The sequence below is a fragment of the Pleurodeles waltl genome, chromosome 12, assembly GCF_031143425.1.
Source record: "Pleurodeles waltl isolate 20211129_DDA chromosome 12, aPleWal1.hap1.20221129, whole genome shotgun sequence".
Classification (NCBI taxonomy): Eukaryota; Metazoa; Chordata; class Amphibia; order Caudata; family Salamandridae; genus Pleurodeles; species Pleurodeles waltl.
Genome location: NC_090451.1, coordinates 697301282 through 697589639, shown reverse-complemented (window position 1 = coordinate 697589639; position 288358 = coordinate 697301282). Strand labels below are relative to the sequence as shown.

At 46.1% G+C, this 288358-nt stretch overlaps 2 protein-coding genes and 1 long non-coding RNA gene across 11 annotated transcripts; 1 reads left to right on the top strand and 2 right to left on the bottom strand.

The window, feature by feature from the left end:
* Positions 1-54597: 54597 nt before the first annotated feature.
* Positions 54598-65260, bottom strand: LOC138266882 (uncharacterized). 7 transcript variants are annotated; one of them, XR_011199747.1, is made up of 6 exons: positions 64267-65260; positions 63531-64159; positions 63251-63387; positions 62198-62316; positions 60918-61009; positions 54598-55848 (listed from the first exon to the last, which is right to left on the bottom strand). It is a non-coding gene; the product is annotated as an uncharacterized lncRNA (long non-coding RNA). The 7 variants fall into 7 exon arrangements; XR_011199746.1 differs by having other exon boundaries at positions 63531-63594; positions 64015-65215; XR_011199742.1 differs by having other exon boundaries at positions 63531-64882.
* A 2132-nt stretch (positions 65261-67392) lies between these two features.
* Positions 67393-273105, bottom strand: LOC138266880 (phospholipid scramblase 3-like). Of its 3 annotated transcripts, XM_069215600.1 has the most exons (12): positions 272963-273105; positions 259990-260235; positions 254789-255011; positions 133615-133687; positions 129159-129231; positions 85502-85566; positions 83420-83571; positions 82503-82530; positions 79045-79229; positions 73531-73695; positions 70762-70923; positions 67393-69326 (listed from the first exon to the last, which is right to left on the bottom strand). In XM_069215600.1, the coding sequence occupies exons 6-12, from the start codon at positions 85512-85514 to the stop codon at positions 69288-69290; spliced, it is 744 nt and encodes a 247-aa protein (XP_069071701.1). In that variant the 5' UTR covers positions 85515-85566; positions 129159-129231; positions 133615-133687; positions 254789-255011; positions 259990-260235; positions 272963-273105; the 3' UTR covers positions 67393-69287. The 3 variants fall into 3 exon arrangements, with proteins under 3 accessions (XP_069071701.1, XP_069071702.1, XP_069071700.1); XM_069215601.1 differs by lacking the exons at positions 129159-129231; positions 133615-133687; positions 254789-255011; positions 259990-260235; positions 272963-273105 and adding exons at positions 90188-90359; positions 114453-114853; XM_069215599.1 differs by lacking the exons at positions 129159-129231; positions 133615-133687; positions 254789-255011; positions 259990-260235; positions 272963-273105 and adding an exon at positions 114453-114842.
* A 77-nt stretch (positions 273106-273182) lies between these two features.
* MPDU1 (mannose-P-dolichol utilization defect 1) lies at positions 273183-281846 on the top strand. Its single transcript, XM_069215602.1, has 7 exons — positions 273183-273305; positions 275303-275368; positions 275910-276042; positions 276665-276750; positions 278748-278866; positions 279282-279392; positions 280622-281846. The coding sequence occupies exons 1-7, from the start codon at positions 273212-273214 to the stop codon at positions 280751-280753; spliced, it is 741 nt and encodes a 246-aa protein (XP_069071703.1). The 5' UTR covers positions 273183-273211; the 3' UTR covers positions 280754-281846.
* Positions 281847-288358: the final 6512 nt, after the last annotated feature.

Genomic DNA, 288358 nt, shown 5'->3' with positions numbered 1-288358 from the left:
CAGACTAGAGAAAGTCCCAACCAAGTGGCTGTCACCTGCCAACTACAGGTACCAGAAGCCTCCGGGAGACAAAAAGACACAGCTGGTGCGAGCGTCCGAACACCACTTATCCAATCACATAACCTGCTCCCTCTCAGGAGCCAATCAATGGCACCCAAATTGTTCGCCCGGCCGCATCCTATCACCCCCTATCCAATCAGAAGCCTGCTCTCCTTCGGGAGCCAATCAATGACAGCCGCACTGTTCACCTGGCAGTATCGCATTCCGCTCCCACCTGTTTCTCCTCGCTGCCGCCAGCGTCTCACGCAAGCCTTGGATTGGCCAGCAGGCTGTCACATGACCGAAATAGGCGTGGCCTGTAATTATCGGAGAGCCTCTGATTTGTCCAAAGAAGCCCACGTGACCCAATCCCGCCTGGACTGCGGCTTCAAAAAGCGAGCCGAGGGAGCGGAGCACTTTCATGTTTGTCCCGGGGAATTGGGTTGTACGTAACATCCTCGCTGTAAACCCGGGTTGATTTTGAAGGTGTTTTTTTTTTTAGTTCTCAATCTATTTGTGTGGTTTTTTTTTCTTTCAATTAAGGTTCCTGGTTTGCTTTAGTGTTTGTAATTTACTTGTTTTGTAGTTTCCGACCTTAATGTTTCTCTTTCCTCGAGAAGCCCGGATGGAGGTTTTAGAAATAGGGGGTGGGCGAGGCCTGGTGAGCTTTTTCTCTCATACTTCGTGGTTCTTTCTTATTTCTATAATTATTTATTCTAACTTCCCGTGACCCGTGAAGTTCTTTCACGAGCTGATAACGTTTCTCCACCATCAAAACTCACTTTGAAGTTCTCTAGTTTTTTTTTTTTGTGTGCCTCGCTTGTGTTTGTATTTCAACTGCACGATAACGTTTTCTGAACTGGTGTTTAAAATGGTGTCTAATTTGTATGCATTTCAGGAAAACCGCAGCTCTCTAAGCGCTATACCGAGTAATCACGTAAGTGGGTTAAATGTTTCTGATTTCATTTCAGGGCGGCAGCCCCGGTGCAGCTGTGGTGCCTGGAGGAGGGAGTCCTGGGGGTGACTCGCGGCGCAGGTGATGGATATTGAAGTCGCTTCCTAGGAGTTTGCAGCGCTTGTTGGAGCCGCGGTTAAAGCGGGGAGAGGAACACTTTTTATACAACTTTTGGTCTTTATGGTTGCAAGGTGTTTTGTGCGTTCTATTGGCCTCCGTAATAAAAACCATTTTATGACTGTTGTACAGTAATATTCTAAGGTGTTTGTGTTTTTGTTCCCCAGGTCATTCCTGAAGCCCGTGTGCCTGGCTCCAAGGTCAGGTATCGATATTAGTTCTTAAGATGCAGCAAAAATTAGGGTGGGGGTGGTATATTTTATAAGGGTGTTTATCAGAGGATACGGATTGGATACTGCACTGGGAATGTCAGCTGGAGGGCGGGGGAGAGGTCCAGGATTCTGGACCCTGCTTTGGAACACTACAAGGTACCACAGTTGGTTGCATAGGGTTGTGTAGGGGGTACATTCTGAGTGTTTATAAGTTTCTCTGGGAGTGTTGTGCCGAGTGGTCCTCTTTCCCTTTTAAAGAGGGAGTGCTCCGCTATGTTAGTCGCATGCAAGCTTGCAGCGAGGCCTTATCTCCTGTAACTTTTCCAAACCCTTCATCCTATCAGTGCAGTTGACCTTTGCGAGACACGGGGCTGTACTGTGAGTAGTACTTTACCCGCTAACCAATGTGATCTGCTGGAAGACCACCTTTAGTCTGGTGAGCCCAGCTATGGCTTCGCCCAATTGATATGCAGTTGCATTTTTTCAGAATTAACGGAGTAATTTCTGTTCTCATGTCTGTGCACTTCCCCCGAAATTGACTGTTCTGCTTCGAAGGGCTGATTTTTTTTTGTGAGTTTTCTCTAACTTTTGTTCTTCTTTTAGGCTGTCTTAGAGGTCCAGTATAACAAGCGGGTTCACCGTGGTCTAGCTTACGTTGGTAGTTCCAAGCGTTTCAGTGTTCTTGGCTGCCAGTCTTGATATGTCCTGGTCATAGGGTACTTTGCTGGTTCTCCTGTGGGTTTTCTTTGCAGACATTAGTGATCTCATCACCAGCTGGTTATGAACTAGCTAGCTTCATCTGTGTGATTATTTTCCACTGATTCCCATGTGTGCTCATGACTCATTTCTCTAAGTGAAACGGTTCAGCAGAGCATGGTGACTGACACTGAGACCTAATTTCTCCAGTCCTAGAATCTGAGTTCTTGGGGCTTAAGCTAACATTGTTTAATTGCTCTACTTGACTTTAAACTTCATTCAGTGAAGAATGAGCTGACCACATTAAAGTGTAGACCTGAGTAATCAGGCAACACTGGTACTGATGAGTGGCCAAAACACACTTAAGAAGGCTCTTTGGAACCAGACTATGAATGCTAAGGAGAACACCCGTAGAACTAATCTGCTGTAGCAGCTGTGCACAAGAATGCAAGAGACTTGGATCCTTTAAAACTTGGAAAATTAATAACTGCAGAAACTCTGCCTTGTCATTAGTGCACTTTATCATGCTGTGAAGTAGGTTAAACCAACTTTCCTGAAAGTGCATGTTTGCTGTCTCATCGGTACTTGAGACTGCGGTCAAGTACAATGGATGATCCTGGCTATCTTAACTTACTGTTAAGAGTGTTTAGGAGCCAAATCTTAAAATGCCATTAAAAATAACATCTCCCACAAACTACAAATCTGTAAGCCAAAAACATCAACTTTAGCTCTACATTTCCCAGGGCTAGGAAATCACTCTTAAATTAACAAAATTGGTCACTCCTACCTTCTGGTTGGTGGATGAATCTGCCCACGTACAATGAAGGAAACAGTTCAGTTTACCTTTTGGGGATGGAAGTTATCTTGCCACCCCATGTAAGGCCTCACTCAAACACTTCCCTGTACCACTGTTTCATAGTTCATAGTGTGGATTCTGCGAACTCTGTAGTTTTTGTAGCCATCGTTGAAGCCTTTTCTTTCGCTCTTTTTTACAAACCTCTTGTGAGAAATTTAGTTGATAGGTATTCTGGTCCAGCAACAGCCACAAAGCCTTGCAGGGTGAACCACAAAAGTTACTAATCTAACCTGTCCTTAAGTCTCAGTAGGATGGCACAGGCTAAACTTGGATGCAGTGTGAAGTATTTATGCATGCACGCATCTCCACTAGCTGTAATGCCCTCACGCACTGTAACAAGAGGCATGAACGTTTGAGGCTGTTTGATACCAACTTTCCCAGACTTGAGCCATTATGGTGCTTTGTAGTTTGTAATGGCAAGCTCCCAACCCATCTACTTCACATGGCCACTCTGTCTAATAGTGGACTGAGATACTGTAGAGCACATTGCTCGTGCACCTATGCCCTCACCTGTCCTACCCAGAGAAGGATGCCATGTTGACGTTACCTTTTTCTCCCCACTAACACAACATGCAATGGCTGTGTGTGTTTGGTGAGGAGTCCCTTAAGGTGGCATAATACATGCTGCTACCCTAAGACCCTCCCTGGCTTCAGGGCCATTAGTACCACTGGTCCCTTTCAGAAGGGATGTAATTTACTTGTACACAAACACTAGGCCTTTCAAAAAGAGAGGTACTTTATTATGGTAACACAAACACTAAAATATTGTATATGCAATACCACTGCAGTCACACGGTTAAACAGAGTAAACACTTGGTTGTACAAAAATAGTTTATATTTTGGAACACAGTATCCAAAAATATTAAAGGCAACACTCCAATACAAGGTAAGTAAATATACCATATTTACAAATAAACAGTAAAAGGCATAAGATTTTTTTAACAGTGTAAAAATAGCAATATGTAATAGCACTAGGGGAGACCAAACATACACTTAAAGTGGAATGCAAACACAGGGTCCAACCTAGGTAAATAGTGTAGAGGAGCTGGGAGTACTAGCAAACCACAGGTAAGGAATACAGCACCCCCTGACCAGGAATGTAGGAGTAAAACCCGGAATTTCCCCAAAACTACCCCAAAGGATGAAAAGAGATAAACACCCAGAGGTACCTTTTTGGAGTTGGTCAAATAAGGAAGATAAGTTGGCACAGAAGCTGGGAAATAGTTCTGATGTAAGCCAAAGGTGTCCCAAGATGGATTGCAGATGGGTCTGGCTGAAGGATTTCCACCAGTCAGCTTTGGCGAAGGCAAACTTGCCGTTGGAGGTAAAGGGGTGCTGCCAGAGACCAGCACGGTCCAGGAGGACTAGACCTTGGAGGGTGAGTCACAGGGGACTCTCTGTCGCAGGAGCAGAGGTAGCACCCACAGGTCAGGGACACAGAAGCAGCCCACGCAGCACCACAGAAGTTGCTCCCACACTGCCAAAGGACAACGCAGAGGACTAATGGTCGTACGAGGTAGTGCTGGGGGCTGGAGCTATAAGTCACTTGAAGTTCCCTTTGGAGGTGAAGCAAATAAGCCTTGGTAGCTGCAAAGGATCTGATGCACAGGGGTACTGTCTTACATGGAGTGGAAAGGACTTACCACCATAAGTGCAATAGCTGGTGGACTAGGGGAGACTCTGGACCACCACCCATAATGCAGGACCCATGCCATTCAGAATGAGGAGATCCACGCAGCCGGTCATTGATGCAGCCGGGTACCTGTAGTTCCATGGGAGTGATGCCTTCACCCCAAGTTGCTGGCTAAAGTGTTGCAGTTTTCTTAGGATGCATGGCTGGGGAAATTTTGCAAAGCTGGATCTGCTGCTTGTAGGTTCCTGGATGCTCTATTTGCGGTTCCTAATACAGAAGCCGAAGCAGAGGAGTCCTGCTGCCGTCTTGCATGCTGAATCTGAGGACCAACCTCGGAGGACTCTGTCCCTCAGAGTGCTTGGTCACCTAACCAGTTAACGACCTATCAGAGGGTGCCTCTGATTTCAACTGTCTGGCCACTTGGATGCTCCCAGAGTTCCTTGTCCACCCTGGAATCAAGATGGTAAAACCCAGGGACCCCCTGGAATAACTCTGGGCACCACACCTCCATTGTCCGGTTTTGTGCCAGAGCAGGGACTGGTGGTTCCTGAACTGGTGTGTACCGTTAGCATAACATTTTAAAGCATACCAGTGGGTTAGGGCGGCCAGTCACCGGTTTCTAAAGGGAGAGGGTGTTACCTTCCTCTCCCAAAGGAAATTCTTTGTTCTGCCTTTCTTAGCTTGATAAGATCAAGCTGCAGGAGGGCAAAACCTGAGCAGTGGCAGCAGCTTGGGCTGTCTGGGAAACTCTGCAAGCCTGGTGGTAGCAGTGTTGGGGGTCCTCTAAGGAGACCCCAGAGTGTATGGAAGCATATTTCCAATACTTGCAACAGTATTCGGGCAGGAATCAGACACGTTTGATACATAACATATCTGGGTTCGGAGTTACAATTATGTAGCTGGACATAGGTAATGACCTATATCCAATAGATAACATGGTCACTGCATTCAAAGTCCTGTAAAATGGAGCTGCAGTTCATGGGGGGCACCTGCTAGTGCAGGGGTGTGGTGACGCAGGTACCTGCCCCCTTGCCTTCTGGGCTGAGGGCCATCCTTGGGGGTGACCTACATTGACGGTAGTAAAAGCGGGTGCATGCACCCAGTTCCCGCAGACTGCAATGGCATGCATGCAGAACCCTTTGCATGGGCTCCCTATGGATGAAAGAATAACTGCTGCAGCCCATAGGGATCCCCTATGCCCTGGGTACCTTATACTAGGGACTTAAATGGGGCACAAGTATGCCAATTCTAGAAAAAAGGTTAGTAGCAACCAAATTTGGAGGAGAGCATAATCAATGGGGTCCTGGTTAGCAGGATCCCAATTAACAATCAAACCCTGACAAAAGGCAGACAATGGGGGTAACTATGCCAAGAAAGAGGGCACTTTACTACAGGGAAATTTGTACCTATACTACAGGAAGTGGTTTGTGGGCCTGGCAACCTGAGGGGTGCCATATTGACTGTCTTTTCTCCTCACAACACACAAGCTGTAATGGCAGTGTGCATGTACTTTGAGGGGTACCCCAGGTTGGCCTTAGGGATCAAGGACCCTCTGGCCAGAGAAGATCTTTTTATAAGGGACTCAACTGTGTACCACAGGTGTGCCAATTCTGGAAGCAAAGGTACAGTTTTTGGGGAAGAACACTGGTTTTGGGGCCTGGCTGGCAGGATTCCAGGATACTGTCAAGTCAGCATTAATCAGACACTTCTCTATACCTATTTTTTTTGTTTAATTTTAGGGCGAATGGGTGTAGCACCTCAGCTACACTCTTGTGCATTCTGTTGAGGAGTGATGCAGGTTGTGATAGTATCAAAAGCAAGCATCCTTCCAGTTCTGTATAGTGAATGTAAATTGTTGGATACTAATTTGGCTTAAAGATGGATGTTGATTTGGTGATTGGGAGGTACTAGCATCCTGCCAAATCATTCTCTAGGTCTGCTAGCAATCGTTGCTCTTGTTGTCTTTCCTATCTTTATCTCCACTTTCTTATTTCTTACTCTTTCTATTATGGTTTGACTAAATTAAAATAAAAATGGCTTATCGAAGCCTGACCTCAGCACTGCAGCTGGGCCCCACGTGGGCACCTTTTCCCCAAAACGGTGGTCACTGGGTGTCCCGGCTGTAGTGCTGACGTCAACGGAGAGGTGGCAGAAATTGGCGCCATCTGTGACCTCTCTCGAGATAGCCTGAATTCTGGCACCCAAGGGCCGCTCAGAACGCCTCTATTCAGGCATCTCGCAGTGAAATCTCATTTCTAGAGGAGAAACTTACAACTGAGGACTAGCTGCTAGCTTTGACACAAATGATTTATTGCTGGTACAGTATGAACAGATACTTGCCACTTTTTCACCTGCAGATATTGGATTCCACACAAGCTTTGTACTAATCTGTCCTTGTTATCTATTACAGATTTCCCGCAGCCTTTGTCAGGGCGGTACAAATTCCTGAAGCACAGCTGGGTGTTGAGTTGCCTACATATCTGCTTAGAACCTATAAAACTCAGGCTGCCATACTAAGGGTAAGTCATGGGGTTTATACAATGTATGACAATGAAAACAGATGTACCTAAAATGTTGAAATTACATTTTAAGGAAATGTGATTCAGATTACCAAACAATAAACTGAATTGAGTAAGCAATATTGTGTTGAAGTCTGCTCTATATCTGCATTAGAATATATGTTGAAGGGTAAACTGTCCCATAGTAAGTCTCTGAGGAATAGTTTTGTAATGTACTATTACCAGACAAAACGTTCTATAGAGCATGACACTGGTTTTTATATTCCTTAAAGAGCATTATAGAAATATAGGGGAAACTATGATCCCTGCAGACAACCAATAGAACTGGTTTTAGGATTTAAATTTCAATCTACATCTTATGCTTTAACTAAATATTTTTTGAATGGTTTTTCTATGAAATGATGAATGCCACTCGCACTAAATTTAATTCCGTAGTAATTTCATTAGCTTTTTCTACAAACAACTGGGTTTGTAAGTTGTGTATAGTAGTGTTAGAGTAAAATGTTTGCATTTCCATAGGCCTGAGGTGGATGTTAAACAGTGGATTTGGTAATTTTAGGGATCTGAAGATTGGAGGCTGTGGTTAGGGCTGATCTAGCAATTGTGCCTGGTACTTCCATTCTCAAACTAGTGTCCATGAGGGGTAGCTGCTGAGGTCAGTGTGCATCACTTTTTGGATACAAACCTCTTTGGGTGCCACTGACTAAAGTATTGAAGTTGTGCAATTTGTACCTATTTGGTTTACAGCAGACTGTCGGGGGGAGACTTGTAAAGAATCTGGTCTTAGTTGATTATGTTGGATGCTTGAACATCTCAGGTGGCCATGGCGGTCCTCACTCACGTTCTTCTTGTTTTCTTGTAGGGGACTCTCCTCCCACAGGAAGCCTCTTGGAGGAAATCTTTGGTGGCCAGACCTGGTCTCACTTCACAGCTTCACATTAATGTAAAATAAAGTTTTGAACTGAACTTTAGTGTCTGTGCTAATTGAGAACTGGAATGAGTGATCAAGGTTTCCTCGGAGGGGCTCTCCTGTGAGTTGATTGTCTGCAAATATTCAGGACCATCTTTAGAAGATAGAATAGCACTTTCTTGTGATGGGTCAAGACCTATTTATAAAGAATTGCTTCTTCCATAAGTTTCTTCCAATGCAAGTTAACCATTATAATCGTGTCTTAGTGAGGGAGTTGGTGGTGTTGATCTCTGGATGTTGACATTTGTGTTTAACTCAGATGGTGAGTTCACATCTAAAAAGATTGGGGGGTGGGGGAGGGGGGTAGAGAAATCTGCCAGGAACTGATGTTACTATGCAGTACTGTCAGAAGGACTATTTGGCTGAACCCAAGGGCTCCTTCTTGGCTGCCACTCAGATGTGCTTCAGCCAAACAGTGTCAGCTTTAGTAATGCCCTCCGGCTTCTTAGACAGGGTATAGACAATTTATTGGCAGGAGGGGATTCGTCAAGCAATCCTGTATGATCTATTCAAACGTGGCTTTCTTGTTCCAGACTGCACACCACAATAAGAGGATGAAGGGTGAATACAATCCTAACTACAACCTGTGTCCAACTCCTCACGGATGGTCAGGGTATCTTGTTGATTTGTAACCAGACTTTACATAAATGTGAAAGGTCAATGTGTCTGAAGGGTTCTGGCTGTACATGCAATCATGATTGTGTTGTCCGTGTAAAAACTTGTTAGAAATAGGATCTCTAGTTTACCAAGGTATTCGCCCTGTCCAGGTAGGGACCACTCTTAGTCGGAGCAAGTCAAACAGAAGCTAAATTAACCTGTGCTTGCTTTGCTGTCTTGTAGCTTGGTGCAGAGCAGGTATACTTATCTTAAAATGAATGATATTTGTTCAACGCTTAATTACAGTAACAGTGCCCTTGGAGTCTCCTGGGCAGGGACAAAGGAGTTTCAGCCTTTCTCCTGCAGGAGAGACTCTATAGGACTGCCTCCGTGCTGTTTTGACCTGCTGTTTGGCATAAGCCGCAGTAGACCAACGCAGCCCTTCCTGCCAGGCTATCTGTAGGGGGTGATCTGTCCTCCTTGTAGGCGGAACACTACCTGTAAGTGTCAAGCCCTCCCCTCTTCCCAGGAAAACCCACCCAGATGCAGTTGTGTCCTATGTTGCATTCTAGAGGGAATTCACAAAGTATAGCTGGTGCCCAACCCAGATGTGTATTGAGGGAGAGGCAAAGGCACAAAATGGTTCAAGGGGTGGCCATGCCAAAAGTGCCATTTTCAGACCTAACCTTAACACCAAACTGGATGGGGAAAGCAGGATGGAACATGGAAACATTTTTAATATCTAGAGCTAAAAACCCAGCCTCCAACTAACACAAAACAAGTTTTATCTGTGGATAAAGGCTGAGTGTAAAGACTAGGTTACCAAGGTGTCCACCCTGTCCAGGTAGGGACCTCTGACTTGCTCTGACTAAAACGGAAGCTAAATCAACCTGTACTTGATTTGCTGTCTTGTAGCTTGGTGCAGAGCAGGTAGGCTTAACTTCAAATCAATGTGAAAAGATATTTGTTCAACGCTTAATTACAGAAAGGTACCAAAAATACCCATACCTGTTTATGAAAATGAGTGTTTGATTAAAACTAAACCAAAATAAACCAATCCAATTAACCAGTCCTGCATTGGGACTACTCATGTCTCTAAAGAAGTTAGGGTCCGCTTCCCACCAGCCCAGTGAATGATGCAGGGTGGAGAGAAATGTGGGTGCCTCTTAGGGTTATTTCTGCGGCAGCTGCCTCTGGTCTTGGAATTAATTTAGACTCATGTGGTCTGAGTCTTTGCGCCTCTGGTGTTTTTCGGCTGCTGGCAATGGAGATGTGGTGCCTGATCGTTCTAGGTGCAACTCTGCATTAGATAGTTTGCAGTTCTTATGCTGGCAGGCCTCGCTCATGTGGCATGTGCCACTAGCAGGGAAAAGGGTGCTCTGGTGTGGTCTTGGTTGTGGGAGGCGTCTGAGCCAATTGGGGGGGGGGGGTGGGGGGCAAGACCTTGGAGTCTCTAGGAGGCAGGGACAAAGGAGTTTCAGCCTTTCTCCTGCAGGTGAGGCTCAGCAGGTCAAAACAGCAAGGACGCAGTCCTACAGTTTAGCACAAGCCGCAGTAGACCAAGGCACCAGTCCTTCCGGACAGTGTCCTTTTCCCAGTAATAATTTTCAGAGGTTTGGATTCCTTTCATCCCAGCCAGGCTATCTGTCGGGGGTGATCTGTCCTCTTTGTAGACAGAACACTACCAGTAAGTGTCAAGCCCTCTCCTCTTCCCAGGAAAACCCATCTAGGACAGTAACAATGTGCTTGGTATCCAGAGTCGACACCTCCGACACAAACCGGTAAATCAGTCTATTTAAACCAAGCACTATTTGCAAACAAAAAACTACTTGAATATGCCCAGTCTAAAGTACCTCACTTGATGATGCTGAGTAGACCTCTCTAACAAAAGATAGATGTCTATGCCAGGAACAGGCATTCTTATTCTGTGCTGTTGGATCATCCTCTTGGCTGAAGCCAGGGCCTTGATCTCGGCTGCTACCTAGAGAGATGTGCTTTAGCCAATGTTTGGATTAGTAGCGCCCTCAGGGTTGGTAAATAATTCCGGCCTTCCAAGTGCTCTAAAATGTGACCTAATGTATTGTAACCAGGGGATATGACTTTCTTCTAGGGGTCATGTATTCCTGTATAATCTAGTTATGGTTAGTTCCTCCTTAATCCAGACTGTACTGTCATCAGAGGGTGAAGGTGGATAAAAATCCTCAATATAACCTGTGCCCAATTCCTCACACAATTGTCACTGGAAAGGCCCCTGATGAATTTGCCCCCCAACACAACCAAACCTGTATTGGCGGCAATATCTGCATAACCCAACTCTCTCAGCCAAAGGTTGCATTGGGATCACTTTTTACTTTAGACATTGGTCTGTATTGGCTTGTACCTTAGGTGATAGAAATAATAAATTTTACCCACTGTAGCCCTCTTAAAAGATCCTGTATTCTTTGTAATTGGGGGCTGGCAGCCCCCATTCTGATTCTAATAAAATCCCTAAAGAGGTTACACTTGCACTAAAGCTGGACATCTTGGTAATCCTTTGGCCCACCACGGCACAATAAGATTATTTTAAATTTCCCAGATCCAGCCTTAACAAATGATAAGAAAGGTGTATGTCCCTGAAGGCTTCTGGCTGTGTGTGCAGTCCCCCTGTGCTATGTACTTGCCCCCAGTACAGTTCTTATTTTCAGTAGCTTGGGTCTAGTACTTGTACTCAAAAAGGCCTTCGATATGGGGGGGACTTAAAAGGGATTCTCTGAAGCGCACATGGGTGTTTCATCCCATCCCTGTCTGCCAGGCTATGTGTAGGGAGTGATAGTTTTTGTGTGGAGACAGGACACCACCTATTGAAGTACGTGTCAAGTCCTGGCTTCTCTCTGCCCAAGAAAACCCAGCCATATGGAGTTGTCGTGTTTGTGAAATCCCTCTAGACAGCTGTCACCCAGGCCCATCCTGATGTGTATAAAGAGACGGGCTAAGGTACACAATAGTTTATGGTGAGAACATGCCAACCTCATAAAAGTAGTATTTTCAGACATAATTTAAAACACAACTTCATCAAAAGTTGTGATTTTAACTTTAGCCCGGAGATGCTAAACTACATATCTTTCTCTTCCCAACTGGAAATTACATTTAAAAGCTGTTTTAAGGCGATTGCAATGCTCTCCTATGGGAGAGAGCCCGTGCAATAGTAATGAATTTGAGATCTTAAGTATATGGTCATGTTAAACTTGAAAGTACAACTTGTTTATCTTAAGGCCGACTTGCGTGTAATATAACAAAAGACAATGCCCATAGGTCTCACAATTTTGAGTAGTGGCATGGTGGATAGAAAGGGGCAAGAGCTGCACAGAACAGAAGGAAAGACAGGGATAAGTAGTTTGCACCCAAAGTGGAGAATTAACTCCAGGTAGGGGAGCTGGAAGTGAGGGAGCAGGTGATGGATGCTTCAGAGGGAAAACCTGTGTATGCATAAGACACCAAGGAGAAGAGCGCAGGATTGCGTGACGGAAGCCTTGAAAAGGCACTGGGAACAAATTGCGCTTGAAGACCTTAAGTCCACCATGTGAAAGGTGGGGTGGGGCACTCGGGATGAGCATGGAAAGAGACTGGCTCACCTTCTGGTCCGCGCGTCTCTTCCGCACCGCTCCCGGCCTCCCAACCCTCCAGGCAGCCTCACGCTGGGGGGCAGGCCGAGAGGCCAAGTCGTGAATAGGTACACGGATGTCGTGTCTCATCCCGCAGTTGCCATGGATACCATCTCGGTCGCAGGGTCGCCTACTGCTGCCGCTCTCCTCTTCCCGCCGGGGTCGCATCCACCAGGGCCCACAGCATGCCGCAGTTTACGCGCTTCCCCGGTGCAATCCAGGAGCCTCTGCAGCGCCTAGAGTCGGCGGTTGCCGTACGATCGCGGATTGCACTGCAGTTAAACAGCACTCCTCATCCTCTGATCACTGGCAAGGGGATCTCCCTTGCAGACAGGAGTCTGGCGACGGCCCCTACTTCTTTCTCGTTTCAGGATGGCAGAGTGGCGTAAGATGATGCTTATGGTACCAGAGCTAAGCTAAGTACAGCTTCTCACTCCATGCCCCTTCGCAAGATCTGACTCTAGGTGGGCCGCGTGGCCCACTGCGACGACCTTCTCAGGCGGCCTGTGCGACAGCGGCTATAGCTAAGTCCAGTGGCTTGGTGGTATCGCAAAGTAGGGACCACAACCATTACTCTACTGTACATGACACGCGCATAGATTATTGGCTCATATCATGTGGAGTGTTACCCAGAGTACGCAGGTGTGTGCGCTTAACTCGCACATATTCTGGCCATTACCCTGAACTACTGGAATTCGATTTGACTGGGATTCCCCTTGCGTGCCTTTATGTGCTGCTTCCCACAATAGTCCTTGCTAGATGCAGCATTTCTCCAGGAACTAGCGCAGGAATTATTTTTTTTGTGCTAATCTGGGTTCCGTTACGAAAATGGCCATTGTATGGGAAGCCTTTAAGGCCTCTTTATAGCGGAGCAGGGGGTGGCTGCATGAAAGCACGCTGGCGCGCGTAGAGCTATTTGCCACTGGATACACCAGCAAGAAGTAGAATTGTCAGACCTGGAAAGGGTGCAAGAGAAATTGGCAGATGAGGTTGGATAAGTGCGACATTGCAAGAATATAATGAATTGGCACATGATGAGGTTACACGTTTGGGCAAGTATGCTACAGCTAGGCGGTATGGGGATGGTGGTGGTCCAAGCGCAACTTTGGCTGCTCTTGCTAAACATGATCATGAGATGGCTGAGGTGATGTCCGTAGTAGGTGAGCAGGGGTTGCCTGTATATAGGGCACCGCAGCCGGCGGAGTGGTTCTGAGCTTATTACGCGGGTGTATATGAATCGCAAATACCATATTATGAACAAGCTGTAACTGGTTACTTGGAACATATAACCATGCAGTCGCTGGCTAATACGCACAAGAAGCGTCTTATAGTGTCGCAGCATCCCTAGGAGACATGCCTGGTGGAAGAGCAGTGATGACAGTTACTTTTTATAAGGCGTATCCAGATAAGCTTATCCCGCGTTTAGTAAATTTGTTGAAAGAGATGGCTTTTGATGGGCATATGCCACCAACTATGTGAGAAACTGTTGGTCACTGCTCCACTGGGTAAGCCGGTGGATCAGTGTTTGTCCTATTGGCCGCTTTCCCTTCTCAATACGTACACAAAGCTTTTTGCGAAGGTTCTGGCTAATAGATTAGAACCATTACTTTGGACTCTCTTTAGGCTAGTTTCCAATATTGATCCTACTGTTCATGCGGTTGCTATTTTCCTAGGTGCTGAAAAGTCTTGACTCTGAGTGATATATGTGGGCAGTGTTGCAGTGGGTCGGGGTTGGAAAGGTGTTCCCGAAACTTGTTCAGGTATTGTATAAAGAGCCTTCTGCCCGTGTGCGAAATGGTGGCCTGGTTTCAGAGCAAATTGCGATTACTTAGCGTACACAACAGGGCAGCCCACTTTCGTCGCTGTTATATGCTCTGGTCACGGAACCTTTGGCTTGTGCATTGAGGTAATACCATGCCCACCAAGGCATCTACTTTGCACCCTACAACCTTATCTCGGCATGCATTCACATGGTTTTATACATTCATGAACAAAAACAAAAACTGTCCTGGTCCTAGAATTCCTAAAACATGTATCTACCAGATATATCATTACCAAAGGTAAGTAACTTGTCCATCTGATAGACTTCTATTTGCAGATTCCTTACATTAGATTAGACACCCAAGCAATATCATCCCCAGTGGTGGGCTGCGAACTAAGATCACACTAAAGTCCTGCAGGACAGAATGGCTAAAGTAGCCGTCTCTGCGGACGTGACTGTCTAGGCAGTAATGCGTGGTGTGTGTATGCAGATGCCCACGTTGCCACCTGGTAGATATTAAGGACTGGAACTCTGCATGATAACGCTGTGGTAGCAACAGTTGCTCTGGTTGAATGAGCACACAAACCCTCAGGGGGTTGCCTTTTTTTGCAAAGCATAGCACAGCTCTGCCCTGGTTGTTGCAGTACCAGATAGCAGTGGTGCTGTCGGTGAGCACCTGCACCACTTTCCCTTTGAGAGAGGGATGGAATGCTTTAAATGCAAGTTGGATTGCCCCAAGCTCAAAAAGGTTGATGGTGGAGTCTGGACTCCACCAGAGACCAGGAGCCTCTGATCTCAGATTCTCCTGATGCTACGCCCACTGGAACTTCAGGTCCCACTGCAGAGCCTGCATATGCCATCTGGCATGTTGGACGAGCAGGAGGCCATGAGGCCCAGCAGCCTCAGTCATTCTCACAGAAATCCCGGATAGAAGCTGAACTTTTGGCATTATAGTCCAAATATCCTGGACCAGCTTCTCGGGAGGACAAGCCAGAAACTGCAGTGTCCATGATGGCTCTGATGAAAGGGAGCATCTGAGAGGGAGTCAGGTGTGACTTTGGCACGTTTATGTGAACCCCAGCGAGTGCAGGAGGTTCACCATAGTCTGGAGGTGGAAGATGTCTTTCTGAGGTGTCTGCCTTCAACAGCCAATCGAGGTAGGGGGAAGACTGGAATCCCTAACCTGCGCAGATGAGCTGCAACCGCTACCATCACTCTTGTGAACACCAAGGGCTGCTGGTAAGGCCAAAGCGTGGCACAGTGAACTGAAAGTGCTCATGACCTACCATGAATTGCAAATAAAGTCTTTGGGCCGGTAGGACAGGAATGTGAAAATAGGCGTCCTGCAAATCCAACGCTACCATCCAGTCTCCAAGGTCCAGGGCAGAAAGGACCTGAGCTAGAGTTAGCATCTTGAACTTCTCCTTTTGAGGAAGAGATTGAGAGGCCGGAGGTCTAGGATAGGGTGAAGGCCCTTGTCCTTTCTGGAACCAGAAAGTAGCGGGAATAGCAACCACAACCTACTTCTGGCACAGGGACCTTCTCTTTGGCGCCCTGGGCCTGGAGAGCCTTGACTGCCTCATGGAGAAGTGCCAAATGATACTCCGATGATCGTATGACGGTGGCATGGTTGGAGAAGTCTTGAAGGGGAGGGAGTAGCCCCTTCGGACAATTTGCAAGTGGGGTAGGTGATGCCGAATCCTGCTGCCAACTGGTCCCAGATATTCAGATGGACTATAAATGTTTGGAGGCAGAAGAGGGGGTGGACTGGGCAGCCCACTGGCTCCCTGATCCACAAGTTAGTGGGATCCAGCGTCTGAGGCCGTGCTTGGGCTGTACAGTGTGCATGGATCAGTGGCCAGGTGGAAAGGAATGCGGTTTTGGTGTCCCTTCTGTAGCCACGAAAGGAGCAAAAGGCAGGCTGTTGGGGCAAGGAGCAGCTGCGAGGCCAGGGGACAGCCGTAGGCCTGGAATCCTTAAAGCGATTAAGCGCATGGCCTCATAAAATTCCTTAAGTTGGACAGGAGTGGCGCTGGCTCCTGGAAAGTCGGGAAGGTGTGGAGCAGACCAGGTGGAAGCTGAAGTGCCCTGTTATCAAAATAATTCTGTTTGGGGTGGAGTATGATTGTTTGGAGGTGTAGAGGTGGCCTGTGGGGGTACATCAGAATCTCACCCCAGCCCTTCAAAGTGGGCATCTGTCCTCTTTGATTCCGGGGACAGTCTCTTACCCAGTGGTAGGCTGCACCACAGTTGCGGCATACCCTGGCATTGGGTTGTATTTGTGGTGATGCAGAGTCACTCCGTCCCCTTTATCCCTCTCCTTGCATTACTCCTCCCATAATGTTACTCTGTTGATCTTGTTGCAATAAAACCTAGTCCTTCAAGGGTTAGTCATTTTGAGTTTCATCATTATCATGCTTGTCAGAATAATACTGTGCTATGGCAGGCATTTCTGTCAATGGTTTTGCAGTCCAACAAGGTATTGAATCATTAATAGATTTCCTTCTATGATCTTGTAAACCTGAATAAAACCACTAACCAATGCACTTGCTGCTAATTCTTCCCTGGGATCCTTGGCACTATGTGTTAAAAGCAGCTTATGTACTGGAGCATAATAGGGGTGGATTGTTTCGTTCTTAGTCCGCTTAAATTGTGTTAATTTTTTCCAGTCTACTTTCTTTCTTGGCATAATTGTTAGTAAAAGTGTTAATTTTAACATTGGTAGTTGTTGTATTTCATCATGTATGGTCCCGTCAGCCTTTCCTTGTTGCATTATGCTACTTTTCAACTAGTTGGGCCTCTTTACACTTTTTCCATCTCTCTGTTGGGAAGTTGATGAAAAACATCTGATCTAATTCCAGTATTAATAACCGTCCTATCTTTGGTACCCTTTAGTTGTGGGTGTATACCATTCATCTCAAGTTTCCTTAATGTTTGGATAGACTTCAGTGAAAACTTACAGCTCCTTTAGTCCAAGGTGTGTGTACATAAAACACAGGCTGTGTAGCGTTCAATCCAGGAACTTCCCACATTCCAAACTGGCGATTAAATGCATAGGTGTTTATCTTCTCAATTGTGGATTCTAAGCACATCACTAGACATAGTCCATTCATATTTGAATTTTACCTTTCTTATCATGTGCCCTGGCCCTATGTTATTTCGACCGTGAAATATGTTTGCTTTTGTGTTGTAAAACATGGTTTTTCGTGATAAGGGTTCTGCATTTTGAACATCACACCTAAAATGATCAATAACATTGTGTATCACATTGTCCGTTAAAATAACAGCGGTGGACAACGTGGTACATACTAATCGTTTAGTCCTCTTAGTTAGGTTGTTGGGAAATGTAACCAGTATAAATAATGTTGAAGTTTTCAGACTGTATAGTGGAATCATTCCCATCTTTCTATCTATCCTAGTCTGTTCATATGGAGGGGAATGTATCATTCCATGTGTAATAAGGTCTTCCTCCTCTAGCTTTCATGGTGCAGATGGCCTAGTTGGGTTCTATTCACTCTTCCCACCTACCCTGTTCCTCTCTTTGTTCCCTTATTTCTCTTTTTCCTATGGCTAGTTTTACCAATTGCACCCTGGTGTACTCCTCCCATATATTATAGCCTTAGAACCCGCTGTTGCATTTAACAAGGGAAAGGGCCTTTAATAGCCGGTAGAGCCCGCTACGGCGGGTTCTAAGGCTATTAGAACATTCTGCCACTCAGGGCAGAATGTTCTATTAAAAAAAAAAAAAAATTGCTCATGGAGCCCGAGGGGATTAAAATCACCTCTGGCTCCGTGAGGCTTTGTTCACAGCTCTTGCTGTGAACAAAGCGAACATTGGAATGTTGGCGCTGCGGGCTTTTACCGGCCAGTAAAAGCCCGCAGCACTCCATTGTCTGCAATGGAGCTGCCAACGTTCCAATGTTCTAATTAATATTTCACAATGTGTTAACCTTATTTTTGTCTTACCTAGTGTATGCAATGTTTTGCGAAGGTAGTCTGATTTATCAAAGGCAGACATGCCCGTAGTCGTGAACTGCAAGTCTGAATTTTCCATAGTGTAGATATTCCACTGTTTCAAAAAGTTTCCAGCCTGGAGTCCCTTTTTCGTAATTACTTTAAAACAGGAAAATCTTTTGGTGGTGGTGGGCTGCTTTTGATCTACCCAAGTATTTGTATTAAATAAGTTACCTATTGTTTTACTTCTTAGGAACCCCAAACATTTGGACAACTCCAGGCAATTTTACATAGGCTGGTAATTTAACATTATTATTCACAGGTGAAATAGGACACCTAACTACTTTTTTAGGGATTCTAAATGCTTTTAGATTGTTGGGGACTGTAACCCCTGCTATTTTATTGGGGACTTTAACCCACTATTTGCTGTACAGATTGTTGACTGGTTAAAATAGCATACCATAAAGGAGAAATCTCTGAGAATTTAATCTTATCCGATTTCAACACCTGCATTCACAATAGTTGGGAGAGAGCAAAAAAACTGTCTTGTGCCTAGGGGGGGGGGGGGTGTTACATAATCAGTCCCTCAGTTGGTGCTGCCTCCGGGAAATAGAATCCCCTCGAAGTGTGTACACATCAGACCTAGGAGGTATAAACCGACCCCTGAAACTGCAGCATATAAAATCTGGCTGGACTGATTCAGACTGTCTCAGGCAGTCCCTCTATAGAGAATAAATAATGTCACTGCTCACAAATACCACAGAATGGAGTCATGGAAAAGAATCTTGTTTATTTAGCTGCAGGGAGCCTGGTACGCTTCAGGCTAGGAAGTCTGCTGAATGAAACATGCACACGGTATTTGTTCAAGGCACCACTGGTTATAATTGAAACCGATGAGTCTGGAAGCACAAATATCACAGTGGGTTCTCACATCTTTGAAAGTGTGTGGCTATAAGTGTTGCTGATAGATATACCACTTTTGAACCTCTTAATTTTTGACTTCTGGTATTTCCTCCATTAGCTTCACACATAAACTAGAAAAGGTATAGCCAGGAATTGTTCAGGGTCAAAACACATTACTCAGCAAAATTTCCCACAGAATTAACCTAACATCAGCTGTCCTCCCGGATAAAAGAAACAAGCATTTAGCAATTACAAGGCAAAATAAATCATACATCTCAGCATTTCAGAGTGGCAGGAACAGTTGGTGGTTAGTGGTATATGAGCAGAAAAGAATTTCTAAAAAATTGAACACATGGACGGGTCAACAGGAATAAATTGAACTTGGCTGGCACAGAGTATTTACGAACTGCATGAAACATAGAAATGTGACTTACTGAGTACTTGTTGAGCCCTGGACATTAGTCTGGAAGTGCTGATCCCTGGTGATGGGTGGCATTGGTCTGTGCTAGTTAAGCCCTGGTGATGGTGACATTGGTCTGTACTAGTTGAGCCCTGGTGATGGTGACATTGGTCTGTACTAGTTAAGCCCTGGTGATGGTGACATTGGTCTGTACTAGTTGAGCCCTGGTGATGGTGACATTGGTCTGTACTAGTTGAGCCCTGGTGATGGGTGGCATTGGTCTGTACTAGTTGAGCCCTGGTGATGGGTGGCATTGGTCTGTACTAGTTGAGCCCTGGTGATGGGTGGCATTGGTCTGTACTAGTTGAGCCCTGGTGATGGGTGGCATTGGTCTGTACTAGTTGAGCCCTGGTGATGGGTGGCATTGGTCTGTACTAGCTGACCCCTGGTGATGGGTGGCATTGGTCTGTACTAGTTGAGCCCTGGTGATGGGTGGCACTGGTGTGTACCTGTTGAGTTCTGGTGATTGTGACATTAGTCTGTAGCTGCTGAGCCCTGGTGATGGGCGACATTGGTTTGTAAATGATCAGCCCTGCTGTTACTTGCTTTTGGTCTGCAGTTGTTGAAAGTTGGTGATTCTGGTCTACAGTTGCTAGTAGTTGAGGCATCCTAGTGTGTCTGTTGTCCCACGATTACAGTCCCAGAGATGGTGCTTAAGGCAGCCTCTTGGTTATTGATTTTCTCAAGGCACATCTGTACAACATTTCTTGTTAAGGATGTTGAAATAGGTGTAGCAGAACTATACAAAAACACTGTTTGGTTAAGCTGAGATCTCTTATTGTATTTGGCACACAAAGTAATCTTTGTTGCAGGCATTTCATTGTTCCAAGGGTATGCCCTGGTTCTTCTCACCTTTATATAAATAGATAAGTGTATGCATGATTGTATCTGTCTTATTCCCAGAATTATACCATGTATGATAATCACTCAATCCTCACATGATTTATTCCTCTCTTTTAGGCCTGAAAGCTGGATGGTATCCCGACTTGCTAAAACTAGAGTGCTGAAAGGCGTCTGACTACATACTTTGAAATGTCCGCTCCAGGTAAGCACACAAGCCAAATGCTTTTCTTTCTCTCTAGAGCGAGCCTCACATGTAGGAGCCGAATGCATGTATTTTTAATTTACATCTCTGCTCTTATGCCTTAAATTATTATTTTTGTTTTTTTAAGGTCTCGCCTTCAAACACCTTTAGATATCTGATAAGAGCCCATTTCTTCACACACCCAAACACACAGATAAGCTCTTAGACACATACACGCATTGACTTTTGAACACCTTCTTTCGTCATTGGCTACTGTGGATCACCAAGCTTGTCACTGGCTAACAAGGCTGTCCTTCAGAGTTAGGGCCTGTTTAGAGTTTGGAGGATGAGGTTACTCTGTCACAAATGTGAACGGTAACTTGTCTGTCGTATTACGATCCCATTGTCTCCTATTGAAACTGTAATAGTGTGGACAGGATATCTGTCACGTTTGTGACCGAATAATCCGTCCTCCAAACTTTGAAAGGACCAGAGTGTGTGCAAATGTGAGCACCTCAATAGTAGTCCACACATTCATAACAATTGTTTTTTTTTTTTAAATCTCCTTTGCCTCCAACCTCCCCTGTCTGTAGGTGCCCCAACATATTCCATTCCACTCATGATTTTTGTATGTTTTTTTCTTATTCCAGAGCATAGCAGCTGGGTTTATATTATGCATTTCAGTGTACTTTATTTTTTAGTTTACTATTCAGGCTTGTTGGAATGGTAAATTACAAAAAAATAAATGGCTAGCATATAGCACAAGCATGCACCACATACATAGTTATTTATTGCAACACATGCATGCTAGCATTAGACAGGGTGACCATCTTGGAATGATTTATCCTTTTAGGATGGTCTCCATGTCCATCAAGTAAGTACATGCTTGTGTGGTTACATGCTGATGGCTATTTTGGCAGAGCCGCATTTTGAACAAACTTTGGGAAAGCGAATAGGTCAGCGCTTTCCTTCTAAATATGCGGCTTACAGTCTTTAGCAGTGCTTTATTTGAATGCTCTTATTTTTAAAGTTTTTATAGAGAACTGGCTGTCACAAAAATACTTAACAGATTGGTGATGATAAAAATGATCCTTCTTGTTGATGTTTGATAGACTTTGAGATGTGGGATTTGTAAATGGTGCTGGATTGTGACCTGGGAATGGAACTCCTCCACAGATGTGTGCTTCTCTCACTGGCCTTTCATGTTACTCTCAAAATATTGAGGTCACACCTGGTAGATTTCCAAAGCTTCAAAAAGAAACGTAAGCCTTTTTGGAGACCAGGAAAGCTGGCAGGTGTCTCCCACTTATCCTGCTGAGTTCTACCTTGGTAGGTAGGAATGTTGTGAGTAGTATAAACAGAGCCCCTCCCCATAAACTGAAATCAGAATGCACCCATGAAATTAGCATTTTACATTATATGCTTTATACACTATTAACCTACGGCTCTGCTTGTCTTCAAACTAACAGGGAACGAGGCTAAAGAATGCAGCACTCTTAGTCTAAGTAATGAATTTATTAAGGCACTTCCCAGGTCTCAAACATGAGTATTCAAAAATATTAATGTGAGCATTTAACTTGAATGCAGCAAAACACGTGCAGATATATAATAATTACAGCAGTTAAATAATAAGCCGAAAAAAGTGCAATATCAGAAATGATTATGTATGCAGTGAATATATATATATATATATATATATATATATATATATATATATTTTGATGCACGCATACAGCAAAGTTAGATAATTAGAAAAAAAAAAATGCATCATCCTTGTCCTTCCCAACGTCAAGCTCTGGAACCCTGGGCAACTGAGACAAGAGAAATTTTCCCCACTGGGAATTCTGATTTTCCAAGCAACGCGTCCACCCTTCAGAAATGAGATCCTTCCGTGTCGGCGCCAAGTTTTTCAACCTTACTTACCTTAAACCCAAAGGAAGGTTCTGGTAACCTTACCCCTCCCTTTGTGTTGGTTTTAAAATTCAAGGGCTGGCTGTACTTTGTTTGTGTTGAAAAACACCCAGAAGAACTGACCAGATTCCAATATGCATTTCCAAGACAAATCTGTACGCTCCTATGAAATAAACATTCTCATCATTGAACACTCATTGTTGCATCCCCCATGATGTGTTCCCTTCCCTGGTGAGAAGAGCAAACACACGTTCAATGTAGAAAATAAGCTGAGCATGGAATAATATTGGTGCGACCAATGTGGTGTCATTTGAAGCTAAGCACACAATGGAGTCAGTGGTTGAGGTGGGATGGGTGGTTAAATACACATAGCATTACACCTACCCACCATGTGAATTAGAATGATTGTGAATAGTATAAACAGTTCAGCATTAAGTATGTGTAGAAAAGCACCCTCTTGGCATGGTTACCTCCATTTTCTGGCTGATGTCAGTGTGTTTGACTGTTCTCTGGGATCCTGCTAACCAGGACCCTAGTGATTATGCTTGCTCCCTGTAAATTTAGTTGCTTAAACAACACACCCCACATCTGGCATACTGGTACCCCCTTGTAAGTCCCTAGTATATGGTACCCAGGGTATTGGGGTACCAAGGGATACCCATGGGCTGCAGCATGTTTTATGCCACCAATAGGGAGCCCATGTAAAATTTTACTGCAGGCCTGCCATTGCAGCTTGCATGAAAAGGTGCATGCACCCTTTCACTACAGGTCACTGCAAGTCTACCCTATGGTAGAACCTCCTAGCCAAGAGGGCAGGGTGCAAGTACTTGTGTGTGAAGGCACCCCTGAATGAGAAGACTGGAGAGTTTTGGTTGAATTACGGTGGCAGAAGTTCCTCCAGAAGAGGAAGTCTGATCAATGTCCATGCTCAATAGCTCGAGATTCTAGACTTTTCTGGCCTAGTACGGAGCCACCAGGATTACTTGGCCCTGGTCATGCATGATCTTCAGAAATCTGGGCAGAAATGGTATTGGTGGGAACGCGTATAGAAGGCTTGTGCTCCACTCGTGACGAACTGCGCTGCAGTGCATATGCGGCCTTGGAAACTTGAACGTGCAAAGCAGCTTACATTGTGCAGTCTCTACGGAGGTGAAGAGATCTAACCAAGCCTCTCCCCACTGCTGAAAGAGACCTTGCGCCACCTTCTGATGGAGATGCCATACATGATCAACTTTGCATCAACGGCTGAGTTTGCTCTGTCGTTCAGAGAGCCCGCCAGATGTTGAACCACCAGTCAAATGCCCTGCCGTCCCAGCCATGTCCAGCGGTGAAAAGCCTCTTGACAAAGGGTCCACGACCCCACTTCACCCTGCTTGTTGCAGTACCACATGGCGGTGGTGTTGGTGAACACTTGCACTGCTTTCACTTTGAGAGAGTGAAGCAATGCTTTCAATGCACGTCGGATCGCCCGGAGCTCCAAAAGGTTGATACGGAGCCTTGGCCAAGAGAGCCGTGACCTCCACGTGGAGAAGTGCCAATTCATCCTACGATAGATGATCATATGATGGTGGCATGGCCAGAGGAGAAGTTCGAAGGGGAGGGAGTAGCCCCTTCAGACAATTTGTAGCACCCATCTGTCCGTAGTAATGGATGCCCAATGGGGACTGGTCCCTGATGTTCTGGTGGCCTACGAAGGCTTTGAGGCAGAAGAGAGGAGGGGTGGGGGTGACTGGGTGGACCGCTGGCTCCCTGATCGACCTCGTGGGATCCTGCGTCTGCGCAAATGCAGTACAGCATGTGTGGGTCGGTGGCTGATTGGAAAGGAACACGGTTAGGTGCCCCTTACATAGCCACGAAAGGAGTGAAAAGTGGACTGTGGGGGCTAAGAGCAACTACGAGGCCTAGGGACCGGGCTCCAAAGAGATGGGTGTCATCAAAGGGCATGTCCACAAGGATTGCTGGACAAACCCTGAAAAGCCCAGACATCCTCAACCAGGGGAGTGCCTCAAGGCCACCGTCGATGGAACGGATGTGCCCAGTGAGTCGGTCGTATGCAGTCCACAACGAATCATGCACTTTGGTGCATCTCTTCCGTCTGTTACGGCTTTGGAAAGAACAATCCGGCCTCCTCCGGTACATGAAGCAGCACTTGCATGAACATATCCCAGAGAGCAAGGGAGTATCGGCCCAAAAGGCAAGGGTTGTTTACAGACCGCAGTGCTATATTGATAGAGGATGATGAAGCGTGGATGACCAGGCTCTCAGGTGAAGGGTGTTGGGTCAGCAATTTTGGGTTGGTGGGCGCAGGCCGATGGCAGCGGGCAACCATCCTATTTACAGGAGCCCTTGTGCTGGGTTTGGACCAGGTACCCAGAAGTATGTCTGTAAGGGCTTCATTGAAGGGAAGGAGGGATTCTGAATTGGAGGCCTCAGGATGAAGCACCTCGGTCATGAGTTTAGTCTTGACCTCCACAGAAGGAAGCTTGAGGTCCAAAACCTCAGCAGCCTTTTTCACCACCATAGAGTATGACGGTCCCTCCTCCATAGCCACGGAAGGGGGAGAAAGCCTGTCAGCATCAGGGGAGGTGTCTAACTTGCTGGCGTCACACAAATCCTGAACTCAGTCCATGTCAGGGTCAAACTGGTATTCTAAAGGTTCATGGCCCGACACTTGGAGCACAACTTTGGGTAGTGTTTGCAGTCCAGACACCAGTGGCAGACTAGGTGCGGATCAGTCACCGACATCATTCGGTGACAGGAGTCACAGGGCATGAATCCGGTCTTTCAGGACATCCCTCGACACGTCACAAACTTGTAAAAAATAATCTATAAAAGTGTCTGTTTGTAAAAAAAAAAAAAAAACTGACACAGGATAGCTCTTCTCTGGATCTGCACGTATGCTGGCGGGAAAGAAAAGAACCAAACGTCATCACGGCAACTGCGTAGTCGACCCACGCCAAGTGATGGTGTGCAGAGGTACCGCTTGAAGAAAAATCTGTAGATACAGTCCGATGCCGGGGGAAATTCTAAGATAAGGAATCTGCAGCTAGAAGTCTATCAGGTGAGAAAATCTAAAAAATCTAAAGACATAGATTGGGTTAAAATTGACGTAATGACCCAGGGGTCCAAATAGTTGATACACTTCTATTACAAGGCATTGTTGCTGGCATTTAGACAGTACAGGGGCCGAAGACTATTGAGACAAAGGACATTGGACATTTTGTATTCAGATTTGTGCTTGGACTGAAACCTGCGATTAACACAATGATTCAACAACAGTAACTTGTTGGCAGAATAAGCCAATTGATGAAATTCTGAGATATGTCAAATATTGGAGTGGTGAAATGGAGAAAGCAAAATAAATTGAAGGAAAAGCTGATGGTGGCACAAATGAAAGTTTCACAGTTTATAGGGAATATTGGTCCTATGTGGGGTGTGAATCCGCAGCGATTTCCGATGACGCAGGTGCTAACGAATTAGTAGAGGTTGTGGTGTCCCAATTGATTGGAGTACAGGAATTCATGTGGCTACTTCGAAGAAAACAAACCCTTGCCACGTTTGGGGCAGGATGGGGCACTGGAAGCTCAAATGTTATTTCAATATTAATAACACGGAGAATGAGAACCAGGTTCAGAATGGTGACTTTGTACACAGAACTCAAAATGTTTATGTTCCCCAAGCACAGGGATGCAGGTTTCACAAGCCCCAATGTCACAACAGAATGTAAATGCTCCCAGATCTAACCTGAATCCGGTCCAAAATGCAAACAATAAACCTTTTGTGATATTGGGTAAATCTCGATAATACCCTATGATACAAAGAGAAGAGGATTACAACTCGGACCGGTTTCAATGACGGTTCCGGAGAGGGGAGGACAATAGCATACTTGGTGCAACCTTAGAGGTAGGCCATAGTCGCCATTGGTGGATGGTGAAGTGAACAGCCAGTTTGTGTCATTTTTGATCACCACTGGTGATACGTGTTCTACTGTAAGAACAGCAGAAGTTCCCAACCTGCCCCTCTCAGGAAAAATAATCCAAGTTGTAGGAGTTGGCCATACACATATGACTAGCCCTGTTCCGGAGTCCTTTGTAGAGAATCACTGACTTTTGGTGTGTGATTAGTCTTGTGACTCAGTTTGGATGTAAACTTAACTGTTTTATTTATTGTACCCCAAAAGGCACCAAACACCAGTCTCATGATGAGGACGTTGTTTTCAAGCTTGTGAGTCAAAACCCAGACATTAGATTGTACCCCATGTTGACAAGTGCTGATTTGCTGCAAGACCGGAGAGACACCGTACTACTTGAAGTCTGAAACTTTTCGGGGAAAGACACACAGGTGTTGAATCAATCCACATAATGCTGATACCCAACGCCAAATATTTGTGAATCCCACAAAATAATCTGACCCCAGAAACCATTGCTGGGATTGCTCCTGTGAGTGATTCAGTGATTCAACGACATATCCTGAAAGAGATTATGGGGAGACCATGTAACTCATCATTTAGGGGCATACAGACACCCAATGACAAGTACCGGTTCATACAGGATTTGAGAAAAATGAATGCCGTTGTAATTCCTTGTCCCGTGGTACCGAATCCAGCTGTTATTTCAATTCAGCTTCCATCTGAGGCTGAGTGGGTCACTGTGAATGACCACTGCAAAGCCATCTTTTCCATAGCATTGAATGAGGAGAAACCCTAAGTAGCCATGAAAGGTGTTTTGGTTGCTTAGCCAAGTGACTACCTATCAGGAAGGAGCTCAGACGTCACCTGCGTGATCTGGCCACACAGATGCTCCCAGAAGTCTCTGTCCACCTTGGTTTCAAGATGGCAGAATCCAGGGACCCTCTGGAGGAGCTCTGTACACCACCCCTGGGGTGATGATGGACACCCTTTCCATTATCCAGTTTTGTGCCAAAGCAGGGACTGGAGGTCACTGAACTGGTGTAAACTGGTTTATGCACAAAGGGCAAAAAATGTGCCCTCGGCTGCCCAGAAACCACCAGAAGGCTGGTAGGAGCAATGCTGGGGGGGTCCTCTGAGCCCCCAGAGTGCATGGAATCATACAGCCAATACTAGCAACAGCACTGGAGTTCGTGGGGGTACCTCTGCCAGTGCAGGGGTGCTCTCGTACACAGGTACTTGCACCCTGCCCTCTGGGCTTGGAGGGCCTGCCATAGGGGTGACATAGTGACCTGGTGTAGTTAGTTATGGTGAAAAAGGGTGCATGCATCCTTTCACGCAGGATGCAATGGCAGGCATGCATTCACATTTTACATGGGCTCCCTATTGGTTGTATAATACATGCTGCAGCCCATGGGGATCCCCTTGTACCCCAATGGCCCTGGTACAATATACTAGAGACTTACATGGGGTTAACAGTATGGCAAATGTGGGGTGTATGTAGTTCAAGTAACCGAGGTTAAAGGGAGAGAGCATAATCACAGGGGTCTTGGTTAGCAGGATCCCAGTGAACATAGTCAAACACACTGACAGGCAAAAAGTGAGGGTAACCATGTTAAACTGAGGCTAATTATCTACAGTATGTCTGGCCAAACCGCAGCACTGTGGGAGAGAAGTTCTTTATTTCACACATCACATCAAGAAAGTAATAGGCAGGGTGTCATGCGATATAGGATGCAACGTACATATTTTCTCTGTAATTTTGATTTATTGTTAGTTATCTGAATCAGTGTTTCTTCATAAATCTTCTTTTCAAGGAGAATTCCAATGCTTGTGTCTGCTGCCCCCTTGAAAAAGGGAGAGGAACTCGGGTACATTCCTGTATGTATTTGTTTGTAAATTTAGGGTTAATAAAAATAAGTGTCCCTTTCTTGTATGAATTTTAAAATGAAGAATGTGTGTTAGTTATGTGAGGAGGTATCTTGTTGCCGCCAGTGGCAAAAGCTAAGAAATATCTGAATCCGGAAATCGAGGTAACAATGGTGTAAAAGTAAAGAAGCACTCTTGGCTCAGGGGCTTTTTTTTTTTTTTTTTTTTTTTTTTACGAGAAGGCGATTTGTTAGTCTGAAAAGCTACTTGCTGAATGGGTATTGAGATTGCAGATACACACTTTTCAACTTGCGGTTCCAGAAATGCCTCTAGGCTGCACTTTTCAGTGCCTTTTTGCCCCACTACTCTAGATGTTGCCGATCAGATGCCCAACCTATCACTGGAGTCTCTTGGAAGAGGGCTGGGTGGGAGATCCTGCGCCTGATGGGCTTCCCAGTCGTAGTCTGTCCCACTCCCTGAGCTGTGCGTGGGAGCACCTCACAGCATACTGCTCAATCTGTTCTTATTAAGTCCAGATGCCTGTTGCCCCAGTGTACACTCTGGCAGTTATTGGGTGAGAGGGGGGGGGCCCTTCCGCCCTTCACCAAGGTAGGGCCCTTCACCCCTTTACTGCTCCTACTTGAGTTCCGTTTCTTGCACTTTCATCGTCGCTGTTCAGATTCAAGTTATGTAGGCGGAGGGGAGGGTAGCTTCCCTGTCTAGTCTTTGACCACAGATCACAAATAGCAGGCCTCCCACTCAATAGCAAGTCAGACCAGCGCAGGATTGCCTCAAAACTGTGGCCCTTGGGGTATTTACCGCTGCGTGTGTAGGCCAGTCTGCTGCTGCGCTCGTCCTTTCCAGTCCATTCGGTCCCTTTGGGAGGCCGCAGGGTCCGATCGCCTCAGCTCGATGGGAGATGATAGGTGGCCCTTGCCTGGATGTCTGCGACACAGCTGCTCCCCTATTCCTCCCCCACCCCACCAACTAGGTTCTTCTGCACTCTACTCTGGGCTGCGGGTTCCTTCATGTAGCGGTGGACTGTCTTTGTTCCAGTCCTCCGGGCAACAGTCGCGGCAGGAACTGCTCAAAGGACACCCCAGTCATAGGGATTGTTACAAGTGCCTGGTAGGAGTTGTGAAAGTGGCAGATATTGGGTGGACTGAAGGATGAGGCTTCCGACGGTTCGTAGCCTCACTAGTGTGTGGGCAGCTTGGTGACTGTCAAGCCATGCCCCTAAAAATGAAGAAAAAAAAAGAAAATTATCAGAACTTCACAGTGACTTGCCCATAGATCAACATAACAAAGGAAAGCACACCTTTCCCAATAGTCTTCATCTTCTAAGTAGAAGAACCTGGAAAGGCCATCTGCTTTGGTGAGGTCAGCCCTAGGTTTGTGTTCCACTGAAAATTCTATTCCCTGTAGGGAGATGGACCACAGTAACAGTTTGGGGTTTTCACCTTTCACCTTTCATTTGCATTGGCCATCTGAGAGGCCCGTGGTTAGTTTGAACAAGGAGGTGATAGTCAAACAAGTATGGACTCGGCTTCTTCAGGGACCAAACCACAGCAAAGGCTTATGTAGGAAAGTGCCTGCTTTCTTGGCATGGTTACCCCCATTTTCTGCCTGTTTTCAGTATGTTTGACTGTGTCTACTGGACTCCTGCTAACCAGGACCTCTGTAGTTTTGCTTTCTCCTCTAAATTGTACTTTTTTTCTTCCCACAATTGGCATACTGGTCCCCCATACAAGTCCCTAGTATATGGTACCTAGGTACCCAGGGCATAGGGGTTCCAGGGGATCCCTACGGGCTGCAGCAGTTATTCTGCCACCCACAGAGCCCATGCAAAGGGTTCTCAGGCTGCCATGATAGCCAGTGTGAAACAGGTGCATGCACCAGTTTTAACCATAGGTACCCACCACACACCAGGTCAGCTTCCTACATTGGTGGTGCAGCAGTGGGATCAGCGCTTGTAGTTGCCTTACCACTCTGTCACTGGGTACTTCTACAGGAAAGTCCACTTACTAGCTAGGGACATACACCTAGTATCAGGACATAGTCTCTAGAGATTTGCTAAGAGAAGGGTCTAGGCATAGCCATTGCTCCAAATGTTTGTAAGAGACTAGAGGTTAGGCAAACCCCACACCACTCTAACATGTCTTCAGTAAATAGCACCTCCTGGAACATGGGTTCTCACTATGAGGAACTTAACTTTCAGGAAATGGGGGAAGTGTGTACGAGTAGGAAACTGAAGACAGGGAGGAACCTTAGTAAGAGTTTACTCTTGGGACTTCTCCAGGATAACCAGGATCAGGTTGGTAGCCAGGAGGTGGGGGAGCAGGAGGTAGACTCTAACCCCCCAGTATTAGAGAGAGAAGATCTAGATGCTGAGGAGGGTCCCTCAGAGGATCACAGGGTCCCTAGTAAGCCTACTAGTGTATCTGGGAGCAATACAGGTAGCACCAAAGGTGGCCATGTTAGTAGGGCCCCCCTTTGTTCCCAGGGGAGTAGTTCAGAGGGTTACTAAGCCTAGGGACAGATCATCATCCTGCCACTCATGTCTCTTCTATATCAAAGGGAACAAACTGCTCAACCCATGAGACTCCTTAGATAGGGAACTTAGGAAACTAAGGCTGGAGGAGGACAAGCTGAGGCTGCAACAGCTAGCCCAAGACAGGGAGGCACAGGCAATGGAGAGAGAGACAGGGGTTGGTGTTAGCGCCCCATGGTGGCAGCAGCTTTGGTTTCAGGGAACCTAGGTTAAGGGAGGACTCTTTTGATTCCAGAAATCTCAGCAAGGTTGTTCTCCCATACAAAGTGGGGGATGACATCCATAAGTAGTTCTCTGCTCTTGAAATGGCCTGTAAAATTCAGAGGGTCCCCCAGAGACCATGGACTGCTATCCTTTGGCTCTCCTTCTCTGGCAAGGATAGGGATAGGCTTTTTACAGTCTGAGAGGAGGATGCTGATAAGTATACAGTTTTGAAGTATGCTCTGTTAGATTGATTTGGTCTTACCACAGACCAGTACAGGATTAAGTTCAGGGAGACCATGAAAGAGTCCTCCCAAGATTGCATTGATTTTTTGGAATGCTTTGTAAAAGCTTTGTGTTGGAAATGCCCCAAAATATTTGCCTTCTTCCTCCTATTTTTTTTTAGTTCTGTTTTTGCTGCTTTATTGTCTCTGCACACTTTACCACTGCTAAAGTGCAAGTGCTCCCTATAGAAATTGTACTGTTGATTGGGTTATCCATGAATGGCATAATTAATTTACTAGTGAGTCCATAGTAAAGTGCACTAGAGGTGCCCGGGGCCTGTAAATCAAATGTTACTAGTGGGCCTGCAGCACTGGTTGTGCCACCCACATTAAGTAGCTCTGTAAACATGGTTCAGACCTGCCATGCAGTGTCTGTGTGCATTTGTAAACTGCCAATTCGACTTGGCAAGTGTACCCACTTGCCAGGCCTAATCCTTCCCTTTTTATACATGTAAGGAACTACTAGGGCAGGCCCCAGGTAGCCCCATGGGCGCAGGGTGCAGTGTATGTTTAAGGTAGGACATGTTATAACCGTGAGATACTGCCAAAATCGGGTTCCACTGTTGCAATGCCTATCTCTCTCATAGCTTAACACAGGCTGCCTTTAAAAAACTTTAAAGCTCGATTCCCTTTGGTAGCAGATAGAAATATGGAGTTTAGTGTGTCTGATCTCACAATTTAAAAATACATCTTTTAGTGAAGTTGGTTTTTAGATTGTTAGTTTGAAAATGCCACTTTTAGAAAGAAGGCATTTTCTTGTTTAATTCATTCTGTGACTGGCTGTTTGTGGATTCCCTGCCTGAGTCAGTGACACAAAGGTGGCTGGGCTGATGAGCAACCTGTGCTGAAAGTGAGGGAGGAGTGGTCACTCAGACCTGAAAGGACTGCCTTCCCTCACGCAATGCAGTCTCCGACTCCCAGGTGTGTCTGTGGCCTGGCCTTGACTAGAGTTGTAAGAAGACGACTAAAAAACCCAGACTTGTAGAATCTTTCTTGAATCAAAAGGAACCTCTGCCCAGGAGAAGAGCTGGAGAAGGAATACTGTACCTTTTCTGTGTTGCTTTGCTGGATTGGCCTGCAGTTGCTGGTTCTACGTTAAATGAGAGCAAAGGGTGAAATTTGCTGTGTATCCTGCTTGAGAAAGATCTCCAAGGGCTTGGAGTGGAGCTTGCCTCCTGTTGGAAGGTGCAGGGACACCAGAGACTTTAGTTTCCTCAACCTGCGGCATTGGGAACTGTGTGTTGTGTGCTGTTAAAGAAGAAAAACCACTGCAACGTCAGTGAAGCCGCTGGCCTGCACCGTGACCTGCCGATGTTGCACTGAGCTGCACTGACCCGTGTCGCACCGCAACCCTGGTCTCACGACACAGTCATCAAATGACTTCACCGAGCCGCTGCTCCCACTGTGGCCTGTGGACACCGCTTGTGAGGGTCACAAAGCACCCTCCCGTCCTGCTGGCTTGGGCCTAGTGATGACAGCGCTTCAGCAACAAAGTGACTTGTGGACACCACACGTAGAACCACCCCACCTCACACTGCAGCCCTGGTCTCACAGATGCTGCTGGACGCCATCACAGAGCTGCTGCCTGCACTGTGACCTGTGGGCACAGCATGTTGCATCTTCCCACTTTGCACCGCAGCCGCGACGCCATACACGCCAGCGCTCCTGACTTCATCAGGCCGGAGTTCGATCCACAAGACGTGTGACTTCAAGTACCTGACTCCCCCGCACAGACTCCGGAACAGACACCATGATGCCAGCGACGCTGCTGTCCGAAGCTCACTGCGAGGATCACAACACCCTGCAAATCCAAGGTGCTGTTTGCTGGTCTTGCTCACACCGTAGCTGGAATGCGATGCTGCGGCTGGCCTGAACTATTAGTTTTGTTGATCATGATGCTGTGAAAGCCCCAGTTGGAGCTATTGACTTCAAGGAACTGTAAATTTAAGATAAATCTTACAAAATTGATATGTTTGGCTCTGTATGTTGGATTTTTATCTTTTTGGTCTTGTTTCACAGAGATAAATATTGGCTATTTTTCTAAAACTGGTGTGGTGTCCTGTTGCAGTGTTTTCACTGTTTTACTGTGTGTTATGTGCAAGTGCTTTACACATTGTTTCTGAGATTAGCCCGACTACTCGTGCCAAGCGGTTATCTGAGTGGGTATGCCCCTTATCCTGACTAGAAAAGGGTTCCTATTTGGACAAGGTGCAAACTGACTACCAAATAGAGACCCTATTTCTAACCCTTTGGAAGGCTGGTTACCTGATAGCAAACAAAAACAATGAGGGAGAAGGAGGTTGTGGGGCTGGGTCTGTCCTCCTTTTTAGCCTATATAACCTTACAAAAGAGGCTCAGCTAAAAGAACTACCACGGGATGGATAGGAAAAAGCATTTTCCTGTTGGAGAAAACCCTCATCCCCCCAGGGTTCCCCCTTGTGGGTTCCCCCTTGTGGGTTCCCTGGTGGGTGAGGGTTTCTTCATCATATGTTTTTTTCCCGTTCCGCTACGGAGTGGGGCGTACTACGACCTACACGATATGTGAGCGCACTGATGTCATTTTGCCAATGTGAATCACAGGAGGGATAGGAGTGGTGGGGTCTTGGGTGAGTTAAAAATACCCGTCTCCTAGTAATTCCAAAGATTTAGTAGACCTCTTGGCAGCTGTATGATTAAAAAGGGGCTGCGGAAGTGGGGGATGAAATGCACCTGACTTGCTAGTCTACATGTTTTGGAGCCTTACCCCTAGGCTCCTCTTCAGGACCAAAGTGGACTCCTGGTGCCACTCCTCGTTTGAACACCTCTAATGAAAGTATAAATAATCCATGCTATGTGGTATGGTGCAATTAACCTTACTAATGTGGTGTCATAGGGTGATATCTATCGTTTATGGGGTCTGTCATTGATACCTGTGGAAATACAAGAGAGGCATAGTTATCATAGCCCCCATTTGTAATGGGCCGCTATATATGTTGTTTGTGGGTGTGGTGCCACATATTTGCAAACTGCACCCCACTCGTGGGAAACAACACTTGTGAATATCAGGACTGCAAGACTAAATTACACTCACAATCAACAGTACAAGGCATACTACATTTAAAACTTTGGAACATGTAAACATGTGAAATACACCACACACAGGAGGTGTATGTGAACCGTAATCAGTAGTAGTTGGATTCTCATAGCTCCTGCAGGAGGTGGGTGTGCTTATAGTCAAACTCTAAAGATTTGGCAAAGTTTGAGAATCAAATCTTCTTACCTTATCTGTAGCACCATGTAAACAATGTTTGAAAGGCACTTACTTCCTCAAAGCTCACTCCCGCTGTATGCCTAATGCCCACCTCTCCGGGGTCTGAAATTTGAATGCTCACATGGGAGCAGAGTTTAAATGTGCACCAGCTCTTGCATTTCGGCATGCTAAACAGTGCAGCATTAGACCGCTAACTCCCCCAAGATGGCAGCCTCACGTGGAACGGAGGAGGTGTCTGCGAGGACCCTAAAAGTAAGTATCCCTTGAGAGTGCCTGTTATTGCATGGAGGTCATTGGGACTTCATGAGCTTACAGAGGCAGAACTGGGGATTCCTATACAGTTTTGATAACTATTTGGGAGTTTCTTTCTTGTGTTTAACGAAGGGTTACTCGTTCCCTTCTTACTATGAGGGTGATGTATATGTGAGTGGCTAATATTTATTGAGGGTTTGCTCTTTATGACTATGGAATGTAAAGGAATGAGATGGACATGGGACCTTCTGCGCTGCCTAGGTCTACCACTCATTTCAGGAGATGTATAACCGACTAATGATTAATGTGATGTTAATACTTTGTCATCTGGCTCCAAGGTATTTTCTCATTGAGGCCAAATTGGTGTGTACGCAGTTTATAAAACCATTGTTCTTTTTCGAACAGTGTAGAATCACAATTAATCTCTTTATGGTGTTCTAGGATAACCCACTGGTAATCCTCCACTGTGCTTTCTTGTTAAAATGAGTCGACATTTTAGTCGTAGCCTGCCCACATCTCAGGTTACTACGGTGGCCGCAGATGCGAGTCTTAACCTTGTGGGTGGTAATCCTCACATTATGTAGGTTGCATGGACAAGTGATCATGTAAATGCTCTGAGTGTTACAATTCGAGAAGTCTCTAATATCCCACGTTGTGCTGTAGATAAAGGTGACCTGTTTAGTGACTTTCGTGAGATGGCACACACTACAGCTCCCACATGGATAATGTCCATTGGGTAGTGGCAGGTAATTGATATCTTCTGGTTTAGTACAAAGATGGGCGGGTGTGTACAAGCACGTCTCTAAGACTTTCTCCGTTTATGTGAAAACATGGGTTTGGGAATATTTAATGAGCCACTGTTGAGGATGTGCCAATGTTTGTTGATGATCTTGCTTACTGGATTGGAGGTTAAATGTTATGATACATATCGGTCTTTCCTCCTTCTCGTTTTGGGGGAAAGGTGTCCAGAAGGGATTCTCTGTTTTTGCGAGCTCGCTTCATGGCTCGGTTGACTATTTAGATGCTAGACTCTGGGCTTGTTTTTTAAATCTGATATCTCTGGACAATTTGTCAGATTCAGAAGGAATTGCTCAAACGGTAGGTTATCTCTCAAATGGTGGGGGTGACAACTATCAAACAGGAGTAAACAGCTTTTGGCTGTTGCTATTTCATGGGTAGTTGTTTTAAGAGCACCATTGGTGGCTATAATGTTTAAATCCAGGAAGACCAAATATTCCTTGATCATTGTGTGAGTGAATTTCAAGAAGTGGTCCTGTCTGTTACCCACTTGTGTCTCATCCCCTTTCCAGATAACCAATATGTCCTCTAAATATCTTTTCCACACTACTATGTTGTCTGTATGGATTGGTGGGATTTAGGATTCTCTCTTTTTCTAGATGATGGACATGGAGACCGGCCAGACTCGGAGCGAAGGTGCTTCCCATGCTGGTCCTTTGTTTCTGAAGGTACACATTTTTCTCAAATTCTAAAAAATTTTTGGTTAGGGCCCAGAAACACCATTCTATAACCACATTCTGTGGTGTTTGGTAGTCCCAAGCGAAGTCGAAGATAGCCTCCTCAATTATGTGTAATGTGTCTGGGTGAGGAAGACTCGTGTATAGGATTTCCACATCCAGTCCTATTAGTATCTCATTTGCTGGGTCAAAAGGTCTGTCTTTCCAAAGACACAGTACACCCTTTGTATCTGTAAGGTAGGTGTCTGTGTTTTGGACTATGGGTCTTAAAAATGCATCTGCAAAGTGGGACAGAGGTTATAAAATAGAATTGATACATGATACAATGGGCCTACCAGGAGGTCAATCAAGGTTTTTGTGAATTTTGGGGATAGTGTAGAAATAAAGAGTTACAAGTTTTTTTGTTTTTTTAAATTATTATTTAGTAAATCCCCTTTCTGGGAAATCCAGTTGTGCGCAGAAGCTTGCTCCACCATGCTGTGGCTCTTTGTCTTCAGAAAATAAGTATGGTAGTCCCTGAGTTTTTCGTAGTTGCGTATGTCGAGCAATAGTCTTAAACATTCCCACGAGTGGGGTGCAGTTTGCAAATAGGTGGCACCACACCCACAAACAACATATATAGCAGCCCATTACAAATGGGGGGGCTATGATAACTATGCCTCTCTTGTATTTCCACAGGTATCAATGATGGACACCAAGAACCATAGGTATCATCTTATGACACCACATTAGTAAGGTGAATTGCACCATATCACAGAGCATGTATTTATTAGAGGTAGTCAAACAAGGGGTGGCACCAGGGAGTCCACCTTGGTCCTTAAGAGGAGCCTAGGGGTAGGGATCTGAAATATGTAGACTAGGAAGACATGTACATTACATCCCCCCACTTCCGCAGCCCCTTTTTAACCATACCGCATCTAAGAGATCTATTAAATCATTGGAATTACTAGGAGACAGGTATTTTTAACTCATCCAAGACCCCACCACTCCTATCCTATCGTATCCTGTAGGTCGTCGCACGCCCTGTTCTGCAGCGGAACGGGAAGAAATCCGATGATGAAGCATGCCATCAAGGGGTAACTGTGGTGGGTGAGATTTTTTCTAACAGGAAAATCCTTTTCCCTATCCATCCTGTGGTAGTTCTTTTAGCAGTGCCTCTTTTGGACCTGGTAGCAAAGTCAGTGACTATGAGGACTTGTACAATCTGATTGTAAGAGAGCATTTACTGAACTGTGTGTCTGATTTGTTGCACCAGTACTTGGTAGAGTCAGATCTGGGGGGGTGGGTCCAAATCCTCTTCTCATAACAAAAAGCCTTGTTGCTATGTCTGTAGGAACAAGGGCCAGAGGCCAGGAGACAGCTCATGTCCTAAGAAAAGCACCAAACCACCCACAACTACAACCCCCACCTCTACCACTAGTGCCACTAGTAACAACAACAACAACAACAGTAGTGGTGGGTCAGGCAGTAATAGCCACTCCAAGGGTGTAGCTGGGCTTACTTTAGGAAGTGTGGTAGGGGCTGGCTTAGTTAAGGAAACAACTGAGGCTCTTTTAGTCTCAGATGGGGGCATTCATTTTGCCACCCTTGTTGCTTGTCCCCTTAATATGGGTAAGTACAGGCAGCTGCCCTTGATAGATTGTGCTCAGACAGAGGCCTGCAGGGACACAGGTGCCAGTGTCACTATGGTGACTGAAAAACTGGTGTCCCCTGAGCAACACCTACTTTGTCACCAGTACCAAGTGGCTGACTCCGACAACAACACTGTATGCCACCCCATGGCAGTTGTTGATTTCAGTTGGGGTGGAGGGGGTGTTACTTGCCCAAAGAAAGTTGTAGTGTACACAGACTTGCCTGTAGGGTGTCTCTTGGGGAATGAGTTGGAGGCCCATGCAGCCATGTTGGGCATCGGAGGGGCATCATTTTGCTTTGACCAGGGCTCAGGCCAAAAAGAACAAGGAATCTTGGAGCCTGGAACAATGGCCCAAGAAGCTCCCAAAGGAATAAACGGCAAAAAGTTGCTTCCTACCTCACCCTCTAGTGAGGATTTCGCCCCATGAGAAGGAAGAATCCACTCCCTGGGTAGACCCTACACCTGAAGAGTTGAAAGCTGATATAGCTGAACCTGAAGGTGCAGGGGGGCGTACCAGGGAGGAGTTCAGTAGGGCATAGCACACTTGTCCAACACTGGAAGCGTTAAGACAGCAAGCTGTCCTTCAAGAAGCACGGGATGTCAGTGGCACCCACAAGGTGTATTGGGAGGACAGCCTCTTATACTCAGAATCAAGGTAACCCAAACCTGGTGCTACCAGGAGGTTGGTAGTGCCTCTGCAGTATAGAGTTTTTGTTGAAACTTGCTCATGACATAACCCTGGCAGGTCACTTGGGGCAAAGCACGACTTGGGACACGCTTGTCCCACACTTTTACTGGTCCCACATGTCTGAAGATACAAAGGAGTTTTGTCGCTCCTGTGTCACCTGTCAAGCCAGTGGTAAGGCAGGTGGTACTTCAAAGCCCCCCCCCCCAACCCCCCCCTACCAGTGGTTGGGACTCCCTTTGAAATGGTTAGGGTGGGTATTGTTGCCCCCCTAGAACCGCCCACTACCTCTGGAAACAGATTTATACTGGTGGTGTTGGACCATGCCACCAGGTATCCAGAGGCTATACCTCTAAGGACCACTACAGCTCCTACAGAGGCAAAGGCCCTCCTGGGAATCTTTTTCAGGGTGGGCTTTCCAAATGTCTGCATACCTCAAAGCCATGTGGAAGGAATGTGGTGTTACTTACAAGTTCACCGCCCCTTACCACCCCCAAACCAATGGTTTGGTTGCGAGATTTAATAAAACTCTCATAGGCATGATTATGGAACTCTCTGGAAAAACTCAGGAGAAGATGGGATGTCCTATTACCAAGCCTCCTGTTTGCCTACGGGAGTTTCCTCAGAAGGGAGTGGGCTACAGCCCCTTTGAACTTGTGTTTGGACACCCTGTTAGGGGTCCACTTGCCCTGGTAGGTTAAGTATGGGAGCAACCTCTTAATCCCCCTAAACAGGACATTGTGGATTATGTCTAAGGTCTTGGATGGCTGAGTCCATGAAAAAGGCCCCTAAAAACCTTCAGGCCAGCTGTGAACTAGAAAAGCAGTGGTATGATCAGAATGCTGTCTTAACTGTGTACCAGCCTGGAAAAAAAAAAGTGTGGGTCCTGGAGCCTGTGGTTCCCAGGGCACTCCAAGATAAACTGAGTTGTCCCCCCACTATAGTGGAGAAAAATGGGGAGGCCACCTATTTGGCAGACCTTAACATTCCCAGAAGCCCCCCCTCAGGGTGCTTCATGTGGAACCGCCTTAAGCCCTACTATGACCGGGATGATCTGACCCTGCTCATGGCAACTGGTGAGAGACAGGAAGAAGGGTGACCCTATCTCTGATCTCTTTTCCACCACTGCAGCTGATGGGTCAGTGGATGGAGTGGTCCTAGTAGACTGCCTTTCTGAATCATAGAAGGACTGCAGGAACCTCCTAGGTCACTTTTCTGAACTGTCAGACTACATCGTGTGAACACAACATTGACACAGGGGACAGTTTGTCTGTTAAAAGTAACATTTACAGAAAACCTGGTCTTGTTAGAGATTGCATCAAAGCTGAAATGTAAAAGATGCTTGACCTAGGAGTGATTGAGCACTCTGACCCCATGCCCCCCCCCCTCCCCCGGGCTAGACCAGTGTTGATGGTACTAAAACCTCACTCACAAAATGGAAATAAGGTTATGTGTAGATTAGAGGGCTCAACACAGTCACAAAGACTGATGCTCACCATATACATAGGGCAGATGAGCTGATAGATACACTGGCAAGTGCCAAGTATCTAAACACCTTCAACTTGACTGCAGGATACTGGTAGATCACATTGTCAAGGATGCAAAACCAAAAACTGCGTTCTCAACCACGGGAGGGTATTCTCAATTTACTGTTAGGCCCTTTGGTTTGAAGGATGCACCTGCCACTTCCCAGAGGCTGGTGAATACAGTCCTCCAAGGTTTGGAAGCCTCTAGTGCAGCTTATCTTGACAACATAGCTGTCTTTAGCTCCACCTGAGATGATCACCTGGTCAACCTGTGCAATGTTTTGCAAAGGTCAGGCCTCAAAATTAAGGCCTCTAAGTGCTAGCTTAGGGGATGATTGTATATCTGGGCCACCTGTTAGGTGGAGGCCAGATTCAACCACTGCAGGGGAAGATTCAAACCATTTTGGATTGGACTCCCCTTACCACTCACTCAGGTGAGAGCCTTTCTAGGCCTCACTGGGTATTACTGGAGGTTCATTAAGAACTATGGCTCCATTGTAGCCCCTCTTAATGAGCTTACATCCAAAAAGATGCTAAAGAAAGTTTTATGAACAGCTAGCTGTCCAAAAGCTTTTGAGGACTTTAGACAGGCATGTGCTCTGCACCAGTGTTGAAAAGCCCTAATTACTCAGACATTAATTGTCCAAACTGATTCTTCAGAGGTAGGGGTGGGTGTAGTTCTTTCTTAACTCAACATAGAGGGCCAGGATCAACTATTGCTTTGATCAGCAAAAGGTTGACCCCCTAGAGAGAAGCGATGGTCAGCTATAGAAAGGGAGGACTTTGCTGTGGTCTGGGCCTTGAAGAAGTTGATGCCATACCTCTTTGGCACTTATTTCACTGTTAAAACAGACCACAAGCCCCTTCTATGGCTCAAACAGATGAAGGGAGAAAACCCCAAATTGTTGAGGTGGTCCATATACCTATAGGGAATGGACTATACAGTGGAACAAAGACCTGGTAGTAACCACTCTAATGCAGATGGACTCTCCAGATATTTCCACTTGGACAAGATGGCTAACCTTGCCCAGATGAGTCTTCATTGTCTTTTGTTTTGGGGTGGGGTGGGGTGAAATTGTGTAGGAAAGTGCCCTCTTTCTTGGTATGGTTACTTCCATTTTCTACCTGTTGTCAGTATGTTTGACTGTGTTTGACTTTGTCTAATGGGTTCCTGCTAACCAGGACACAAGTAGTTTTGCTCTCTCCTCTAGATTGTACCTTTTTCTTCCCACAATTGGCATGCTGGTCTACCCATGTAAGTCCCTAGCATATGGGCAGCAGCAGGTTTTCTGCCACCCATAGCGAGCCCATTTAAAGGGTTCTGCGGGCCTGCCATTGCAGCCTGCGTGAAACGTGTACATACACCTGTTTCCACTCTAGGTACCCATCACACACCAGGCCAGCTTCCTACAGCTTACTTCTCAATGGCACTCTGATGCTGCTCTCTGGGAGTAACCTCTAGCTAATGAAAGCAGCAGGTTGGTCATGGCCATTATCATTGATTTGGAACAGCAGCAGTCCTGACCCATGTTCAGAGGCAAGCAATGAATTGCTTTGTGTAATGTGGAGCTTTTAGGATGGTTTCTGAGCAAAATGCTTCTTTCAGGGTGTTAAAGTCCTTTTGACAGCTCATTGTTCAGTTTACCTTTTTGGAGGTCAGATCTGTTAGAGGATGACATATCTTTTAGCAAACCTCATGTAGTACCCACTCAAGCAAAGGAAATGCCCTGACTTGGGTTGTTGGAGCTACCCAGTCCAGAACTGTATGCATCTTGGGTTGGACTGGTTGAACTTGGTCTTTACCTACAAGGTGATCCAAGTATACAACGGTGGCTCTGCCCTATCTAGAACTTTCTTGCCTTGGTAATGAGGCCTGCACTTTCCTTAACCTATAGGACCTTTCCAGTGTGGATCGGGTGATCCTGCAGGTAGAGTTAAAGACAGCAATCTCTTCAAGATGTGCTGCACTAAGGTCTTCAAATTCAGCAAGGACTTTGGTCCATATGTACGAACACTTTTTCCCATAGACACAGAATAGGTAAAAACCTTTGCTACATCTGGCCCCTAGTTACCAATTGTTGGAAGGCAGCAGTGGCATCCTCCAATCGAAAGGCATAACAATTAACTGATAATACCCATCAGGAGTGGAGAATGTTGATTCCTCCTTTGCTCCAAGGGTCCGACTTGTCACCCAGTACTGTGACGTGAGATCAAACGTACTAAGATATTTGGCTGACCGTAACCTGTCAATCAGTTCTAGGAATTGGGTGTGCAGCATTGAGGCCCCTATAGTCCACCAAAAACCTGATTTCTTTCCAACCCTGGGAATGAGGCTTGGCTGGCTAAGGCAACAGGGCTGGCCAGGGGTTCTCAAAGCGCTAAATGACTCACAATTCCATCATCCTGCTTATTTCAGCCTTGATGCTCTTTGACATGATCTTACTTTATGTAGATTTTGTTCTTTACAGGTAAGTTGTCCTCAGTGGCTACATCATGTATACACAAGGTAGTCTTACCAAGGGTCAAAGAGAAGAACTTGGCATACTGCTGCAAGACTTGCTTGTAGTCAGTCTGCTGTGGGTCAGTGATGGTGTCTGAAAAGACCACTCCCTCCACAGCCTTTATCTGGTTTCCTTGAGTGGAGATCTGGGAGACCTTCACTCTCACCTACCTGTCCCTCATCAGTGACCATGACCATGGTAATGTCAATTTGGTCATGATTGGATTTAAGGCATTTCTAGTCAAAGTCCACCAGATAGTTGACTGACTCTTTTCTCTCTTGGATAGAGTCTTTGTCTTGGAAGGCACTGGGAGCCACAGGCTCCAAAATCTACATCTTATGCCCTGGTTGGAACTCCACCAGTGTAGGCTTTTGGTCATACCCGAGCTTCTGAAGCTCTTGGTTGGTTTCAAGTTTTTTTGGATGTGTTTTTCATGTACTTAAACGTTCTGTAGCAAAGGCCAAGTACATAGTCCACAATAGCCTGTTTGGGTTCTCTGAAGGAGGGATGGTACAGACCTCTCCAAGTAGTTCCCTTAGTGGGTGCACAAACAGACGTTTAAAGGAGGGGGAAAACCTACTCCCATGTGCGGCACTTCCCTGAAGGTGAAAAGCAGGCATGGAATACATCCAATCTCCTGAGTTTTTCATGGAGTTCACCAATTATATCTTTCAATGTCTTGTTGAATCTCTCAACAAGGCCATTGGTCTGTGGGGGATATGGAGGAGTGAACTTATAGGCCATACCACATTAAGCCTACATGTGCTTCAGGTCGCCAGGCATCACGTTTCTACCCCTGTCTGACATCACCTACTTTGGAAAACCCACTCTTGAAAATATACTATGGAAGGTCCAAGTTACTGTTGTTCTCAGGGGAATTGCTACAGGGTTCCTGGTAGTTTGATGCACAACAAGTATGATGTAGTTGGGGGGGGGGGGGGTAAAGGGGACTAACAATGTCAACCCCTACTCTTTCACAGGGAAGCCCAACCACTGGTGGAATTTAAGGGGGTGTTTGGGTGTCCACCTGGGAAGACAGGTGGCACAGGAATTAGATAACTCCTTCACCTTCTGGGACATACCTGGCTAGTGGAAGAGGTTCACCCAAAAAGGTGCACATCATGGTCCAAAGTGTGGAGAAACTCTCTAAACTGCTGAATCTGGCAGGGTTTCTGGCCTCTGTGAAAAGTAGTCCCTCTTCCGAATAGGTCCAGTGGTAGCAACTGATAGCTTCCTTCCTCTGATCAGCAGTTTATCTCATGCCTTAAAGAGTAGAACAGGTCCCCTGGCCCAGATTTTCCATAGAAGGTCACCCTGGGCCCAAGAGGTCTGCCATGTAAGGCCCTAGCTCCTGGGGCTGACTGGTCTTGTCCCTGAGGAAAAGGGACCTGATCTGACATCTGGTTTCCGAGACTTCTTGCCTGTTCTCTTGGTAGGTTGGCCCATAATTTCACACTCTAAATTATCAGCATTGAGGACTGTACACATCTCGCCAGTCAAGTGTAGATCTGAGGATACTAGTCGCTCAGTCAAAGTGACACTGGCACCAGTGACTCTGTGTTTCAACCCTAATTCCATTAATATGTAGCTGATTATTTTGTACTTATCGAGACTCCTGGGCCAGTGAGCCAGGGTAGTTACATCTGTCCCACTCTCTGAGTCTAGAGTAGATTCACTGGCATGGTCAGGGCCTCCTTGGAATCCCATCTGGAAACTTACTACTGCAATTGCACTAGAGGCATATTTTGGGGGACAGGTAGGGTCTCCAGGAGCTTGGAGTCATGATACCAAGCCATTTTGGCATCCCAGTTTTTGTCTTTGTACACACCCTTAGTTTGTGAAAAGTCCTGAGGACCAGGGGTGCAGGTGTATGGGGGCCTTTAAAAGACTGTGTTTTTTATCCTTGTTCTAGTTAACCTCTTTGCCTTCTGGCCTTTTTGTGGTTTCCTCCACCAGTGGTCTGCTTTTTTCCCCACCTCTTGAGGAGAAAGTAGATCTAGGTCTACCAGGAACTGGTTAACTTTTCCTGCACAGTTACTCAACAGATGCTCATTCATAAATAAATAGCAAAGCCACTCATAATCATGCATATTGCTGCCTTTTAACCAGCCACCTAGTGTCTTTACTGAAATGTTTTCAAAATATACCCTGGGCTGACGCTACTCATCAGGCATGAGTCTAAAAGCCCTCAATCAGGGTGTCCTTCATGAGACCATAGGACTTGGCATCTGCTTCAGTCAGTGCCGGGAGTCTGTCCCTGCACTTTACTGAGAAAAAGTCCCAAAGGGGAGAGTCTCAGTGCTGTTTAGCAAGTCTTATGAAAACACAGGCCCTGTCATAGGTTGTGAACTACTTAGTGATATCATCACCTTCTTAACATTTGGGGACAATCCCTTTGGGGGTTTTAGGTTCGGAGTGCCCTACTCTGTCCCTAGTTAAAAAGTTGCTGCCACCATTCATGGGTGCTAAGTCCATGTCAGCTCTTTCCCTTTGCAATGTCACTCAGATCTTGGCTACGCACAAGATGGCAGTGGATCTCAGCAGAGAGTATAAAATCCTTAGTTAGCCTTTGTTTGTCAATGTTTGAGAATTCATCCCTCACAGTACCTGGATAACACGGAAAGAAACGCAGGAGAAATCAACTGTTGGAGTGACGCAGAGATCCATCAAGGCCAGAGCTGCTGGAGGAGCCCCCACTAACTGCGATAAAACCTCCTCTGAAGCCAGAATCAGTCGTGGACGTCCGTACAATTGATACATCTGACATTCCAAGTACCTCGCCAAGTAAGTTTAATATAGCATTCTTACAAAAATGTATGTGGTTAGGCTTTGTCAAAACAGAAACACATTATACAAACTACACACTTCTTGTGTATACAGAAAATAGGGACTGGAATCATTACATTAATAGAACATTGAGATTGCAGTGCATCTTGGTAGATGTTATGAAAACACTTGAGTATGAGGTTGAATAAAATACATGTGTATGTGGCCTGCTTAAATGTCGGTCAAAATGGTCACCATAAATCCATTTTCTGACAGATATCCAGGCTCATGGATGTGATGAATGTTACATGCAATTTGATGAACCAATTGATCTTTGCAGCACGGACACAGCATTCCAGTGCTGAATCGGAGTTTCTGAGTCACAGAGAGGACAAGACAACTGGACGCAAGATGTATAGCAAACCCAGACTACCAACAAAATTGGGGAACTGGTAATAGTGAAAAAAATGACACCTCTTTGCAGGTTTGGAGACATCAATGTTTAAGGTGCAGAGCCTGCAAAAAAACAAATCTAGGTTGTCATAAGAAACTGACATGCTTGGAGAACAGCAATACAATTGGTTTCCCAAAAGTGAGAAATGCCCTTCATGAAACCAAGATACGATGAGTCTAAGTTGTAGGGAATGTCAACATTCTGCACGTAATGCAGGTGAAGGCACTTAATTATCCTGTACATGCTACATCCACATTGTCACGGTGTACTGTGAACCTAGAAGTTGAAATGGCCACGTCAGCAGTATACCTGCAACAGATAGTATGAGTCTTTGTGAAAATGGAGTTCCATCATCATCTCGTGGCAAATGCAAGTAGACCTTTTTATCGGTGTGTTTAAGTTAACATATGTTATACCTTTTATTTTACATTTGTAACATGGAGTAATGTTTCATTACTTTGCTTACATCCATTACCATATCTGAAATTAAAGGGAGGATCATTTTTTCCACTTACAAAGCATTGTGTTTTTTTAAATTTACATTAGCAGGTCTTACTTGGCTTTTGGCAGAAGTGGAGTCATCGAAAGCCTTTTGACAAATTATTCAAATGCAGCACAAGGAATGTTGTTAGCACTTTCTTCCTTTAGTCCTGGAGATCGCCAAGTATGCAGAGTTTCGACTTAGAAAATTGAAGAACAATGGTGATTCAAATTGCTTTGATTTAGAGCCAGCACTTAGCATTTTCCAGAGGATCCTATTGAAGGTAACTAGTTGCACCCACTATAATGCACTTGCGATTTTATTTAGAATGCTTACGGTATTTCCAACTCTTAGATCTGAAAAACTGGTATGCGCAATGAATCTAGTATTCTAGGCTTAGACCCGGGAAATTGTGCAATACGTTGATGTCATAATTTTATCAAACCCATCTTTGTTTATTAGTTAATGCAATTCATCAGATTTCTCTACTTTCTCCTTGGAGGAAGAAAAGCTAAGTTTGGAACTCAGTTTCTGGACACGTTGATTTCATTGACAATCTGTGATGGCAGTGGATCTCAACGGGGACTACAACATCCTCTGCATCAAATGCATACAGCAGTTGTTGGTGTTAATATGTGCAAGTTGTGGGAGAGGTTACTTTTACATCTGTCTGCCATAGATCGGAGTATTGACTGAACATTTCCCCCCATCTGTTATGTTTGTTTTGGTGGAGCAGAAACATGCCTGAACTGGCATTGCATTTTAATGTAGAAGTTAGTACTTTTCAAGGATCAATGTTTGCCACTAAGGAGCAGAGATCATTGCATTCAATCATTTTCTCTGTTGTAGCTTGTTAAAAAATAATACACTTGACTCAAGAAGATCTTTGTCTGTTATTTGATAAGCAATTGGATGTGTGGTGTGGCTGAGTAACAGGAGCTGTTTGGTAGCAACATTTTCAATTGAAGCCTAATGTGGTCATTTTTAATTACAGTGTGGATGGTGGATAGAGATCCTAGCTTTTTGGGCTTTGTTGTCCGGAACAATAATTTTTGGGATGGTGTAAGGAGAGCCAAAATTCAGACTAGGGAGTATACGGATCTGTTTTTTGGGAATGTTATACCCCTTGCTAATGGCTTGCCAATTTAACAAAGACATTTTGGTGGTTCGAGGCACTGTGTTGTAAGGCCTGAAATGTGTTCAAGCTTTCTAAAGGGCTGCTCTTGCTGGGATATTAAGAGCTTTTCTTAGATCTGCCAGTCCCCAGATTGTTAGGACTTGCGTTAGAGGCATCTAGGAATGTTTTTGGCTAAAGTTCAATATCCAGGTATGGAATGAGAATTCCATAGTCTACAAAAACTGGCTTTTATGTGTAATTATGTAGTCAAACTCAGGCTATTTTTGTAATGTCGCCAGCCTTCTTTTGTACTTTGAGAAATAGGAGCTATAGTTAGTGTTGATCTTTAGAAAACATTGTTTTGGGACAGTCTACCAAGAGTTTGATGATGTTGCTTAAGTTGAATTAAATTTGTGGCCCTCTAGAGTATGGTGTTTCTAATACAACCAGTGTCTCAAACTCAGGGTTCAGCTGGTGGACTTTCTAGAAGTGTCAATTGGTTTCCATTTTGCCTATTGAGTGTTTTGGTGCCTGTATGCTAATTTTCATGGTCATTCGTGGGGATGCAAAAAGGTTTGTTGTCCAGGTTAATTGAGTGCTTTTTGCTAGACTGTGAAGTGCCCTACTTGTAGTTTTCTTTTCATCCCCAGTCTACTTCTGTCAATGTGCTAATTTTCATGGTCATTTGTAGTGATAGCAAAACTAGTTAGTTTGTTTAGCTTCATCTAGTTCTGTTGCTGAGTTTTCTTTTCTGTTCTGAAAGATGCACTAGAGCCTCAAGCGGATGTAGATTCTGGACTCCCTTCTTTTTGAGTGTCCTATCTTATGTTCCTCTAAGCCTGTTTTTAACAACTGTAGTTTCTAGTATGTTTTTTTGTAGTTGATGGAATTGCTTTTAGAACTCCTTTCTTTGGCAATGTAGGACTTAAAAAAAACCTATACTTTCTAGAAAGTTACAATATAAATATTGTGCTGATTTTACCCTTTTTCAAATTTGGACTTATGACTTATTTGGTTTTTATATTGAAATTCTGAAACAAAAATAACCCTTTTTGACAGAAAGGACTTATAATTTTTTTTTTTTTATATACAAAAAAAATATATAAATCCCAAATATATCCAGACCTTTCTAGAAATTATAAATATTGTGCTTCTCATGTTCCTCTAGTTTGAAACTGATTTTTGCCCTTTTTCAAATTTGGACTTATGACTTTTTGGTTTTTATTTAGAAAAATATATTGAAATTCAGTTCTTGAATTTAAAAAAAAAAAAAAAAAAACCTTTTTGTCAAAAAGGACTTATAAATTTTTAATTTATATATAAAAATCCAGACCAATTGAAGGCACACTATTACTCTCCCTCAATTATACCATGACATCAAAAAAAAATGTCATGCAGGAACAGCCTGGTTGTGTTGTTCATTTGGATTGATGATTTATTTTATATTTCTTGGGGGAGGGATAGAAAGAGAAGTAGAGGGGAGAGGAAGAGAGAAAGAGAAATAAGGATGGGGAAGGAAAGAGAAGGGGGGAAGAGAAATAGGGATGGGGAGAGAGATGGGGTGGGAGGTAGAGCGAAGAGAGAAATAGGGATGGGGAGGGATAAAAAGAGAAGTAGAGGGGAGAGGAAGAGAGAAATAGGGATGGGGAGGGATAGAAAGGGGGAGAGAAATAGGGATGGGAGGGATAGAAAGAGAAGTAGAGGGGAGAGGAAGAGAGAGAAATAGGGATGGGGAGGGATAGAAGTAGAAGGGAGAGGAAGAGAGAAATAGGGATGGGGAGGGATAGAAGTAGAAGGGAGAGGAAGAGAGAAATAGGGATGGGGAGGGATAGAAGTAGAAGGGAGAGGAAGAGAGAAATAGGGATGGGGAGGGATAGAAGTAGAAGGGAGAGGAAGAGAGAAATAGGGATGGGGAGGGATAGAATTAGAAGGGAGAGGAAGAGAGAAATAGGGATGGCGAGGGATAGAAGTAGAAGGGAGAGGAAGAGAGAAATAGGGATGGCGAGGGATAGAAGTAGAAGGGAGAGGAAGAGAGAAATAGGGATGGGGAGGGATAGAAGTAGAAGGGAGAGGAAGAGAGAAATAGGGATGGGAAGGATAGAAGTAGAAGGGAGGGGAAGAGAGAAATAGGGATGGGGAGGGATAGAAGTAGAAGGGAGAGGAAGAGAGAAATACGGATATGGAGGGATAGATGTCGAAGGGAGAAGAAGAGAGAAATAGGGATAGGGAGGGATAGATGTAGAAGGGAGAAGAAGAGGGAAATAGGGATGGGGAGGGATAGAAGTGGAAGAGAGAAATAGGGATGGGAGGGATAGAAGTAGAAGGGAGAGGAAGAGAGAGAAATAGGGATGGGGAGGGATAGAAGTAGAAGGGAGAGGAAGAGAGAAATAGGGATGGGGAGGGATAGAAGTAGAAGGGAGAGGAAGAGAGAAATAGGGATGGGGAGGGGTAGAAGGGAGAGGAAGAGAGAAATAGGGATGGGGAGGGGTAGAAGGGAGAGGAAGAGAGAAATAGGGATGGGGAGGGATAGAAGTAGAAGGGAGAGGAAGAGAGAAATAGGGATGGGGAGGGATAGAAGTAGAAGGGAGAGGAAGAGAGAAATAGGGATGGGGAGGGGTAGAAGGGAGAGGAAGAGAGAAATAGGGATGGGGAGAGGAAGAGAGAAATAGGGATGGGGAGAGGAAGAGAGAAATAGGGATGGGGAGAGGAAGAGAGAAATAGGGATGGGGAGGGATGGGGAGAGGAAGAGAGAAATAGGGATGGGGAGGGATAGAAGTAGAAGGGAGAGGAAGAGAGAAATAGGGATGGGGAGGGATAGAAGTAGAAGGGAGAGGAAGAGAGAAATAGGGATGGGGAGGGATAGAAGTAGAAGGGAGAGGAAGAGAGAAATAGGGATAGGGAGAGGAAGAGAGAAATAGGGATAGGGAGAGGAAGAGAGAAATAGGGATGGGGAGGGATAGAAGTAGAAGGGAGAGGAAGAGAGAAATAGGGATGGGGAGGGATAGAAGTAGAAGGGAGAGGAAGAGAGAAATAGGGATGGGGAGGGATAGAAGTAGAAGGGAGAGGAAGAGAGAAATAGGGATGGGGAGGGATAGAAGTAGAAGGGAGAGGAAGAGAGAAATAGGGATGGGGAGGGATAGAAGTAGAAGGGAGAGGAAGAGAGAAATAGGGATGGGGAGGGATAGAAGTAGAGGGGAGAGGAAGAGAGAAATAGGGATGGGGAGGGATAGAAGTAGAGGGGAGAGGAAGAGAGAAATAGGGATGGGGAGGGATAGAAGTAGAGGGGAGAGGAAGAGAGAAATAGGGATGGGGAGGGATAGAAGTAGAGGGGAGAGGAAGAGAGAAATAGGGATGGGGAGGGATAGAAGTAAAGGGGAGAGGAAGAGAGAAATAGAAATAGGGATGGGGAGGGAAAGAGAAGGGGAGGAAGAGAGAAATAGGGATGGGGAGGGATAGAAAGAGAAGTAGAGGGGAGAGGAAGAGAGAAATAGGAATGGGAGGGATAGAAAGGGGGGAGAGAAATAGGGATGGGGAGGGATAGAAAGAGAAGTAGAGGGGAGAGGAAGAGAAATAGGGATGGGATGGGGAGGGATAGAAAGAGAAGTAGAGGGGAGAGGAAGAGAAATAGGGATGGGATGGGGAGGGATAGAAAGAGAAGTAGAGGGGAGAGGAAGAGAAATAGGGATGGGATGGGGAGGGATAGAAAGAGAAGTAGAGGGGAGAGGAAGAGAAATTGGGATGGGGAGGGATAGAAAGAGAAGTAGAGGGGAGAGGAAGAGAAATTGGGATGGGGAGGGATAGAAAGAGAAGTAGAGGGGAGAGGAAGAGAAATTGGGATGGGGAGGGATAGAAAGAGAAGTAGAGGGGAGAGGAAGAGAAATAGGGATGGGGAGGGATAGAAAGAGAAGTAGAGGGGAGAGGAAGAGAAATAGGGATGGGGAGGGATAGAAAGAGAAGTAGAGGGGAGAGGAAGAGAAATAGGGATGGGGAGGGATAGAAAGAGAAGTAGAGGGGAGAGGAAGAGAAATAGGGATGGGATGGGGAGGGATAGAAAGAGAAGTAGAGGGGAGAGGAAGAGAAATAGGGATGGGATGGGGAGGGATAGAAAGAGAAGTAGAGGGGAGAGGAAGAGAAATAGGGATGGGATGGGGAGGGATAGAAAGAGAAGTAGAGGGGAGAGGAAGAGGAAGAGAAATAGGGATGGGGAGGGATAGAAAGAGAAGTAGAGGGGAGAGGAAGAGAAATAGGGATGGGATGGGGAGGGATAGAAAGAGAAGTAGAGGGGAGAGGAAGAGAAATAGGGATGGGATGGGGAGGGATAGAAAGAGAAGTAGAGGGGAGAGGAAGAGAAATAGGGATGGGATGGGGAGGGATAGAAAGAGAAGTAGAGGGGAGAGGAAGAGGGATGGGATGGGGAGGGGAGGGATAGAAAGAGAAGTAGAGGGGAGAGGAAGAGAAATAGGGATGGGATGGGGAGGGATAGAAAGAGAAGTAGAGGGGAGAGGAAGAGAAATAGGGATGGGATGGGGAGGGATAGAAAGAGAAGTAGAGGGGAGAGGAAGAGAAATAGGGATGGGATGGGGAGGGATAGAAAGAGAAGTAGAGGGGAGAGGAAGAGAAATAGGGATGGGATGGGGAGGGATAGAAAGAGAAGTAGAGGGGAGAGGAAGAGAAATAGGGATGGGGAGGGATAGAAAGAGAAGTAGAGGGGAGAGGAAGAGAAATAGGGATGGGGAGGGATAGAAAGAGAAGTAGAGGGGAGAGCGAAGAGAGAAATAGGGATGGGGAGGGATAGAAGTGGAGGGGAGGGATAGAAGTGGAAGAGAGAAATAGGGATGGGAGGGAGAGAAGTAGAAGGGAGAGGAAGAGAGAAATGGGGATGGGAAGGGATAGAAAGGGGGAGAGAAATAGGGATGGGAGGGATAGAAAGAAGTAGAGGGGAGGGGAAGAGAAATAGAGATGGGGAGGGATAGAAAGAGAAGTGGGGAGGGATAGAAAGAGAAGTGGAGAGGAAGAGAGAAATAGGGATGGGAGGGATAGAAAGAAGTAGAGGGGAGGGGAAGAGAAATAGAGATGGGGAGGGATAGAAAGAGAAGTGGGGAGGGATAGAAAGAGAAGTGGAGAGGAAGAGAGAAATAGGGATGGGGAGGGATAGAAAGAAGTAGAGGGGAGGGGAAGAGAAATAGAGATGGGGAGGGATAGAAAGAGAAGTGGAGAGGAAGAGAGAAATAGGGATGGGGAGGGATAGAAGTAGAAGGGAGAGGAAGAGAGAAATAGGGATGGGGAGGGATAGAAGTAGAGGGGAGAGGAAGAGAGAAATAGAAGGGAGAGGAAGAGAGAAATAGGGATGGGGAGGGATAGAAGTAGAAGGGAGAGGAAGAGAGAAATAGGGATGGGGAGGGATAGAAGTAGAGGGGAGAGGAAGAGAGAAATAGAAGGGAGAGGAAGAGAGAAATGGGGATGGGGAGGGATAGAAGTAGAAGGGAGAGGAAGAGAGAAATAGGGATGGGGAGGGATAGAAGTAGAGGGGAGAGGAAGAGAGAAATAGAAGGGAGAGGAAGAGAGAAATAGGGATGGGGAGGGATAGAAGTAGAAGGGAGAGGAAGAGAGAAATAGGGATGGGGAAGGATAGAAGTAGAGGGGAGAGGAAGAGAGAAATAGGAATGGGGAGGGATAGAAAGGGGGAGAGAAATAGGGATGGGAGGGATAGAAAGAGAAGTAGAGGGGAGAGGGAGAGAAAGGGATGGAGAGGGAGAGATAGAAAGGGGAGAGATAGAGAAGTAGAGGGGAGAGGAAGGGGGAGAAATAGGGATGGGGTAGAAGGGAGAGGAAGAGAGAAATAGGGATGGGGAGGGATAGAAAGGGGAGAGATAGGGATGGGAGGGATAGAGGGGGAGAGGAAGAGAGAAATAGGGATGGGGAGGGATAGAAGTAGAGGGGGAGAGGAAGAGAGAAATCAGGATGGGAAGAGGGTTCAGGAGAGACGGAGAGAGATCGGGATGAGGAGAGATCGGGATGAGGAGAGAAATAGGAAGAGGAAGAGAAAGTAGGGGGAGGGAGGAAGAGAAAATGGGATGAGGAAGGGAGAGATAGAAAGTAGGGGAGAGAGGAAGAGAGAAATAGGGATAGGGAGAAGGGGAGTGGGGAAGAGAAAGGGATGGGGAGAGGGTTCGGGAGAGGAAGAAAGAAATAGGGATGGGGAGGGATAGGGATATAAAGAGAAGGGGAGAGAAATAGGGAGAGAGAAGTAGAGGAAAGAGGAAGAGAGAAAGAAGTAGAGGAAAGAGGAAGAGAGAAAGTAGGGGGAGGGAGGAAGAGAGGGAGATAAATAAGGATGAGGAAGGGAGAGAAAGAGAAGTAGGGGAGAGAGGAAGAGAGTGATAAAGATGTAGGGGAGAGGAAGAGAGAAGTAGGGGGAGAGAGGAAAAGAAATAGGGATGAGGGGAGAGAGAAGTAGGGGAGAGGAAGAGAAATAGGGATGAGGGAGAGAGGAAGAGAGAAATAGGGATGGGGAGAGGGAGAGAAATAGGGATGAGGAGGGATAGGGATATAAAGAGGAGGGGAGAGAGGGATAGGGAGAGGAAGAGAGAAGTAGAGGGAAGAGGAAGAGAGAAATTAGGGGAGGGAGGGAGAGAAATAGGGATGAGGGGAGAGATAGAAGTAGGGGAGAGGAAGAGAAATAGGGATGAGGGGAGAGAGAAGTAGGGGAGAGGAAGAGAAATAGGGATGGGGAGAGGGAGAGAAATAGGGATAGGGAGAAGGGGAGTGGGGAACAGAGAAATAGGGATAGGGAGAGAGGGATAGAGAATTAGAGATGAAGGATAGAGAGGGAAGAGAGAAATAGGGATGGGAAGAAGTTGAGGGGGAGGGATGTAGAGGGAAGAGAAATAGGGATGTAGAGGGGGATAAAAAGTGGAGGGGCGGGGATGTAGAGGGGAGAGAGGAAGAGGTAGATACAGAGGTGGGTAAAGAGGGATAGTGATACAAATAGAGAGACAGAGAGGGGGCTAGGGAGGAATACAAATAGGGAGGCATAGAGCGAGAAAGGTAGACAGATAATAGAAAGACTGATAGCAAAAGATACGGATAGAGGTAGAGCTAAGACAGAAATAGAGAAGTAGATCGATATATAGAGAAAGATGGGTAGAGAGGTAAGTAGAGAGGGATGGGTGGATAAAGAGAGGTAGAAAGCAACAGATAGATAGGGAGATATATATAGAGAGAGAAAGAGATAGGGAGCTAGATAGAGAATTTGAGAGAGAGACCTGTAGACAGAGCAATAGAAAGAGAAGCAAAGGTCAAGAGAGATAAACAGCCTCATTTGCCCCCGGCATGTCGATGCGGGTATTAAATGTATTGTATAGAGTAAAATGTCGAAATTAGAAACAAGGACAGATTTAATAAATGCTGAGTTTTATTTTGACATCTTTATGCATATTGTACACCAAAAAATTGACATTTTGCTTAACACCCTACTTCTAGGCTAACACTTAATTTAGCTACAGCTCCACTTCTTCTACAGTTGTTGAACCCGAGTATTGCAAAATTCTGTAATAAAAAAGAGAACCATTACATTAAAGATGCACAAAACTAAACTTCTACCCCCTCAATCACACCACCATCATTTTGTGTTAGTGTCAGACACAGGCATTGGCCAATGTAACCAAATATATCCTAAGCACAACTTTGTCTGGAACAAAGTTAAGGAATGGAGGGGCGCGTAACAGACCAAATTGGCCCCCCACAAAAGAAAAATCAAGCAGTGAGGGTCAGGGAAACATAACTATCAAAAATAAACCTGTTTGAGTTAAGAAAAACTCAAAGATCTTGAAACTGCTGTTAAGCACCAGAAACAGAAATCAGTATTTACTCGGAATCACTGTCAGCTAAGCGGAGTCCAGCCACTAGCGTGAGGAGAGCAGTGAACTAACAAAATATGGAAAAATACAAAGAAGATGGCCAAAAAATAAATATGGATAAATACGGACTGAAATGTTGAGTAAATACAATAAAGATGGAAGCTATATATATATATATATATATATACACACACACACACACACACAAACATGCAGCTGAAACAGATACTGTAGAACTACAAAAGATATGCATAGTAAATGTGTACCACAGACAAAACAAAAAAATGAATGATGCAGCTGAAAGAATAGAACTTTAGCAGATATCAAGGTAGAGGTATACCATAGTGATATGGGAGAGTACATAACTGATACAGCAGAAAAACTAGATACTGTAGAGCCATAACATACAGCAGAAGCAAGTGTGGAGCTAAAACAGATGTACATGTTGGATAGAAACCATACCAATATAACAGATAAACTGAACATGAAAAATGCTATATAACAGAGATACAGAGGATTATTATGAGCAGAAATGTTTTAAAGATGTACAAGGAAGAGGGATCATCTTGCAGAAATCAGTATCTAATGAATGATAAGTAGGCATAATCTTCACCATCAGGTATTCCAATCTGAGGAGCACTCCAGAAATCTCTGCTACTGGGGCATGATCAGCATCTGTTGCGTTTTCCGGAACACTCAAGTTGCAAGAGGGATGTTCATAATTCCTGGCTCTGTAGGGATGGCATCGTAGCTCGGTAGCTCGAGCTCCATGCCGTTGGTGTCGAAATCTGCAGAATAAACAGAGGTCATAAGTGCTGGCCTCTCCCAAAGCTCTTAGCTGTCACTTGCAGTCCCTGATTGGATAGCTTGAGGTAACTTTAGGCTCAAAGTCCTTAGGGTCATATCCCTTGCCCATTTAGCTAGCACAGATGACCTAAAACAGTCGCTACCCAGTACCCCCAAGTACATCATTGCACTGGAGGCCACACTGCTCAAGGATGCAAGATGCAAACAGTGGTAAGAACTTGGGTGGAAAGAGTAGAAGCCTTACAATCCGCTTACGCTATCACTATGCAGACTAATAGGTATGGGGTAAGTGATGAAGATTGGGGGTTCTCTCACCCTTGCCCTATCTTGCATAATTATTGTTGAACTGTTTATATTACTCAATCACTCCCAGGAATCAACCAAGCACCATTTACCATCACCAATACCACATCTAAAAATCTAGCAAGCACCTACAAAAAGTGTAATTTCTTTCACAAAACTGACCGTTCTTTTCATGACAGCCAAACAACTTTCAAAGTAATGGCATAAAAACAACACTGTTAAAGCCCATAGCTCACACATTTAGAAAGAAAGGGCTGCCCCATTAGCTTTGCCAATGTTCATTTGATTGGTCACTAAGCCAAAAAGAGCCATCCAGCATGCATGTTTGACATGGAGGCCATCCTGAAAGCATAATCATTCCTAGGTGGTCACCATATTTGATGCAAGTTTGCATGTGTTGCAACAAATACATATTTATGTTGGTGCATGCTTGTCATACACTAGCCATATTTGTTTTTTACCCGTACCAACACACCTGAATGGTAAACTAAATTTTAAGGGCTGCTTATATGCATTAAATAAATGAACCCAGTGGCTTGGTATCAACTTCGCAGCAGCTGGACCCTGGGGAGAAAAAAAAACATAACATGAGCAGAAGGGTAACTGAAGGTGCAGGAGCACCTGCAGATGTGAGGGTGGAGACACTTAATTTTTCATAATCTAAAGATTAAAAAAAAAAACATATTGATGCATATTTTTCATGTGCTGGCATCCTCAGACTCTGGGTCAGACAGTTTAGTGTCACAAGTGACATATCCCATCCCCGTATTACAATTCCCATAGGTTATCATGGGATCTTAATACAACAGACAAGATCTGTCACTTTAGTGAGAGTAACCCCATCTGCCAAATTTAAAATTAAGCCCAAACGCTGAAGGACAGGCTTATTAGCCACATTTAGTCTGTGCCAGCCAAGTCTTATTTATTCCTACTGACCCATCCATGTGTTCTATTTTTCAGATGTGTCTATGCCCATAATACTAACCAACTGTTCTTGCCACTCTGGAACTGCTGAGATGTATTACTTCTTTGGCCTTGTAATAGCTAAAGGCTGGTTTGCTTTATCAGAGGACAACTGATTTTAGCTGAAGTCAATGGGAAATTCTGCTGAGTTGTGTTCTGAGCCTGTAAAGTCCTGGCCTAGGCCTTCTCCAATTTATGTGAAACTAATAAGGGAAAGTCCAGAAGTCTAAAATTAAGAAGTCCAAAAGTGGTATATCTGTCAGGAACATTTATAGCCACATACTTTCAAAGATGTGAGCACCCACTGATATTTGTGTTCAACTCATCTTCTACAACTATAACCAGTGGTGTCTTGAACATATATGTTGTGTACAAGTTTCTCACCAGAGTTGCTGATCTGAAGTGTACCAGCCTCTCTACAGCACTGCAGCTAAGTGAATAATATTCTTTGACGTCTACATTCTGTTCGTGAGCAGTGACATTTACACAATCAAACTGGAGGCACCGCTGTTTAAGGGGCGGTTTCTGATGTGTACACCACAAGGGGCAATGGCTACCCGGGTGGATCAGGCACATACCACGAAAAGATTTGCCTGCCTTTGAATTAATTGAAGAAAGGACTTCAGGCTGAACTTTGTGAAACTTTGTGAAACAGTGGAGTAACTACACTAGGAAAAATTCACACTTACAGTTCAAGTATAGGCACGTTTGTATGATTACATTACCTTCATGAATCATTGAATATAGTAAGTAAAATATATTTAAATCTTAATTTGAAATAACATGGGGCATGGGAATATAAAAAAAGGTGGTATTAAAATATTTATGGGATACAGAGCTAAGGAACACCGATTGCTAGGCTTGTGACCTTCAAACTAAAGAAGATTGTATAGTGATGCATTTATAATCCACAATTAAAGATAAAACTGTGCATTGATGGCCAGTTTCCGATGTGAGAAGTTTCTGGATTGAACACTACAGTGTTTTATGTACACACACCTTGGACTAAGAGCTACTAGCTTTTGCTAAAGACTATTCAAACATTAATGAAAATGGATGAATGGTAGACCCACAACTAAAGGTTACTAAAGAATGGATGACTGGTAAGGGACATAGACCATATGTTTTCCATTACAGTGCCAAAAGATATGGAAAAACCATACAGGAAAACAAATGAGTAGAAAAGTGCCATAATGCAACATTTAAAAATAAATTCAGGATGATGGGCCCATACATGAAGAAATAACTAACTGGCAAAAATAGAGACTATAAATTAACACAAACTAAACAAAGTAGGAATGAAACAGTCCACAGCTATTATGCTCCAGGAAATAAGTTTCTTTCTACACAGTGACATGGATCCCAAAGAGGAAGGACCAACAACTGCATTGGTTAGTTGCTTTATTCAAATTGTACAAGATAAGGACATCTATTAGATTCAATACCTAGTTGGACTACAAAACCATTGACAGAAATGCCTGCCATATTAGTATTAATCTGAGAAGCATGATAATGATGAAACTCAAACTGACAAATCCAGTAAGGATTAGAAAGAACATGTTTTGTTGCAACAGAGTGACAATAGGGGGCGAGAAACGCAATGAGGATAGACTGGACGATTTGGCAGAGGAAGGGACTTTGCACCACTATAAATACAACCCAAAGCTAGGGTATGCTACCACTGTGGGGCATCTGACCACTGGGTAAGTGTGTCCCTGGAATCAAAAAGGACAGATGTAAGAGCAGACAGTGAGGCCATTCACCTATGACCATCAAAGGCTAAGTACCCTGCCTGGCAGAGGTTTGCACTATATACTGTCCGTAGTTAAGGATGCCAGCATTTTAAACATGCTGGTAAATACAGCAGTAATATCTATTGTATTCACTGGGTCATTTTAAGTGCATGGCTACCCAGAAGGGCAACTCGGGGTTATGCAAGCCCAGTAACTGGCTAGAGAACTTCTAAACAGTTTCCTAAATGAAATTCTGATTTGGTTGGTCTTAAATTCTGTGGGAGATCATTCCAGAACTTCGGTTCTACAAAAGCAAGACCCTCATCAACTCCTACTCCTTTTATCTCTAGGAGTAGGAGACACACTGGCATTTGGAACAGTACTCTGGAAGGCTTGTAAGGGAACAGTAGCTTGCCTCATTTTAGGGCCTCTGTTCATTACTATGGGCCAAACAATAACTTAATGTATCCTTTTGGAGCACCCTTCTCCCTCCCAGTGGCACTGGCCTCAGGAGCAGGTCTGCCAGCATCAGAGCTGCAAAACCCGGTTACCCTACACAAATCAGGCGCGATCTCCCCATGGGCCGCAGCCGTGCTGGAGAGGCAAAGACTCACCTGTGGGGCCACCAGGAGTCGTACTGTAATCCATCATCAACCCGGGGAAGGCTGCTGCATTAGCCAGGGGCAGGGAGTAACCAGACCCTAATTTCATGACTTCAGGACCTGAGCAGTACCAATCGTTTACCTTAAGCTCCTCACCACACTCCCTTACGATTACCATGACTCCTATTAAGAGGAGCTCAGCATATTTTCTTTTAAACTCATACTCTCAACGGCCCATCACACTGGGACAGCACAAAGCCCACTAAAGAAGCTGCCTTTCGCTCTAGCACTGCAAGTTATACACAAGATTACTGACACTCCTGACATCATGAGGAGTTACAACAGATCATTGCCAGGGGCATATTAGTGAGGCTAACCCTCTGGGCTGATGAGCATATCAGACCTCAAGCATCGGTTTAGACCTGGTAGGGGTACTATACAGCAGAAACTCATTTTATATCAGCCAAATAACTTGGTGAGAGGGGTCCAGTATATCTGGCCTTTATTGACCTTAGCTCCACCTTTAAAAAGGTGAACAGACATTGCTCAGCTTTTGCTTACTGAATAGATCTGTAAAATGTAATGTTTTAACTACTCTACGTAGTTAGGACAATGGCACTGTAACTAACTATTGTAAACAGAAAACCCACTCCCTCACTAAAACACCATTCTAATAGCCGGCTCGCATTGGATGAAACATATGGGAGCAGCAATAGTAAAATTAGCCCATTGCCCATCACAAGAGCTATATTCCTTCTTCTAAAGAAGGATCTGAATACTACTGCTACACTACAGTCAACTCACAGGATAGCCACTCTGAGGAAACCTTCACTCATCTCAGTTCTCAAAATTAACACAGACACTAAAGTTCTGTTTAATACTTTATTTTACAGATATATGAAACTTTGAAGTGAGTAGGTCTGGCCACCAAAGTTTTCCCCCCAAGAGGCTTCCTGTGGGAAGAAACACCTACAAAAAACAATGAAGAAAGTGAGCGAGGACAGCTATGGCTACCTGAGATGTGTAAACATCAAAATTAACACTAAGATTTTTTAAGAGGTTCCTCCAGTCTGCTGTAAAGCAAATATGGGAGTCTCGCCTACAGTGGAGAGAAGGCCATCCCATGCATGCAAGTATAGTAAAGTAGAAAAATTGAGTAGACAGGTCACAGCCTTGTGAAATGATATCAAATAGTTGTTTGAAGTACACATGCATCTTTGATAATCTTCACTCCTCAAAGCTCGAGTTGCTGTACAACCCTCTGCAAGCAGATTACAGCGTTTGGGAGTGCAATCTTTATGAAGCCTACATCACCAGTCCTCACAGCAATCTCCCCTTACTCGTGCCATTCTACAACCACCTCAGAAATCACTGATCCAAACTGACAAATGCAATCACATTCATAACATACTTTTATAGTGCATGTAACTTTATGAACCCATAACTTACCACTCAGTGCAGGCGGTGCTGGGTGCAAAAACGGGCTTTACGCTGCAGAGGCCAACCGAACACCAGATCAGCTGCAGAAGACTGTCCTAAAGCTGCAGAAAAAAAATAAACATTGAAATCCTAAACTAGATACACTTCAGTTAGCAATAATTGGTACAAAACGATGCAGGACAACTGAGTCAAGAAGGTGATCTATTTATCAAATTGTACCAACTGCAAGACCCAAATACTAACTTTAGCCCCACTCCAAGGGTATAATTTCAGGAAAAAAGGAGAAAGTTTGACTGAATTCTCTCAATAAAAGGCACTTGGGGGTTCTTTTGGATGCCTCAACTAGAGAGATGAGACCAATCCCTCCCCGTTTAGACACGATTACCTAAAGCCAAATCATTCCTTGCGAATTCCTGGGAAAATAGTTAAGAAAATACAATATAATAAGGTAGAATATAAATGTTAAAAGATGACAAGAGGCACTGTGTGTGAAACAACTTAATTATTTTAGTGGATGTTAATGGCACCCAGCACCTAAAGAGGTTTTATCCAAAAAGAAAAGGAAACCAGCCTCAGCAGCTACCCACGCATGTACACTAGCCAGAGGGAGCAGCCACCAGACCATTAGTAGCTACCTACAAGGGTTAGATCCACGACATTACGTGGAGACTGACAAAAATTAGCAGGTTCTGCACATTTACAAGCTCCCTCCAGTCCCAACCCCCTCAAGCCAACCCCAAGTCCACTGCTTAACGTCCACCTCAGGCCTATGTAAAGACAAACATTGTACTCCAACCATGCTACTATGTACACCCAGACCTTACAAACCCCAGTTACAAGTGTTTGTAGAAAAGTATCATGAAATACTATTACAGCTAAATAAATGCTTGCAGGGTGAACCATTCACTACCCGAGAAACCAATTATGCCTTTGAAGTGTAAACTCATTTTTAGCTTCAATACAGTGCTATTGGTTTTCTGAAAAGGTCATAGATTCCCCTAGATCTCAAACACCCCTTTTAAGAATATATAAAATGCAGTCACTATAGAAAAGTGGTTATGTATTTCTAGTAATAGTAAAAATATTTCTAAGCAGGGATTATGGGACAGTTTCCCCTTTAATATTCTACTGCAGATATAAAGCAGTCTTTAACACAATATTGCTTACTCTTTTCAGTTTATCGTACGGCAATGTGATTTACATTTCCTTAAACTTGGATTTCCAGGATTTAAATACCTCAGTTCTCATTCCCATAAATTACCATACATCGTATAAACCCCATGACTTACCCTTAATACTGCAGCTTGAATTGGATAGGTGACAAGATGATATGTAGGCGGCTTAGCCATCTATACTTCAGGAATTCCCGCAGCACACACTGGAGGCCACTTACAAAGCAGTGGGGAATCTGCAAGATACCAAGGACAAATTCGTACAGAGGTTAAGTGAAGAATTCAATATCTTGAGGTGAGAAAGTGGCAAGTATCTGTGCGTTCTGTGCCAGCAAGTAGACCTTCCAGGGTCAAAACTAGCAGCTCTTCATTTGCCACCAGGATTTTTCCTCTAGAGAGGAGAGATTATTTCACTGTGAGGTGCCTGAAGAGGAGCTCTGTGCTGCCCCTGGGTGCAGAATTCGGGCTCTCGAGAGAGGTGACAGGTGGCACCAATCCCTGCCTCCCCAGCAGACGGCAGCACTACAATCGGTTCAATACGAGGACACCAAACACATGGGTGCGCACATGGAGCCCCGGCTGCTGTGCTGGGGTCAGGTTTAAATAGAAGCTACTTCATTTTAAAATAATCATACCATAAAATAGAAGTAAAATAAATAAGTCGATACACAAAGGATAACATACAAGTGGAAATATTGCTATTAGACTTAAAACAGCATGGCAGGATGCTAGTGTCCTACAGTCCCTCACACCACTATTGTATTGACTAAACACAAACTTTTCCTACTTATACAATGTATTATTACTGGAAAATCTGCAGCTCCACCCCCATACTACTGACCAAGATACACCCCTGAAGTGTATGGATAGGAACATGTCCATTGTGCACCCGTCTGATTGCTTTGATAATAAAATTTAAACATTCTGATCTTAGTTTTGGAAGTACAGAAGAGGTCGTTCTCGTTGGAGATCAGTGCCTATGGGATACGACACAATGACCTGTCCTTTACAGTATGCAAATTGCACATTTTTCTTGGTTAGGGAGTTAGATTGCGTCATATAGGGTGTATAGGGTAAAGTGTCTGAGACTGGCTTGCTCCCACAGGTGGAGGTTTGGTTGGCATCAGATTCCCTAGTGAATGGAAGAGCAGAATGAAAGGTAGACTTAACTTTTCACTTCGTTGCACTTGGTCAAGTTCTTACTTCATCCAGGACGTAGACTAAATTCCTATGCCGTGATATGTTCAATCAACTGATTTTCTACCCTTGAGAAGTGTAGAGCTGAAAGTGATCGTTTTGTGTGTCGCCTAAACATGATGTTTGTAGAAAACAGAAATAGACAATGGCAGAGTAAGATTTGGCTCTTAAATAAACACTTTCATAAAGTGCAGAGATAGTAATTTGGGGGGCGGTTAAGAATACACTATAAGAGCCAGCTCACGGTACTCACCTGACGGACCTCAAATACAGATGAGGACGGCAGAAACGCCTTTTCTGACAACTTGCACTGTAAGCTACCTCAGTGATAAAATACAATAACGACAAAACAACGTTCTGGAAGTTATACATTTTTTCCACAAGATTTAAGGCCTCGAAAACATCAAGACTTGCAGCCAAATAAGTTGGAAGGCTTGGAACTGCCAATGCAAAATATACCAGGGTGTACCCACTTGCTATACTATAAACCACAGCTGCACCGGCTCTGCTCCCCAAAAATTATAACATTTACCCACTAAGACGATTACTAGGTATAGTGCTTCGAGAACGCCTGTTTTTACTGAAATGCATAAAATGAAACACCAGTTTAAGCGTTTTGTTCATAGCACACTGACGTGCACTTAAAATATTAACACAGCAAGAGCCAGACAAAAATAAGCCAAAGTAATAATTCGGAGAACTGGAAAGTGTGTTCTGACCTCAGAGAAAAGCGTTACCTGCTCGTGAGACATCTTCACGAATGACGGGAAATTGGAGCAAAGAACCACAAAACAAAAACTGGAGTTAAAGATCCCGCGGACACTCGGCCCCACCTTCGTCTTCAGCCTCCCCGCGAGAACAGCAAAGCACCGAAGTCTGAGACTACAAAACAAACAAATCACAAACACCAAAGCCACCCGGGAACCTTCGGTGCATAATTACAACAGCTCGACCTAAATATGCGAGATAAATCAAGGAGAAGAACATACCCTCTAAAGCCAGAATAAACACGGGTTTACCGGCGCCGTTTGGAATACAACCCGCGCTCCCGGAAGGAAAACAAAAACGCACACCTTCCGCTGCACGCTTTTTAAATCCCCGTTCGGCGGGAGGCATCTGGTCACGTGGCCATCTTTGGACGAATCAGAGGCGCTCCGATAATGACAGGCCACGCCTATTTCGGGCATCCGACGATCTCCTGGCCAATCCAAGGCTTGCGTGAGACGCTGGCGGCAGGAGGGGAAACGTGTGAGCGGAATGGGATACAGCCAGGTTAACTATCCGAGTGTCCTTGATTGGCTCCCAAGGGAGAGCGGCATTGTGATTGGACAGGCGGTAATAGGATGCGGCCTGCAAACAATCCGAGTGCTCCGTCATTGATTGGCTCCCGAGGGGAAAAAGGGCTTATGATTGAACGGCTGGTAATAGGGTGCGGCCAGGCGAACAATCTGGGTGTCCTGGATTAGCTCCCGAAGGAGAGCTGGGTTGTGATGGACAGCTGGTGACTTGATGCAGACCAGTATGGGCCAGCACTTTTATTGTGCCTAGGTAATGCCCTTCTAGACAGCGCTTTAAATTGGTAGATACAGAGTACCTGCACAAAATTCATCTAAAAAAGGAGTGCTCTGGCACTCGTGCATTACCCTCAGTTTCAGTACTGAAAAAAAATTGGACCCAATACAGCACTTTGGCCCTCATTTACAAGGACGTTCTGCCACCGGAACATCATAGTGGCCACTTTGCATGAAAGTGGTGTGCAGTGGGTGTTAATGTGGGCACTCCCCTGCAACACCATTCAATTTTGATGAGAATTCGTAAACCTGAGGCAGCACCAACACTAATGCCACCCTAATGGTGATGTTAGCATGGCGCAACAAGGAAAAATACTTTTATTTCCCTCATTTTTGCTTTTCCTATGTGTGCTGCATTCTGCATGAGTTATAGTTACCTTAAGGCACAAGTTATAGTTACTTAACCATAACAGGTGAATTTCTATATTTTTGTATGTTTAAAATGAGAACCTAACTATAACATCCCTGTAATCTTTGATTTTTAAATTGAATATATATAAATATATCAACATATATCTATATATATATATATATATACAGGGAGTGAAGAATTATTAGGCAAGTTGTATTTTTGAGGATTAATTTTATTATTGAACAACAACCATGTTCTCAATGAACCCAAAAAACTCATTAATATCAAAGCTGAATATTTTTGGAAGTAGTTTTTAGTTTGTTTTTAGTTTTAGCTATGTTAGGGGGATATCTGTGTGTGCAGGTGACTATTACTGTGCATAATTATTAGGCAACTTAACAAAAAAAAAAATATATACCCATTTCAATTATTTATTATTACCAGTGAAACCAATATAACATCTCAACATTCACAAATATACATTTCTGACATTCAAAAACAAAACAAAAACAAATCAGTGACCAATATAGCCACCTTTCTTTGCAAGGACACTCAAAAGCCTGCCATCCATGGATTCTGTCAGTGTTTTGATCTGTTCACCATCAACATTGCGTGCAGCAGCAACCACAGCCTCCCAGACACTGTTCAGAGAGGTGTACTGTTTTCCCTCCTTGTAAATCTCACATTTGATGATGGACCACAGGTTCTCAATGGGGTTCAGATCAGGTGAACAAGGAGGCCATGTCATTAGATTTCCTTCTTTTATACCCTTTCTTGCCAGCCACGCTGTGGAGTACTTGGACGCGTGTGATGGAGCATTGTCCTGCATGAAAATCATGTTTTTCTTGAAGGATGCAGACTTCTTCCTGTACCACTGCTTGAAGAAGGTGTCTTCCAGGAACTGGCAGTAGGACTGGGAGTTGAGCTTGACTCCATCCTCAACCCGAAAAGGCCCCACAAGCTCATCTTTGATGATACCAGCCCAAACCAGTACTCCACCTCCACCTTGCTGGCGTCTGAGTCGGACTGGAGCTCTCTGCCCTTTACCAATCCAGCCACGGGCCCATCCATCTGGCCCATCAAGACTCACTCTCATTTCATCAGTCCATAAAACCTTAGAAAAATCAGTCTTGAGATATTTCTTGGCCCAGTCTTGACGTTTCAGCTTGTGTGTCTTGTTCAGTGGTGGTCGTCTTTCAGCCTTTCTTACCTTGGCCATGTCTCTGAGTATTGCACACCTTGTGCTTTTGGGCACTCCAGTGATGTTGCAGCTCTGAAATATGGCCAAACTGGTGGCAAGTGGCATTGTGGCAGCTGCACGCTTGACTTTTCTCAGTTCATGGGCAGTTATTTTGCGCCTTGGTTTTTCCACACGCTTCTTGCGACCCTGTTGACTATTTTGAATGAAACGCTTGATTGTTCGATGATCACGCTTCAGAAGCTTTGCAATTTTAAGAGTGCTGCATCCCTCTGCAAGATATCTCACTATTTTTGACTTTTCTGAGCCTGTCAAGTCCTTCTTTTGACCCATTTTGCCAAAGGAAAGGAAGTTGCCTAATAATTATGCACACCTGATATAGGGTGTTGATGTCATTAGACCACACCCCTTCTCATTACAGAGATGCACATCACCTAATATGCTTAATTGGTAGTAGGCTTTCAAGCCTATACAGCTTGGAGTAAGACAACATGCATAAAGAGGATGATGTTGTCAAAATACTCATTTGCCTAATAATTCTGCACTCCCTGTATATATATATATATAAAACATACATACATATTCTCTCAAGAACAGTCAATAAGAGGCAAACTAGTGTTCATAAAATGAAAGGAATGACTTCAATCCCCTTTTAGGTCGAGCTGCAAGACATGCTGTATTCACTCTATCAGCTTTAACCACGCCCACTATTGCCATATGTTCTTTGTTCTGCTTGTCCTAAATGCTTCCTTTTTACACACATTCATCCTTCCTCCTGATATAGCGTGTGATGCCCCCTCCTCCCTGATGGGCATTGCAGCCGTAGTGTTCTTTGGGCTGTCCACAGCATGTGTTCACACCACACCAGTTAAGACACTGTGTTTAGAAAGGCACTGAAGGTTTCAGGTTTCGCTTGTAATGGTGCTTTGTTCTTGGATATCTCTAACTCTATTGGTCTCCACCTCTCTCTCTACATCTCTCTACCTCTGAACACCTCTCACTACACCTCTACCTCTCTCTCTCTACCCTTCTTTCTCTCTGCATACCTCTACCTCTCTCACACTGCCTCTCCCTCCACCTCTAACTCTCTACCACTACCCCCTCTCTCTCTCTCTCTCTCTACTTTTACCCCTTTACCTCTCCCCCTCTCTGTGTACCTCTACCTCTCTTGCGCTCTACCTCACTCCCTCCACCTCTAACTCTCTACCTCTGCCTCTCTCTCTACCCCTAACCCTTTCTATCGCCCTACCTCTCCACCTCTTTACCTCTCCCTCTCTACCTCTCTCTCTCTCTCTCTCTCTCTCTCGTGTGCCCAGGCACTTATTGATTCTGAGACAGCAGGAACTGTATTTCATTTACAAAGCCTATTCGTAGTCTAATACAAGGAGATGGCTAATGCTCTGAACACAGCCCCCAACCGTCCTTTAATATTTTCGATGCATGTGAGTACGGCGTCATACAAATATCTTGGGGTATTTTTTTCGTTTGTAGTGGCAATGGGAGATGCTAAACAATAACACACTATAAAACCAAACATAGTGCATTCACATACCAAATGCAAAAACTATTGCCTACGCTAGTGCTTATTCTGAGAGGTTAATAGGGCTAGGACTATGTCAGTCACGTACAAGGCCAGCACATAAAAGGGAGTTTGAGCTGAGGAAGCATACTTCTAATTAATAACCTATATTTGTAAAGCACTACATGCTGGATTTCTACCATTTCTAAATGCTGTTAACAGGCAGTCCTATATCCCTGCTTATTGTACTTTTTTTAGTAACCTCAGAAGGCTGGAAGACTGATTCTGCCCTGCAAGGTTTTGGACCCCTGGCATCCAGAATGCATATTGGCCAGCAGCCTGCGTTGGACACAGCCACACACTCACCTGCTGCACATCTGGACAGGAAACCAAAAACAAATCCATAGACAATCTTGCCTTAGCTTGTCACTGCTTCGCCACCTGAAGTTTCTTTCTCAGTCCTTCCCTTCACACCATTCTCCTTGTGTCTTCCACCTGAGCCACTTTCACTCTCACACAGTTGCATAACAAAACCTTAGTGTTCCACACAGCTAGGTATATTGAGGTACCCTGATGCTCATCTTAGCTTGTTATACGCCAGCCACAAGCACCATGTCATCAGTGGGAATCTCAACAAGATTTGTTCTTTTAAATAATTCTTTATTGAAAACAAGCAGTTTATAAATAAGTGTCAATTACACACACATAAACATATATATCTATATGTAAATATGTACACACACATATATAGCTTTCGGTACATATAGATATGTCCTAAAGCAGATCTTAAATAAGAAGTGTTTCCTGCTGTGTGGGGACCACGGTACAGAACAAATGCCTGCATGTGCATTAGCAGTGCAGGCTTCCTTCACATACACAGAGCAGAAATGACACAGGTGCATGCCCGCATCCTCACAAAACACACACACACTCATACGCACTGCTTGCTAAAAACACGCATCAGTATTCTTAAATGACAAACTTGACTGTTTTCTAGTAAATTGTTCAGTGTTGGGTTGTGATCCATACGTGTTCCTTCCCGTGACTGACACCTAAAGCATCCAAATGTAGAATATTTGTCTAATTTAAGTAATCTTAGAACTAAAGAGGAAATACCATCTTTCCCTGAAGAGGAGGTGCAAAGACCTGTACCCCACTCTAGAGCCATTCCCTTGACGTGTCCAGCACTGCCGCGGCAAGGCCTGGCGTGCACTTGTGGTGTAGTCACACACAGGTGTGATAAAGATTTGGGCCAGTGAAGTGCAGATGGGGTGTCATCACCCAGTGAACTCAAAAGCTGCTTCGTATCTTCCCCTGCGTATGGGGGAGGGTTCATGTATAGCATTGCTGCAGTCTTTGGAAGGCCGAGGTCAGTTATTTCTTCTGCTCTCTTCATAGTATAAGTGATCCTGAGTGAGAGGAGAAACAGGGTTAGTGAATATTCCCTCAAGAGATGTGCAATCTACTTCACCTTTATACAATTCCCCAATCATGGCCCCAAAATGATGAGCCTGTGTTGGATCATTAATTTCCAGTGTTTTCTGTCCCTTTATCTGAGGTAGACACCGTACTTCACATCCACGGTAACCAGTACACACCCGATAGACAACAAAGACCTCTCATAGTACTGACACCCTCTACAGATCTGTGATTCTTGATTTCTGAAGTCAAACTGATCTGTTGATGTTTATGGTTGCATTTCAAGTTGTTTAGAGGTGAAGCATACTGGATGGTGGACAGTGTGGGTAGAATTCAGTAACTTATTGTTTAGTGATGTATTATAATGGAAGTGGTCGGCCAGAACCTGATATGGACCTGTGTGCAACGTTATATGAATGGACGTTTGTACCAAAGGATATTAACATTTTTCGTTCTACTTGGTGTTCAGTTGTCCATTATTCACCTTCAGGTTGTTGTTATGTTTCAAGACCTCTTTGCTCATTGTGTGGCCTTGCTATCATTCAATGTGTGTGTAGATATTTAGTAAATCTGAGTTAACATCTTTTGGTTGGTTGATGTGTGGTAGGTTTAGGTTAACATCTTTGAGTTGGTTGATGTGTGGTACGTTTGTGTTAGCACCTTTGGGTTGGTTGATGTGTGGTACGCTTGAGTTAACATCTTTAGGTTGGGTGATGTGTGGTACATTTGACTTTACATCTATGAGTGGTGCATTTGGGTTAGCACCTTTGATGGTGACGGGTGACTTAACATCTTAAGGTTGGGTGATGTGTAGTACATTTGACTTAGCATCTCTGGGTGATACGTTTGGGTTAGCATCTTTGGGTTGGTTTATGTGTGGTGGTTTAAGTTGACATCTTTGGGTTGGTTGATGTGTGGTACGTTTAAGTTAACATCCCTGGGTTGGGTGATGTGTGGTACATTTAAGCTAACATCTTTGGGATGGTTAATATGCAACATGATGAGATGCTGTAGTCAACTTGCAAAGATGTGCTGCTGAGGTGGCTAGGAGACATATCAAAGCTTCTGCCCAATGTTCACTCGTGACTTAGGATCATACTTAAGTATGATTTGATATTGTTGTGTCAAAGAATAGACCATTTGTAGTAGAGATGTGTGCATGATAGATTCTGGTGTTGTACCTGATGTGTACTATTGCTGGTGGGTGATGTGTGAGAATAGCTAATGTAGATTTGTTGCTTAAGGCGGTAAAGGCTTAGCCAACTAGATAGCTTGGAGTCGTTCATGCAAACAAGGGTGCCAGGAGAGTGTCTAAGCGGTGGCTGTTCCCTACTTTGATCCTATTTGAATAAATGAAGCCTTTGGGTGGACATATGTAAGTTCCTTTCAATTGGCAGGTGAAGGGTTATGGATAATTATACTCACAATGAAGATGCCTGTCGACAACAGCAGTGCCTTCACCTTGGCATCCAGATCGATGGGGAACTGGACTGAGTAGTGGTCACTGGAGCTGAACATCTCCTTACGAAAACCTCTCCATACTCTTGTGATCAGGCCTATGGTCTGGGATTCGTTACCAGTTTTCACCTTTTAAGAGAGAGCAATTTTAGAATTTTAGACCTGGTGCAGTTCATATTTGATTCTCATAGGCTCATGGTAAAATCAACCCCATCAACACGTATTTCCCCTACAGCATGCTGTAATCACAGATTGATTAGACTGTGACACACACACACACACATAAGTGTGCAGTGTAGTCGCTCTGTCGTCCAAGGCATTCTATATATATACATATATATATATATATATATATATATAGACCCAGCTTTCTCTCAGGCTCAACCTTCACAGGGACATTCCAAACATTATGATACAGGCCTGACTCTCCGTGCATGCACCTATACATATAGGGTCCCATTCACTAACTGCACTTTGTACTATGGTCAGTGGTATTAGAGGACTACTATTGTAGTACTACACAATGCTATTCGCAAATCTACCAGTGTAAATCTCCACTGCATCCTCTCCTAATTTTTCGATGGAAAAATCTTTGCACATGTAAGTTTACTAATTAGGTGTCAGTGTGAGAGGGACGGCTGATTGGTTTGAAAAAGGGGCACTGTTGTTACTACTAGGGTCAGTGGCTTAACAAAGGCCCACCAAGGCCCACGGTGCCGGGGGTACCAGAGCTCCAGGACCCCCCATCAGCACAGTGCCCTGACCTCAGAACTCCTGAATGAGTTTGGAGGGGGGCCTCCATGTACTTTGCATGGGGTGGCTCCCTCAAGTTTCGTTACGCCACTGACTAAGTTTAGAGAGGAGTGAGGAGGGGTTTTGGGACAGATAGGGAGAGGCTTAGGGAGGGGGCTTGCACTCACCTACAAAAAGTAAGTCTACTCAATGGCCAGAATCTCTCTCAACCCCCGCGCCGGACTAACATCACAGCACACCTGAAAGCAGTCTAATGGCTACCCATACACAAACAAGCAGAATTAAATATCCTCACCCACAAGTCAAATCACTACATACCAGTGCTCAACATACTTCAACAATCACATCACCTTTCACAAACCTTCCAAACACCTCCGCTCGTCCAGACTCTGACTTGCACACATCTCACACACACAGAAAACCAGATGAACCAGTCCAGCCTTCCTCTTACATTACTCCAAAAGTGTGAGACAAACTGCTACTACACATAAGAGCCTCCTCCTCAGTTCTTCCACATGAATTTGATGATCTGGATTTCTGAATAATCCCACTAGGCCCTGGATTTGTCGAGACTCATAGGTGCTGAGCACCAGGATACTCTCCCGGGTGACAAGGCACTCTACAAAGCTGCAGAACATAACATAATATTACTAGTACAGAAACAGCTTTTACGACAGCTCAGAGCTGGAATAAGTCCAGCACTACACATTGCCAACCACTGGTCCTGCAATATCCTCCCACAGACAATAATGTCGGTAGGGGCTAAAACTAAAACCCCATAGAAAATAGTGTTAAAAAAATTCAAGTGTTTTAAATTGTTAAAATTGGAAGTAAATATAATTTAAACAATTCTGAAGCAGATTTAAATTCTTATTATAAAATGGTTTCACAACCTTTTTCAATTTCTAAATGAATTTGGAAAGGTGAAAGGATGGCAGAGGAAAGGGATGGATTGATAGATGAATGGATGGGTTATAAGGACCGGGAGGCGAAAGGATGGCAGAGGAAAGGAATGGATAGGCTGAAGGATGGCAGAATAAATGGATGGAAGGATAATTAAAAGGATGGCAGAGTAAAGGGGTGGATGTATGAGTGGGTGAAAAGATGAGTGAATGGATGGCAGAGAGGATGGATAGATGGCAAAGTGGATGGATGATGGATGGCAGATTGGCTGTACCGCTGAGTTGTTGAATGGAGGGCAGAGTGGATGAAGGAAGGATGACAGAGTAGATGGATGTTGGGTAGATGGATGGCAGACTATAGAGATGGATGGATAGCAGTCTCTAGATGGATTAATTGTTGATTGGATGGATGGGTTGATAGATGGCAGAGTGAATGGATGGATGAAAGGATAGATGGACAGATGGCAGATTGGATGGATGGTTGGTTGGAGGAATGGATAGAATGGGAAAAAATTGAACAAAGGTAAAAAGGATGAATGGGTGATACAACTTAAAGGTGAAATAGTGGATAGCACATGGATGGAAGGGTGAAAGAATGGATAGACGCATGGAAGAGACAAGGAAGCTGTTCTAGAGAGTGTTTGGCTCACTTGCTTGGTTGCATCAGTGCTTTAGCTCAAAGTAGGAGCAATTTACATTTTCTTCCATCAACTTTGCTCAATATCACTCAAAAGTCTATGTAATAATCCAATATGGCACATAACATTGCTTTGCGCCTCTGTGTGTACACATGTGGTTGGCACCAGAATATTTGGAATATATGGACATTGTAGGAGTTGACAAGCCCTTTCTGGTGTACTACAGACTTGGTGTTGGGTTTCTTATCTCATTCTAGAGTCAGCACAGAGCTTCACATTAAACTCTATGGTTATCACAAGTTTTCTCTTTAAACTTTATGGTTAGGATATGACTTTTCATTCAAATTTAAGAGTAACAGAAGGCTTCTCTTCCAACTCTGTGGTTATCGCAGGACTTCTCCTTCGACGTATATGATCCATAGATAGCCCCCCTCTAACCGTACCTCAAAGTTGACATCACTGAAGCCAGCCATTCCGAATCCTGGACCCACAACCCGCAGCACCACCTCCTTGGCGATGTTCAGGATGGAGAAGCTGATCGAGAAGGCCTCCCAGTTCTTCACGATGTAACCAATCAGACACCCAGCCGTGGGAGAGTAGACTTCCAGCTAGGAATGTAGTCGCAACAATGTCAATTACATACAGGTAAGTGCTTTGATCTCATCCTCAAGATTTGAATATGTACTGAACAATGGAGTAATGAGCAGACATGAAGTAATGTTTCCCCCCAGGATTTAAGTTAGTTATCTTGATATGCGATTAGTAGACACATCTTTTGACAATGTGCTACAGCATTTTAAGTTTAAAATATTAACTCAGAATTGAAAGGTCAATATGGAGCTCAGCTAAAACCGAAGGAACCATTTCATGCAAAGATTTTAAGGAAGATTTTCATTTCTACTGCCTGTTTCCAACCTTTCCCATGGACCCAGGCCTTGTATTCCCCTCTATCAACCTCATCAAGTGTAACAAAGCTGATAATTCTCTTCATATCCAAACTCTCGTCTGCTGTCCATGTCAACGCAGTGGCCAATTGATGGTATCTCTCAACATTAGATCTTACCGGTCCACCAAACTGACCAATGAGTCGAAATAGCTAAAGCTCTTGTCAACCAAAAGCACAAATGATTTCCAAGGGAAGTTAATTGAGAAATTCCTATTAAATTTATGTAGCCTGTGGAGTCTAACCAGAGTTCTACCATATGTATGTAGTTTTGTTTACATAATAAGAGGAAACACATGATTTGTCTTTAATTAAACCTGAACCATCCACGATTTTGGGCCCCAATTGTACAAAGTGCTTTTGCTGATGCAAATCCTGTGCTTTGAACAATCCTAGGCTAAGCAGTCCCAAAAGCACACAAGTCCCAATGCATTTAAGGTACTTGCTAACTCACAAAAGGTACTCTGTGAGTCTGAAAAGTATTTCTGCAGTGTAACAACCTGCAATTCATTTCCACTAACCTGAGAAACAGCTCCTTGTTTTATAACTCTGAGCTGTTTCTACTCCACTTTGGTGCACCTAAAGCATCAGCACTGTCCCGACATCAGTTCAATATCTAGAATCCTATTCGTCTGAGCACAAAGGGGGGGTTGTCCAAGCATTTATGTAAGCTGATGATGCTCAGTTATTGTTCCGACTAGACAATGATGGATGTGCAGGGTCTCGCACTGTATCCTTTATCTGTCATTGGCTGGTGCACAACAAATTGAAATAAAATGCTAATAAAACTTAGATCTTCCTTATGAATGGTTGTGTTAATATGTGGCTGGATTCATATTCGCCAACAGAACTAGGCCTGCAACCTACACCCATGAAAACAGTGAAGCGATTGGGAGTAAAAAATCATTTAAATTCTAATCTGTCATCCCAAATTCAATGAATTATTTTCTTGTCAGTTAAACCATTAAGTTTCTCACGTTTGGACGACGCTTAGGCCTAGTGAACATGGGCTACTGAATAAAGTAAAAGTGCCTCAAAATTTGGCAACCAAGGGGCTTATTTACAAGCCCCATGTGCCGCCGTGGTGTGTCACCTTTTTGCTACGCTTTGGCAGTGCACAGTGCAGACCCATGTCTACAAGGCCATTCAAAGCCACCCTGCACCTGCACCCTTACATGGCTTTTTAGATAAGGTGTAAGGCAACGCAGCACAACCTCACACTGCGTCAGAGAGGCATGCATCTCAACACTCATAATTTTTAACACTGCCCCAGATTAACAACACAGTGTAAATCAGGCGCAACGCCTAAAACATACGCCTCCCCTTAGCAGGCGTACAGAGGAGACATTTTTACCTTTTGCTTTCTGAAGCACACATAGATTAAGGAAAATGCCTCTCCTGGTTGCAGCAAGGTACCCCTTCCTGCACAAAACCAACTGTGCCACCAACACAGACACCCTTGCACCATGGTGCAAGCGTGCCTGTGTTTGCACTCAACAGCAATTTCTGCACCGGCGCTGGCTGAAAGGAGAGGAATGCACCTTATCTTGTAGATACAGTGCATTCCTGCCCTTTCACGTTGGCATAGGGCATTGCAGCTAAAAGGCTTGCAGCGCTGTCCTACGCCAAATGTTTGTAAATAAGCCCCCAATTTTGTGGCCATGCTTGGCTGACACAGACTAAACCAATCTTAAAAAACCTGATTTTGCTTCCTATAAGATAAATAATACAGTTCAAGGATGTGTGCCTGGTGCATAAGGTGCTCCTTCCCTTGGCAATACACTCACAGTCTTAAAAATATATTTGAAAAAACTAACATTTGATTATGAGGAATTCCCTTGCAGTCCCTCAAATTTGTAAGAGCAGGTCTAGTGAGTAAAGTTTTTCTCATGCAGTTCCAAAACTCTGGAACTCACAGCCGCTATTCCTTCACTGAGAGCATGCTGTGTTAGTCTAGAAAGAATTTGAACACTTACATACATAACATATCGTAAGATAAAAAGAAACTTAAAACTCCTCCTGATTTTTCATTCCCTTTATCTAGGCCCCACCTACTTCCAAGGACTGTGGCTGGTATACTAATGCTAATGGTTTGTTCTAATTTTAGACAAAATTTATTTTGGATGTTTTGTAAAACTCTCTAATGCTCTTGCATCACAATCACTCCATAGAAGACCACATAACTGAAAACATCATATAAAAAACAGACCTGTATAAAGCCACTCTAATTGGCTGGTTACAGTCAGTTACATTATCAAATAGCCTACCACTCTCTATGTTTGAGTTAGTGGCATAGGAAACCTCTGAGTATCTGGAATAAGAAGTTGAGTACTGGTCACGTGATATTCTGCGCCACCCTAAGCCCCGTGTTTGTACTACACTTAGAGATGGATCTGCTTGAGTTGGTATTCACAACAAATAAGTTGCCCCACCCTGCAACATGCCATAACCTTCTAACATGATTTAAACCTGACCCTCATTCATTTGTTTGGGAATTTTCTATATAGCACACGTGCCAGGGGCATCAGAGCAGTTTACAAGAGCACAGTTACCAACAATCACTGTGAAAGGTTACTTGAGATACAGCACAAGAAAATAGAAAGCAAAACAGACATTCATGAGTGTGTGTGACATGAAAGACCTGGCCCAAGAGCTTTCAAAGAAAATATTCTTAGTGCCTTTCTAAAGGTAGAGCGGCAAAGGGTCATAAAGAGATTTGGAAGGCGGGAATGCCGGATTTTCGTGGCTATTCCCGAGAATGACTGGTCCATGTATTGTTCTCATCTGAAGGTTGGAGGCTCCAGGAGAAGGGATTGAATCCCTTTATTGGCCAGAGATTTTCAATTTTCCAGTTAGGTGGATGGGTGAAGACGAATGCAGGGTCTTGTGTGTGGTGCAGTCAAAGTTTAGCTCATGCCGTGATAGGAAGCCTTTGGAAGGATAGCAGGATAGGTGTGATGTGGTTACATTTCTTATGTCCGGAAACGCAGCGGGCTAAAGCAAGCAGAATCGCTTTTATTTGAGCTACGTGTGCTCTGGGGATGCCTGAGAAAAGGGAGTTCCTGTAGTCAAGTCAGGAGAGAACCAACGTGTGAACAACTGACGTAACGCCCTGTTCCAGAATGACCTGCCTGATCCCCCGGAAATGCCGTAGTTGGAACTGGGCATGCTTGGCCATGCCCGGGTGGAACTATGCACCATGGTAAGACAGAAGACTTCCCGAAATATGCCAAACTGGGCACCTCCAAATGATGGCAGGTGTGTGCTGACCTCTTGCCACAAATAGCTGACCCACTCGCTGACCAAGAAGAATGTGAGTCTCATTCAGTGTTAGTTCTCTGAAAATCCTTCAAAGTTTGGAGAAAATTATAACTATGAAATGAAATCCACCCGCTGCTTTACTTCCATTAGGGAATGCTAAGGGGAGCACAAAACAGGTAGACTGTACTCCTTGTTTAGTGTTCGTCCAAGTATTTGGTTGATTTTTCACCTAACTCAAAATCACCCCCCTGTGTATAAAGAATGACAGGAAGCCTCCGCCTGGTATAAGGTGTAAGTGGGATAGTTCTGATCACTTCAAAAGAACTGCATCCTGCTGTGGTGCTGCACCTAGCACGTGGAGTTCCTCCCAGAGGAGTCTGACTTCCGGTAGCTACAGCGAACTGCAGAAAAGCTCCAGCGTGACTTGAAATACTTTACTCAGCCACTGCAGTGAGAAGAAATGGATTTTGCAATGCTTGTTCTGTGAAGGTCTGGTCCCAAAGACTGCTTCAAGGCACCGGTTGTGAAATGTCTAGTGTCTAAGGACATTCCCAGGAGCTTTTGGCATTCTCAGGGCTGTGCTTTGAGTTTCTGGAACATTTGGCAATCAGTCCTGAAGATCTGCTTCAATAACCAGAGTGAGTTGTAACAGAAGTCCACTCCGCACTGCTGGTGGTGAAGATCTGTCCAAAGACATTGTCGTTTACATAACTGCACTTATTTCAAAGGTCCATCCTTGCCTCCTCTCATTGACAGCCAATCACCTTTACTCTCTGGACATCCCATGTAGGACTGGCACTTCTCTGCCAGTGTTTGCCTTCCTCATAGTCGGTAATGCCCACCTCTGATGCCTTTCATAGGGTCTGCTACAGGCTTCAATACAAGACAGTCACATCCTACTCTTGTAATTCTTTGTTCAACATGCTTGAGTGTTCTAACCCCAAATATAATGTTATTAATGCTCCTGTTTAGGCCATAAGTATTTACATAGAAATTGAATTGTCCTATTTTATTTCAGCACCCCAGCCTTCTGAACTTCTAACCCAAAGGGATCCCCAAAGGAGTTTTCTAACTTCTAACTCCCTTCTGTGTAAACTGTTAAACAGGGGCATTAAGGGGTTCTCCACTGTATCACGGACCAGTGTCTCTAGTCACAGTGTCCCTAATATTAAAGTGCCAAGAGGCACATTAGTACATTTATCTAATTAAATAGATGCACCCCCTCTCCTCATTTGTGTTCTACTATCAAATCATTTATAGAAGCCACTTGATGGCAGCTGGGTTCAAACAACCTGTCTTTCTTACTTCGGTCCTGGTTGTGCCCCTTCCGGCCGTACCAGGCAGTTCCTCAAAGCCTGAGTGCAAGCCAATTAATAGATAGTGCACTCCTGAGTGCAGCCACCCCCCTGCAATTCTCAACTGGAAGAGTCTTCCTACTTCACCATGTTCCTGTCATGCAAGTGCTATTGGCAGCTTCCTTGGAGGTGAATGGTACCATCACAAAGTCTTCCACAGGTGAAATGAAATGAAAAATATTTATATAGTGCTGCAAACCCACAGGTATCAAGGCGCTGACCCATAGGTACACCTATAGTAGGATCCCCATGGGCGCTCATCACTAGATTTTTCTGTTTTGAGAAAACTAGATGTCAACGCTCAACACCAAAGGTATAATACACCTTGGCACATGTCATAAGAGTAATGAGCCTTGAATTATGCCTCTAGCACAGGAGGCACCTGGCTAGTAACTTACCTCCTCAGTCCAGCTGCAGTAATGCGCGGGTTGGAGGAGGTGCAGCACATGATACTGGGAGTTGTCGTACACCCTGATGTCTAACACGGGGCCGCACCACTCTCTCTCCTCCTTGGCGTGGAAGATCTTCTGGTTGACGGTGTTGAGGATCTCGTACTCAGTGCGGGACTGGAACATGCTGTACCCTGCGGTAACATAAGAGTGGACCATGAGAAACAAAGCGGGACTCCTAGGGAGGATAACAGCGCCTGCCCCCCACCCCACACCAGCCCTCAGCTCCATTGTTACCTCCGCACTCATGATGGACGTCTACACTAGCTATCCAGGGATTGAGCTGAAGCATTCAATGGGACGTGCCTTCTGAGCCACTGACTACTAAGAAATATGTCAGAGGATTCAGTCCCAAAACTGTGGAACTCACTGCCGCTATTCCTTCACTGAGAGCATGCTGTGTTAGTCTAAAAAGAATTTGAAAACTTACATACATAACATATATCTGTGAGTGATACAGGTGCACTCAGGATACCCGGTGGGAGGTCCAAATATGACGTAAGCAGAATTCAATAATGCTATGGATAGTCTGCTGTAACCTTTGCTCAGGAAGTGAATGTTGGTTCTTTTGTATGCTGTCAGTGTGCTGACAGCTATATTCCACATTGCACAGTCACATTTGATTTACGTGAAGATAAGTTAACTCAATCCATGACAAATGTATTCTATATCTAGAAAGATAATTATTAGATACATATGTAAGCCTCACTCTGAGCTGACCCAAGCAGCATGTCTACACAAAATCTGCCTTGGATAAATCTGAGGTGCAGGTGTTCCCACAACCAAAGTTGCTGGGTGCAGGAACACTAGACCTGGTTTAATCAGGTGTTAACCTGCAAGTGGTAAAATCAGACTTGGATGTGAGACAGGCAGAGGGCAGCGGTGTACACCTTCCCCCACCGACCACCTCCTACAACTTGGTAGGAGCAAGCTATGCTCCCCTCCACCATCCCTGAGCCTGCTCTGCTCCTGGTACCTTCCTGTCTCGCTTGAGCTCCCCCCATGAGATGCATTGGCCCCACACCTATGTATCACCTGCATAGAGCGGGTGGAAAAGTGGAGAGTAGAAGACCTTGAACCATAGATAACGATGCAGAAAAGGAAAAGGACCAAAAGTCCTGGATCTGCATAGTTATCCCAAATTTCAGGTCTTTATGCATGTTATGCCTGGTGTTTGGGGGAGGGCTACTGCCCAGATTTGGTACTTCTGGGCCCAGTATCTCCCATTTGAAACCTAGAAAAGTAATTTAAAATGGACATCTGTCCTGTCGAAGGCCCTATAATTGTTTCTAAAGGGTTGTAATGTATGTTGACGAGTGTTTGATCAAATAGTTCCAGTATGAACATTTTGCCTTTTAACACATACATAACCCCAGGTTCCCAGTGAAATACATTGGTACCCTATATTAATAGAAGTGAATCAGGTGGTGCCCAAGGGGAGAGTATCTGACACAGGAGCAAATAGTAAGGTAGGAAGAAAATACCTGTTCCAGCCTAGCCCAAATGAGAACAGGCTCAAGCACTCAATGCACTGCTGATGGTTTTCACCAAGAAAGAGACTGCCAGCAAAGCAAGCATGACTTGCAAAGCAACAACGCACCTCCAACTCATGTTGCAAACAAAACCTCCTCTGCTACATCATCGAAAGAAGAGTAAAAGCGTGGCCGTAGCAATTCTTAGTGCCCAGGAACTGCAGGAAAGGATGCCAACGAGGATCCCAGATAGACTGGGTATGAACAACTATAACCAAGAAGAGGTAAACCAGGAAGGGCCTGGAGAAGTGCTTAGCAGAGTTGGTTTCACTTCGTTTGTACCTACAAATACCACAAAGGGAGACAGCCCTCTCTCATTGTTTCAATGTCTCCCTAAACTGACCCAGAAAGTCACTTCTTGTTGTTTTATAAGGACTCTCAGTCACCAGGGATTCCGGTCGTATGGTTCATCAGTGAGTCCTCATCCAGATACTCTCTGTATCCGGGTGGGATCTACCGTAAGCCTCAAGAGAGTGCTTCTGAGAAGATGGGATCTAATCTAGAAATGCCTACCGGGAACTCTTTAATTGCCCTTTATTTGGAAAACCCTCACATGATTAAAAGAAGTGATGCTGAAGGAGAAAAATAGTAACTACAGCATCCATAGGTCTACATGTTTCAGTCACGTCATTTACCTATCTGGGTCATGTGGCCTTTCTCAGGACAAATCTTAGATCCACATTTTTTTAACATTCTGTATTTCCGTAACATACTTTGTAAATGTAACCCATTTACACTCAATGCCATACATACAGCCCAGTCTGAAGTGGGAACATTTTAATACTGAATACAGTTATCCCTATTTTGCATTCTTCATCGTGATTGAGAATTGACGGCATGTATTACATTCCAGAGCTTTCAAAGAACAAGCCAGCCTCATAATATAGGTGGTATCCAAATACACCTCTGCTTCTGTTGTGTTTTTATATTAATACTACAGTTAATATGGAACTTCATCAGTGTGATTTATTGGGATCTCACCAAAGTTAAGGACATGTCATATATCTTCCTGGGAAACAAATCAGTCTCGAGGGTCATTTCCTGTGATGTCATTAAAGTCAAAGGGTACATAATGTCACTTCTGCTACCCCAAGCATTTTGGTGAATGGACGCCCATGCATTCTACCACAATACTGTGTAAAATATCAATCTTCCAGATACAAAGATACAAAGCTACCAATTGTAAATCTAAACCAACTTATAACACGCATTTCCAATGCAATGGGTCTTGCAATTGCTCGAGTTAGAGCTATTTACGTTATAAATTCCTAACTGGACTTTTCTTGCCACATAAATTGAAAATTAAAAGTAAAACAGTTGACATAAGCAAGTCAATTCAAAGTGCCACAGCCGCCATTGGCGTGAGCGCAAGAGTTATTGGCTCCCTGCTTGAATGTCTGGAAAGGATCCCGGCTGGGATGAAAGGCAAACCGAAACCGGAGAGGGGCCATCAAACGCTGTCACAGGCGGAAGCGTGATGTAGTGTGATGGGCAACAAAAATGCTCACTTAGTGAAATCACCTGGGAGGGAACTCAGCACATGAAGGAGGGACATTTCACAAAATACACCAATAAAAATGAAGCATTTGAGACAACCACAACAAAGGATGAATAGCAAGAGTGGGCGTGATTAAAAGCCCACGAAGAGATTACAACAGGCTATAGTACTTGCGCACTCGACGCTAACAATTAATCTTTACAATATTGTGGGAGCCACTTTTCTGGCTATGATACTTTTATTAAAGAAATATTTTGTATGTGGCATTCTGGCATACAACTTGACTCAAGTGCATGTGCCTCTGTATTTACATATGCTTTGACTTGGTGTGCACAAATCACCTCGTCTGTGGCAAGTAAACCAAAGAATGTACTCACGTTTCTGGTGGATTAGAATTTGGTCCACCTGCAAATGGTAAAAAACAGAGAACTTAGACTTGGGAGCACTAGCTGAAGGCTTAACACACGGGGAGCAAAGGACTAGCCACGTCCAGCAGTATTCACTCATTGATGTATGTATGCATGTATCCGTTCATTCATTTATTTATTCATTCTTCTATCATTTTATGATTTTACAAAGTCTTAGCCTGTGACAAGGAGGCTACAGGTAGTGTTGCAACCGCTTCCGATTCTGAACACCCCTCAGAGAGAGTTCATAGAACTCTATGGAAGGGGAGAGGGGCCACCCTGGGTCTTCGTTTTCGGTTATTGTGGGAGAAGAGCCAGCGTACAGTTTGGGACTGAATCTGGCTTAAGTGGCCAAACTTACATTCACTACCTGTAAAAGGAGCAGGAAGTGCGCCACAGGACAAAGGTCGAGAACAGCCAATGAAAATCCAGGGAGGAGCCAATGGTCTCCATGGAGAATGTCACCACTATGGCAGCCCATCTGCCTCAAATGTAGACATACCCAGAGAGAAATTATGTTATTCCATGTTCTGCAGTACCAGCATAGGGACGTTTCTCCACTGATAAATGCATCCCATGCTTGAGCATAGTACTCTGTCTTCCTAGGCAAAGTTAACAGCATAATTCCAAATCCTAGGTGCCTTGAGTTTGGGGAACTTTAAAATGCCGGATGGTGATGAAAGGTTAGAGGGAGAGGGGTGAATGCAGGGTTAAAGACATGGAGAGCCTGGCACTAGGGGTGAGAGCAGCATGACTTGATAGTCTGGGGATGGCAGAATTGACAGGTAGGGCTTGCACAGAAAGGGGAAGAGGCAAGTAAAGTTGGATAAAGCTGAAAACTGAGAATAAAATAAAAAGGCTAGGAGAAAGGCGGCGACGCTACTCACCTGTGTCAGGTATTCCAGTCCAGGTGGGATGTTGGGCAGAGCCGCCATGTGTGGCACTGGCTGAAATCCTGGCGGGCCCGCCTCTTGGTTTGGCTGCGGCTGCCCAGCATTAGTGCCCTGGTACCCCTGAGGGTGATACTGAATTCCATCACCTGATGGGGAAGGAAGGACAAGACAGCGTTAATCACCCGGAGTATGGGTTATTTTGGATATGCTGATGCAGGGTCATGCAGATTTAACTGCTCTGACCTGTAACAGTCTCTACTATTACTTCCGGGTGACTCTCAATGAGCTTTGACTCTTGGGCTTGTTTTTACATTTTCAAACAAAATATGTAACGAGGTTTCAAATCTCCACACTTTTGTTATTAAATGTACTTTATTTAAATGTTTTTTAAACTTCACATAAACTTGAGGGATTTATAGAATAGTGCAGCACTTACAAAAAATACACACCGTCACAAATGAACATACAGTTTAGCACCAAAAATGAGGTTATTAGTCTGCTCTTAATAAAGAAAACACTATAATAAGAAATCACTGAAGCAAGGAAGAATGTCAGACTAAGTCATTCATTTTCATTATTGTTTCTTCAGTGTATTTCTGACAAAGTACATGAGTTACTCTAACCTTAAAGACAGTAATGGAGATTAAAGACACAAGAATCCAAGACTGAATAAACATATCTGCACAAAAAGAAATAAAGGAATGTCCTAAAGCAAGGAGCTGAGGTCTTCACTGAACAGGTAGGCAGGTATGTTGGATCGTATACAATGGCGCTAAGCTGTTAAAATGAACTAGTTAGTAACAAACCTTTTGGCTACTCGCCGAAAAGTGCTTTAGCGCCTCATCAGAGGTAGTAAGCACTATATAAATACAATTGCAATTAATTTAGTGGATGCCCTGGTGCACACAGCCATTTTGTAGAATTGCAGCCACTCTGGCAACTATTTAGGACATTTTGATTAGCCTGTGAACTGTGCTTTTTGTTATACATATATGTCATAAGTTCATATGTCGATTCAGGTGGGGTTTTTCCAGTGATTCTAAACTTGGATTCTGGACGTGTTTTTCTGATTTTTGCTTTTATTACAAACACAGCATAATAAAATAAGTGTAAGCAATAGAGACCTATTTGTAAACAGCTGGTCATGAGTGTCGGGATTTCATTGAGAGCACAACTCTTCCATACTGCCTGAGAAACACGCAAAAAGCCGGGAAGGATTGGTAACTGTGGAGGACCGGCTCGTTGTGCCTGGCTCACACAGATACTCAAAAGGCCAAGAAAAAGCAGTTTCACGTCAGGGCCAGCGGGTGTAGCAACTCCTGATTCCTATAAACGGGTTGTAAATTAGCAAGATGGCCCCTACCAAGTTTCCGTTTGTTGCACAGCAAGAAAACATAATAATCAGTGGATTAAACCAAGATCTATGACTGAGCGTGAAGGTTTGATTAGTTCCGCATTCTGTCCATCATCTGTTCTTTTCACAAAACCCAACTAGGCAGAAAATTCCTGCTACTAACCAAGAACAACAAGCAAGAACAAGTATAAACCTGGCTCCATGAGAAGAATCTTCCAAGGTGAATCCAAGTGGCTTGACATCCAGTGTAAGTTGCTGTTCAAAGCTAATCACAGACACCCCAGCACCAACTCGTTGCGGAGGGAGACCCCCCCTCCTACGGCCCTCCACTCAAGCTAAGGCCTATCAGTATTCCTGCAGAATGATTGGAAAAGCCTCTACTCTTAACTCCAAGATCACATCAGTGCTAACCATCTCCTGCATGACTACCAATCTGGCTTCGGAACACAGTGCAGCATGGAAACCACAGCCTCCCATGTCGTAAATGATGCCCCCTTGACCACAGATGACCGATACCACTAGAATCTAAGGCAACCTATAAATCAAGACTAGTCTATGATCTAATGATCCCAAAGGCCCCTTAAACTCATAAGGTATTCATTTACCCTTTCAAAACCATGAAACAGTGCACCTCCGTGGTGTGCCTGATGACAGGCATGCCAGTGTTATCAAACGGTGAAAGCTTTTATGATCAGACAATGTTATGGTCCCTTTGTACATACCTTGATACGCCATAGTCCGAATATCACAAAAGAACTCAGTGACGAGGAGAAAATTGCAAGATTACCTATTCAAGTAAACAAAAGGTTATTTTAGCAAAATGTGCGTTAGACAAAAACCTTGCAGCATCTAGGCACTTCAAAATCCATTTAATATGTACTAACCCCATTTTGCAATTCAGAAACATTTTCCCAAATTTCAAAATGGGTTTTCCAAGTGATATTGAATCGCAATTTGGAAGGGGCATGCCTTCCAGTCCATGAGCTGGTATGGTATGGATGAATGTTTTGTGACTACAGTACTAGTCTCAACATATTCAATTAGCTATAGACCCACTGGTTATGGAGATAAATGATTTGCAAAGGGGAAAGGGGATCCTTTTATAGCCCCTCGCCTTTCGCACTCTTTTTCTCTAACTCCCACACCCACAGACATATCTCTCGGTCACATACATCTCTCATTCTTTCACCCTGTATTCCACTGCTTTTCATCAGGTCACTTAGTTATCTTTACTTTTGATCTCCTTTCTAAACTCTTTCAGAGGCTCCTAGCCTTGTTTTTGTCTTAAGGTGGACACCTGAAAACATCCCTGGCGCGTCAATGTGCCTAGTGAAGAGATCTGTGTGACTGGCAGGGCATACGTTCAAATAAATGCAACTCATCCTTTCATCCTTCTGAAGTCAATAAAGTGACTAGCTTAGACTTTGGATAATAACAGTGCTCAGTATTTAAAGTGTTCAGAAGCCGTAAGACTGCACCCGAAAGCCAGTTAGCCAGATTTGAATGTATAGACTTTGGAAGACACAATAATGCATACAATTTATAGGTACCATACACTATACGTTTATTAAAAACCTACAAACGACTAAAGTCTTCATTACAGATCACTTAATACCCCACATTTCACTTAAAAATCCTTTGGTGATCTATGATGCTGCAGGACTGCAGCAGAACAGTAGAGGGTGCTGGTCTCTCATGGAAGATGCGGCTCTGCCCTGCCCGCCCCTTCAGCTTTTAGTTACCTCTATCTACTGAGTAAGAACGCAGATTTCCCGAAACTAGTTCAAACCCAGCATGGACGCCACTGACATTCTCCCCCCCCCCCCCCCCCCAACCTCTGTGACAACCTTGCCACCTTCTTCCATCGCAAGATCTTAGACATCTACAATAGCTTTGCAACCAAGGAACCACCCGCACAGCCCGCAACCACCAAACCCGAAGAAACCCTGCTCAACTGGACCACTCACTCCACTGACGATACCCTAAAGATCTTGAGAACCATCCATTCCAGAGCCCCCTCGGACCGGTGCCCCTACCACATCTTTAACCGAGCTGGTGCCACCATCGCCCCTTAACTATGCTGCGCCATCAAATGCTCCATCGAGTCTGCCACCTTCCCAGAAGACTGGAAGCACGCAGAAATCAACCCTCCGCTGAAAAACCCCTCTGCCGACCCGACGGACCTCAAGAACTACAGGCCCATGTTTCTGCTCCCCTTCCCAGCCAAGGTCATTGAGAAGGCCATCAACGCCCATCTCACCAAATTCATCGAAACTAACCACACCCTGGACCCCTCCCAATTAGTTTTCAGAAGCAACCAAATAACCTAGACCACACTCCTCTAGATGAAGGACAGCTGCCTTAAACTCAACTCTGACAAAACCGAGGTCCTCATCATGGGGTTCCACAATCTCCGGCTGGGATGACTTCTGGTGGCCCTCAACTCTAAGAAACCCCCCACTCCCACCGACCACGCAAGCAACCTCTGCATCACTCCTCGCTCTCAATGAACCACCAAGTCAATGCTGTCTTGTCGTCATGCTTCCACACACTCCGCCTGCCTTGAAAGATCTCCTCCCGGTGTTGACCAACACGTAGACTTAACCAGTGTGGAGAAGAGGAGGGAGCATGCTACAGTGAGGGGGTGAAAGAGTATTACTGCCCCATTCGCACCCATGTGCCCGGACCATTCCAAGGAGCAGGTAAAATCCACTGTCCAACGCCCACCAGTCTGTATAGGCGAAAATAATAAAATCCACTGCATGACACCCACCAGGCTGTACTGGGGAAAGCCGTCAAATCCACAGCCCAACACCCACCAGTCTGTACCGGAGAAAGGAGTACAATCCACTGCCCAACAACCATCCAGTCTGTACAAGGAAATAAGTTCAGAAGATCGGAGTAGGACAATGCAAGGAAGTGAAAAGTTAGGGTTTCGTCAAGGAAGCAGCTGAGTAAACATTAAAAAAAAATAGATCTGAAACAAAAGAGAGCTGCAAGGCTAGAAAGAGACAGTGAGAAAAAGTGCATGTGTGCTTGTTTATTTATGTGTGTGTATACGTCTGTATGCGTGTCATCTGTGTGCATGTAGAAGTGCGTGTATATGTATGCACATCTAAGTGTGTGTCTATGCCTCTGTGTAGCCGTGTGTATTTGTATATCTGTGTTCATCTATATGTGTGAATGTGTACATTTTATTTTCTGTGTATGCATATGTGTGTGGGTATATGTTTGTATGTCTGTGTGCGTTTGTGAGTGTGTGTGTGTATGTTTGTGTGTGTATGTATATGTGTGTGAGTATATGTCTGTGCGTGTGTGTGTTTGTGTGTATGTATATGTGTATGGCTATATGTCTGTACGTCTGTGCATGTTTGTGAGTGTGTGTGTATATTTATGTGTATGTACATATGTGTGTGACTATATGTCTGTACGTTTGTGTGTGAGCGTGTTTGGGTGTTTCGGTCAGGGAACGACTGAGGAAACAAAAGCAGTCCTGGCATAAATGCTCAAATCAGTCCCACTCACTTTGTGTCCTCTTTCCCCCTATTTCCATCCATCCATTTTTTCTCTCTCCCTCTCTAGTGCTTTGTCTTTTCTTTCCCCGTCCCCAGCTCTCTTAAATTTTTCCATTCCTACCACAATGAACCTCGGGAAGCTGTGGAAAGTGGCAGGCAGAAGGGTAGCCTTAGACTTTCAAAACCAGCCGCAATGGCGCCAGTCCACTGGGGAAATGCCCAGTGGAATAAAAAGGCCCGTCCGGCCCTGGTTTCTGTATGTCTGTTTGTGGGCATGGGCAGTCCTGCCAAGTACCATGCTTCAGGAGTTAGACTAACACATTATAGTGCTGGTGCCTGCAACGCGGCACTAGAATTGCAACGTCATGCATTATTATAGCTCCTCTCTGCTGGACCAGAGCTGTAGCGCTTAGTGGCTGGATACATTTGTCCGCCACTGCTTGCTGTGTGGCAGCAGGCCTTTATTATGAGGTAGGCCTAGGTCCTGGAGAGGAGCCCGGCTGCTCTGCAAATCAGCCTGGGCCTGGCACAGTTTTTTTCAATACTTACCCTGAAGTCAGAAGGAGTTTCTCACTGCCAGCAGCAGGGTCATAAAGTTATTTGACTACATGTTAATCCAAACCTTAGAATCTGCGCAGAGTGCACTGAGTAACTGTCACTTATGCTAATTGTAAATAATACTTTGTTTTAAGGAGGTACAGTGCTTTCGAGAGCTGACAGCACAAAACTCAGAAATAGGAGACAGAGGGTGAGGGAGGGAGAGAGAGACAGGGGAGGAAAGAGAGGTTGGTAGAGAGAAGGGAGAGAGAGGAAGAGATGTAGAGAGACAGAAAGGGGAAGAGGGAGAGAATGGGGGAGAGAGTGGGAGGGGAGAGAGAGGGAGAGAAGAGAGAGAGAGGGGGGGGAGGAAAGGGGAGACAGAGGGGAGGGAGGGATAGAGGGAGGGAGAGAGAGCGAGGGAGAGAGAGCATGGGAGACAGAGATGGGGAGAGACAGAGTGAGGGAGAGAGAGACTGAGCGAGACAGGGAGGGGGAGAGAGAGAGAGAGAGAGAGAGAGAGAGAGAGAGAGAAAGAGAAACCAGCGAAGAGGAAAATCCAATAAAGTACATGCAGAAAGAGAATGATAAGATTGATAACGAGATATGCAGATAGTGGATTTCAGGAAGGAATTGGGGGAAAGGTGTCTGTGAGAGACTGCAGATGGAGAGGGTGCGAAGTAGAGAACAGGAGTGATTGAAGCACTCCGAAGACCAATACCCCATCCACAGTCTAATATTTTCAGAAATGAAACATTTTCAATTCTATTTAAACATGAAAAATCAATATTAGTCATCGAGCTGATACTGCCAACAAGCACTGGCAAAGCCACAAAGCCTAACTTGTTTTAAGTGTATATTTATTGTTGTGCGATATATCTGGATGCAGTAACTGAAAACTCACAGAGAATCACTCCAACATTCACGAGAATGTCTCATTCTACATGTCACACATCTGACAATAGAATGTCGCACATATGCTACCTGAAACCATAGAATCTGAAAACATGGCAGCCATGTCTGAGTGTGTGTCTGCACATCTGAGTGTATCTATGTACATTGTATATGTATGTACATCTGTGTGTGTCTACGTACGTGTGTGTAACCCAGAAAACATGTATGTGTCTGCCTTTGCAGATTTGGTTTGCATGTGTGTCGGTAAACACTGTCAGTTCTAGATAAACACTACCCTTGTGAGGACCGGTGCGTTGGAGGGCCGGTTCCCGTAGCGTGTTTAGGTAGTTTCGAGCCAGTGCACCAAAAAAACTCAAAGATCAGTTATATTTGCCTCGGTCCGCTTTATAACCTTCCATACTATCAAAGCACGAGTGGAGTTAGAAGGAAAATGTCACTTACCCAGTGTACATCTGTTTGTGGTCGGTTCCACTGCAGATTCACATGCAGTGCATTATCCTGCCATCTAGTGTTGGGCTCAGAGTGTTACAAGCTGTTTTTCTTCAAAGAAGTGTTTTCGAGTCACGGGATACAGTGACTCCTCGTCTTCGGTTCCATTGTGCATGGGCATCGACTCCATTGTTAGATTGTTTTCCCGCAGAGGGTAAAGGAAGTATATAGGGACAAAGTAAAAAATGTCCATGCTAATACAAATGTATATACATATGTACAAATGTTTGTAACTTAAATGACTACAGGCCTCGAGAAACAATCCTGCCACTGCCCTGATGGTAATAGTGAACTGAGAGATAAGTCAGCTGTCATGCAGTACTCCCCTATGTGACCAAAATTTGAGCAGCCCACATCCTGAACTAGCGTATTTGAATATGCTGTCATGTGATGATGAACAAAAATCAGGCTCTGTGAAATTAAGCATTTACCTAGAATCATACAATTTGGTCCAACAAGAAGTCAGGATTGAGTCCAGATTGTTTAGTTTCATACTATCGAATTCACTCAAAGTCGAGATTACAATGTGGTGACCTCCAGAAGCCAGATTAATTTTTTTTTCAGTTTTACGAAGCGCAAACCTTGCTTAAGGACACAGGATTACTTCACAACAGACACAGACGAGTTACATCTTTTCTTCCTGCACAAGCAGATTTGCCAGGATTCACAGGATGCTGAGTCAAGCCTGTGTCTCTAACTCTGATCTCTGATTTGTGGTGCACGGCAGCACAGCAAGTCACCTTGCAGCAGTGACCTACGTCACAGGGAAAGGACAAGAATGCTCTGTATTTATCCAATACAGCCCATTCCCGTCCTTTCCCCCTGCGGTGATGCACAATTGGCTGCCTAGCACCAACGCAGGCACCCGTGCACTGTGGTGCAAGGGTGCCTGTGATGCATGGAGGATTATTTTTGTGCAGAAAGGGGCACCTTCCTGCACAAAAGCAATCCGAGAGGCTTTTTCCTCTATGTATGCTGCAGAATGCAGCACAAACAAAAAAAGGGAAACATGAGGAAAAATAAAGATATTTCTCCTTGTTACACCTCACGCAAATGGTTTTGGCGCATTCCCAAGTTTACCAGGATGGGTAAATCTGGGGCAGCACCAAAAACCATGGGAGTTGCATGGGAAAACCCACCCAGCACACATGGAACACCTCCTAGCGCAGATTGAGACAGCTCAGCAATTTGCACTGCGTTGCGTTACTCCATGCTTTTGGAACCATTCAAAGCCACACAAAGTGGCTTTGTGTGGCTTCAAAATTATGACTTACTGGTTTGTGCCACGCATGTACCATGTTGCGTGGTGCAAGCATGGCGCTAACTCCCAGCAAGTATGCCCTATATTTCCCCATGTTCCATGGTCCGCCGCTGTAGCCACAAGACTATGTTAGCTCCTCTGAAAGCTCAGCTTGTCTTTAGCTTGCGGTGCCAAGAGCACCTCGAGCAAGCTGAGCCACACCCAGGCTACTGGCTGGAGCTTTTAACAGCTCGTCGACTTCTATTTGTGGGCGTCCCGGGTGCTCTGTTCCAAGTCACGCATAATTTGCAACCCTAGATGCCACCACTGAGGATGAATTGCACAAAACCTGCTTTGAATATCGCTGGCCAAACAAAATTACTTACTGGGGCATCAGGGGGCTCATTTTGAAGCAAGGAAGCCTGTCCACTGATGTTCACGTTCAAACTAGAGTAGGTCCTTTAAAACCGTAAGCCCTGGAATCCTCCATCTATGGGTCATAATATTCCCCGCTCCTAGCATCGCAGAACCTTCCTCTAGACCCTACTGTAGCGTCCTCCCCAGTCTCTGAGCATACAAATGAGTACGTCACACATGGAGCTCTGTAGCAGACGTCTTTATTCTTCAACATACTATCACACTCTGCGTGTACTACGTCATAGCCTTCATTACCACACCTAACACCTCCCATCAGATTACATCATTCTTGTCTAAAGTTCACCCAGGACCACAAGGGTCCTAGTGCACATAGCAAAGAAACTACACCTGCCTCTAGTGATTCTGCTCCTCCCGGCCCTTACCTTCTGGATCTGAACCCCTAGGACAGTCTCTGCCCATGTAAGAGTTTATGTTCGTGGTTTCCTAGTATTCAGAACACAGTGGCCAAACCCTCACTTACTCTATGGCCTGTTAACGTTTTGGCTAACTAATGAAGAAATTGAGTCAGTCCATGCTGTGAGGTGGCTTTATGGACCTGTTTTATATTGGTGGACGAGTTACTCCGTAACAACGGTGACGGATATCCCGTCCGACAAATTCTAAATCCCATTATATCCTATGGGATTTATATTTAGGCAGACGGGATATCCATCACCGTTGTGACAGAGTAATCCATCCACCAAACTCTAAATCAGGCCCTGTGTCTGCTGACACCAACGCTTCTGTTCACAGGCCCTCCTAATGCAAACTAAGAATAATGCAAGCTGTAGTCCTCTTTCTCTTCAACTATACCTATTGCACTGGTTCATAAAAGTGAATCGCAGGAGTGTAAACATGGCGTCACGAACGCCCCGGGTCTGTGTGTTGCCTGCTCGCTCCCACCACACTTGCTACCTCCTCTGCTTGTGTCACTACTTCCCCGCCGCCCTCTCACCTGCTCACAGAGCACCACCGTAGACAGGTGTCCTTCTTGGGTGCAGGGCATTGACTTCTCCCTTGATGTAGGAGGCACAGCTTCTTCTGCCTGCCTTGCAGGTGCAGCGGGACCCCTGAGCCCCAAATATTACTGTATTTTGTGATTCGAACAGCAGCCCGGGGTCCCATTTCCTTCCTTGCTCTAGGGACCATGACACACTGGCTACCGCAGGCCAGGCTGCTGTGCCCCTAGGTAAGATCACACTGGTACATGAGGGATAGGGGCCACCAGTATTCTGTGCATATGGGTTCCTTTCTCAAGTGAAATATTCATAGTTTCCAAAACTCTCCGCCAGTGCATCTCCATCATGCAGGAGACTCATTCCATACTTTATAACATACAAACGGATAGCCTAGAGTCAACACACCTAGTTGTACATGTTCAAGTTTTAAAGGGTATCACCTTTCAGTCACTTCACAGTACACACAGTGCATGATACCTTCAGGCATCCTAGCTTTTACCAAATAACGCTTTGCATGCTCCGCTAGGGGGAAATTCAATACTGCCCCTCTGTCCTTACATGTGACCAGGGTAGCTACAGCCCAGAAGCTTGACTCTGCCCCTGAGAAGCACAGCGTGTCTCTTCAACTTGAACAGAAGATATCTGTTCCAAGCACAATGTCCCCCCACGCCAACCCAAGTGGGTATCCGCAGTTTGATGTTTTTCAAGTAGAGAAACACCCACAGCTGCCAAGACAAGTTTACCAGGATTATTCCCCGTGTAGTTAGTATAGCACTGTAGCATTTACACAGCGCTTACCAGCCCAATATGGGCCACTGAAGCGCTTACTCACACAGATAGCAAGCTACACGGTGTAGGATGTATGGTTGGAAGAGTGTTGTTTTTGCTTTGAGGCCATGTGGGAAGTGTTTTCATTCTGTGTGTGATGACCACTGAAGTACAATTATCGTGTCATGGGATGAAGCGCTGGTGGTGTGATGAATGAGGGTACGTGAGAGATAGACGAGCAAATTATAAATATAATAAAGACTAAACATATATACAGCTACACAGCACCAGCCTGGCATTACAGCATCTCGATTCTCAGATTTCGTACATCAAAAAAGGAGGTAATCAGAGAAGGGCCAGTAATCCATATGGAAACATGCACCACACACAGATGGAGTCAAGTGCGTAAAAGGATGCCCAAAGAGCAAGAACTGAAACGGGTGACATAGGCAGCAGCCATGCACCTTTTTAGGTCGAGCATAGCAGTGCACAAGTCCTGCTCTTCCGACGTGTTGGTATCTATGTGGATTTTTAACCACACCCACCGTACACCCATCACTTTCACTCCCCCCTGGGCTTGCCTTTCAAAAATCCTTTGTTATCATTGATAAATGCTTTACGTTTGTCCTGCCGTGGGGGGGGTTTGTTACCGCCTTGGGGACCGACACTGTTACATGGATAATTGCACGTTTGCCAATGTTTGCTTGCAAGCAAGTTTCTTTTTCCTTTTGTCTCTCTCCTTCATGCTCATGGCAGCCGTGGCGCTTTTAATCAGCTCGCTTATGTCAACTGTTTTACTTTACATTTTCAATTTATCTGGCAAGAAAAGTCCAGGTAGGAATTTGCCACGTTAATAGCTCTATCTCAAGCAAACACGAGACCCACTGCATTGCAAATGCTTGTTTGCTTTTAATGGCAAGGATACTACTAGGTGCTGAACAAATACACTGAATAAACGACAAATGAAGTGGAAGCGCAATCAAGGCTAGCAACCTACCCAATCTTTAAAAGGCACAGATTTCACCTACTCCTGCTAGACTGTAGGAGGCTGGACTGGCTTGTAGTGAGTACCAAGGGGTACTTGCACCTTGCACCAGGCCCAGTTATCCCTTATTAGTGTATAGGGTGTCTAGCAGCTTAGGCTGATAGATAATGGTAGCTTAGCAGAGCAGCTTAGGCTGAACTAGGAGACGTGTGAAGCTACTACAGTACCACTTAGTGTCATATGCACAATATCATAAGAAAACACAACACAGAGTTATACTAAAAATAAAGGTACTTTATTTTTATGACAATATGCCAAAGTATCTTAGAGTGTACCCTCAGTGAGAGGATAGGAAATATACACAAGATATATATACACAATAGCAAAAATATGCAGTATAGTCTTAGAAAACAGTGCAAACAATGTATAGTTACAATAGGATGCAATGGGGAAACATAGGGATAGGGGCAACACAAACCATATACTCCAAAAGTGGAATGCGAACCACGAATGGACCCCAAACCTATGTGACCTTGTAGAGGGTCGCTGGGACTATTAGAAAATAGTGAGAGTTAGAAAAATAACTCTCCCCAAGACCCTGAAAAGTGAGTGCAAAGTGCACTAAAGTTCCCCTAAGGACAAAGAAGTTGTGTTAGAGGAATAATGCAGGAAAGACACAAACCAACAATGCAACAACTGTGGATTTCCAATCTGGGGTACCTGTGGAACAAGGGGACCAAGTCCAAAAGTCACAAGCAAGTCGGAGATGGGCAGATGCCCAGGAAATGCCAGCTGCGGGTGCAAAGAAGCTTCTACTGGACAGAAGAAGCTGCGGTTTCTGCAGGAACGCAAAGGGCTAGAGACTTCCCCTTTGGAGGACGGATCCCTCTCGCCTTGTAGAGTCGTGCAGAAGTGTTTTCCCGCCGAAAGAACGCCAACAAGCCTTGCTAGCTGCAAATCGTGCGGTTAGCGTTTTTGGATGCTGCTGTGGCCCAGGAGGGACCAGGAGGTCGCAAATTGGACCAGGAGGTAGAGGGGACGTCGAGCAAGACATGGAGCCCTCTTAGCAGCAGGTAGCACCCGGAGAAGTGCCAGAAACAGGCACTACGAGGATGCGTGAAACGGTGCTCACCCGAAGTCGCACAAAGAAGTCCCACGTCGCCGGAGAGCAACTTAGGAGGTCGTGCAATGCAGGTTAGAGTGCCGTGGACCCAGGCTGGACTGTGCACAAAGGATTTCCGCCGGAAGTGCACGGAGGCCGGAGTAGCTGCAAAAGTCGCGGTTCCCAGCAATGCAGTCTAGCGAGGTGAGGCAAGGACTTACCTCCACCAAACTTGGACTGAAGAGTCACTGGACTGTGGGGGCCACTTGGACAGAGTTGCTGGATTCGAGGGACCTCGCTCGTCGTGCTGAGAGGAGACCCAAGGGACCGGTAATGCAGCTTTTTGGTGCCTGCGGTTGCAGGGGGAAGATTCCGTCGACCCACGGGAGATTTCTTCGGAGCTTCTAGTGCAGAGAGGAGGCAGACTACCCCCACAGCATGCACCACCAGGAAAACAGTCGAGAAGGCAGCAGGATCAGCGTTACAGAGTTGCAGTAGTCGTCTTTGCTACTATGTTGCAGTTTTGCAGGCTTCCAGGGCGGTCAGCAGTCGATTCCTTGGCAGAAGGTGAAGAGAGAGATACAGAGGAACTCGGATGAGCTCTTGCATTCGTTATCTAAAGTTTCCCCAGAGACAGAGACCCTAAATAGCCAGAAAAGAGGGTTTGGCTACTTAGGAGAGAGGATAGGCTAGCAACACCTGAAGGAGCCTATCACAAGGAGTCTCTGACGTCACCTGGTGGCACTGGCCACTCAGAGCAGTCCAGTGTGCCAGCAGCACCTCTGTTTCCAAGATGGCAGAGGTCTGGAGCACACTGGAGGAGCTCTGGACACCTCCCAGGGGAGGTGCAGGTCAGGGGAGTGGTCACTCCCCTTTCCTTTGTCCAGTTTCGCGCCAGAGCAGGGCTAAGGGGTCCCCTGAACCGGTGTAGACTGGCTTATGCAGAATTGGGCACATCTGTGCCCAAGAAAGCATTTCCAGAGGCTGGGGGAGGCTACTCCTCCCCTGCCTTCACACCATTTTCCAAAGGGAGAGGGTGTCACACCCTCTCTCAGAGGAAGTTCTTTGTTCTGCCATCCTGGGCCAGGCCTGGCTGGACCCCCGGAGGGCAGATGCCTGTCTGAGGGGTTGGCAGCAGCAGCAGCTGCAGTGAAACCCCAGGAAGGGCAGTTTGGCAGTATCAGGGTCTGTGCTACAGACCACTGGGATCATGGGATTGTGCAAACTATGCCAGGATGGCATAGAGGGGGCAATTCCATGATCATAGACATGTTACATGGCCATATTCGGAGTTACCATTGTGAAGCTACATATAGGTAGTGACCTATATGTAGTGCACGCGTGTAATGGTGTCCCCGCACTCACAAAGTTCAGGGAATTGGCTCTGAACAATGTGGGGGCACCTTGGCTAGTGCCAGGGTACCCTCACACTAAGTAACTTTGCACCTAACCTTTACTAGGTAAAGGTTAGACATATAGGTGACTTATAAGTTACTTAAGTGCAGTGAAAAATGGCTGTGAAATAACGTGGACGTTATTTCACTCAGGCTGCAGTGGCAGGCCTGTGTAAGAATTGTCAGAGCTCCCTATGGGTGGCAAAAGAAATGCTGCAGCCCATAGGGATCTCCTGGAACCCCAATACCCTGGGTACCTCAGTACCATATACTAGGGAATTATAAGGGTGTTCCAGTAAGCCAATGTAAATTGGTAAAAATGGTCACTAGCCTGTTAGTGACAATTTGGAAAGAAATGAGAGAGCATAACCACTGAGGTTCTGATTAGCAGAGCCGCAGTGAGACAGTTAGTCACTACACAGGTAACACATTCAGGCACACTTATGAGCACTGGGGCCCTGGGTTACCAGGGTCCCAGTGACACATACAACTAAAACAACATATATACAGTGAAAAATGGGGGTAACATGCCAGGCAAGATGGTATTTTCCTACACAAAAAGAGGCCAAAAAATATGAGTGGGGTCTTGCGTCCCAAGACCCTCCCAACAGCCCAAAAGCTGCCGAAGTCAGACAATCGCTGGTCAGGTGGGCCCTTGTTGGGTCTTGGTTCAGACACTAGCGCGTGTGAAGATGAGAGACAGATGCAAGAATCTTTTTTTCTCGCTAGTGGATCTTCAATCCTGTTGAAGTACAGCATCTCAAAGTTCCTCCTAAAAAGGCCCCTCTCAGATTGTTGTGTTAAAATTTTATACCAGGGGAAATGGGTGATGATACAATTGCATTTCCTTTCTTTGTTCATTTAGACTTCAGGAGCTAGACCACAATGGTTGATGCAGTTTGAATTAATCGCTAATGCGATAAAACTGCATCAAGATGCACAAACAACTTTTGCCAGTGTTACCATAGTTTGGTGACGGTTATAAATACTGCAAAGGTCCCCACATTATTCCTTTTTTAACATTGAATGTGCAGTTCCGCTGACGCCATTCATGTCAACCGTAATGAACTCCATTCATATAGCGTATAACTAGATGAAGGGGGCTTTAGACACCTTCAGTTATTGGATGATTGAAGTGCCCTTTACATTATAGATCAGCCCAATGAATAGCATATAGAGAATAGGCCTTTGGGTCAGCCCCCTTCATCCATTGGCTTTATTCACGATTTGGATCCTACCTCAAAGCAGCGGATTGGTGCATTTTGTCTCAATTATAATGAGTGACAGCACTTAGCTTGTTTACTTGTTTTTGGGCCTGGCAGAAGATGATTTACCCTCACACAGAATAATTCCACATTCATATGAACTGATTCCACCCTGGCATAGGTTGATACCATCATGATAGGGACTGATTACACCCCGACAGAGACTATTCCTACATGCCAGAAACTGATTCCACACGCTGATGTATTCTACCCAACCAAACATTGTGACAGAGACAGATTACACAGAGAAAGAGCCACATTTTCACCTGCCAGAGAATGATTCCACCCAGACAGAGACAGATTCTGACCTGCCAGGGATTGATTCCGACAGAGACAGATTCTGACTGAGACAGACTCTGACATGCCCGAGACTGTTTCCACCCAGAGACAGAATGATCCCCACCTTGACACGAAATGATTCTACCCTTGCATAGATTGATACCACCATGATGGAGACTGACAGAGAATTAAACCAGGTTGACAGAGACTATTTCCACATGGCAGAAACTGATTCCACAATGAGACGCATCCATCTATTTACAGACTGAATCCACTCCGCAGATAATTAAAACACTCTGGCAAAGAATTAAACTAACCTGCAATTGATTCCAGACACTCAGAGGCTGATTATACCCTCAAAGAAACGGATTCCTCTCTGACAAAGACAAATTACACAATAACACAGTTGAGTCCCATCCTGATGGAAATGGATGGAGGCGCATGTGGGAAGAGTCTGCTCAGACGTGGGTCTCGTGCTCGCTATACCACCGGATTTAGGCTCCCCTGGCTAATGAGGGATGATATCCCAAAACCGGTCCTGGGATGTTTGTCTACATTCCAGGGAGGTCATGCCCTGGCAGTTCAGGCTGGTCTGTTCCCATGGGGAGCAGGGTCAAGACTAATTTCCATATGGCTGGGTCCAAAATGGAATGGCGTGGCAAGCAAAAAAACGATGGATTGAGGCCCAGATCTGTGATGGGGGGGTCAATGTTTTACATTGTTAAGCGTTATATCCATCATTTGTTCTTTTTGCATTTTCTCTTTTGGCACATGTGTGCAGCCAGTATGTCTGCATTCATCTCAACCTCTCCGGACACCGCCTCCTTCCCTGTGAACCACAACTGTGTACCAAAAACCTTCACATACTTTCACAATGCCTTTATAGTTAAGGATGTGGTTATTGTACCCGTAAGTGAAATGGCACCTAGTTAAAACTCTTCTGTTTGCTCTCACCTCCCTTTTTATCCTACGGTCAGTAAATAAAGGAGTGTTTTGTTCAAAGGTACGGTGCTTATTGCAACAGAGAAATAGAAAAAATATGGCACCTGGTTTGCAAACTGGAGCAGTTTTAACCTTGTAAAGACAGCTGTATAGGTGTTTTGCAAGGTATGAAAGACTGCATTAATTTCCACTTGCTGCAGCCAATGTCTGCTTCAATATCAAGGGAATCAACAGTACAAACCGGCCCAGCAGACCATAAAACAGGTCTACAAACAACTGAAAAACAGACCAAATATTGACCTGCAGACATGCCCTTCTGGCATAGCCAGATTGCCCCTATAGGCCTTTAAGCTGTTGAAACCTCTAGGCAATGAACACAGGGCACCTTCTCTCTCCTACAGCCTCAGGACCCCCTGCACCGGGGTTGTACCTGGTAACTACAACCGGGACTTTAAGTGGCCCGGATCCTGCCGGTGCTCAGCACTGCAGTTCTCGAAAGCAGGTGCTGAGACAGGTCCCTATCGGGCTATCCATGTTTGCTCTCACCCCCAGCATGAAAATGAATTCTTAACCCTGCAGCAGTACCACCCTTCACTGCCTTTTATGTAACTTCACCGAGGCTCGTTACAGGTATTGCACAGTCTCATCATTTCAGGACTGAAGCATTATCAAAATTATATACAACAAAGCCATTGATGTACTTATTTATCTTATGCAACTAACAACCACTGACAAAGCCAATAGTCCTGGCTTGTTGTAGTTGTAATGTTACTTGTTGTATTATATATCTGGGTGCAGTGACAGAAAGAAGAAGCAAAATACCAGTCGAGGGGACACAATGCTAAGTATAGATTTTTTAGCTTATGTGTTTTTAAGCCATGACCCTAATTATATCAGCCACGTCCCTTTGAGAGAGTCCCCCCCCCCCCACTTTTTTCATCCCACTTAAAGCCCTGACTATGACCCCCCACCCTGGAGTTAGAGTACCACATCTATTGGTAAGTCCAAGAAGTGGAGTTACCAGGAATGTGGAACCCTGTGGGTCCCATGACACATGAGGAATTATCCACTGAATTAACGAGTCACATTGTTCCCATTTTTCCCCAGTATTTTACCGGGAGAGTCCACCTACGGATGAAGTCTCTGGGAGAAAGAGTCCAGATCTGCAGAGTTACTGCAGTTCTCACCATGTGGTGACCAGACTCATGGATTCAGACCCATCGGAATTACACGTCAACTCACAATGAGCCTCCTTCAGTTCAGACTAACCCTCATGCATTTGAACTCTAATTTCCTGGCAGTACACCCCTTAAACACCCCTCATCCCGCCACCTACGCCCTGCTGCCTCCCATTAGCCTGGTAAAGTTTATCAACTGATTTTATACATTTGGTGTTTGTAGAGTGCAGACTCAACCCAAGCACAGGGTGGAAGGGTGCATAACCCCATTATACCTAGTGGTGTCCTGGAACTTAAACAAACAGATGGGAATGTGACACACAACAAACAAGCGAGTAATTTATTTCTGATGCAGAGGTGGTTGTAGGTGGTTCTGATGTCCAAGGACAGGGAGTTCCAGAGTTTGGCAGCTCAATAAGAGAGAGTTCTGTCTCCTCCTCTGGCTCACTTGAAAAATGGAACAATGACTGCTTTAGAAGAGGTGGACTTAAGACTAGATAAGGAAGATAAAGTCCAAACATAAGCTTTCAATGTGAGGGACCCAGATTAGACTCAGCTCCGTAAGTGAGGCATAAAGCCTTAAAGGAGGTGCGTTTCTTGATCTGGAGCCAGTGGAGTTGTCTGAGATGGGAAGAAGTTGGACGGAGGGAGGTTCAGAACCATTCTGGCACCTGTGTTCAGTACCACTTTCAACCGGTGGAAAGGATACTCAAGTAGCCCTAGAAAAATGTAAATCCCATAATCGAGGTGGGAAATGTAAAGGAATGTACCCGAGGCGGCTGGTGATCTCTGAAATTGATAGGGCGTAATACTGGCCAGAAGTTCATCCCATTTTCTTACAAAATTTGCCTCACTCATACTCATGGCTTCTCAAATGTAGGGCTTTTTTTAGATCTTGGTGGAGTGGAATACTCCATCACAAACGTCATGGATATCCCGTCCGCCCTATTACAATTCCATTATATCCCATGGAGATCGCAATAAGGCCTACGGAATATCCGTCAACCTCCAATCAATCACTCATTCTAACAGTCATACTCCTTGAGTCACTCCTTCGTACTCACTTTTCTTATTGATACACTGTAGGAAAGTACCATCTTTCTTGGCATGTTACCCCCACTTTTTACCTGTTTGTCAGTAGGTTTTGCCTGTCTCACTAGGATCCTGCTAGCCAAGACCCCAGTGCTCATAGTTTGTGGCCTATGTATGTGTTGCCAATAGTGCTTAACTGTGTCACTGGAGTTCTGCTAACCAGAACTTCAGTGCTTATGCTTCCAAAATAGTCACTATTGTTTAGTGACTTCATATTCTAATTCCGATTGGCACACTGGAACCCCGTTATAAGTCCGTAGTATATGGTACCACGGCACCAAGGGCATTGGGGCTCCAAGAGATCCTTATGGGCTGCAGCATTTATTTTGCCACCCATAAGGAGCACAGACAAACCCTTTCAAAGGACTACCATTGCAGCCTGTGTGAAATAACGCACACGTTATTTCACAGCCATTTTCACAGCGCTTAAGTAACTTCTAAGTCACCTAGATGTCTAACCTTCATTTACTGAAGGCTAGGTGCAAAGTTACTAAGTGTGAGGGCACCCTTGCACTAGCAAAGGTGCCCCCACATTGTTCAGGGCCAATTCTCCAGACTTCGTGAGTGCGGGGACACCATTACACATGTGAACTACGTATAGGTCAATACCTATATGCAGGTTCACAATGGTAACTCTGAATATGGCCATGTAAGGTGTCTAAGATCATGGAATTGTCCCCCCCCATTCCAAATCTGGTATTGGGGGGGCAATCTCATGCATCCCGGGGGCTCCACCATGGACCCCACCATGGACCCCCAGTACTGCCAAACCAGCTCTCTGAGGCTTGTACTGCACCTACAGCTGCTGCCACCTCACAGACAGGGTTCTGCCCTCTGAGCAGCTCAGTCCCAGGAAGGCAGAACAACGCATTTCCTTTAGGAGGAGGGTGTTACACCCTCTCCCTTTGGAAATAGGTGTATCCTCCCAGAGCCTCTGGAAATGCTTTGAAGGGCACAGATGGTGCTCTCCTTGCATAAGCCAGTCTACACCGGTTCAGGGAACCTCAGTCGCTGCTCTGGCACGAAACTGGACAAAGGAAAGGGGAGTGACCACTCCCCTGTCTATAACCACCCCAGGGGTGGTGCCCAGAGCTCCTCCAGTGTGTCCCAGGCGTTAGCCATCTTGTTTTCCGAGGTGTGGGGACACTCTGGAGGCCTCCGAGTGGTGAGTGCCAGCAGGTGGTGTCAGAGACCCCTCCTGATAGGTGCATACCTGGTTAGGTAGCCTCTCAGGGCTATTTAGGGTATCTCCTGTGGGTTCCTCTTTAGATTTGCTTGCAAGTTTCCACCAGGAATCCTCTGCAACTCCTGCTTCATCCTCTGACCGACGGATCAACCGCAGACTTCTCCAGGAACCGCTGTAACTGCAACAAAGTATCCAAGAAGGCTACTGTGACTCTGCAATCTCAGCTCCAGCCAGCAACTGCAACAGTTTCCAAGGTGTGCACGCTCTGTGGACTCTCTGTTTTCACCCTGCACCAGAAGGACCGAAGAAATCTCACGTGGAGTGATGGAGTCACTTACCTGCTCCAGCAGGCACCTTCCAAGACGACGACCGGTTCTCTGGGACTCCTCTCCTGATGACGAGCGTGCTCTGTGGAACACAGGTGGTGGACCCCTTCGACACAGACTGTCCTAAGGTCCAGCTTTCCAAATTTGGCGGAGGTAACAGCTCGCCTTCCCGGTTTTCGACAGTACCCTTGTGCACCGCGTCATCTCTAGCTCCTGGGGCCTCTGTGCACTATTTGCACGAATCCTTCGTAGACAGTGTGGCCAAGGTCCCCAGCACTCCATCCTGTGACACTCAACTTGCTGAGTTGTTCTTCGGCGGCGTGGGACCTTCTTTTGTTGCGCTGCACCAACCGCATTTTGCATCTTCCTTGTCCTGTTTCCTGGGACCCGTGGGTGCTGCTTGGTCATCTGTGGGCTCTCTCCAGTGTTGAGCATCCCCTCTGCCTCCTCAGTCCGAGTTGAGGCCACCAGGTCCCTCCTAGGTCCAGGCAGCGCCATTTTGATGCAAATTGCGACCTTGCAGGAAACCAAGGCTTGTTGGACGAATCCAGAGACGCAAACTGTCTGCTTTCAACTTCATGATGTGGGACATCTCCTGCATCATGCAGGAACCCGCAGGCATCCTCTTTGGTGCTCTTCTGCAGACTTCTTCTGACCGGAGAATCCTCTTTTGCACCATGTTCTAGGTTGGCAGGGGCTCCTGTCCTTCCTGGAATCTTCTGAGACTTCTGGACTTGGTCTCCTCTCTTTAAAGGTCTTTAGGTCCAGGAATTCACGGTTTGTTGCTTGCAGTCTTGCTTGGTTCTTGCAATAACTCTAATCACGACTTGTAGTGTGTCCTGAGGAAACTTGCAGTACTTTACTCCTACTTTCCTGGGCTCTGGGTGGGGTACTTTACTTACGTTTGGTGTTTTCTTACACTCCCAGCACCCCTCTACACACTACACTTGCCTAGGGGGGAATTCGTGATTTGCATTCCACTTTCTTAGTATATGGTTTGTGTTGCCCCAAGGCCTATTGCATTCTATTGTATTTTCTACTGTTTGCACTATTTTGTGACTATTTACTTACCTGATTTTGGTCTCTAGTGTATATATATTGTGTATAATACTTACCTCCAGAAGGACTATTGCCTCTAAGATATTTTTGGCCTTGTGTCACTAAAATAAAGTACCTTTATTTTTGGTAACTCTGAGTATTGTCTTTTATTGTGTATAAATATTGTGTAACTATAGTGGTATTGCGGGAGCTTTGCATGTCTCCTATTTCAGCCTAGGCTGCTCTGCTACAGCTACCGCTAGACAGCCTAAGCTGCTAGAACAATACCTACATTTCACTAAGGTGGATCACTGGACCTGGTATAAGGTGTAAGTACCTCTGGTACCCACTACAAACCAGGCCGCACTCCTACATATACACTCTCAAATGCAGATTCTCACTGAAAGCACTCTCATTGATGCTCTCAAACACACTCACACAACCATTTTCACTCAATCCCATTTACTCCCCATCACTCATAAACATACACATGCCTAGAGAAATAACATTTTTTTTGCTTACCTTGCTTATTTAGATGGCAGCTCAGAGGCTCCATGACAACAGCAGAGCAGGAATCTGGTGCTGGACACTGAAATCTGCAAACTAGATTCCCAACTAGGAGCCAGATGGAGCAGCAAGGGCAGGATTGCACATGGGAAGACTCAACTCAATCCCTCTACCAGCTTTTTTGATAAAACCTAAAGGACTGCAAGAAGCTGGGAGAGTGCTGGGGCTCCTGCCCCGCTGCTGTGTGGCTCCTCACTGGCCTCAGGGATGCACCTACGTGCAATCTGACAACCACATTTTAGCAGACACACTGTGCTGCCTGAGGCAGGCGCGGTAAGTCTGCTAAATAAAACAGACTGTGCCTGTGTGAGGGGCTCGTAGATGGACTACACGCCACAGATGTGCACATTCCAGACATCCAGCAACAGAGTGTTTATTTGCAAACAACACCCTGTAGCTGGATCCTGCCTCAGCCCCCTCCTTCTCCTCCTCCTGCCATCACGAGCTTGGAGAGGAGGCAGAGAGGGCTGTCCTGGGCACTGGCAGTGTTCCTGAGAACAAGAAACCCAAGTTTTCATGAATACTGCTAAAGTGACAAATGCACAGGGGCCTGACAGGAGGTGGTGGGCTGTACCCTGAAGCCCCTGATAAGGAGCCATTGCTGGAATATCGCAGTTTTCTTGGTGTAAGTCAGAAGAAGGGGGTGATCTTTCTGAAAGTGCAGACGATGGCAAAGCTGGCGCCTCAAATTTGGATGATGCGTTTAGAGAAAGAGAGGTCAATATCTAACCAAATGCCATGATTTTTAGCTGTGGGCGTAAGGGAAGGAGGGACTGAAATTCAGATGGACACCAGTCAGGGGACCAAGGACTAGACGGCTGGCCAAAAAGCAGCATCTCCATCTTGTTGCTGTTAAGTAAATACAGTCCACCTGCATCAGGAGGCTACCATCCACATACAGAAGGAGAAGTGGGCCTATCATTCTTGGCAAGGGAGATGATCATTTGGGGTCTTCTGCATAAGAGAGCACACCAAAACCAAAAGAACAAATCAAAGAATTGAGGGGGGTGATGTAGATGTTACAAAGAGTGGGGTGGAGCAACTCCTGTGGGTCACCACAAATAATCTTGGAAGGGAGGGTTACCATTTGGATTTGGTTGGAGAGATAGGACCATACCCAGTGAAGAGCCTATTTGCAGACCCAGATATTGAGAAGGATAGGGCGAGAAGGACTATATTGAATGCTTCTGAAATATCCAATAGGATGAAGGCTGCTGGCCTGCCACTATCAAGGAGCATCCCAAGGCTCTCTGACACTATCACAGCAGTCATTTCCAGGATATACAGAGAGGTGGAGATTAGCTGTTTTCTTCTATAAATTTTGCCAGAAAGGGTGAAAGTGGTACAGGCTGGTAGTTGGGCTCGTCTGAGGGATTTGTTGTGTAGTGGAACAATAAAGTCATGTTTCCAACTGTCTGGGGCAGTAATCGAGAGAACAGATGTGGTGGGCCTGCAAGCAAATGTTAGAGGACAGGGTGATGTTCTTAAGGGGAGGCTGGGCTGCTAGGTGACCCTGATTTGATGTTAGGCATAGGACTCCAAATATCAGGGGTGGGCAGCTGAAATGAGAGAGTGAGGGGCTCACTGAGGGATCAGTTGTGGTCAGTGTTGTGACTGTGGCTACGCCATCAGGATGAGAGGAAAACAGAGATTGGGTCAATGAGATATTGTGATGGTAAACAGAGGACATGTTTGAGCACAGTTCCTGAGAGGGAGAATGTAATTACAGCTTGTTTACTGATGAGTCAAGTCCTTTACCATGTTAAATATTTCCCTCAGGGGGGTTTGGTGGTACAATTTCCGATATGATCAAATTAGGTGGGAGTGATATCAGTCAGTCTCTCAGGCCTCAGTGGAGAATCTCTGGATCCCAGTTAAGAAACAAGTGGCCTGAAGGCTCTCTGTACAGCACAGAAATCAATTAACGGGATAACACAGAATATCTGAGGAAAAAGTTCACCTAGTATTCGCTGAGAAGTCTGCGTTCACCTCATTGAAAACAGTTTCCATCCCAAGAGGCAATAAAGCACCCTGGAGTGGGAGGAGTTGTGTTCATTCTACATGTGAGTTGTGGAACTCCCTTGGGAGCTTAAGAACCAACAGATTCTCACTTGTTTTAGAAAATTGCTCATGGCCTAGCTTTTTTTAGTTTCCTGTTTAATTTTCGAGTGCTTTATATCTGATTCATGTCAGCGCCACGACACCTTCAGACGTTCGTGCGTTTAATGAATATCCTCACTGCTGGCTGTTGTCAGAACAGATGTACGTCATTGTAATGTTGTGCGTGGTGGCGCATTAATTATGCGTCATGGGAGAGCTGCATGTGAGAACTCCGTCAGGGGTGTGACAGGAACACCCGTGCGGTTTCAGCCAAGGTGCGCCCGACCTCGGGTCAGCGCACAAGAAGGAATAAATAGCGCGACCCGAAGGGGCAGGGGGTCAGTGCGGCCCGCCGGAGCGCGAGTGAAACTAGTTGACTGTGTGGTCTCAGTTACTGCTTCCCGCACGTTTGCCAGAACGAACGAAAGGTGCTCAGCCATTAATGGGCTACGCGCGCTACCTTAGCAACAGGGAGCGTGCTTCAGTGTTGCTACGGCAACACTACAAATTGGCGACGAGAGACGGGATCGCCTGCTCCTGCACAATTGTCGGACCACGTGGGCAGCAACACGTGGCACAAGCTGATACAGGCTGCAACAGAAGCAAGAGGCGCACAAGGTGGGTCATGAACCCTAGCGCGGAGAGAAACGAGGGAGCACCAATTAAAGCCAAGCCAGGCACAACACCAACACACCAGTGCACAAAGGCAGCAAACAAGCAAAGGGCCGCCCATCATGACAAATATTCCCCCCATAGAGCCATTCATCAGCTCAAGCCACCAGATGGAGAAACTGGGTAGAGAGAGTTACCCTGTATTTCGACGCCATAAATGTTGAGGATGAAAGAAAGAGAGCCCTGTTCCTACATCTAGGAGGGAAAGAGCGGCACAGGATATCCAAGACACTCCAGAAGGCAGACCCCAAAACGCATGTTACACTAATAACGTCACTCAACGCATATTTTGCACCCATGGTGAACCGAGACTACGAGCGGTTCATTTTTCGACAGGCCAGACAGCAAGAGAGCAAGTCCCTCAACATATTCCACACCAGACTCAAAGAACTAGCAAGAATGTGTCGCTTCGCGGACAAGGGTGAGGAGATAAGAGGACAAATCATTCAAGGGTGTGCCTCCACCAAACTGAGGGAACACATCCTAGAAGAACCAGGCAAGCCCCTCATTGACATCCTGACGATGGGGAGGAACAAAGAGCTATCAAAAGCCCAAGCCTCCCACATGGAAGCCGTCCTCAACAAACCTATCAAGATGGAAACCATAAATGCCATGAAGACAAGCCCATGAAAACGCCCATGAAGACAGAAACACCGCAAAAGTCGTGTGGGTACTGCGGAGGCCCCCCTCACCGCATGGTGAATTGCCCTGCCAAAGGAAAAAAAGTGTGCGGCCTGCGGAAAATTCAACCACTTCACCAAGGTCTGCCGATCGAAGGAAAAGGGATCCACCCCGACACGTGTCTACTCGCTAGCAGATCAACAAAGTGACTGATGAACTCGAGCACACAGTTCACACCATCTTCACTGTAGGCAAAGAGATGGGGAAGCACCCGTGTCTCCCACAGTGCCATCTGCAAGTGGGCACCCAAGAAGTGTTGGTGACCGTAGACACAGGAGCTTCCATTAACCTGCTGTCCAAAGAAATATATGACAGTTTACGCCCTAATCCTCAACTGCACAAGACAGCAGTGAAAGTTCTTTGCGTATGGACAGAGCCAACCTCTACACATCCACGGGAAGTTCTGTGCGCCTATCACTCATGAGTCAGAGGTATGCGATTCAACTATCTACGTCACGGGAGACGGATATGGAATGCTATTAGGATGCCAAATGGCAGAAGACCTCAAGATTGTCACTTTCGCCCTAGGAGTACACCATGAAACAATCACGCACATTCTGGACGAATTCCCTGGTGTGTTTGAAGGGATCGGATGCCTGAGAGACAAAGAGGTGACCCTTCACATTGACCAGAAAGTGAGACCGGTGGCCCTGAGGCACCGAAGAATCGCATTCCACCTGAGGCCCCAAGTTGAGAAGGAGTTAGCCAAGCTAGAGAAAGAAGGAATCATCGAGAGAGTGGACGGACCCACCCGTGGGTATCTCCCATCGTCGTAGCAAGGAAACCGAAGCAGCCCAGCGAGGTTCGCATATGTGAGGATATGAGGTTACCCAACATGGCCATCAAGCGAGAGCCAAACCTAACTCCCACCATTGATGACCTCTTATCAGAACTGAATGGTGCTTGTTGGTTCTTGAAAGTAGACCTTTGCTCCGGATACCATCAGATCACGCTGGCTGAAGAGTTGCGTTACATTACAACTTTTTCAACGCACCAAGGACTCCGAAGATACCGCAGACTGAAGTTTGGCATCTCCAGTGCTGCCAAAGTTTTCCAGAACACCATTCATGCGATCCTTGGGGGACTGCCAGGAGCCTTCAACGTCAGTGACGATAAATTGATATATGCAAAGTCAATCCCAGAGTACAACAGTCGACTTAGGGGAGTGGTCCAACGTCTGCAGGAGTCAGGACTCATCCTGCACCGAGACAAGTGCGAGTTCCTTACGCAACGGATCAGCTTCATAGGGTACACCTTTTCAGCCGATGGAATAGCTCCTGACCCAGAAAAGGTCAGAGCCATCAAAGAAGCCGCTGCTCCTACCACCATGTCAGAGGTTCACAGTTTTCTGGGGATGGTAAATTACTGCGGGCGGTTCATCCCCGACCTGACGACCAGGACGCAACCCCTGCGACATCTGACCAGAGTTGCTACTCCATGGCAGTGGGGTCCCACACAACAGCAAGCGTTTGAAGACCCTAAGACAGCCCTCTCGGCAGACACCACTCTGCTGTACTACGATCCTCAGAAGGAAACCACACTCGCAGTGGATGCAGGTCCTAAAGATTTAGGTGCAGTGCTGATACCCCTCTTCCGGGGCACTGTCGCAAAAACCGCCCCGCGGATAGAGAAGTGGCTGCTTCAGCTACAAGATATGACTATCAGGTTGAATATTGCCCTGGATCAAGTGACCCCGCAGACTATCTCTCTCGCCCTCCCCGAGAAGCCACTACAGCGGAGGAAGACGATGCCCGAGAGACTGAGGAGTACGTCCGATTTGTCGTGGACCGTTCTCGACCTATTCCATTTTCTCTGGAACACCTACAACAGGCCACAGCTCAAGACGAGTGCCTGCAACACGTTCTGAAAGCCATCCAGACCAACAGGTGGCATAATTTCAAGGAAAACTGGGCACACAAGACCCCGGAAGCCCGGCACATACTTGAAAGCCTCTATTATGTTCGACAAGAGCTGGTAGCTGATTCCGGAGGATGTGTCTTAAGAGGCCCTAGACTGGTAATCCCAGCCAGCCTCCACTCCCATGTGGCACAGCTGGCCCACTCTGGGCACCAAGGCATGGTGAAAACTAAAAATAGACTGAGAGCTAAGGTATGGTTCCCCTATATGGACGAGCAAGTGGCGACCCTTGTTCGGACGTGTCCGTGGTGCAAGGTAACTGGACCGCCATCTCCTCCAGAACCTGTGATTACAGAAGGACCACAACAACCCTGGGTATGCGCCATCCTTGATTTTGGCAGTCTTCCAGACGGAAGGCACACCATGGTAGTCATAGATGACTTACTCCCGGTATCCTGAAGTGGAAATCCTTTTGTCACTTTCAGCTCAGGCGGTGTTGCCCAAACTGAAGAAGATAATGGCCACTCATGGGTTACTCAAAGAATTGAGAACTGATAATGGACCTCCGTTCCAAAGCCACGAGGTGGCCGAGTATTTGAAGTCGTGGGAGATCCACCACCGACGCATCACACCCCGCTGGCCGCAGGCAAACGGAGAAGTTGAGAGGTTTATGCGCACCCTGAATAAGGTGATCAGAATTGCTCATGCCAGCCTCCAACCATATGAGTGGGCCATTTACACCTTCCTACGAGAGTATAGACAAACGCCTCATTCCACGACCGATCAGGCCCCTGGTCACCTGTTAATGGGTCGAGTGGTACATGACTCCATCCCACATCACCCCAATTGGACCCCCACCCCAGTGGATCCGCGAAGATCTTTCTGTCAGCATCAGAAGTCAAATCGCAGAGTCAGTTTTCACTGCAAAGCTAAATCTTCGAGACTCCAAGTAGGAGATGCTGTGCTGTTGAAGTGCCGAAACTCAAACAGCAAATTCCAACTTCCTTTTCGTTCGTCTCACTGATACCAAAGTGACAGTGAGGCGAGGTTTGGAAGAGGTATCCAGGAAAATCTTGCATGTCAAGAAGTTCTATGGCCCGGTGCCACCCTCAGAGGAGGGAGACCGTGAGGGATCCTCAGATGGTCCTTCGGAAGCCCCCTCCCCAGTAAGACCCTCCGAAGGGGCTAGGCCCAGTGAGGACCACGAGCCATCCCAGACTCTTCTTGCTCCAGCGGAAGAAACAGCAGCCCCTGAAGCAGTTCAACAGCCCATGTCCATACGACGGAGTGAGAAGACCCGCTAAAATCTGAGATCTAACCCTACACCGTCGTCTCTACTACGACACCATGTAACATATGATTGACTTTTCACAAATGTGCCAGCGTCTAATTCATGCTTCGTGCCACTGTTTAGTGTTATAAACGGTCATCTGTTGTGGGACTTTAGCCTATGCCCAGTATTTATGTCATAACATTTTTGTTAAATTTATTTTGGGGAGGAATGTAATGTTGTGCACAGTAGCACATTAATTGTGCGTCATGGGAGAGCCGCATGTGCGAGCTCCGTCAGGGGTGTGACAGGACCACCCCTGCGGTTTCTGCCAAGGTGCGCCCGACCCCGGTTCAGAGCACAAGAAGGAATAAATAGCACGACCCGAAGGGGTGGGTGGTCAGTGCGGCCTGTCGGAGCGCGAGTGAAACTAGTTGACTGTGTGGTCTCCGTTACTGCTTCCCGCGCGTTTGCCAGTGCGAACGAAAGGCGCTCAGCCCTTAATGGGCTACGTGCACTACCTCAGCAACAGGGAGTGTACTTCAGTGTTGCTACGGCAACACTACAGTCACTTCTGGGTTACTACAACTTCTGAGGGAGGGGGCGGCCATGCCCATAGTAGGGAGGGCCAAATCCTAATGACCGTGAGTGTGAGCTAGTGGGTCCACCCTAAAAGGTCTTCATGACGTATGTGATCCCCGTGTCAGTGTGGCTATATGTCCACCCAGTTAACATGGACAGGTGTGGCCTTGTGCATAGTTCCTGTAGCTTATGCATGTGTCCCCGCTGAGGGCGAGTTGTTGTTCCGGTGAGGCTTGATAATGGGGTTTCCTGGACCTCAATAACCACACGGAGGCAATAGGGACATATTATGAAACTAGTGATGTTTTATTCCCTTATTCACTGCACTACAGGGATGAGTACCAGCTCCAGCCCACGCCAGCATCAAACCCAGACAGACTGCCCCGGGCAGGAAGTGAAGCAAGACGGGAAAACAAGGGGAGGGCTGGTTCCCTGAGCTTGCGTAAGCGGGACGCTCTTACGTCAGGTGACTCACTGTGCACATTATGTTCTGGCTTCTAGACCAGCGCCTGTGCAATTGCGGGAATTATCTTTGTTGGAAACACGTAGCACCGAGAGCTAAACGTCCACTCGGAGCAGCTGCTTCCGGCGCGCGCAGAGCATCATCAGGTGCTCATATAGGATGGGGCCCCGAGGCTTCCTACAGACACCTCTGCAGCCCTGCCTTATCCCCTAAGCCATCTCCCAATACGGGCGCTCTGTGACCTGTCAAGTGCTTTACTTGTCCCCAACCCCTGGGGTGGGAGGGGCATAGCAACTACGAGGCCAGGTGGATGCTGGGGGCCCAGGTGACATCAGACACATCCATTCTGGGGACTGTGGTGCCTGTCCTGGCGAGTCCGGGGTGCCTCAGTCCGGGCAGGGTCAGCCCCTTTCGAACCAGGCCATGGATGGGTCTGCCAGACTATGCACTGAATGTACTACTGATGGATGCTGAGTGCGTTTCTCAACTGCTTAGTTATATATTAAGTTGGAGGGTGTTTACATAACATTTGTTTACACCTGAAGTTTACGTAAAGTGTCCAATGATTTCCAGGTTTAAACTCTAACAATACTTCACAGCAATGAATGTACTGAGGTAATGCATATACACAGGGGTCCTTTCTGGGCTTGCATGTAGTTAGACCCCATCTACAGTGGGGTGAGGTGCACAAGAGCCTTCTCAGTGGTGTTGTCAGATGGTCATAAGGGGGCTGGGATGTGGACACATGCCCCACTGCTTGACTGGCGCTCATTAAGGGGTCACAACCAGCACCGGGGTCCCCTTTTGCGGCAAGGCAGGAATGCTCAGCCTCAGATTGAATGCAATTGTAAACAACTTCCGCCTGCGAAACTCCTAAAAACTGAATGAAAAAGTAAGGTTGGCCTAAACTTTCGTTTTTAACTTTTTGAATTCCCCTCTTCTTTCCTTCTTCTCACCTCTTGTACCTATAAACTACTCTAAATCTCACGCCTGTCTTAACCTCTCTTTCTTTGAAACTTAACAATATCTGTTCATTCCTGGAATCATTTGCTTCTCACATAACCCCCTCTCACGACCACACCCGAAGTATTAATGCACCCCTAAGAACCTGGATTAAACACGCGCCATGGTTTCTCTGAGAGACAAGACTAGTCCCAACACCAATGAACTGACCGCTAACTTTAGGCTCCAAAGCAGCGTGCTGCGCGCCGTAAAGCGCTTCGAGTCCTCGCAGTGTGTCATAGGCGCTATATAAATGCAATTTTAATTTCAGATCAATAATGCAAGTCTGCTTACGGCCTATAGCGTGATTGTCACTGACGCTTCCCTTCCTAGCCCCGCACCTTTCACTTACAAACATTGGTTACGTGTTCCGCATTGCACTTGACACAACTAGGTACATTGACACACCCCCTTGCAACTGACAGGATGCTCACACACGGAGTTCGTTATCTCCCCTGCAGAACACAGCCGTTCACACTTTCTTACACACATACTTCTGCCAGTATGACTTACCCACAGTAACACAACTAATGCGAAATTGTCTGCTTGTGACAACAGCCCTTTAACATTGAAATACAGACCAGGTGTTACATTTCCAACGTAATGCACCGAACAAATAAATACTTGTACCTTTACTAAGGTGAGGCACACAGGCCTCTCTGCGCCTTTCCTGCTTCCCACCCCTTCTTTCGCCAGCATGACCGAAAACCAGGAGCAGCCAGGGGGCCTTTAATACCCCTGCCATTGCTGCTTCTACCCCGGGGTCCTGAAGGCAGCTCTCCGCCTTTCCTTGCCTCCTCTAGCCTCTCCCCTTCCCTTCTCCAGGTGCTCTAACTGCGTAAAATGTGTTACCTCTTCCTCTGGTTTCTCGCTTTGGTCCAGGAAGCTCTCTTGACTTTCTGTGTGATCTTGTACCTCTGCGTCTTGCACGTGGCAGATAGTCCCAAGGGTCTCTGTGCCCTCGGTCCCGGATGCTGCTCGGGCCCCCTGTGTGATCTTGCACCTCTGCCTCTTGAGTCCCAGGGGTCTCTGTGCCCTTGGTCCCGACTGCTGCTGTCTCTCTCCGTGTGATCTTATACCTCTGCCTGGTGCTGATTGCAGTTTTATACCTCCCCTCTCTTCTCACAGCACAACAACTCTGTCAGGCTGTTATCTGGAGAACATCCAAGCAGCGGGCAGAGCCGGAAGTGATCTCAGCCTCTGGAACTGGAAACTGTAGGGCAGGAGAGAAGAGTTCTTACTCAATTCCGGAAAGCCCTGAAGTGACCCGCTTGGTTCGTCCCCCCTCCTCGCAGACCAGGGGATGTGCCCTGAGCAGAGCGCTGGTGCCATGTGAAGGGAGTGCCTCAGAGGTGTGCCCTCATCTCGCTGTGACTTCCCGGGCGCGTGATGCAGAGGGGGGAGTGAAGGGGTCCCTTGAGTAGAGCCACTGGAATTGTGCAGCCTCAGAGTTTCTCTCATAACTGTAGATTTGCCGCATAATTCGCCATCTTCTGTATAATCTGCAGATTTTAACAAAAATATTGGAAATGCAATGGGCCCCGCCTTTGCTCGGCGTAGAGCCATTAGTGTTGTAAATTCCTAACTGGACTTTTCAAGTCACATAAATTGAAAATGAAAAGTAAAACAATTGACATAAGCGAGACGATTCAAAGCACCACGGCCGCCATGAGCATGAGCGCGAAGGAGAGACACAAAAAGAAAAAGAAGTTCGCTCACAGTCAAATGTATCAGCAAAAGTGCAATTATCCATGTAGCAGGGTCGATGGTCAAGGCGGTAACAAAACTGCGCCAAGGAGGGACAAACTAAAAGCATTTACCAATGAAAACAAAGGATTTTTGAAAGGCAAGCCCATGAACGAGTTATAGTGATGGGCGTGGTTAAAAGCCTACATAGATACCAACACGTCAGAAAAGCAGTGCTTGCATACTCGATTAAAAAATGACAAAATACTCAAGTAATACTATCACAAAATGTGCAGCATTATGCTGCATAATTTGCATTTTCTCACCACATATTTTACTCAACCCTGCTGCATAATTTGACCTTTCCTTGACGCATATTCCAAGTGGCCCGGTCCTTAAGTAATGCATGTGCAGCCTTTGTACGTCACTTGTTGTACCCAGTATTGATATGAAGCCCACAGTTGGGGGTGGGGATGAGAAAAAGGACCTTTGTGGCCGATTCCCAAATAATTTGTGTGGGTCGGTGGTCTTTGATGCCCCCTACCTCTTCTAAGTGTGGGGCGAGTGGTGTTTGTGCCTAAGCCGGGCTTCAGGATTCAGGATCTGGAAGGGACATGAGAAGAACGGCTGGGCCATGAGGAAGCACGGGTGGGCCATGAAGAAGGATGGGTCATGAAGAAGCACGGGTGGGCCATAAAGAGGTACGAGTCTATCATGAAGAAGCATAGGTACGCCAAAAAGAAGCATGGGAGGACTATCAAGTAGCACTGGTGGGCCATAAAGATGCACTGGTGGGCCATAAAGAAGTACAGGTGGGCCATGAAGAAGCACAGGTGTGTCATGAGGAAACACAGACGGCCCATGTAGAAGAACAGGTGGGCCACGAAGATGCACACGTGGGCCACGAAGATGCATGGGAAGCCGGCAAACGGAAAACAAGTGAAATCGAGAGATCTTATTGTAGGAAAGTACCATCTTGCCTGGCATGTTACCCCCATATTTCACTGTATATATGTTGTTTTAGTTGTATGTGTCACTGGGGCCCTGCCAGCCAGGGCCCCAGTGCCCATAAGTGTGCCCTGTATGTGTTCCCTGTGTAATGACTAACTGTCTCACTGAGGCTCTGCTAACCAGAACCTCAGTGGTTATGCTCTCTCTTTGCTTTCCAAATTGTCACTAACAGGCTAGTGACCAATTTCACCAATTCACATTGGCTTACTGGAACACCCTTATAATTCCCGAGTATATGGTACTGAGGTACCCAGGGTATTGGGGTTCCAGGAGATCCCTATGGGCTGCAGCATTTCTTTTGCCACCCAAAGGGAGCTCTGACAATTCTTACACAGACCTGCCACTGCAGCCTGAGTGAAATAACGTCCACGTTATTTCACAGCCATTTACCACTGCACTTAAGTAACTTATAAGTCACCTATATGTCTAACCTTTACCTGGTAAAGGTTGGGTGCTAAGTTACTTAGTGTGTGGGCACCCTGGCACTAGCCAAGGTGCCCCCACATCGTTCAGGGCAAATTCCCCAGACTTTGTGAGTGCGGGGACACCATTACACGCGTGCACTATACATAGGTCACTACCTATATATAGCGTCACAATGGTAACTCCGAACATGGCCATGTAACATGTCTAAGATCATGGAATTGTCACCCCAATGCCATTCTGGCATTGGGGAGACAATTCCATGAACCCCGAGTCTCTAGCACAGACCCGGGTACTGCCAAACTGCCTTTCCCGGGGTTTCACTGCAGCTGCTGCTGCTGCCAACCCCTCAGACAGGTTTCTGCCCTCCTGGGGTCCAGCCAGGCTTGGCCCAGGAAGGCAGAACAAAGGACTTCCTCAGAGAGAGGGTGTTACACCCTCTCCCTTTGGAAAAAGGTGTCAGGGCTGGGGAGGAGTAGCCTGCCCCAGCCTCTGGAAATGCTTTGATGGGCACAGATGGTGCCCATCTCTGCATAAGCCAGTCTACACCGGTTCAGGGATCCCCCAGCCCTGCTCTGGCGCGAAACTGGACAAAGGAAAGGGGAGTGACCACTCCCCTGACCTGCACCTCCCAGGGGAGGTGCCAGAGCTCCTCCAGTGTGCTCCAGACCTCTGCCATCTTGGAAACAGAGGTGCTGCTGGCACACTGGACTGCTCTGAGTGGCCAGTGCCAGCAGGTGACCTCAGAGACCCCTTCTGATAGGCTCTTACCTGTCTTGCTAGCCTATCCTTCCTAAGAAGCCAAACCTCCTTTTCTGGCTATTTAGGGTCTCTGCTTTGGGGAATTCTTTAGATAACGAATGCAAGAGCTCATCAGAGTTCCTCTGCATCTCTCTCTTCACCTTCTGCCACAGAATCGACCGCTGACTGCTCAGGAAGCCTGCAAAACCACAACAAAGTAGCAAAGACGACTACTGCAACCTTGTATCGCTGATCCTGCCGCCTTCCCGACTGTTTTCCTGGTGGTGCATGCTGTGGGGGTAGTCTGCCTCCTCTCTGCACTAGAAGCTCAGAAGAAATCTCCCGTGGGACGACGGAATCCTCCCCCTGCAACCGCAGGCACCAAAAGAACTGCATCACGGGTCCTCTGGGTCCCCTCTCAGCACGACGAGCGTGGTCCCCGGAACTCAGCAACTCTGTCCAAGTGACTCCCACAGTCCAGTGACTCTTCAGTCCAAGTTTGGTGGAGGTATGTCCTAGCCTCCCCACACTAGACTGCATTGCTGGGTACCGCGTGATTTGCAGCTGCTCCGGCTCCTGTGCACTCTTCCAGGATTTCCTTTGTGCACAGCCAAGCCTGGGTCCCCGATACTCTAACCTGCAGTGCACAACCTCCTGAGTTGTCCTCCGGCGTCGTGGGATCTCCTTTTGTGACTTCGGGTGAGCTCCGGTTCACTCCTCTTCGTAATGCCTGTTCCGGCACTTCTGCGGGTGCTGCCTGCTTCTGTGAGGGCTCCCTATCTTGCTGGGTGCCCCCTCTGTCTCCTCACGCAATTGGCGACATCCTGGTCCCTCCTGGCCCACAGCAGCATCCAAAAACCCTAACCGTGACCCTTGCAGCTAGCAAGGCTTGTTTGCGGTCTTTCTGCGTGGGAACACCTCTGCAAGCTTCTTCACGATGTGGGACATCCATCCTCCAAAGGGGAAGTTCCTAGTCCTCTTTGTTCTTGCAGAATCCACAGCTTCTACCATCCGGTGGCAGCTTCTTTGCATCCTCAGCTGGCATTTCCTGGGCATCTGCCCAATCTCGACTTTGTCGCGACTCTTGGACTTGGTCTCCTTGTTCCACAGGTACTCTCGCCCGGAAATCCACCTTTGTTGCATTGCTGGTGTTGGTCTTCCTTGCAGAATTCCCCTATCACGACTTCTGTGCTCTCTGGGGAATATAGGCGCACTTTACACCTACTTTTCAGGGTCTTGGGGTGGGCTAATTTTCGAACCCTCACTGTTTTCTTACAGTCCCAGCGACCCTCTACAAGCTCACATAGGTTTGGGGTCCATTCGTGGTTCGCATTCCACTTTTGGAGTATATGGTTTGTGTTGCCCCTATACCTATGTGCTCTCATTGCAATCTATTGTGACTGTAAATTGCTTGCATTACTTCCTTTTGCTATTACTGCATATTTTTGGTATTGTGTACATATATCTTGTGTATATTTGCTATCCTCATACTGAGGGTACTCACTGAGATACTTTTGGCATATTGTCATAAAAATAAAGTACCTTTATTTTTAGTATATCTGTGTATTGTGTTTTCTTATGATATTGTGCATATGATACAAGTGGTATAGTAGGAGCTTTGCATGTCTCCTAGTTCAGCCTAAGCTGCTCTCCATAGCTACCTTCTATCAGCCTAAGCTGCTAGAAACACCTCTTCTACACTAATAAGGGATAACTGGTTCTGGTACAGAGTGTAAGTACCCCTTGGTACCCACTACAAACCAGGCCAGCCTCCTACTTTGGTTGTGCAGCGGTGGGATAAGTACTTGTAACTACTTACCACTTTGTCATTTTGTACTTTTCATAAGAGAAAAATATACAAAACAAGTTCAGTGTATGTACACCTAACCAAAAAGTTTTGCTTTTCTTCTCTTACTCTATTGCTAAGTGCTGAAAAGTACCTCTAAAACTTTCAAAAAGTTCTAAAAAGTTGAAAAAGTTTTTTTTCTGTTTCCTTAAAAAGTTCTGAAACTTTTTCTTTCTTTTCTGTCTATCATGTCTGGTACAGGTCCTACTCTTGATCTGGTCAGCTCTGCTTATGACCACCTTAGCTGGAAAGGTGTAAGGGGTCTCTGCATTGATAGAGGTTTAGCGGTAGGGAAGAATCCCTCTAGAGAATTGTTGATTAACATGCTTATTGAAAATGATAAGGCCTTAGCTGGCACATCAGTTGAGAAGTTAGCAGATGGTTCACACTCTGATTCTGGGGTAGCCCCAGTAAGAATGTTAGATGGTATTCTTGCCAACTTGCCCCTTAGCAGACCACCTAGCATAACTGGTACTAATGTGAGTTCTCATCACAGTAGGAATATCATTCCTGCAGGTCAAGTTGTTAGAGTGCCAACTGTTAGGGACATTTCTCCCTCTGTCCATTCACACCATTCTTCTGTGTCTAAACATGCCCAACCCACCCACCATGATGACAGAATGTTAGAAAGGGAGCTCAATAGATTGAGAGTGGAAGAGACCAGGCTGAAGCTTAAACAGCAACAGCTGGCTCTAGACAGGGAAACTTTAGACTTAGAAAAAGAAAGGCAGAGGTTGGGGTTTGGACCCCATGGTGGCAGCAGCAGTATTACAGATAGTAATCCTGTTAAAGAGCATGATTCTAGGAATCTGCATAAGATAGTTCCCCCTTATAAGTAGGGGGATGACATTAACAAGTGGTTTTGCGCACTTGAGAGGGCCTGTGTTGTACAGGGGGTCCCTCAAAGGCAGTGGACTGCTATCCTATGGCTATCTTTCAGTGGAAAGGGCAGGGATAGGCTCCTTACTGTGAAGGAAAGTGATGCCAATAATTTTACAGTTTTAAAGAATGCACTCCTGGATGGTTATGGCTTAACCACTGAACAATACAGGATTAAGTTCAGAGAAACCAAAAAGGAGTCTTTACAAGACTGGGTAGACTTTGTTGACTATTCAGTGAAGGCCTTGGAGGGGTGGTTACATGGCAGTAAAGTTTCTGACTATGAAAGCCTGTATAACTTGATCCTGAGAGAGCATATTCTGAATAACTGTGTGTCTGATTTGTTACACCAATATCTAGTGGACTCAGATCTGACCTCTCCCCAAGAATTGGGAAAGAAGGCAGGCAAATGGGTGAGAACAAGAGTGAACAGAAAAGTTCATATGGGGGTGACAAGGATGGCAAGAAGAAGGATGGTAAGAAGAAGGATGGTAAGTCTTCAGACAAGGGTGGGGACAAATCTAAAAATGAGTCTTCATCAGGCCCACAAAAACACTCTGGTGGGGGTGGTGGGTCCAAATCCTCTTCTAATCAAGTAAAGAAACCATGGTGCTATTTATGTAAAGTAAAAGGCCATTGGACAACTGATGCCAGTTGTCCAAAGAAAAGCACCAAGCCTCCCACTACCACAACCCATACTGCTACACCTAGTGCCCCTAGTAATAGCAGTGGTGGTGGGAGCAAACCTACTAATAGCTAATCCAAGGGAGTAGCTGGGCTCACTTTTGGTAATTTAGTTGGGGTTGGTCTTGTTAGGGAGACCACAGAGACTGTGTTAGTCTCTGAAGGTGCCATTGATTTGGCCACCTTGGTTGCTTGTCCCCTTAATATGGATAAGTACAAGCAACTTCCCCTAATAAATGGTGTTGAGGTTCAGGCCTACAGGGACACAGGTGCCAGTGTTACCTTGGTAATAGAGAAACTGGTCCACCCTGAACAACACCTACTTGGTCACCAGTACCAAGTGACTGATGCTCATAACAACACTCTTAGCCACCCCATGGCTGTTGTGAATCTCAACTGGGGGGGGGTTACTGGTCCAAAGAAAGTTGTGGTTGCCTGAGATTTACCTGTAGACTGTCTACTAGGGAACGATTTAGAGACATCAGCTTGGGCAGAAGTGGAGTTGGAGGCTCATGCAGCAATGCTGGGCATTCCTGGGCATATTTTTGCTTTGACAAGGGCTCAGGCCAAAAAGCAAAAAGGATAGGGTGACTTGGATCCTGGAACAATGGACCAAGTGCTCCCTAAAGCTAGGGTTAGTAAAGGTAAAACACTTCCTACTATCCCTCCCTCTACAGATGATTCAACTTCTGAGGAAGAAGAATCCCCCACCCTGTGCAGAACCTTCACCAGAGTAGCTGGAAGCAGACACTGCTGAGCTTTTGGGTGGAGGGGGGCCTGCCAGGGAGGAGCTGAGTGTGGCACAGCAGACCTGTCCCACACTAGAGGGTCTAAGACAGCGAGCTGTTAAACAGCAAAATGGGGATGTCAGTGACTCTCACATAGTTTACTGGGAGGACAACCTCTTGTATACAGAGGCAAGGGACCCAAAACCTGGAGCTGCCAGGAGATTGGTTATTCCCCTGCAATACAGAGAGTTCCTCCTAACTCTAGCCCACGACATTCCCTTGGCTGGACATTTAGGGCAGATGAAAACATGGGATAGGCTTGTCCCCCTGATTCATTGGCCTAGAATGTCAGAGGACACAAAATAATTTTGTAAGTCCTGTGTCACCTGTCAAGCCAGTGGCAAAACAGGTGGCACCCCAAAGGCTCCCCTTATTCCACTACCTGTGGGTGGGGTCCCCTTCGAAAGGGTAGGGGTTGACATAGTTGGCCCCCTTGACCCTCCTACTACTTCAGGCAATAGGTTTATCTTGGTGGTAGTGGACCATGCCACAAGATATCCTGAAGCAATTCCTCTAAGGACCACTACAGCTCCTGCAGTGGCCAAAGCCCTCCTGGGAATCTTTTCCAAGGTGGGTTTCCCAAAAGAGGTGGTATCAGACAGGGGTAGCAACTTTATGTCTGCATACTTGAAGGCCATGTGGAAGGAATGTGGTGTAACATACAAATTCATCACACCTTATCATCCACAAACAAATGGACTGGTTGAGAGGTTTAACAAAACTCTCAAAGGAATGATAATGGGACTCCCTGAAAAACTCAGGAGGAGATGGGATGTCCTGTTACCTTGCCTCCTTTTTGCTTACAGGGCGGTACCCCAGAAAGGAGTGGGCTTCAGCCCCTTTGAACTCCTATTTGGACACCCTGTAAGAGGTCCTCTAACACTTGTAAAGGAGGGTTGGGAACAACCTTTAAAAGCTCCTAAGCAAGACATAGTGGACTATGTACTTGGCCTAAGATCCAGAATGGCTAAGTATATGAAAAAGGCCAGCAAAAACATTCAGGCCAGCCAAGAGCTCCAAAAGCAATGGCATGACCAGAAGGCTGTTCTGATTCAGTACCAACCAGGGCAGAAAGTCTGGGTCTTGGAGCCTGTGGCCCCAAGAGCACTCTAAGACAAATGGAGTGGACCCCACATTATTGTTGTAAAAAAGGGAGAAGTCACCTACTTGGTTGACTTAGGCACTGCCAGGAGTCCCCTTAGGGTGCTCCATGTCAATCGCCTGAAACCCTACTATGACAGGGCTGATCTCACCCTGCTCATGGCAACAGATGAAGGACAGGAAGAAGAGAGTGACCCTCTCCCTGATCTCTTCTCTTCCACAGAACAAGATGCTCTAGTGGAAGGTGTAGTTTTAGCAGATTGTCTTACTACTGAGCAGAAAGACCACTGCATAAATCTACTGGGTCAGTTTTCTGAACTCTTTTCTACTGTGCCAGGCACCACTTCTTGGTGTGAGCACACTATAGATACTGGAGACAGCATGCCTGTCAAAAGTAAGATCTATAGGCAGCCTGGCCATGTCAGGGACTGCATAAAACAAGAAGTTCAGAAAATGCTTGAACTGGGAGTGGTTGAGCACTCTAAAAGTCCATGGGCCTCTCCTGTGGTACTTGTACCAAAACCTCATTCCAAAGATGGGAAAAGGGAAATGAGATTTTGTGTAGATTACAGAGGTCTCAACCAGGTAACTAAAACTGATGCTCACCCTATACCCAGGGCAGATGAGCTCATAGATACACTGGCATCTGCCAAGTATCTAAGCACCTTTGATTTGACTGCAGGGTATTGGCAGATCAAGTTATCAGAGGATGCTAAAGCAAAAACTGCATTTCCGACTATTGGAGGGCACTACCAATTCACAGTAATGCCCTTTGGTTTGAAAAATGCACCTGCCACTTTTCAGAGGTTGGTGAATACAGTCCTGCAAGGGTTGGAGGCTTTTAGTGCAGCATATCTAGATGATATAGCTGTCTTTAGCTCCACCTGGGATGATCACCTGGTCCACCTATGGAAAGTTTTGGAGGCCCTGCAAAAGGCAGGCTTCACTATCAAGGCTTCAAAGTGCCAGATAGGGCAGGGAAAAGTGGTTTATCTGGGACACCTTGTAGGTGGAGAACAGATTGCACCACTTCAGGGGAAAATCCAAACTATCATAGATTGGGTTCCCCCTACAACTCAGACCCAGGTGAGAGCCTTCTTAGGCTTCACTGGGTACTACAGGAGGTTCATAAAGAACTATGGCTCCATAGGAGCCCCTCTTAATGACCTCACTTCTAAGAAAATGCCTAAAAAGGTATTGTGGACAGCTAGCTGTCAGAAAGCTTTTGAGGAGCTGAAACAGGCCATGTGCACTGCACCTGTCATAAAAAGCCCATGTTACTCCAAGAAATTCATTGTTCAAACTGATGCATCTGAATTAGGGGTAGGGGCAGTCTTATCACAACTCAATTCTGAGGGCCAGGATCAACCTGTTGCTTTTATCAGCAGGAGGTTGACCCCTAGAGAAAAGCGTTGGTCTGCCATAGAGAGGGAGGCCTTTGCTGTGGTCTGGGCACTGAAGAAGTTGAGGCCATACCTGTTTGGCACTCACTTCATTGTTCAGACAGACCACAAACCTCTACTTTGGCTAAAACAAATGAAAGGTGAAAACCCTAAATTGTTGAGGTGGTCCATATCTCTACAGGGAGTGGACTATACAGTGGAACATAGACCTGGGAGTACCCACTCCAATGCAGATGGACTCTCCAGATATTTCCACTTAGACAATGAAGACTCATCAGGTCATGGCTAGTCTTATTGTCCTTCGTTTGGGGGGGGAGGGGGTTGTGAAGGAAAGTACCATCTTGCCTGGCATGTTACCCCCATATTTCACTGTATATATGTTCTTTTAGTTGTATGTGTCACTGGGACCCTGCCAGCCAGGGCCCCCGTGCTCATAAGTGTGCCCTGTTTGTGTTCCCTGTGTGATGACTAACTGTCTCACTGAGGCTCTGCTAACCAGAACCTCAGTGGTTATGCTCTCTCTTTGCTTTCCAAATTGTCACTAACAGGCTAGTGACCAATTCACATTGGCTTACTGGAACACCCTTATAATTCCCTAGTATATGGTACTGAGGTACCCAGGGTATTGGGGTTCCAGGAGATCCCTATGGGCTGCAGCATTTCTTTTGCCACCCATAGGGAGCTCTGACAATTCTTACACAGGCCTGCCACTGCAGCCTGAGTGAAATAACGTCCACGTTAGTTCACAGCCATTTACCACTGCACTTAAGTAACTTCTAAGTCACCTATATGTCTAACCTTTACCTGGTAAAGGTTGGGTGCTAAGTTACTTAGGGGGTCATTCTAACCCTGGCGGTCGTCGACCGCCAGGGCTAAAATGACGGGGGCACCGCCAACAGGCTGGCGGTGCCCCGCAGGGCATTCTGACCGCGGCGGTTCGGCCGCGGTCAGAAGTGGAAAACCGGTGGTCTCCCGCCGGTTTTCCGCTGCCCCATTGAATCCGCCATGGCGGCGCAGCTCGCTGCGCCGCCATGGGGATTCTAACACCCCATACCGCCATCCTGTTCCTGGCGGTTCTCACGCCAGGAACAGGATGGCGGTATGGGGTGTCGCGGGGCCCCTGGGGGCCCCTGCAGTGCCCATGCCAACGGCATGGGCACTGCAGGGGCCCCCGTAAGAGGGCCCCAAAAAGAATTTCAGTGTCTGCTTTGCAGACACTGAAATTCGCGACGGGTGCCACTGCACCCGTCGCACCTTACCACTCCGCCGGCTCAATTCTGAGCCGGCCTCCTCGTGGGAAGGTAGTTTTACACTGGGCTGGCGGGCGGCCTTTTGGCGGTCGCCCGCCAGCCCAGTGTAAAACCCAGAATGCCCGCAGCGGTCTAATGACCGCGGTGCGGTATTCTGGCGGGGGAACTCTGGCGGGCGGCAGAGGCCGCCCGCCAGAGTTAGAATCACCCCCTTAATATGTGGGCACCCTGGCACTAGCCAAGGTGCCCCACATCGTTCAGGGCAAATTCCCCGGACTTTGTGAGTGCGGGGACACCATTACACGCGTGCACTATACATAGGCCACTACCTATGTATAGCGTCACAATGGTAACTCCGAACATGGCCATGTAACATGTCTAAGATCATGGAATTGTCACCCCAATGCCATTCTGGCATTGGTGAGACAATTCCATGATCCCCCGAGTCTCTAGCACAGACCCGGGTACTGCCAAACTGCCTTTCCCGGGGTTTCACTGCAGCTGCTGCTGCTGCCAACCCCTCAGACAGGTTTCTGCCCTCCTGGGGTCCAGCCAGGCTTGGCCCAGGAAGGCAGAACAAAGGACTTCCTCAGGGAGAGGGTGTTACACCCTCTCCCTTTGGAAAAAGGTGTCAGGGCTGGGGAGGAGTAGCCTCCCCCAGCCTCTGGAAATGCTTTGATGGGCACAGATGGTGCCCATCTCTGCATAAGCCAGTCTACACTGGTTCAGGGATCCCCCAGCCCTGCTCTGGCGCAAAACTGTACAAAGGAAAGGGGAGTGACCACTCCCCTGACCTGCACCTCCCAGGGGAGGTGCCCAGAGCTCCTCCAGTGTGCTCCAGACCTCTGCCATCTTGGAAACAGAGGTGCTGCTGGCACACTGGACTGCTCTGAGTGGCCAGTGCCAGCAGGTGACGTCAGAGACCCCTTCTGATAGGCTCTTACCTGTCTTGCTAGCCTATCCTCCTTCTTAAGAAGCCAAACCTCCTTTTCTGGCTATTTTGGGTCTCTGCTTTGTGGAATTCTTTAGATAACGAATGCAAGAGCTCATCAGAGTTCCTCTGCATCTCTCTCTTCACCTCCTGCCACGGAATCGACCGCTGACTGCTCAGGAAGCCTGCAAAACCGCAACAAAGTAGCAAAGACGACTACTGCAACCTTGTATCGCTGATCCTGCCGCCTTCTCGACTGTTTTTCTGGTGGTGCATGCTGTGGGGGTAGTCTGCCTCCTCTCTGCACTAGAAGCTCCGAAGAAATCTCCCGTGGGACGACTGAATCCTCCCCCTGCAACCGCAGGCACCAAAAGAACTGCATCACCGGTCCTCTGGGTCCCCTCTCAGCACGACGAGCGTGGTCCCTGGAACTCAGCAATCCTGTCCAAGTGACTCCCACAGTCCAGTGACTCTTCAGTCCAAGTTTGGTGGAGGTAAGTACTTGCCTCCCCACACTAGACTGCATTGCTGGGTACCGCATGATTTGCAGCTGCTTTGTGTTGCCCCATACCTATGTGCTATCATTGCAATCTATTGTGACTGTACATTGCTTGCATTACTTCCTGTTGCTATTACTGCATATTTTTGGTATTGTGTACATATATCTTGTGTATATTTCTTATCCTCATACTGAGGGTACTCACTGAGATACTTTTGGCATATTGTCATAAAAATAAAGTACCTTTATTTTTAGTATATCTGTGTATTGTGTTTTCTTATGATATTGTGTATATGACACCAATGGTATAGTAGGAGCTTTGCATGTCTCCTAGTTCAGCCTAAGCTGCTCTCCATAGCTACCTTCTATCAGCCTAAGCTGCTAGAAACACCTCTTCTACACTAATAAGGGATAACTGGTCCTGGTACAGAGTGTACGTACCCCTTGGTACCCACTACAAACCAGGCCAGCCTCCTACACTTATGTTTTAGGCTCTGACATCTCACTAACTTGGACAAGTCTAAGAAGCTACATAACCTACAAATGTTGGATCTAATGGAGAGGACCCTTAGCCAAACCTCTCCCAATTGCATAATTCGTACTGTGAGCAGGAGTACTGCTTGCAGGGTCTGGGTGCAGACAGTGGACTTTGCCCACTGCCCTCTAGCACATCAGCAAGCCATGCCCAATGAGCACCAGGACCAGAGTATCAGGCATAGTACCTGGCCTTCGGTCATTACCTGTGCCCAGTGCCAACAGGTCCTGAGATTATCACAGTGTATCAGCTGTGATCAGCTATGAACTCCATGGTGCGATGGCACCACACCTAATCGTGGAAATCATTATTTTTAAGTCTTGAATCATATTTGTATAGTTTTAGCATTGGTTTAATTTTCTATAATTATTGTGAATTATGCTTGCTCTGCGAATTACTGACTTTAATCAACGAGAAGGCTAAATAGTTGCAGCACACAGCAGTACGACCAGAGGGCATCGCCACCATCGCTGATATCGATGATGCACGTTGTCTTGACGCTGACCCAGTCTTCGTGTCCCTACGGAGTCTGAGATAGAGACCTCATTCCAAGGTAACAAGGGTTGGGGGCTCCTCTCATGGACATGGCATTGGCAGATTAGGTTTAACATACCAAACTCTCCTTTAGGTAGGAGTTAGGCCTATCATGATAGGTTATTAGGACATATTACGCACTTTATGTCTTTTTCATATGATTGCAAGATGGTGGGGGTCTTTATAATAATGACTTTTGTCTTTACAATTCTCTCTCTTGCATTGTTCATTATCCTAATAATTGCAGCCCATGTAACTGATCGTAGAATGCAGTTGTATTAAATAAAAACTATTGAAACTTTACTACATCTTTGATTATTGCCTGTGTTTGGTTGAGACATGATACATCTGTGAGAAAGGGGTAATCTCCGTTTAACCACAACACTCCCTGAGATGTCTCGAACCCGCCAGGGAAAGGCTGGAGGAAACAGGGTACATTATCCGGAGGGCAGCGCTGCCCTGTTGGATAACGTAATCCGCCTGTAACAGAGTCCAAGTGACCCTGTTCCATGACGGTGCCCCGAGACCAGCAACCCGATACACCGGGGGCACCGTCGACAGTCGGAGAGTCGGAACGCCCAGCTCTAACCCAGACATCCGGGTTAAAATGAAGGAGGAAGGCGGACAGAGCAGGAAGCCGCTTCCCTGTGGAGACCAGGACTGCCAAGGAGAGGAGGACCCACGGACCAAAGAAGGAGGCGCGAACGAAGACGCACAGGACAGGCTGCTGACTGAAACACCGGAAACGCGTACCAGAGAGGACGGAGAGTCGGAGACGCTTCCAAGGGAGGTCACTCCGCTGACAGACAGAACATCTGGCTACAATTCCCGCCACGTCCCTGGAGGAACGTGGCTTTCGCAGGTACATGCCTGCTTGACGAACCCTGCGGGATACTACTGGTAGAAGGGAGGAGGCACGGGTGGTGGCAGACAAACAGCAGGTGACCAGACAGGGAGAAAGTGCATACTGACATCTCCTTTGTTTTCGTTTTGTTTTTGAAAGATATTTTTCTTTTATTACTAACCAACACTAATTTTGTCACTGGCTGAAACGTGTCCTGTGAAGACAAAAGGATTCTTAAAAGAACACAGAGAACAAATATATATATTTTTTTGTGTGACATAGGAGCACAACGTCACGGAGGTTAAAATACTGTAAGCACTCACTGAGTTTTCTGTTTCCCCTCCACACCCCACACACGCCCTTCCTAACCCTATGATAAGAAGAGGAAAATAAGATTACTTACCGTATCCATTGGTTTCTTTCTTTTCCTTCCGTCCTGATCCAACGACGGGGATGTATCCTACGGAGAACCACCTCTAAGTGAGACAAAAGGAAAAAAGGTGTATTAGACCAGAGAATAAAGAACAGAAGAGATAAACATAGAGACAGCTAGAGAAACAGGAAGGAAAAAAACTCCATAAGAAAACAGAAGTAATCTCTGAGAGCCATAAAGACAGAAAAAGCTAACCTTGTTAGTAAAATACAATTGCTGAATCATACAGTGGCTCCGTTCAGATTATTAACGTCTCCATATTGACTCGGTATCCCACGTCCTCTACAGTGGTGTCAGAAGTGGGACTTTGGGAGACGTCATCTATAGAGACATTCAACTAGTATCCGGAAAGAATGGAAACCAAGCCCACAATAGAAGATATGATCCAAAGATTGGCTGAAGGACAGCAACACCTACAGGTCATATGGAAAGAACAGCAAAGAGAAGCGCGAACTGATAGAAAGACCCTTCAAAACGCTTTGAAAAGTCAGGCGACAATAATAGCCAACAACCAGCTTGTACACGAGACCGCCCTTCAGAAACTAACGGATACAATCGCTGCAGCCCAGGTTCACCCTAACATGCCTAGTTCCGTCCTGCAGAAATACCAAGAAGGAGAGAACCCAGACGCGTTCTTCACCAATTTTGAGAGGGTAGCCACTTCTGCCACGTGGCCCGAAGACAGATGGGGTCAATACGTGGCCCCCTCCTAACAGGAACTTTGCAAGCAGCGTACCAGGCTGTAAACCCAGGAGGCACCACACCTTATCCAGACATAAAAAAAAGTATACTAGAACAGGTTGGGTTTGATACAGAGTATTATAGACTCAAATTCCGGAAAACCAGGTGATGTCCTACGGAAAATCCCCAAGCCCTTTATTTCAGAATAAAAGATCTTGGACTGAAATGGCTAGGACCGATAGGCACAGACCGAGATGAAGTTATTCGGGTCATCCTACTTGAATAATTCCTGGAGGCCTTGCCAACAACAACACAAAACTGGATAAAACAACATCCCAGCGTGGATACCACCATGGCGGACTTAGCTTGTGCCTATCACCGAGCCCCTGATTTTAAAGTAGGTGTGTCAAAGGGCCCCCGTACGGGAATCGACTCTCTGGACCCTACTATTGTCCCAAACCCCTTAAAGGTCCTGAAGACATACTCATCCAGAGGCCTACCGAGAAAAGTCCTTACTACAACCTCAGTGCTACAATTGTGGTGAGTGGGGGCATAGTGCCCGCAATTGTCACCACAAAGAAGAAAAACCAGAACCTATGGAGATAGGCGTCACAGGTGGAAGGGTGTTCTACACGGGGAAAGAAAACCCCAAATATATGAAAGATTCGAGAGTTAATGACCAAATCACTAACGTCTTAATTGACTCTCGGTGTAGTCAATCCGTAATCAGAGCAAGTCCGGTGGAACCAATAAACCAAACTTCCAGTGATACAGTATCTATTTGTTGTATCCACAGAGACATGAAGTGATATCCTTTAATCTCTGTCTCCGTTGAATGGAAAGGACTAACAGACACAATTAGGATGGGGTTTATTGGGCATTTAGTTGAGGACGTAATTATAGGGACCGATTACGCCCATTTTTCTGACCTACTGGACAGTGTACAAACAAAAGATAAGACAGATTTATGGTGGGAGGACGCTCCCTTTTCTCAAATGCCCATCAGCCCAGGCAAAGAACGGTATAAGCCCAGTAAAAAGGAGAAATGAGAAGGGAAAAGACTATACCAGACAAAAAATGAACTCACCAGGAAAGAAGGGCCTAGAGAGGTAGCACTGGCTTCCCTCCCTCCTTTTCGCAGCAGTCAAAGAGAAGATTCTACCCTACAGCATGCATGGAAGTCTGCTGTAACAGAGAAAACAGGACAGGTGGGTCCTTATTTCCTTGTTCAGAAAGGACTATTATATAGAATAACAAAACATAATAACCACAAAAGAAGGCAGTTGGTAGTTCCCCAACCCTACGGCACCCAAACATTACATCTGGCCCATAGTCACATGGGGGGTGGACATTTTTAGAGAGAGAAGACAGAGTAATATCTTTTACGCCATTTTTATTGGCCTGGGGTCTTCTCTGAAATACGTCAGTTCTGTCAGCACTGCCCACAGTGTCAGTTGGTTAATCCACGCCCCCAAAAGAAAGCACCATTATTTCCTTTACCCATTATTGATATCCCATTCTCTAGAGTAGGTATGGACTTGGTGGGTCCTCTCATTCCATCATCAAGAGATTATGGGCCTCATTATGACCGCCAGGGCCAACGGGGGCGGGAGCACCGCCGACAGGCCGGCGGTGCTCCCTTGGGCATTCTGACCGCGGCGCTTTGGCCGCGGTCAGAACGGGAAAACCGGCGGTCTCCCGCCGGTTTTCCACTGCCCCTAAGAATCCTCCAAGGCGGCGCAGCTCGCTGCGCCGCCGAGGGGATTCTGACTATCCTTACCGCCATCCTGTTCCTGGCGGCTCGCCCGCCAGGAACAGGATGGCGGTAAGGATTGTCGTGGGGCCCCTGGGGGCCCCTGCAGTGCCCATGCCAATGGCATGGGCACTGCAGGGGCCCCCGTAAGAGGGCCCCGCTAGTATTTCACTGTCTGCGTAGCAGACAGTGAAATACGCGACGGGTGCAGTAGCACCCGTCGCACCTTCCCACTCCGCTGGCTCGATTACGAGCCGGCATCCTCGTGGGAAGGGAGTTTTTCCCTGGGCTGGCGGGCGGTCTTTTGGAGACCGCCCGCCAGCCCAGGGAAAAACTCATAATACCCTCCGCGGTCTTCTGACCGCGGAGCGGTATTATGGCGGGCGGCCTCCGCCGCCCGCCAGGGTCATAATGAGGCCCTATATGTATATCCTCGTTTTAGTCAATTATGCAACGAGGTACCCAGAAGCTATCCCACTGACTAGCATGACCACAAAAAGCGTGGCTCATGCTATGATAGGGTTCTGCTCCAGGGTGGGATTTCCCAAGGAGATAATAACAGATCGGGGCACCCCGTTCATGTCTCGAATGATGAAACAAATATGTCAGATTCTAGGAATGACCCAGATACGCACCTCCGTCTCTCACCCCCAGACGGATGGTCTCATAGAAAGGTACAATCAAACGTTAAAGACGCTGTTAAAGAAAACCATCTTGCAGTCCGGGAAAGACTGAGACAAGAATTACACCTAGTTCTCTATGCCATAAGAACGCATGTGCAGTCCTCTACTGGTCATAGTCCCTTCAAACTGGTGTTTGGCCGCCAGCCCAGAACCGTCTTAGACATGGCTGCAGAAATGTGGGAAGAGGAAGAGAGTGAGTACAGAGACCTTCTAGAATATACCCAACAATTAAAAGTGCAGACTGTATGGGAGGACGTCCGAATCAATCTCGACAGGGCAGAAGTGAAACAAAAGCCCTATTATGACAGAAATACTACTCTTACACAGTTTCAAGACGGAGACAAAGGCCTCATTCTGCTGCCCAGCTCCGACAATAAACTATTGGTCAAATGGCAGGGTCCTTACAAAGTTCTTAACGCCATAAATCCAGTAACCTATAAAATTGAGTTATCTGAAAATCCCAAGAAAACAACAGATTTATCATATAAATCTCTTTAAAAAATGGGAAGAGCCTGAGGAGCCCCAAGACCCTCTGAGACCAGGGTTCCTTATCAATACCGTAAAAGAACTCGAAATCGACCTTTACCCAACAGCCACCAACCCCCTAACAGATATGCCCTCTATCAACACCTCCCTTTTGCCTGAACAACAGAAGCAGCTAGGTGAAGTAATAGAGAAACATAAACTCTTGTTTTCTGCAACCCCGGTGAAAACACTTTTGATTCAACACCATATCAAGACACAACCAGGGAAAGTCGTTAATCTCCACCCATATTCAATACCAGAAGCACAGAAAATATTGGTAGAACAAGAAGTTAAAAAAATGTTGCAGATGGGCATCATAGAACCATCAGTAAGTCTGTGGTGTTCCCTGATTGTCTTGGTACCCAAACCGAATGGATCCATTCGGTTTTGGATCGACTTTAGACAACTAAATAACATATTGCAGTTTGATACTTACCCTATTCCATGAGTTGATGAATTACTTGAAAGATTAGGCAAAGCCCAATACATGTCTACGCTAGACCTTAATAAGGGTTACTGGCAAATTCCCCTGTGTCCCTCGGATAAGAAAAAGACAGCTTTTTCTACTCCATCTGGACGGTACCACTTTACAGTACTTCCTTTTGGACTACACGGGACTCCTGTGACCTTTCAAAGACTGATGGATAATTTGTTACGCCATCACTCTACATACGCTGCTGCATATCTTGATGATGTAGTGATTTATAGTGAGTCTGGGAATGAGCATATGATCCATTTAGACGAAATATTCCAAATGCTACAGAATGCAGGTAAGATTACTTACTGTATCCTTTGGTTTCTTTATTTTCCTTCCGTCCTGATCCGACGATGGAGATGTATCCTCCGGAGAACCACCTCTAAGAGAGACAAAAGGAAAATAGGTGTATTAGACAAGAGAATAAAGAACAGAAGAGAGAAACCTAGAGACACCTAGAGAAACAGGAAGAAAAAAACTTTATAAGAAAACTGAAGTAATCTCTGAGAGCCATAAAGACAGAAAAAGCTAACCTTGTTAATAAAAGACAATTGCTGAATCATACAGTGGCTCCGTTCAGATTATTAACGTCTCCAACTTGATCTGGTATCCCACGTCCTCTACACCGCCATCGTCAGGCTTCCTGTCGGCGGTAGCCTGGCGGTGGCGGAGGGCCACCACAGGCAGCCCTCCCTGTGTTTATTATACGGCGGTCTGAACCGCCGGGTTCGTAATGAGCCCCTTAATGCTATTAGCTGTTGGAGTGTATCCTTTCACCTCCACTCGAGGGCTTGCATTGAACTGCATGAGAAACTACTTTGCCACTATAGATCTCTTGCTCAACCACTAATGGGTTCCTCCTTCCCACGAGGCACCCTCTAACGTGCGAACAATGAATGCATTTGTTGGAGCAGGTATATTTTCTTTGCCAATTCTTATTTGCGTGCAGTTCTTCATTTCCGCTTCATGCTATGGAAAATCTGAGGGCAGGACTTCTGGCAGTCGAGAAATAAGATGGCATAGCTGAGCAATAGCCACTGTTTTACATTCAGTGACAGTGGGTAAATTATACATCTCTGCAGCCTGATGACTAATGTTGGTGTAGCGTGTCCACCTCCAGCCAGATCATTATGGACTCTGTTTCTAGTCCAGGACTTTTGTGTGGTAGCCTAATGCATTGTGGGTGTTGTAGTCTTGTTTTGCTTACCTTGAACTAGCACACATGAAATCATCGATTTGTGGGTGAAATGGTCGGAATCGGAGACAATGTCCATGGTGACCTGGAGTTAGGTGGTCACTCTATGTTGGGTGAGACAGACACAAGGTGCCAGGGATGGAGAAGATGAAACTACACCGACATCAAACAAATTTGGATAACTTCGTACTTCTTTTGTAAAAGATTACATTTCCAAAATTTGCCTGAGTCAGAAGATATAAACACAAGTTTGCACACCCTTCAGCAGAACTTAGGCACTATCTCACATGGTCATTCCTGTGAAGAATGGAACTGAAGTACTTCTTTCTCTACTCCAGTCTACATGGGTGCTGTTAGATGGATTGGCCTTTATTGTAAGGGTGTACCTTGCCTGGACTGCCAGTATTACACAACCTCCCACACCTCTTTGCTCCATCCCCCTTACTGAAGCATCCGCATTTTATAGCGCGGGCTGAGTCACTGTTCTTCATTCTGTGCCCAGATCCTGCCCTTCTTTATGATAGGTGTTACATACCACTAATCTTTATGGAAGGCCAGGTGTGAGATAACACATAACCCGGCTCAACGCTGCCGGAAGCCCCGTGCAATAGTGCTTGTCCCACTGTGCCACACATTATGAGGTTTCCAGCTCTTACTTAGGGGTTGTAGGCAGGGGGGGTGCCAAAGGTCCCCTCCACTGAACAGAACACCCAAGGGAAAGGTTTGATTAGCTACAGCAACATTCCTAAAGTTACCAAAGTGACTCAGCTTCTAAGGTTGAGCGCAAGGCTCTTTGGTCAAGAGGAAACACAAATATAAAGTAAGCACAAGCCAATGGCAATTATTGATAAATGATGCAATCTGAAGGCCAAAGTAGTGTATTGAAAATATCTCCTTATAAAAGGCAAGTTTCTGTTCAAGGGAGGAGAAGGAGCATCTCGTTCAATAGGGTCATGCTGATTGGAGATGAGACTTTGGGGGAACCACAGCACTTGTAGAACTGGGAAATGTAAAGGGTGGTGTTCTCAAATTTCATCTGGCTGAAGAGACTGGGCCTGATTCAGAACTTAGTGGAAATAGAAAATCTTCCAACATCTGAAGGAAATTATAAATCTGGAAGAGAATCCACAACTGAATCAGTGTAGTGGGGCAGATTTATCTGATGGGTACCCTGAGCATTCATCACTGTTCTTCAGAAATCAAAGGATGTTCAGTTTACCAACCAATGCCAAATGCCCCCAAAGCCTCAGGGTCCTCAAGTTGTTGTTTCTATGGACAAGCTACATTGGAAAAAAGAAAGTTGAAGAAAATCTTAGAAATCGGATCATTCCCACTTAGCAATGACCTGCCCTAATGGTCAATGGGCCCTGCCTCTGAAGCTGCCCGGACAGGGACTGCTGAGTCTTACTGACGCCTAGAGTGGTTATGCCAGGATCTCTGAGATGAGGGGCGGTCTTCAGCAAGCCTTGATTGGATGGAACCCAAAATAAATTAACTGGATCGATCCTTGGTACCATGTACCGAAGGCAAGAGGATTCCTAGACATAGCCCTCCATAGGGGGGACAAAAAATGTGTCAGTTTCTTTTTTGATGGAACATGAGGTTTCTGAAGGATAAAAGTAATGTGCTTGCTAATGAGCATGATGACGTCAGGTGGCAGGAATATAAAGCACGGATCGTTCTACCAACTGCGTAGGACGGCTGTGTCTCGATCTATGTCATCTTTGATTTTAACCACAGTCGGGGATGGTATTAAAATCTAGGTTCTACACCACCCGCACTGCATGTACCTCTTACTGCTGGGCTTGAGCCCGCAGCAGTCCCTGGGCAACTCCCACCTGAATAATTGTGAGGTTCTGCAACTGTGGGGAAGGCCAGATCCTCATGTTGGGGCTAAGCTACCTAAAAGTTAAAGAATTTCATTTATTAACGTGGCTCAGAAATTAACGTAAGCACAAATCAGAAGTTGTCTTAAAGAGTACACCTGTCATTGTTCAAGAAATGGATGAAAGCCTGGTCACAATGCAGTTTCTTGATCCGAATGACTGACATATTGTAGTCATTTAAAGTAATTTTTATCTCCTAAATCTAAAATGTTTTTATATGCGGCATGATTCTTGGAGTCGTCAATTTCCTTCATAACAATTGCAAGATGTTCAGCTGCCAGGAGCCTTCAGGCCCACCCAAAACAATATGGATCACCTTACGCCAAAGATTAAATCACATTTCAAAGCATGGACAGGAAGACAGTGCTTCCCTTAAATGCCCCATAACCTGGAAGCAGTTCACAGTACATCACTGTTCAAACACTCAGACAAGCTCAAACCTACCAGACTCAAGAACCAATGCACCTAAATAATAGTGTATGCACTGTCCAAGGTAAATAGGCAGGGCGGGGCTTGGCCGCAGAGGAAGATAGCTGCCTCAGGCTGAAGCTGCAATGCCCCACTTTGAGAAGTAGCCATATTCATTCAAGACAGAGTGGTTCTCCTGTACTGAAAGTATAGGAAAGTCACGAATTCTAACATGGGACCACTGAGATGAATCCTAGACCAGAAGAGAAGTGGCACTTTGACAGAGCCCGATCTAAGACCCACCGTGACTGAACGCCACCATGCCTCCATGAAGGAAGAATGGCAGCTGCCAGCACCCCGAAGGGAGATAGCAGTATAGACATTCTCTAAACAGACCGCTGCTGGAGTGTGGTGCCACCTAGGTGAAGTCGAGTACAAACCCTAAAAGCACAAAGAGGAAACGGATGTCTGTGCAATGGGAGGTGCGGTCTCAGCACTGTGATTGAGCAAGGAGGGGAGTGGCTGGAAACAGTATTGTGTATTATCAGACCCTTGTCCCACAACCTTTGGAGACAATCTCCCTACACATATGACATCCAGCGTTCTTGGCCTTATCGCCTGATAGAGGCCCATTGCACTATCCATTGCAATTGCAAATAGGCAACTAATGATGCAATAAGAGAGGTGTGTATAGTTGTGGGAAGCAGGTTTATGTGCTTAGATGTATGAAGGGGCCTCAATAAAAGAGTTTGTGATGAATACTAGGTATCACTACACACAGGGAAAAAAGAGGCTTATGAACTACAGGGAAGGCAAAGCTAGTCCAAAAGGAAAACTGCCATGTAAACAGCCTGGTATAGGTACAGGACCAGATGTGGTAGACGTTGATTTCCTGAACATACTCTTGATTGCAACCAACCATGTTGGCAAATATGTACAATACTCAATGCTGACCAAACCACAGACTGCACAGGGTGCAAGACTGGCTCCCAGAGCTAACTGAAGATCCTCACACAGACAACAGGGCACAGAAACCTAATAAGAAATGAGATGAAGGCAGATAATTACACATTCGCCAAAATGGCAGATCAAAAATTACCTCTGGGAAATTATTGAGGCATCTCCTTTTCACAAAGGTAGTGGGCAGCAACAAAGCATCACGGCTAAATCATAGCAGCAGGACATAACCTCACAATTATTAGTAAAATCAATTTTATCAATGGTGATGGGATTGAGTTCTTTAAATACACAGACTTGACCACTGAAATGACATCTACAAGGGTGAAAATGGTGGCTTCCAATATCAGAATAGAGGAATCAAACACCAAATGCAGTGTAGGATCATCTGGACAAGGTAGAATGATCAGGCCGGGACACTGGGCATCTGAAACACAAAGTGGTGGAATCGGAGGACACAGCTTGATGGAATAATGTACGTATCTATGGAATTCTGGAAAAGATGGAAGGTCGCAACTTGAAATCCTTCTTGTTCATATGTTACCCAGCTTACTGAACTTGAGTTTTAACCCCACATTACATCTACAAAGGGCCCACAGAATCAAACAATGTGCTTTGAATACTGGAGACCTGTGCCGTTCCAGACTGGTAATAGCATGCGTCTTGAGGCATAAGTAAGGCAGATTATTCTGGGGGTACGATTGGCTGATTACTTCATGCTTAAAGGGCATCAAAACCAGATTTTAGCAGGCGTCCCACTACAAATCAATGTCAGAAGAAAGCTTTCTTGACTCTACGACCCAGGCTGAAAAAATTGAACATTAACCATGGTTTGTTAGTGCTGCTTCTATATGGATAAGGATAGATGGGAATTCAAGAGACTTCACAGAGCTAGAAGAATTGGACTGGTTTCTGGATAGCCCCGACTCAGTCCCTATGGACACACACAAGAACTTGACCCATATAGGGGGGTGGCGCCAAACAAGTCACACCTAGAGAACCCTGCTATGACAGGGCTCAATGTAGAACCTTCAAGACACCCCAAGAGAGAGACAAAGTGACCAAAACCGTAATGGAGCTGACTTATGAGACAGACTGATACAAATCAAGGTCTTCGTTAAAAAAAACATCGCCTATAGACAGATGAGTAGAGAATGGACTAGTGTAGTGCAATTTCTTTATCACTGGTGTAATGTGCCATTTTTCCTTTATTCTGCTACAAGTAAATGGAGGTATTACTCTCTCAGTTATGACAAGTGACAAGCCATCTAGTACATACATGTGCTTCAAAATAGACAAATCTTGTGTTACCCTCCCACTAACCGTACCGACGAGCAGGGCCACAGACCTGTATGGGGACAAATGCTTCACCCTCCTTCTGTTTCTGACAGAGTGATGTACATTGCCTGGAACATGCCCCCCTTGCCTTCTGACCATCTCCCAGATGCAAAGTCACCTGTATTGTCATCTTATGAGCAATCCAAACGCCTCATGTTGAGTTCATCACCATGATCTTCTGCACATGAGACATACAAGAGTTGAGGCTGCTGTACTACAGCAAGCCAATAGATATTTTCTAGTAGGTAAAGCTGGCATATTTCCCTAGGTGCCTTATCTGTATGTGGGTGAATAGCTGTCCAATTGCAAATTAGTTTGCATGATTTATAGTGACTGACATATTTTAAGGAACTTGGGGTCAGATGTTTGAAAGTTCCATTTTGAATTTCCTAAATAGCGAATCCTAAGAAATCACTATTTAGGAAATTCAATTTGGAATGTAAGAAATTTCTGATTTCCTTATAACAACCCCCACAGAGTTGCAATGGCTATTAGGAAATAGACATTTAGGAAATTAAGGCCCCTAGGTAGGAAAGGTTTAGCATTTCCAAATTTGCGATTTTCTAATAGGAAATTGCAAATTTAGAAACATAAAACCAAGGTTCCCTATGGACTTAAGGCCTCCTTTAAATCTCCCCTCAAAATGTGGTGTATGTGTGAAGCACTCAAATGCCCTAGGAGCGAGTGCACGTTCAATGGCACTGCCAAAACTGCAGTTTTGGGTGCCTTTTTAAATTTTGCACATAGATACCATTGACTTGAAGTCGATGGTAATAGCATTTCTTAAATGCCCATTACGCATTTGGGAAATGCTTGGCACATGTGCTTAGGAAATCGACATTAGGAATCCCCTATTTGCGATTTCCTATTTTGGTAATCACAAATTGCGATTTCTACAGGGTAGAAATCTCAGTTTGCGACTGCGTTTCTGCTGTGGTACATATAGACAGCCCATTCAGCCTTTCCTAATGGCCCGAAATAGCGAATCGGTCCGTTAAAAAATGCAAAATGGCTTGATACATCTGACCCTACGTACTCACTTGTGAGTCAATAATATTTCTACACATTTCCAAACTGTTTAGTGATGCTACAAACACAAATCCCTTTCATTGTATAGGACAAAGTTCCACAGCTCCAGCAAATTTAGAGACACACTAGCCTGCGGCTACCCGAGACCTAAAGTATATCCTTAACTGAGACCCGACCCAATACTCATAACCTCTCCGACCACTGATACGAATACACCCGTCATACTCATCACAGGGATAGCTCTCCATGTCAATGGCTTTCCACTCTTCATCAAGGGACACAAGAGTTTATCTTATCTCGGTTCCAAACATGGTGACAATGTACTATTCCAAGAAACCCACTTATCATAATCAGAATCTGAAAAGGTGAAGAAAGATTCACTGGGTTGGTAAAGTATTTTACAGCAGTCGATTGCCTTCATCACATGATTACCCATCGAACACACTGAAATTCTGGTGTGGCAACCTTAGTATGGAAATCCCTACCTTGTACATGGTTGCAAGTATGATCAGACATTACAGGCAGATACATATTTGTCAAGCCCCAAATATATGCTTGTAATTAGTCTAAGCTCAGCTTACTCTTCAAATTTCTGCACAACTGCCTTTTTTCTCCGTTTGGTTGAGTAATTATTGTGGGCTTATCACAAAAAATAATTGGAGGTGACTGGACCCTAGCTCAGGACATGACCACTACACACGACGAATAACACTGACAGGGCGATGCTAAGAGATATCATGGAGGACAATGGCTTGTAGGATATGGGGTGTAATCCTGTGTGTACGGCATCCAAGCCAGTTTATTTTAAACACATTTTTATTGCAGCTGGTACAAATAACAAGGCATTCCAGAATCAAGGCATTATAAGGCAATAGAGTTGACACAAGGTATCCACGACCACATCTGGTTCCGTAGGCCCAAGAATGGGATGATGGCATTGGATGTCCAATTGCATATTATCATTGTGAAACTATGACCCCCCAAAAAACCTATGAAAACATATATATGTACGATCAGCAGCAAGCAGTCAGCACAGTATCTTAACAAGGGCGGGGTCCCACATCCCCACTCCCCTCGGGGGGGGTTAGGGGGACTGCAGGAGGGGAGGGAGGAGACAACCCTAAAGAAAGGCACATTGAGTTGGCTCTGGGGGCTGTCAGGAAGGGGCATGGCGTGGAGTCCTGACCCCCCTCCTGAATGTTATCCTCATCGCCTCATGATCCCTAGCCAAGTACGGCACCCGATCCTGGTCAGTTTATTACCTAACATCGAAATCAATGAGGCCCTTAGAGACTGAATGCAAGCCACTGGAAAGCTCTCTATCAGATCGCAGCCCAACACGCTTACAGATAAATTGGGGGAAAGTCAGACCAAACAGGAAGCCACAGAGACTAAGGCCCTCATTACAACCCTGGCGGTAAATGCCGCCTAACGCCGTGCTGACGGCCGCCAACATACCCTGACCGAAGCGGTATTCCGCTACGGGTATTATGTCCAACACTGAGAAATCCACAGCAATGCAGACACCCACACAAGTCCGCCAGACCAAAGGTCAGTGTTAAATTGGCGGTACCAAAACCCACACGGTTGCGCCGACAGGAATACGCCCACAGTATCAGGACCCACGAAATCACCGCAGCGGTCTTTCAACCGCGGTAAACCCTTGGCAGTACACACAAATACACACACACAAAACTACACCACATTGGACAATTCAAACTACACACACCTGACACACATACACACACCACACCCACACACCCAATCCAATATAAAATACACACCCACATTACCCACAACCCTTTCAACGAAAAAAAAGATTGCTAACAGAGAGAGAGACAAGGCAGGAGCACCCACTCAATCTGAGCACCATCACCCATACACCATCCTCGCACCTCACAGCACACACCACAACACATCACCCCACATATCACCCCATACATTCTCACACATACCAATCACACCACATCCATGGCACCCCAAAGACACCCCAGGTTTTCAGAGGAGGAACTAAGGGTCATGGTGGAGGAAATCATCTAGGTAGAGCCACAGCTATTCGGATCACAGGTGCAGGAGACGTCCATTGCTAGGAAGATGGAGCTATGGCGGAGAGTCGTGGACAGGGTCAACACCGTGGGACAGCACCCCAGAACAAGGGATGACATCAGGAAGAGGTGGAACGACCTACGGGGGAAGGTGCGTTCCGTGGTATCCAGACTCCAGATAGCTGTACAGAGGACTGGCGGTGGACCCCAACCGCCTCCCCCACAACTAACAACATGGGAGGAGCAAGTGTGGCGATCATGCATCCTGAGGGCCTCGCAGGAGTAGCAGGAGGACTGGGCTCTGGTAAGTCAAATCTTTACTACTCTATCCCCCACTCTACCTGCATGCCATCACAAACGCCTACCCCTACGCTCACCCCCATCACTCCACCACTTCACAAATACCCCACCATCACAACCCACCCATCCCAATACCAAGCCCTGCATGCAACACCAATGCATGGACACCCATCACACCCGCATGGACACCCATCACCACAGCATGCACACTAGTGACAATCACTTAGCCAAACCAAGCACAACTCACACAAGCCAAAGATGCCTTGCTAATAACAACTATGGAGGGAAACATATCCATGCACAAGATGGCACACGCAGATACAATAACACTGAATTTTCATCCCCACACGACTCCTACTCAACATCACGGAGAGGAGGTGCCACCAACATCCAGTCCCCCCACAGAGGAGGACAACAGTGATGACAGCAGCTCTGCCCGCCTGGATCAGAATGACCAACCTGGCCCATCAGGGACCTCTGGACAGTCGGTTACCCTGCCACAGTCCCAACCCACCACAGAGGCTTCCCCTAAGGAAACACAAGCACAGCACCCACCCAGCGGGCCCATGCCACTGTCCCCAGGACACGTAATCAGCAGTGTGTCCACCACTACAGGGACCCCAGGCAACCCCACCAACACAGAAGGATCAGGGACCTGGGGTCAGTGGCAGTGGGCACACAATTCAGGGGACAGAGGCACACGACAACAGGGAAACTGGGAGGACTGCTGTGCGACAGGGGAGGACAGGCCCAGGGAACCTCTCTCCAGGAGGCACTCTCCAACATGCTGGGAGCATACCACCATTCCCAGGAGACCATGGGCCAGATACTGGCCAAGTTGCAGGAGACCCAGCGGCTGCAGGAGGGACAGTACCTGGGAATCAGGGAGGACCTCAAAAACATCTACACCATCCTGGTCACCATTGCAAGAGTGCTGGAAGACATGGGCAGGACCATGAGGGAGGCAGTGGCACAACAACGGGCCCCTGACACTAGCCACGCTGAAGAACAGCCCTCCATCTCCGCCGGCGCTAGTGGACAGGAGGCCCCGCCACAGGACCAACAGGCCACCAGCACCCCACCCCCTGCAGAAGGAGAACCACCCCGCAAACAGTCCCTGCGATCCAGGCACAAGCCAGAGAACATTGCCAAGAACCCCGCCAGGAAAATAAGACACACCTGATTGTCACACTTGTGTCCCACTCTGTCACCCTGTCCACCTTCAACTGCCATTACTCCACCTCCTAAGCCCCATTGGACAATGCACCTGTGATACCAAGAGACTGGACTCTAACTGGACATTCCTCCACCATCACCCCAGCCCACTGCACATCCCCCTCGACGTATGAGCACTTAAATAAACACCCTTGGAACAAATACAAATCTGGAGTCTGTCAAATGATTGAAATATGTATTAGTACAACATTCTGAAAACATTGGAAGTCAAATGTACAGTTATTTATACATTGGTATGACCTTTAGTGGGCAGCAGTAAACATACCAGGAGCCAGAGTGGGCCACAGGGATCTGAAAATAGAGATGTCAAAGGGTACAATAAGTGGTCATAGACATCGGGAAATCAGGCTGCCATGTACAATGTCCAACGCAAAACTGAAGTGTAAAGTGAAGTTACAGTGTCTTACCTGTGTGTCACTGGAAGTACTGCTGTATTTTATTACTTCTGTTATCCAGATCTTCTTCCTCTGCCTCCTCTTCCTCACTGTTCACAGGCTCCACCGCTGCCACAAGACCATCTCCAGGCTCATCCTCCTGCAGAAAAGGCACCTGGCGTCTCAAGGCCAGGTTGTGCAACATGCAACGATGCTCTGGCACACCTTCTTGGGTGAGTAGTACAGGGATCCACCTGTCAGATGGAGGCACGGGGAACCTGGCCTTCAGGAGGCCAAAGGTTCTTTCAATTATCCTCCTTGTTCACCCATGTGCCTCATTGTACCGTTCCTCTACCCTTGTCCTGGCATTCCTCACTGGGGTCAGTAGCCATGAGAGGTTGGGGTAACCAGAGTCAACTGCAAATATTGAGGGATACTTGTTAGCCACACACTCACCCTTAGGGACAACCCCATACCCAGACACCAACTTATACTGGGTGGGGAACTTGGGCCCACCTGTTAGCCACACCCGGTGCCTCTGGAGTTGGCCTATCACATATGGGATGCTGTTATTCCTCAAGATAAAGGCGTCATGGACAGAACCCGGATACTTGGCATTCACCTGGGAGATGTACTGGTCTGCCAAACACACCATCTCCACATTCAGAGAGTGATAGCTTTTTCCATTCCTGATCACTTGTTCATTTCTCCTGGGGGAGGGTACAAATGCTACATGTGTACTATCAATGGCACCAATGACGTTGGGGATATGTCCCAGGGCTTAGAAGTCAGCCTTTACTGTGGCCAAATCCTCCACCTGGGGGAATATGATGTAGCTGCACATGTGTTTCAGCAGGGCTGACAACACTCTGGTCAACACGTTGGAGAACATTGGCTGAGACATCCCTGATGCCATGGCCACTGTTGTTTGGAAGGAAACACTTGCCAGGAAATGGAGCACTGACAGGACCTGCACTAGAGGGTGGATACCTGTGGACTGGCGGATAGCTGACATCAGGTCTGGCTCCAATTGGGCACACAGTTCTTGGATTGTGGCCCGATCAAGTCTGTATGTTAGGATAATGTGTCTGTCCTCCATTGTTGCAAGGTCCACCAGGGGTAGGTACACTGGAGGATGTCGCCATCTCATATTCATTCTCAGCGGTTGAAGCCTATGGAGGAAAACGGTGAGCAGAGGGTCATATTCACACATCTAAAACAATAACGATGCATCTTTTCCTTTACAGAACCTGTATGTGAATCCGAGGGTCAGTTGCTGTGCCAATGCTGTGATGCAGTTAGGTGCCATGGCATGTGCCCCCCTGAAATGGCGGCTGCCTGACCTGTGAAGAGGGACAAGTGGAAATGAGGTAATTCCACTGGCGTTGTGCGCCGTTGCAGTAGGCGGCTGATGACCGCCACGCAACTTCGCATTGGTTATCATTGGGCCCTATGGGTTCCAGGAGCCAATGGCCATGTACGCCAGCGGTGACGGTACGCACCGCCGCGGACGTGACCGCCATTTTCTATCTATTCACTCACTTGCTACCTGACCTTCAACAGGAGAGGACCTACACTGCAAGTGCTGCTGTGACCTGTGTATGGAAGCGACAATGGCTCGAGTGTCTGGGGAAAGGGCCCCTGCCTTCACTGCAGAGGAGTTGGAAAAACTGGTGGATGAGGTCATACCCCAGTACAAGTTACTCTACGGTCCCCCAGACAAACAGGTGAGTACACTGTGAGCCTGATGCGTGGGCCATGAATGTATGGATTGCTGTGTGTGTAAGCCACATGTAGGGGGGGGAGGGGGGCTGAGGCGTCGTGGCCAGAGTGCTGCATGGATGGTGGTCAATGTATGTATGTGCGTCAGGGGATGGGTGTAGGAAAGTACCATCTTGCCTGGCATGTTACCACCATATTTCACTGTATATATCTTGTTTTAGTCCTTGTGTCACTGGGACCCTGCGATGCAGGGCCCCAGTGCTCATAAGTATGTGCCCTGTATGTGTTCCCTGTGTGATGCCTAACTGTCTCACTGAGGCTCTGCTAACCAGACCTCAGTGGTTATGCTCTCTCTGCTTTCCAAATTTGTCACTAACAGGCTAGTGACTAAATTTACCAATTCACATTGGCATACTGGTACACCCATATAATTCCCTAGTATATGGTACTGAGGTACCCAGGGTACTGGGGTTCCAGGAGATCCCTTTGGGCAGCAGCATTTCTTTTGCTTCCCATAGGGAGCTCTGACAATTCTTACACAGGCCTGCCAGTGCAGCCTGATTGAAATAACGTCCACGTTATTTCACAGCCATTTACCACTGCACTCAAGTAACTTTTAAGTCACCTATATGTCTAACCTTCACCTGGTGAAGGTTGGGTGCAAAGTTACTTAGTGTGTGGGCACCCTGGCACTAGCCAAGGTGCCCCCACATAGTTCAGGGCAAATTCCCCGGACTTTGTGAGTGCGGGGACACCATTACACGCGTGCACTATACATAGGTCACTACCTATGTATAGCGTCACAATTGTAACTCCGAACATGGCCATGTAACATGTCTAAGATCATGGAATTCTGGTATTGGGGGCACAATTCCATGATCCCCTGGGTCTCTAGCACAGTACCCGGGTACTGCCAAACTGCCTTTCCGGGGTCTCCACTGCAGCTGCTGCTGCTGCCTACCCCTCAGACAGGTTTCTGCCCTCCTGGGGTCCAGGCAGCCCTGGCCCAGGAAGGCAGAACAAAGGGTTTCCTCTGAGAGAGGGTGTTACACCCTCTCCCTTTGGAAATAGGTGTGAAGGCTGGGGAGGAGTAGACTGCCCCAGCCTATGGAAATGCTTTGGTGGGCACAGATGGTGCCCATCTCTGCATAAGCCAGTCTACACCGGTTCAGGGATCCCCCAGCCCTGCTCTGGCGCGAAACTGGACAAAGGAAAGGGGAGTGACCACTCCCCTGACCAGTACCTCCCAGGGGAGATGCCTAGAGCTCCTCCAGTGTGTCCCAGACCTCTGCCATCTTGGAAACAGAGGTGTTGGGGGCACACTGGACTTCTCTGAGTGGCCAGTGCCAGCAGGTGACGTCAGAGGCTTCTTCTGATAGGCTCTTCTCTCTCTTGGTAGCCAATCCTCCTTCCTTGGAAGCCAAACCTCCTTTTCTGGCTATTTAGGGTCTCTGCTTTGGGGAATTCTTTAGATAACAAATGCAAGAGCTCATCAGAGTTCCTCTGCATCTCCCTCTTCACCTTTTACCAAAGGATCGACCGCTGACTGCTAAGGACGCCTGCAAAACCACAACAAAGTAGCAAGACGACTACCAGCAACATTGTAGCGCCTAATCCTGCCGGCTTTGTCCACTGTTTCCAGGTGGTGCTTGCTCTGGGGGTAGCCTGCCTTCACCCTGCACCAGAAGCTACGAAGAAATCTCCAGTGGGTCGACGGAATCTCCCCCCTGCTAACGCAAGCACCAAAAGACTGCAACACTGGTCCTCAGGGTCCCCTCTGATCCTGACGAGCCTGGTCCCTGGAACACAGCAACTCCGTCCAAGTGACTCCCACAGTCCAGTGACTCTTCAGTCAAAGTTTGGTGATGGTAAGTCCTTGCCTCCCCATGCTAGACTGCCAAACTTTGTACCGCGTGATTTGCAGCTGCTCCGGCTCCTGTGCACTCTTCCAGGATTTCCTGGGTCCCTGACCCTCCTTGCTGCAGTGCACCACCTTCTGAGTTGTGTTCCGGCGTCGTGGGACTCCCTTTTGTGACTTTGCCTGGATTCCGGTTCACTCTTCTTCTAAGTGCCTGTTAGGGTACTTCTGCGGGTGCTGCCTGCTTCTGTGAGGGCTCCCTGAGTTGCTGGGCGCCCCCTCTGTCTCCTCCTCCAAGTGGCGACATCCTGGTCCCTCATGGGCCACAGCAGCACCCAAAAACCTGTACAGCGACCCTTGCAGCTAGCAAGGCTTGTTTGCGATCTTTCTGCGTAGGAACACCTCTGCAAGCTTCATCGCGACGTGGGACATCCGTCTTCCAAAGGTGAAGTCCCTAGTCCTCTTCTTTCTTGCAGAACTCTAAGCTTCTCCCACCCGGTGGCAGCTTCCTTGCACCCTCAGCTGGCATTTCCTGGGCTCCTGCCCACTCTCGACACTGTCGCTACTATTGGACTTGGTCCCCTTGTCTTACAGCTACTCAGGTCCGGAAATCCACTGTTGTTGCATTGCTGGTGTTTGTTCTTCCTGCAGAATCCCCCTATCACGACTTCTGTGCTTTCTGGGGGTAGTAGGTGCACTTTACACCTACTTTTCAGGGTCTTGGGGTGGGGTATTTTTCTAACCCTCACTGTTTTCTTACAGCCCCAGCGTCCCTCTACAAGCTCACATCGGCTTGGGGTTCATTCGTGGTTCACATTCCACTTTTGGAGTATATGGCTTGGGTTGCCCCTATACCTATGTGCTCCTATTGCAATCTATTGTAGTTCTACACTGTTTGCATAACTTTTCTTGCTATTACTTACCTAATTTTAGTTTGTGTACATATATCTTGTGTATATATCTTATCCTCATACTGAGGGTACTCACTGAGATACTTTTGGCATATTGTCATAAAAATGAAGGACCTTTATTTTTAGTAACTCTGTGTATTGTGTTTTCTTATGATATTGTGCATATGATACAATGGGTATGGTAGGAGCTTTACATGTCTCCTAGTTCAGCCTAAGCTGCTTTGCCATAGCTACCTTCTATCAGCCTAAGCTGCTAGAAACACCTCTTCTACACTAATAAGGGGTAACTGGACCTGGAACAAGGTGTAAGTACCTCTGGTACCATTACAAGCCAGGCCAGCCTCCTACAATGGGAGGGATCTGGTTGGCCATGAGTGTGACGGTCTGGACGGTTAACTAATTCTCTTTTCTGCTGTCTTTTCCCTGCAGGTCAGCGCCCATCAGAAAAAGGGTATTTGGTGTGCCATCGCCAAGGAGGTGCGGAACCTAGGGGTCTTTGACAGGTGGAGCACCCACTGCCGCAAACAGTGGGAGGACCTGCGCCGCTGGGCAAGGAAGACGGCCGAGGCTCAGCTGGGGCTGGCCTCCCAACGAGGAAGGGGTGCCGCTCATATCCTGACCCCCCTGATGTTCCGCATCCTGGCGGTGGCCTATCCGGAGTTGGATGGGCGCTTGAAGGCATCACAGCAGCCACAAGGGGGTGAGTACAGAATCAGATTCATTACTCTGCGCGTGTTAAGGTTGTACCTGGGGGGGGGGTGGCTGTGGGTGCCCTTAGGCCAGGGGGAACATGCCAGGGTAGGTCCCTTGTTGGGCAGGCTCTGAAGCACTCCCAACCCAATAGTGTTAGTGGGCATGTACTACTGGGCAGGGTCCTGTGGGTTTCAGGTGTGCAGCTCATGGCGTTAGGCATTGTACCCCATGGGCTGGTGACTATCTGAGTAACTGGTAGTGCATGGCCTAGTGCATAGGGCTGCTCCCTGTGTGTTGTGTACGCCAACAGTAGTTGTGTTTCTGGCATTGACCAAGTGTATCCTCTGTCTCTCCTCCCACCTTTTTGTTTTGTCACCCTGTCCTTGTGTGCATTAGCATCATCTGGCGGAGGGGCAGAGGCACCGGCAACAGAGGGAGCTGCATCCCACATGGGCCTGGAGGCCGAATCCACCGACGGTGAGGGCAACAGTGGGACGGAGGGCGAGGGGAGCACCACGACGGGGACACCACAGACAGCGACTCCTCCGATGGATGCTCCCTGGCGGTGGCGGACACCTCTGTGCTCACCCCAACAACAGGTACAGCTGCCACACCCCCTACCAGCAACACCCTCCCAGCAGCCCCTCAGCGTGTTTCCCGTGTCCGCTCATCCAGGAGGGTGGCCATCTCCTTCGCCCCAGACACCTCAGGCCCTGCCCCAGTTAGCCCGCTGCCCTCAGTGAGGAGGCTATTGACCTCCTGAGATCCCTCATTGTTGGGCAGTCAACCATTCTGAATGCCATCCAGGGTGTCGAAAGGCATTTGCAACAAACAAATGCATACCTGGAGGGCATTCACTCTGGTGTGGCGGCACAACAGAGAGCATTTCAGGCTCTAGCCTTTGCACTGATGGCAGCGATTGTCCCTGTGTCCAGCCTCCCCCCTCCAACTTCCTCTACCCAGTCCCAATCCCCTCAACCCGAGCCTATCCCAAGCACACCTTCAGACCAGCATTCACCCAAATCAACACACAAAAGTGGCTCAGGCAAACACAAGCACCACACTTCATCTCACAGGCACTGACACAAGCACCATCCCCATGCAGACACACCAACATCCACTGCCTCCACTGTGTCCCCTCCTCGTCATCCACCTCCCTCCCAGTACCGTCTCCACTCACACCTGCATGCACTACATCCTCATCCACTACCAGCAGCATGCCCATCACAACACACCCCTCACTGGCTGTCACCACCCCCACATCCATGCACACGTCCCCTGTGTCCTCTACCAGTGTGTCTGTGACCCCTCCTCCCAAAGTACACAAACACAAGCACCCACCCACCCAACAGCCATCCTCTTCGCAACAGCATCCAGCCCAAGCACCTGCACCCAAACTCAGCAGACAGGCACCTCCTACAACCGCTCCCTCTTCCTTCACTCCCAAACAATCTCCCTCTTCCTGCCAGAGTGTCCCTAAGAGGATTTTCCTGGCACACATTGACCTCTTCCCTACCCCTCCCACCTCCTGTCCTTCCCCTCGGGCCAGGGTGGCCAGAACCCAGGCCAGTACCTCAGCCACCAAATCGACGTTCGCTGTGGTACCTGCAGCTCTGAGAGGCTCAAACGGGGCACCCGTCAGCCCAGCCAGTGTGCCACCAACCCCTGCCAAGGCCAAAGCCATTCCGCCACCTGGCAAGGTGAAGAGAAGGACAGCATCCAGCAAGGGGAAGGAGCCACAACCACCCAGCAAGGCCACCTCCAAGACTCCAGCTGCCAGACCCAAGGTCACACCACCATCTGCCAAGGTGAGGAAGTGGCAGAACACACCAGGCAAGGCACTTCAGCCATCCGAGGCTGCAGGTGAAGGCCTGGTGGCTACCAGCACAACGCCAGCCCCGCCACCTACACTGCGGCCAGCACCGCCAGCAGCCTGCTGCTAGCACTGCCGCAAGCACCGCCGCATGCATCGCCACCTGCACCGCCACCTGCACCGCAGCAAGCACCACTACTGTCAGCAGCAGCAGCAGCCCCAGTGGGCAGCCGTCCAAGGCTGCAGGAGAAGGGCTGGAGCCTCCCCCCACCACTGGCAGCATCCGCATCTGCACCACGGCCAGCACCGCCACCTGCATCGCCATTAGCACCGCCGCAAGCACCGCCACCTGCACCACTGACAGTAGCACCACTACCAGCAGCATCAGCCCCAGTGGGCAGCCGTCTGAGGCTCCAGGAGAAGGCCTGGAGTTTCCCTCCACCACTGGCAGCACCCCACCAGCACAGGCACTACCACCAGTTTGCAGCCGTAGCCGTCGCAGGATGGAGTCTAGCCCTGCCTCCATGGAGTATCATGCAACCTGGTCCCTGCAAATCTAGTGCCTCAGACACCCAGGTGAGGTACTGTGAACTGCCACACCCCAAGTGTTGCATCACTGGGCACAAATCCCCCTCCAGAACCAGTGGAGAAAGGGATCAACTCACCCTATCCTTGCCAGGATGAAGCAGACTGGGCACCAAGCCCCCTCCAGAACCAGTGGAGAGATGCATCCACTCACCCTATGCTTGGCAGGATGAAGCAGACTGGCACAAGGCCCTCTCGAGAACCAGTGGAGAGATGCATCCACTTGAGAGACTGGCTTTGCACTCCCCAGGACCAAGCAGTGGGCAAACCACCCACTTGAGAGACTGTGGCTTTGCACTGGACCAAGCAGTGGGCAACCCACCCACTTGAGAGACTGTGGCTTTGCACTCCCCAGGACCGAGCAGTGGGCAAACCACCCACTTGATAGACTGTGGCTTTGCACTCCCCAGGACCATGCAGTGGGCAAACCACCCACTTGAGCGACTTGAGAGACTGTGGCTTTGCACTCCCCAGGAGCAAGCAGTGGGCAAACCACCCACTTGAGAGACTGTGGCTTTGCACTCCCCAGGACCAAGCAGTGGGCAACCCACCCACTTGAGAGACTGTGGCTTTGCACTCCCCAGGACCGAGCAGTGGGCAAACCACCCACTTGATAGACTGTGGCTTTGCACTCCCCAGGACCATGCAGTGGGCAAACCACCCACTTGAGCGACTTGAGAGACTGTGGCTTTGCACTCCCCAGGAGCAAGCAGTGGGCAAACCACCCACTTGATAGACTGTGGCTTTGCACTCCCCAGGACCATGCAGTGGGCAAACCACCCACTTGAGCGACTTGAGAGACTGTGGCTTTGCACTCCCCAGGAGCAAGCAGTGGGCAAACCACCCACTTGAGAGACTGTGGCTTGGCACTCCCCAGGACATCACTGTGGGCATGGAGCCCCCTCCAGGAGCAGTGGCTTTTTTCCATCTTCTGGCTGAGGTGCCTCCCCCTTCCCCGTCCCCCTGAGGTGCCTGTGTGTTTTCGACCTGATGCCCCTGCAGTGCTCTCTCCGTATTGAGGCAGGAGTCATGTGTGGGCTTGGCCTATGAGTTTTGGCCTTGTGGCCCACGGACATTTTGAGTGGACAACGTACCGCCTTATGTACATATTGTATATTTTTGTAAATACTGTTTTAAAAATATTACGTATATCTGCTTATTTCTAATATATCACTGTTTGACTCTATTCCTTTTGTCCTTGCGTTCTTCCAGGGGGTTACGGGGTGTAAATGTAATGTTGATGGATGTGTTTGTGTGTATGGTGTTGTGGGTGGGGGTGTTGTGTGTTGCGTGTGTGTGTGTCACTCTCTTTTTCCTCCCCCCTCCCCTGTGTACTACGTGCAGTATTCACCGTGGTCGTTGCCGCTGCCGCAGTTCGTACTCCTGGTAGATGAGGAGGTAGACCAGCATGGGGAGGACGTGCAGCTCGGGCTCCACGGAGTCCTGGTTCTTCGTTGAGTGTCGAGAGGTGAGTGGTTTCCCTTCTGGGTACTGTTTCCGCTGTGCTTTTGATGGCATTGATACCGCCTCGGAAAAGCTGGCGGTGGGTTGTAATGGGATGGGCGGTACATTGTCTTTCACCTGGCTGTTGGCAGTTTCCCCCGCGGTGTTTGTTGCTACTGCCGTCGCGGTCGGAGTGTTAAAGTGGCTGTATGTGTTGGTGATTTCCGCCATGGTCGTGATCCCCTTTTTTTTTACCGCTGGCCTGTTGGCAGTATTACTGCCGCTTTAACACCGATCGCCAGGGTTGTAATGAGGGCCTAAAGGCCTACTATAACAAACTACCAAGAGAAAAAAAAGGTTTACAATCCCATAATGAAACCTATCTAGAGGAGGACAAAGGCAGTGTTCATTCAGTACAGTCCTGCAGGTAGCAGCCCAAGCACCTATAAATGATCAAATCATGAAGCAGTCATTACAAGTATAGAAAAAGGCAGAACATCCAACATGAGAAAGGGATATCAGACAGCTAACCAAGATGCATACAGTTTCCCCTTCCGGAGCCAACAGGAGAGCCCTATGAAATGCTACAGTGCCCCCGTCTAACACATCACACTCTTCCACTTGTTATGTCTTTCCAGGGATACACAGACTGAAACATTGGCCCTCTCCCTTGATGCCGAGAAGACGTTTGACAGGATAGAATAGTACATTCCGTACGCTCCTTGGAATTTGACTGGGCATGGACTTCATCACCAAAGTGAAGTGGTTGTTAGAGATGCTCATGAAAAAATTCAACTGTGGTGGCTTTTTGTCAGATCCCTTTCCGATCTGGTAAAGAGCATAATAGGGATGTCCGTTGCTGGCACTGGAACACCTAACGCAGACCGTACAACAGACTGCAAGATAGCGGACATTCAAATTCAGCATGAACGTTGAAAATACTACTGTCAGGCCTCAATAAAACCACTCGCCCCAATCGCTTTGGCGAATCAGATGTCATGAGGTCGAGCTAAATTTTGAACCTACTCGCCCCTTCTGGAGAGCTGATAAAGAACAGGTGTTCTGTACACCCCGAAAGTTAAGGAGTAATAAAAAACCTTTAAATCTTTTTATCTTGTCACATCTGCTCTGTGTTCAGAGAAAGAGGTCAGTAGTCAGTTTACTTCTCTGATTGCAGAGGTCCAGGATTTTGTAAAGTGAACTATCTACCAACTGTACAAAGACTGAAATGAAAGGCTGCAGGGTGTCAGAATTTTCCAAACAAACACTTCTGTGGGATGAAAAAATATTTGAATAGGATGAAAACAAATGGTGATGTGCAAATGATAAAAAGTTTCTGAAATACAATTTTTATAGATTAATTTGAATACACTATATGGTTTTATTAGTAAAGCTGCAAGTTTGTGGGAAAGGTTTTGGCCATTTCAATGGGTAATTTACTGCCTGAAAATGGCAGTGCACTACCACATCATGCTTTAGTAATGTACTTATTAAAAGTGAGTGTTTAAACATGAACTGAGAAACACTGCTGCCCCTGCCCTGATGGCAATGCTATTAGTAAACTAAGAGGCAAGTCAGGGATTATGCGCACCCTAAATGTGGGCTACATTCTTATTATACATGGAACAAACATTTAGAGTATTTAATCAAACAAAGGAGTTTTTGATACAGCAGAAATGCTGAACTCACATATTTGTGAGAGTGAAGAAGGCGGTTCTATAAAATAGAATATTAGCCTAGGATTACACAATTAGAGACCAGATTACAGGTCAAGTATATTTCAATTAGGTTGAGTAGATTATTCAAGTTACTCGACCTGCAGGTCTAGTAATATTTTTATTATTTTTTCAAGGCCTGCCACTGGATGCAGGAGACACGCTACTTAAATTGCCAAATATTGAAACTACTTTACAGTGTTCATGAACGTTACAGAAGATTTTTCCCACATCTCTGGTTACAAAGTGAAATGGGATAAAAGTGAGGTGCTACCCATGTCTCAGGCCACGATATTGTCACGATCAGAGGGTATAAGTTTTATTGGGAGGCTGCAAAACTAAAATATGCTGGTATATTCGTGAACCGGGACGGACACGAATGGTGGAAGATAAGCCAATTCCGCTAATCAAAAAACACTGACACAATCTATGTGAGATGATTACAGCTATATTTATTGTTACAGGGCAGGGTTCAAACTGCAGAAAAATTGGTAATCCCCAACTTTAACTAGGTTTTGGGCATACTTAATTTTGACATTACCACGCAGAACATTACAAGTCAAAGATGACGACATCAGATCATTTGGGTGGTAGAAAGCGCAATCTCGGTTAAAGGCCTACACTGTAACTTGTAATAGATCATCAGGTGGCCAGGGAATACCAAGTATTGAATACTATTACTTGGCACGTCACCTCTCACAACTGGCTTACGCGGTGCCGGAGACCAAACACACACTGTAATGGGAAACACCAGAGAAAACCCTTACCAACAATGGAAGGATCCTTTATCTCTTATACCCCTCTGAAAACCTAACAGCTCCAGTGCTTAATTTGAGCCGGTGGTGCCTGGTGCTCGGCACCCGCACTTATTTGTCAACACCTGTGCTTGTGAAAGTCTGCCAGAAAGGTGGTGCTGTCTGGCTAATTTACAGATTACCACAACATCTGATTATTAATTCAATATACATATACATTAAAAAGGACTATTAACTGCAGTCCCTACCATTCTTATAGCTTTGTCTCACTGGTAGGAGTATGAGGATTAGAGGTTGTGTTGTTACTATCATTGGCAGCTTGGCCGGGCAATGTGTGGTGCTAGTTGCAGTGGCCTCCTGACGAGAGCCCTGGCACTTATATATATATATATATATATTTATTTAAAATGTAAGCACTGAAAAGCTTTGACCACAAATCCAGTTATCCAGACCATGGTGAGAGTGTGGTTGATATCCCATATATTGCTATATGCTGACCTCCAGATACGTAGACATGCAGTCAAATGGGACAATATTAGAGACACCATAAGAGGCAGCCCTGTTCGCTGTGGCAAGTGGCAGGAGGCGGGATATAAACGATCGATCAAGTATTAACAGAAGGGGAGTTAAAAAACCTACAATGCACTTGGAATGCAATTTAAGATACTATTGTTTTAGGAGTAGATTAGGGTTTTGAGTCGGGTCTGCCTTACAAAGGTAACTTAACCCCCATGCAAATCCTTTGAAAGCATAACCACCCTAAACCCCATTACCCCTCTTGTTTCAGATCAAAGATCTCTGTGGTCAAGGAAAGGAGAGCTCAGCAGAGTACTCAGAAAGCTGATGTGCAACCAGGGATGATGTCTATCTGACTCCCATAGGTGAGGGGACATCACCTGAAGTTTGGACCTCCTGCTGAAGAAGCTGTGTATGTGTCCTGAAGCACCTAGTAATCATCCTGCCGAGAGAGGGAAGGAGCCTGCTTACCCTGCAGGCGGAGAGTCTGTCCATGAAGGAGCGAGGTGCAGTGGATACCCTGTCGCTGTGGGTTAACCAGAGGAGACGACTGCTTGAAAGCAATCTTAGAGGACCCAAGGCATCCATTGGAACCCTCAGACTCTCCAAATGGATCTCAATTGGGAACCACAACTCCACTACAGTGTGACTACAGAGGCCTGGTTAGGGCTGAATTTGCATGTTGTGAACAGCCCATGTTGGCAGCAGCCACTGGGACCAGCCTGTGCAGGGCTGCAACTGATGGAGAGAAGGACTGGCGTATGCAGGCCTGCAACTGCTTAAGCATGACTGGCCTGTGTTGGCAGCAACTGCTGACTGTTTGGCAAGCTTGTGCAGGGGTTCAACTACTAAAGTTGTGTCAGGCCTGTGTGAGGCTCCATCAACTGAATTTGTGACTAGTCCACATGGGAACTGTAACTGGCAAGTGTCTCAAGACCCTTTCAGAGGCATTGCAGCAACCCCAGATAACCTTTCTCTGCTCTCTACTGATGAAGGGCTAAACTCAGAAACACGTGTCTAGAGATAACATCACTACCTACACCAACTTTGGTGAAAAACTACAGCTACTTTGAAGTAAGCATACTGCATTTACCAGAATGCAATGGGGTGAACAGTGCTGGGATGAGAGGAAGGGTGCTCCTTCCCCCTTGTGTTTCATGCCTCGGCACAAGGACAGGGACTGTCTAGCTATGGTATGACCCTCTCTCCACAGTCCCCTCAGAGATGGAAAGTGGAGAGGACCTTTGACATGAAAAGGGAAAGAACCTATCTTAAAGCCATGCGATCACTTCCAGGAGTAGATTCAGGGTTTACTGGATAGATCCAGGGTGGTGCATACAGACTTGATGTTCAAGAAACCCCTACGGAGTTGCGAAGCTGAAAGGCCCACAAACTGTGTCCAAGTGATTATGGAGGACCATGAAAATGTAATTCTAGTTCCTAGAAAGATCAGTAGTGTTATTTAGGCTCCATCTGTGAATTCATTATTGCTACAATAGCGTCCAAATGTAGTTTGAACTAAGCGCTCCTGGTAGTTTGCACCAGACTTACAGATGGGGGGGGCCCAGATTTACAAACCTATCACACAATGTAGCTGCGCATCCAAAGTTACAGCAATATGTTGCGTGATGGAGAGAGTGGGGAAGTGCCAGGTCCAGTGGTGTAACAAAAGTCCCGGCAGCCTCCTCAGTGTGGGGGAGCCTCCAAGTGCTAGGGGGACCCCCTCAGCAAAAGTGGTAGGTGATGGGCCAGGCAGAGGGGCCCCCGATATGTACTTTGCAGGGGCCCCCCCCTCAAGTTTTGTTACACCACTGGCCATACCTACAGAGATATGGCACCATCCTGCTCCCTCCCTAGGGCCGGCACACAGTCAGGCTGCTGGGCGTCACGCACACACCTTTGCATTACAGTGGAATGGTGTGTACATGAGTCTAGCGTAGGTTTCAATTGGAAGGTTACCCTTCAGATAAAAAATACTATGCTTATATTGACTTTTAAACTTTTCCGACTTTGGGTGTGTTCTATACAGTGCAGCACACATGCAAAGTGGAAAAAAGTTAGGAGAAATAAAAGCATTTCTTCTTTTTACCGGATGCTTTAAAGTGGCATTCATTTTTGGCACAAAACGCTATGGTTGATAGTAGATAGGGTTTGGCATAAAAAACCCCGGATGGTTGTGTCTGAATGATCATGACCCATCCATGGAATGCCCCCTTGACGCAGAGTAATGCAAAGCAGGACTGCATTGATTAGTCAATTCTGAAAAGGGTTTTGAGTCGGGTCTGCCTTACAAAGGTAACTTAACCCCCATGCAAATCCTTTGAAAATCTGCCCCAGGGTTTAAAATGGGGACCTATGCGCTCAAACTGTACTTGTGTCAGGTCTTAAGACTACCTCGTTACCCCCAGCGCACTGGTTCACACAGACCACTGCCATGAGGTGGGACCTGGTGGTAACACAGGAGTGAGGTTTGCACTCCTCTCGTGATAGACCCTCGTGTAAAAACAGACACAGGAGATTCTGATTGCATATCTGATGGGGTTAAAACACCATGCATGTGCGAGTACTCTCGCTCGAGTCAGAGCCCACTGTCAGCAGGAGATCGCCTTGCTGCACCCACCATTTGTGGAGAAAGCTCTACAGTGTCACATCATCTCCAGATTTCACTTTAGAATTGCCTTGTGAAGAAAAATTAGTGCAAGGAGTTCTTCTAACGCCTTCTTACACAGACAGTTTTGTAAGCGCTTGGTCGATCAGCTTCTGATGAAACCTCCAACTGCCTGGTGTGTGCACATTTGTGGAAATAGTAAGGTTTGTTGAGAATGGTTCATCAGAGGTTGAGGTGTCCTTCTGCAAAGGTCTTTGGAAATCTTTGCAAATTCCAACCTCCAGTTTACAATTTCCAGCTCACAGCCTCCATTGAACAAACCCTGGCTCACGACTCCCGGCTCACAATTACGACTAAAAATCCCCCGGCTCAAACCCCTGGATCACAACCACTGGCTCACAAATCTCCAGCTCACATCCCCGGTTCACAAACTCCAGCTCACAACCTCCACCTCAAATCCCTGGTATACAAACTCCAGCTCACAAATCCCAGGTTCCAATTTTCGTCTCATTTTTAACTTTTCCCAATACTTTACCATCGGGTGACTCCACAGTGCAGTGCTTAATTTGTGCTTGTTGTTTCCGGTTCGGAGCACCAGTACTTATTTTGGAGGGCCGGAGCTTAGTTTTCTGCATCAGGCATTTACTGCAAGCAAAAGACACATATGGGACAGGCGGAGGAAGAGAAAAACGAAAAAGCGTTGAAAGGGAGAGAACAAAAAGCTGCAAGAGTGAGCTGAAGAGGCAGGGAGTGGCTGTGAATGGATTAAAGAGGCCCGAGAAGGCTTTAGGATTACCCTGCCTTGATGTTCTGTGTTTGCACATTTAATTGCAACAGCCACATGTTTCATAGGGGAGTTCTGGGCACCGGCACGTTTTTATTTACAAATTAAGCACTGGGGGGTTGCATCATGTAGAACTGCTCTGAACAGACCTAGGTGCACTTTGGGGATGCTCTTCAAAAACCCCAACACTGTGCAGAGTCACCTGTATTAGGTGATGCAAGGATGCAACACAGGCCCCTGCAGCCCATGCGGCGCAGGGAGCCTCCCCAATTCAGGAGCCCCTCCCCCCCCAATTCAGTCTAAGGACTATGAATATTTCTACGATACAGGTGCCTGAGAGGCCCCTCACCCCTTTCTGCAAGGTGGCATAATTTTGATTTAAACCACTCGGGGAAGGCTGAAGCAATGTCAAGCCAAATTCAACATTTTCCCTGTCTGTCTTGTCCCGCCATCCCTTTCATCAAAGCCTCCTGTGGGTACCATTCAAAAAGATTCCACTCTTCTCACCCAGCTCCACTCACTGGGGAGTGTAAATGGCGCTCAGCATGGAAGTTACAGGAAACCACAGTGGGCAGGAAATCAGTCTCCTGCCAGCTCTTATTACAAGACATACTGATACCAGAACAAAACAAATGTGATTGCATGAGCCTTTCACAAACCTCGGTGCAGCTGCATTTGTAAATCTAGTGTTACCCCAGAGAAGAGGGAAGCAAGGCTGTAATACACTCTTGTGCAAGCAAGAGTCATGTGCTCCAGGACTCTGATTCAGTATTCAAATAAAGTCAATTGTGAGTTCATAGAGCCCCGGTGTCACCTTCACCTGTTGGACTACTCATAGCTACACTTCCGCCCAGGCAGTGGTTCTTGCAAAGCGGTAAAACACCTCAGCTGCTTAATGCGCCACCCCGCTTCCCACACGGGTTTACTCTGATCTTACATTAGTGTTTTAAGGCTTGGCAGCACAGCTGCCTCCAGGGAACTATGTGAGAATCACCAGGAGAGGGGCTTTGACCCGCCCACATGTTGGGAGCAAGAGCTGATTGGGCAGAAGTTGTGTGCTACCACAAAAAAGTGCTTGCCCTCTGGAAACCTGTGATCTATTTGTTTATTTATCGAGCTGACTGAGGCTAAACTTTCAGGGGCAAACTTGTGACATTGTAATGCTATTAAAGTGGCATATGTAACTATACTATTTATGGTATTTTTTTCTGCCACCAGCGCAGATGGGAGGGTGACAGTCATTAACAAGCATAGATGTTTAGGTCAGGCTTGACAATGCAACTGTCACCTGACCTTTTAACCTACACCAGTATTATCTTACAATTCTTTACTTCCACACGAATATATATCCATTCTCATGTTATTTACTTCACATTTTTATACAACATTCCCGGCATTGCCAACACTTGTTTTTATTTTGAGCTCCTTGGCTAAAGTAATTAGACTGCTTGCTGTTTCCACCTGCAATGTTTTGGCTCCCTCGTGTGTCCTAGCAGTGGAAATACAGGTATTTGCAAACAACAGTGGAAATCGGTTTAAACCAATTGTCAGCAAAAAAAAACCAAAAAAGGTAGTCCTATATAGTGATACGCATATTTATGTGAATTCTGATTAACTTTCCCATGTAAAAAACTGTAAGGGTATCTAGACGTCCTACAACTAATAGAATATAACATTTCTTTTTTTTCATTACTTTATTTCTAATAACAAAAAGGTAGGGACCAGTCAGTGCCTTCGGAGACCACAACCATGAGAGTAGTACAGTTAGTTCCCTCTAAAGCGTGAATCCCAATGCGTGGTTTACACTGATATCAAATTGGTTCAGTATGTGGACAAAACCACGAACTGCGATAACATGTCGCACGTACGAGGCCAGACATAGGAATCTATTCTCAATGGTTTCATTTGTCTTGATGCAAATAATATTTTTGATGCAATGATTATTTTTTAATGTACGTTTTCAACAGCTTATTTGGAAAATAAAATCATATGTGACACTAAAGTGGGATCTTTGCCCTTTCCCTGCAGAGCCCCCCCGAAGTAGGGAATTGCACCGCCTACCCAGTAAACTCATTCTTGGAACCTAAGAAGACGTTTTATTTTATTTATCTATTATTTTATTTTTGTGATTTTATATACCGCAGACGCACTTCACAATAATGCCAGAACAGATCAGTAACAAATAGAAAATATATATGTATTTTAATGGTGGGGTGATCGCCGGGTTAGCCTTTTCCGGGCACTTCACAAATATTCATAGGAAAAAACAAAGCAAGGAAAACCAGATGGTACAAGTACCATCAATTGTTCCTGCAGGTTGAGGTTGGTACACAACAGGAAGGAGTGTGATGAGGAAATAGAAGATTAGTCTGGATGTTGATCAAAGAGAAGTGCTCTGCGCTCTTTCTTGAAGGTGACATGACGTGATCAGGTGGAGGCTCGCGAAAGGGAGGTCCAAATTTTTGTGAGACATCCACATGTATGTCACGTTTACCAGGTCTATGCATGATGTGCTGCTTCAGTCCATATTTTTCCCCTTTGAGTTCTTGGGCTTGTAGCCCTGTATTGTAAAGGAATAAACAAGCCTGCAAGTCCCAGAATGCAAAGAAAAACCTGGACTGGAGCAGCACATCATGCATGGACATGGGAATCTTGGTAGGGCTGCATCCGTAGAAGGAATGGTTGGTGGAACGTTCGTGCTTGAAGGTGGGGGCTTCGGTGAGGAGCATTTGGGTGTTTCTTGAATCTCTGGGTGTTGGTCGGCACATGAGATTTTCAGTTTTTCTGAGAGGTACTATGGTAAAGAGGAGTGAAGAGCTTTATGAGTGAGCTCTCGCCTCCATGGGAAGCCACTGAAGGGAGCGAAGAATGGGGGTGATATGACTGAAATTCTTGTGTCCTGTCACGAAGCTGGCTGAAGCACGTAGGACTGCTCTGAGTGGACCTAGGTGGGCTTTACCCTGTCCTGCCAATTCTGTCCCAGTAGCTGACATAGCTGCCACGTTTCCTAGGTCCACCTGTGAAGTGCTGCTTCAGGCAAGGTTATTTCCTCTGAATCCTGGGACTCGTAGTCCTGTTTTATAATGCAGTAAACAAGACTACAAGACCAAGAGTTAAAAAAAATTACCTGGAATGTAGCAATCCATCTTGCAAGGACCTGTGAAACTTGACTGGGCTGACAGCTTAATTGTGACTATATATCTACAGGGTTTGGGGGTGCACCCCTCCCCTCAGTGAGGGAGCGTACTTCTACGGTGCAGGACCTCATACCCAGATATGTAATCACATGGCTTGGGTTACATGCTTACTGTACCAAGTAACGCACCAACTAAAGGTCTCCGAGGTGTGTCCACCCCTAAATGGAAACAATAATGTGTGTTTGCTTTTTTATCACTAACTCTTCATGCATGTTCTTGATATCACGTTGTAGGTTGTGAATACTTAAGATTGCAAAGATTTTATTACAAACAGAAATTATTAGTAATTACTGGTGGCCATTTTGTGTCTTTCTTGGAAGTAACAAAGAGCCATTCTGCTATTGTTTGTGTTATCCTGACACCTAGTGGTCAAGAAATATATCTATCTGGTTAGAATTAAATTACATTAGAGTCAAAGGTAGGTCTCGGAAGATGATTCCCCTTGTTTAATCAGGTTTCTGATGGGGAAATAAACTAGATCTGATTTTATAATGGCTTAATACTTTATGTGAGCCCTTCAGCCAGGCGGAGTTCATATATTTTAAAACATTCTCATGGCATCAATAAAAAAATATATATATATTTCTCTTTTCCTTCGTGGCCTAGAAATTATTGACAATGGACACGGAAAGAAATATGCGGAGAAAGGAAACTGTTAAAGAAATAATTTGCAACAGCTTTCCCTCCCTGTAATTCGCTGGTCCCCTCCCCCTCTCCGTCCCTGTGTCATGGTGTCGGGTACAAGGGCTTCACCTGGTAGGGCTGAAAAACACCCCCTGTCTGCACCTCCATCCTCCTGCGTTGCTCCCCGCTCCCCTGAGTATTTATCTCCTCCACTACTGTACAGTTTCGAACTGTGCCATTTATATAGCGCTTACTGCCACATTTGCTTCTCTCTTCTGCCTAGCACTAGGGCAGACATTGCCCCTGTGATCTTTTCTATTGTGCCACCGCAGCCTTTTCTGTCTCATTTGTGTAGGAGGCTGGCCTGGTTTAAATGGGTGTCAAAAGCAAAGCAAAACAAAGCAATGGGTACCTTGGGTACTTACACCTCATACCAGGTCCAGTTATCCCTTGTTAGTGAAGTAGTAGTGTTATAGCAGCTTAGGCTGATAGAGGTAGCTGTAGCAGAGAAGCTTAGGCTGTACTAGGAGACATGCAAAGCTCCTGAAATACCACTTATAGTTACACAGTACTTCTACACAAGTAAAGACACTACTCAGTGTTACCAAAAATAAAGGTAGTTTATTTGGGTGACAGTACCAAAAGTATCTTAGAGGCAATACTACTTCTGGAGGTAAGTATTATACACAATATATACACTAGATACCAAAATAAGGTAAGTAATTAGACATAGGATAGTGCAAACAATGGGAAATGCTATAGAATGCAATGGGAGAAAATAGGTCTAGGGGCAACACAAAACATATACTAAGAAAGGGGAATGCGAATCACAAATTTCCCCCTAGACAAGTGTAGTATGTACAGAATCGCTGGGAGAGTAAGACTACTGTAAAGGTAAGTAAATTACCCCACCCCAGAGCCTAGAAAAGCAGGAGTAAAGTACTGCAAGTTTCCTTAGGGCACACTACACCTCTTGATTGGAATTATTGATAGAACCAACCAAGCTTGCAAACAACAAACAGTGGATTCCTGGACCTGAAGACCTGCAAAGGAAGGAGACCAAGTCCAGAAGTCGAAAGAAGTTCCAAGGAGGACAGGAGCCCCTGCCAACCCAGAATAGGGTGCAAAAGAAGAGTTCCCGGTTGGACGAAGACTGCAGAAATGCACCCTATGAAGATGCCAGCGGGTTCCTGTGTAATGCAAAGTATGTCCCACGTCGTGAAGTTGGATGCAGGCGAGTTTTGGTGCTGGATTCCTTCAACAAGCCTTGGTTCCGGCAAAGTCGCGTTTTGCGTCAACTAGGCGCTATCTGGACCCAGGAGGGACCTGGGGGCCTCAACTCTGTGTGAGGATGAAGAGAGGGCTCTCAGCACTTCAGAGAGTCCTCAGAGCACCAGATAACACCCACGGGAGTCCCAGGACATGGCGATAAAGGAGGTGCAAAATAAGGTTGGTGAAGCACTACAAAGGAAGGTCCCATGCCGCCGGAGAAAAACTCAGCGAGTTGAGCGTCGCAGGATAGAGTACTGGGGACCTGGGCCAGGCTGTGCATGAAGGAATTTAGCAAATAGTGCCCAGAGGCCTCAGGAGGTGAAGAAGATGTGGTGCGCAGGGGTACTGTCGTTCTCGGGGAAGGCAAGGTCTTACCTCCTCCAAATTGGGACAGCAGGACCTCAGGACAGTCTGTGTCGATGGTGTCCACCCTCTGTGTTCCAAGGAGCACGCTTGTCACTGTGAGAGGAGTCCAAGAGAACCGGTTGTCGACTTAGAAGGTGCCTGCGTGAGCGGGGGAGTGACTCAGTCACCCCACAGGAGATTTCTTCGGGAGTCCTCAGAGCGTGCACACAATGGAAACTGTTGCAGTTGCTGGCTGGAGCTGATGTTGCAGAGGAAAAGTATCCCTTGTGGATAATTTGTTGCTGTTACAGAGGTTCCTGGAGCAGGCTGCGGTTCATCCGAGGATGAAGTAGTAGTTGTAGAGAATTCCGGCTCGAAACATGCAAGTAGAATCTGAAGAGAACCCACAGGAGAGCCCCTAAATAGCCCTGAGAGGGGGATTGGCTACCTTATCAGGTAAGGACCTATCAGGAGGGGTCTCTGACGTCACCTGCTGGCACTGGCCACCCAAAGGCCTCCAGAGTGCCCCCTCAGCTTGCAAAGCAAGATGGGTGAAGACAGGGACACAATGGAGGAGCTCTGGGCACCACCCCTAGGGTAGTGATGGACAGGGGAGTGGTCACTCCCGTTTCCTTTGTCCAGTTTTGCGCCAGAGCAGGGACAAGGGGTCCCTGAACCGGTGTAGACTGGCTTATGCAAGGAGGGCACCATCTGTGCCCTTCAAAGCATTTCCAGAGGCTGGGGGAGGCTACCCCTCCCCAGCCTGTAACACCTATTTCCAAAGGGAGAGGGTCTAACACCCTGCTCTCAGAGAAAATGCTTTGTTCTGCCTTCCTGGGACTGAGCTGCTCAGACCCCAGGAGGGCAGAACCCTGTCTGTGAGGTGGCAGCAGCTGTAGCTGCAGTGCAAGCCTCAGAGAGCTGGTTTGGCTTTACTGGGGGACCATGGTGGAGCCTCCAGGATGCATGGAATTGGCTCCCTAATACCAGATTTGGAATGGGGAGACAATTCCATGATCTCAGACACCTTACACGGCCATATTCAGAGTTACCATTGTGAAGCTACATATAGGTATCGACCTATATGTAGTGCACACGTGTAATGGCGTCCCCGCACTCACAAAGTCCTGGGAAATGGCCCTGAACTATGTGGGGGCACCTTTGCTAGTGCAAGGGCGCCCTCACACTTAGTAACTTTGCACCTAACCTTCAGCAAGTGAAGGTCAGACATATAGGTGACTTATAAGTTACTTAAGTGCAGTCAGTGAAAATGGCTGTGAAATAGTGTATGCACTATTTCACTCAGGCTGCAGTGGCAGGCCTATGTAAGGGTTTGTCTGAGCTCCCTATTGGTGGCAAAAGAAATGCTCCAGCCCATAAGGATCTCCTGGAAATCCAATGCCCTGGGTACCTAGGTACCATATACTAGGGACTTATAAGGGTGGTCCAGTGTGCCAATTGAAATTGGTAAATGAAGGCACTAGCCTATAGTGACACATTTAAAAGCAGAGAGAGCATAGGCACTGAGGATCTGATTAGCAGAGCCTCAGTGACACAGTCAAACACTCAACACACATTAGGCAATAAACTATGAGCACTGGGGTCCTGGCCAGCAGGATCCCAGCGAGACAGGCAAAAACATACTTACATACAGGTAAAAATGGGGGTAACATGCCAAGAAAGATGGTACTTTCCTACAATTTGTATTTTTATTTATGACATTGTAATGTACGCACTGTGCGGTGGTAGGTTAAGAGAACAGGCAGAGTTTTAAGGGTAAAGTAGCCGCAGTTACAAAAGCCCGCGGGGTGCTGAAGCGCTTTACATGACTGTCACAAACTGTCACAATGTAAGCACCCCGCACCCGTCATGCAGCAGCATGTCCTGAAGAGGTCACTCAGGCTTCACACTTCCTGTGTTGCCTAGGGGTTTGTTGTTCATCATACAGTCTGGTCGTGCATGAGATGTTGTGATAATATTTCACAAATTACTCAGTGCTACACTACAATGTCATTTTATGTCAGAAATGTTAACCCTTTCTTGTACTGATTGATTTTATTTATCGGTGCTTGTGACGAAAGTAGTATATTTTATGGGGTGGTACGCAGGAGTCACAGACCTGCCTGTGGGCAAGAATACTACAGGAGTCACAAACCTGTCTCTGGGGGAGGTTACTGCAGGAGGCACAGACCGATCAGGCGTGGACGATGCAGAAATCCCATGCTGCTTTGGAAGCATGGCACGCAGAAGTCCAAGGCTTGCCTGTGGGGGAGGATACTGCAGGAGTCACTGACCTGCCAGGCGTGGAAGATGCAGGAACCCCATGCTTCTTTGGCGGCAGGGCACGCAGGAGTCACGGACCTGCCTGTGGGGAAGGATACTGCAGGAGTCACAGACCTGCCAAGCATGGAAGATGCAGGAATCCCATGCTTCTTGTGAGGCAGGGCACGCAGGAGTTACAGACCTGCCTGTGGGCAAGGATACTGCAGGAGTCACAGACATGCCAGGAGTGGAAGATGCAGGAATCCCATGCTTCTTTGTTGGCAGGGCACGCAGGAGTCACAGACCTGCCTGTGGGGGAGGATACTGCAGGAGTCACAGACATGCCAGGAGTGGAAGATGCAGGAATCCCATGCTTCTCTGGCAGTAGGGCACGAAGGACGCACAGGCCTCGCCTACAGGTGCAGGCAGCACAGACCTGACAGTAGGGGTATTTATCTGTCTGTACAAACAGGACCCCTACTGTGCGTGCGACAGTAGGTAGCCCCATGTGGGATGGGGGAAGTCCACGTCTAGCTTCATGCTCCTTTCAGATTAAAATATATCCCCTTATTATTTTTACATATTTTATTCCACAAATGCATTGGAATTGCTTGCTTCAGCTGTGAAATAAAACATGTTTGTGCGCACGCGCGCATGCATGCTTTCCCTGGCCATAAGGTAAACATAAAACATACATTTCAAAAACTCAAACAGGGCACCCTGCTTCCATATACTGTCTAAGCGTTTACGATTATCAAAGGGGACAAAAAAAGCATGCATATCTTGTGTATATGAAGAAAGCAAGCGTGCTGGTGACATCACCAGCACCGCAGGGCCTGCGGTCACCTGCACACGGGCACGTGCTCTGCATGGTAAAGTGCTCTTGTAAGAACAGCGCGTGATGCAACTCAGGAACTGCGACACATTAGGAAGCATGTGTTATTGTGACCCAGCTCAGTGGAGCTCACTTTATATCTTTCTAAGGATGAAACACTGAGCTGGATCCATCCGGGCCTCACACTGGTGGTCTATTGGTTACAAACGGAGGTCCAAGTGGTAGGAATGTCCTGGTAAACCTGATGTTTCTACCCCCAGTGCAAATACCAACATTGAAATCACTGGCCCTCTAGTTACACTTAAAGACATCTGGCGTGCTTGAGTTAACCATCTGCGCTATCCTACCAGAATAATGCATTTCCCACAGATTAATTGAATGTGTTTTTATTTTTAATTTAAGGTGTGTGCATTATATTTAGGGCTCCCATTTTCCGTTTGTTCTGATTTTTACACATACATACAGAAAGAAAACAATGTGTTTCATGTGTGTATTTATTTTTAAAACTGGAAAAAACGGAACATTGTACTTTTTGTGGGCGACTCCCCCTGCTGTATTTCGTAGTTTCTAGGACAACAGCTGAGCAGATAGCATGATGAGTTAAAAACAGGGTGATATTTCTCTTAATACAAACATATGTTAATATATACTTGTGGTGATGTTATTTACTAGTGGACGTAAAGCTTCACTATATTTGGCCGCTTACTTTGTTAAAACGCAACAGGCAGCATAGCCTGGGTGCATGTTTTTCAGTTAAATAAATGTGGAAATATTCAATTTTATAACATCTTTTCTTATCAAAAAACAAAATAAATATGGATAAATATCAATAAGATGGCCAAAAAATAAATATTGATAAATACAGATGGAAATGTAAAAACAAAAATACCATAAAACTGGGAGCCCTAATTTATGGATAGTTATGAAAAGGCCAACAAAACAGGTACAGACTAATCTGTTCTTTCAGCCACATCTCCGACCTTATCTCCACACTCACTGACCCCGCCTCAACATTGACGGACCCTGCCCCTGTACTCACTGACCCCAACCCCACACTCACTATCCCTCCCCCACACTTGCTGCCCCTGCTTCTACACTCTATGACCCCGCCTCCATTGTACTTAGGATCACAGTTCCTAAACTTTTTATGCACTTTGACTTCTGGTTACGGACCAGATCCAGCAGCGAGACTGTGAATAGAAGTGGCCGGCATTGCATGATTCACTGCAGCAGGCACATAACCAGCTGAGCTATGTTCAGGGAAGAGAGCAGGTGATCTGTAAGTTACACATGCTCTCTGACTCATGCGCATTAACCAGCTGAACTAAGTGTCTGGGATTAAAACGTGCCTTGATGATTACCTGCAGCCAAGGGCACCAAATCTGTGGGGGGCTAGGGGCTGTAGTTCCGGTATTACCCCTAAGTCTCTCGTCCTTGTCTCGGTCATTAAATGGTGAGGGTGAGGTCAGGATCTGAAAATTGGACATTTAAACATGGCTGCTAAGTTGCTCGTTGCCTTGTGTAACAACTTCAGGCTAGCCACTGAGGCACTATGCTTTAAAGGCTAGTTATCTAGTCCAATGGTTACAAACATTTTGACCTCTGTGGACCCCCACTTTATCATTATTGGAACCCGGGGACCCTCACAGAATCATTATTGGAATCCAGGGAACCCTCACTGAGTCATTACTGAAAGCCGGGGACCTAATCTGTTAATATTGTTTAATTTTCTAAGCACTCCTGGAGGCTTCACGGATCCCAGTGGTCCCCAGACAGACCACAGGTTGGGAACCACTGATCTAGTCCAACACTGTTAGTGCTTTGATGCATGTCAACCAAACATATATCTATTTATTGAAGGGACCAATTTGAGTCACAGCATGTACAAAAACAGCTTATAACAAGGACATTTGGTTTGACTTTTATATTAAAGCTTTCCCAACAGCCAACACAGAGCTACCAGCAGCGGGGCAGGCTTTTCTAATATGAGTGGATTGCACAAAAGGGGGTGTGAGTTACTGTGAGTGAGTGCCTAAGTGTGTGCGTTTGTGTTATGATGGTGAGTGCCAAGCTGACCCTGATATATAGAAGGCATCCATGGCATGATGGTGGGGGTTGCTACCTCTAGAAACTGCAAGCTAGCCATTACGGAGGTGGTTTGTGGGCACCCCTGGCAAAATGCTGGTGCTCACATATTGGAGATAATATGAGAGGGCACCCATGGTGTGGGGCACCCATGGCAAATATCTGCCCTCAAGTACTCGAGGTAATTTTGACATATGAAGGAATCTGTGGTATATGGGGGGCATCCGTGACAAATCGCAGTCTTTTTTTTTTTTATATATGAAGGGGGACACATCGCAAACTACTGACCCGGCATATTTGAGGTCTTTCTAAGAAAAAGGGGAAACAACTAGAACAATTCTGGCCATGGTACACCTGAGGTGATGCCAGCCTATAAGGTGAACGTTGGCAAATTTTGATAAAATGGATGAACTCCTGGGAAGGGTCAGTCTTCCTTGGCGCCTTATGAAAGAACTGAAAGACTGAAAGGGTGCCCTTTAAGGGACTATAGCTTTTTAGCAAATTTCACTGCAGATTTTGCTTCTAAATGCATCACTTTAACTTTTTTTCCAAAACTTTCTTGGGGGGGTTCAACAACATCCCTTGCTCAAGCCTTGTTAGAACACGTCAGCATACTCAATTCATTCATTGGAAACTTGGAAGAAAATCACCCCCACCTCTAAAATTCCCCAGGCATCACTTGCTATCAGAAGAGGCAAGGAGCAGAGAGGACATTGCAAAAACAGAGGAGGCAGGACCAGAAATTTAACAATAAATTAACTGAATTGTCCAATCTTAAGATTGACAAAATTGCTTGCATTTCGCAAGTAGATTAGCCAATCCCTCTCCTGCCCCATCTGCATTATTAGGGTCGAGCCTGCGTCGCATGCGCTTGCCCATGCGTTTCGCATGTGAGACGCTTTAGGAGTTAGAAAAGGGCTCGGATCCCCGTCCATGTCACGTCAGTGTCTTTCATTGGCTCAGGGGCTTGCCTGTTAAAATCTGCTTGCTCTCATTAGTGGAAGGCACCCATACGTCATGCCTTTTCCGGTGGTTAGCCCTCCTCAAGCGCAGCGACCAAGTACTGAAAACATGCGAGGCTCACTGTTTTCCATCCGGTTTATGGGCTACTTTTTATCTTTGTTCACAGCTCGATCTCGCTTGGCAGAAGTCGCGCGCTTTCCATGACATCGACCCTGTTACGTAGTTAATTGTACTTTTGCCGGTTACGTAGATAATTGCACTTTTACTCATAGGTTTCACTACGAGTGAACTGTAGCAGTGCGATTGCGCTCTTTTTTTTCTTTTAATGTGGCAAGAAAAGTCCAGTTGGGCGTTTACAACTGGTAATAGCTCTAACTCGGAGAAATGCAAGACCCGTTGCATTGCAAACGCTTGTTTCTCATTTGTATTCAATATTGGGCCATCTGGTCCAGGTGCCACCCATGAACCTGCGTTTTATGAACACCGCATATCAAACACACACAGAATCACAAACCCACGCAACACGTCATACAGCACGTGAGAGTAAGGACATCAGTTATTTGAGCCGCAGTGGATTTTTGCGAGGAAATGGGTGAAGCCATCAGCATATGAATGAATCCATGGTGGTACCTCTTATTCGAATAGAAACTGTGGCCCTGAAGGCCACACAGGGCCTGTTGTGACCCTTCACAGCGCTCGACCGCCTCTTGGCTAGGTTCGCACTATAGAAACACTACGTACACATAATAACTAGAAATAGACATTAAATGGGGTCCCTATTGGGCCCTATGTTCATGTCTTTAATTTTACTGGGGAAAAAAAACAGTGATCATATCTGAACAATGAATGTAAAAATAGTTATCATCCGCTTTAGCGAATTAGGTGCAGTTTATAGATCTAAAGTTTAACACTTTGAAGGAATGCCAGATTAAGTTAACTATTTCTAGGATGTTGTGTTTCTGCGTTTTTTCACTTATCATATTACTCTTGTATAATGCATACTTTGAACTGTGTTGTCTCCTGGTGTTTATGACTGGCCACGATTGAGCACTTTGAAGCTGAGGCTGAAGGAAGGGCCAGTTGTCACAGCGCCTGTCAGCGGGTCAAAAACGTGTTCAGAATACATGATCATCCAATCCTTGGCCTCTCTGCAAAGTCCACGGAGAAACCGTCCTCTATTCCAGTTGCAATTGTGATTCTGTGCAAATGAGTGAGAAGGAGGTACACAAGGGTCAAAATATTGACAATGCGAAAGTAAAAAAAAAAAATACAATGCTTACAGGTGATTGGGTGTGTTGGGTGTTTGTGGGCGGTGAAGTGAAGGAGAGAGTGAAAAGTGGGAGCTGAAGAGGAAAGAATGAGGTGTAACACAACCAGACAGAGGGGATATGGAGAGAAAAAGGGCAGACAACTCTAACAGAGTGAACATAACAAGAGTGCTTGAGACGCTGTGGACACCTGTGATTACAAATCTCATGATTTCACAACTGAATCATTGTATTTATTGTTTACAAAGAATGACTGTTGTTCCTCGTTTGTTTAAACCGTTGACAAAGCCAATAGTCCTGGCTGGGTGAGGTGTATGTCAGTTGTTGTTTTGTAAATCCGGATGCAATAACAGAAAGATCAGAGGGACCAATGTACACGCGATGGAAACCACAGATAATTAGTTTGTGTTTAAACTGCGCACAATTGCATAGGCAAAGCCCTGTTTACAAACGCCCCTCCCCACACTTTTTCCATCCTACTTAAATCCCTGCACACACAAATATGCGAGCATTAACCCATTCAGCGATCTGGGTGCACATCAAGTTTCCCTGCCCGGGGGGGGGAAGAGGAGGAGTCCAGGGTGGGTTCGTGCATGTGCAAGATTCCTGCCTCCCTGCACGGGAAATGCTTTGAAGGGCACAGATGGTGCCCTCCTTGCATAAGCCAGTCTACACCGGTTCAGGGACCCCTTGTCCCTGCTCTGGCGCAAAACTGGACAAAGGAAACGGGAGTGACCACTCCCCTGTCCATCACTACCCTAGGGGTGGTGCCTAGAGCTCCTCCATTGTGTCCCTGTCTTCACCCATCTTGCTTTGCAAGCTGAGTGGGCACTCTGGAGGCCTTTGGGTGGCCAGTGCCAGCAGGTGACGTCAGAGACCCCTCCTGATAGGTCCTTACCTGATAAGGTAGCCAATCCCCCTCTCAGGGCTATTTAGGGGCTCTCCTGTGGGTTCTCTTCAGATTCTACTTGCAAGTTTCGAGCCGGAATTCTCTACAACTACTACTTCATCCTCGGATGAACCGCAGCCTGCTCCAGGAACCTCTGTAACAGCAACAAATTATCCACAAGGGATACTTTTCCTCTGCAACATCAGCTCCAGCCAGCAACTGCAACAGTTTCCATTGTGTGCACGTTCTGAGGACTCCCGAAGAAATCTCCTGTGGGGTGACTGAGTCACTCCCCCGCTCACGCAGGCACCTTCTAAGTCGACAACCGGTTCTCTTGGACTCCTCTCACAGTGACAAGCGTGCTCCTTGGAACACAGAGGGTGGACACCATCGACACAGACTGTCCTGAGGTCCTGCTGTCCCAATTTGGAGGAGGTAAGACCTTGCCTTCCCCGAGAACGACAGTACCCCTGCGCACCACATCTTCTTCACCTCCTGAGGCCTCTGGGCACTATTTGCTAAATTCCTTCATGCACAGCCTGGCCCAGGTCCCCAGTACTCTATCCTGCGACGCTCAACTCGCTGAGTTTTTCTCCGGCGGCATGGGACCTTCCTTTGTAGTGCTTCACCAACCTTATTTTGCACCTCCTTTATCGCCATGTCCTGGGACTCCCGTGGGTGTTATCTGGTGCTCTGAGGACTCTCTGAAGTGCTGAGAGCCCTCTCTTCATCCTCACACAGAGTTGAGGCCCCCAGGTCCCTCCTGGGTCCAGATAGCGCCTAGTTGACGCAAAACGCGACTTTGCCGGAACCAAGGCTTGTTGAAGGAATCCAGCACCAAAACTCGCCTGCATCCAACTTCACGACGTGGGACATACTTTGCATTACACAGGAACCCGCTGGCATCTTCATAGGGTGCATTTCTGCAGTCTTCGTCCAACCGGGAACTCTTCTTTTGCACCCTATTCTGGGTTGGCAGGGGCTCCTGTCCTCCTTGTTCCCCAAACCCTTCATCCTGCAAGTACCAGGCATTTAGTCTCCACATAGGGCGGTTCGGGCGATTGGGTATGGCCTATCACGAAGCGGAGTGGTGCATGATAAGATATACCTCTCGCTAGAATCTCGATGTGAGTCAGGGCATTGCAGTCAGTGCTGGGCAGTAAACGCAGGTCAATTTGGGACTGTGAGCCATGTGCCGCCGAGGTGTGGGTAAATTGCCTGTGGCTCGGGTGCCACAGCGGCCCCATGTCATAGAACCCCGCCGCTGCCAGCCAGCTCGTGAGGTATGTCGCCATTTCACGCCTATGGGTTGGTATTGGGCCGTCTACACCTAAGACGGGATCTGGGACCGCATTAAAGTCCCCCCCCCAGTATAGTGAGTTCCGGGGGTAGGCCCAAGAGAACATGAATCAGCTCTTTGGTAGCCCCACGCTGTAGCATTGGGGGAACGTACACACTGACGATGTTAATCGTCCCCCCTCCACTCTACCGGTGATGGCCACAAACCGACCCTGACTGTTTTTCCAGACTTGCACCACCGTCGAAAGAAAGGAGCGGTGTAGTAGAATCGCAACACCTCGCGAGCCTTGTATGAACCCCGCATGGTAAATTCTGTCAAACCCTCTCCATGCCAGGAAGGGGCATCGTTCCCCTGTAAGGTGCGTCTCTTGTAGTAGGAGCACCTCGGGTCGGTATCTAGGTATGAAGGTTAATACAGCAGTGCGCTTGATTTTGTCTAAGAGCCCATTAACATTCCAAGAGATAGCCTGTATTGGGTTCATCGAGATCTGTGTAGGAAATTGTTGCTGCTCTACCTCTCTGGTGTGGTTGCTCTGGGTTCGAGGTTCCTCCCTTCCTGCTTCCCATGTGCAAATATATGAGCTTTTTGTCATCGTTTAAGTCTGTCTGCTGTCTGTCTCGTACATCAACCAAAACCAATAAACATGTCAACTTGACATTGAACAATGGCAAACCCCCTCCTATAGGACTTAGCCTTCCTACCCCCCCAACTCCCACCCAATACCCCCCCCCCAGAAGCATCTGTCGCCCTTACCCCTAAACATCTCGACCTTTCACCTGGCGGGATAAAAACAATAACTGAGTGAGCAGTGATGGACCCCTTCATAGCGACGGATCACTAAAATAGAAACAATTAGTAACGATGAGTTAGATATAACATTAGCACTTCATTGTGACGAGCGTCTCCCTCCCGGAGACCCTTCTCTGGCCATCAAGTTAAATTGTCGGGCTGCAAGATAAATATGTGATCCTGGATGAGTCCGAGCCAGTCCGCGGTGGGCTCCGTGTCCCTAAGTCTTTCTCATCTTCTCTAGGTCTCAGTGGCAGTTGGTGGTCTTTCAAGTTGTCAGATGTGGCTATTAGTGGGGAATTCGAGCGAGAACCACGGCGTTCCCTGCGTTTCTGCGACCGTGTGCGGTGTCTCTTAGTAGTTATTCGTTTCAGTTGGATGTTGGTTCGGTTTCCACTCTGCGTCAAACCAGAGTGCTTGCCAGTCGGTCTGAGCGGCAGTTCCTCCATCAGCCATGTTCACGCCGCAGTCGGTTGCTCGAAGAAGTATGTTTTGTTCCCATGAACCACTCGTAATTTCGCGGGGAACAACAGGTGGGATTGAATATCCATTGTTCTCAGTTTTTGTTTGACTTCTAGAAATGAGCGCTGTTTGTTGTTGTACGTCCCGAGTAGCAATTAGCCCCATTGCAGAAGAGGTCTCCTTTAGAGAGGGCTTCTTGTAGGATCACATCCCTGTCTTTGCGGTTAAAAAGGCGAAGTATCACCGGTCTTGGTGGAGATCCCGGCGGGGGCTTCATCTGCAGAGCTCTATGAGCATGTTCGGTGGCAAACCATGGGGTGAGGCATTCTACTGGGATCCAGGAGCGAAACCACTCTTCCAAGAACGTGGCGAGGGACGCTGCCGCCGTGGCCTCCGGGAGGCCCACCACCCTGAAATTATTGCGTCTTGACCTGTTCTCGGCGTCTTCGGCCCTGCGGAGGAGCTCCGATGTACGTGACGTGAGTGTATATATCTGTGTCTTAAGAGCACTTCCTTCAATCTCCACCGCGGATATCCTGGTCTCTGCCTCAGTGATACGGGCCGTGGCATTGCGAAGGTCCTGCCGGACCAAGGACACTTCCTCTCTGACTTCTCCTATCTTCGCCTCCACCGCGGCCTGGGACGTTTGTATGGCTTGGAGAATCGTCTCCAGATCTCCTGATGCCACCTATTGATCTTCCCTTTCGCTCGGGGCGGGCCTCTGTTCGGGATTCATTTGCGCTTGTGGTGAATTGTTCTATTCGCATTTGGGCTGTCGATTGCTGCCTTGTCTTGTCTTTGCCCATGGTTCTACAGCGACACCCCGTCGGTTTCCAGGTCGGAGTCTATTTGGAGGTGCTATCTGGGCGCGGCGCCAGGCCTTGGGCATCCAGCGTCCCAGCGGCGGTCCGTTCTGGTCCGCAGCTCTTGCTCCTTTCTCTAGCGGCCACCGTCTGGGCCATGGGGGGCAAAGTCCGTCAGCGCCAAGCCGTGGGTTGGCACGGCTCCAGGGGATCGCCAATCCTCCCCGTCCCAATCCTGCACCGGGAGACGGTCCCACCACGTCCCCGGGTGCTGCGCGGCCCCCGGGTCTCACGCGTCCTCATCCGTGCCTCCGACCCGGGAGGCGTAGAGCAGAAAGGGGGGGGGGAGGATGAAAAAGAAAGAAATGGGGGGGGGAGGGCGTCCCCTCCCGAGGCGCCTCACCCCCGGCCCCACCGGTCACTGGATATCTCCCTCGTCGTCGCTCCGGGGGGAGAGAGAGTGGCAGAGGCGGGGGAAATTGGAAGAAGGGTCAGCCGCAGGAGAGAAGGCCTCCCTCCCGCTAGTGTCAGCACTGTCTCCTCCGCCGCGCCTCAAACACCCGGGGGGGCCATGGCCCCAGCACCTTCCAGCCGCAGCTGCTCCGGCGGTGCGTCACTCTCTCCCGATCTCGTGCCGCTCCCAGCGGCTCCGATAGTTCAAGTCGGCTGCTGCAGCCAGGGCAGGTCCTTCCACCGGGTCTTCCCTCGCTGGCCCTCTGCTCCGTCCGCCATCTTGGAAGGGGTCTCCGTCTCCCTCTAGCGGGGAGCCGGCCTGGTCTTCCATCCGTCGGCGAGGTGGGGGAGTGAAGGAGAGAGGGAAGGAGGCGACCCCCCCCACCCCCACCCCCGAAGCCACCTCCAACAATCCAGAGCCGCTCCTCCGGATCTCCGGCATTCTCGGCACCGCTGGCCGCGTCCGTCAGCGGGCACCGGGGTCGATGAGTTCCCGGGCCCCGCCGCGTCTCAACATCAGGCTCAGGCAGCAATCCTCACCGCCGGCCCGTCGAGGGGAGAGTGGTGGGATCTCCTCGATAGGAGGATGTCGCCGATGAAGGCGGATTCTGGGTTGAATCAAAGGCGGATGACGGAGGGGTCCGGAGCACTACAAAAGTGCATCCGACATCTTGACGCCTTGACCACGCCCCTCCGCAAAAATAACATTTAAATACATTCATGGGTAAGTTTTTTTGGATATAACATAAATAAAGTGAAACAAAAAAACCCAAATAAATTAGTTCTTAAAATATGTGTAAAATCAAGTAACAGACATCTGCTCTGACGATCACGGCAATTGATTATAATCCTTGTCATCAGCGTTGATAGAATTATATTAAAACTGTGAAATTAGCATAGTTGAATTTGTTTTTAAAATGCCTACCTTTGTGAATATGTAAACCAAGATATGGATGAAAAAGGAACAAAAAGGGAAATTTAATTTATGCTCCAATTTTCACAGCATTCAGGGCCAAAGTTTGTTCCTAAAAATGTCTGCAAATCGTCTACCAAATTTTTGCAAACAAACTCTAATGTTGGGAAGGGACCCAAGTACTACTGAGCAGTGTCATTAATCACCTATGATTGGCTACAACTACAGATATGGTGCCTTTGAAGGGACTGCAGACTACCATTGCTGTATTTGCAGTTCCAAGCGAGAAAATGTATTTTCTTAAAACAGCATGTGTCCTTTAATGGCACAGTGCTGCTGAACAAAATAAAAATTTAAGATTTAGGAAAACTTCAGAAGGAGCAGGGAGTGGTCACTTTTTCAGGGTGGGGTCTTCTGGTCACGTTTAACTTACTTACCCATGCCACACAATCGCTCAGCAGATCGAGTCGCACAGGATTCACTCCCTGAGGGAACAAAAGCAGAATGCAGCAGTCCACTCGCAGGTCACCAAGCCACACGTTTGTTACCTCTGAAAGTTCAATCAGATCTGGGCCAGTGTGATGTTCCCGAAAGTCAAGGAGGAGCAAACAACATGGGGCCATGTGGCATGTACATGGGAAGGAGTGTACATGTAGCTAGCAGTGGAGTGAAACTGTAGAATATTACTATGAAAAATGGCTCGTTTGTTGAATTTAGTGGCGTCAAAACTCGGATGAAAATCAGCAAATAAAAAAAAATGCAGTATCAATAAATTGGTGCGCTAAATGGACTGCAGAGGTGGTGACTTAATGGTATAAACTAGTTGTAAAATGTAGCTCTGGTTCTCTGATCTATGCAATATCATAGACCACAGATGCATATCTTTGTCTGTAGTGCTTACCAATGAAAGAACCAGGCCCAGGTGTACAACATGTGGTTGAGATGACATAAATTGTCATCATACATGAACAGTGTCAGAGCCCTCGAATGGGAGCTGGGGTCCGCGAAATCCTCCATGTGGGTCACACTAGTGGCATGTCACATATGCCCATGTGCACACACACCTGAAACCCTTGTGTAAAGGCACCATCTTATAGTACAACAAAGGTAAACTGTCAGTGCCATCAGGTCCACACAATGTTGTGAGCAGGACCTACACCACAGAAGTGTCTTGGGGTCCCACCAGGTGCCTGGAAAGGGACTCGTGGCTTGGCAGCCCTGCAGAGCTAACTTGCAGCCTTGGTCACTCACTGTAGACACAGGAATGAGTGGGTATAGATTGCGGGAGTTCCTCGCCATCCTCTGCGCCGTCTGCCTTCTGAAGATGGGTGTCCACATGTATACCCTAGGTAATCTGCCCTCTTGTGGCTTGGCGTGGCCTAATATCAAAATGTCAGTTGCTGGGCTCCCAGAAATCCAGCCCTTCCTCTAGAAATGTGCCCTTCCCAGTGGGAGATCTCCTGTCCACCATGTCACCCATGCTGGGCCTGTCAGTGTGGAGACCCTACAGGGCTGCCTACAGGGCTGCCCCCGGGGCAGTGTAACATTTGCTCCTCATCCCTTGTCTCCTCAGGAATCAGTTCTAAACTCCCTTCTTTGGAAAACTACAGTCGTTATATACAGTTGCACTCTGAAGATCCCACCAGCCAGACTACAGCTTGCCCTATCATTCAGCTTGCATTCAACCAGTAACACCCCGGTCTCCCTCATCGAGTAGATATTTACCATAGGTTCATCCAGAGCCTCCCACTTGTGCCATGTCACAATAAGCCCCTCATTATGAGTCAGGCGGTCACTAGACCGCCAGAGTCGCGGATGGCGGTCAGACCGCCGATCGCAACATTACAATCCTGGCAGTCGGGCCACCAGGGAATCACCAGCTCCGGCGGTCAGGCTGGGGATTACAACACTATTCTCCGCCAGCTGTTTCATGGCGGTACCATCACCATGGAAATGCTGGCAGAAAACAGGTGTAGGTTGCCCCAGGAGGGCCCTTGCACTGCCCATGCACTTTGCAGACAGTGAACATTGCAAGGGTGTTGGTGCACCCTGCGCTCTACAGCATTGCTACCAGCTCGATTACGAACCGCAGGCAATGCTGTAGGCTGTTTCCCACTAGGCCAGCGGGCGGAGACTCAGGTTTACGCCCGCTGACCTAGCAGGAAACTCTTAATAGGGCCGTCGGGGAAGTAGCCACTATGGCAGCTACCTCCCCACTAGAAGTTCGGCGGAAGGTGTAAACCGTCCGCCAAACTCATAATCAGCCCCCGTGTCTTAATTATAATAGAGTATAAAAAATGAATTGTCAGACATGCGCATATAGCTTAAAATGATACATCAATTATTAGATTTTTTTTTTACATGTAAGATTTTATACCCAGGAAAAATTGTCTTTCTCCTAGAAGCTGGTATGTTGCGCTTAAAATACAACCTGAAAGAAAATAGATCACATTGTCAAGCTAAAAGCAATAAAGATATTTTTATACCACATAGCTTCCTAACTGCCTGCTTTGTGTATTTCATTAGGAGACCCTGCAGTTGGACAGAAACAATTCTGGCTGAATAAGACGATGCATTACCAAGGTATGTAAAATTCACTCCATGGCATGTGTGTGGCAGTGAGCGCTTCACTGGTGCAGATCATGGGCAATTCCAAAGCTATGTGCAACCTAACAGATTTTATTGTAGTTGTGAATGGTTTTATTCAACTAGATTTATTCAATATTTGAGGAAGAGGTATAGCAAAGGTGAAATGACGTCTAATGCAAGTATAAACAAACACTGGCAAAGCCAATAGGTCTCACTTGGGCTGCCAACCTTTTGGCTTCACCCACTGCCCACACTTGTCATGCTTTGTCATGGTTTTCCAAAAACGTTATTGTCGGGAAGCTTCCAAGAACTCAAGGGAACTATTTGGAGTGTGAATGTGTTTCTTTTGAAAGGTCAAAATGCCCTCTCTCAGAGAAGTAAGCCAGTGGCTGAAGTTGGCACACCCACTGCCTATGTGTAAGCCTTACTGGTTCTAAGAAAAATGTGAACAACACAATAACAAACTAATGCACAAAAGAGGTGGTAAATAGCCCCTGTAAGTAGAAATACAACACATATAATCTTAGTAAAATCAAATGGTTGTGGCTAATGCCAGACCTAACAAGCATAGGCAAAACCAATTTGTCTGGCCCATACAATATCTATTGGCTTTGTCAATACTTTTTTGCCATGTTGCACAGCAGTGCAGCCTCTGTGCAACACAGAGAAAAAACATTGGCAAAGTCAATAGATCTTTTATGCTGACTTGGGAATCCAGGCATTCAGATTCTAGTCTTGGCGTCGGCTCAACATCTTGTGATTCTGGCCAAATCACTTCCTGTGCATAAAAAAACATGAGTGTGACCCTCTGCAATATAACAGGAGTTCATGTAAATAGCTGCGATACCGCCAGCTGAGTTTTAATATACAGCGGTGCAACAAAACTAAAAAAGAGTGCATTGTCAAATTGAAAAATCAGCGCTTGCTTTCAAGCTTGACTAGTCTCATGTAATCTACAATACCTGCGGGAACGTTTACGCTCTGCAAGTTTGCAAAAAACAAAGAAAAAAGGAAATAACAATGGGAGAATGAGGAGGGGAAAGCATGAATAAAGAAAAATAGTACCTCAATCCCCTCAAGAGCAGCAGACTGTCATAAATTAACTTAAATCAATTTGTGCTTGGTCCGTGCTCCGCAGAGAGAGACAGAAATTACGTTGCGGCTTTATCAGCCAATTAAGGAGTGTTGGAAATAGCCCCTTTTTGCAGGGTTATCCCCAAACCTTTTGCCTTCTTCCTCTTTTTTGTTCAGGTCTGTTTTTGCTAGTTTATTGCCTCTGTGCATTTTACCACTGCTGATCAGTGCTAAAGTGCAGGCGCTCCCTATGTAAATTGTATTGGTGATTGGGTTATCCATGATTGGCATATCTGATTTACTGGTAAGTCCTACTAGTAGGCCCGCAGCACTGGTTGTGCCACCCATGAGTAGCCCTGTAACCATGGCTCAGACCTGCCACTGCAGTGTCTGTGTGTGCAGTTTTAAACTGCCAATTCGACTTGGCAAGTGTACCCACTTGCAAGGCCTAAATCTTCCCTTTTTATACATGTAAGGCACCCCTAAGGTAGGCCCTAGATAGCCCCATGGGCAGGGTGCAGTGTATATGTAAGGTAGAACATGTACTGGTGTGTTTTACATGTCCTAACAGTGAAATACTGCCAAATTCGGTTTTCACTGTGCAAGGGCTATCTCTCTCATAGGTTAACATGGGGGCTGCCTTTAAGTTTTATTAAAGTGCTGATTCCCTTTGGGAGCAGAAGGAAATATGGAGTTTATGTTCTCTGAAGTCACTATTTAAAAATACATCTTTTAGTGAAGTTGGTTTTTAGACTGTTAGTTTGAAAACGCCACTTTTAGAAAGTAGGCATTTTCTTGCAGAACCCATTCTGTGACTCTGCCTGTTTGTGGATTCCCCACCTGGGTCAGTTTAACAGTTGGGCTGTTCACACCTCTCCTCTAGACAGTGACACAAAGGGGGCTGGGGTGTAGCCTGCATATCCTGATGAGCCATCTGTGCTGGAAGGGAGGGGAGGAGTGGTCACTCACACCTGAAAGGACTCCATCTGTGCTGGAGGGGAGGGGAGGAGTGGTCACTCACACCTGAAAGGACTGTGCCTGCCCTCACACAATGCAGTCTCCAACCCCTGGGTGTGTGTCTGGGGCCTTGACAAGTAAGGATCTTGCAAACACTTGAGACTTTGCTTTTAAGTTTGCCAACTTCAAAGGTAGAAAAGGGTTTAAGAAGAACACCCAAAACCCTAGACTTTTAGAATCTTTCTGGAATCAAGAGGAACCTCTGCCAAGGAGAAGAGCTGGAGGAGAAGTTCTGCCCCTTCGCTGTGTTGCTTTGCTGGACTGGCCTGCAGTTGCTGCTTCTGCCGGAAAAGAGTGCAAAGGGTGAACTTTGCTGTGTATCCTTCTTGAGAAAGCTCTCCAAGGGCTTGGAGTAGAGCTTGCCTCCTGTTGGAAGTCTCAGAGACACCAAAGACTTCAGTTTCCTCGACCGCAGCTCTGGGTACTGTGTGTTTTGTGCTGTTCAAGAGGAAAAACCACAGTGACGCCCCCAACAACGCTGCTGGCCTGCACCATGACTTGCCGATGCCGCTTGGAGTAGCACTGCCCTGCTTCGTACCACGACCCTAGTCTCACCGCCGCCGTCCTCGGATGACTTTACCGAACCACTGCTCGCATCGCGACCTGTGGGCCCCGCACTCCAGCATCGCCTTGCTCACACCGCAGCCTGGGCATCCCCGACGCCGCTGCTCCTGCTGACATCGATGCCGCTGCCTGCAACATGGCCTGTGGACACTGCTAGTGAGGAACAATAAGCGCTCCACAGCCCCGGTCCACCGACGCCAGCACCATCGACTCCAGTGTCATCAACAGTCATCCCTGCTAGCACCGTGGCCTGTGGACACCGCTTGTGAGGGTCACGAAGCACCATCCCGTCCCGCACCGCTGGCTTGGGTCTTCAGACTACAACGCTTCAGCAACGATGCCGCCGCTGCCTGCACTGTGATCTGTGGACACCGCACATCGCACCGCCCAGCTTCACACTGCAGCCATGGTCTCACCGACGCCGCTGGACGCCTTCACCGAGCCGCTGCCTGCAACGTGACCTGTGGGCATGGCACGTCGCTTCGTTGCGATTCGCACCGCGGCCCCGGCGGCATCCACGCCAGCGCTCCTGACTTTATCAGCCTGGAGTTTGATCTGCAAGGCGTGTGACTTCAAGGGCCTGACGACTCCTGCATCGAATCTGCAACGCCAGCGATGCCGCTCTCTGGAGCTCACCGTGAAGATCACAACACCCTGAAATTTCAAGGTACTGTTTGCGGGTCTTCCCGACACCGTAGCTGGCTTGCGACGCTGCCGCCAGCCTGAACTGTTGGTTTTATTGATCACAACGCCATGATAGCCCCAGGTGGAGCTATCACATTTAAGGAACTGCATTTTTGAGTAAATCTTGCCGAATTCATTTCTTTATTACTGTATGTTGGATTTTTATTGTTTTTGTCTTGTTTCACATAGATAAATATTGGCTATTTTTCTAAAACTGCTGTGGTGTCCTTTTGTAGTGTTTTCACTGTGTTACTGTGTGTTATGTGCAAATGCTTTACACATTGCTTCTGAGATAAGCCTGACTGCTCATGCCAAGCTACCAAGGGGGTGAGCAGGGGTTATATGAGCAGGTATCTCTCTTATCCTGACTAGAATAAGGGTCCCTACTTGGACAGGGTGCAAACCGACTGCCAAGGAGGCTACAAAGAAGAATGATGTGGAGCAAACAAATGGTAAAGCAATAGTCTGGCTCAAAGCCCTTTTTGTATTTAACAGTGTCTCGTAAGCGAGACGCATGTGAAGTGCATGCACTCGCAAGCTCACCCCTAATAAGAGGCCCACCTACCCCTTGGTTGTGTAGTATAATACATTCATAACTATAGTGCAGTGGGCCCCTCACACCCCTGGGCCAAAGTGCTATTGCACTATTGATGGCTATGTGCCTAGTTATGGAGCCTCTATTAATAATGTTGTAGACGTGGCCATGCTTCCTTAAGCTGACATAAGGCAACAACCCTAGAGTGACACCTAGTGGTTGTGTCACATTACTGCAAAAGACTAGAAACACTACTGTTTTTAATATGTATGAGAGCACACCAGGAGGCAGAACTTTCGCCTGGAAGATGAAAGCCCTTGTATTGCTCATGTATGACAAAAGGTGGAGCACATTAAGTGGGCTTGTTTGACAAGAGGGCCCAATTTACGTGCTTATTTACACACACCAGTTGGGAACATCAGTGGGCAAAAAAACACTTGGGTTTATACATTTGTAGACCGTTATGCACAAAATGATAAAACAAGGATATTTATGACTGACAAACTTTGCACACCAGAAAATGTGCTAGTAACTAGGTTTTTATGTGGTATTATCTTTAGGTTTAGGGTTGGGAAAGATGTACAGTGAAATGCAAAGGGTTGCAGAATCTGTAGGAGGCTAGCTTGACCACTGAGGCAAAATCTTCCACTGCTGCACAAAACTAGCTCTTAGTTAGACAAACACTGTTTCTCTAAGGCAGCCTTTCCTACCCCTTAGAAGCGGACGAATTAGATGGAAGGCCACTTCAGATAATGTGCAATAAGGATTAACAGTACGAGCCAACACTTACATTAAGACACTGTCGTGTTGGCTCTAATTATACAAATGAGACTGCTAGATTCGGGCAGCAGCACCATTATGTAGATGAGAACTAAGTCCAATTCTACACTGTTATACAACTGTGGCCTAACCCTTTTGGCCAGCTGGCAGTACCTCACCAACACCTAAAAGTGGCAGTGATTTGTGGCAGCCGTGCGTATGACATTTTGATCTCTCAGGGGAAATCGTGCTCTGACAGATCTCATCATTTTCTCTCTGTTACATTTGTCCCACACATGCAAAGACAAACAGAAGCAGGAAATAGTTCAATATATTTCATTGAGTCAACTGCATTCCAGATAAAATGGCATGTACTGCAATGATTAGGATAATAAAACATAATAATAGCGATGTAGTGACAAAGAAAGAGAACCTAAGAAAAGTATCACCATAGTGCAGAACGCTATGTGTTGGAATTCCTACCTAAGCCACTAAGGTACTACTAGAGCACAGCAGAGTTTGCCCTAATCCATCCTTCTGGAGCCCTAGGAAGACATCATCCTCTATACCTGAATATGGTAGTAGAGCAGAGGGCTGTGAGTCTACTGAGAGTCCTCTCCCATGTAGGGGGCAAAGACGTCAAGTCTCAGCAGACAGCTGCAATGAAGTAACAGCATGCAGTGGCAATTTTCTGGCTAGAACTCTCCCTCCAACGTATGGGGAAGAGGGATGTTTTATAATACAACAGACGGTGTTCTGAGAAAACTGCTCTAGCCTAAGAACACATATGCTTCTTGTGAAGTGGCAAAGATTGTGGTTTTCCACTTTGCACTGACAACAATATTGGGTACAGCCTTCAGCAGAGCACAGAACAAGAAAATCTGACTAAAAGGAATGAAAACAGGTTCTGCGCTAAAAGCGTATGAGGTAAAAGAAATAAAAACATCACCACAGAATAAAGCCTCTTCTCATAAAATAAAATGACAAATAAAAATGAATGATTGATAAGCTAAAGGGGCACCAGCTGAAGGCCTATGGCTAGAATAACGTGCCCATAAAAACTATTATAACTTCATGACAAAACCACTCAGTGAAGCTCCCGGCCCCAATTATTAAAAAACAAAAAAAGGTTTTTATGATGAAAAAAAGACAAAATGGCAAAACTTGATTCAGCCACTGAAAAAGTTATAGCTTCTTAAACTGACCACTTCATTCCACATGGCTTCTCCATCCTTCATGGACAGTCAGTGAAAGTTCCTGCGCAGTACTCACAAGCGGCCTCTGGATGCTTCTCCTCTCTCCAGTCACCAAGTAGGACTCCCAGCTCCAGGCTGCACATAGCCTTCACCCAGGCCGAAAGAGTCAGTAATCTTGTGCAGGCAGGCAGGCACAGTTCACAGCTTCCTGTATCGGTGTCTCTGGCTTGCTTCTCCATGGCAGACAGTTTCTCTGGTCTTTCGGTGTCTGCCTAAACCAGCAGACAGTAGCCCTCCTCTCCTTCTCAGCTGCCAGTCGAGTCCTTGGTGTTCACTCCAAAGTCTTCTGGAGAGTACTCTTTCCCGATATCAGTTCACATTGAGTCTGTCACTCACTATCCAGTTCCAAAACAAACAACTCTTGTGCCAGACCAGTTACAACTGGTCTACTTAACAAGAAGAGTCTTTGGGTGCCCTTTGGTGGTCATCCAGTTAAGCAAACTGGAGGTTCAGTCTTGACACTGGAACTTTTTGTAGTACAAAACACACAAGCGTTGGTCGGGTGGATCGCACTCCCAACGACAACAAGCACATTTGATCCACTCCCTTGTTCTGCATGACACAAACCTGGGTGGGGTCTCAGACTCCCAGCTCTGTTTTAGGCTTGTCTCTGGAGCTGCCTAGCCCCACATGACCTTCACCCCCTGCTTTATAGGGGTTGTGTTTCTGGGGCTCTCAAGCACATGACATGCAACAGCATCTGCGTGCCTGTCCCCCAGTCCAGTTCAATGTAGTCCAGTGCTTCTCACTGAAACATCAACAGAAGTGTCACCTAGCAGATGTGGGGATATATGCTGTAGTGTAATTCCGTACACCTTCATTGTACAGCAAACTCTCCTTTATGGCAAAAACCCTTTTACATGAGCGCCCAGTTCAAGCTTTTTAAAAGTTTACACTAGTAACGTTAAAAAACTGAGTTACCCTTTACATTGGTTTCCTCCCATTGGGTACCAAGGTTATCCTCGTCTAAACTAGTTTGGTGACCTCTGACTTCAGGCTTCAGGCTAAAAATATGTCTTTCCCTCTCTCTGTCCCTCTGTCTATCCCAGCACAGCCAGTTTTCACTGAAGGACATTCTTATCTCTGAGCTAGGGTGCTAGATTCTCCCCCTCTTCCTTCTCTGCAGACCCCTGTGAGGGTGTGCAAAGGTAAACCAGCCCCTCAGCCGCTATATCCTGCAAACAACAGCCAGTTTGTGTGCCCTGGGAAACTGTACCAAATCAACTTTTACACAATAAAGGAAACAAATGCATTGAGAGCAGTCACTGGTTTCTCAATGTGCAGAGTCAAGATACCAGTAGTATCTAGCAGAGAAACATTGTGGGACCATGAGGAAAAGAAGATATTTTGCAGTACCACTCATATTTTGCAAGTGGCTTCCTACCATGAAAACATGCATACAAGTATATGTGGAATAGGCAGGAGTATGTTGGAGGAATCTAGCAAGATCAGACAATGTGTCAAGGACAGTAGCAGAGTTTAGGACAAGGCAAGGTAAGATGTGGTGCTTGCCTAATGCAGGAACAAAAGCTTTCCAGACAGGGGTCTAAATGTAAACAAGAAAGTACCTGAAGGCTGGAAGGAAAGCAGGATGTAAGCTGAGGACTGAAGGAGGACAGTAAACTGGGAAGTCTACATGTTTGAGGATACAATGAATAGACAGGAAAGTGAAAGCAGGGAAATGATGCACAAACTATAATGAATTATAGTTTTTCTGCCCTTTGCAAGTGATCTCCATGTGAGGTAAACAAAGATCTTTCAAGAAGGCAATGAGCAGTTTCACGTACACCAGGAAGACTCCCAGAAGCCTCTATGGCGAAGGAGAGCTGGGTGGTTATTTGTGCCAACAGCGCAAGCCTTGGAGTCTAACTGGCACCCTTGGAGCCAAAGAAAATCAGGATAAAAATATAAATACACAAGAAGATAAAGGGGAACAGTGGAAGGTACACAGGAACTGGGCAGAGGGGAAAGCTGGAGTGGACTAAGAGTCAGGGACAGGATTGGAATAACCCGAACTGTGAATATTGGAAATCCACACCTAGTACAGGACAGGAACATGCAGCCAAAACAGTAACAAACAATAGAAGACAAGGAATCTGCAAATACAAGACAGGTGTGCTGTCAGATCTATGAACAAGGCAAATACAGGTACAGAGAGCTAGAATAAACAAGAGATAGGGAACAGACACAAATAACTAATCAGAACAGGAACACAGAATCAAACAACAGTGAAAACAGAAATCGAAAGGCAAGCCTGTAATATAGTGGGCAGATGAACAGAGGGCAAGGAGACTCAACAACAACATCAGCTGCGAGCCGGAGCGCTCTAGGCCTGGGTTTTGCAAAGTCGGTCCTGGAGAGCCAGGTCCATGCTAGGTTTTTAGCATATCCCCATTTAGAAAAATGTAGATTTTTTAAACATCTTTTTTCTAAATGTGGATATGCTAAAAACCTGGCATAGACCCGGCTCTCCAGGACCGACTTTGCAGAACCCTGCTCTAGACTCACCAGACAGAAACAGCAGGGGGCTCAGGGGAGAAGCATGACTGGGACTTGGAAAGGGGAGTGATGGCCAGGAAAACCACCAGACACAAGACAGGGCACAGGAAAGCCAGCAAAGGAGCATGGGTATGAGTCAAGAGAGTGAAAACTCCAGAAGGCAGGTATTAAAAAGGTCAGAAAGGCAGTGGGATCCAGGAATCAAGAGAGAGGATAGAGCACCACCCCCACCAGGGTATGATCAGGGCAGAGTGTGGAGACAGTACGGACTAGAGAGACCATGATGCATCAAGAAGATGGTGTAGAATCCTTTCATCTTCTAAGATTCATAAAATGAGTCCACCAAAGTGGGGAACAATACCACATCTTAGACTGCTACATACCTGCAAATTGTAAATAAAAACCTACACTCAGCACACCAAAGCTCTATGCTATGTCAGACCAAACAAAGTTATTTTTTAAATATTTGTTTACTCTATTGTGGTTTAATGGAGAATAGTGTTTTATTTCTCTCTTAAGGTAATGCCATGCAGTATCTGGGTCCTACCGGTGAACAGTACCAGGCCAACCCATTTCCAGGGACTGTGCAGTACCAGCCCCAGTACCAGCCTCAGGGATACCAGCATGCCAGCGCCGGGCAGCCTCAGGCACACCCAGGACCCGGCCCGCAGAACTTTGTGCCAGCGCCATACATGGCAGCGGTGCCAGACCTGCCTCCAGGACTGGAATACCTGACTCAGGTGAGACCTGGTCATAACTTTCCCAAGACATGATTATTTAATTTACATCACGTCAGCCGCACCCTGAAGGTGGCATGGCGCCAGTATGCCAGTCTCTCTGTACTTGTTACTCGGTACGTCAGGTGTACTCTTTCTGTGTGAGTTCTGCATCTCCTGTCATGGTCACTTCTGTCATGTTCATTCTGCGCAATTTCATCCCCCTCTGAAGCATCTAAATGTCCCCTTTTCCGCCAACCTGTCCATGTGTTTAATGCCACAAGTACCATTTATGCAAGTTCTTGCATCTGACACTGTGCTGCCTCTCAGTGCCCTTCCATCAACCAGGTCCCTAAGTGGGCACTTTCTGCAAGGCACCCACTATGGAAAGTATTCAGTTAATGTTGTAGTTTATTAGCAAAGGAAAACATGTAACACATGTAGATAATGTGCTTATTTAGGATCAACTAAGTTGGCTAAATCAGAACTTGGGTATTTGGACTTCAGTCAGTAACCTGGCTAGAAATCGCCCAACACCTGCCTTGCTGTCCCCTTCAGTGTACATCTCTCCTCCCTTTGCCACGCCAGAGACAAGTAACAAGCTTATGAGAGGACATTCTTCGCACAGAAGTTTAGGAGGTTTACGCAGGTGTGAAATGGGTCCCTCCTTGCAGAATTTGATTAGGGGCCCCAGAGACTCCTGTACCTCATAGGCATTAGGTGGAATTGGGGGGGGGGGGAAACTGAAGGATGGGCCCAGTGGGAACCAGAGGCTGCAGTCCCTTGTTTTACATCCATGGATTACACCTGCTTTTACCTTTCCATGCTATCTTAGGTCTCCACATGCTTAACTAAGGACCTGACTTGGAGTTTGACGGACGGGTCCATTATATCCTGTGGAAGTCATAATACGGCGGATGGGTTGTCCATCAAGTTTGTGACAGAGTAACCCGTCCACCAAACTTTAAATCAGGCCCTAAGGGCCAGATGTAGTAAGCTGTTTGCATGGTGCAAACTGCGAAAATCGCAGTTTGCGCCATGCAAACAGCCTTCTGCGATGCACATTCACAATTTGCAAGTCAGTACCGACTCGCAAATTGTGAATGCGACTTGCAAATAGGAAGGGGTGTTCCTTTCCTATTTGCGACTCGCATCGCAATGCAGAATTGCTTTGTGACCGCAAATGCGGTCGCAAAGCAATTTGCAGTTACCACCAGTGTCACACTGGTGGTAACTCACTCGGAAAAGGGAAGGGGTCCCCAGGGGACCCCTTCCCCTTTGTGAATGTTGCCCAAAAGGTTTTTTCAGAGCAGGCAGTGGTCCAATGGACCACTGCCTACTCTGAAAAAACGAAACCAAATGGTTTCGTTATTTTTTTTAATTTGCAACTCGTTTTCCTTTAAGGAAAACGGGCTGCAAAATAAATAAAAAAACTGCTTTATTTCAAAAGCAGTCACAGACATGGAGGTCTGCTGTCTTCAGCAGGCCACCATCCCTGTGAGTGCAGGGACTCGCTATGGGGTTGCAAAATGCGACCCACCTCATTAATATTTATGAGGTGGGTCTTTGCGACCCCATAGCGAGACGCAGACGGTGTCTGAGACACTGTTCTGCATCTGAATTTGCGATTCGGAAATTGCGAGTCGCACAGACTCGCAATTTCCGAATCACAAATGCGGAAGTTGCTACATCTGGCCCTAAGTTTCCAAAACACACGTTCCTCTTTACTCAGCCCTGTAACCTACTTTTCTTTCCCCAACCCTTGTGGTTTTGGATTTATTCCCAGACTATCCTGTATTGCCTGAAAATCTGTCAAGGGAGTTAATGTCCTTACGCAGCCCCTATGAGCATGAGTAGTCAATGCATCATTGAAAATGGTTCTTTTTTTCACCACACACATTAATATTGTTGCTCCAAGTTCTAAATTGTGTTGTTTTATCCGTTCCAGGTTGACCAGCTTTTAATCCACCAGAAACGTAAGTACATTGTCTCATTGTACCTATCACAAATGAGGGCTTGCGTACTCAAAGCAAGCACATACGCACACACGCTTATTCCTTCTTATCCCTACGCATCCCCCACCGATCTGACAGGGAACCTGTAGGAAGCTGGCTCTTTATTTAGTGGACCAAAATGAGGTACACTCTGCAAAGAGTCCAGGCAAACCCCAAAAGAATCAGAGAGGCACAAATGCTCTCTTTTGTGGTAGCGTGGGCGAGGAGTTAGGCCTATCAGAGTGTAGTACTAAGCATGTAAGGCACACATACAGTAAGTAAGACACATACTCAATAAAGAAATCTAACACAAATATTTAAAAATAACACATACTTTTATGTAAATTTAGATATCAAGATCACCAGAATCAGGTGAGTACTTTTCAGTTATGAATTTGTAGTTCTGAAAAGCCAAGCCTTAGTGTATTTTTATGACGCTGCAATGTTACTCTACAGGAGAGAAAACATACACGGCAAACAGGTACTTCACAGCCCCTTACAAGACTGTTCTCCAGGACTTAAGGTGAGGACGGGGCAAGTCCCAAGGCCACACCAACAGGTCACTTCGGGAGGCTCTGGTAGGTCTGGGTGCAGAGGTGTGTTAAGGCATTGGGTGTCCCATTCAAGTTAAAGGGGGTCAGTCTGGTCACAAAGATGCTGCAGGGGTGGCCTGACAGTCCAGTATGGGTGAATCACCGAGGGAGTTCAAGTCTTGCGATGCTCTGGAATGTAGGGACACCAGTGACCCTGTTCTCTTTGGTCCAGGGCGTCCGGGTGCAGGGGTGTAAGTGACCATCAGGTTTCCGTCACCTGTGGCGGTCGCGGTGGAGGGGGCCTGCAGAAAGAAGTTACAGGAGTGGACTGGGGTCCAGTTCAACCTAACCAACAAGTGGGCTCGAGTCTCAGGGGCGTAAGGACACGAGTGGTCCTCTTCTCCTCATTCCGGGGCATCCAGGTGCAAAACTGCAGTGGAACGTCTGGCTTCTGGTACCGAAGGCGGTCGTTGTAGAAGTGGGTCTGCAGAATATGGCTGCAGGCACCGTCAGGAAGTCCACAGTGGGCAAACTCTTGGTGGGCTTTGTCTCTGGAGGGCTTGGGAACCACACTCACGCCACTGGCCCACTTCAACTCGGCCTAGGTGCAGAGGGCTGTCCGGTGTCTGGTTTTGGCGGTTCTGGGTCCTCACAGTTCTTCACTGGTTGCCTGGCGATGCAAGGAAGCAACTCCTCTATTCCAAGGGAGTTCCTGGCAGCTCTCCCAGTTTTTTAGACGCTGCAGCAGCAGGACATGTCAGTTGCTCCTCTAGGGTCGGGTCCAGCAGGCAGACTGGAAGGGTTGGCACAAAGTCCATCGTGCTCCTTGGTTCTTGAGCCAGCAGGCTTCCATATCCACTCCTATTGTGTCCAGCAAAGATCTGAAATCATGGTATCAGAGCCTCCCCTAAATACTCAATTTAGGGGCATTAATGGGTCAATGGGCTACTTACCCCTGGGGTCACTACACCCCCTAGATGATCACTTCCTTTGGAGGAGTGGGCATCACCCTGTCCCAGAATTCCTAATTCCACCACACACAAGATGGGGGAATTGTTAAGGCTGTGGTCACATCAGGCTGGTCATCCCAGAGTTGTGTTCAGCCTATAAGTGCAACACGCCACCTGCTTAGCTAATTTTCCCGCCAGTCCCGGAGCCAAATGGGCCCTAGGACAGGGTGGTCGGCATCTCCCTTCTGAGGGAAGCCAGATCTGCCTACCAATGGCGGTGGGCTTCTTTGAAGCCCCCGGCCTTGGAATGCAGATTTACATGTCATCCTTTTGGGAGGGGTGTGTTAACATCCCTGCCAGAGCAGTCTTTGCTCCTGACCACCCGCGAGCAGAGGCTGTCACCCTTGGGGGTCAGAAACCCATCTGTTGGTGGCATGCTAGTTAAAACTAGTCATCCAGCAGACAGGTAGGTGGTTGGTTTTTAGGGGGCACCACTAAGGTGCCCTCTGGTGCATGTATTAATAAATCCATCACTGGACTAGGTGTGGGTTAATTAATATGAGATGTTTGATACTAAACATTCCGATTTTCAGTTAAGCCATCATGTAGCTGGGGAACTCGCATTAACCAGTGTCCAGCACATGCACTTAAAATGTCTTCCCTGTCCATACACTATGCCTAAGAATTAACAAAGACATAGCCGGGGCAAACCTGCTTGTGCAGGTATGTCCACAAATGTAATATGATGCACCCTGCCTTGGGGCTGCAAGGTCTGCTGTAGGGATGACTGACATCATGCAATCAGAGATAGGAGACATGACAAACAGGCTCTATCCTAAGTCATGTTTTCACTTTTAGCTGCACCAAAACACGCAGCTTGCAATGGCAGTCTGCATGTGCAAGGTGAAGGGTCCCAGAGGGTGGCGCAATACATGCTGCAGCCCTTGGCCCTCTCTGGTACCCATGCCCTAGGTACCAGGGGTACCATCTACTAAGGACTTACATGGGTGCCAATTGGGGAACAAGAGCACAGTTTTAAGGAAAGAGATCTGGCATTGGGTCCTGGTTAGAAGGAATCCAGTGCACTTTCAGTCAAAATTGGATCAATTACCAGGCAACAAGTGGGGGTGACCATGTCAAAAAGGGCCACTTTCCTACAGCATAGAACCTACCAAACAATCACTCTCTAGATCCACCTTGCAAGTCTTACAATGGTGGTTCAGTGCTGGTGGAGGAGATGTTAACCAACCTCTGGAATGCTGTTGGCTTGACCCTTCCTGGTAGAGATATATGGCCTCTCGAAATTCGCTCTGCTGTCATTTCAGGTCAAAGTAATCTCCGGACCCTCAGTGAATATGAGATCCTGAACACGGTGACCCAGAAGATCTTCCACGCCAGGGAAGATAGGGAGTGCTGTGGTCCTCTGTTCGACGTCAAGATCTACGACAACGCCCAGAGAACTGTGCTCCACCTCCTCCTGCCACGTACTTTCTGCAGCTGTGAAGATGAGGTGAGTTACCAGGCCAGGGCCTTCTTCTCTCAAGTATGAACAGAAGTCACTCTTGTGTTGTCCAAAGTAGATAGGACCAGATCTATCACATTTTTAGTGCGGTGTGTGGTGAAATCCAAGAATTCTAGATTAGCTGCTGCAGGGCTGAATGAAAAGACACACAGGTAACAATAATCTTGAAGGCTTCTGTCACTATATTGGACCTCGGGCAACACAGTGGTGCGAGATGCGTGAAGTTGTAAATAACTTGGAAGCCTCTTACCCACTTTGTAAGAACGGCATGAGCGGATGAGGTGGAGGAGAAGATTTTGCTGGATTTGCTTTTGTGAAGGTCTGTGAGAATCTGCAGAACTCTGCCCCCTTAATTTCAACATCCAACAATGTAAGCATTGGCAACTTCAAATACTTTTTAAAGGTGTATATGAAACTTAGACTTATGCAACTAATACCTAGGTGCAGCGCAGTGAAGCATTCCAAAGGATATAAGCTACACAGGGCGTGCTGGACACACTAGGAAGAAAGAAGGATGGAATAAGGTGGTAGTTTACGGTGGGGGTTGCTTAGGGTAGGTGGAGTAAGCCGAGAGGAGCTGAACTGGTGTGTGAACGAGGTGAAGGTGAGGTGCTCCTCAGAATGTCAAGCACCTGGGAGGTTTGTGATGTGTAAAGGTGTTGCTTGAATAGATGAGTATCCATCTCCGTCTGAAGGTGGGAAAGGGATGGCCCCTGCCTCTAACTTCTGGCTCACCTCTAGGTAACTGAGGCTGCAGAGGTCAGTGTTGAAGAAATAACAAATAGACTAGAAATTCAGTTTACAGGTAAGGCCTTTAAGGTCCATGCAACAGTAGGTATAAAAAATACATTTATTACTATAGCTCACTAAAATGCTGCACGAAGAATCCTTGCGCACAATGTAGAGCTCTTTAGCTGTTTGGAGTTAAAGCCACTGAGAGAGTCTTTGAAAATGGCAGCTAGCAGGGGATCATTAAATTGAATGGGAATGCTAAGTGCTGAAGAAAAATTAACTTAAGTCCCACATGGTAAGCTCCGCAAAACTGTGGAAACCAGTTAGACTCGACTGCCAGTGAGGGTGGTTAGTATAGAGCAACTGATTGGTGCCGGACTGGAGGTTGATCACTGCACACAGGTCTAAAAGTCATAAAGTTCTTCGGGGTGAAGTGTCTTGGCTTCCAGCGTTGCTAGGTGACAGAGAAGGAAGCTTCAGCACTAGGGTCCGAAAGACCACCAAGCCCTCAAAGGACTGAGAGTACCAAGGCCATTACTATAAGTTTAGCTTTTCTCTCTGTGGTACCTGAACAGATCGTTCAAAGCAAGGATGCTCTCCACAGCTAGCCCCTTCTAGTAAGGCCAGGATGCAGGTCCCTTCAAGAGAGCAGAAGGCTGAAGAAGTAAAGATAAACCAGACAACAATAGATTCTGAGGAGCCAATAGTTTGCAAGGCTTCCTCAAAAACAGACTGTGCACAGTCGTCTTTGGTGAAACAGAAGCGTAGAGAGTTGAAGGTGACATTTTACATGTAAATATCAGATGCTCTGAGGAGCTGTTAACTCGGAGATTTCTTAAGAGAAGATTTACAAGTGTATCTCTAGTGGTTAGGAAGACCCCTGAAATAAAGAAGAATGCTGCCCTTTGAGCTTGTTCTCGCACCACTGCACTCCACCACCTTGGAGTAGGCTCTCCACAGCCTACTACAAGACCTCACTGGTATGGATGCTCTCTCGTTACACCCACATACAGATCACAGCCCTTTGGAAAATTCATTTCTTAATGAAAACTGCTACAAAAGACATAAGCTTTCATTGTTTCAAATTCGCAAAGGACCCTCTACGACTCTCAGACTGTCAGAGGGGCAGGTAGTGGAATCTAAGAAGGTCAGCTTAAGCACCACACTTTTAGGAGGGGAGCATAAGTATTGTAGCAATATTTGAATGACTATCTTGTGTAAACTCATTCTCAAAAGAGCCTCAGGTGGAAATCTCCAACAAAACTTCCAACCTTGCTTCAAGTGGTCCAGAAAGTTTTTCTGAGCATTTGACTCTGAATGGAACATACTAATTGCCTTGCAGCCCTTCTGCGTCTGGCTACACAGCTGTGAATGGCCCTGTCCCATGTTATAGACTCTAATTTGTGGTTAAGGCCTGTAACTCAGATCCAGGGTCTTGACTGACTGGAAGAGACACCAGCAGCATTGTACTGAATGTTGAAACAGTTAAAGACTACAATACATTGACATTACTAACCAAAATACTTTCTTTTCACTTCTTCTTCTTCAATATTTTATTCGGTACAAATAGACCATAAAAGACATCCAATAAATACAAACATACAAATTTCGTGAGCATTAGATTAAAAAAAACATTATTAATACATATTTCGAATTCCAAAAGCAGCATATATATATATATAATTTAGCATAGCCTGTATTGTGTCTACATCTCCCAACGTGTGTAAGTAAGAGTGGGCAAGGTGGCTAGTTCTAATACTTTTAGATAAAAGAATGGGACGTAAAAACCTTTTTCTTGGGGTGTCGTAAAATGTGCAAAAGAGTATAAAGTGCAAGGTGCTTTGAGGTGTTTTTCCGTCACAGCAACACAGTGGAAGATTCTTAAACCAAGTTCCGTGGGTAGGAAATGCTACCAAGTAATGTAATATATTCAAGCGTAGCCTGGTTAGTAAGAACCTTTGTCGCTCAAGGCTGGTAGTAACCAAATATTACATTGGATATAATTGCTGTGACTGGTTCCTCTCCTGGTTTCTATCTATACCTAAGTTTATCTTTGAGTCATATATTTGCTGCCAGTATATTTCCTTTACCCTTTTAATGTCCCGCTTTGTCATAAGGTCCGGCTTAAGAAAAAACTCCCCTATTCCAAGGGAGAGAAGAGAAGAGTGGACATATCTGAGCCAAGGTATGTCTAATGATCGTGATAATGAGAGGCAATCCTGTATCACTGTTCTACATAGATGAGCTTCCGGTTTTGACCAAATGTTTTGCCATAATAATACAGGTTGAAGCTTTATGTGGTCAGATATACCTCTCAAGCCCACTTCTTCATGACAAAACGTTACTGAGGTTGATTGCGGGACTGCGAATAACCTCTTTAGGAACTTGTTTTCTGCAACCTGGAGGCTCGAACATTCAGCATAACCCCAAACCCCTGCTCCAAATGTTGCAATAGAAAGACATTTACTAGAAAAAACAGTCATCATCTCTTTTACAGGTTTATGTCCCAACTTTTTCGAGAATCTAAAAACAGCATCTATGGCTCTTTGAAATTGTGTTAGACGTATGTTTACTAAAAAATCCAATTAAAATCTACATCAATAGGAACCCCCAAATACGTAAAATGTGGGACCTTAAGTATTTCTTCCCCTTCTAGAATACATTTTTTAGTTTTTGCTAGCTTTGGCCCACTCTTCATCACAAATGACTTTGATCTATTCATTTTAAGACCAAGGTTTCCCATAAATATATTAAAAGCATTCATTAAAACTTGGAGGCCATTTTCTGTCCTTGACATAAGTACAGCATCATCCGCATGCAGCAGTACTGGGATTGGGGAGTTATTGATAGTTGACAAGTCCTTCCCCATTTCACAGAGAAATTTCTCTAATCCATTTATATAAAGAAGAAAAAGAAAGGGGGCCAGCACACAACCCTGCCTGACCCCGTTTAATGAAGAGAACTTCTCTGTTAAATCACCCTCCTGTGAGTATCGAACTCGTGCTGAGGTACAAGCATGGAGTCTACAAAGTAGAACAATTATGTCTTTATCCACCCCCATTTTTGACATAACCGCCCACAATTTCTCTCAATTAACTGTATCAAAAGCACAGAACAAGTCCATAAATGCTAAATGTACACATCCCTTTTTGGCTTTCGTATATTTCTGGACTATCAATGTCAAGTTGAGTGTTTGTTCGACTGTACCCATTCCTGGTCGAAACCCAAATTGCACTTCTGAGAGACAGTTAGTCTCCATTGCCCAGTTTTCTAGCTTATTTAGGATCACTCGACCTAGAATCTTAACTGAACTGGCCAAAAGGGAGATCGGTCGGCAGCATAAAGGATCTGCCCTATCCCCCTTCTTAAAAATCGGGACAATAATCGCCTCTCTCCAGGTATCTACTAATGGGCCTGTCATGGCGGATCTCAAAACATTAGTAAGCAATGGTCCCCACAAATCTGTAAGCGCTTTATATAGATCGGCTGGGATTCTGTCTGGGCCAGGAGCTTTCTCAGAAGGGCAGTCTTGAATGGCCTGTTTTACGTCAGCTACATTTATAGTGTTACTAAAAGCCGCACTAATCGAAGCATTTCTTATTGTCATTAAAAAATTTGCGTCATCTTGTGGAACATTATTCTCTATTGTAAAAGTTTTTTTAAATTATCCACCCATGTTTGTGCTGGAATACCAAATTTCATGGTCATTTTAGCCTTATCATTCAGTAGTGGAGAATTAACCACTCGCCAAAAGGCAGTTGTGTCTCTGCTTTTACTCGCTTCAGTCAGTTCCTCCCAGGCAGACTCTCTCAATTCAGCCTTTCTAGTAGCAAGTGCATCCTTATATCTCTTTCTTGCAATTTTAATAGCATGTAGATCTTGAGGGAAAAAAATAGTTATTTTCTTTAGATTTTGTAGGGAGGAGGTACATGCATGATTAAACCATCGAGGGCCTCCTTCTATATTGATACTAGGACTCTGCAGTTTTTCAGCCATATACTTTGTCAAGGAAGAGAAGGCATAGACGATTTCTGTCCATTTATTCAACATTAGATCTTTAAAAAACCTGTTACTATCTATTTTTCCCCATTTAATGGTCAGACCTTTCTGGGCTGAAAACTTCATATCTGGGTGTCGTTTCTCTGCTCTTGAATCGCTATTCAAACCCAAGCTTGTTTCTATAATTAAAGGATTATGATCACTAATGCAAGTTAACATCACTCTAAACTGCCCAACAAGAGGGGTGAGTTCTCTAGAGTAAATAATAAAATCAATTGTAGCAAGAACATCTCCTCTTATAAACGTCGGTTCCCCCTCTACTAGTGATATTGGGAAGAGCAAAGAATTGGCTACTATCACACGATTAGGGCGTTCCCATAAGGAGAGTGTTTAAAATGTTGGATGGGACAATCATATTCATTGTAGAGCCCACAATTATCTAAAACCTCTGGTTCACACAGATGGGCATTAAAATCACCAACCCATATTATTCTTAAATCCTTCTTGCTTGTATTCATTGCCTTATGTATTAGTGTCTCAAGGTTATCAACCACACTAGTACCATTACTGATACAAAAGTGGACAGGCCTCCCTTAGCCTTACCCACGGAGGACTTAATTGCAGGGACACTATGGCGGTCATTCTGACCCTGGCGGTTGAAAACCGCCAGGGCAGAGTGCCGCGGAAGCACCGCCAACAGGCTGGCGGTGCTTCATGGGCAATTCTGACTGCGGCGGTAAAGCTGCGGTCAGAAAAGGGCAACCGGCGGTTTCCCGCCGGTTTACCCCTGCCCCAAAGAATCCTCCATGGCGGCGCTGCTCGCAGCACCGCCATGGGGATTCTGACCCCCTTCCCGCCATCCTGGTCCTGGCGGTAAAAACCGCCAGGAACAGGATGGCGGGAACGGGTGTCGTGGGGCCCCTGCACTGCCCATGCCACAGGCATGGGCAGTGCAGGGGCCCCCTAACAGGGCCCCATAATGATTTTCAGTGTCTGCCTAGCAGACACTGAAAATCGCGACGGGTGCCACTGCACCCGTCGTACACCAGCAACTCCGCCGGCTCCATTCGGAGCCGGCTTCATCGTTGCTGGGGCTTTCCCGCTGGGCGGGCGGGCGGCCTTTTGGCGGTCGCCCGCCCGCCCAGCGGGAAAGTCAGAATGACCGCTGCCGTCATTTGACCGCGGTGCGGTCTTCTGGCGGTCTCCGCCCGGCGGGCGGCACCCGCCGGGGTCGGAATGACCCCCTATATGTGGTGTAACCATTAATGTGAGGAGGCTCTATACGCCAGGTCTCTTGGCAACAAATAAAAAGGTTTTCTGTCACTAATCCTAGCCAGTCAAGGTTTCCCCCTTTTGATTCCAGTCCTGCCACATTCCACGAGAGAATCCCTGAGACTGTCATATCAGGTATATTAGAAGCTCCCTTGGATTGCAAATAGGACTGATGCAATATATTTGTCTCTAGATTCTCCTCTAAGGAAGACCCAGTTGCTGATGGTCAGTCTAATTGCTCTAAAGAGTCCAGGGGCTCAAACCTATTAGACAGCGTCAGGGCGGTATCATGCGGCTTAGGGACACCAAAATGGCTAGGATTCTGTTTTCCAAAATGATTTGGGTCAGGTAAGTAGGGCTGAGATGAAGAAGAGATGAACTCAGTTAGACGTTGTACTCTTATAGATCCCGTGGATAGCGTCGTAGTTGAAAAGTGATGGTACAAAGTATTAACTATCCAGGGGCTCCTAAAATTTATGATTATACAGTCCCCCTGTCAAGACTTGGGCTATATACCAACCCACGGGACCCTTCTCACAGTTAGAATATCCTTAGAGAGATCTGCCCTCTGCCCCAAATACTTTCCAACCCAATGTGTAACTTTACTTAGCAATGATGTATGAGACTCAGCATTTGAATTTCCTAATGTGGGCACGTTTTCCAAAATTAAAATATATGGAGCACATGCCAGCGGGATCCTTGGATAGGGTGTTTGGGCTCTTGCAGGTGCAGATGATAAAGGCTGCGCCTGACCCTCACAGCCCTCCCGCTTATCTTACCCCCGCTGGGGTGGCATATTTATAGAGTTTTCTATGGCCACAGGATTCAGGGGCTTTAAAGCTAAATTCTGGGCAAGATTTAGCCTGCCTTTTTGGTTTGGCAAGATAACTGGGGTTGATGGACACACAGAATCAATATAGTTGGACTGAGATTCCACCCTCGGTTGTGGTGGCTTCATTACCACCGATATTGAGTCAACCTTCTCCTCGAGAACAGCCACTTTCTCCAGAACCAGGGAGCATAACTTTCTTATATCACTAAAATGATTTTCAATCTGACTAAGATAGTCATTGGAAAATTTCAAAGTTTTAGTATCTCTTATCTGTTTCCCAGTAGTTCTCTTTAGTGGTTTTGGTTGTAGCTTCCCCTTTCTATTCTCTATTCCTACTAAAACCTTTACAGGGACATTAGATTTTACAGGGGACGGAGCTGGATCGAAAAAGGAGTCTATAACATGGGGAGAGATCACTTGCCTGCTCTTTTTTGGGGGTGGACTCTCGGAGGTCATAGAAATAATTTGGTCAGCTGGAGGATCCATATCCGTTATAACACAGGGATTCCTTGTCCTAGTTAATGAGGATTTTACATGGGGAGTCTTTGCTTCCATCACACCTTTCCCTGCTTTCTCAAGAATTGATTCTAAGGTAGCTTCCACCTTCCCTATCTCCGACTCAATAACACCCATCACGGAAGTGGGATAACTAGTTATCAGCTTGGGAGCGGTGGCCTCCTGATAAGAACGCCCCTTTCCATGGTCTCCTTTACGTTTCCCCATCAGGGCAGGCGAATCCTAAGTTAAAAACTAAATGTCTTATTTTTTTTACAACTAGCACCAGAGGCTGACCTAGGACAAGTCTAGATTTGTGGGCCTCCTGGCGCAAAGAAAAACACCGGCCGCGGCTTCCTGCCACAAAGAATCCTGGGGGTTATAATCCTGTGCCCCCTCCGACTCCTGATGCGCGCGTAAAATACAGAAACACTGAAAATGTCTGAGGAAACACTTTAAGTACCTAAGAAAGCTCCACCTTCTCCTTCAGACTATGCTGCTTCGTAGCTTTAGCCCGTTCGCCAGGGCCCCTAAGCATGGATTAAAAGGGGGGGGGCCCAGCCTCTTCCGGGCAATGACAGGCGAAAAACGGGCCCGCCCTTGGCCCCGGCTTTGCCCGCGCGCCGCCTGCACACGTCCCGCGATGTGGGAGCGCAGACAGCACTTTATGCGCTCTCCAAAGGGCTTGGCTCCGTTCCCAACCAAACGTTGCTGGGGCTCACCCCCGGTGACGGCAGCAAAAGTTCAGTGTTTCCTGCGAGGCGGGAGCGCAGACATCGCTTTATGCGCTCTCCAAAGGGCTTGGCTCCGCCCCCAATCAAACATTGCCGGGGCTCACCCCTGCTGACGCAGCAAAAGTTCAGCATGTCCCGCGAGAGCGCAGACAGCACTTTATGCCCTCTCCAAAGGGCTTGGCTCTGTCCCCAACCAAACGTTGCCGGGGCTCACCCCCTGTGAAGGCAGCTAAAGTTTAGCGTTTCCCGTGAGGCGGGAGCGCAGACAGCGCTTTATGCACTCTCCAAAGGGCTTGGCTCCGCCCCCAACCAAACGTTGCCAGGGCTCACCCCTGGTGACGGCAGCAAAAGTTCAGCATGTCTTTTCACTTTCATTAGTAGGGCGATTGCCTCTGTGTCCTCCCCGTCATTCTTCATTAAGAAGTGCTCATCTCTGGTCTTGGGGCTTCCTGTATCTTTGTTACTTCTTCAGTTTCTCAATATATGAAATCTGTTCTTTGCAAGATTGGCATAGTTGCTGGTATGTGACCAAAGTGTTAAAAATCTATGATTGCAGCTGGAAGTCTACTCTCCTACATCTGAGTGTCTGATTGGTTCCGTCGTCAAGAACTGGGATCCCTTTTCAAGCAGCTTCTCCATCCTTAACACCACCAAGGAGGTGGTGCTGAAGGTTGTGGGTCCGGGGTTCACCATGGCTGCCTTCAGAGATGTCAACTTTGAGGTACGGTTAAGAGTCCTGTATCTATTGATTGTATATCATGCAGTAAGAATTCCTGAGCCAACCATAGGTTGCTAGCCATATAGTTTACTGAGATGCCCTTTACCAACCATAGAGTTTGAGATGCCCTCCATAGAGTTTAATTAGATACCATGTGCTGACCCCAAGAGAAAAATGAGGAGCAGTTGAACAGTCATCATCCAATCCTATGATGCACAGTGGATATTTCTGGGCCAGCATATGTGCAAGAAGGGAAAAACTCATGTTGTGTGCAATGTTGCATAGACTACACCATTGTGTTCCTTAAAGAGGCAGCAAACAGCTGTACATTCAGAACAGTCAATCAAAAATGTTCCACACTATATCCAACAAAACTATCTACAATGCAAAGTCACTTAACTTCATGCCAACTTATTATTTACCCATAATCTTCATACATTATACTAAATCACCCAGCAATACCAGTTACAGGATAGTTATGTGTTGCTGTTCTTAAACAAGCACAGTACAAGATACAAATGCCTTGGCATACCTTGACAAAATCTCACAGTGACTATCTGGACACATAAGGAAAGCTTCACAAAGGAATGGTTTAACTTTCACAGCATATAGCACTATGTAATAACTAAACTACTAGGTAGGACAAGCAAAATTTTAACAAGGTCTCTTATATAGTTATTGACGTAGGAGTTAAGCTATACTTAAGATAAAGTATTAATAATTAAACCCATTCCAAACAAATGGCAAGGTCAAATCAGACAAATGGGAGATTTAGAAGGGAACCTCTTCACTTCAGAGACAAATTTTGTTGTGAGAGATTCAATGCAAATAGGCAACTCGCAGAGGAAACTGGAATATCCCTTGAGTACGCGGCGTAGCTTTGGGGGCCTTTGGCAATAGCAAAATGAAATAGTGATAGCATAAAAGGAGGAAAAATAGGGGAATTGAATACAAAATTACAATTATTGTCAGACAATCTGTGGGTCTAATGTCTACATGTGATTTGTTAAACCTTGTAGAAATATTCAGGTCATTCGCTGGCTACAGGATTAACAGGTCAAAATCAGTTATGAGGCTAATTTTTAGAATGATCCGTAGAAATGATTACAAAGAATTATTTCGAATGGAATTCGAGTAACGTACTTGCCTGGGCGCCCCTCTTACAAGAGATATTGGGAAGTTTCTGGAAGTGAACTTAGATACGAAGGTTAAACACCTACCCCTCCACTTTGAAAGGTTGCAGAAATAAAACCTAAGTCCATGGAACAAGAATAATACACAGAAATGACTATACTACAAAGGATACAGTATCTTTTCATGACTTCATCAGGGAAAAATAACATTTATTTCATGTGAAAACATGTTGTCCGGTCACCTAGACACAAACCCTTATTTGCCCGTCCAAATGTGAAAGAGTGCTATTTCACCTTTGATTTCTAACAGAGTAGGCGCTATTTTACTCCAACCTCTGAGCCCAGAGTGAAGTGCTTAGAACTGATATAATGCAAAAGTGACAGAAAGCCTTTTTCTGTCCTTTCTCATACCAAGAAAGGTTAAAACAAATGTCCCACTTGACTATGTAAAGCAATAAAAATACTTATCTTTTAAAGAAGGCTCTTTATTGAGAAATGTGGATGGGTAATAACTCAACCGTCAAATATTAATAAACATTATATTATATTATAATATATTAATATATTAATATCATAATAAAAATGAATACTGAAAAATATAACCAGCCTAAAAGCATCTTTAAGGATCTTATTTAAAAAATATATATTAATTCAGGAACTGTTTGCAACAAATTACACCACAGAACATCAAACCAAGTTGCAAGACCTGCAACTCACTGGTCCTATCCCTACAGAAACTATGCATAGACAGATTTGGCCTTTGACACACTGAATTAGGTCACTATCCCTGTAGGGAGTTTGCCTGGGAGGAGCAGACTTTTAACACACTTTTGTGGGTCATTATAACAACAGAGTATGTGCATTATCTCTATAGTGTACGCCTCTGAGGAAAAAACTTGGTCACTCCTAACACTTTAGTAAGTATTAACTAACTGCGCTAAATCTTGCTATAGTTCAGGGAGAATGTCATATTGCTAGGCGCAGATGGCAGATACCAGGGCTAACATATCTGTTTCTTGATAGGTGAAAACCTCCAATGGGTCTCTCACCGTGGGCCGCATCGCCAGGGTATGGAGAGGGGTTTGCAATGAGATGCTCAGCTACGACCACTACTCTGTGCAGTTCCCCATTGACTTGGACGTCAAGGTGAAGGCCCTTTTGTTGGTGACAGGCATCTATATCTAAGTATAATCTGTGGTACAGCTTTTACACTCGACATGGAGGGAAACCTTAGCTCGCTTGCAGGCTCTACATCAATGGATTTGGAGAATAATCCTGCTGGATGAGAACCATAGCACTTCGTAACTAAACAAAGCATGAGAAGAACCAAAGTCCAGATTGCAGTGAGAAAGAAAGGTAACTAGTGTTGCCAAGTGGGTATATGACATGTCCTAACTCATCATAAAATTAGAGATATGATTTTAGTGAACAATGAAGTGGTTGAAGAGCTAACCCTATCCTTGCAGAATCCCAGTTATGGTTGTTTAAGCTACAGAACATCAATTTCTTCCAAACTTCCTGCAGAGGTAACATCCCAGAAGGCAATAACTCAAAAAGTAATTTCCTGTAGGGGATCCAAAGAAAATGTTTTCAGGGCTGTGAAGGTGATGTAGCGATCCAAAAGAGCAATACTTGACTATGAGCCTGGAAACTCACCTGATGCTTAACATGCACAGTCTTGACAGTGCTTTTGTAAACCTAAGGGTAGAGATGGCAAGAGCATCTTCACATTGCAAATCTGTGCTGCTGTTGAGACACCCCATTGAGTGTTGGGCTTCGACATTTGTATTTATTACGTTTTTTCTTTGCAAAGAAGTCTTCGGTCTTGAGATATCGCGTGACTCCTCCCTTAGCGCACATTGCACCAGGACAAAGACTCCACCTGAGGTTGTTATTCTTCCACTATCAGCTTTGGACGTACCAGCTCGTTCTCCGGGACAGTGGACAACTTTTCTGCTCTGTTCGTTCCACTCACGGAACATCCTGATCATTTGTCGAAAGAAGTACCGAGAGGATCACAGATAAATTTGTCACTTCGGTTCTAAACACGTTTTAACAGCTCCATTCCAGAACTCAGGTCGTAATAAGAACCGCTGTTAGGGAAGGCAGTATTGAGAATCCACCCTCGAAGGGTAAGACCAGATACCACTGGTCAGACCATCACCGGGTCTGCAACCTCTGCCTGTCTGCAGAGCATGAGCAGGCGATCTTCTCAGCTTGACAGGTGTTCAAAAACAAAAAGATGATTCGGTATTTTAGAGAATGCCACTGGGTTAAATATAGGATCCAGCATCAAGACCCCACTGCTTTGTCTGCTGCCAACAGCAACAAAGAAACCACCAGAGCTGATGTGCAATATGTCTGATAAATAAAACGGATTGTGCCTGTTTGAGGGGACCGTAGGTGAACTGCACCCCTTAGACATTCTCAATCCAGACATCCACCTACAGAGTGTTCTGTAGCAGCCTCAGCTCTCTCAGCCCCTCTCCTCCACCTGTCATCAGGAGCCTGGAGACAAGGATGAGAGGGATAAGTTGTGTTTTCATAAACACTGCTAAAATAAGTACTGGCCAGTGTCGGGACTTGAAGAGGCGAGGTGCAGATTGTGGGACCTTACAGAAGGCTGCACCCTGGAGCCCCAGTACAGGGGACATCACTGAATGTAGAGGAGATTTCACGTTGTAAAGCAAACCGCTTACTTGCATGTAATAAAACTTTTGCAGCATGAACGTCTTCTAGATTCACTTAGGGCAGTACCACCATCCCTATGAAAGAGGGCAGTGGATAAAGCGGAAAATAAAATTCATCTAAAATGGTGGGCAGGTGAGGGGGCACTATGAGCTTACGCCATACTCACCCGCTGCCTAAATCAACGCCCACCAAGAGTACATTTTGTATTCCAACACTTCTGGGACCAACCACTAGATAGTGGGATTATGCTTCCAAGTGAACCTAGACTACCTTCAAGAGCATTACGACAGGTAAGTAAATGGTTGTGCAAGCACTGCCTCGGCTTGGATGCTAGGTTGGTTTGGCCGGTGGCTGTGTGCTAGCAGAGTAGCAAATGTGAAGTCCTTTGCTTTTACTTAACAAATCAGTGTGTTTTGTATGTTGTAGTTTTCATTTGCTTCCTCTTAAGGACTCTGACCAACAAATGTGATGATGATAGTAAAAATAAAGCCTGGGACTGTATACGTGAGCTTCTGATAACATGGTGATCTGACAAACTTGGACACAAGCAGTCCAAGATTTATGACCAGATCTTGCATTTGAGCAATGCCCTGGTACACAAACATCATGCAACGGATATGTTTACTAATGACCTATACTTGATCGCGATGATATGCAATCAGATGCAATGCAGTGTATGCTGCCGAAGGCTCCATATTATAAATATGGCCACCCTGGGCATATAGGGAATAGTTAAATGCTTGCACCAGGTTTTGCAGGCCTGGAAGGATCGCTGAGCCTACTGGGTCCACCATTTACTTGGAGCATTAAACGTGATGTCTTCTCTAATATCTAGAGGGAAAGGAACCACAAGAAATTATTGACCACTCATAAGCCCGCACAAGGAGGTTGTTGGGTTTTGCTGCAGGGATGTCAAGGGGATGGAATTTTTTATTCCAGCCAGCATCCTTGCATCAAAATCTAGCAATTACGACTTTTATTTCGGGGAATGGGAATAACCACATGGAGGTGGAAATACCAGATCCTTTTCTGTTGATCATACAGTGACTTCCCGCTTGGAGAAGATGGAACATGTCAGCAAGAGATGCAGTGGGGGTCAAGACAGGGCAGGGTCGCTCAGTGGTACGCTGACTCCATAGTGCTTTTGGGATGGGCAGCACCAGGCTGTGCCCTTGTTCCTGCACCGGTTTTACCAAGGGTATACCTGCCTTTTGAGGGCCATAAACTCCTAGTGATGAAGCCTAAGACGGGGAGGTGCATGCGTAACAGCGAGTGTTGTTTATGCATATGTGGTGCGGATAATCACTGGCTTTGTTTCTACTTCCACACAGGATTACTTGTACTACGAGCAAAGAAGACAGAATAACAACTCAGCACCTCAGCCGATTCCAGGACTCCGGCTACACATCTAGGGACCCCCAACTCGCAATGCTGGAAGTGTCCCTCATGCAGCACTTGTGACATCACTCACAGCTGACAAGCTTCCCAGGTCCATGTCTGATCTGCTGTTCTAGTCCAGTTTTTTTTCCTTTGATTTCTGGGACTTTCTTTGAATCTAGGGAGCCCCAACTCTCAATGGCAGAAGTGTCCCCAAAGCAGCAGCCTGTGACATCACCATAGCTGCCAAGTTTCCCAGGTCCATGCGTGTTGTGCTACTCTAGGCCAGTTTTCTTGCTTTGAATTCTGGAACTTCTACACCTGTTTTATAAGGGCATAAAAACAAGACCGTAAGTCCCCGAAAGAAAAATCCTGTATTGGAACAGCACATCATGGATGGACCTGGGAAACTTGGCTGGGCTGCATCAGCCATCTTTTTCTTCTGTTCACGGGATCAAACTAGTGTATGTAGTAACTGCTGCGGGTCTTGGCTATCAAACTGGACACTGTCCTACGAAGTACCGACAAGGGGTTAGAGCTCCCTTTGTCCATGGACCACCTCTTCTTGAAACACTTGTGCCTGCATCCATAGCTGCTCATGACAGCTGTACAACATAACTATCATCCCTGGAAACCCATTGCCATGGGGTCTTTGTGGGACGGTCGGCGGCAGGCTGCAGGAGTACCGTAAGTCTCAATAAATTGCTAAAACCAGCCCAATCTATTTAATATAGCATTTATTGTGCAGCCAAACACTCCCAGGCAAGGGAACAGAGATACAGATGACCCCATTTACACAGAATTACTTATGTTTGTCAAATGGAAAAGTTGGACTTTGAGCACCAGCCTCAGTGATGGACCCAAGCACCAGGCCACATCTGCTCTATCGAACAAGTGATGCTCAAAGTGTCCGCTGCAGTCTCACCCTTGCTTGGAATGGAGAAGTGCCAGGTCTCTGCCCAGACTTGTGTAGGTTAGATGCAAAGACAGATTAGACTATCCAGGAGAGGGGCCCTGTGAAGGGCCAGCTGTGCCCATGACCCCTGCAAGGATACCATTATATAGGATAGAAAGCATAGTCCACTGTAATCCATATAAGTACCTTTTCAAACATGAAATGCCTGTGATTTTACAATGTATTCATTTCTGTATAAATCTTTTTGAGGTTTAGCTGCTGTTAATGAGTCTGGTGTTAGCCAAGATTTTTTGGGATTTTACTAAAACTAAGTATATAACATACTTACTTTATAGGGGCTTTCAGCCAGCCCTCTTCAATCTGTTGATACTCGCATTTATCATCCACCTACCACTTCATACAGCACGGGGCAGTGGGCCTGCCCACTTCAGCCTTCGATTACATTCACTATGAGTGGCGCCATCCAGCTATGTCAAAGGGACCACATCTGCCCCCAAATTAGTTCCTTTGAGTGTCCGGGAATACTATAGCAATGTGTGCGTGCCATTTGCACCGAAAAAATAATTTTTGCTCTTAGACAATATTTTTCTTCCATTGTCGAGGGTCCAGAGCTCCCCAACAGGGAAGGTTTACATAAACCATACAACACAAAATAAGCATAGATAAAGCCAAAATGCTGGAAGCTGATGCCTGGCCTACTGAATTTGCCAGTGTTTGTTTTAATGGTTACTCACATGCCTGAATGTATTTTGGTCACAGGACCTGAGGCAATACGCCGCAAGCCAACCTGCTACATTTTATTATTCGAATAAAGTGCGTCCTGCATGACATTTTTGTAATCAAAACTGCTGCTTGTCAATTTCCCATTTTTTTCAAATGTGTTCCCCACTTGAACTCCCTGTGTAGTAATGGGAGATCAGTTCTGGTAAATAGCTTTCTTTGAATGCTGGAAAACATATCCTTGCTGCCCTTCTTCTTTAACTTACAAAACAGATATAGACGAAAGACTGGAAATTGTTCTCTGTGTAATAGGTGATCTGGGATAGGTATAAAGTTCTGAGTGTGGAGGGTTTCGTTATCTGTAAGTTGACAACTCCACAACTATGTAGTACAATAGGCGTGCAGATCCTAAGAAGGGAGAAAGGGAAAATAAAGTAAGTCTAGGCCAGGGGAACTGAGGCGACAGATCGGGGGATCTGACTGCTCAGAAGCAAGAGCCCTCAAACATCCAGGTGGGAGTCATGCTTCATCATCTGGCAGTACCCTGTTGGGTCTGCACTGCAATGCCCAAAAGGCCCCTCGAGAGAGATCTTTGCCAGAGGTCTTTTGAGCACGAAATGCTGATGTGAGGTGTAGGGTGGAGGTGCTCTGGATATAGATTGGTGTAATGTTAATAGTGGATTAAAATAGCTAGGAGGTACCCTATTACATTTAATAGGTGGGTTCTCTTGTTGTGGTTAAAAGCAGTGGGTGACTGAATCTGAAAGTAATAGTCCTATCCATCTCATAAGTTAGTGTGTGTAAAGGTGGACATGTTTTTGCCTCAAGTTTCGCTATGGATCTGGGCAATTCTTCAGGACCGAAAAGCTAAACCCTGATCTACTTGTGATGGGGAGATTAGGTGTAGCCTCAGCAAGAAGTACGGAAAGCACACACATCCTCACAGTAAAGTCTATTTGGGGATGTCTAAAACCAGACCAAAGTTTGGTAAGCTACTGACCCTTTAGGTGATGGGAGAGACCGCCCTAGCTGTGAAACAAAAGGTTTCCAGTGTGCCGATTCAGCGGTGACCCACCCCTTCTCTGTGACCCTGGAGGGAGTATACTTTACTGTGCATAATCTAAAAGCCTCAGAGGGATGTGAGCCCTTCTCCAAGCCATCAGTATTTCCTTTGAAGTGGAGGAGCAACTTCCCGCACCCTGCAGGCACCAGCCTCAACATCCGGTTCACCGTTCTGCTGACCACAATGTCCACCCATGCAGCAGCAGCCCAGGAGGAGGTCACCATGCTCCAGGAGAACCAACCAGTCTCCTTATCAAGTGAGAAGACCCCAGGACCTACAGTAGGCATCCTCCGCCAATAGGCAGGGTACCAGACCCCATGCAACAACCAATGCTTGCCAGAGTCCAGTACGGACTCCAGCACTGCAACCAGAGACCAGCCGTTGAGCAACATCAGCATAACAGAGGCCAGCGCCAAGAGCAAACAAGCTGCCCTGTTTTTGTCCCCTTGTAGATACAACCGAGAATCGTGGGCACCTTGACAAAGGAGCATCTGACAGTCAAAAGCCACTGCATGCGAGCTCCAAGGACTGGGTCCCACCAACCGAGCCCCCTGTTGGGAGCTGCCAGACTTGACCACAAGTCCCCCTTTGCAGCCTGTTTCCAAGTGGCTCCCTGTGCGCCAACCGTGCATTGCACAAGGCACCCGACCCATCCAGTACCTCTGCACCGGGCCAACCCAAGGCAGGTAAACCTAAAATGATGGTGTTCCTTGTGACCTTACCCCTTAGAACCTAAAGGGGAACCCTGAGAATCGACTGCAAAGACCTCTATGCAGTAAAAGTACTTTACCCAAAGGAAGTCCCTTATTGTGTAAAAGTGCATTTGAGTGAACTTGTTACTTATTTGCTAAAATTGATACACTGCAACAGTACTTACCTTCTTTGGTGTTGAAACATTCTATAAACATAACTATATTTTTCTAAACATTGGTCTTGAGTTTATTTTTGAGTCTGTGTCACATTTATTGACTCTGCGTGTTCAACAAATGCTTAGCACTACCCTCTGATAATCTCACACTGCCCGCCCACACCACCACAGAAGAGAGCATTTGGGATCAATATTTTAACCCCTGTAAACCAACAAGGGGCGCCTGGACTGTCTCCATAGAGTTTCCTTACATTTGGTACACTGCATAGACAGCCAGCTTCCTACAAACTTGTCTGCTGTAACCCTTCAGAATGTTTGTTTTTATTGTATACCACGATGGTCTCACTGACTGAGTACTTGATATGAAGGGTTTTCTGATCTTCTGTCCTTAATTTTTGAGGCTATCACCTGGTATTTTGGAGTATATGGAAGGTACCTTTTAAGTATTGTATTTTAATGTGTATTATATGTTTTTTTTAGCCCTGATGAAGTCCGCAATGAAGAAACGCGTTGGCTAGAATGGATGGATGAATAATTATAGAAGATTCTAGAATACCTTCAGTGACTGAATATTGTGATCTTTTGGATGTCTGGAAGAGAAGAGTGCTGGGGGACTTCTGCTGACTTATTTGGACGTTTTCCTGCTGAGCAGTGATTGGAAGCCACTCTTATCTCCCCAGAAGCACTAGGGCTCAATGAGTATAATAAACTGATGGGATTACACGGGTAGTGTGCGCCTGTCTCACTCCTGATTGCCATCAGGAATAAAATTCTCTATCACTCCCGCCACCAATCTGCGTCAAAGGCAATAGGTCTAGCTCACGTTTAGGAGTGTAACGTCACCTTCAACGTCAGACTGTGAAATAAATGCAGCCCTGGCAAAAATGTTCAAATCACCCCCATCCCTTTAGCAACCATCTCTCTCTTTCCGTCAGTCCACTCCACTTCTTATCCTCACCCTCTCCTCTCTGTCTCCTAATACCCCTGCTGGAATAAACCAGAGAGGGGATGGAGGGAGTGGCACGTAGACACAGAACTCCAAAAACCGGCTCCAAATGGCTCCAGCCGCTGGGGAACAGGCCCAGTAAGGTAAACGTCCTTACCGGCCCTGCTCTTCATTGTCCAATGAGGTCCTGTGTGTGCAGTATTGTGGATGGTTGAGTGAGTCAATGGGTGCATGAACGGATTCTTTAATGTCAGCAATTAAAATCCATGTACTTATTGTACATGCATGGATGACTGTACGGATGGAAGCATCCATGCACTTTTTGATATGTCTATTGGCTTTACCAATGCTTCTTATGCGGATGCGTCATCACTGCTTCTGCAAAACACAGCCTTCCTCCTGTGCCAAAGTCAGACCTGTCTATCTGAAAATGAACACCAGTGCCCTCTTGTGTGGGATAGCTATCTCATCACCGCAGGTGTGATACAGAGCTTTGCATAATCGCCACATCATTTTGTTGTGTAAGAATTGTTCACGTTAGAATGCCAAGACCATTTCCGAAACAAAATACTGAGATGCAATTTGTTTATCTATAGATAGAACACTTAGAGTCCAAGTCTAGCAGGAGAAGCAATGTACTTCTGTAAATGAATGGGGGCTAGGGCGATTTAAAATAATGTGCATCATTATTATTAGAAACGTTTTAGCATTACACATTTAGATTTCATATTTTCTCAGTTATATCACTGGGAAAATAGATGTGTAGATTACAAGCATGTGATATTTGGGTGTCATGTGTAATTACTCTTGCAACACTCATGGGAACAAACTTTATATATATATATATATGTGTGTGTGTATATCTATCTATATATATATATATATATATATATATATATATACACACTTTGGTTCAACCTCCTTTAGACATTGGCTTCTTTGGTTCAGGACCACTCAACCATTGGCTTGAGACGATGCCAAAATCTTGGATCAGCCCCAGGAATATTTGGACCAAGCCATCTTTCATTGGCTGTGTACCACTTTTGGAGGGGCTATTCTGCATCTGAAAACTACACTCTATCATCACACAATTCATTCTCTATCACATCCATCCATTTTGAAAAACAAATATTCTTTTTCACTAATTGGTTTGCACGGCAGCAAGTCTTTTATTGCTTTTGTCAGCACTCAAGTGCACCTAACAAACCTCTTGCCTTTCTACCCATGCTCCTCTGCTCTAGGATTATCGAAGCAAGGAAGAGGAATCCACGTCATCACATCAAAAATATCCTGCTCCTTTAGCTCCAATCAAAATTCCCTATTTCTTCACTTTATATTTAGTTCCAGATTGACATACAAGCAGTTACCCAAGGACATCAATTATTTTACATCCCCCATTTGTATTTTAATCTTTGGCGAGGCACCCAATGAAGGTGAGAAATATAGACTCTGGAGCACCAGACTGATTGTCCCATTGGTAACTTACTTGCCAATAATATTTTTAATATTCTGAATTTCTTGAACACTCCGAAGGGCGTCACTCAGACTTTCTAACATACAATCTTGAGGAAACTATTGACACCATGGTAAATGTAACTAGCGAAAATTTTAAATACCTTAAAACCCACTTCACTAATAAACCCGTTTTCTTGTAACTTTAAAGTTTAGAACAGTGTTGAAATATCAGTCAGAATCAGGTTCCATTTTAGACTAGCAATGACTGAAGACAAAATCTTCAAGAAACTGGTGCAGGAATAAGGGCCATGCCTCTTGTGGAGGTTTCTTAGACAAGCTTCTTAGCCCACACTCTACTGAGAGCCCTCCTCAGACCTATTCATCAAAATTAAGGCACTGAGTATGTATACTGAAAGCACACCTTTCCTTTATGGGATGTAGCCATTTTGAACCTGCCAAGAGGTCTCGTCAGCTAAACAAAATGTCTTCAGCTGCAGGAATCCCTTGCGGAATAAGTGCAAACCATGTTTCCAGTTGTGGGGGAGCCATCAGAGCAGATCATGACACTGCCAGTGACATCATAATGATTTGCCACTCCCACCTGTGACATCAAAAGGTGGAGGCAGAAGATGAAGGGAGAGCAAAAAGAGTGGGATGGGGGATGTGGAGATGGTGTGACCTCCTACCCACATGTCGCTTGTTTCTGTCCAGGGAGGAGAACAAGCAGAAATGCCTCCTCGGCAGAGAAAACCTTGCCGACACTCTTGGACTGCTGCTTGTTGTGGTCATTGGGCTTCACATTGCGGTCAATCTCGCACGTCTGGTAAGAAACGAAGGGATGCCAGGCAGATGTGGATGGCTGGGGTGGGGGAGTGAGCACTTTGGTAGCCTAAAGATAGTCCCTTGGCAGCAATAAAGCAATGATATTGTAGCCTGTCTGTATAGTGTCATACTTCATTGGGGGTCACTGACACATTGTGGTAAACAGTATATTTGACAAAAAATATTGTGTCAAAAATATTGTTTACCACAATATTGTGCTCCTATATTTCTAATGGTATATAAACACCTATTGGTAAAAATATTGCTGTCACTAATATCATCCAAAAGTATAGAGAAACATAAATGTTTTAAAAATATAAAGTAGTAAATGTTAAATATTTTTAAATATAAATATAATATGGTATAATTAAATAATGCCACTAATACCATATACCATATATAAATATTTGTCTATATAAACACACAAACACATATGTGTGTCTGCATACACACACAAATATATATTTATATATATATATTTATATATAGTGTAACATAATGAAGACAAATATTTTTACATTAGATTATTTTTTTTAACATGTTTATCACTGTGACAGTATGTATACATAATATAATTAACAAAGATTTACTTTTTAAAAATATTTGAAATGTGTTAATATGAAAATATATATGTGAGTGACCATGGCTAGATGGCCGAAATGCGCCACTGAACTGGAATACTTCTGAAAGTAAAGAAGTTGGATATCTCCATCTTGAGTTCACGTTATTTTCATATTTAGACAAATGTGTTGTCTGGATGAAAATATATATTTATTTGTAGTAATACATTAAAAATATTATTCAAAGTAATAAATATGTTTATGCATTACGCTACACCACATATATAAATAACATGCATACACAATAAAACCTTAAAAATATAAACAATTGACTAAGATAAGAAAAATTATATTGATGTAGACAGGAAATAAAATATAAAAAATTGAATACATTTAAAAATAAAAACAAATGATGCTATACAATCTAATTAACTAATACTATGAAAACTATTGGAGTCAAAAAATATTAAATATATTATTCCCATTCTAGTATTTTCAACAATAGGGAAAGCTTTGGACTTCAGAGGAGTTAGATTTACTATTCCTACTCCAGTTAGCACATCCGTAGGGAAAGCGTTGGACTTCAGAGGGCTGAAATTTAATATTCCTGCTCCAAACAGTGCAACAGTAGGGGAAGTGTAGTGGAAAGTGTTGAACTGCAAAGAGGTTAATTTTACTTCTGCAGTCGACGCAAGAACATGGAAAATACTTCTAATCAAATACATTTCAAATATGAATAACCTCATAAATTTAGAAACATATTAAGCTCTTAATAAAATAAAAAACATGTATAAAAAACTAAAAACATTTATTTTCCATTTGTTACCCATTTAACTTCCCACCCTTTACCCCCACAAACCTAGCAGCTCACATCTAAAATATAATTTAAAAAAATCACAGTTCCATAACTTAAATATTTAAACAAAATTAAATACTTATTTAACAAATAAGTATTTGTTAATCAATTATTACTTATTTAACCATAACCCCCTACAACCTAGCACCCTGCAACTAAAATCCAATTAAAATAAATATTCAACCAATTACGTATTTAAACTTTAATTAAAAAAATAATTAATTACTAAATTAACGTCCTACCTTCTCCCCACAAACCAAGCATACCACAACTAAAATATAAGTAAAATAAATAACTTTTCCATAAATTACATAATGAAAAATCGATTAATTTATTAACAGCCCATAATTAACATATACCAAAATAAATAAGAATTACATAAATCACATAATAAATATCAATGATGTAACTAATTAAAATGTATTAACTAATTTCTAAATATTACCTAAATCACTTCCCACTATATCCCCTACAAACCCAACAACCCACTACAACACTATAAATTACAATTAAAAATTATTAAATAAATTCAAATCACCTAAAATTATGAGCTATGTCTTAAAACAATTAATAACATTTATATAAACAATAGTAAAAAAATGACATTAATGTTTCAACTAAACCACATCAATATAATACAAAAGCAATATTTTAACCACTATATCAGTGAAAACTATATTATAAACTTTGATATGTACAATGCGGTTACCTCAAAAAAGATATTCTTGTCAACAATATTTGTACATCACAATATTTGTGTGTCCTGATATTTAAACTTCAATATTTCTGGCTCCCAATATTTTTAAATCAACATTTTGTCCGAACACCTTCAGTAGAGAGCTGAATGCTTCAGTCTGCAGAATAACAATTAAATAATATAAACATTTCTCACTGTGTTCAACAGGCAATGCTCACACGTTTCTAAGATAGAAATGTTGACTTTCATCAAAGCAGTGAATTTTAAAATGTTATTCAGGGATGTGGAATTCCTATCGCCCGACGCCCGGGACATCTTGTTTGGGGTCAAGGGCAACAAGTTTTTATGTTTACTTTGTCCTTGGGACAAGTAGGCCCAACCCCCTGCAGCACAAACCCTTTGGCTGCCCGATTACAGAGAGTGGAACTCTCTGCAGTTGAGGTAATGTGTTTCCAAAATATAATGCTGTTCGAACTTGTATTTATGGTTCATTATTTGAAAGCCTTCATTATTAGGGTGAGTGCTGTAAATAAATGTTTTAAGGTCACACTTCACTACTGACGTTGGTTCCAGTACCCAAAAAAAAAAACGTGTATGTACATGTTTGAAAAGTTTAGGCTATGAGGCTAAGTATAATGCTCCCAGAATGCTCTCTGATTATATGCAAATGAAGTGTCATTTAGTAAAATGTGGTGATGCATGCTAGTATTTCCCAAAAATATTTCTAATGGAAAATCAGTGTAACCATTTTCAACACGATTATGGGAAGCATGAAAATAAACAAACACTGACAAAGCCAACTGATCTGACATATTTTTATAAGTTTTTTAGTTTCATCAATGCGTGTCTTGTTTTAACATGGCTTTTGTAACACTTTATTGTTGTGGGAGCTACCAGGCCCTCAACATTGTAACAAACACTGGCAAACCCCCCCCCAAAAAAGTTTTTGAACTCTCTAAAAGCACACCAGCGGCATAACAAAGGCCCGCAGCCGCCCTCCAGGGGGCCCCTTCAGCACAGCACCTGCCCTGAGTGAGTCTGGAGAGGGGGCTCCTCCATGTTCTTTACAAAGGGGCACCCTCCAGTTTAGTTACGTCACTGATTGCCACTGTAGTACCTGACACTGAACAAAACTACTTTGTGTGACAATATGCTCCTTGTGGAAGAGCAGAATGCGATCACTCACAGTAAAGCCGGCCGAAAGAGAGAGAAATAGAAGTTTAATAAAAACAAAATGTCTTTGTTAACACCAGACCTAATTAGGGACCATGACCCACATGTAGGTAGCTTTTTGCATGTCGCAAACAGCGACTTTCGCTGTTTGCGACATGCAATAAGCACACTGCGATGCACAAACCCAGTTTTGCGATTCGGTAACCTGGTTACCGAATCGCAAAACGGGTTTGCGACTCGCAATTAGTAAGGGGTGTTCCCTTCCTAATTGCGACTCGCAGTGCAATGTAGGATTGTTTTGTGACCGCGAACGCGGGCGCAAACCAATCGCAGTTTGCACCCATTTCAAATGGGTGCTAACACTTTCGCAAAAGGGAAGGGATCCCCATGGGACCCCTTCCCCATTGTGAATGTCACTGTAAACATTTTTTCAGAGCAGGCAGTGGTCCTGAGGACCACTGCCTGCTCTGAAAAAATGAAACAAAAACGTTTCATTTTTCATTTTTGTTATGCATCTCGTTTTCCTTTAAGGAAAACGGGCTGCATTACAAAAAAAAAACTGCTTTATTGAAAAGCAGTCACAGACATGGTGGTCTGCTGTCTCTAGCAGGCCACCATCCCTGTGAGGGCCGCCATTCGCGAGGGGGTCGCAAATTGCGACCCACCTCATGATTATTCATGAGGTGGGCATTTGCGAAGCCCTTGCGAATCACAGATGGTGTCAGGGACACCATCCTACATTCGGATTTGTGACTCGCAATTTGCAGGTCGCAAATCTGAACCGACCTACATGTGGCCCCAAATTCTTAAAGAAAGTCACAAAAGTGCACCCATGGTATATGTCGTACCCTATCAAATATTTGTGAACTGTATTTTAGCATGGGTAAATACGATGTGTAGATTTGCTCATGTAAAAATCTATTGAGCATTTGCAAGTTCATTTTCCCTCCAGCCACTTTCTTCCCAACCCTGGAAGAAGTTCTAATTCTGCCATTGTCAGGAGTAAATGTCCAACCTTTCTTATTATGGGAAAATATTAGAGAGAAGCTGGTAAAAATCTTTAAAACATGCAGGTTAGTAGGTTTGCAGACTCAAAGGCATTCCAGCCCTAGAACTATTGCTTACTGCTTCCTCCAGCCTCAGTATGCAGATCTGCAGAAAGATGGCAAAATAAGGAAATTGCTACAGTAGGGATTGAAACTGAAAGTATTCAAGCCCTACTATGGTAGTAGCCCTGGCATAATCAGAGAGGCTATTATCAGAGCACTTACATAATGAGATTGCTGCCATAATTTGTCGCCACACTACATGGCACCAAAGGGACAAGTAGATCTTTTTACAGGACAAGTAGATTTGAGAAGCAACCTGTCCACTGGACAAGTAGATATTTTAATAAATTCCACACCCCTGTATAATACAGTTATTCAGATCTTGTTCTAGAACGTATGAGGTCTGCAGTCTGTATCTGACCTTGGTAGGTTTCCAGCCTGTCTCTGGAACTCTAAAACTTTACCTGTCCCTGGCTTAGCTGCACCTGCTGCCTGTCCTTACTGTGTTAGGCCGCTGACTTGTGTCTGCTGCCAGGAAACCTCTCCCTGGACCCTTAAAATCTGAGGTCTATCCTCAACCAGAGGAGACCTCCAGCTATGTCCTGATCTCGCTGAGACGGTGACCTTTCCCTAATCATACAAAGACTTAATTCAGTCCTCACACATACAAAAGCCTTCAGAAAATCTGTACTGATGTTACTCCAGAATTCTGTCCCTGACCTTACTAGGCCTGACGCTTGCCCATAACCACACCAGGCCCAAGACTAGACCCTAACAGGGCTATTCACTAGGTTTACTCCTGAAAAGATGATGCTCCTGCCAGTACTGATCCTCAAATGGTGACTCAGCTGACAAAAAGCTTTTGTATTTAGAATAGTCTAGCATGAGTGTCCCTACTTATATATTTCACATTCCTCATCAGTTTTTTCCATTCTCCATTCTCCTTGTGTCACTCATATTTCCACCTTTCACCCTTCTAACCATAACGTACACACTCATTTAGCTGGCTTCCACAAATTCACATTTCGTCCACTTGTGTTACTCATCCCTTCTCTCCATGTTTTTTATTTAAACGTTTTCTGGTGATTCCACCCACTCTGATTTAATTTCTCCTATGTCATTTTCTAGCTCTTCCACGGAGCTATGATCCTTCTGAGAAAGATCTTCAGGTCAGAAGGTAAGGAGATTTCTTACAGGGGTCTAATGTAACTGCCATGAGAGCTGCATGTGGTGTGCCTTGAGGAAGTGAGGGGGATGCAAAGGAAAACACTGATGTGACTGCTGTGGGTAAAACAAGGGGATTAAGGAGATCCTCTGCTTACAAAGAAAGGGTTAGAGACTCCGCATTTATGTTTGCACACCAAACAAGCAGCTGCCAAGGATCCTTACCATTCCATATAGCTAGTTATGTGTAATAAAAGATATAAGGTCCACCAAAAAGAGATTTATTTGAAACAGCAGCTTCTTATGGTGACCTGGAGGAAGATAAAAAAAAGTCGCTGCAACAAAAACAGGCAACACATTTGGTGCCTGCGCATCATGAGCCAACCAACCCTTTATTCACCCCTCCTAAAAACCCTAGTGCACAAAGACTTAAACCTCTTTGAAAACACATCCAATCTTGACCTGAAAACAGTGATGACAGCTGCATGTACTGCCTCTGGAGGGAGCCTACTTCACAGAGTAACTAACCACCCTGGGAAAAATACTGATGGTATGTGTTTGAAGCAGCAGGGGATGACTACACGGGAGTACGGTTGGAGAAGGACGAGTGTCTTAGGTTTGGGGCAGGAGGTGCCCTCTCCAATGGTGATCAAAGAGATGCTGTTCAAAGTTGTGTCTTCTCGCGTTGCCTGGAGACCTGAGCGTGGGGCAGGAGCCCTTTAAATTGTGTTCGCGCTCCCGCTGGTGCGGGAAGCGCGTTGCCTGGAGACCTGAGCGTGGGGCAGGAGCCCTTTAAATTGTGTTTGCGCTCCCGCCGCCGCGGGAAGCGCGTTGCCTGGAGACCTGAGCGTGGGGCAGGAGCCCTTTAAATTGTGTTCGCGCTCCCGCCACCGCGGGAAGCGCGTTGCCTGGAGACCTGAGCGTGGGGCAGGAGCCCTTTAAATTGTGTTTGCGCTCCCGCTGCGCGGGACGCGTGCGGGCGGCGCCCGGGCCAAGGGCGGGCCCGTCCTTGCCCGTCATTGCCAGGAAGAGGGAGGGCAGGGCCACCCCCCTGACATTTCTCCAAAAAAAAGGAGAAAAACTTTCTGGACTTCGGGACTAGGCATCTTACAAGTGCTTGGCTGCCTGAAGGTATTGTGCTGGTGCTTTGCCTGCTCTCCTTCTTTTGAAATACTTTCCTCCACCTGTCGTGCTGCGTTTCTTCAAGGGGATAGGAACTTTTAAATTTTGTCACCCCGATTGGACTGGCCGAGAGGCCTATTTCACGAATTAAGAGCCCACCTCTAGCCTGTTACCCACGGGAAGAGGCCGGGCTGGGCCCCTCCTCTTTAATCTTGCACGACAAACGGGTCCTCTAGCGACTTGTCCTTTTCTCCTGTATTAAGGAAATCGTTCTATATACTCAAATATAGCCTCTTGAGAAACTGGCCATTAAATAAATTACATTACATTTCGCAAAATATGGGTAAAAGAAAATATTCAAAACTAAACAACTCAACAAATTTAAAAGACAGTTCATCTATATTAAAATATATCTCTGGGGCGATGGGAATGATAGATAAGCAAATCGCCACCGTTGAAGGGAAAATGTCATCATCTAAAGAGCATCCCCATGAATCATTAGGGTCCGTACCATCGCAACACAACTCTCCATCCAGCGAACATGGGGAAGGACATTCAAGAGTAAGGCTTACAAATGGCTGTGTTAAAGACTCTTCGAATCTAATCTACTCCATGGATGAAATATCCCCTGTCGCCAAACGACCAAGAAAACCAGAGATAGCCCTGGTGGATCAGACCGCAAAAACAACGCCAGTGATAGACTTAATAACTACCCCAATTAAAAAATATCCAAAAAAATCAACGCAGAAGAAACCCTTAACCTCAGCAGGAGACACTGTTCGGTCGCTCCTTTTAAATCTCCATGAGATAGTGAACTCATTGAAATCATCTATTGAAGCCACTTTGGACTCTATGTCGGAGCGTCTAAAGGGGGTGGAGTCTAGCCTTGAGGCAGGTCTTGAAAAAATGACGTCGTTACAGCGGGAAGACACGCATTTTCAAAGCAAAGACCCCAGAAGTATATTGCGGCCCCCAGAACATGAGAATAACAGACATCCTATCCCATACAACAGGCCAATCAGTACACACCGAAACATTAATGCTCAGACTGGACTACAAACTCAACTAATACCTCCTTCGCTGTATCATTCTACCCAACCCTCTCTTTCATCTATTACATTACATAACCCTTCTCCAGACAACAAAGTTCCAAAACATACACTACGTAAGACAGCAAGTAGTGTTATGCACAGGGCAGCGACTACCTATCCCTACTCAAATCCAGGGAGAAATACAACTAGCAGGAATAGACCCCTGAATTCCATTTACCGCCCTAGTGATCTGTTACACCTCCCCCCGGAGGCCACACCATATGTTGTGGTCTTGGCTAACGTCCCACCGATAGACGATCAACAACGAGAAACATGGTCGGCCTTGAGAAACAAGGCTCTCAATTGGATCGGGGCCCGAATGGGCCCTGGCTCAGTGAAGACCCTTTTTGACGACATAAAAATGGTCAGAAGAATTAAATGGACAGGAAACAGCATGAAAGCGCTTACTGGAGATTGTGTGGTCCTTTCTTTTGGCTCACCACATTTAGTGAATAGAATTATTCATGACTTAGGAGCCAGACAAGTTACCCTACAAGGAATCTCGCTACTACCCCTGGGTTACTTCCACCAAAGACCAGTGGGGAATAACTCCATCCATCTACAGCGAGCTGTAGTACCCCCATCCAGTCCAGACCTATCTATAACAGACAACAGATTTTACCCCCTTTCAACATTGGAAAATACAGATTGACTCGATATGAAACAGTTAGCTCACCCTGAAAGAGTAGCCAAGACAACTCATATATCAGGGATGGACCTATATAAGGAAGACATATCACACATTATGGTTCCTGTAAGGATCGAGGGATTACCCCATCTAAGGCAGGGTGATGATCCCAGACATATACTAAATTCAACTCACAGCGATATCCCCCCTCACTCCCCAAAGGACCAGCACTGTAACTTCAAACAGAACCTTAACCAGAAATTGAAAATAGCCTTACTATTCTGGAATATTGCAGGCCTAGCTAATAAGCTAGGCAATGAGATTTGGGCCAATTTTTTAGAAGACTATTCATGTGTTTGATTACAAGAGACATGGCTTTTAACTCCTGCCCATCTAAATGGCTATAAAACATTTCATACTCCTGCCGAGCAGTCAAGGTATGGCAGACCCAAAGGGGGACTGTGCACATATATTTCCAATAAATTATCCTTACAGAACCTAGAGATGCAATTCATGAGCCCATACTACCAATTGATAGAGAGTAACCTGGATCACAAGACCCATTTAGTCATTATTAATTTGTATAACAATGCCGCTCCAGGGGAATTCTCCAACATTTTAGTGGAAATGGAAAATGATTTTAAAAAAATATGCGGAAAAATCAACCCAGAGATCTTACTGATATGGGGCGGTGATTTTAACGTCCATCCGTGCAAAGAAATTTCAGATAAGATATGTGGTTGGGACTCGGAAGGTATAGGTGCAAGCCTCCACTTCTCTCACAACATTCAAGGAGATGAAATGAATTTACTGGCTCAAACCTATAACCTATCCTTTGTAAATGAATTATATTTGGACGATCCACAGTTTAAACCAACATATAACGGAAGGAGCGCAAATACAGTGATCGATTATGTCCTAATGTCTACTCACTTCGCTCACTATCTTACAAACTACTCATTGCATGACATCGCAATTAGTGATCACTATCCTCAGAGTATGAATCTCTTAATATCTCCCCTTCTAGCAGCTAGGGAAGATCGTATTATACTGGCAGATGATATCGAACTGGCACCGCGCAATGGAGATACTATGAAGTGGGCCCAGATAGACCCCAAGTCTTTATTGAAACAGGTAATACACCAATGTAAACATGCCTTCGCAGACTGTCTAAGAGAGAACCCACATCCAGGGCAATGTCTAAGTGCGTTTATAACGATTACACAAACCATAACAGAAGCCCTCACTATTAGAAGCAGTAAGGTAGAGAAAAAAAGGATGTGCGGATGGTTTGACCATAACTGCACCCAAGCACATAAGAGACTGAAAAAGGCCCTAAATGCCCAAAAAAGGTGCTGGAGTGATATACGCAAACGCAGACAGGAATATAAGACAGCAATAAAGGAAAGGAAACTGACTGTGAAAACAACCTTGTGGGAAACCCTCCATATAGCAAGTCGCAAGAAAGATAACATACTCTTCTGGCAGACAATAAATTCCCCTATGCTAGGGGACAGTGACACTCCTAGGATGGAAATTGCTATCTCCGAAGAAGACTGGGTAGCACATTTCTCTAATATATATTCACTGACGAGTGACATATTAGACCATACACATGACCATGATTCACAGGGAGGTCAGAGCCTAGCTATAACCCCCCAATTTAGCCTTCAGGAGGTAGAGGAAGCTTTAATAGAAAGCAAATCAGGGAAAGCGCCAGGCCCTGATGGCGTTCCAATCGATATATTCAAGGCCAACATCGAGGTGTGGGGTCCTGTACTGACGCAGACATTGAGGGCTATCTGTACATGCGGACCCCTACCATCGTGGAGAGATTCTAACATAATCCCAATATATAAAAAGGGCGACCGCCTTAATCCAGCCTGTTACAGGCCAATCTCCCTGCTGGATACAACAGCTAAACTAGCAGGGAGAATAATTCTGAACAGGCTGCAAACATGGGCAGAGGAAAAGAACGTTTTATCCCCGGTCCAGTATGGTTTCCGGAAAGGAATCGGAACAGTGGAACAAAGTTTAAACTTAAGTCTCATTATTGCAAAGTATACTAAGATCAGAGCTGGCAATCTGTACCTGGCCTTTATTGATTTATCATCCGCTTTCGACTGTGTAATCCATGATAAACTGTGGGACATTTTAAATAGCATGAGGGTGGAACCGGCCATAATCCAATTTATTCGCAAAATGTACACAGGGTGCAGAGCAAGAGTGAGGTACGGTCTAAAAGGGGAATGTACCCGCTCCTTTGGTCTTCACAGAGGAGTGCGCCAAGGCTGCGTTCTCGCTCCATTCCTGTTTTCAATGTATATAAACAACCTAGACAAAGAATTGGCCACTAGGTGTAAAGATCTACCCCAAATAGATAATCGACCTGTTCCGGCACTGCTTTACGCGGACGAAGCAGTATTAATGGCCAGGACCCCAATAGCTCTCCAGAAACTCTTAACAACCTGCATTACATACATGACACACCTGGGGCTTATTGTCAACCGATCCAAAACTTTTATCATGAACTGCGGAGGGAAGCGCGGTAAGACTTATAACACCACTATTGCAGATAGCAAGGTCTAAATCGCGCAAACCTTTTGATACCTGGGCATAACATTTGATAAGCTGGGTTCCTGGGCCAACTGCAGGAAGACGAAGAGAGTGCAATTGATCAAAACAACGATGGCACTACGACTCTTCTCCAATAGGCTTGGGGGGATCACACCACCTAATATGGTAAAGATCTATAAAGCCAAGTGTATTCCAGCTGTTACGTACGGGGCAGGAATCTGGGGTTATACAAACTGCGATCTAGTGCAGACAGTGGAAAATGATTTCCTACGACATCTGTTGAGGGTACCAAAAGGCACTTCATCGTACGTCACACACTCGGAACTCGGGGTTCCCTTTATTGCAGACTTGATAAAAATCCAGCCATTGCTATTATGGCATAAAGTCTGGACCTCGGAACACACCAGTCTCAATAAGGCCATCCTGACCAACTGTATGAAGTCATTATATACATCAAGGGTACCATGGTTAAAATACATTGCGACCTTCTTTGAAAAATTGGGCAATAAAGACTACTATACTAACCCACTCTCGTTGCGGAAGATATCTAGGAAGGACCTGAGTAACCTGGCATTAAACTATCTAGAAGACATACGTTTGAGGGGCGGAATCAGAAAAAACCTCAGTCATTCATAACCAAATAATTTTGACGGCTGAGGGTATGCAGCCGTATTTGGCAAATACGGTACTCCCTCGTCACCGTTATGTTCTTACTAGATTCAGGCTAGACACGTTTCATCGCCTAGTTTCATTTCCAACTATGAACGATTGGTCCACCTCGTTAAAACCATGCCCCTGCGATGCAAAAACACTTCAATCCACATTTCATGTGGTTTTATTTTGTAATTTTTATGCCTATCAGAGGAAGCGCCTAGTTGTTCCGCTTTTAAGGTCAATCAATCTCCCCCAATGTCGCACAGCCTATGTCTGTCTTCAGTCACTATATTCTTTAGAGATGTGCGGAATTTTAGCTAATTTTTTATGCTCCGTATTAAAGATAAGGAAATCTATGGGGGAGGTGATCGAAATATAATCTACTGTGATAGGGTTCTTTTTATTTATTGACACATTAGATTGTTTTATTACTGTGTGTTTTTACTTACTCAACTTTTTATTGTATATTGAAATGTATGTATCATAATTGGAGATCTTTTTATGACTGTTATGTCTTTTATGACTTGTTGAAAGTCGAATAAAGATTTTGTACTACAATTCTTTTCAGAAGTGAACAAATAATGGGAAACCTATGGAGTGATTGGACTGAGACTAGTTCGAATTTAGAATTTATTGTTTTCGGAAGGCTTGGCTCCTATTATTAGGTGTGGATTTTGACAGTGCAGCTGTCATAGAGAACTACTGTTTACAAAATACTTTGAGTGGACTTTGGCTCTGCTACTTTAAACCATTGGCTTTCTTTCACCAGCCTCATTCAGCCACTGGCTTGAGACAATGTCAATCACTTATTGGCTCAGCCCAGAGGAGTATTCATCTATTGCCTAATTCTAGTGCATTGAACTGCATGAGAGACCACTTTTCAACTGCAGCCCCCACCCTCTCTCTGCTGGTTCCCTCCTGTGTATTTTGCTGTAATGTGCTAGGGCTGAATGCGTTAGCAAAGTAAACAGACTTATTGATTTGCCAATGTTTGTGTTCTCCTTTTGGCATGGATAGCATCATGTCACAGTCTTTTGTTTGCTTTTTTCCCATATGGTAAATGTTTCTCCCATTTGAGGAGGGCCATGCATACTTGCCAGATTTGTCTCTCAAGTAAGGAGGTCCATGCATTGTTGGTAAATGTCTCTCCCATGTAAGGTAGCGCATGCCTTGTTGGCAGATTTGTGGCCTGTGCATTGTTACCGCCTCGATAGTGATGCAAAAGAAGCTGAAGATACTCCTTTTTCGCTGATAAGGGTACGTGTCAGTGGTACCGACTGCCTTCAGCCTTATTTTTAAGTGTGGGTGAAACTCCTGCAGCTTCCTTTGTGGACGTCATGCAAAAAATGCCTAAACATTATGCAAAATTATGCGTTATTACATGAAATGTTGATCTGGCATTTTGAGCTTTTTTACAGTGGAAAACGCTTCTGTGTCTCTTTTGGTTGTGAGGATGGACTACTTGCTAAAAAATAGCGCAGAATTGTATGTGACATGAACAAAAGTTGCTCGTGTTGAGTTCCTTCATATTGTTCCTAAGCCCCATTGATACGATTTTTACCCGAACAAAGGGCCTCATTTAAATATTGGCAGTACGGATACTCCGTCGCTATAGGGACAACATGAAGGTCGGTCACCCCGATTTAAATGGAGCCGGACCCTTGGTTTGGCTAAGGCAGTGACAACTTCGTCACCACCATAGCCAAACCTTTCTAACAGCCGGACAGAGTAAGGGCCTTCGGAAAAAATGGCTGTTTGTCCGGCAACTCAATCAGGATTTGCGGACATGTAGGACATTTTTTACTGTCAGTCACCAACAGGCAAACCCTGGTGACGAGGGACTATAACAACTAAATAATGCTCATCCCACCATCGAAGATGACTCTCATGGCGAGGGGAGCATTACTTTTTTTTATTTTCAAAAGGAAAATCATCGTTTTGGGGCTTTCTCTTTGAAAATAATAATACAAAAAAAATCTTGGTGCAAAGTTGCGTAATACTGAGGCAGCTTGCAGCGAGATGCCCCGACAGTGAACACTGCGACGGCGATTCCTGCCAATGCTTTATAAATAACCGCTTGCTTGGCGGGTGGTCTCTCCGTCATGAGAATGGAGTCATTTGCCTAGTCCCCGTAGCAGAACAGGGTGCCGTATGACTACATATAAATCTGGTCCAAAATCTCAGTTACACGTAATCTCAGATATTTTGAAAAATTATTATAACATGTAATTTTGGAGATTATGTGAGATTATGCAGCAGCAAACAATTTCACCCAGGCGAATTTATTTACTCACTGTCTCAACCACATGATAATGAAGCTGAATCCTTAATAAGGTTCTTGGAGCTGAATTTCCAATGCAGATTGTTGTATATGATATTGCAATACTAACACATAATTGTGTTTTAACTAATAGTCAAAGTATAGCTCAACGCTGACAAGCAAAACACATAGAAAACCAGCCCAAACCTTCCCTGACTTTAATTGCCCATATCATGGCCTACAAGTGGAATGCATAATGGATAAGCTTGATGCATTCCCGGAGTGCACCTGTAAAAAACACAAGTTTCTATCCACCGTTTAATGGGATGAGTAGAAGAGCTTCCCTTTGACATTAATAAGGCGAGTAAATAATATTAACAAGTATTCTCTGTTGAGTTATACATCTGTTTAGTTCTTAATTGCATTATGTACTATTTGACTAGTTTGATAGCCTTCAGAATATGATGATATAACTTCTGTGGGGCAACGAATGAGCAGTGGCCAAGACAGCTTGCCCGTCGAGGGGTTAGTGTTTGCTTGGTACATTTCAAGGGGTTTATGTGAATGATGAACCCCTTTGAGTTGAGACCTGACCCCTCCAATGCAAACGAAGTTACAAAAGTTAAACAAATCCCTCCATCCGACTCTGTGCCACAAATAGTGCAGCAGGTATAGTGGTACCAGAGCATAATGCGCCCCAATTATAACTCTTTTACCATCAAACTAGGGGCAAGCTAAACTTTCATTGCTCTTGCATTACGGCCCATGGCACCCTCGCCCCACGACTGATGACAGCGCCAGTATATTAAGTTAAAATGCTGAATATAATTGAAAATTCTGTACAGTAAATTGGGGTCTATATTTGGAAACCTCTTAAATTGGGTGTATTTCTAAAGAACAGCAGACATCAACTGTTTGAAAAACGAAACATCCACCATGTTCCTGTGTCTCTAATAATATATTGCCCCCAGATAATGAAAGCGTAATACAAAGTAGTCTAACATTATTCTGAGATTAATCTCTTTGGATTATTGTCAAGGTGATTAATGGCTCCAATATAAACGTATGGATCCAGGTGTAGCGAAACACCCCTTGTGTTTAGGAGTTATATGTTGTTTTTGGGAAATGTATGCTTTTTTTCCACCTCACACAAACACTCCCGTTTGTATCCTCGGAATATTTCTTAATAAGTTACTCCACAGGTGGCCTGAAAACGTGAAGTAGCCTTGGCAGGACATCGACTTTTCCACTTCTAAGCGCCCTAGCCAGAGTTTGTACATGTTTATTCACTTTATGGATCAAATCTGTTTATTGGTATTTAACATACAAAACAGTACAAAGCTGTGTATCAAAACCTCCAAATATTTCGACCATCGATATATCAAAAGTTCCAAATCGTTCACATTTAAGGGCTATATCACATGGTCACTGTTCTGCCGCTGGGAGGAACTTCCTCCCCTTGTCCACTCCCGCTTATATAAAGATCAAGTTAGTCAAAGCACAACAGTCGACTCTCTCAGAGCTAAACACAACATACAAAAAGAACATAAAAATAACTGCACTTCCCCTCCAAAATGTTGCGCCGCTCTCCCATGCCCCACTCACTCTCAGCCTATTTCACACTACAGGCTATGCCCACCCTCCAGGCTCCGCGTGGCTCCTCATTCCTCTAAGCTTCTCGTGTCAGCCCCACGACCCTTAGATATGCTGGACACGTCAGTTCAGTAAACTCAGTCGACAAGATCTGGACGAACGGCCTCCACAGTGTACATACGTCACCCACCCTCTGTTTAGAAGCTAGAGTAAGCTTCTCCATCGCCAGGATGAACCACAGCTTCTGAAGCCAAGACTCATACGTCGGCAGCCTCTCTGAGCCCCATAAGGCGAGGGTCACCTGCAGTGCAGCGGTGAGAGCTAAGGCCATTTGGCACCCCCTCAACGATCCAAGGGGAAAGGTGAGAGAATTGGGTAGTCCCAACAATATATACAATGGAAATATGGGGATCTCTGTCTGAAACACCTTATCAATGTCATCCAAAATACTCGTCCAATATCTCTGCAGCTTGGGGCAGTGCCAAAGAAGATGTACTAGTGTGCCCATGTTACCGCACCCCCTCCAACAAAGGCCAGTCTTAGCGGGGTCCAGGCATGTATCCTTGCTGGGGTATAATACCAATAGGAAGCCACCTTGTATGCCGTCTCTGTCCCCGCAGCATTATAGGCCGTATGATGTGTTCTATAATATATGTTGTCCCAGTCCTCCTCTGTGAGCTCCCTCCCCAGCTCCCTCTCCCATCTCTGCTGTCCTTTAGACTTAGATGGATGCTCCACACTCTGTAAGAATCGATAAAGCTCCGATCCGTTTATCATCCTTCTTTGTCATTATCCATTTCTCATACGGGGTAAGTGGCCTATCTATCAAAGCCCTGTTCGCCGGCATGAGGGCCCAGTGGCGCACTTAATAATACAACATCCGTCTCGGGCAAGCTGTACGTCTCCCATATCTGATCAAAAGGAATCACCCCATTCTCCTCAAAAAGGCTTCCCACCCTTTTGCAGCCCCCATCATACCAGCGGCGAAAATTCTCTAGCAGCAGACCGGGCGCAAAGTCAGGGTTCGCACAAATCGGTGTCATAGGGGACGGAAACGTCGTCAATCCCAGCTGGCGCGCCACCACATCCCATACGCGGAACGTCGCTCCCGTGATCGGGGAGGGGTATAGCCCCTGCGCCCTATGCCGGCGTCAGAGCCAAGGCTCCTTCCAAATGTGGGACCCTGCCACCGCTTGATCCATGAAGCACCAATGTTTCTCAGTAAGCGGCCGACTCCACTCCAAAAGAAAGCGCAGCTGAGCAGCTTGGAAATAGCGCAAAAGGCAGGGTAGAGCCAGTCCCCCGTCTCCCCTGGGCGGTATAGAACATTCCTCGGGAGGTGGGCCGGCCGTCAATCCCAGATAAATTTCAGAACAGCAGACTGGAGGGTCGCAAACCTCCAAGACGGAGGAGTCAGAGGGAGCGCCTGGAAGTATACGGGGCAACACGGTCATCTTCACCGCCGAAACCCTACCCACCCAGGAGAGTTTATATTTCCCACAAGTTCCCAGATCCTGCAGCACCTCGCGAACTAACGTAGCATAATTCAAGCTCACCATCTTTGCCGCTGTGGTCGCCAGTTCAATACCCAAATAGGATACTTGCGACGTCGTCAAAAATAAAGGGGATATGGAGGATTAAAGGTCCAGTGTATACCCTCCAATGACAGTTACTACTACTGAAATACACTGTTCCTAGGTCACAAGGGAAGACAGGACGAGTACTCTGGAGTCCTAATGTGAGAAACTGGGGCTGATTGCAGAGGCCCCCTAACTTTTTGCCCCCATTTTCCACTTTATGCTGGTGTTTTCCTGACTCTGATGGTGCCCTGGGTACTGCTAACCAGTCCCAGGGCCTGTGCTCTGTGTAAAATGGATATGCAAATTAGGCTAATTATAATTGGCTAAGTTAACCTACCTATAAGTCCCTAGTATATGGTAGGGCATGTAGGTTTAGGGACCACAGCATAGGTGGTGCACACCTAGGTGCATTGCTGAGGTGCCCAGTGTCATTTTAAAAGCAAGCCTGCCTTGCTGGCTGCTTTTAAATTAAAGTTATATGCAAATTCGACTTTGGAATTAAAGGTACTTCCAAAGTCTTAAACTACCTTATTTTTACATATAAGTCACCCCTAAGGTGTGCCCTATGTGCCCCTAGGGCTGGGTGCCATGTAACTATAAGCAGGGACTTTATAAAAATAGATTTATAAGCCCTGGTGAGGTAAAAACAGCCAAATTCGTTTTTCCCTCATTGAAGTAAATGGCCTTCATAGGCTAGAATGGGCAGACTTTATTTAAAATTTTAAAGTCTCCTTAAATGTTACATACCAAGAATTTGGTATCAAATTGATTGTTATAATAAATCCCACAACTTCCAGTTGTTGGATTTAATATAACTAGTGCAGGTAAAAAGTTTAGACTTTACCTAAAAAGTTGCCAATTTCAGCTCTGCATTGTTTTTGCTGCTGTGCTCTGATTGGCCAGCCTGCAGCAGCTTCTGCCAGGCTACTTTAATGAGGTGTGAAGTGGCCTGACTTCACACAAAGGAATGTGCTTGGGGGAGAGAATCTCCCCTCAGCAGATGGTGAGGCAGGAAGGGGGAGGGCTGCCAAACTGGTCTTCAAAGGCAGAGAAGGACATCTGGAGCACCCAGCAACACCCCCACATCCTGCAACCCCAGACAGCTAGGTGCCCCCTTGATTAGATTAGGAGAGGGCAGGAGAGGGGTGTGTTTATGATTTTTAGCCACACCAGTGGGTGGGCTCAGCCAGATCTCTCCTCCAAAAATCAGATTCATCCATTTTGGATTTTTAGAGACTGTTGCCTTCTGGGATGGATTTTTGCCACACTTCCCAGGAAGTGGTCATCACAGGGGGACGACCCTGTCCCTGATTGGAGAACCAGGGCCCCCCTGCTTTTCACCCAGGAGCAAGGATAAAACTGGCAGACCTGCACCCACGCCTCAGATCCCCTCCAGAATTCAACAAGAAAGGAACTAAAGAAGAAGAAGGACTGCCCTGCTGGACCCCTGGCCTGCACCTGGACCCTGCACTCAGAAAGACTGCACCAGCTGCACACTTGGGCTTCACCACAAGAAGGACTTTGCCTGGCTTCCACTGGTTCAAGGAGGGACTCCCTGTTTGCTACAGGTGAAAAATTGCTAACCAGAGTCCCCTGCACCAACTCCTGAAAAAGAGACCAGCTGACCACTGCCCAGTGGCCAAAAAGGAGTTTGCGCCAGGTGCACTCTGGGAGTTGAAGTCCGCACTTCCCAAGGACCATCACAGAACTTCTGGACCCTTGGGGTGAGCTGTGGACCCCAAAAGAACCTTAAAAGAACATCTGGGTGAAGCCCCAGAAGTTTGGAAAAGATTGGAGAATTTTTGAAAAAAAGCTCCATAAAGTGACCGACCCGACGCGGAAATTCTAGCCGGCTTGCCTCAACCGCGACCCGGCCTGACTTCGTGGTTCGTCCCGGTAAAGAAAAACATCCAAAAAAGAGACTAAGTCCGAATGTAAAAAGTTGACCGGGACCTTCCAGCCATCGTATCCGAGAAGGGCTCCACGGACGTCGGATCAAGATCCAGGTTTACCCCGGTCGAAGGATTTTCATCTCGAAAAAACGACTAAGTCCGAAGGTAAAAATCACCACCGAGGAAACCGACTTCGCGTATCCGGACAAGGGCTCCAGGAGGTCGGATCCAACTGGCAGGTTCGTCCCGGTGAAGAAAAACTTCAAAATAAAGACTAAGTCAGAAGGTAACTTTTTAACCGAGGCTTCCCGCGACCTGTAGCCGAGCAGGGCTCCATCGCGGTCGGCCTGAAAGTTTGACTTTGTCCCGGTCCTGGTGCAACCAGATGACCCGATTGGCGCTTTTTGTTTCTATGCGCTAGAAAATAATAATACTTTAAAAATTCATATCTCCGGTTCCCCTGAACCGATTTTAATCGTTTTTGTGTCATTTTAAAGATAAAAATATAAGCTATTTTTATAAATTGGTTTTGGATTTTTAAACTGTTTCCTGTGTTTTATTTAAATACTGTTTTGTGATATTTGAATGCTTTACACTTTGTCTCCTAAGTTAAGCCTTGACGCTCGATGCCAAGCTACCAAGGGTAGAGCTGGGATTAATTTACTGAGACCTAACTGTACTTTTGTGGAGGTTTGTGGCTTGTTGCTAGGTGTAGGTACCTACCTGCCCTACCAATAACCCATTTTCCAACACCTAATTAATAGGAGCAAGAGTCCTCACACACCCAAATGGGTGTCATGCTTCATCATCGGACAAGCTCCTCGTCAGACCGGCGCTGCAATGTCTGACGGGCACCACCCTTCCGGGGGGCTCTTTGCCGGAGATCTTTTCTCGATGATGCCACTCTATCCCGCAAATGAGTAGGGAGAAAGAAAATGGGGAGAGTTCAAAGAAAGAAAAATAAAATTGGCTCAGGACCCTTAATGAGTACTTAACTTTATTCTATCTATGTGGGGTGAAGGCCAAGGTTAAAATATAGATCAGGAGAGTGAGATAGAGATAATGCTCTGTCACTCTCTAACTGTATATCTAATAGCGGTGGGTCAGACAATTATGGGACCCACCTCAAAATCGGGTCGACATGTTTCGCGTCTTCGTGGTCCATGTGGATCCAATGACGCTTCTTCAGGACCTAGTATAAAAGACTTCTCCAACTACAAGCTAAATTGGCTATCATATATCAGAGCTGACAGTCAAACAAAAAATTATCGTCAGTCACTTACTTAAGTCTATTGTGACCCTTAGTGTAATTCCTATTCGTCACCCTAGAAAAGATTAAAGCGTGAATTGTATCTCAAAAATATTCTTGATTCAATTGCAGCAGAATGTACGATAAATTGTGTGGCACACGGTGATAGTGCTGATGGTGACACACTCATGCCAAATAAACAGAGATATGCTTACCCTCCCACATTGAGTTAGGGCTTTATGGGTTCACGCGGGCCATTGGTCAGGTTCAGTTAACACACTGCTAGCGGTAAGGAAAAAGTAGATAAATGAGTGAGTCAGGGAGCATATGTAAATTAGCACAGAAGTGTCAGGAATTCTACCCTTACAAACAAGGTAACAAACTCCACTTTTATGGATGGTGGGTGCAGTCCATCGATGCTTACGGAGGAGTCAGAGGGAGCGCCTGGAAGTATACGGGGCAACACGGTCATCTTCACCGCCGAAACCCTACCCACCCAGGAGAGTTTATATTTCCCACAAGTCCCCAGATCCTGCAGCACCTCGCGAACTAACGTAGCATAATTCAAGCTCACCATCTTTGCCGCTGTGGTCGCCAATTCAATACCCAAATAGGATACTTGCGACGTCGACCATATAAAAGGATATCGGGCCCTCAAACTTTCTTCATGCTCCGGAGAGGTAGACATACTGAGGACCTGCGATTTCTGCATATTCACCCGAAACCCAGATACCTGACTGAACTCACTAAGGGACGCCATAAGGGCAGGCAGTGAGACCATGGGCTCCGCAAGGGTAAGAATCACATCATCAGCATACAGACTAATGAGGTGGTGATCTCCCCCAAACTTAATGCCAGAAACACGGGGGTTGTCGCTGAGACGCTGCACAAATGGCTCCATGTACAGCGCAAATAGTAAGGGGGAGAGAGGGCAGCCTTGTCGTGTTCCCCGCCCAATCTGAAACGGCAAGGACAAAGTTCCATTAACCCGAACTGAAGCCTTAGGGGAGCGATAAATGCATCGGATCCAGGTCCTAAACCCTGGACCCAGCCCATAGCACTCCAACACCTGAAAGAGATAAGGCCAATGAACCCTATCAAATGCCTTCTCCGCATCAATAGAGAAGCGCCTCCCTACGAGATCTGCTAGTTTTATCTATTAAATGCAGAAGTCGCTTCGTATTATCACTGCACTGTCGATGAGGTATAAATCCCGCCTGATCTGGATCTATAAGACCAGGCATTTAGGGATTAAGGCGATGGGCCAGTATACCAGTAAACAGCTTGGCATCTATATTCAGAAGCAAGATGGGCCTATAAGAAGCACACTACTCTGGGTCCTTCCCAGGCTTATGAATGACCGCAATAGTAGCCTCTAGCATGATGGGCGTGAGGGCCCCGGACACTCGGAAGGAGTTAAATAGCCACGTCAAAATCGGCGCCAGCTCCGGGCAAAAGGTTTTATAGAAAAGTGCCGTAAAGACATCTGGGCCAGGGGATTTCCCAACCTTTAGACGTGATATCGCAGAATAACCTCCTCCACCTTAATAGGCTGATCTAAGGAGGACGCTTCACGTTCACCAAGCGGGGTAATAACAGTTCCCGCGAGAAAGGCAGCAGGGTCCGCGTCGCACTGTGTATTCGCAGCATATAACTCCCCATAATATTCAGCAAAAACCTCCACTATTTGATCATCCGTTCGGGCCTCACCTCTAGATGGAGAACGTACCATTGTTATCGCCGTAGCCGAGCGCTGTGCTCTCAACCGGTGCGCCAGAAGCTTCCCAAACCTATTGCTCCCGGTGTAATATTTGTGCTTAAGCAGTACTAGTGCATATTTCACCCTATCCCAGTCCAGCCGCTTCAGCTGCCGGCGCGCCTTCTCCAGCTCCCTCCACACTCTAGGTGCACTGGTATACTTATGTGAGCATTCCAGGGCCGCCACCTTTTGCTCTAAAACCGCCTTCTGCTCCCTCCTTGCTTTATTATCTTTAGCCGATAGTGACATTACTTCCCCCCAGACTACTACTTTCAGGGTCTCCCACAAAGTCTCCAAACTAATATTCCCATCGTCATTAAAGCTAAGATATTCCACAATCACGCGCCGCAGCGTCTCCTCAGCCGCCTTGCTCTGCAGTATGGTATCCCTAAAGCGCCAACACGTGCTTCCCACACGCCCTACATCCAGTCTGGCCTCCAGAGTAATAGGTGCATGGTCCGTTAGGGCCCGAGGCTCAATTGTGGTTTTACCAATCCGAGAGATGAACTCTGGGGAGGCCAGGAAAAAGTCTATACGTGCATACGTCTTAGTGGCCGCAGAGTAAAAGGAGTAATCCCTAAGTGTAGGATGCGCCCTCCTCCACACATCCTCCAGTCCGCAGTCAGCCAACCACTGTCGCCCTGCCACCGTCAGCGCCCCGGTCTGCCCAAATCGATGCCCTGACCTGTCTAACTCATTGTCAATTACCAGTACCCGTACCCTAAGGGCCAGGAACCTACCCTGTACCTCATGTATTTTGGCTACCGCCTCCCTTGGGAAGGTCCTCGACAACAGTATCGCCACCCCAGCATGTTTTGTGGAGGCAGAGGACCAAAACTGCCTAGGGAACCACTTGGAGCGCATACAATATGTGTCCTTGGGCAACAAGTGCGTCTCCTGCAAGAGGCAGACATGGCTCCCAGACCTCTCAAGGCCCGACAGGATCGCTAACCTCTTAGCCGGACTGTTGAGCCCCCAGACATTTAAGCTTAGACACTTAAGAGACATGTGGCACCAAACAGGTTACTTACGCTCTGGGGGCGGGGACCCCTCCGAGGGGGCAGGAGCCTGGAGCAGCACATTAGCCGCTCCCACTTACAGGGCCAGCAAGCCAGATCAACTCCCATGTAAATTCCAGGGGAAGCACACCAACACACAACCAAAACGCACAACAGGTGCTTACAACATAGAAGTCCTCTGACACACATCTCCAAAGAGGCAAAGTCCCAACAGGAGCAGTAGAACCACCCAAATTTGTCGTTTTGCATCCAGCGACTCCACCACCCAGGCCCCTCCCAAATGGTCTCAAGACCTAAGCAGGCGCGACCCCAGATCAATGTAGCAGCACCCGGTTGCCCAGTGCTTAGGCATTGGTCCCAGCAGCCAAGCTACTCAATACTGACTGCCTTTCCAACGCTTGCTCCGTCGTGGTAGGCCGCTGCTGCTTCCTCTTCCTTTCCTTCCGCCTCCAGCGTGGTCGGTCCCCAGCTGCCGCCTCTACATGCGTGCCAGCATCTTGGTCGTTCTCCTCCAAATGCAAGATCCCCTGCGCATCTGGCACCGATTTCACCTGTTGCACCTGATCCTCCCACCGGAATATGAGGCGAAAGGGGTGACCCCATGAGTAAGACGTGGAATGCGCCCGCAAGTGCTCAGTGATGGGCCTGAATTCTCGCCATCTCTGCAAAGTCCGGAGTGAGAGTTCTTGAAACAGCTGAAGCACGTGCCCCCGGAACTGTACCTGAGAGAGGTTGTGGGCTCTCTGCAGGATGCTTTCTTTAATACCGAAGTTATGGACAAATGCTAAAATGTCAGGTGGACGTTCCCCGGTCCCTCCGGGGCGGCCCACACAGTGAACCCGATCCAGCGTAACCTCTTGTGCATCATCCGGGCCTAGGACCGAGCAAAAGAGTGCTGTGACAAACTCTCCAATGTCCTCCTTCTCTGCTCCGGCCGGGGCACCCCCGATACGTATGTTATGCCGTTGTGACCGGTTCTCTAAATCCTAAACCGCAATCTGTAGGAGATCCTGCTGCTCCCGGAGGTGTATAATCTCCTGTTGCATGTTTTCCACCTCCTCCCCTCGAGAGATCTCGCCATCCTCTACATTCGCCACTCGCTTCCCCAGGAGCGTGACCTCCCCACGCAGATACTACAGCTCTTGAGAGATGTCCCTCCGAAGTTCTTGCAGATCTCTCCGAAGCAAATCAAACAAGGAAGCAAGAAAACCTTTCGTGACTGGGGCCTCACCATCCTCCTCCGCCTCCCCACATTCCTCAGGAGGTCTCATCACAGCCGACCCCTCAGCCGACCTACCCTGCGCCGGGTGGGACCTGGTCAACATTTCCCTCACTGCCTGGTCCCATTTGGGTTTCGCCATGAGAGGTCCAGTCCTGCACCAGCTTAATGTTATGCCCAGACGCAGGACTCGCTGCCCTCACCGTAGGGCCTTCGTTTTGTGAGCGAGTCCCATTCACCAATGTTCTCCTCTAGCTATCCTCCACTGATCAGGGCGGCAGTACTATGTCCCCTCACTCCGTCGCACTCCAGCCAGCGCCACGGGCATTCACCACACTCAGGCTCTCTCTGGGACCATCCACTCCTCACGTGCCCCGTCCCGTCCTGGGCAAAACCACTGCGGGCCGGTTGCACCGCCGACCAGGGGGCCCCTCTTCTCTGTGCTACGCCAGGCTCCTCCACCAGGGACCAGAGGCAGGTCGGCCGCACTCCCCGCCGCCCCCGCCTCTCTCCAGGAGTCCTTCTCCGCCGCGGGGGCAGAAAAAACGAGCTGGCCACTCCAGCCACTGTAGGCCCTGCTCACCGGGCACCTCCCGGGACCCGGCCCTCAGGCGCGAGGCTCCACCTACCTCCGCCGCTGCCCAGGCCCCGCTCAGCACCTCCGTGCCCCGCCAGGCAGCTCCTAGCACCGCCGTCCGCTGGGCCGCACCACGTGGCCGACTCACCGCGCTCTGCGCTCGCCGTCAGCAGGTGCGAGCCAAGGCCGAGAGGCTCGATGCTGCGGTCCTCTGCACCTGCGTGCGCCCCCGATACCCTCCTCGGGAGCCCTCAGTCTCCTGTCACCCTTCTCCAAGCCGGGAGGGTCCGGGATGTAGCAATCCGGGGTTGCAAGCTTACGTTGGGGCCTGGGCGGCAGAGCTCGCGAAGACGCGTCTGCTCACGCCGCCATCTTGGCCACGCCCCCGTTTATTCACTTTATTTCTGTTAGTCTGAATTTCTTTGGGAGAGAGTAGCTGTCTCTGGTGATGTTTATATCCAAGTGCTTTGATCTTTTTGCCAGCTTCAATGGCCATGTTTCTTTCTTTAAGTCTTGTTTCCTGTGGAGCAAGGGGAGGGTGAGGACCTCTGACACTCCCAGTCAAATCTTCTATCCTGAGACCTTCCTTATTCATCTCAGCTCTTCATGTAAAACTCCCTTTTTGTTCATGGTGTTTCTTATAGAGAAGGCGTCACCATCCAGCATGGTAAATGTATACTCTTGCCCGTCTTATCCCTCGACCTTAATCTCTCCTGTGTCCTTCATATTCTTGGTGAAAGTTTCAAAAGAGAGAGTAAACAGCATCTAGGATAACTGGTGGAATTGTCAGAATACTGCCCATCAAGATTAATAAATGGAGTGACAAAGTTGACTATGATCCATTTGTCAAATTTAGGTTCCAAAAGAAGCCTTTCAAAAACAAAAAATCGGCAAAACTCAACAAGGACATTTTCAGACCCTAATAGGGAGTCGCCCCCCCCCCCCCTTTTGTTTTAAAAGTCAATAAACCCATTGGACATTATCAAATATTTGTCTTCGTGTTACAAATACCAATTTGGCGGGATGTAAATGGAGAGAGAGTACATTGTTTAGTCCGGTATTTAAGATTTTACCGAATATTTTGGCGTCTGGATAAAGTCCCACCATGAAATATAACACCTGCATGGATTCTTATTTGGTGTGGGTATCAGAGACATATCTACCTCGGCCACAGAGTGAGAATCCACCCTGGTCACAGTCTCAGTAGAGTCCTCGTCAATACTCTGTCCCCTTCCCCAGCCGCCCCCTCTCAGGTCTTGTGATTGTGCGGGGTTTGATCGTTTTAATGGCTTATCTCAGTGGTTCCCAACAATTTGAACTCTGTGGACCCCCACTTTATTATCACTGGAATCCAGAGACCCCGACTGAATCATTATGATAATCTGGGACCACCCCCCACCACCACTGAATCATTACTGAAAGCAAGGGGGGAGGAGTTAAAATATTGTCGATGATTTGAGATGCAAAACGATACACAAAAAAATACAGAAGGAAGCCTTCATCAAACACATACGCGAATGATGACACATTTTATTTTATTTGCAAACAAATACGAATAAAACAGGTTGTATATGAATAAAAAAAGCTTTAACCTTCATATCAGGAAATTGAGAGGGAGACAGCACCACAATATCTAAATTGTGAAAGTCACCATACTTGCGTTTGGGGGAAGAGATGTGGCTGGTGGGGGAATGGTATCGGGGTACACAAACAGGCTGGGATTACACTTGTATTGCCACCAATATATGATGCAGTAATCAATGGTTAGTAGCCCTTGAATCTGAATGCAGTTTGTTTGTGATCACAGTGACTAAAATGTGGCTTTCACTGTTGACTCGTGGCTTGTGCTTCCTTTAGAGTAATAATATAATTTGTTGAAAAAAAGTGAATACAAAAACATTCAAAATATAAATCAAACAATATCCTTCTCTTCCTTCTACACAGACGATACCAGTGAGCTGGAGCCCTGCTTAGACCGTGTCAATTCAAGGATCAGAAAAAGGGGCAACTGCCTGGAGTGCATGGCTAGGGCATGCAACCACCATTTCAAATACAGGCTGGAGCCGGTGCGCCTCACGGTAGAAGGTTACAGCATGCGCCCGGTGAAGGGTCAGTACACCGACATGTGCCGCTGCAACTTGGCCACCATGAGAGTGAACCTCTGGGACACTGATGATGAGAAGGTCACTAGACGCCACGGCTCGTGCGGACGGGAAGAGTGCTGCTGCCGTCAGCACATCAATCGCTGCCGTTACGAAGAGGATGTGGGCCCTGGAAGGCTTCCCCGGCAAAAGGAAGCATCAGCAGATCCATCAAACATCAGACAGCCCAAAATGAAGCTTCAGGCCAGAACAGAGAAAACAAAGGCGGGTGCCAACTCTGCAGAAGTGCAGACAGAGCGCGGGCATCCTGGTCAGTTAGGTGACACACCCTGCATGAACTGTCCAAACTATGGGCTACAGGACACTGGTGTTTGTCCCTCGATCGAGACCCCCATGATGCCTGAGATATGTGTTCCTCAGCCGAGCAAAAGAAACCCTAAGTGTGCAGGCGAGGATGCATTTTTGGTCAACAAAGCAATGCTACCACGCCCGCCAACCCCGGAGCTGGTGTACTATCCTGAGCCCTGCTCATCACCTGAATTTTCCAAGTGTCCACCTACTACCAAGCCCATCAACCCACTACTGATTCCAGCTCCCTATAGGAACAGTAATCCAGAGCAACAGCCAAAAAAAGATTCCAACCCTGGGACTTCCCAGCCATCCTTTCCCACCGACCCTACCATCAAGAAGATCTTTGTTGGTCACCATATACCTGTATCGGTGAGCAAAAGGGACCTGGGTAGCGGCCGCGTGTTGTATGATGCGCGTGCTTGGAAGGTCCAAAATACTGTGGAGCAGGAGGAGCCCATGAATGCGGGAGATGAGCAAAAAGAAAAAACGAGCCAAGCGAAGGCCATGGACAGTACTGCCAAAGAGGCTACCACTCAATTCCACCCAGAAACACCAGCTCCCAGGCAGCCGCCACCAATCATTGCTCGGACGTCTCGCCCAGGGAGCTCCATGCTCAATGGGCAGCAAAAGGCCAATACGAAACCACCTTAGGAGGTGCCATGCTGAGTGGTCAGGATAGGGTTCAACCTTGTTCCTGGTTTCACCTCCATTACATGATAAAAACAGTTGCACCAGTCACACCTCAATCAACCTTTACAATAAACCATCAAAGCAAGATCTTAGTGTGGCGGGTGAGTCAAATCCTGTTCTCACAAACTCTCCAGGTGTAGTCCCACCAAAGATGTCTTTGGCTCCAGGCTTGCCTTGCTCAAGAGTGCCCCAGACGTCTCCATATTGAGTTCACGGCACGTCTGATGAATTTATGGCAGGGGTTTCTTTAAGGCCATGATATTCCAACTCAAGCCACCATAAACTGTGTCCAGATCTTATGCACACTAGTTTGCCAAAGAGAAAAAAACCTATAAATAACAACTGACCTCTGTAAATACATTGGCCTTTTCAGACTGGATGCCTATCTTCCTCTCTATACATACCTTTCACCATTTGTAAATCACAGCTTTCTGTGCCTTGTCATGCGTGCGTGTCCACTTTGCACCTCGCTAGCCCGGTGCACTTTACCTGCAGTCTCCTCCAGGTAGGGTTGCCACCTATGGGCTTTCTACCACCACCACTGGTATGATTTCCCGGTCGGTGCAGAAATAAGCAAAATCACCTATAGCCAGCATTTGCAACCTTTTTCTGTATATACTTCAAACAGCAAACATAAATACAAAACACTTTTAAATGTGTTCTAGAGCTTTGTTAATAATCCATGACTACTAATGACATTAAACAAAGACAGAAAGGTCATGTTACAATAGAATATATACAATTTTGTTTGCAGTCCTATTTACTGTCATGTATAGACCTTTGCAGACTCTTAAAACAACAAGTAGCTGGTATGTTTCCCTTGGAAAGGTGACAGCCTTTCTCACAGGCCGCCCTTCTTCCAATGGTAGTGATTTCATTCCAGGGCTTTAGGTGAAGCGGGTCCCTACCAAGCCCTCTTTTCATGTCCTAAACTTTACAAACCACAGAATAATTATGCACCAACTGTAATAGCCACAAGGGTAACCTCTGTCTATTTGGTTGTTCCTGATTACATTACATATTTTACTGAATCTTGCATTCCATAAGAGTATTTGCTTCTTCTAGGATGTCATCTTTCTGTAGAGTTTTTTCATGCAACTCTTTGCCCTTGTGTAGTGAATACTGTGAACTGAGTCGCCTCAAGGTATCTGGTTGAGTTCAAGTTGTGGTTGGGTGTTTATAAGGAGCCACGATTGAAAGCCCTGGAGTTCAGGTCAAAGGCAGTGCAGGTTCCTCACAGTGCATGTAGGTGGTTTATAAATGTGTTCAGAATACATGCTCATCCGGGCCTTGGCCTTGTTGCAGAACTCACAGAGCTAAAGCGTTTGAAGGATGGGTAAGTGGGTGCATTGTGTATGGGGGATGGAGCCTTGACAGATGCAAGAAGTAGGTGAGGAAGGAGCGAGAGAGAGAGAAAAGAGAGTGAAGAAGGGTAAAGAGATGAGGTATGAGATATGTAGGATTTCAGACAAATGAGGGAAGAAAAGGGCATACTTGTCTCATGTAGTGTGAACCTGCAAAGGGATGCCAGGGGAAGAACAGGAATGATTGAGATTTTAAGACACCCCACCCCTTCCACAGACCTCTGTAATGTTTAATTCACAGTCTCACATTTATTTTCAGAATTGAAACAGTTAGAATTGTAGTTGTTCACAATAAAATCAATGTTGCTTGACTTATGTGAAACTGTTAACAAGCATTGGCAAAGCAAATTGTTTGGGCTCATTTTAGGTGCATGTTTGTCATTGTGTGGTATGTCTTGACCCAATAATAGAAAGCTCACAAAGAAGCATCAAAATACTGAACGTGTGGCACACCGTGGGAAACATAGGATTTTTAATTCACATGTTTTAAGCCCCACCCTTATTTGAATAGGGTTTGCCTCTTGAAAAAATTCCTAGTTAAGCTTCTTTGGTCCATTTCTCTTACAACTTAGACCCCCAGTTTGTCCCTATGGTTCCCCAGCTACCTCTCATTTTATTGTTATTGTTTGAATATTTCTGTTTTTCTCCCGTCTTCCTAATCCTGTCCATCCTTCCTGTTTGTGTCTCAAAATTCATGCACTGAAATATCTTTTTTTTAAATGATCCTTATTGAGTTTTGCAAATAAATCAGCAAGGAGAATGCAATATGGTACAGCATGAAACAAATATAGCGTTAGTTTACCAATAAGATCAGATCAACATGTTTAACTCACCCCTCCCACCCTACCCGGCTCTCGCGTAAGGCATTCTGTTTAGCAAAGGTGAGAAACAGTATACACAATAATGTCAATTACATATCTACTCAACCTCTTGGGCGTCTGTGTTATTAGTTAATTGTACAACAGTCTCATCTGGGGGAGGTTCCCTAAGATCCGCCAGCATGCCCAAGTTTGAAGACCATCTTCTAACTTACCATCAGTGGGGACATGCTTCATTCGGATTCCTTCTGCTGTGGCCCATTCAGTGACACCCCTAAGCCACGCATTATACCTGGGGGTTCTGGGGGTGGGGTGGCACTCAACCATTTTACGGCTATTCGGCACACACTGAAATATAAGATATATGCCTTATCCCATCTCTGTTTAAAAGCCTGTTTACCATGCCCGGTACTTACTATATGGTTAGAGACCATATCCACAATAACTACAAATCACAAACCACATGACTGGTGCCTACTCGTGCCATATGCGGGATACTTCCACAATCAAACTGCAATCACAAGCCACACCCTGAATACGTACACAAGCAAATGCACAATACTTTCACATGCCTAATGCTTTCACAACTCAAATGCAAGCCACACGCAGAATACTTCAGCAAGCCACACGCAGAATACTTCCGCAAGCCACACGCAGAATACTTCAGCAAACCACACGCAGAATACTTATGGAAGCCACAAGCAGCGAGCCACACAAGGAATACTTCAGCAAGCCACACAAAGAATACTTCAACAACCACGTGCAGACTTCTTCCGCAGACCACGTGGAGAATATTTCCTCAGACCATGTGCAGAATAATTCCGCAAGCCACGTGCAGGATACTTCCCCAAGCCATGTGCAGGATACTTCCGCAGGACACGCACAGGATACTTCTGCAAGCCACATGCAGAATACTTTCGTAAGACACACAAAGAATACTTCAACAACCACGTGCAGAATACTTCCGCAGACCACGTGCAGAATATTTCTGCAGACCACGTGCAGAATATTTCTGCAGACCACGTGCAGAATGTTTCCACAAGCTCTGGGCTGAATACTTCTGCAGGCCACGTGCAGAATGCTTCCGTAAGCCACGTGCAGAATACATCCGTAAACCATGTGCAGAATACAGCAAGCCACATGGAGAATACTTCAGCAAGCCACTTGGAGAATACCTCAGCAAGCCACATGCAGAATACTCTCACAAGCCACAATCTGAATACTTTCACAAGTCTCACGAAGAATACTTTCACAGGTCACATAGAGAACCGCTGCACAAAGAAAGCCAGCATAAGCCCATGATCCATATGCTGAATGCCTATACAAGTTTGCAGGGTGCATGCAGAATGTCTGCACAAATTTGCAGACTGCATGCAGAAGGCCTGTACAAGCTACCAAGCAACTTGCACACTGCCTATAAAAGTACACAGTCACACATGTCACATACAGAATGTTTATGCAACATTGCACATCGCATTCCAAACGCCTACACAAGCAGCAGGCTTCGAAAATTCATAGAAATGTTACTAGACCTGCAGGTCGAGTTGCTTGAAAAATCTACTCGACCTAACTGTAATGTACTTGACCCAGAAACGGGTCTCAAATTGTGTGACCCTAGGCAAATATTGTATTTTACATTCACCTTTTTCTTCATTCTCACATATGAGTGCACTTTCAAATATGTGCGTTCAGCATTTCTGCTGTAAAAAAAAATTCCTCTTTTGTTCGATTAAATACACTAAACGTTTGCATGATGTACAATAAATCTAGCCCACATATAGGGTACACATGATCCGTGCATGACTTGCCTCTTAGTTTACTAATAGCTTTGCCATCAGGACAGGAGTGTTTCTCAGTTTATGTTTAAATACTCACTTTTAATAAATATATTACTAAAGCATGATGGGGTATCGCACCGTCATTTACAGACAGTACATTTCCAAGAAATGTCCAAAATCCTTCCCACTAACTTGCAGCTTTACTGATAAAACTATAAAGTGTATTAACAATAATCTGTGAAAAATGGGTTTCAGAAAACATTTATCTTTTGCACATCGCCAAGTAAAGAGTTCTGACTTTTTTTTCATCCTATTAAATTATTATTTTCATCACACAGAAGTACAAATAATGGTCTCACAGCTACTGAAATATATTTTGAAATGTTTGTAAAGTTGACCTAGTTATATAAATGTTGTGTGTTTGATGATACCAAAAGCCTTTCACTTCACATAAGTCAGACAGTTCACCTTACAAAATCCTGGAACCCTGCAGTCACAAGGAAAAGTATTTGCATTGCAAGAAGACAAACTGACTTTTGACCTCTGTCTCGGAACACAGAAAATGTGATAAGAATAAGATTTAAAGGCATCTTAATAGCTAATTCATTTTCTGACTAAACAGAACACCTCAGCTCGACCTCATAAAATAAAACTCGCCATAGCGAGTGGTCGAGTAGATTTTTTAAGCCCTACAGCACATAAGGTATGTGCAAAATACCTGCCCTGCAGCAAGAGGAATTCCTTCTGAAGATCACTCAATTGTAAAAGCCCTTTACAGGTTCACACACCACATGCTGCATGTCAACACAAGCCATATACAGAATATCTATAAAAACACACAAGTCCCACATAGATTGCCCACATGCAGATTGTCTACACAAGATCACACATCACCTTCCAAATGGCTCCTCAAGCACATAAACTACATGTAGAATTCCTGCAAGGCAATATGCAGAAATCATACTGATGCTCACACCATAAATGCAAAAGCCATCCACAAGCCACACTCTGAATTCCCACACAAACCACTTGTAGAATGCCTATCCAAACTCAAATGATGCATTCAGAATGGCGGCATAGAATCACAATCTACAAGCACTGTCTATTCAAGTTCATAGGATGCATGCGGAAAGCTGCTCAGGCAATCACATGCAAAATGCCAGCACAAATACACAAGCCACATGCAGAATTTCTGCCCAAACTTACAAACCGCATGCTAAGTGCCTGCAAAAGTCACATGCTGAATGCCTCTACAAGCCACATTCTCAAAACCTATATAAGTAACATGTAGGAAACGCACACATAGGGCCTGATTATAACGTTGGCGGAGGGGGTTAATCCGTCCCAAATGTGACGGATATACTACCTGCCGTGTTACAAGTCCATTATATCCTATGGAACTCGTAATACGGTGGGCAGGATATCCGTCACATTTGGGACGGATTAACACCCTCCGCCAAAGTTGTAATCAGGCCCATAGTCTACCAAGCCACATGCAGAATTCCTACACAAGTTCACAAATCTTATCGAGCATGCCCACATAAGCTTGCAGTTGTTGGACCTGGCCCTTTTTACAAGGTCATCCCAAAACTTTTTGCCTTCCTCCTCCTTTTTTACGAACCTCTTTTTGTTGGCTTTAGGACTCTGAGCACTTTGTCACTGCTGATCAGTGCTAAAGTGAATGTGCGCTCCCTTCTAAACTTAGTATGATTGGCACATTTAATTTACCTGTAAGTCCTTTGTACAGTGGCATCCCTTATACCCAGCGCCTGTATATTAAATCTTCTAGTGGGTCTGCAGCGCAGCTTGCCCCACCCATAGAAGTAGCCTTTCAAACCTGTCTCAGGCCGCCCACCTCAGGGCTGAGTGAGCAGTTACTGCCACAGGGGCCTGGCATCTAAATTTACTTGCCAGGTCTGCAACTCTCCTTTTACTACATAGAAGTCACCCCTAAGGTAGGCCCTAGCTAGCCCTAAGGGTAGGGTGCTGTGTATGTAAAAGGTAGGACATATGTCTTTCTGTACTACATGTCCTAGTAGTGACAACAACCTATTTAGTTTCTCACTACCGTGAGCGCTGCTCCTCTCATAGGATTGCATCGGAAATGCCCTAACTTATGTATAAGTGGTATTGTCTGATCTATCAGCGGTGGCATAGGCATGTTTGGAATGGTTGGAAAGGTGGTGAGAAATGCTTACTGGTGTAGGAGAATTTTTTATTACCATTATAGAAATGCCACTTCTAGAAAGTGAGCATTTCTCTGTGCTTATGAATCTGGTGTTTTGCAGCTTGACTCCAATCCACGTCTAGGGAAGAGTGAGAACTGAGATTTGTTCATACTTCTCAGACAGCCTGTGCACAGGGAGGGTGGTGGTGTCACAAGATTATATCTGCACACTGAATGGTCTTCCTGGGCTGGGAGAGGTAGAGGCGGGGCACAGACGCATCTGTAAAGGCTGTGCCCTGGCCTCACACAAAGGGCTTGTTTATACCCTACTGATGTCTGGAGCCAGTGCTGGAGGAAAAAGAAGACATTCCTGGAACCGGTTAGTGCTGGCTGGAATCCCCTCTCTCCCTTTGTGGAATCTGTGCAAAATGAGTATAACTACGGGGGACTGTCCCCTACATTGATAGACACTGCGTGGACCTGCACCAGATGCTGGAAGGACTCGCCAGGAACTGCCTTGGGATTGCCTTGCTGTTATGCTAACCTGCTAGGTCACTAAAAAAGGACTGCCACTGCTCACTTTGATCCCTTGTGCTGGCCTGCTTTCTAGGGCCCTGCTGCTCTGTGCTCCATAGCTGTCTCCAGGGACTGTGTGGTAATCCTCCACCCCCGGTCCCTGCCATTCCCCATTCTAAAATGCCTGAAAGTCGCTTGATGACTTATTTCCCGTAACAGGAGGAAGCTGCTGTGTGTGCCCCTCAGGAGCATGGAGAGCGCTCCACATGTTGGCTACAGCATGTGAGGAGAGCTTTAAACTCGGACCTACTGCCAGCTAGGGCACGAGGAAGTGCCTGTGTCACGTTGTGTGTGCGTCTCCTCCCCCCCACACCGTAGGGGAGGGGTCGAGGAGCTGGAACGCTAGCGTGGACAAGGCGTGCCTTGGGAGGTGCTCCCAAGGCATTTGCAGGCACCGGCGTTGGTGCCTTCACCGCCGTGGCCCAAGCCACAACACAAAACAAAGCCAGCTCCCCTGAAAGCGCCGGGAGCTGGGGAGGCTACGGATGCCTGCTGGCCGGCAAGGAAGAGGGAGATCTCTGCTCGTTGGGCAGCAGGAAGGAGCTGCGGCCCCTCAAGCCAGGAGGCTCGTGCAGCTGAGTTGCGGTGTTCGGAAGAGAGGCAGAGCTGGCCCGTCCTCACGTAACCACGCCAGGACCGCCAGAAGCAGACAGTATCCCTCTTTTTGCAGCTGCGCCCACAGCTACCTCTTCATTGCCACGGATCCAGGACCCGTTGACGCGAAGAAGAGCAGCGGGAAGCAGCGGCCCCAACAGTCTGGAGGTGAGGTTGGCACGGGGTGCCCTGAAGCAGCCTGTCACGTTGGGGAAGGCTGAGTGAGGTCTCCCCGCAGAAGTCTGCCTTTCTGGGCATTTGCTGGGGGGAAATTCTTTGGCCTTACTGGGGCGTGATGGAGCTGGCTGGAGCTGCCCCCCCCACCCTCCATCCACAGCGCTGCATTCCTGGTGGCGTGGGCCCCAGCCAGGATCCCTTGATGGGAAAGGCCAAAGAGGGTTTCCCTCATCATCCCTTGTGTTTGCGGCCCCCGTACAAGGTGCAGGGCTGCTTCATCAGGAAAAATTACCACATTGTTTGACAAGGAGCGCTGCAGCTCCTATGTGGACATGGTGGATGGAGATCCACTCGCTAGTTCACCCACTGCGCGCATGTGCACAACAATCGTCATGCGGTGAGCATTGTTGGTGATTGCTCTTCAGCCTGCTGCTCACCCTTGAGCTCCTTTTTACCCTCAGTGTTTCCTCTGTATTTTATCATGACCTGGTACATATTGTATGCCTAAAATACAGTTAGTGGGTGGGTAATGTTTTATAGGATCTATGCCCCATGGTAACGTTTTCATGAGATCTGCATTTTTGGTGATAATGATGACCTGACTACTCCTTGTGTTGCAGAATGCCAGTAGCCTATGTGTTTATCTGACTACTGCTTGCTTTCGCAGAGTACTGGTACCCTGTGTAATGCTCTGGCAACTGCTCATGTAGGAGGGTATTACTGATACATGTTGTGTTTGGTCAATGATGTTTTATGCAATACAGTTTAATTTTTTTTATAAATTTTTGCAGCGTTTCCTTTGTGGTGTACTTATTGTGTCACTTGTGTGTGTTGTGCAAATGCTTTACACATGACCTCTGGGATAAGCCTGACTGCTCGTACCAAGCTACCAAGGGGTTGAGCCGAGGTTTTCTTGGGTGTGTAACTCCCTTGCCTTGACTTGAGTGGTGGGTTCTGCTGAGGTGCATACCCTAGCCAACCAGAAACCCTATTTCTAACAGCAGGCCTCTTGCTGAATGCAGAAGCTAAAAAGTCACATATAGATTCCTTACGCAAGATACATGCAGAGTAATTAAGCAAACATAAAAGTCACATTACGAATGCCGGCACGATTCACAAGCAAAATGCATATACAGACCTGCCAACTAAAAAACAAAATCACCATAGGAAGCGGGGAGGGACCTCGTGCCAAGAAGTACCTAAGAGGCACTTTTCGGCTCACAATACTCCTGCCTCCAAACAGTGCTTTAAGTGGGCAGGTACTGCCCAGTACTGAGTACCTGCACTTCTATAATTCAAAAGTAGGAGTACCTGCGCTTTTTAGGACTGCTGCAATATATTTAGTGGGAGAGTACCAGTACTTCTCAGGAGCAACCGGGTACTCTTAAGTAGTGAGTACCCGCACTTCTATTTTCCCATTTAAAACACTGCCTCTAAAAAAAGTTAATTAAAAAAAAAAACGTGAAAATTAAGCTTGCTGAGGCTGGTGCCCATGTCCTGCGGGGTTTCCTAACACCTTAATGTTTTAACACACCTCAGAGGACACCGGATTTTAAAAGCCTCAAAAAATGCACTGGAAATCCACTCTTTACAGTAGTTTCCAGCTTGTTTTTCCCTGCCACTGTGTGATATCAGCTTTTCGCCGGGTGGCAATGAGAAGGGAGCCGATTCTGTGTGCCTCACGGTGGCCCAGTGTGAGCTGGCAGATCTGAAGATGCCTGTAAAATGCCTGGACAGGTTCATGAGCCTGTGATGAAGTCCCTTACTATTGCAATGAAATTCTGCCCTCACAGCTCACCTCACCGAGAGTGGAGTAGGAGAAGGCAAGCACCAGATGACACAGGACTCTGAACCAGGAGCAGTCGCAGACACCAACAGCGAAAGAGGAGCATTCACCGAGACCAGAGGAAGGGAGATGGTGGAGCCCATGGAGGTTTTACAGCCAAAGAGGATACAACAGGCGTGAGAAGACATACGAATGGAGCCAGGATGATGGAGAAGACTGGTGGTCCTCTGTGGGGCGGGAGGACACCAGCTAGGCCCCCTGTGCCCTGAAGACAGGTCACACCAGCGCGGGCAAATTTAATTTTGTCGCCCAGGGAACCCTTGCCAGCCTTTGAGGACACCAGACAGAAGGGAAAGGATTGAGTGAACACTTGCTACTGAAAACTTCGAAGTACTGAACCTCCTTTTTTGGCTTATTTATCTTTTTATTTAAAAGCAGAAAAAAATCAATGTAACAAAAAAACTTCCAAAACCATTATTAGTCATAAAACTTTTTCTGTCCTTTCACAAGTGGTTTTGGAAGTGGGATTTGGAGAACGCCGTTGAGGAGGCAAACCTTCAATGGTTATCGGACAGTAACATGTCTAACACACTTTCGAACAGTATTTTAACTAGCACTGGCAAAGCCAACAGCTTTCGTCTGTGCAAAGTCCAATAGATTTGTCATTTTTTTCTTTTTTTTAAGACATGGGGCTAGAACTCAAAGCATTCGATCGGGCATGTGAAACTGGTGCACTGTTCCCAGTGCCTCTTTGTGCTGGTGCAGTTATTGTGATAAAACAGATACGCATTACAATTCACTATTGTGCAATAGTGTGCATATGTTTCATTGGCGGCGCCTCCGCCGTGACGGAGGAGCGTCGCCCCCCTCGCTGGCAGCAGCAACTGCTGCAAATCCTAAAATAATAAACTACGTTTATTATCCTTTCATTGTTAAAGGGCGGGGCATTGGGGATGACAGGGACGAGATGAATTCACTGTGCACTCTCCTCAGTGCACATGTATGTTTGGCTGACCATCTCGGCCGGTCAAACACACATGCACACAGGGCTCTCTCCAGCCCGGCACTGTGTTGCCAGGCTGGCGAGAGCAGGCACAGGCTCCCAGTCTGCCTGGGAGCGTCCTGGCTGGGCGCTCACAGCCAATCCTAACGCTGCTCTTACCAGCGTCAGGATTGGCCGCAGGGCAGGCTGGGAGCGTGTGCCTGTGGGGAGACTGAGGAGCGGTGGTGCGGCGTGGACTGGAGTTAAGTTTTTTACATTTTTGTTTTTTAACCCTCCATGCGCTGCCACACCCCCGTAACACCAGCGATTCGCGACTCATATGTTTTCTATAACACTTACAAAACAGCATTTTCATCCTGAAAATAAAGCAGTTCCTCTGATTACTTTTTGCAAAATGTGTCCCAAGTATTCATCCCCATGGGTAATTGTAGCATTTTATACAAAGCCTCAGTAACACATACCTAAAAGTAAAAGTTGTAATTTTTAGGCAACTCATAATTTATATGCACTGAAGTCAAAGAGAAGCCAGCTTGATATAAGCACAGAAGAGCAGAATCTATCTGAGACCACAAGAGGTTTTAAAAACCATAAAACAGATGAATGAAAGTGGTAGTCTGCTGGTTCCAGTGTAAATGCAAACAGACAAACAACTGAGAATCGATGAGAGTGTGACATAGAGCTTAGAAATTGCATTAGTGCTGCGCAGCGCTTTATAAATTATATCAGTTCTATTTAGGGAGCCAATATATGGGCTTGCTTCGATTACTCTGTAGAGCACTGGCTTATACTTGATGCCAGGAGCCGACTAATGGACTTGTTTACACGAAAATGGAGAGGCTATACATGACTCATGCCACGGATTTTCAGATCAGCCACAGACATAATGAATGGCTTTCCAAAGCTATCTAGAGATCATCATTGAGTGCGTACCCCCTTTATACGGATTTCTGTTGAAAACTGTTTTGTTAAAGATCTTTACACAAAGTTAATATAACAAAAGGCCTCTCACCTCAAAGGGACGAAAACCGCAAAAAATTATAACTGACTGATTACTAATTTAAACTATTTTGAGACATTATACAAAACTCGTTTGAAAATGGACATAAATACGCAATGTGACTACATTTTGCAAGATGTCAACAGCAGGAGGTAAGGTAACTGGTGATAGGAAAAACTCTGTATCCCCCAGTCATATGCCCATGCACAAAATATTTACATATTGTGGTACACGTGGGTCCCTAGGAAGGAAAATATCAACTTACCAATGACTGTTGGTTCCAAGTTTACGAACACGGCCCTGGGCACAAGTTTTCCATCTCCGATCTCGATGAAGAAGGCGTTGAAGGAGTCGTTGCCACCCCCAATAGTCTTGTTGCTGGGATTCTGCCAGTCAGACTGGATGCCACGTCCCAGGCAGCAGAGCTCCCAGCAGGTAGTGCCAATTTAGATATCAGCCAGGCCAATGTGGATGGAGATGCACTTACGCTGTGGGTGCAAACAGACGAGTGAACTGTTATTCAGTGGTTGACATAACCTAAATAAAATATGTACAAGGTCAGGGAAAACTGTTTGGCCTAAGATATTCAACATGATTTTGTGGAAGCTGCTCTTGGTTTGTTCAAATGTGGTCTCAGCCTTGGTCTGGGGGTGCCCCCCTCTTCCCGGTCCTGCAGCTGTAAGGGGTGGCGGGGAACCCCCATCTACAAGAAAAGTTACTGTAATTTACCAAATACAGAAAGCACTTTAACCCAGGAATTTACCACCTTCCTTTTTCCAGATCACCAAATACAAAATAAAACTCAGTCAAGTATTTCATGTGCTACTCCCCGAAGAAGTATCTCAGAAGCACGTGGCCAGTGTAAGGACACTGGCTGCCAGCCAACGATCGCCAACCGGAAACAGTACTCCGTCCAAGCTCCAGAGAACACCCAAAGAAGAGAGGAAGTGCAACCTGATGACACAAGGATTCCTACTGACCAATGAAAAGCAAGAAGTGGAGAGCGACCAGTGAAGCCTTACAATTGTAAGTAATGGGAAGGCTGTAGGTGGGTTGTAACCCCTTTTCAGATTTTTTATTTCTTCAAAAACAAAAGATTTTGCCACAGCTCAAGTGCTGTGCAGACGAAACCTAAAAAAGTGCAACAGGAGAGAGAGAGAAGGTTAGAGATGATGAAACCCAATACAGACAAACTGAGTCAGAATACAGTCACCCAGGGAAACTCTATTGTGCGGTTATCTGGCATGGGGCCTGATCACGAGTTTAGGTGCTATTTATCGCACTGATAAATTACAATACCCCGGGGAATGTAGTTTATCAGATGATATAGATAACACCTATTAGAAGTTGGTGGAGAACAAAATGCAGATTTTGGAGTTTGACTCATCAAAATCTGCATGATACAGTAAATACCTTGTCCAGCCAGTTCCAGAGGTGCAAGGCTTCCCAGCACAGGGTTCATGACCCCACTATCTTGCAGTACCACATGACGGTGCTGTTGCCCCCGAGCACCCGCACCAGCCTCCCCTTCATGGATGGAAGGAGGGATGTCAACGACAAGCGGATGGTCCTCAGGGCCAGAAGGTTGATATAGAGCTGGGCCTCAGCCTGAGGTCAGAGGCCTCTGATCTCCACTTAATCTATTCGATGTCGTTTTTATACAGACATAGCTACTCGAAGGCATCCAAGCACTGAAAGTGTGACTCAGACTATCCGAGGAGACCTAAAGGAAGCTATTCAGGAATAGCAGGTTTTAAGAAGTTTATGGGAAGCCAAATCTTTAGTAGCAGAGTGCAATGTAAAGGGAACGGAGTTCCAGGGTTTTGCCACGTGGTGGCTAAATGACTCACTTCTGTACTTTACCCTCCTAATGGGAGGTATCTTAACCAACCTAGTTTGAAGGTTGCAACACTCTCCCAGGAGTATAAGGGGAGATCAGAGGCTGGAGGAACCGAAGCCCCTTGTTGGGCAGAGCTTTATGGGTTATGCAAAGGGATTTTAATTTAATCCTCTCTGCCACAGGGAGCCTGTGGAGGGTATTTAGGGCTTGATGAGGGGTTTTATGCTTGGGAATGTTATACAATATTCGCACAGCGCAGTTCAGTACCACTTGTGCTTACTTATGGTGGCTTTCGGAGCTACCAGGTAAAGGGAGTTACCATAGCCCAGACGAGAAAGAATAAGAGCCTAGACTACCAACTTCTTAGATGTTGTAAGAAGTAAATGAAGATTTTTTCGCAACATTCTAAAAATGCTATGGCATACTGCTACAAGCTTATTGCTCGGACATCTAGTTGAGGGGTTTGCCCACCCAAACTCCCATGCTTTTTATGGCTGTTTTTAGATACATGAAGAACCTAGAGAGTTTGGCCAGCCAGGTTCACAGAAGAGTGGATATTATTGTCCAAGATAATAAGATCGGTTTTATCTCCAATTAATTTTAAACAGGACCTGTTCATCCAAATGGAAACCTTTTCTAGACAAGATTCTAAGGAGGGGGCTATGGTTAGAAGAAAAAGAGAAGACCTATTGGGTATCGTCCCCATAGGACACAACTGAAATCCCAAAGGGTTGGACTATATCAGTCAAAGGCCTCATATACAAATTAAAAAGTGTGGCGCTAAGCGAAGAACCCTGACTAGCTCCGCAGTACAAAGAAAAAGTCTCTGAAGTGCAGCCACCATCAAACCTCTCCCAGATGGCCCCACCCAAACCCAGAAACAATGCATTCGTCACCACTGTCAGTTCTAGCTGGGGAAGAGACAGGAGTTTACTACTGACCCATTTTTTTCCAGAAGCCATCACTGCAAAACGTTTGAAGTTTACTCCAAAATCTGAACATGGTCAGAGAGGTCCCTTTGAGGTTAGCCCACTGAAGAGCCGGCATATGCCACCTAGCATATTCAACCAGCAGGATGCAGGAGGGCATCAGTTTCAGCAGCCTCAAATTCAACCTGACTGAAATCTAGGACTGAGGCTGAAAGATCAGGGTCATAGCCTGACTGTCCTGAAATCCCTTTCCCAGAGGAAATGCACAAAACTGAACTGCGTCCAGAATAGCTATGATGAGGAGAGAAACTAAGAATAAGTCAGGTGTGACTTTGGACATTGATAGTGAATCCCAAGGATGACAAGAGGTTCCCCCGTAGTATCAAGGTGGTTGACGACTGCGTAGGGTGAGCTTGTCCTTTAACAACTAGTCATCATGGTAGGGGAAGACTGGCACGGTTAACCTCCAAATGTGTAGCGTCTCCACCTCCATGGCTTTCTTGAACAACTGAGGGGCACTGGTGAGACTGAAAGCAAGTACGTCAAACTGGAAATGCTCCTGTCCCACCGTAAACTGCAGGTAGTGTTAATGCCCTGCAGGACAGGTATGTGGAAACAGGATTCTTGATGTGCCAACACCACCTTCCAGTCTTCAGGGTCGAGGGCAGCCAAACACTGGGGAAGAGTGAACATTAAAAAAAATTCCTTCAAGAGGAAAGCATTGACAGGACGCAGATCTGAAATAGGACGAAGGCTTCCCTCCTTCTTGGGCACCAGAAAGTAGCGGGAATAGCAACCACGTCCTACTTCTGGCCCAGGCACTGTCCTGATAGCCCCTTTGGCCAAAAGGGCTTGCACTTCCTGCTGTAAAACAGAAATATGTTCCTCTGTCAGCCATTAGGAAGACATTGGACGTAAGGCATTTCAGAAAGGAAGGGTAAGGTGATGATTTGCAAGACTCAACTGCTTGATGTTATGGCCTGATAACCCGGCAGGAATCACCAGATCCTGCCTCCTACTAAGTAGGTGTGCTCCACTAAGGGCACTCTAATGGGGTTTTGGAGGTAGGGCAGCAGGGGTGTAATAGAATGGGCAGCCTAATGGCCTAGGTCACGGGGTAGTGGGTAACCTAGCCATGACCGTGAGACTGCTGGGCATCATGCTGGGGTTGTATTGGCTGGAGCTATTGGGTACCTCTCCTGAAACCGTGAAAGGAGATGTAGGTCTGATGCAACTGGCGAGGTGGGGCAGGTAAGCCCATGGAATAAGCAGTGGTCCTGCTCTCCTTGAACAGCTCGAGAGCAGAGTCTGCCTTGTCTCCAATCAGGCAAGTCTCATCGCACGGCATATCCATGTATATGACAGATTACTGAACAACACCTGAAAAAACCCGTGGACTGCAGCCTAGCGTGGCAGCGAATGGCAACACTGGTGATAATGGCCCACCTGATAAAATTGGTGCTGTCCAAGCCACAATTAATTGTGAACTTGGCACCTTCTGACTGTCCTGTATGGACCGGGCAAGGACAAGTCCAAGATCTTCGAGGACACCAGGGAGGACTTGAGCTACCGAGTCCCAAGGGGCGTAGGAATAGCGTCCCAATAGATAGCTCGCATTCACTGACCTGATCGCCAAGCTAGTGGATGAAAATATTAATTTGCCAAAGGTTTCAAAATGTTTTGAGTCTCTATCAGGGGGAGTAGTTGGGAACAAGCTAGGGTTAATTTTACTTGCAGGCGCCTGCAAAACCAAGCTTTCGAGCCATCTGAGCAGGGTGATGGTGACGCAGAATTTGGCAGTTGACTGGAGGGCCAGCCCATGGCCCCAATAAGGTGGCCATTAGGGCTCAATCAATGGCAGAAAGGGCTCAGAAAATGTTTGCCCTGTCTGGAGGACTTCTATCAGCACACTAGTTTTCATTTCAAGGTGGGTAGCTGCCCTACACATTACCATGGCATAGGTGACAGATTTTTTTACATCCGTCCAGGGGGTGTGAAAGGACCTGTTTCAGTCGAGATACTGAGGCCGCTGGCCTCTTGCATGTCCTTGTACCAATTGTCCTTGTGACAGGGTTGAGCAAACTCCTCACCTGTGTCGTAGTCACTGTCCGACTCGGTGCAGAAAAGGGAGTGTAAGGTATGTGTTCTCTCTAATGGAGGTGGCAAATCAAGTGGGGGAAGCAGCGCCTTGACAGAGGGTGGATGCAACCGGCAAAGGTTGGACCGGCACAACTTAGAGTCAGAAAGTACAATAGGTACCTCCTCACCTGGTGTCAATGGATTCAGCACCAAAGATCTAGGAACTGCGGTGGACTGCGGGAGAAATCTGAATAAGAGCAGGAGGCATTGTGGTGGCCTCAGAGGGTCACACTGCCGCCAAGGGTGAACCTGCTAGCAGTACTCCAGAGGGAGGGCCTCTTGGCTCCTTGGGGCCCGAAGGTGCACCGTAGGGAGTCGGTAAGGATCCTAAGAGTCAGAGCATGGCCTAGTGGAGTTCTTTGATCTACCTGAGAGTGTCTGACGGCCCCAGAAACTCTGGTTGTGCCAGAAATAGTTGGAGGATAGGCTCTGAAGTCTATGAACTCTGGGAGTGAGATAGAGAACCATGGTGCCAGCCATGCGCCTTCAAAGGTGAATGCAAGTGACAAGATGAGGTTAGGTACCACTTCAATGTTTTATGCTTTTTTTTTTACTTACCGGACGATTTAGATCTCAATGAAGATCATCCTTTGGAATTGGTTTATCGACTCCAAGAGCAGGGCCGGGATTGAACTTTCAACTTGGACTCTGACTTGGATTGATCCCACTGCAGGGTCTTCTTATATTTGGTGATGTATAGTTTTGCCTTGCGGTTCCGGTTGGTTTTAGAGGATGACTTGACTTTTTTCAAGAAAACATCTCTGATAGTCGACGGACAGCTCTCTGGATTTGCATCTGGAGGCACTGAAAGAAAGGAATTGATGTCAGTGTGCAACGGTAGGAGCCTATAAAGGCTCTGCTCATCATCATCATGAAAGAAACTTTATTCGATTGTTTTTAGCAATCATAAAAGTCATTATACATGAAAAACAATTTTCAGAAGAAGAAGGAGGGAAGATGCAGAGAATAAAATGCGTATAAATATGAATATAAATACAAACAGGTAAAAATGTTTAAAAAGAAGTAAAAATTAATAAACAATTTGATTAAAACAAGTAAAATAATCTCAAATATAGTGCTTGGAAGTCTCACCCATTTGCCTCAAGACATTGTCTGGCCTTAATCACTGAACACAGGAACAAGGCTAATCCATTGCAAACCATGATAGACGGAAGGGATAAAAGATACAAAAAAGCTGGACGACATTGTTTAAAATGCATTAATTTTAAAAGTGGTATCACGAACATTTTCCAAGAGGTTGAATAATATTTGCAAAAGAGAAGTGTGTGCATTGTATTTTGATCGGAGACATTATCACAGGGACATTTTTCCAGTTGTAAAGACCAGTCATTAATCAGGGGAAAACTAACGAGACGATGAAAAGACTCTAGTCTCAAGCGCGTAAGGACAAACCGATGTCTTGGGTTCGTGACTTTGGATAAGTATGGTTCCATGCCATTCGTTTGCTGTATCATATGGTTTCTCCTGACACTATATTTATTTGCCTCCGCATCCCATCCCAATTCGGCCAGGTGGGTGAGGCAAGTGTTTTTCAGCTCTTTCCTGGAAATTGTTTTCAATTGGGGTACAAAACAGCTCAGGGTGGCCTAGTTTAATAAGAAAGTGCTTTATGTAATTTAGCCATGGAATTTTGGACAAGTAGGTAAGTGCTAGGGCATCTACTATGAAAGCCCTGTTCAACCTCGCAGGATCTGAGGTCCATACTTTATGCCAGAGTAGAATTGGTTGGACACAAATGAGATCTGTAAGGTATATTACTCCCATTTCTGAATGGCATACTACTGTTGATGTTGATTGCGGGACACTTAGGACTGTTTTCAGGAGAGCATTTTCGGTCAGCTGTAAGGTAGTGCAGTCTCGATATCCCCAAAGTCCATCCCCGTACAGTACTACTGAAACACATTTCACATTGTAAAGAGTCATCATGTCTTTGGGAACTGATCTCCCCACCCTTTTAGAAAAGTTTTTTATCGCCATAACGGTTTTCATGAATAGCAATTTTCTCGCTTTTATGGCTTGTACCCATGTACCTTTGTCATCGAACACAATGCCTAAGTACGAAAATGTCCCTGTGTCGACTAGTTTTGCACCTTTTAAGTCTATGTGGCAGTTCTTTGTGCGGCTTCTGGGATATGTCATAGAGAAAGTTTTAGTGTGATTAATTTTTAGGCCCAAGATGTCCATGCAATTATCAAAGGTTGTTACTAGTCTTTGCAAAGCGACTGGGGTGCGGGCCATCAGAACGGCGTCATCCGCATACAAGAGGGCCGGGATCTTCCGAAAGCCTACTTGTGGAAGATCACCACAGGCATCGGAAAGAGTCTCCTCTGACTGTTAATGTACAAAGCGAACAATAAGGGAGCTAACACGCAACCTTGACGCACCCCTCGTTCAATGGGGAAAGATGAAGTGCATTCCCCTTGACGCCCATAGCGGACCTTGGCGTTTGCACCAGCGTACAATTCCATGATAAAGTGGACTATGGTAGTATCAACCCCCATGTCCAGCAAAATAGGCCACAATTTTGAATGCACCACACAATCGAATGCGGAGGTTAAATCGACAAATGTAAGGTATAATGCTCCGGGCTTGGCCTTTGTATATTTACCAAGTATGATCTCTAGGTTAAGAGCCTGTTCCGTTGTCCATATGCCAGCCCTAATCCCGTATTGTAGATCAGAGAGGGTGTGATTTTCCTCTATCCAATCTTGTAATCTATTTAAAATGATACGTCCCGCAATCTTTGCAAGTGTGCCAAGCAGTGAAATAGGACGATAACATGCGGGATTATGGCGATCTCCCTTTTTATAGATTGGAATAATTATAGACTCTGCCTAGGTCGAGATGAAAGTAGTTGAACAGCAGGCGCGTAGCACCTGCGTCAATAGTGGACCCCAAAGAGAGATATTAGATTTATAGATGTCAACTGGGACTCCATCTGGGCCTGAGGCTTTTCCGCTTTTACTTGCATTAATAGCGTCACTGACCTCGTTTAGAGTAAATGGTGAGATGAGGTCATGGGAGTCTAGTTTAGGGAGATTTGTTTCTAGTGCCAAATTTTCTGAGGAGTATATGGCAGAAAAAAAGGCAACCCACTCTTCTTCCGTGATGGCAATTTCAATTTTTTGTATTTCTTCATCACATAGGAGCGGGGAGTTCACAATTTTCCAGAATTTTACATTATCATTCCGGAGGCTTGCATCATAGAGGGATTGCCATGCCTCATTTTTTAAGTTCTGTTTTCTTTTCTTTATGGCATTTTTATACTCCTTCCTCTTTAAACTTAGTTGGCGTTTATCCGGGTTTTGTAAATGTAAGTGACATTTTAGGTTCTTGCGAGCTTGTGTTCATCCAGCCTTTATCCTCTTTCGATTTCGATTTGCTAAAAGTTGCCTTAAGAAACTGTTTTATACCAGCCGTAATTACCATGAAGGCCTTGATACAGTCTCGTGGACTCGTGTTGTCTGCAAGGCAAATATTAAATTTGTTAGCATAATTGGTCACTAGTCGTTTCATAAAACCCATAGGTTCAATGTCTGACCACCGGATGGTGTAACCATTTCTTGCTCCCAGTTCAATATTTTCTACTATCTCTTCCATGTCCCTGTGTATAAAAGCGTGTTGGGGAAATGTGAGGTCTACGGTTTGAGGGTTATGGTCGCTGAATATGGTGTCTTGAATATTGTAATCAAGTACATAAGGGAGGAGGTTATTAGATAGTAAAATGAAATCAATCGTCGTGTTGGCTTGCCTACCGTTAAAATTGGGTTTCAATTGTGGCCTACCCTGAGTCAGGCAGTTGCATAGGATGAGATCAAGGCTAAATAGAACTTCATTCAATGAGTTGCCTGAATTGTTGTTTATGAAGTGTAATGATTCGTCATCTCCATCAGGGGCGTGAGGGCAGTAGCCCTTAGTTGAGCTGGGACACAGGTATATGTTAAAATCGCCTCCCCACACAATATAAGACTGTTTATTTGAAGAGTCACATACTCGGTCTATATCATCCTGGAGGAGGTTGAGTACTAATGGGAGATCTTGAAAAGGTACATTGTTATAAAAATTAATGACCACCAGTTGTGCAATATTTTTTAGATGACATGAAATCACTTGATTGTATCACACTTACTGGATATAAAGGTGCACAAACCGCCCTTAGCCCTGCCCCGTGCGGAAGGAACGGCAGGAGTATGTAGTGTCCTGTAGCCATTTATGTGAATCGGGTTCACAGACCAGGTCTCTTGGAGGCACACCCAGGGAAAACGCTGGATGTGTTCTAACAGGCCTCATTCTCCACCTTAGATCGGAGGCCGGCCACATTCCAAAATAAAAAAGAAAGATGGTCTTTATGCATTGTTTTAGCCTGGCCCGCAAAAGACTTATCAATTATCTGAGTTTCCCCTAGAATAGTAATGGTTTCTGTGCATACGAGAGGAGTCAGGGCACAGGTAGAAGTTTTTTTGGCAGGGCTCTTGGAAACAGTTCATCATTGACAGGTTGTCTAGAGGGGGGTTCCATGTCCGGTTGTTCTTCTCCAGTGTCTACTGTCAAATTGTCTGTACCCAGATGGGCGAGGTCCGATGTTTCTGTAGGGTGCTTGAGCCTGCAGGATTCCTTATCAGATAATAGTCAATCAGTATCTTCCATGCTGAGCCCCCAAAATCTTTTCACAGTAGGAATCATATGGTTCTATGGTCCTCAAGACGAAGGCCAGGTCCATCATGGTTTTCAGTGCTCGTATAAAAGAAACCCAAAGGAAGCAGGGCAACGCCATGGTCGGTAATCTGATGTGGACTTAAACTTCTTAAGATATCTTTGACCAGCGTAGGGGTTTTAAATGAGAGAACTACGCAATCGCCCTTGAATATTTTATGGTTTCTGCCCACCCATTTTACCCTTCTAACCATCTTGATGTCTTCAAAAAGTTTATTTGTCAGGCCAGGTTTCAGGCGAGTTGCAATCCAGTTCAAGGCCTTGTTCCTCAGAGCTGCCCATGATTCCCCCCGTGCTCCAGATAGAGTGGGGACATTGGCAAGAACTGCCACATAGGGGGTTGCCGCAGGCGGGAGGTCAAGTATGTCTCTTCCAGTTAAAGGGGCACCCTGATAAACTCTAGGAATAGTTACGTGTTACCCTCTTTTTGGCGACATTTTGTGGGATTGGGCATTGCCAGTTCTTTCAGGTGAGGCACAAGGGTCAACTTGTCTTTGGGTAATCTGAGAAATGGGTGGTTGGGTCTGATGCGTTAGATGGGGCCTAGCGTTGAGATCAGTATAACAAAGCTGTCGTGCAGTTGAGGTTAAAGGGTTTATTAATTGTGGATTCAATGTTTTAAACAGATAATCCATTTTTCCCTCCAATTGGGTTAGGCGTTCCATTACTTGATCAAAGCGTGTACTAACTAGTTTTTCTAGAGCAGTCAATGGCTCTGCAGCACTAGTTTTCCCTTTCACTGTATGGGGTTTATTCTTGTGATCAGATTTTTCGTTTTGAGGGCAGGTTTGAACGTTTTGGATACATGCATTGGGTTGTGCTTTCGAGGAGCCATGTCTAACATTCACAGGCGGCTCTTGTTTAGATGGTATGTCCTTCCTTGCTAGTTGGGGTTTCCTCTTACGTTTTGGTGAGGGAGGATGGTCATCACCATCTGAGATAGAGTCAATTGTATCTTGAATACAACCATTAGTAGTTTTAGTCTGGGTTTCACTTCCAAAAGGCTTTGCCGAGTGCTCAGGAGTTGTTGTTAAAGGCGGAGGGTTAGGGGGTACTAGTGGCCTATTCTGGGTAAGTATTTTTCCCTCGACATTGGTAATCTGTTTGTCGATTTCCCCCATTGCTCCTGAGATAAATTTCAGAATTGACGTATGTTTTTTTTGAAGTGAAGTATCATTTACGCTGGGTTGTTTCCTTTTTCCCATTATTACCAGCTGCCTTAAGCACAGAAGTTCTATGGTAGTTGACTGCTAGGTAGAGGTTCACTTAGGAGGTGGAATAACAAACAATTGCTTTTAGGAAGATGGGGGCGAAGAATGGTAGATGGGTTTATCCCAGTATTTTGGGGATTTTTTTAAAGGGGAGAGGTGCAGGCTACAGGAATATAGTCACAGAGGGTCAAGAAAGAAAAACACAGTACCTGTTTTGGAGATTTCTGTACAAAGGCCTGAGCTCGCGGGGAAGATCTCAGGGGGGTGGCCCAGCCCAGCCTCTGCCGGCCGCAGGACAGGCCCGCCCTTGGCCCGGGCGCCGCCCGCGCGTGTCCCGCGAGCGGGAGCGCGAAGATTAAATTTAAAGGGCTCCTGCCCTGCTTGTTCTGCCGCCTCCTCCTCCAGCCACAAGACGCGCTTCCCGCGAGCGGGAGCGCGAAGATTAAATTTAAAGGGCTCCTGCCCTGCTTGTTCTGCCGCTGCCACCTCCTCCTCCAGCCACAAGACGCTCATCTTTTCCTGAGCGGAACTGTGTTAGACCTGGCCCTTCCCCAAACATTTTGCCTTCCTCTTCCTATTTTTCTGACCTCTTACTGATGGCTTTAGGACACTGATCACTTTATCATTGCTGATCAGTGCTAAAGTGCATGTGCCCTCCCTTCTAAACTTGGTATGATTAGCTTACAACTGATTGACACATTTAATTTACCTTTAAGTCCCTATTATCCCTACACCCAGGGCCTGTAAATTAAATGCTACTAGTGGGCCTGCAGCGCAGCTTTCACCACCCACAGAAGTAGCCTTTCAAACCTGTCTCAGGCCTGCTACCACAAGGCCCTTGTGCACGTCACAGGGACCTGGCATCGAAAAGTACTTGCTAGGCCTAGATCGCCCTTTTTACTACATACAAGTTACCCTAAGGTAGGCCCTAGCTAGCCCTATGGGCGGGGTGCTGTGTGGGTAAAAGGCAGGTTGTGTGACCTGTCCTAGAATTGACAAACAGCCTATTTGATTTCACATTACTGTGGGTACTGCCTCCCTCATAGGATTGCATTGGAATTACCCTAACATATGTCTAAGTGGTATTATCTGATCTGAGAGGGGTGGCGTAGGCATGTTGGTTAAGTTATAATGGTAGTGAGAAATGCTGCATACTGGTGTAGGTGGACTTTTTATTACCATGATAGAAATGCCACTTTCAGACAGTGGGCATTTATCTGTGCTTATGACTCTGGTGTTTTGCAGCTGGACTCCAATCCACTTCTGGGGTAGAGTGACAGCTGGGCTTTGTGCATACTTCTCAGAAATGTCTGTACATAGGGAAGGTGGAGGTGTCACAAGAGTGCATCTGCATGAGTGGTCTTCTTGGGCTGGGAGAGGTAGAGGAGGGGCACACTTGCATCTGTAAAGGCTGTATCCTGGCCTCACACAAAGGGCTCATTTACCCCTACTTATGTCTGGAGCCAGTGCACAAGGAGAAAGGGGACACTCCTGGAACCAGTTAGTGCTGGTTGGAACCTCCTCTCCCCCTTTGTGTGAGCTGCGCAAAATGAGTGTAAGTACAGGGGGCTGTCCCCCATACTTTTAGACCCTGCGTGGACCTGCCCAAGGAACCTGTTCTGCTGCTATGAGGAACTGCCATCAGAACTAACCTGTGGCCTGCTGGGTCACAAGGAGGACTGTTGCTTTGCTCCAAGGACCCTGATGTGCTGGCCCACTGCTGCTTTACTTCCCCTTGGGTCTTCCCCAGTGATCCCCAGGGTCTGGGTGGTGTGCCCCCTTCCTCCCTGTTTGGACTACTTCAATACAAAAGGAGAGCATCAGTGTTATCCTGCTTGAGCGCGGACAGTGTGTTTTGTGTTTTCCTAATTTAGCGCGAGGAGAGAGCTTTATTTCCTTCTGTTCACCTTACCTGAAGAGTGCTTCACTCTTTGCCTCCACAGTGCGATCTGAGCATTTTTCATTCTCAGAGGGGGCTAGACAGCTGTGAATGCCCTCTCTCAGTGCTTTGTTCGCCGTCCTCCCCCATGTGAGGAGTAGCCAGGAAGAGGAGGAGAGAATAGCATGACTATCCCGCAGTGACGAGGAAGTGCGGGCCGGAGTGCACCCTAGAGTACCCCCGGGGCATAGGAGGACACTGCCTTCCATGTCAGCAGCTTGAGGCAGTAACGCCGTGCTTCCGAGGACCTGACGCACCTAGTCAGGTGTGGGCGCAGGAGCACCAGGATCTCCCCTGGTTGGTGGAGTTTCCTGTGTGGGGCGAAGGTAAGTGCGTTCCCCCACCCCTCAGAGCAGGAGGCAGCACCCCGTAGAGGCAAAGGAGGGCCACGTTCTGCTGACTGTGACTGTACCGTGCTTTGCTGCAGCCACACAAACCACGTTGCATGTGAGGAGGTCAGGAAGAGTCTCTTTGCCTGTCCTCAAGGGGTGGAGGTGCCCCTACATCCCCTTTTTGATTACCAGCTACACAGAGCATTGAAGTATTGCTCGCGGGACAGGAGGGAAGCCTCAGAGGTCCTGCTGTCGCCGAGCTTCTTTTTACCGCACTTCTCACATTAGGCGCGCTGGGCCCCCTGCGCCCAACATGGGCGATTGGTGATTACCGCCCACTGTGTAAGGAAAGCGCAGAACCTTCTGGACCTCAGTGTGGAAGGTGTTTCTGGGGAGATTGCTGTACAGGTTGCAGCTCAAGAACTGCACAGCCACTCAGACCCCTGCCAAGTTTCAGAGGTCCATGAGTGATATGCTGCTCCAGTCCCAGTTTTTCGTTTAAATTCTGGGACTTGTAGTCTTGTTTATTGCATTATAAAGCAGGGCTACAAGTGCCAGAATTCAAAGAAACAAAACTAAACCGGAGCAGCACATCATGCATGGACCTGGGAAACTTCACAGCTATGTCCCTTGGTGGCTCACCTTGCCTGTCTCTCGGCCATTCTACAGGCCCACCAACCTCTCCTACAACTGGATAACCAAAGGCCACACAGTTTTCTTGTTTTACAGAGAATTCATTAGCTTTGCTACCTTCTTTATATGTAAGCCAATGTGTAGCCCCATCCTCTTGTAGGCAAGCTTGCAGGCCTCTGGTTAACAGTAAACCTCTTTCATACTGCTGGGCTATGGAGCCCTGCCAAGTGTCATGCATCTCACGTTACAATTACACATTTCTGGTCATTTTCCCACATTACTGCAATGTCTGAGACGGTCACGCTAGTCCTAAAGTGCGGTAAAACCTTCTTGTTCCAATTTGTCACTTTGCTAGGTAAGCTCAGAGTAGTGTTTATCAAAGGCCACAAGTTGGAGCTGGTGTTCAACTGGAGGTGTAGGTTTTTCGATATACTGCAATATTTATGTGGTTCCTTCTTCTTCATGGCTTGATTTTGCTTGCTAGAAAGTGCCACTCATAGTCATTGAAATGTCACTCATAATTACATGTAAAGTATGAAAATCTCACACATAGCAATTTGAAACCTTGGCAGCTATGACCATGTGGTATATTTTGACTCCACCATTCCGCAGGCCTAGACCAAGCTGTGCTTCTTTTATAATGCTGGTAGAGCTTGGCTGCATTATTCTATCATTTACGTTATGAGGAAGATTCTGTGGCTGGTGACAGGCTTGTAAAAGAAAACGTGGCTTAGAAATTGTTATTTAACTGGTAACTCTGATGCATAAGCACCTTCACCATGGCGGTTGCACTTCCAACTCCCATCCTGCAGGTGTAAGTTAGTATACTGTGTTGCGCGTGCGCGTGCGCCCAAGGTGAGTACAGTAGTGATCAGCCGGAGCATGCGCTCAAGGAGTCCACGGCCCATCGAATGATGGGAAGACTTTACTACGTGCCCTTTGTGCCAGTAAGTAAGATCCGCCATCTTTGAAAGGGAATGTAATGGTTTGCTCTATAAAAAAGATTTGGTTTGGAGTGGTGCTTGATGGTGCACTTAGTGATGTATGTTATTAGAATGAGAAATGTCCTAGTGAACGAGAAGGAAAGTTTCAATTCTATTAAGGACACGGAGGCGAGGATTATGCATCATCTTTCTCCACTTTTTATTAACAGCAGGTTCAAAGTTCAACAAAAAACAACTACAACACCCATGGGACCACATCCCCATGGTAACCAAAGTCCAATCACACTGTTATCCGACTGTCTGTATAAATATGCCATCACGATGACGTCCATCCTCGACTTCACTGCGAACTGAAGTTAGATTGTCGCTAGGTAGATGTAGCCTCCGTTCCTAGGAATAAACGTGAACACTGAGATCAGCAACTATACTCTCCAATTGTAACAGGTAAGTAAAACAACCATCGGAACCCCATCCCATCCATGGATCAAATACCAAGACTGCAACATCATAGATCGGTTAGAAAGCATACAATGTCAAATACCACAGTCTCAATTCAAGAAAAAAATATATGAATACCACCTCCCAATCCGGTGAATTCATTGTGGGCGGGCGACATGCCTGTGATGTCGGGTGGGATAATCCTCGCCTCCGTGTCCTTAATAGAATTGAAACTTTCCTTCTCGTTAGCTAGGAAATTTCTCATTCTACGTCAGGACCGGAGGCGAGGATTATGCACGTTCAAAGCTTACTTACCACTAATGAAGCGGCCTCATGAATAGGCTTAAAGTAGAACTTTTTAAACGTCGACTCTGACGACCAGTCAGCCGCGTTCATAATGTCCTCTAGTCTTCCCCCTTCCTGGACTGCTTTGGATGCAATAGCACCCCGGGTGGAGTGAGCTCCAAAGACCTGAACATTGATGCCCGCTTCTGTCAATATCCATTTGACCCACCGGGCAATGGAGGGGGAGGAAACCGCCCTGAAGGGTTTCTTAACTGAGATGAGCAATTGCCTCTCCCCCGGTGGGCGGAGTTCTGGCGTCACATCCTCATAAGTCTTTAGACAGCGTACCACACATAATTTGGGAGTAAACTCAAACGCTGGATAGGTTACCGACCTGGTATTACACTTTGTCCGCCGTGAAATCGTGAAGGTCACCCCGTCTGGGGACAAAACTCTAGCGGAAATATTCAGAGCCCTAACATCTGAGACTCGTTTACACAAGATGAGGCATAGCAGAGTAGCCAGCTTAGCTGATAACTGCTTTCGTGAAAGGTACTGATTGTCCAGCCAGGAGGTCGATAGATGCAAAACCTGGTTGACATCCCATAGGGACGAATACCTGGGTTCAAGAGGCCTGGTCAGTCTAATGCCTTTCAGGAGTTTGCACACCCACGGGTGCTCCCCCACCGGGCACTTATTAACTGGGGGATGCCCCGCAGAAATCGCAGATCGGACCGAGTTGATCGTGCAATAGGACTGATCAGATGCTGCGAGACCGGCCAAAACATTGATGATCTCCGTAATATGGGCCCCCATGGGATTGACGTGCCTTTCCACGCACCAACGAGCCCAGCGGATCCAGGCCGATCTGTACCTCTTATAGGTACTTTGCCAGGCCTGTCTGATGAATCCTGCAGCCTCCTGTGAAAGTCTGTGGTCCGTCCAACGATCCCGAAAATCCTCCAAGCTACTAGCGAGAGATGGCCCTGAAGGACCAACGGGTGAGCTTGTCCCTCTGGACTCGACAGCATGGTCGGGATGATCGGAAGCGCAATTGGAAGATCGCAGGAGAGCTCCAGCAGAGAGGGGAACCACACCTGTGAACGCCAAAGCGGGGTGATCAAGATCACTGTCACCCCTTGACGACGCACCTGTGCTGTCACCCTCGGGATCAAGAGGAAGGGGGGAAAGGCATAATTCTGATCCTGACCCCAGTCCTGAAGAAAAGCGTCCACTGCCATCGCACCGGGATCCGGGTGCCAGCTGAAGTACCGGGGTAACTGAGCGTTCCATCTGGACGCAAAGAGGTCCACTGAACAGGGGCCCCACTGCTCCAAAAGAGCTAGAAACACCGTTCTGTCCAAACGCCAATCGCTGGGATCCTCCAGATATCTGGAGTTCCAGTCCGCCAGGGTGTTCAGGGACCCTGGGAGGCATTCCGCCGTCACCGAGATTTGACGCTGGAGGCAGAAGTGCCAGAAATCCTTCGCCAACTCCACCAGAGCCCTCGAGCGAGTACCTCCCAGACGGTTTATGTACTGAACTGCCGAAATGTTGTCCATTCTCAGGAGAATGCAACAAGAGACCTTGTCCCGCGTCAGAGATCTGATCGCGAAAGAACCCGCTAGGAGTTCCAGACAGTTGATGTGGAGGTTGAGCTCCCGATGGGTCCAGCGTCCCCCGAAAGAGACATCCCCACAACGAGCTCCCCAGCCATAACGGCTGGTGTCCGACTCTATCACCAGATCCGGCGAGGCTCCGAAGATCGCCCTGCCGTTCCACGCCTCCATGTGGTCCAGCCACCACTGGATCTCTGTCCGCGCGTCCTGGGGGAGGGCTACTAGCTCGGAGTAAGCGAGGCCGTGTCGCAGGTGATGAGCCTTGAGGCGTTGGAGGGCCCTGTAATGGAGCGGCACCGGGAAGATGGCCTGAATCGAAGATGAGAGGAGTCCCACCACTCTGGCCAATTGCCGGAACAAGATTCTGTCCCATCTCAACATCTTGGACAACTCCTTCTTGATCTTCGTAATCTTCGCGCCCGGAAGACTGAGGGAGGCCGCCTGGGAATTGATTAGAAACCCCAGAAATGTCATGGACTGAGAGGGAAGCAGTTCCGATTTCTGTGAGTTCACCACGAACCCCAAGTCCTGGAGGAGCTGAATAGTTGTGTTCGTGTTGGAGATTAGTCGCGTGCGCAATTGAGCCATCAGAAGGATGTCGTCTAGGTAAATGATCAGGCGGATCCCTCGAGACCGTAGGTACTTTACCACTGGTTTGAGCAGTTTTGAGAAGCACCTAATGATATTTTAAGGGCATTGGTGGGATTCGAACCCCTGTACACAGGTAGCCTGCTGCACAAAAGGTACTTGACCTTGCCACTGAGCTACAGCTCCTGGATCCTGAGAGATGTTTGAGCGCTTATGCGGCTCAAAACGCTTAAGGAACGCTCAGGAAAACCAGAGCGCGCGAAAGAGCACCCTCTGGTGGACAAGACACAGAATGAAAAGGAATACCGCGCTCGGGCAAAGAAAAGCCTACCGCGCGTTCTGGTTGCTAAGCAGCCACAGAGAAAACAGCGCGCGCGCAGCAACCAAGTCAACTAAGCGTTTAACAAAGCAATTCCACAAAATCAAACTCTACCGACTCAGAGACAGAGAAGGGGCACTTATCTGTATGAGTGAGCAGTGAAGAAAGAGGATGGACGTCATCGTCATGGCATATTTATACGGACAGTCGGATAACAGTGTGATTGGACATTGGTTACCATGGGGATGTGGTCCCATGGGTGTTGTAGTTGTTTTTTGTTGAACTTTGAACCTGCTGTTAATAAAAAGTGAAGAAAGATAATGTATAATCCTCTCCTCCGGTCCTGACATAGAATTGGTAATGTATTTATTTAGAAGTATATTTGTTATTTTCATTCCCTTTCCTCGATGTATCTTTTTTCAGTAAGTAGGAGCTCTTTCGGCCATTTGATTTATCCATTGTAGTACACCAGTCAAGTTTCTTTCTCACCTAAAAAACCTTTCACTTCCATTCCCTTTCATTACGGTCCGCGGTCTGTTGTAGTTGTCCCGGAAGAGAGAAGAATTTTCCATTCCAAGATGGCCGCCAATTTGGCCTCCAACCGCCCCAGTGCTTTATTCCCGTCTTCCTGTTTGAAGTGCCTTTTCTATGTCTAATCACCTCCTCCAATCCGAAGCTTACGCTTGTCTGTTGAAACACTTCCTCTTGCAGACTGTGGACTAATTGCCCTCACTCAAGATGGCGGACGAAGGGGTGAAGCAGTGGCTGGTTCCCTACCTGATGACGGAACTGTGCTATGAAGAGTTCTTCTTGCAGTTGAACTTTCTGCACGGTGAGGGGCGCGGCTAACCTACGACCAAGGATGGAGTGGACTTGTGCGGTGTAAAGCCCCACGAGCATCCCATTTGTCTTATAGGCGCCTCGTAACTGTTGTGGGACGGTCAGCTTTCATTTTGGGCAATTACTCCGTCAAAAGGTGAATCGGCCATCTTTGTTTTGGACAGGCAGGCGTATATGACGTCACCATATTGAAATTGGGCGAGGACCGCCCAAGTATCAATGTGAGATCTTGGATGTCGACCCTCAAATCCAATGGTGCCCCCGTTGCCGCCATCTTGGTGAAGGCAACCCATTCTGTTTTCCAACCATGGTCCTATTGAAAAGTGTTGTTTCTTACTGATCAGTGGGTTCACGTTAAGCTGCTCACGTCTCTCTCAACTGCTTTTGTGTGAACGTATATTTTTAATAAAATGCGTATTACGTTCATACAGTGCTTTAAATGGAAATAAAGAAGTGCAGGTACTCACTTTTTAGAGTTCCTTTTTACTTTTGGGAAGTGCTGGTGCTCGCCCATTAAATGTATTGCAACAGTGCGGACAAATGCAGATACTCAAATTTTCTTATTAAAGATCCGTAGGTACTCAGTAACAGAGGGTATCTGCCCATTTAAAGCATTGCATTCAAATGTGCAGCAGCGACACAGGAATAACTTGGGTTACTATGCAGGTCTCGGCATACATGTGTGTTGGTCGCTTGTGTGCCCATTTAATTATACTTAAACTTCATCATTAGGGCTAAACTGATAGTAATCTAATAGTGGGTTGTTCCCAAGATCAGCCCTTGGGTGATATAATGGTATGAGAAGGAAATTCACCTTTCCTGAGTGGTCACCTCATACTATTCAACGTAAGCATGTACTTTTTGCTGGTGTTAGAAGTTTGTGCCTTTTAACCCTGCTTACAAGCGGTAGTGTCTGTGGCCCTCCTTTAAACCTAGTTGGATTGGCATATTGGCCAAATTGGTGTATTTAACTTACCTATGTCATGTCATCCACTACAATGGCACTGTAAAACATGGCTGCCATTGTGGCCCGAGTGTCACAGTTTATACACTGCAGTTCAACCTATAAAAATAAACCCTTTTGACAGGTTAAAACCTCCCTTTTAAATATGATTAAGCCACTCCTATGTAGGCCTTGTGGCCAACAAGGAAATGTACCTGTTATTTCAGAGAAGGGCATGTAGACATTTAATTTTAACATGTCCTTACAGTGTCTAGCACCCAAATGCTATTTTTCACAGTGGCTGGCCTAGCTGTCCTCTGTAGACAGCCATAATACAGGTTGAAAATAGTAATACTGTTTATGGGAATGGGACTACATAGAAAACTAATTAAACTACTATTTTAATAGTACTCTCCCATCAAATGTATTGCAGCAATCCTGAGACGCGCAAGTACTCTCCAATTAAATGCATTGCATCAGTGCTGAGAAGTGCCAGTACTCTCCCATTAAATGTATTTGCAGCAGTGCTGAGACGCACATGTACTCTCCCATTAAATGTCTTGCAGCAGTGCTGAGAAGTGCAGGCACTCTCCCATTAAATGCACTGCGGTAGTGTTAAGAAGTGCAGGTACTGTCCCTTTAAATGTATTGTTTGGGCTTTGAAAGCGTCTCTTTGAAGAGTCAAAAAGTAAGGGTGCTTGTGTGGCATCCCATCTTGTGAAAACTGTTTTTAGTTTTTTTTCGAAGGCGTTGAGACTGAAATAGTAGTAGCTGTTTTACATGCATTGAGGCAACTGCCTTCTTGTCATTTGACTCTGGAAGTGGGGTTGACAAACTGGTGGAGTGAAGCTGAACCGAGACCACTCACTGCTGGTGAGTTGTATCCACAAATGGTTGAGGATGCACAGTAGGAATAACAGAATATTACCGAAGCACATACACACCCTACTTGGCTAGTGTCCATTCACTGAGGAATGCTTCCCTAAAAGGCAAGTGCAATCTCCCTAAAACATGTCTGTTTGAATTATCTTTCTTAACATTTGCAGTTCCCTGTCTGAAGATCTTGATCAGCAAAGGCCTGGGCATTGGAATCATAGCCGGATCGCTGATGGGTATGTTGTTCCCCTTTGCTTAGATTTTCTTGAAATAAAATACTGATGTGTGTCCTGCACCCTGTATATATGCAGTCAAAAACCCTCTCTTCTCATTCAGAATCCTTAAAATAAGAGACATCTCTTGTTCTTTAGTAATCAGAACTGAAGATATACTGAATTCGGTCTTTTCCTAATCTCTAAACTCATCCAACAGTATGTCAGTAGTCTACTGATATCACACTGTCTTAAAGGCTGAGTATTGCTTACAGAGTCTGTTCCCTCACACTTATGCACTCCTCCCTTATTCTTCTGTCCAAGTTCTGATGATGTCCCAGATGCTCTGATAATTGCATTCAAGCTTTTAAGCATAACTGTGACTTTTGCAGCATAATTGTTCTACCTTTCTCTTCCTTTTTTTTCTTCCTAAAGACCTATAGTGGCTTCTGCCACATTCCTTGGGCTTTCTTTCACGTCTTTTTGGTTCTGTGTTTAGCATTCCTTCTTCAGTGAGAAACCATTCTCAATGATGCAATTTTTTGTGTTGGATTCTCTCCTGCAGTGAAGCTCCCACAGATCTTCAAGATTGTGGGGGCTAAGAGCGCGGAGGGCTTGAGTTTCAACTCTGTACTTCTGGAGCTGCTGGCCATCACCGGAACCATGGTCTACAGCATTGCCAACAGTTTCCCCTTCAGGTATGGAAAGAGGCAGCAAAAGGCACAAAATAATGCAGTAGTAGGTATGATAGATAGAACGATTTAAGAAAAAATGCCTAAAGCATGACCAAGATGTGCCAGGGGACTTAAGACTTAGGCTACTTATTTTAATTCATCTTAGTGATGGAGTTTACCTTTTTCTAAGTGCCTAACTCGCTTACCCAAGCAAGAGTATCGGGCGATTGTGATTTGCCGTGGATCGTATAATTATGTCTGGCTAGAATCCTTCTGCGTGGAATTTGCGCAGCCACTGATTTATTTTGGCTGTCTTGGGTATCATCACGTTTTTGGTCTACGGGTTTGTTGTAAATGGGTCCGGTACACCCAAAGAAGGATCCTGACTTAACAAATAGAGCTGAAGTGCACCTTGTGTTACAAATGTTACTGTAAGTTCAGGGCATAGCATGTCTCTTTTCGATGAGCCGCTCCTTTGGGAAAAGGCCAAGACTGATGGGCATTTAGTTGCTCTACTTGTGTTATCCTGCTGATGAGCTAGAAACAATGGAATGCATCCAAGCTGGACCTTTTCCTAAGCCCATTTTCTATTTGCTTTTCTGCTTCTCTGTCTGCCAATGCCTAAAGAGCTCTCTTCTCCTTGTAGTGCGTGGGGGGAGGCCTTGTTCCTGATGCTCCAGACAGTTGCCATTGGATTCCTCATGCACTACTACACTGAGCGCACTGTGAAAGGTAATATGCATGCTCAGTGTGAGAGACTTGAATGTGGCCTTGTTTGATTAGTCACTATCTCTGGAACTGCAAATAAAATATGGATTGCAAGAGTAAACTGCCTGCTGTTACCAACCAATCATATTTAACGAGAAAAGGGAGATGCAAACATCAAGTAAATGAAAAGAAGCATTGTAACAGTTCTGTATGGGTGGCTTGGCGCCAACTGTAGCTCCTAGAAAGTTGCGTTTTGTGGTGCTTCACCCTTTCTCTAGTAATCTGCTTCAGCAGCCAGTGTGCTTGCCCTCCTGCCCCCAGAACAATTCAATACATTCCCGTTATTTTGCAGCCGGACTCCCACACTTTTGATTATTCAGTTGGACTGACACCAAAAAGAAGGTTTTCAAGTGCTGTTTGACCTAGTGCTTTCAAATCAGCTTAAAAGAACTGAAATAATTAAATGGCAAAATGAACTACCAGTGCAACAATCTAGGACTGTGGTTCCTAATCTGTGGTCCGGTGTCCCTTGGGGGTCTGGTAAGCCTCTTCAGGGGGTCCATGACTGCTTAGAAAATTAACTAATAATAACAGATTAATAAAGTGGCTAAATGTACAATTGAAAATTTTAAAGCATACTTTAACTGTCAAGGAATTTGAAATTGGGGGCTAAAAATTACATTAGTATCCTCAGATTAATTCGTGAGAGCAGGGCAGGTGCATCAGAAAGAATATAGTATGGACGATGTGTGGCTTCAATTGAATTTAGAAAAGCTCTAACCTTCCCATTAAAATTAAACTTTTAATTTTTTTTTAGTTTATTTGTGTGCATATTAAATAAAATGTGATATCATTTGTATATGTGTTTAATGGATGCTTGTTTCAATACTTTTATGTGTGTAATGCTTTGTGATTCAAATCATCAACAATGCTTAGTCCGCGGTCCAGTCCTACAGTGATGACTCAGTGGGGATCCCCAGATTCCAATAATGATTCAGTGGGGGTCCCCAGGTTCCAGCAATGATAAAGTGGGGGTCTACAGAAGTCAAAAGATTGGGAACCACTGATCTAGGACACAGCGAAAACAGCAGTTATAGGGAAATGGTACTCGCTGATCCTTCTTGGTGCAGTTTACCTAGAACTCCTGTTTTGCTTGTGCCAAAACTCATCCAAGAATCATTCCTGCTGATGCCTGGCAGTAAGGAAGTATGTAGCATAATCAAGAACCTGAATCCACTGTGTTAGAGAACATAAAACAAAACAAAAGCTGTTCATAGTTCCACCAATGTAATGCCATCAGGTTTGAATCATTGCAGGCAATTCGAAAGACTCTAGTCAAACAAGATATGCCCAACACCTATATGTGATCTACAACATAAGCTAGAACGCACAACTAAATAACACTTTTCCAAAACTGAGGAAAGTGCCTGTAGTGGGCAGTAGTAATTTTTAGTACATAAATCTATTACCTAGATCAGAGATGCAGTAAAAAGAGATATCAGAGATCCCTCAGTGGAGAGAGAAGTCGCCGAGGAAAATTCTCTTGAAAGGAGGTGAGGAATTAGTCACTCAGGGAAGATGTTTTTCTTTCTTGTGGGAGTTAGATACTGTGAAAACTTAAGAGTTTACATACTTTGTTGGTGATTTCAGCAGTAAGGCATTGACATGAGGAATTATGATATGTTATCCACTTGCATTAAAGAGAGTCCTTGTGGATTAGGGCCACCCACCTACAATTTTTCTAATTCCTTGGAGGTGAATTAAGTTGTTAGCTCAACATGTAATTGTGACTGAACCATTTTTCAGTGTGTGCAAAGATGTTGAGATTTTAGTTGTAGATTACAACAAATATGAAGATAGCACCTGAAATGAATGACCTGCAGTTGAGAACGATTTCCCTGTTAGAATGATGGGGGGTGGTTGACATAAATGGGGCAGTGAGGGCTGATTTCCGCAAATTTGTGCATAGTGAAATGACTGTGCAGTATGAGGTCGCTGTGATGTTGCCTCTTCTGTTTCAGGCGTGCTCTTCATGGCAGTGTACTTTGCGGTGCTCTCTGTGCTGCTGTGCCCCATCACCCCTATGTCAGTGGTGACACTGATGCAGGCGACGAACATGCCGGCTGTGATCTTTAGCCGTGTGAGTAGGCGTGCGCATGGGAGAGGCGACTGGGTGGTGTTTATTATAGGTGGACATTGCCTCTCTGGATGATATGTGGCTTCTTTGGGTGGGGAATGGCTTCTGTGGGACAGGTGTGGTGTATAGAGCTAAAATCAGTATGGCGGGAAGTTTGGGGAGAAGAGAGAAATAATTCAGTAGCTGCTCCAGCCTGAACTTTTCATAAATGTGTATGATTGTCTTTGGTGGCCACTGTCGAAAACTGGAACTTTTTAGCCTACGTAATATCGATAAAGCTAAGGTTTCATTCTCTTCCTCCTAGAGTAATTGTTATCAAATCCTCTACCAAAGGTACACCGCCTCTTAGTCGTTTCTAAGCGTCAGGTTGCACATGGTTAGTCTGTGAAGTGAACTGTGGTCTTTTCTGCCTTTGCAGCTTATTCAGGCAGGAACTAACCTTAAGAACGGGCACACCGGGCAGCTTTCGGCTGTCACTGTTTTTCTTCTGTTTGCCGGCTCCCTGGCCAGGATATTTACCTCCATACAGGTGAGTAGTAGCGCCTTCATAAAAGAAAGTGCAGAAATGGGTGTGTAGGGACAACAAGGCAAGGCCACCTAGGCGTGTAAGGACACAGTGACTACAGATCTCACTCACTTTCCAAGTACCATTTTGCCTAAGTGCATGGTTTTGTCAATGCAAACAGGGAAATGAACACAGTGCCCTCTCAGAGCATGCATTAAACCTTTTAAATCAGTCTAAGATGTTTTGAGCTGTCATTGGGTGTGACGGTCACGAAGAACTGTGCTGCCCTTCCTTGCAGACGGGCGCCAGGACTGGGTGTGTTTATGTTGAGTGGTTGCCAAATCTCTGGATGGTTCCATGCTGTATACCTACTCTGTTCACATGTGTGAAAGATCAAGACTGGTGGGGGGAGAAGCAGAAGCATTTGTGAAAAAACTGAGAGGTGGACAGAAGATGATCATTGTAATAGTGTCAGAGATGGGTTGCTCGAGATAGTGGGGAGGAGGCATTGTTGAAGACGAGTCATAGGGCTGCGATAGGGGATGTGGGAGAGAGTAACGGGGAACGAGTCAGGCTAAGGGTGAATTGTAGGTACATAGAGATTGGATGCAGCGAGCAGGGGTTAAGGAAGCGCTGGAATTGCCATGAAAGAAGTAGATTGTAGACGGCAAACTATGGTGAAATAGGAATGGAAGAAACATTCCCATCTGTTGATCTTTTTGAGATCTGAGCTTAAGTGAGCTCTAATGTGGACTCCATACAAGCTCTGGAAGTCTCCCTTGGGCAGAATGAAATCCATCTAGGGGTGGTTTGTCTAAAACAGTCATAGGTACTGCCTGAGTGAATAAGGGGCAGCATGTGTGTAGTTGGGGGGAGAGTAGGGAGACCCTATGGCGCCTTGAGACCCTAGGGGTGATTAGCCACTTTTTAAAAATCACTGATTGATTGATTGATAGGGAGAGGAGCGGGTGGCAAGCCCCCGCTGGCCTGTTGAAGGCACACAAGGGCAAGGTGAGCAGGAGACTGACACCACCGTGTTTTTGACTGTGTCTGTCCTCAGCTGCTTCTCCTTGGTCGATACATTTACCTTGGGGGCTCACAAGCGGAAGGGGGGTGGCAGGAGACAGAGTTTGAGTTACTGGGACTACCCATTCATTTTTCTGTTTGGTCGGACTTCTGGGAGGGCAGCCTTTCTACAAACTTTTATTTGCTGCCCGCCACGCTCACCTCTCGCACCATTGCTTCTTTGACAGGAGACCGGCGACCCCCTCATGGCTCTTACCTACGTTGTGTCCTCTCTGTGCAATGGAATCATTGCATTCCAGCTCCTGTACTACTGGAACGCAAGGCCCGGCAAAGTGGAGGACGACAAGAAGAAAAAGTAAAGGAACGCTGGCTGCAGCGCCGGAGGGTGGGCTCCCTTCATTGTCCACGGTGCAGCCCTCTGCCATCTCCAGACCATCATTGGTAGCTCTTCTGTAGAAGGTAGCCACCCCCCACTTCTCCCAGCGACCATCATGTCTGCTCTTTGTTGGGCATTAGGAAGTTCCCTCTGCTGTGCTGTCAGGAACCGTACTCATGAACTCAAGGTTGCTGAACCGACACTGACAGGTGTGGTGTGAACTATCACTGTTGGGAGGACGCAATGCTTCATTTTTACAACCTTCTGATGTGGAGGCATTGAGTGTGCCTCATGCATAAGTCTGCAGAGGCGGTGGAAAGCAAATACTTCATATAGCTGATGAAGCATCATCTCCCTTGGACCTCTTGTGGTTGCCCATTCCGTGAATGTCACCTTTGACATCTTTTACTTCTGTCTATTTTACTTTTTTGAATTGTAAAACTTGTTGCATCTTAGGTCGTCAGTACCCTCGCAGGCAGGTGGGGCTTAGAAGATAGGTGGCATGGTAGAAATGTTGGCAGAGTTACCAAAAAGGCAATGGGGATATGGTAGACTGATTGATAATAGCGGCCAGTACCTGTAGCGGGTGCGTGTGTGTACCTTGAGAAAACCCATCGCCATGACTGACGGAAATGTAGGCACTTGGCACATTTTACCAGACATATTCCTCATTCCTGACCCCTTTGTTGCAGCCACACGCACTTGTGTGGGCCTCGATGAGTGATCTGTCACCAGCCCGCCCACACACTTTCATTCCACCCACTTGCTGTCACCCAGAACTAGATGAGCAGGAAGTTGCTTTCTGCTTGTATACATAAATGCCTGTTCCCAACACCACACTTCTACCCTGACCCCAACTATGGTTACTGTGAGGCCCAATTCTGCTGCTGTGGGGCTGTGTACCCTGGTGTTGTGTACCCTCTTTATTTGTTTGCGTCCTCGTAGATTTCAAATGACCAAACGTGGAAAGTGAATGACAAATGCTCATTGCAACTGAGGAAATAAACTCTCTTTGTGAATGGACAATAAAATAAGAAAGAAACTCACAGATGAACAATTAAAATACTTATTGGAAATTCTTTGGTGTTCTCATTTGGTGTCTTCTGTGTTACGCGCAGTTGCCCAGAGCCTGCTCCTAACTCACTGAAAAATCTTGCATGTGTTCCTGTGGGCTTCCATGTGTTAATTTTCCTTAACCTTTTGCTAAGGTGTATTTAACAAAACATTTTTTTTACAACAATATTTTGCCAATAATGTTTTTTTATATTTTTTAGCATTTTCAACTTTTAATTTAGTATACAAGTGTTTTAAAAAACGGTTTCCATAACACAGTGGCACATAGCAAATATCCATGGCTGGCTCTGAAACTGCTACCATAGCCTAAAGGCCTTTGCTTTTTGTTTCGATCAAGCCTACTAGACAAAGCATGCGCGGTCTATTGAGAAGCATATTGCCGCTTACTAAGAACATAGAGGGGCTTGGAGCCCGCCCATTGCTTACCAATGGTTGGCTTTCCTATCATTCACATTTGCCTGCTTCTTATTTGGTGCCCAGCTTGTCAATCTTGCTTGTCCCTCTCATGGAGCATTGCCTCTTTACCATTTCTTGGACGGGCTTACATCTCTGCCTCCACTACTTGCTTTTCAAGCACTACTTTTTTCTTTTGTGTTAAACCCTCCGTGAGAGTGCATGTGTTTCCAAACTGTCACCCTTCTGTACTCATCTCCTGCTGCACTCATCTTTCTCTGTTTCTCCCAAGTGCTTATCTGCCCCCCCTTTCTATTGCACTCGCCCAAGTGCTTCTACCCTTTGCCTCCCCCACCCTCCGTGCTGCTTCATCCCACCCAAGACCTCCTCTAGCCTCATTGTTCCGTCCCACCACCAGCACTCTCATATTTGCTTCCCCACAACTGTCCCTCAGTACTTTATCCACACTTCACAGCTTTGATGATTGTTTGCAGCGTGACAAAAAACAATTGGCAAAACCAATAGGTTAAAATGGAAAGATCTATTGGCTTTGCCAATGCTTGTTTCACTAAATTTAAGCGGAATTACTCCTGTACCTCTCAGCCTGTTTGTTTCCATCTACCGTGCTGATCTCAAAATATTTTCAAAGTTTATTTTATTATTGATGAATAAACTTACAAAACAGAGTTCAATCAGGAAAAACACTCTTAGGCCATTTGTTTTTTGTGCCATGGACCTAAATGTAAAAATTGGTCTGAGATAACATGGTTTTTGAGAACTACTGATAAGATGTTTTAGAAAATACGTTTTTCAAACAATGTTTAGGAAACATATTTTATTAAATCCCTACGGACAATTGATCTAATCTTGCTGCCAAGTGTTGTTCACGCAGTTGCTCTCGCATTCTACTCAAGCACTGTGATCGTGACATTGCTAATTGGAGCAGAGTTGCTACGAGGAGGTGTGCTAAAAGGAGTTCTTTATTTTTTCCTCTCCTTTTTGCCTGTTGTACCTCTCTGTATGTGTGTTTTTGTCTTTCAATGCAAACTTTCTTTTACATTATTTACACTCTGCAACTAAGACTTCCTTGGTTCTTGAAGTCCATGTGAGAAATCATTTCTGTAGGCCGCCTAGAAGTTTTATTGCTAGCCTTGCGTAAACAGTAGATATGGGGTTTTCTCCACTTTGCTATATCACTCTCATTGGGACGAAAAATAAAAGTCATGATTTTATGGTTCTTGGTAGATGTTACAAGACCTCATGATAGGTTTCTTTGTGCTCTAGGCCTGAAATGAGTTAAAAAGTGACTCCAAATACCACTTGTGTGTGTGTGTGTTGGGGGGGGGGGGTGAGGGCTATCTAAATGTTTCACTCCGTTTATTTGTAAGATGAAAGTGAATTTTATTTATAAGTACATAATGTAAATTGTTCAACATCTTAGAATAAGCACAAATCTTATCACTTGATGCCAAGTGATTGAATCACCCAATTAAAAATGAATCTGTAAGAGGCTTAAAAGGTACTATTGTGCTGTTACCAGTATCTAAAATGGAATTGAAGACTGATTACTAGTTAAAGCACTATGTGTGTGTACATATGTCTACAAAACACTGAAATCAGGTCCTCTTGTAAGTTACTGCGAATAATGACCAACAGGCCAGAAGGGTTGCAGAGTGACAGCATATATTGTTTTTTTTCAAGGGGAATTAAATTTCATAAAATAGCTGCAGATGTTTACGTGTATTTGTAGTACAATTCTAATGTTTTCGGAGTGTACTGTTTATAAATATATATTAGTAGCTCTTTGTAGGGCTAATGCCTGAAAGGCCAATCAAGTGTGAGCAAAAGTAAAAAGTGAATGTTGAGCTATATAATCTCTGCCACTGGTAATTTTCCAAGCTGCTCCCCAGCCCATCATTTTTGAGTTCCCTGTGCCTCTACAGCCAAGGACCAACCATACGCAGGCCAGGCTACGCTTTGCTCCTGTAGGGACAGTCCAACTTAAACTACTAAGATATAACACTTCCCTGAATGGGAATGGAAGCAACCCTAAACTGGTTTTCTCCTATTGCAGGCTCTTTGGGGAGGTGTAGCTTGAATTCTGTGCACAGTGAGGTGCAGGGCCTGCGCCTTGGCACATCCATCACAATGAGCAGATATCAGGTACTAACCAAGAAAGATGCTGTGACAAGGTCACTGGGGTCTAGTATGACTTTGGTCAGACACACCTGGATGAGGTCAGCCATCTTTTCAGGCGACACCCATGCTTATCTAGGGTACAGATTGTCATGGGTAGCATTCATTTGGTGAAAATTTCATACAATTGGAAAAGTTTTAACAAATCAGGGCTTCTGAACATGCTTCGTTGTTTGGCTTCTCCTGCATATAAATTACATAAACAATACAGGAATTTCGTGGGGGTATAGGGAACAGTTCAACAGCCTCACAAGGCGTGTCATTACCTTCTTCCCTACCAACACAGAGACTTAAGATGAGAAAATCTTCAGACTCCAGGTTCCTCCTTATCCTCTACACCCACCACCTCAGAGTTCTTGCTATAAGGTATAAACGATTCTCCGGTTGGGGATCATCTGTCATTGTTTTGCCAGATATTGAAAGAGAATACCTCGAACCCATGAGCCCTTCAGGTTGTCCAAAAAGGGGTTTAATCTCCCATCCTTGACAAAGCTGCTAACTTGCCTTTCCTCCTCCCACACATACTTCTTGAAGAAGGAGGTGCAACATCTGTTATGGAAAGGGGCCACAGAGGTAGCCATGGTGTCTGAACATCAAATATATTCCCCTATCCATAAAAAAAAGAAACATGGTTAAGACCAATGTTGACCCTTCACAATAGTCACTCCCTTGCAGGTGATTTTGGCTCTGCAGGACCTTCAAGACGCCTACTTCACCGTTCCAATCAGGAAGGATTCAAGGCGGTATTGAATGTGTGTGTGATAAATGGAGAGCATTACTAATTTCCCATTTTGCCTTTGGCCCCCAGAATATTCACAAAGGTTTTCCCATTAGAGGTGGCCCACTGTCAACGGGGACGATTGGTTGCTGAAGGCCAGATCTCATATTTATGTGCAGTTTTATATAGCGCTACTATTCCTGTACGTGTCATAGCACGTTACATAAAAAATAAGAAGGTTAGTGAAACTGATCAGCAGGAATTTAATAAATATGTTATACAAATAAGAGCAAGGGAAAAACGCGTATTCTATTTACAGATTGTTGGGTGTTTGCTTTTTAGAGAAGGTTATCCTAGGTGGTGTTTTTGGACAAGTAGAGCTTTTAAGCTCCTCTTGAATGAGTTGAACCAACGATGTACATGAATCTCAGGCGTCATCAAGTTCTGGATTCTGCAAGCACTTCCACAGGAGGATGGCAAAATGGTTCTTTGTTTCCTGAATTGGTGGGGGCGGGGGGGGGGGGTGGAGGGTGAGAGCATTGATTAGCGGCTATGTAGAGGTCGTCTCCAGAAAGAGTGAGTTTCGTCTTTGCCAGGTACCTTGGTGTGCAGCAGTTTAAGGCTTTGAAGGTAATGCAGATCATTTTCAAAATGCTTCTACCTTCATTCGGGAGCCCCTTTTAGGGTAATAAGCACAGTGGGTGTTAGGTGGTCAGCTAGGACTTAAAGTAATGGGGGAGGTATCGATTATGGGGGGAGTAGGATGGGGAGAACTAGGTGTTGAAGCAAAGGATGACACTTACTGGAGAGCTGGTTCCAAGATAGGTAACAGATAAGGGGCTGTAGGCTTGAGAGGAGATTTAGCTCAGCAAGGTAGAGAATTGACAATGGATTATTCACAGGTTGAAATATTAGAATTGAATCATAAAGTTATTATTGTAACAATAATCCGAGCCTACAGGCACACATGAATGACAGAACAACGTGTGCTCAGCAACAACGAAAAAAAACACAGAAGCTACTCATGTACCAAAGAGGATTAGAGTATCAAGTAATCAAAAAAGCAACCAGTATTCCTCTGGGTTTCATTTATCAACATAAACAACGTCAGTGGGTGATTGTCTGTAATTACAATCATAAATGCATAATTAGCAACACAAATATTCAAAGACCTGAGTATAGCACAATAATATTTTATGTAGGGAAACTGTTGAGACATTTATAATCAATGCCCTGTGCAGAGCGATGAATAAAAAGCAACAATGGTGCTCTCAGAAATAAGATGATCACAGTGAATAAAAACAACATAAAATTGGGCAATAGACAATGAAGCGGCCTGCTGACATGCTAATACAATGAACAGCTAAACGTAGTCACGGTAGAATCTATCAACTTTGTGCTCGCTCCTATTTGACTAATCTTGTAGATAAAAAAAATGCCTTAATGCCCTCAACTGTCAATGGTGATTCGACCCCTAGTATCCCTGAAACATGCTGTTCAGGGATCTTCTTCTGTAAAGAGCCTAGGTAGATAAGAATCTTGTAAAACTTCCACTTCTCAGACAGCCCATCCGGCTACTTTCAGATGACAAATTAGAGGTTTTCAACCTCCCCTTATGGTCCTTTCCTAGACACCAAAGGTGATTTAGGGTGTGAGTCTTTGAAGTTTTATGTTGGGGTTCTGCTTCTTTATAAGTGTACATTTCTTCTTTCCTCCTTAAAGGATGTCTGTCACATCTGGCAAGACTTTGAAACTGATTGACCCACAACATAATTAATGGTAGTGACCAGAGTTTGCAACTGGATGTCAGGCACAGTGATATGTGCATCAAAAGGTTAATGCTGGGCTACAAGCCCTACTTTTTCTGATTCCCTTATCAGCCCCTTCTTCTTCCTGAGGTGTGTCCAGGCCCCTTCCTTGTGATCTAACACTGAATCAAAGAGCAACCTATTGAAATGTAAAGGGAGAGTCCCTTCCTATTCCCTCCAGTGTGTCCCCACCCAGCTTACATGTATGCAGCAATACTCCTATCTGGAGGGATTCATGTATTCACCAGGCAGGCCTAGGCTTCCCAAAATGGAACACAGGATCCTCCATGTAATGTACCAATGCAAACACACTCATTCAGTGTACATTCACAGAAAACATACCGTCCGGCACTGTTACCTCCATGCATGACCAGTACAAGTACACATGTATTCAGTACATTCATTCAGTCTGCGTGCATTGTTCAGCACTGAAGCTTTTCTATATTATACCAGGGTGTGCCATTTGCAAACACACACACCATGTGCGCTGCACAACACTTCACTCTTCATATATAGTACTTCATGCAAGCACGTATAATCCCACCGCCCGCTTCTATTTTTCAGGCACTGACAGCACTACATCTTTCATTTTATGTATTCTCAGCAGGCATACATACACCCAGTACATGCACTACATAGCCCTGCTCTAACCCTGTGCTGTACCCAGGCCCACATGCACCAAGGTCAGAGTCACGACTCCGTGCTGCGCAACACTTCCACACCCACCTGAGCGAGGCCAAGGGTGAATTAAGCACACAGCAGCCAAACTTTAAAAAGGTCACTGAGGCTGTAGGCCTCGCTCCAGTGACATGGGGTAAAAAGGTCCCGTTCACTATTACTCAGTGCTTGATTTGAATCAGTGGTTTACGGTGCTGGCACGGCCACTTGTCAACGCCGGTGCTTATGATAGCTGCCACGTGTTAGCGCTGTTTGTGTAATTTAGCGATAAGTAAAACAACAATTTATTAATTCAATGTACATGAAGAACAACTCACACTTGCCACCTGAGCCATTTGTATAGCTTTGGGGGCCTTGTGCAGTCAACTGTCACACTTGTATCTCTGTGATGGTTAGTTGTTGTGCAAGCACCGTCATTGGCAGCTCTGTCCGTGGCGATCGGTGGCACAAGCAGCCATGTCCTCCCGATGAGCGCTCTGACGCTTATTTTGTTTCTCAAATTGAGTGCCGCTACTACTGACCATTACACAATATGCTGCCACCACTGTGTTCGTGCCGCTGAACTCCTGGCGAAGGCAGTAGCCTTCCACCACTAAGAGGGAAGTGCTTTGGGCACCCCACGCAGTCCGAGACAGCAATTCATGAGACAGGCCTATATCATGGTGAACATGCATGATCCGTGTTGGTCTATGACACAAAAATCAGCATTAAGGATCCTGAC

What these genes read in the sequence shown, in the direction of transcription:
- LOC138266880 (XM_069215600.1), bottom strand. An exon ending in AATTCTAATCCACCAGAAAC is followed by an intron (nt 79,230 to 82,502) that starts GTGAGTACATTC and finishes ATGTTACCGCAG; the next exon opens with GGTACAGCATGTTCCAGTCC. An exon ending in TGTCGACAGGCATCTTCATT is followed by an intron (nt 69,327 to 70,761) that starts GTGAGTATAATT and finishes CCTCTCACTCAG; the next exon opens with GATCACTTATACTATGAAGA.
- MPDU1 (XM_069215602.1), top strand. Translation starts at nt 273,212, where the DNA reads ATGGCGGACGAAGGGGTGAAGCAGTGGCTGGTTCCCTACCTGATGACG. An exon ending in GCAGTTGAACTTTCTGCACG is followed by an intron (nt 273,306 to 275,302) that starts GTGAGGGGCGCG and finishes TAACATTTGCAG; the next exon opens with TTCCCTGTCTGAAGATCTTG. An exon ending in CACTGAGCGCACTGTGAAAG is followed by an intron (nt 276,751 to 278,747) that starts GTAATATGCATG and finishes CTTCTGTTTCAG; the next exon opens with GCGTGCTCTTCATGGCAGTG.